Source organism: Ursus americanus, chromosome 32 (assembly GCF_024610735.1).
Source record: "Ursus americanus isolate L20-20 chromosome 32, mUrsAme1.1.p, whole genome shotgun sequence".
Lineage (NCBI taxonomy): Eukaryota > Metazoa > Chordata > Mammalia > Carnivora > Ursidae > Ursus > Ursus americanus.
Genome location: NC_142158.1, coordinates 1,755,886 through 2,036,741, shown reverse-complemented (window position 1 = coordinate 2,036,741; position 280,856 = coordinate 1,755,886). Strand labels below are relative to the sequence as shown.

General features: G+C 44.5%; 21 protein-coding genes, 1 long non-coding RNA gene, 27 other non-coding genes and 1 pseudogene across 56 annotated transcripts; 21 read left to right on the top strand and 29 right to left on the bottom strand.

Annotated features, from left to right (window-relative positions):
- Positions 1-2,681: 2,681 nt before the first annotated feature.
- On the bottom strand, positions 2,682-2,753 carry TRNAQ-CUG (transfer RNA glutamine (anticodon CUG)). Its single transcript has one exon. It is a non-coding gene; the product is annotated as a tRNA-Gln (tRNA).
- A 6,290-nt stretch (positions 2,754-9,043) lies between these two features.
- On the bottom strand, positions 9,044-9,125 carry TRNAS-AGA (transfer RNA serine (anticodon AGA)). The gene has a single exon. It is a non-coding gene; the product is annotated as a tRNA-Ser (tRNA).
- A 6,336-nt stretch (positions 9,126-15,461) lies between these two features.
- On the top strand, positions 15,462-15,551 carry TRNAR-UCU (transfer RNA arginine (anticodon UCU)). Its single transcript is given in 2 exon segments — positions 15,462-15,498; positions 15,516-15,551. It is a non-coding gene; the product is annotated as a tRNA-Arg (tRNA).
- Positions 15,552-23,690: 8,139 nt separating this feature from the next.
- On the bottom strand, positions 23,691-23,797 carry TRNAL-CAA (transfer RNA leucine (anticodon CAA)). Its single transcript has 2 exons — positions 23,760-23,797; positions 23,691-23,736 (listed from the first exon to the last, which is right to left on the bottom strand). It is a non-coding gene; the product is annotated as a tRNA-Leu (tRNA).
- A 1,382-nt stretch (positions 23,798-25,179) lies between these two features.
- TRNAK-UUU (transfer RNA lysine (anticodon UUU)) lies at positions 25,180-25,252 on the top strand. The gene has a single exon. It is a non-coding gene; the product is annotated as a tRNA-Lys (tRNA).
- Positions 25,253-28,884: 3,632 nt separating this feature from the next.
- On the bottom strand, positions 28,885-28,956 carry TRNAD-GUC (transfer RNA aspartic acid (anticodon GUC)). The gene has a single exon. It is a non-coding gene; the product is annotated as a tRNA-Asp (tRNA).
- Positions 28,957-35,746: 6,790 nt separating this feature from the next.
- On the bottom strand, positions 35,747-35,819 carry TRNAK-UUU (transfer RNA lysine (anticodon UUU)). Its single transcript has one exon. It is a non-coding gene; the product is annotated as a tRNA-Lys (tRNA).
- Positions 35,820-37,006: 1,187 nt separating this feature from the next.
- Positions 37,007-37,078, bottom strand: TRNAM-CAU (transfer RNA methionine (anticodon CAU)). The gene has a single exon. It is a non-coding gene; the product is annotated as a tRNA-Met (tRNA).
- A 5,026-nt stretch (positions 37,079-42,104) lies between these two features.
- TRNAL-CAA (transfer RNA leucine (anticodon CAA)) lies at positions 42,105-42,210 on the top strand. Its single transcript has 2 exons — positions 42,105-42,142; positions 42,165-42,210. It is a non-coding gene; the product is annotated as a tRNA-Leu (tRNA).
- A 3,839-nt stretch (positions 42,211-46,049) lies between these two features.
- TRNAL-CAA (transfer RNA leucine (anticodon CAA)) lies at positions 46,050-46,155 on the bottom strand. Its single transcript has 2 exons — positions 46,118-46,155; positions 46,050-46,095 (listed from the first exon to the last, which is right to left on the bottom strand). It is a non-coding gene; the product is annotated as a tRNA-Leu (tRNA).
- Positions 46,156-54,095: 7,940 nt separating this feature from the next.
- TRNAT-CGU (transfer RNA threonine (anticodon CGU)) lies at positions 54,096-54,168 on the top strand. The gene has a single exon. It is a non-coding gene; the product is annotated as a tRNA-Thr (tRNA).
- Positions 54,169-64,479: 10,311 nt separating this feature from the next.
- On the top strand, positions 64,480-64,573 carry TRNAI-UAU (transfer RNA isoleucine (anticodon UAU)). Its single transcript has 2 exons — positions 64,480-64,517; positions 64,538-64,573. It is a non-coding gene; the product is annotated as a tRNA-Ile (tRNA).
- A 6,442-nt stretch (positions 64,574-71,015) lies between these two features.
- On the bottom strand, positions 71,016-125,174 carry LOC123794173 (uncharacterized). Of its 5 annotated transcripts, none has more exons than XM_087858014.1 (4): positions 124,880-125,174; positions 109,556-109,723; positions 91,823-91,904; positions 71,016-71,268 (listed from the first exon to the last, which is right to left on the bottom strand). In XM_087858014.1, exons 1-4 carry the CDS (start codon positions 125,100-125,102, stop codon positions 71,256-71,258), a joined length of 486 nt encoding a protein of 161 aa, XP_087714140.1. In that variant the 5' UTR covers positions 125,103-125,174; the 3' UTR covers positions 71,016-71,255. The 5 variants fall into 5 exon arrangements, 3 of the variants coding, with proteins under 3 accessions (XP_087714140.1, XP_045656353.2, XP_045656354.2); XM_045800397.2 differs by lacking the exon at positions 71,016-71,268 and adding an exon at positions 86,468-86,762; XM_045800398.2 differs by lacking the exons at positions 71,016-71,268; positions 91,823-91,904 and adding exons at positions 93,164-95,760; positions 100,087-100,215.
- On the top strand, positions 73,468-73,540 carry TRNAF-GAA (transfer RNA phenylalanine (anticodon GAA)). Its single transcript has one exon. It is a non-coding gene; the product is annotated as a tRNA-Phe (tRNA).
- On the top strand, positions 75,939-76,012 carry TRNAI-AAU (transfer RNA isoleucine (anticodon AAU)). Its single transcript has one exon. It is a non-coding gene; the product is annotated as a tRNA-Ile (tRNA).
- TRNAR-ACG (transfer RNA arginine (anticodon ACG)) lies at positions 77,479-77,551 on the bottom strand. The gene has a single exon. It is a non-coding gene; the product is annotated as a tRNA-Arg (tRNA).
- TRNAS-CGA (transfer RNA serine (anticodon CGA)) lies at positions 78,630-78,711 on the bottom strand. The gene has a single exon. It is a non-coding gene; the product is annotated as a tRNA-Ser (tRNA).
- Positions 80,236-80,308, bottom strand: TRNAV-AAC (transfer RNA valine (anticodon AAC)). The gene has a single exon. It is a non-coding gene; the product is annotated as a tRNA-Val (tRNA).
- Positions 83,694-83,767, bottom strand: TRNAT-AGU (transfer RNA threonine (anticodon AGU)). The gene has a single exon. It is a non-coding gene; the product is annotated as a tRNA-Thr (tRNA).
- Positions 86,461-86,534, top strand: TRNAI-AAU (transfer RNA isoleucine (anticodon AAU)). The gene has a single exon. It is a non-coding gene; the product is annotated as a tRNA-Ile (tRNA).
- Positions 89,683-102,172, top strand: LOC123794201 (uncharacterized). Of its 2 annotated transcripts, none has more exons than XR_006780141.2 (4): positions 89,683-89,822; positions 91,862-95,738; positions 100,046-100,238; positions 100,843-102,172. It is a non-coding gene; the product is annotated as an uncharacterized LOC123794201 (long non-coding RNA). The 2 variants fall into 2 exon arrangements; XR_006780142.2 differs by having other exon boundaries at positions 100,046-100,979; positions 101,689-102,172.
- On the bottom strand, positions 105,269-105,351 carry TRNAL-UAA (transfer RNA leucine (anticodon UAA)). The gene has a single exon. It is a non-coding gene; the product is annotated as a tRNA-Leu (tRNA).
- Positions 109,794-109,867, top strand: TRNAT-AGU (transfer RNA threonine (anticodon AGU)). Its single transcript has one exon. It is a non-coding gene; the product is annotated as a tRNA-Thr (tRNA).
- On the bottom strand, positions 111,233-111,305 carry TRNAV-CAC (transfer RNA valine (anticodon CAC)). The gene has a single exon. It is a non-coding gene; the product is annotated as a tRNA-Val (tRNA).
- TRNAM-CAU (transfer RNA methionine (anticodon CAU)) lies at positions 118,324-118,395 on the top strand. Its single transcript has one exon. It is a non-coding gene; the product is annotated as a tRNA-Met (tRNA).
- Positions 123,841-123,912, bottom strand: TRNAQ-CUG (transfer RNA glutamine (anticodon CUG)). Its single transcript has one exon. It is a non-coding gene; the product is annotated as a tRNA-Gln (tRNA).
- Positions 125,175-127,791: 2,617 nt separating the features above from the next.
- Positions 127,792-127,863, bottom strand: TRNAQ-UUG (transfer RNA glutamine (anticodon UUG)). The gene has a single exon. It is a non-coding gene; the product is annotated as a tRNA-Gln (tRNA).
- Positions 127,864-131,916: 4,053 nt separating this feature from the next.
- On the bottom strand, positions 131,917-134,130 carry LOC123794190 (histone H2B type 1-C/E/F/G/I). The gene has a single exon (XM_045800414.2). It carries the CDS (start codon positions 134,096-134,098, stop codon positions 133,718-133,720), a length of 381 nt encoding a protein of 126 aa, XP_045656370.1. The 5' UTR covers positions 134,099-134,130; the 3' UTR covers positions 131,917-133,717.
- A 285-nt stretch (positions 134,131-134,415) lies between these two features.
- Positions 134,416-134,959, top strand: LOC123794180 (histone H2A type 1). The gene has a single exon (XM_045800405.2). It carries the CDS (start codon positions 134,427-134,429, stop codon positions 134,817-134,819), a length of 393 nt encoding a protein of 130 aa, XP_045656361.1. The 5' UTR covers positions 134,416-134,426; the 3' UTR covers positions 134,820-134,959.
- A 1,484-nt stretch (positions 134,960-136,443) lies between these two features.
- Positions 136,444-137,348, top strand: LOC123794199 (histone H3.1). The gene has a single exon (XM_045800429.2). The coding sequence runs from the start codon at positions 136,466-136,468 to the stop codon at positions 136,874-136,876; it is 411 nt and encodes a 136-aa protein (XP_045656385.1). The 5' UTR covers positions 136,444-136,465; the 3' UTR covers positions 136,877-137,348.
- Positions 137,349-139,274: 1,926 nt separating this feature from the next.
- Positions 139,275-140,293, bottom strand: LOC123794182 (histone H2A type 1-H). Its single transcript, XM_045800407.2, has one exon. The coding sequence runs from the start codon at positions 140,261-140,263 to the stop codon at positions 139,877-139,879; it is 387 nt and encodes a 128-aa protein (XP_045656363.1). The 5' UTR covers positions 140,264-140,293; the 3' UTR covers positions 139,275-139,876.
- A 245-nt stretch (positions 140,294-140,538) lies between these two features.
- LOC123794187 (histone H2B type 1-C/E/F/G/I) lies at positions 140,539-143,121 on the top strand. Its single transcript, XM_087858019.1, has 2 exons — positions 140,539-140,951; positions 141,791-143,121. The coding sequence occupies exon 1, from the start codon at positions 140,562-140,564 to the stop codon at positions 140,940-140,942; it is 381 nt and encodes a 126-aa protein (XP_087714145.1). The 5' UTR covers positions 140,539-140,561; the 3' UTR covers positions 140,943-140,951; positions 141,791-143,121.
- Positions 143,122-145,405: 2,284 nt separating this feature from the next.
- On the top strand, positions 145,406-145,777 carry LOC123794196 (histone H4). The gene has a single exon (XM_045800419.2). The coding sequence runs from the start codon at positions 145,420-145,422 to the stop codon at positions 145,729-145,731; it is 312 nt and encodes a 103-aa protein (XP_045656375.1). The 5' UTR covers positions 145,406-145,419; the 3' UTR covers positions 145,732-145,777.
- Positions 145,778-147,216: 1,439 nt separating this feature from the next.
- Positions 147,217-148,972, bottom strand: LOC123794193 (histone H4). Its single transcript, XM_045800416.2, has one exon. It carries the CDS (start codon positions 148,948-148,950, stop codon positions 148,639-148,641), a length of 312 nt encoding a protein of 103 aa, XP_045656372.1. The 5' UTR covers positions 148,951-148,972; the 3' UTR covers positions 147,217-148,638.
- A 5,749-nt stretch (positions 148,973-154,721) lies between these two features.
- Positions 154,722-164,075, bottom strand: LOC148107292 (histone H2A type 1). The gene is made up of 2 exons (XM_087858017.1): positions 162,806-164,075; positions 154,722-156,855 (listed from the first exon to the last, which is right to left on the bottom strand). Exon 1 carries the CDS (start codon positions 164,009-164,011, stop codon positions 163,619-163,621), a length of 393 nt encoding a protein of 130 aa, XP_087714143.1. The 5' UTR covers positions 164,012-164,075; the 3' UTR covers positions 154,722-156,855; positions 162,806-163,618.
- Positions 164,076-164,292: 217 nt separating this feature from the next.
- LOC123794183 (histone H2B type 1-C/E/F/G/I) lies at positions 164,293-171,931 on the top strand. Of its 2 annotated transcripts, none has more exons than XM_045800408.2 (3): positions 164,293-164,736; positions 167,747-167,910; positions 169,460-171,931. In XM_045800408.2, exon 1 carries the CDS (start codon positions 164,336-164,338, stop codon positions 164,714-164,716), a length of 381 nt encoding a protein of 126 aa, XP_045656364.2. In that variant the 5' UTR covers positions 164,293-164,335; the 3' UTR covers positions 164,717-164,736; positions 167,747-167,910; positions 169,460-171,931. The 2 variants fall into 2 exon arrangements, with proteins under 2 accessions (XP_045656364.2, XP_087714144.1); XM_087858018.1 differs by having other exon boundaries at positions 169,584-171,930.
- Positions 171,932-174,910: 2,979 nt separating this feature from the next.
- On the bottom strand, positions 174,911-175,669 carry LOC123794192 (histone H2B type 1-C/E/F/G/I-like). Its single transcript, XM_045800415.2, has one exon. The coding sequence runs from the start codon at positions 175,489-175,491 to the stop codon at positions 175,114-175,116; it is 378 nt and encodes a 125-aa protein (XP_045656371.2). The 5' UTR covers positions 175,492-175,669; the 3' UTR covers positions 174,911-175,113.
- A 224-nt stretch (positions 175,670-175,893) lies between these two features.
- H1-5 (H1.5 linker histone, cluster member) lies at positions 175,894-178,594 on the bottom strand. Its single transcript, XM_087858027.1, has 2 exons — positions 176,934-178,594; positions 175,894-176,262 (listed from the first exon to the last, which is right to left on the bottom strand). The coding sequence occupies exons 1-2, from the start codon at positions 177,608-177,610 to the stop codon at positions 176,034-176,036; spliced, it is 906 nt and encodes a 301-aa protein (XP_087714153.1). The 5' UTR covers positions 177,611-178,594; the 3' UTR covers positions 175,894-176,033.
- A 2,057-nt stretch (positions 178,595-180,651) lies between these two features.
- LOC148107291 (histone H3.1) lies at positions 180,652-181,123 on the bottom strand. The gene has a single exon (XM_087858015.1). The coding sequence runs from the start codon at positions 181,106-181,108 to the stop codon at positions 180,698-180,700; it is 411 nt and encodes a 136-aa protein (XP_087714141.1). The 5' UTR covers positions 181,109-181,123; the 3' UTR covers positions 180,652-180,697.
- A 702-nt stretch (positions 181,124-181,825) lies between these two features.
- LOC123794195 (histone H4) lies at positions 181,826-182,215 on the bottom strand. The gene has a single exon (XM_045800418.2). The coding sequence runs from the start codon at positions 182,193-182,195 to the stop codon at positions 181,884-181,886; it is 312 nt and encodes a 103-aa protein (XP_045656374.1). The 5' UTR covers positions 182,196-182,215; the 3' UTR covers positions 181,826-181,883.
- An 8,388-nt stretch (positions 182,216-190,603) lies between these two features.
- On the bottom strand, positions 190,604-191,169 carry LOC148107290 (histone H3.1). Its single transcript, XM_087858016.1, has one exon. It carries the CDS (start codon positions 191,065-191,067, stop codon positions 190,657-190,659), a length of 411 nt encoding a protein of 136 aa, XP_087714142.1. The 5' UTR covers positions 191,068-191,169; the 3' UTR covers positions 190,604-190,656.
- Positions 191,170-192,092: 923 nt separating this feature from the next.
- LOC123794128 (histone H2A type 1-D) lies at positions 192,093-192,580 on the bottom strand. Its single transcript, XM_045800344.2, has one exon. It carries the CDS (start codon positions 192,557-192,559, stop codon positions 192,167-192,169), a length of 393 nt encoding a protein of 130 aa, XP_045656300.2. The 5' UTR covers positions 192,560-192,580; the 3' UTR covers positions 192,093-192,166.
- A 277-nt stretch (positions 192,581-192,857) lies between these two features.
- Positions 192,858-194,654, top strand: LOC123794127 (histone H2B type 1-C/E/F/G/I). Its single transcript, XM_045800343.2, has one exon. It carries the CDS (start codon positions 192,886-192,888, stop codon positions 193,264-193,266), a length of 381 nt encoding a protein of 126 aa, XP_045656299.1. The 5' UTR covers positions 192,858-192,885; the 3' UTR covers positions 193,267-194,654.
- Positions 194,655-197,961: 3,307 nt separating this feature from the next.
- Positions 197,962-198,033, bottom strand: TRNAM-CAU (transfer RNA methionine (anticodon CAU)). The gene has a single exon. It is a non-coding gene; the product is annotated as a tRNA-Met (tRNA).
- Positions 198,034-198,418: 385 nt separating this feature from the next.
- Positions 198,419-198,489, bottom strand: TRNAG-GCC (transfer RNA glycine (anticodon GCC)). The gene has a single exon. It is a non-coding gene; the product is annotated as a tRNA-Gly (tRNA).
- Positions 198,490-213,343: 14,854 nt separating this feature from the next.
- On the bottom strand, positions 213,344-214,288 carry LOC123794145 (olfactory receptor 2B2). The gene has a single exon (XM_045800357.2). It carries the CDS (start codon positions 214,286-214,288, stop codon positions 213,344-213,346), a length of 945 nt encoding a protein of 314 aa, XP_045656313.2.
- A 25,723-nt stretch (positions 214,289-240,011) lies between these two features.
- Positions 240,012-245,590, top strand: LOC123794126 (putative olfactory receptor 2W6). Of its 2 annotated transcripts, XM_087858008.1 has the most exons (2): positions 240,027-240,937; positions 245,554-245,590. In XM_087858008.1, exons 1-2 carry the CDS (start codon positions 240,027-240,029, stop codon positions 245,588-245,590), a joined length of 948 nt encoding a protein of 315 aa, XP_087714134.1. The 2 variants fall into 2 exon arrangements, with proteins under 2 accessions (XP_045656298.1, XP_087714134.1); XM_045800342.1 differs by lacking the exon at positions 245,554-245,590 and having other exon boundaries at positions 240,012-240,965.
- A 5,538-nt stretch (positions 245,591-251,128) lies between these two features.
- On the top strand, positions 251,129-252,070 carry LOC123794144 (olfactory receptor 2B6-like). The gene has a single exon (XM_045800356.2). It carries the CDS (start codon positions 251,129-251,131, stop codon positions 252,068-252,070), a length of 942 nt encoding a protein of 313 aa, XP_045656312.2.
- A 13,433-nt stretch (positions 252,071-265,503) lies between these two features.
- LOC123794143 (putative olfactory receptor 2W6) lies at positions 265,504-266,433 on the top strand. The gene has a single exon (XM_045800355.2). The coding sequence runs from the start codon at positions 265,504-265,506 to the stop codon at positions 266,431-266,433; it is 930 nt and encodes a 309-aa protein (XP_045656311.2).
- A 7,933-nt stretch (positions 266,434-274,366) lies between these two features.
- LOC123794141 (peptidyl-prolyl cis-trans isomerase A-like) lies at positions 274,367-275,053 on the top strand (annotated as a pseudogene).
- The last annotated feature ends 5,803 nt before the right edge of the window (positions 275,054-280,856 follow it).

Sequence of the window (280,856 nt, the reverse complement as noted above, 5' to 3'; positions counted from 1 at the left end):
TCAAATGATCTACTCATAGAATGTCCTAGGAAACGGACATTACAAGGGCATCATCGTAGATGGCAACACTCTTGATGGGAGAGCATTAGAAAAATGAGCCTGATCACACTTGGAAACTTCACCACCAGTATCAAATGAGTGACTGGTGTCAACTGTGGGCAAACTGCATTTCTGCTTGTTGTGCATAGACACTCATCTACTTCATTCATGCCTTTCTTCTTCTTAAATTAGGCTGGGTCTTCTCATGCTTAATCAGAAAGAACAGAAAGGAAAAGAATCTTCACAATCCTCCCTCTCCTCTTCTATAATAATCAGACTAATCCATATGGCTATGGGTTTTAATCCAAGCATGGTGGCCAGTTTCTGGTGTAGAGAAAATATCTACGGACCATATCTTCTTTCAACATTCTGGTTTTGGGGACGCCTGGGTGGCTCAATCAGTTAAGCATCTGCCTTCAGCTCAGGTCATGATCCTAGGGTCTTGGGAAGGAGCCCTGCATTCAGCTCCTTGCTCAGCGGGGAGCCTGCCGCTCCCCCTGCTTGTGCTCTCTCTCTCTGACAAATAAATAAATACATCCTTTTAAAAAATTAAAATAAGTTTCCTGATTTTGAGTCATATGTACGATTTTCTGATAATAAAATGTGTGCAATAAAGACTTAGGGTTTTACTGTTGCAGAGTTGAGACATTTTTTGCATTTTTGTCTGAAGAAGAAAACATATGTATCTAGGAATGTAAAAAAGAATAAAGAAAACTTCAATTTTGACCAAATGAAAAGCAACCTGTATACATGAATGATGAGTATGAAGAGTAGATTGCACGCACTCTGAAGGTCAAAGGGTGTGATAATGTCAGGGGTTAATTGGACACTTAGGTAGTCAGGGCCAGGGTCCCCAACAAGAAAGAAAAAAGCTGGGACAACTAAGACGGAACATGGCATCCTGCTTTACAGCTTAGACAAGACCACAGTAGCAGCCTGTCTAGCAGCCTCTGCAAAAGTCACTTTTGCAAAACATCCTGAAGCAAAACAATTAACCATAATGCATTGGTCACAATCACAGGTTGAGGCAGTAGTCTCCAAATGTCAGCCCAAAAGACCATCAGCACGTGAACAAGAGCCCGACAGGTAGACAGGTGCATGACCAAAGCCCTGATCGGCACGCCTTAGCAGCCAGTCCACAGGGGCCCGCACTCAGGTTGCTCAAGATAGTGCTGCAGAAAAGCCTATAAAACCCCCTGGATTTCAACCCCAGAATGGCAACCCTCCCGGGTCCCTTCCCTCTCCTGGAGCTTTGCACTATCGCTCAATAAACTTTGCTTTGCTGCCTACCACTCTTTCTCTGGTCCACCTCCTCATTCTTCCAAGTGGCACAACCAAGAACCACGGGCACTAAGGGAACAAAAATCCTGTAACAATAAGACTCTAATTAGTATTTTCCCAGTACAGTACTTGCAAAACCTCCAGAGTATTCTAACCTGCATAGTATTCTACAGTTAGTGGCACACCGCGCGAGAGAAAACCACAGATCTCTGGTTTTGAATGATGGAGTGTGGCCACATGTAGCAGCAGAAACTTCATGCAACTCATTTATTATGAAGGAGAATCTGGATGTGAATGTTTGGTTAAACAGTTTACACAAAGGGTCATAGGAGAAGAAGCAGACAGTGAATAAGACAGCATATGGGGGGAGAATTTGCAGTGTAAACGCACCTGGAGTTAGTGATATGTATTGGTTGTAGGAAAAATATTTGCATCTCATACACATCTGGAATCATAATGAGACCATTTGTTGGGATGGAATCTTCCCAGCCCTTACTGAAATGTCTGCAAATTTCCAAGCCAGGAAAAAAACAGACTCACTTCATCTAAAACAAATACTATACTAAAATTTAAAAAAAAATTGAAGATCTATGCAAAATAGTTAAAGAGCAAATGAAAAAAGGAAACTTCTACAAATAACGTAATTAGCAAAGAAACAGCAGTAGTTACTCATTTTTGATGAGAAAGAGGGATGTTTGGTATTCTGTGGGTGGCACATTGCAATGAAAATATTATTATGGGTCCTCCCTTAATTTTTACTTGAAAATAGGTTAAATCTGTAGATATTTTTAAAATGCAAAAAATGAGTCCTATGTGCCCATGTACTTAGAGTCACCCAATTTAAGCACATTTGGTTTGTGTGTGTGTAGTGTCTGTCCATATTTTATATATAAAAACTGGGTTCAGAGGCCATAAGGGGCAAGGAGGGGGCAGAAACTGCAGCTAGACACCAGGGCAGAAGAGAAATTTGCTATTAACTGTATGTATATTCTCCAATACCAACAGAATTGCTTATTTCCCATGTTTGAAATATCTAAACCATTCATTCTAATGTGCACAGAAAATGAATGTCATAAAAGTGGATTGTTGCTTTTTATTAGAATTGGTTTTCTAGTCGCAGCAGAGTGCAGGGCTTTTGCTATCTTCCTCCTATATTTACTTTTGATGCTTCTTTTCTTCCTTATACAATAAACTCCATTAAGCCAGAATGAAATTCTATTCCTTCTTCTTCACCCAGATACAGACCTCTCAGGACTTGCAGAAACTCAAAGGAGATACCAGGGGCAAAACTGACTTTGGTCATTTAGGTGAACTCAAGCTCTTTCCTTGGAAAAGCCGAATATTAGACCAAAACACTTAGCAGGTTCCACCGAGACTTGAACTCGGATCGCTGGATTCAGAGTCCAGAGTGCTAACCATTACACCATGGAACCCCACATGAGGCAACTATTTGCATAATCATCTATGATGAGGTTCAGAAACTCTACTGAAAGCATTTAGTTGAATTTATGAGTCAGAATTCTTAGTTCATGTCCACGCATGACAGCCCTTGGATAAATACCCTAGGAAATTTTATTTTATTTTATTTTTATCTTATCTTTTGCCACCTACATGAACCCATAAAGTCCCCCCTCCCCAAACTCAGGCACTTAGTGCTCTAATCCTTGCTTTCTGGGCTGAACGGCTTATATGCATTGCATGATTTAATGCTCAAACACTGGGTGAAGATATGGTTACTCCCTATGGAAACGGGGGAACGGGCTTGGAAATTTTGTATCTGTGATCTGCAGTTCTGCCCAATTTCAGCCATGTATTTTTCTCTACGCACTTTATTTAATTATCAGGTATATTGCTTCGAGGAAAACAAAGTTCCATGTATCCCTTTCTGGCACATTCACGGAAGGAAACTCGCAAGAGGAGCCGTGTTTGCAAGGAGACGGAGCAGGTGTGCTTGCAGAGAAAGACGGAACTCTGACCCGGGTCGCAATGGGTAAGGACCTTGTGGGAGACGCCGCATGTCACCATCTAGACCCGCGGTCAGACTCGCCTTCCTCGGGAGGAAGGTGCCCAGGCGAGGCTGCCAAACTGTACCCCAAACGTTCTTTACTGCTGCTCCACAGAGACTTTTTCTCCTCCCCCTTTCCCCCCGCCCCAGTGCTCTTTGTAAAGTACAGGTTTCTGGGCGCGGAATTGTTGGTGGGATTCCGGGGTGCAGGCTGCCAGCGCGCCCCACCCCCGCAGAAGGACTTCTCATCCAAGGGCAGCAGTCTGGGCCCGTGCGGTGTGGCGGTGACTACCTACTCGCGCTCAGGACTGGGTCCTGTGGGGTCAACAACCTGGTCTCCGTGTCGCGCCCCCCGCTGCCCCTGCCACCCCCCCACCCCAAGGAAGGTGGCGGCAGGCAAGTCCCGTAAGAACTGGGCGGAACAAGATCGCAAAGGTGGTCCACCTCTCCTTCCAGTGGTCTCAGTGATTAAAAAACAAACAAAACACAAGGAACTTGCAAAACAACAAGGCCACGCAAACACCAAGCCCATGCAAAACCTTCATAGGGCCAGGACCTTGTCCCAGAACCTGGATTCTGCTCAGGCACACAGCTGCGTGTGATCGCCAGCGGGAAGATGGTGTTACTCTGTAGCTCGCAAGAGCAAGTGCAAACACAGTCACAGAAAATGATTTCAAAGGGAATGTAGAACTAGAGCTTGCAAACTACTGAGCTGGAACCTCTCCTCCCTCAGCGAATAAGCCATTATCATCGCATGCTCGGAGATAGCCGGTGTCCCCTGAACGGTCACTTCTTGTTCTAGGGCTATATATGTATACATCTGAAAAGCAGAAATAAGGAATTGGATAAAAAAGAAATTATAACTGAAACAAACAAACAAAAAAGATTTAAACAGAGAAATGTATTTTTTAAAGTTCTTATTGTAGAAAAAAGTAATTAGATTAGCACCTCCTACGCAATCATTTCACTAGTTTTATTGAATTCCTAGGGAAGGTCAGGTGCTGTGCAAGGTGCTAGAGACTGCAAAGGTTAACAGGAGAAAGGCACGGTCCCTGTCGTCCTGGAGATGAGCATCTACCAGGAAGGAAACTCCATAAACAGGGACACGAAACACAGCTCACCCAGGGACAGGTGGGACAAGTGCTTGTTATTTAACTGTCAGTCTAACGGCACAGATGAGTTGGAAAGCTAAAATACAAATAAAACTGGGAAATGTTGGTTTGCTCAAGAACTGATAATGCTACCGAGCAGAGAGCACTGGTCCATGATCTTCCATATAGAAAATGCACAATATGAGTTCAGCATATGATGCTGCTTATAAGGATGGAGTACTGGCACGCTGGGTGGCTCAGTCTGCCTTTGGTTCAAGTCATGATCCCAGGATCCTCGGCAGGCAGTCTGCTTCTCCCTCTGCCTCTCCCCCTGGCTTGTACTCTCTCTCAAATAAATAAATAAAATCTTACAACAACAACAAAAAAGATGGGTGGTTTATCTTGGGAAGATAAAGAGTTAAGTTCCATAATGGACTTAGAATCAGGGCTCCAACAAGCCTCCATGCTATTTAGTTGTATTCGAGGCACAGTGGGCTGTGAACACAGCAGATGAACAAGGGCATAGCCAGTGAGCACAAGAGCTTCCAAATGGGTGTCCATCCTTAATATATTGATGAGCACTGGTTATCCTGGGGGAAAGAGGTGCTGAGTCCATCTAGAGAAGCTGCTTGTACATGTCAAAAAGAATTCGTTGGACCTCGTGGCCATTGAGAGGCATTTTACCCATTTCTCAAAACAAGAGAATAAAGCTGGCAATTTCTGCAGTCTCTTTTTAATGCATTCTGAAGCTATTAGGGAAGACTTCTAAGGCTATTGTTGCTGTAGCACCCCATGGCATAAGGAATGGAAGCTTACACATCCTCTCGCACAAAGATGAACCTGGACACAAACACACCAGCTGCACAAACCAGTCCAGGGAATTCACAAAATCAGTGAAGACAGTGCCCCAGACAAAGAATTCCCTGCATTTAGGTTTTTCCTTTATACTATGTAGCCTAATTGTAACCATCAAATGAAATTACTCAAGTAAGATCAAAGATAAAGCTGCTAAGGAAAGGTCCTCTCTAAGTTCAGGCTGCCGACTCCTTCACCTCAACACTGTAGTTAGGGGGTGAAGGCGCAACTGAGATTCTAGTCAAACCAGCTCTGCCTGTCCGTCCCTCCCAGAGTCAGACAAATCTGGGTCAGGCCCTGGGGGTAGAACCAGGCTCACGTCTAAGCAGAGGAAGACCTGAATCATTACTGCAGCTTCTCTTCAACCTTAATCTTGACTTTCCCGTGAGACCAATTGTATTCGAATTACATTTTCCTCATTTCTTTTGAGGAAGGAAACCTGTGGAAGTATTTCTAAGTAACAAAACTTCTCTTAAATCTCACCAGCTATGCTAAAGCCTGTATGAGTTAAACACATTTTTTGTCTAGGCTTTTCTTGTTGCAGTTGTTCAATTGGGGGTAACACCTTGTAGCTCCGACTCATGGCTGTCACATAAACCATGCTTCATCCAGAATCTCTTGCTTCTGGAAGATTAAGAAATGGAGGGAAAATCCCAGGTAGTGATGGAAGTAAAAAGAGACATGGATAAAACCACAGCCATAGTGGGACATTTTCACACCATATACCTCTCTGCAAAACTAATAGAAAACATAAACGGAAAAATGACCACAGAACAAAATACTGCAATCCATATACATGTAGAGAGAACAGTGCACATGCCGACCTCAGGAATCAAACCTTTTCCAAACACAGATGAAATTCTCTCAAATTTGACATTTTTCCAGGCCACAAAGCAAGACTCCAAAATCATAACAAGGTTGGATACATGCTATTATTTCACGGTGATACAATTATGCCAGAAACCAAAACATGAAAATGAAAAAGTGTCTTTGCTTACAAAATAATAAATATGCTTCTAAATAATTTATGGTTCATAGGAGAGGTCACAATTGAAATTAACAACTGCTTGGAAATAAATGATAAAAATAGTACATATCAGTATTATTCACCTGCTGTGCCACTAGAAGTGTATGTGGACACCCTTAGGTACATACATGCAAATAAAATAAATGCCCAGGAGTAATGATCTAAGCACTCGTTCCATGAACTTAGGAATTAACCACATTTGTCTAGCCATCCATCCACTGATGGACACTTGAGTTATTTCTACCTTTTGGCTGTTGTGAATAATGCTGCTATCAACATGAATGTACGAACATCTGTTTGAAACTATGCTTTTAATTCTTTTGGGTATATACACAGAAGTGGAATTCTTGGGTCATATGGCAATTCTATTTTTAATTTTTTTCCAGCCTTACTGGGACATAATTGACATCTAACATTGTGGAAGTTTAAGGTATACAATGTAATAATTTGATATATGTATATATTGTAAAATGATCACCACAGTAAGTTTAGTTACCACGTCCAGCACCTCACATAGTTTTAATTTTGTGTGTGTGGTTTATTTCAGAAATGCAGTGTGATTTAACATGCAAAACTCAATCCATAAAATACATCTTTTAATTTATAATATTAATAAGTAAAAGAATAATTATATGATCATCAAAATATACGTGTAGAAATTATTAGGTAAAATACAGTTTTTAAGGGTGCCTGGGTGGCCCAGTCCGTTAAGTGTCTGCCTTTGGCTCAGGTTGCCCTGGGATCAAGCCCCGTGTTGGGCTCCCTGCTGGGGAGCCTGCTTCTCCCTTCCTCCCTCCTTGTGCTCTATGTCTCTCTCTCTCTCAAATAAATAAATAAAAATCTTGTTTAAATATACAGTTTCTATTCATATTTTTAACTTAAAAAGACTTTTGTTTTCAAGGTATTTATCAAAAGGATACAAAAACAGTGATTCAAGGGGACACATGCACACAAATGTTTATAGCAGCAATGTCCACGACAGCCAACTATGGAAAGAGCCCAGCTGTCCATTGACAGAGAATGGATAAAGATTAGGTGTGTGTGTGTGTGTGTGTGTGTGTGTATAATGTAATATGACTCAGCCATCAAAAGAATGAAATCTTGCCATTTGCAATGACATGGATGGAACTAGAGGGTATTATGCTAAGCGAAGTAAGTCACTTAGAGAAAGACAAATACCATATGATTTCACCCATATATGGAATTTAAGAAACAAAACAGATGAACATAGGGGAAGGGAAGGAAAAATAAAATAAGAGGAAACAGAGAGGGAGGCAAACCATAAGAGACTCTTAACTCTAGGAAACAAACTGAGGGTTGCTGGAGGGGAGTGGGGTGGGGGATGGAGTAACTGGGTGATGGGCATTAAGGAGGGCACGTGACTGATGAATCACTAAACTCTACCCCTGAAACTAATAATATGCTACATGTTAACTAAATTGAATTTAAATAAAAAATTAAAATAAAAAAGTTTGTTTTTAATAGTTACAGATTCATAGCAAGTTGCAAAAATAGTATCGAGAGGTTCCATGTACCCTTCACCCATTCCCCTGGTGGGTTACTTCTTACATAACCAAAGTACACCATCAAAAGCAGGAAACTATATTGGCTCAATGCTTGTGTATAGTTCTACCTCAAGGGAAGGAAGCTAATCTCAAAAGGTTACATACTATGCAGACCCACGAACGTCACCGCAGCAGTCTCCCTCCTGCTCCCCTCCTAGTCACGCCCACAGCCTCTGCCCACCATCCCTAACCCTCTGGCAACTGCCCATTTGTTCTAATCTCTATAATTTCGTCGTTTTGGTAAGGTTATATAATGAGAATCATACAGGATGTGACCTACCGAGGTTGACTTCTTTCACTCAGCATTAGTGTCCTTGACGTGCTTCCAAAGGTTGATTCATCAGCGACCTCCTTTCTTGCTGACTGGAGTTCCCAACGATGCGCTGCTCTTTGTGTCCTCATTCACCTGCTGAAGGACATTTGGATTGTGTTCAGTTTTGGGCTATCACAAATAAGGCTTCTATGAACGTTCATACATAGGTTTTTGTGTGAACATCAGTTTGCATTTCTCTGGAAATGAAGAGTGCAGCTGATGAACCATAGAGTGTTTTCATGTTTTATTTTGTAAGAAACTGCCAAACTGATTTCCAGAATGGCTGTGTCATTTTCCATCCCCACCCATATAAACATTGTATTCAATTTCTAGAACATTCTCAAAGAGGGCAAGCTATAGGGACAGAAGACATACGTGGTCATCAGCTATTGCGAGTGGGGCTGGGAGGTGTCTATAAAGGGTAACACAAGGAAAGTTTATGGACTGACAAAACTGTTCTGTATCCTGATTATGGAAGTTGGTTACACGAAAATATGCATCCTTTCAAAAAGTCAATTCTACCATAAATTTCTAAATTAAAATACAAACAGCTTTCATTCTGTGGCAGAAATACCCTCTATAGTTTATCTGAGGGACACTTTTACGAAATTGTCCCATTTTGAAATAGCTTACTTCACGCAGGGTTTTGGGGAGAGAAAACTCGGAGACATCCTTGAATTTTGCACAACGCTGGGCACAGGTCTATTGGTGCAAACTTTTTTCTGGGCAGCACAGGGGAGCCCAGAGGGCGGTGGGGTTTTGCCCTAAGAACAAGGCACATGCCCCCCTACACCGCTGTGGTAGGATCAGGTTGCAGAGACGGCTAAAGGCGGCCTCTCCCCGAGACAAGTTGGGTAAAAGCTCAGACGTAGTCGGCAGGATTCGAACCTGCGCTGGGAGACCCCAATGGATTTCTAGTCCATCGCCTTAACCACTCGGCCACAACTACAGGTGTATGTTGGGGTTCCTACAAGTACAGAAGGAAATGTGGGAGCTTTAGCGGTAAGATTGCCGCACACAGAAGTGTGTTTAGAGAGTCGGGCAAAAACCCACAGGTTGAATGAAGGCTTGGGGAGGGGGTCAAACGGCCCCTGCAGCCCCCACCGGTTAGGGGCGCGAGGACGAGGGTGCTCCCTACTAGCATCTTCGTTTCCAAGTTGAGGTCGATTCATAAACCACCGCCTGCCTCCCTTGCGGGTGACCTGGGAGCGCGCTGGTGCTGAAGTCTCCGAAACTGGGAGCCCCCCAGGAAGCAGGGTAACCACAGTTGTAGGCCTGGACCGAAGCAACCCTTGAGGTGCAGGGAAGGAAATACTGATTTGTGTTCCCGGTGCAGGGAGAGAAGCGCGATGCTGAAAACCTCTCGGGGTCGCCTCCCTTGGTGTCCCCAGGCTCCGAGGCTCACACCCAACTATCCAGCTCCCTGCGTTCGGGAAAGTGCTTGGCAAATACCAATATGCTTTTGCTTCCCAAATGGGTTAGAAAAAAATCTATAGGTATAGACGGCCCAGGGGTTTCATTTCCTGTGAGTTCCTAGCTGCTTTCTAAAAAATGGTTTATCTGGTTTGGGTTCATTTTGTTTTTGTCAATGCAAAGGCCCATTTTCTTTCTATTGTAACCGACACAACACATTTCCTGTTCTCATTTTTACGTGTTTAACTCAGCTTCCTTCAGCAGAATTTCCAGAGGCTCCACAGGAACGATTCAGAACAAAATGGTTGGGTGTGGATGCTGGATAGATGGGTCCCCATTCCTGACCAGCGAAGTGTCAACGGGCAAGAGGTGAGAGCTAATGGATATGAGGCGTCTTGAGAAAGCTGAGATAGCTGCTTGGATTTAATACATTATATTTAGCCAGAAGTAACAAAGTGTTCTTTAAATAGAGTTCTATTCAATTCAGGTATCCCTGGGAATGGGGGGGGGGCTAGATCTTATTAAAGATCAAATATTTTCTTTTTATTTATATCCAGAAAGGATAAACCATACCCTCACTTATAAACAGAAGGAATGTGGTCATGGAAAGTAAGGACCTTCACTGGCAATCTTTGGAAAATTCCCCACTATTTGCTTTAAAAGATTGTATGACATTTTAAATCTTTATTTTCTGCCTCCCCCACTGGAATATTTTGGGGGCAGACCTTTATATTGTGCTTTCCTAAAACATTTTTTTAAAGTTGCAATTTTTTATTAACCCCAAAAGAGTTTTTCATCAAAGTACACATGCAAAATAATTCTGAAGCTCTAATTAAATGTCAGCAGGTTAGAGACGCAGAGAAGCCTCCATGAATTCTGCAAACCTCTAACTGGCATCAATTAGTCAGGAAACAAACCCAAGGCCCATGTAATCATGAAGGGCGTTGACAGAGACAGCTCAACACACCAAGGACTATTGAAGAACATTCCACATCAAAGTCCTTGAGTCTACAGGTAGAGAATTCATCTTTCTTGTGCCAAGTAAAGTAGATGTTTCTCCTTCTTGATTAGAAGACTCTTGGGTAATGAGGACTGTCTCACACTGGGATGGAAGGGGGTGGAAAAAACAAATAACCCACACTCCTACCAGAAACTTGCAACAGAAGCACTTGGGTATATTTTCTTTTTCCCTCATCCCCTCCTCTAGTATTTTTTTTTTTTAGTAACAAAAGTGGGAAAGTTTATTAAAGCAAAAAGTATGCTCTTAAGATAGGAGAGTGAGCGAGCTTAAGAGAGAGAGCTGGGTCCCTCTCCCAGTATTTTGAGTGCAAAAAAAAGGGGGGGGGGGATAGTTGAAGTCATACAAAACATAAATTGTGCCAATATCTTCCAGACAAAACCTCCAGGAATACATAAGTAGTTGAATAGGTTGGGTTATTACTCCTGTAGCAATCAAGAACAGACATGGTGGGGACCCCTGGGAGCATCTCAGTAAGAGGGTTTAGTATTGTGGTAGGTGATTTGAGGCATTTAAAGAAACAGAGCTCCCCTGGACGGGATGCTGTCTGGAAACAGGGAGTGATTCTAGGATTGGATAGCTTAATAAATCCTATCCTGAAGGAAGGAAGACCAGAGCAATGCTAAGACTAGGATTGACCAAGAAGCTGTCATCACTCATATTGGACAAGATGAAGACACTTTAGGTCATTTTTGTGGCTTAACAATATTTGTGTCTCTGGTTCTGTTTTGTGTGTGTTTCACGTTTGTGTTTGTGTTCAGAAGGATGGCAGTGTGGTCTTATTTTCATCTTGATCCATCAATGGTCACTGAAGGGCCTGGTCTGACATCTGCGTTCTGTGAAATTGCTGCTGTTCAACAGAAGAACATCAAGGCCTAGCTGAGAATACCAGGTCGGCTCCCACGTGGCGGGGGCTGCTTTTATCTGTCTCGGTTTTGTATTTTACTAACTTAATATTATATCATCAACACTTTTTTTCAGTCACTTCTCAAACGTCATTTTAGTGGCTTTCTAATGTTCCATCACTCAGATGAAGTCGGAATCCAGGAAATATTACCCCTGGTTGGACATCTGTGTTATTCCTGCTGTGCTACTGTTATCCATTTTTTAAAAATACCATGATGAAAAGGTTTTGTGCACGAAACATTTTTCTGTAGTTAGGATTAATTCCGTAGGAAAATGTTTTGCAAAGTTAATTGCCCGGTCGAGTGTTTTCAAGCTCCAAACGAGCTGAAATGTCTGTGTGTTAAGTGCCACGGTGCAGGAACAAAGGACGTCTTGTGAGAATATGAAGAAGGAAATATTATTCCCGTCACCACGAGGAAGACAGAAGCTGGCGGCACTTAACTGCAAATGAGAGTTTTGTGGACAAGGGCTTGAGGGAACGTTTCCCTTGTGATCTGAACATTTGAGGGATCTCCTTGTTTGTGTCCCCAGCAAGGGCACTTCTGTCCCCAGCATCGGGGACCGGAATCTAAGTTTACAACCACTAAAAGGAAGCTGGCTCAACACCCTCCCCTAGGAACCGCTTAATCTCTAAGCCCATAATCAACCCGATTTAGACTATGGCTCAACTTTGCCCGGTACCTACGCATTTCTACTGTCCTTTCAGCTCTGGGCGCGACAGAATGTCACTGGGTCCGGCTCTTCGGAAAGTTCCTGCTCTGGGGTGGTGTCGTTGGGGCCGGGGGCCCGGGGCCGGGGTTGAGCAACCCAGTTAAACACCATCTAACGAGTCCCAGCTCCGTGTTCAGCTGTGAAAGTAACGCAGGTGAGTGCCCTTCAGGACCGCTCCTCTCCCACCTGGTTTTGCAAGTCCGGGACTGCCCGAGGCGCCGCTAAGCGGCAACCCGGCTTTCTGCGGTTCCCCGGACTTGCACGTGAACCCACAGGTCCTCGCAGATCGGTGCCTGTAGGATGGACTGAGGTCAAGGAAGCCGAATCTCACCATCCTCTATGGGTTCTTGATTTACGAGGGATGCATTCTTTAATTCAAGAAACCTTGCTTAAGGCATGAGATTCTCTCTTGCAAAACTAAATATGTGTCCACGCTCTTCGCACCAGGTGCGCCAGGCTCACTAGTATCTCACCTTGGCCCATGTGGCCAGCAGCCCGCCTATCTCGCACTTTCATCAAGAGTTAACATGCTGGGGGCGCCTGGGTGGCTCAGTCACTTAAGCATCCAACTCTTGATTTTGGCTCAAGTCTTGAACTCAGGGTTTTGAGGTCATGATCTCAGGACTGTGGGCTCACTGAACATGGAGCCTGCTTAAGATCCCCCCCGCCACGTACTCCCCAAAAGAGCTAACATTCCGTGGAAGGGGCCTGTAGGGTGATTAAAGGATTTGAAATTCCTTGGGGTTTGCCTGCAGACGCTCCAACCCTGCTGACTGGTTGTTAAGGGGTAAGCCAGTGAGAGATTTAGGTAGTTTCATCAAAAATGTTTATTTAGAGAGAAGAATCTATTATTCAGGGAAGTTAGTACATGGATCTGCTGTCAGGAAGGTCTGCGAGTAAAGGTGTAGCAAAGAGTATCCGTACGACTAATAGCACCAGCCCTTCCACACGCTCAGATTGGAGGGGACGGATCTCTGATCACTGATCATGTCATAATGTCTACATGGGCAGAGGTGGCCATAAAGTGTGTGTATAGGAGACTGTGGAGGGAAAACAAACCTGACTCTTAAAGATGTCCATTGTTGCTCAGTCAGTTATCACAGCAGTCTGAAAAGCAGCAAATCAATTCCCTGAGCCACCAAAAAGGCCTGTCATTTCCCATGAACAAGGATGACCAGGGGTGTACTGCTGGTCTGGACCCAGTGCCTTCCCCCTTGTGGAAGGTATTATCAGTGAGGTAGAGGGTAACCCACGAGCACAGTTCATAGGTTCAGGAATAGGAAGAGAGGGGATGGTTGGGGAAAAAAGCAAACTCTGCTTTCACACAAAATCTGTGGCCTGAGGGGTCTGGGTTTTCAGGAAACCAAAGTAGTGAATCCAGTGAATTGGACAGCACAGTTTAGAAGATGCGGGGGCAGAGCATTAGAGCTGTGCCGATAAACAAATGCCAGGTAAAACAGGGTCTTTTGTGCTACACCAAACTGTTTGGATCCCACATGATCTATACTGGAACCCTCGACAAGGTATTTTGAGAATGTGGGTGCATAATTAGTAGCCCATGATGGAGAAACGTACTAGAGGACTTTATAATAAAAATAACGTTTAGGTCTCATCTCTGCATCAAATTATTGATTTGAAAACATGTTCTCAGATGGGTTTTTAATATTACTGAGAGAAGAGGGAATACGGTACAGAGGAATATTGCATTCCACCGACCACTGCTTTTGGGGTTTGTTACAGATACCTGTCGCAACAGGCTGCCTGAGATAATTACGCTACAGCCTAAGGCATCTTACTTTTTTGTTAAGAAGCCCTTACAAGTGAACAGTTTTTTGATTGCAGACATAAAGTAACGACAAATACAGTTTTACCACTGCCCACCCCAAACGACCTCCTTTCACTTGAAAGCTTCGGAATCCTCCGAAACTAACAGTATGTGGGTTTAATTATCTCAGTTAAGCGGTCTACAGTACCTTAGTTATATCTCCGGATTGCCAGAGTTGATCTTCCCCACTGACTGCTACGTGCGGATCTCAGATACTTCACCTTAAAAAAAGAAGAGGAAAGAATTCCGACCGGTAAGCGCATATGTAGGTGTAGACGTAACATCCAGGAAATAGGACGAAACCGCTCTCCACGTCTGGCTCCCGGGCTCTGGCGCTGCAGGAAATTTCACCCCGCTTAGCCTACAGCTCCGGTGAACACTCGTCCCTTCTGCTCTGCAGGTTTGCAGACAGGCGGTTCGGAGCTCGGGTTTTGTCCGGCAACTCTCAGAGTTACGATTTTCTTCCCCGGAGGCGGCGGGGAGGCGGGGTAGGGAGGCCACTCGCCCGCGCTTGTTATTGACTAGCTTCTGAGCCTGGCGGCAGGGTCTTAAGGCTCCTGACCCCGAAGTTTCTGGACCCCGCGCGCAGGACCTGGCCTGGATCCCGCGTGTCAGGGTCGCACTGCACTGAGTCGTCTCAGAAACAGCCTGAGATTTCTTCTGTCCTTGGAACCACTCCCTCCGGCTGCTCAGCTCGCCGCAGCTCCCGGACCCTGCACACTAGAGTTCCCCCTCGGTGACCGCACCTGCAGTCCGTCCCTGTCTGTCCACAGGACCCGGGCCCCCTTGACCGACGGCCGCTGAAGGAGCCCGGGCGGCTGGAGCGCACAGCCGAACAGAACAGAGGCAGCAAAGAAAATTCCCGAGTTAGGAAACCTGGAGTATTTCCAAAGATGCCTGGACGCATTTAAAAATCGGAGGGTCGCAGTGTCATCGTTTGCTCTGTGATCCGTCTGAGCGAATGACACACTGAAGCCACGTTTTCCAACAACAGCTCGGGTGCGAACGAGAAGGGCCTCCCTTCCTTGAGGGAGAGCCCCCGACTGGAGCCCGAGGGGAGGGAGGGGGACCCTTCGACGTGTTAGGAAAGTCCTCCAACGCCGCTTGCTGGGAGTTCCCCAAATTCCCTTTCGCGAAGCCCACGGTCCCGAGCGTGCATTGGCCGGATGAAATGACATGTGGTTTTTGATCCTTGATCAAACTCTTCCTTACCTTGCAGAGACAAAGGACAATGATCGCTGGGAGGATCAGAAACTCCCCGCATCGGCTACTATGTGTCCCGTGCATTGTCTTCTTTCTGTGTTTCTTGAACTTTCGCAGTGACTGGAGCAGAGTAAGTTTCCAGAGATGTATTATAGTAATAACCAAATAATCAACGACCTTAGGGCGCCAGCCAAACACTGCTGCTCACAGGCTCTGTGGCGCAATGGATAGCGCATTGGACTTCTAGTGCTCGCAATAAAGGAATTCAAAGGTTGCGGGTTCGAGTCCCGCCAGAGTCGTGAGTGTTTTGTCATCAAGGGAATTCCCTTCCAATAATCTCTCTGTTCCTGTAAGATCTGGATATTTTGCCCACGGTCAGCTTTCTCACTACGGTTTATTTCAACTTCTTCGTAAACAATTCTACCTGTGTCTACAGAGCTTCAGTGATCGAATAGAGGGAAAGGGAGTGGACGCGCTTAGCGAAGGTTAAGTATTGAAATAAATACTAGTAATTATTTCTTCGTCATGAAAAATAATTTCCAGCTTGCTATTTTCTCGGTCTTGGCTGGAGGCTCATGGGCAGGCGTTCCACAGTGTCTGCAAGAATCCTGCACGGCTGTTAGAAACCCCCTGGGTCTTCCAGCAGGTGTTGCTCAGCCCAAGTCTGCGGGTCCCCTCCCCACCCAAGGCGCTCACGGGTAGTGCGAGTTTTCAGCTCCGGAAACTTAACTAAAATTTAATCTGCTTTTAAATGAATGGTGGATGAGAGCAGTAAAAATTGGTCCCCCCACCTTTCAACTGTAGAAATGGAGATAGAGCCAGAAAATAAGTCTTCTTTCCGTCCTAGAACATTACTTCCTTAATTCGGTCCACTGGTGCCTAGTTGCAAGCATCTTTTCAGAAGTGTGTGTGTGTGTGTGTGTGTGTGTGTGTGTGTGTGTTTGCCATACGGGAAAGAAACAGAAGGGCTACAGACCCACTGTATTTCCAGCAGCACCTGCATCTGGCAGTTCTCTGTGCTATAAAGGGGAGAATTGCTTGACCTCTACCTTTGCATGTTGAGCGTGGGCTCATCAATCTTCCAATAAAGCCTTTTTCTTGGCCATATCATGTGGTATGGTGGGTTTTCTCCTCCTCAGCTTGTACAGTTTGGCAGTGATGGGTCCGTTCACCGCGATCAGCCACTGTAATGATTAACTTCCTGCAGAATGCCGCCCACTGCCCACTCCTCATACCACATACATCACATGTCTAGCACGTCCGGAGGCAGAATGAGGTGATGGTCTCACAGCCTCTGACCCCTGTTTATTCCTGCACAGATTTCTCAGTAAATTACAATGTCTTAAGGTAGCTGCAATGCCACTATTGTCTAATATTAAATTTACACATGTGGATGATTTCTGAATTCTCTATTCCCTTGCATGTTTTGTTTATGCTCTTAATTAGATGAGTTTTCTAATAAGTCTTGATACCTAGTATAGTAAACACCACTACCTTTTTCTTCTTAGAAACTCTGGCTAGTGCAATCACAGACACACCTTTTCTGTTTACCTTCCCTCCAGGATCACAATCCTGCATGGCCTGTTTCCTAAACTCTGTTTTCTAATGGTTATTTCACACATTTTTCTGGTTTTCTAATTTTTGCATAGCCAGAGGACAACTCTCCTAGCTGTTAATCCTTCATGGGTGGAAGTAGAATTTTCATTAAAAGAATAATGTACCACAGAGAACACCAATTATTTTCAACATTTCATAGAACTTTTGTTAGGTTTTTAGATTATCTGATCTATTCACGGGTCTGTTTAAGGGTCCTCTTAATCAAATGATTGGTTTCTTTTCATCTACATATAATATTCTCTATATCATTTATCTTCATAGGAACCATTTTAATGTATTAAGTGTTTACATTTTTATTACATTAAAACAGGACATATTTTCTTACAGAATATGTAATAATATTTTGTGCATATCCTTTTTTTTAAAAAAATATTTCATTTATTTATTCGACAGAGAGAGAGAGACAGCCAGCGAGAGAGGGAACACAAGCAGGGGGAGTGGGAGAGGAAGCAGGCTCATAGCAGAAGAGCCTGATGTGGGGCTCAATCCCATAACGCCAAGATCACGCCCTGAGCCAAAGGCAGACGCCCAACCACTGTGCCACCCAGGCGCCCCTGTGCATATCCTTTTTATATTACAAAAATTATACTTTGTGTACATATTCTACTTCTGACTTTTTCCATAACCGTCATTATCTTATTTATACGTCATTTAAATGCTGAGCAAAACCTCATAGGGTGCATCTATCATAATTTATCTTTTTTAATGCTTCCAAGAAGGTGTCCTCTTAGTTCCTGACACTGCAAGTAACTCTGCCCAAACATCCTCACACACATCCCTTCGGGGACTTGGATATACCCCAAATGACACAGAAGGTAGAGGACATGTTATACATATATCTTGATTGGCTTGATGGGTGCTGGATTGCTATCCAGGACGGATGCAGGATTTTCAACAAAACTGAGTAGCCGCAAAAACCAATCTGTGGCATTAGGAAGCTTAGCAATCTAAGAGTTGTAAAGTGATACCACATCGAGTTCGAATCTCTCATATAATCAATGATTCTGACCACTTCCTGGTTTTAAGGTTGTTAATTCTTTCCTGTAAACTGTTAACCTTGATTGCTCCCTAATTGCATCTGCTGCTTTTAATGGAAGGTTTACAGGCCAGCCTCATGTATTGATACCTTATCAGCCTCAAATAATTGTCTTGTGATTTAGTAATATCATTTTTTAATTTTCAGACCTGATATGAATACCAAAGGCAACTTGGCGAATGTTAAACTATTAATATCAAGATTAGACATCTTCAAAGATCAGCACAGGAACAGGACATGTGACAGAAACTAGAGCCAAAGCCACAGCTAGATGCCCAGCTGGAAATTTGCCTTTCTGTCTTCATGTCTCTCTGTGTATCCTCACCACCTGTATTACCTTTTATATGCAAGAACATCGGCCCTTTATACTTATAAATTAGTACAGAAGGTCCATCCAGAAGGTTCCCAGCTCAACATCCTGCAGTTGCTGGTGCTTTTTCCCCCCCACCCCCCACCCTTGGCCCCTGACCGGTAAGCTCTCCACTTGCCAAATGGGGAGAGTCCTTCCAGGGCACAGGTATGAAAGAGTGGGGGAATAATACAGGAAATTGCTTGGCTTAGTTTTGGAGAGTTGTCCTATTAATGCCACAGTTCTGGGTCAATACTTTATCTTACACCACTTTCGTGCACTCATTTGGAAACTAAAATTATGAGGCAAGGTGACTGATTGGTAGGAGAAGGAGCTGGTGACACTTTCCTGCAGCAGACGGTGAGGTGGCTGGACTGGAGTCCACTGTGGAAGAGACGGCCCCGGCTTCCACATTAGGACAGCAATGCATAGTCCACACTTCTGTGGCAGAAAAGAGGAGAAAGAATAGGATTCTCTCGGAAAAGAGCAGTACCCTGCAGAATTTAGTGGGAAACCACAAAGGGGTAAAGGATGGTTTCCCAAAAGTTCAGTCAGCATCTCCTCAGTTTGGACAGGGCACAGCTGCCCTAGGCTCTGGAAACTTGTTCTAAGATCCCTATATCACCTCAGCACTTGGGGAGATGTTGTTGTTGTTGTTGTTGTTTTCCCTTAACATACATGAGGCATTAATACCCTGCATTTGCAGAATCCCACTTAAAACCTTACCTACTCTCATCCTGTCTCTCAGAAGTTCTACTTCAGAGCAATGCAAATGCACTAGGAATGAAATAATCTAAAATTATGCCTTTGGAAGCCAAGAGGTGAATAAGGCTGACTTGGCACCTGGTCATGAGGGAAGGACATTAAAACTGACTCTGGTCTTGGATGTAAGCAAAGACTTCTATGAAGAAAGTCTCATAAGTTTGGACTCTGATAACTAAAAGATGAATAATAATAAAAAGGACCAATGGAATATTAGATCACAGATTTGAAGAAGGCAGCACAAATGTCTGAACAAGTTTTAGTGACCACTCTCTCTTGGCAAGAAAGGAGCTTCTCTGAAAGGATGGAGAAAGTCTGTGAGAATAAGAAATAAAGATGGAGAAAATGGTTTTGCCTAAAAAGGATTTAATAAAAAAAGTTTTGAAATGGCTTTGCCCAATTCTATCTGCAATAGTAGACTGTCACTGACTTTAAAAAAAATCCACAGAGATAACCATAAAGTGGTTATTTTGGTCTCTATTTGCAGACCCATCATCCATAGACCAAGTAGCCAAAACACTCCAAAAAATAAATCCTTTGGTTTCCTATAAAGTGAAAAAGCCCACTTTTTAAAAACAAATAAACATAAAAAGCAAATAAACACAGACAACGATATTATATTATAATCATCAAACTTGCCAAGAGACCAGAATTTGACTTTTCCAACTACTAAAAAGACATGATAACTATGTAACGTGACAAAGGTACTAATTTTTCACCACGATAGCCATCATGTTATACTATGTACATGTATCTGATCTTTAAAAACTTCTGATGAGCGCTAGCCTCTAAGTTACATTTTAAATATATAGTAACTGAAATTTACTATAGTGAAAGAGATATAGTCACTGCTTACAATCTTGACTTGACTTTCAGTTATATCATTTTTGTGTTTGGAGACATGATAATACATTTCATACCAACTTATAGTTAGATAACTAAACAAAGGTCTTACTGACAGGAAGCAGGCAGACCCTGGGTTGGCTCTGAGGAGCAGCAGTGTGATTGTGTGTGAGGGAATGCAAATATTCAAGGTAGATCCTCTCCTAATAAATAAATAAACTTACAAGATCCGAAGTTAAAAAGCAATAAAATAAAAAATGTGATTATAGATGGGACTTGGTGAAACAAATCACTTGATACATTTCCTAACACATCATTGATACTGCCTCCAATCTTCTCAGTGTCTTTCTCTTAAAATGCATATTTTATAAACAGCCAATGGTTGGATCTTCTCCTTTTTCCAATCTGACAATTTCTTTATTACAGGGTGGGATTTAAACCTGACGAGGTATTTCAGAGGATGCTGTAGAAATATTTCTGATATTTGTTGACTATGAGACTGTGTTCTGTGTACGTCTTTTGTGATTTTTAGCTGTGATATCCTGTAAGAGGGAGGAGACCGGGACTGGAGGCAACATTCTCAGATTCATGATATTTAGTCATTGATTGGTAGGTAGAAAGTTAATGGACTACAGGAGGAGTTTATCTCACTGTTATTAAGACCAAAAATAATACTTTCGGCTAAGGAAGTTTAAGAATTTCTGAAAGTTTGGCAAGATTATGTTTGATATTTCCATTTATGCTTTCTGTCTTTCCTGAAGAACAAAGATGATGTGGGCAATGGAGAATCTGCGTAACCATTAATATCTTATGAAGCTCTTTAGTAACAATTCTGGGTAATAGAGTATACATCACCACGTAAGTAATGCAGGTTTTGCCATGTAGGAAAGATGAGCCAAGCAACATTTTTGCTATGGCTAAAACTGTGGCTTTTTGACAAGAGAATGCTTTGATCCATATAAAAATTGTTTTATATGCATTTTATCCACATTTTATATGCACAATACATATTTGTATATACAGTGATTTTGTAAACATTTTTATATCTCTTTTTGGTACAATGGAATAAAATTAATTTTAGAATGTGTAAAGAAAGGGGTCTTGAGGCTTGACTCTCATGTCTTTACAGTTTTGAGAGGATTACAGCATAAGCAGGTCAGATAAGCCTCCGAAACATCCTTGGCTGTGCCTTTAATAATTTCTCATCAGTCCTCATTTAAGACTGTAGTCAACTTGTCTTTGGAATAGTAGTAAGACTATAGCTCCAGCTAATGTATTAAGTTAATCAGCACCAGCAGAACAGAAGATAGAGTGATCCCTTCTTGCAGTATAACAAACCATTTGTGGAGTGTAGTTAAAGATTATCCTGTGAGGAGAAACACATCATAAACACTGAGGATGTTGGCAAACCTCCAGGACCTCTGTTGTACGTCATAAAGTACACTATGATTGTCCCCGAGTGACCAACACTTTATAGACAACTTTAATACCTGTATCTTTATGCTTGAACGTGAATGTTTTCTATAAGCTGAGAAGTAAAAGATCAAATGTATTTATATTAATATATTTTACTTCATGGTTATGAATTGAATTGTGCCCCCACCCCCCAAATTCATATGTTGAAGTCCTAATCCCCAGTAACTCAGAATGTGACCTTATTTGGAAAAGGGTCATCGCAGGTGTAATTAATTTGGTGAAGATCAGGTCATTAGGATGACCCCTAATCCAATACGACTTGTGTCTGTTTGAAGAGGGGAAATTTGGACACATAGACCTATATGCATAGAGGGAAGATGATACGAAGAGATAGAGAAATAACCATGTGAACATGAAGATGGTCATCTATGAGCCGAGGACGGAAGTCTGGAACAGATCTTCCCCTCAATGCCCACAGAAGGAGCCAACCCTGCCAACATCTTGATTTTGGACTTCAAGCCTCCAGAATTGTGAAATAAATGTCTGTTTTTAAGCCACCCAGTTTGCTTTGTTATAGCAGCCCCAGAAAACTGACACATTTATACATAATTAACCCAGGAATATTGCTCTCTTTTGAATTTCAGTCTTTTTTAAAAATCCTAAACTTGATAAAATAATTCTCACAATATTTCTGAGTTAAAGTCTGAAAGATGACAAAGCGAACCTAATTATTTCTATTAGTCTTCCTTTTTATAAAGTGGAAGAACAAATCTTTGTGTTATTTGGAAGTCATTCTAGGAAACCTAAAGAATTCTGGCATAAAAGACATCTTTATAGTTTTTACTATTCTGAATTTAGGGCCTATACTTGGGGAAATCAAGTCAAGATGAGTTGTCATGAGAGACAAAACATGAACACAAGTCGTAACTTTGTAAAAACAAGGCATGTTAAATAGATAACATGTAAAAACCACAGCAATAATAACAGTGATTATTAGAAACTTACAGATAAGTAAATTTTCTTAAAATTATTTAAAAATATACCAGGAGTATAGGGGCGCCTGGGTGGCACAGCGGTTAAGCGTCTGCCTTCGGCTCAGGGTGTGATTCCGGCGTTACGGGATCAAGCCCCACATCAGGCTCCTCCGCTAGGAGCCTGCTTGTTCCTCTCCCACTCCCCCTGCTTGTGTTCCCTCTCTCACTGGCTGTCTCTATCTCTGTTGAATAAATAAATAAATAAATAAATAAATAAATAAATAAAATCTTTAAAAATATATATATACCAGGAGTATAAAGAGGTAACAGAAATTTTGCAATTAAAAAAGAACTTTGGTTAACTTGGCACAAATAACTTGGTATGTAGAAAAAAATTCTAATTTTGCTCTTTTGCACATATTTTCCTACCAGGATTTGTATGTTCTTTTCCTATAAATAAATCAATTAAAAAGGACAATCTCAGACTTTTTTTTAATCCTTTGTACACTGTTTTTAAAATGAATCTTAGTATATCTTTATATGTATGTATTTAGATACACACAAACACAGAGTCAGACGTATCTGCAGACATTGTCAAGTGTCCATGGAGAGTAGGGCAAAATCACCCCGGGGTTGAGAACCCCCGTTCTAACCCTTCTGCCTCTCCTGTGCCTCTTGACAATCTCGTGACACAGAATAGATCGCATCCAAACTCTTCACTCCACAGCCCACGCCCTCAGACTGGCAGAGAGAAGTGATGGGGAGAAGGTGTGCAAGAAGGGGAAGAGGGAGGGCGGTAGGAAAAGGAAAAAAGAGGATCAGGAGAAGACAATGGAGAGGGAGGGAACGCAGGAGAAGGGCGGAAGAATGCTCAAAACACCTGCCACTTACAGAACAGTGAAAATGCTGGAAACAGGAACTTAGAACCCTCACCTCATCTATATTGTAAGAGCTACATTTAAATACTGTCACATTACTATTATTCCATATAGATACTTATTAACATCATAAATATCGAAAGGAAGAGAGAAAGAAAGAAAAAGAAAGGAGGGAGGAAGAAAAGGCAGGCAAAGGAGAAAGACATCTAAACAGCACTGGCCTGAGAAGGGTGAAGTGCAGGTAGTAATAGGGAGGAAGGATTAGGTCCGGTGCTGCTGCCTAAAAAGGAAGTTGTGATTTAATTTTAAAAAGTTGCTGAATTTGGGGGAAGGGGGAATAGGATAGGCTGGTGATGGGTAGTAAGGAGGGCACGTATTGCATGGTGCACTGGGTGTTATACGCAACTAATGAATCACCGAACTTTACATCAAAAATAAATAAATAAATAAATAAATAAATAAATAAATAAATAAATAAATAAATAAATAAATAAATTTTTAAAAAAGTTGCTAAATTTGAAGATGGCAGGGGGAAAAGAAAAAAAAAAAAAAAAGAGTCGGCATGTCAGAAGTGGGATTCGAACCCACGCCTCCACCTGGAGACCAGAAGCCCCGAGCGCGGGAAGCGAAAGCTTGAGTCTGGCACCTTAGACCACTCGGCCATCCTGACACCCCTGCGAGGAGGGCGCTGCACACACGGACTGTAATCCGCTGCGGGGGGAGCCTGGCTGCGCCCGCAGCACCTGCGCCGCACTGCGCGCCCCAAGCGGCTCTCGGCAGAGCGCGGGGGCGAAAGGGCGCGTTTGCAGGAAGCCGGAGGCTGACGCGGTGGCGCAGGGGGGAGGCGCGCAGAGTGCGAGCCGGGCGCGGAGGTTCGGAGCGCTCACAGGCAAGGAGGGGGTGGGGAAGAGGGGCTTAAGCGCTCCCTTTACCAACCCGTCGCAAGTACTGGAACTGCCCTTCCAAGAGGAGGCTGGAGGGCTGGTTAATTTTTTTAGGTTAAGTCAAAATGACTAAATGTTTTTCCCCGGGTGTATGTCCGTCACAGTGTTTGTAATTCCCGAAATTCTGTGTGTAGTTTACCTACTAAAGTAACACTTGCACACTGTTGCGTGTACTTGGCGTCATGGGCACCGCATGAAGTTCATGCATGATTTTCTTCGCATTTGGTCAAAATTGCACTTGTCTTCATGAATAGAAAAACCAATAAAGAACGTCTTAAATTAATGATGAAATAATTTCTGACTCAAAAGTAAGTAGTCCTGGGTTAGACAGCGCAGGGCGGGTACAGCTCCCCAGGGAACTAGGCGCTGCGGCCGCCCTTGGGGTGGGATTTTTGTCCCCACGGTGTCTCTCTACAGGGGCTCAAAAAATGTTTCATGAACCAGTAACTAAGGAACCACGAGCACTACTTCCTCACCTGCCGGCCATCCCTGTCTTGGAACGAGTTGGGGCTCACGATGAAATGTGGAGGAGAAAGCTACAGGCAGCCCTCCATTTCCCCCGTTGCCCTGGAGAACCCAGACATCCCATTTCCGAAACTACCGGGAAGATACCGAAGGGAACAACCAGACGGAATTCCCCGACCTGTGTCAAGGTCAAAACCTTCCTCTTCTTTCTCCACCTTCTCTTTCACTCTCTTGAAGACGCTCCTCGATTACTCCACCATCGTTCCTAAAATTGGTCGCCTCGTCCCGGCTTCCCCCACGGGCTGGTGAGGGAGCCTGCGCCTCCGCTCTTCAACCATCTCGGTAATAACTACTGTCTCCGAGGGTCCTTCTGCCCAGACCCGCGAATCCCCTTCTGTAACGATTGACCCTTGGAAGAACCTCCGTTCTCCCCGTAGCTGTGCGCACGAACCGGCTGTCGAATCCGTGTACACTGTGGCCGTTACGTGATCTGCTTAAGGATTCGATGGCCTGGGTAATTGAGCCACACTTTTGGAGGGTCCTCGAAGTTCCTGAAATCTTGGCTCACTCCAGCCCTTCCTGCTAATCCAGATTGTTTTTGGAATTTAGTTATTTATAAGATAAAGTAACCCCCCTCGCCAGGGCCTGGGTAGCTCAGTCGGTAGAGCATCAGACTTTTAATCTGAGGGTCCAGGGTTCAAGCCCCTGTTCAGGCGTCAGATACATCTTTTATTTCAGCCACATGCAGAAGAGGGACCCTACGTGTGGCCCAAATGAACTCATTGCCTTTATAGACTTTCAGGCCTAATCTAGCTTCCTTTAATTATTGAATCAAACCAGTCCTAGACTTTGCAAGGGAATTGGGAATTGTGGGTGATAGGAAGAAAGATATCATCAATAAAAAACTTGTCACCGAATTACTATGAATTCTGCCCTTTTTAAATTCCCTTGCTTACTGTGGGGGTGACTCCCTGGAAGGTGGGGTCCAGTTTGATTAGATCCTACCACAATATAAACAGAGTAGTGGCATTTTCTCTGATTTCTGGGTTTCCCCAGCTCCCCAGATGGTACAAGTCTTGCCCACTCTGCAAAACACAGTTGACAAACTAAAATCCCAACACATTTTGAGGTTGTGTTAGCCGTCCACTTCGTGTTTTCATTAAAAAGCCACCCTCCTCAGGGTGCCTGGCTGGCTTGGTGGGTAGAGCACGTGACTCTGGATCTCAGGGTTGTGAATTTGAGCCCCACAGTGGGTTGTAGAGATTGCTTAAAAATAAAATCTTTTTTAAAAAAGCTACTCTCTTTCTGGGATTTAAATACGCTGTAACTGCTCTGGAAATGAGGTTCTTTGCATTCGTTCTTTGTCCAGTACTATAGATTTTTATAAGATTTTAACTGGGTTTTGGACAAAAAGTCAAGGTTTTCACCTGCTGGGTTCTCTGTGTGCAAAGCAAGATTGCGTTTGCTTCATCATTGTTTCCTTCATTTCCACTGGGTCATATATCCTCAGGAGAAGAATACCATGTCTGAAAAGTCGTGGGCTCCCCCCCCCCCTTGAACTGGACCTCGGAAATCCTCCAGCAGACAGGGCAACAGGAATCCTCTGTATCTAGATGCTCTAGTGCCTGACATAGAAATGTCAAACAGCACAGAAACACATACTAGAAGATTAAAAGTCTGCTGCTCTCCAGGTCGAATTCTGGCCTGCCCTTGAGTCTTAATTCAGTCGGTGAAAGGATGGGATCTCCCAGACAAGCTGAAGGAATCTACAGCTTCAACGTCTCCCAAAAGTGTGGATCAATCACCTAGGGCCCCAGACTGGGACCAGAGTGCTTTATCACTGAGCTGATCATTTAACCTCCACATGGTGCATTTGTTAAACAGCAGACTTATGTGCACAATTGCATGGGAAATGAAGGAGAAAAGTCGAGCTCAAACAAGAACAGGTTCCATTTAGGAGTGTTTTCACTGGAGTCAATCAGTGATTGCAGAAAGTGGGTAGGTGGGCCGAGCAGAGGGGCCCTGGGACACCATTATTCTTACAGGGCACGAGGAGCAGGACATGAGGTTCCTTTGTGAACTTGAGGAGAGACAAGTCCAATGACTGGAGTTCGTTTAATTATTCAGGAAAGTGAAAGACAGGGAAAGAGAGCTGAAGGTCAAAATTACAAGGCAGGGCATATGAGTCTGTTGCTCCCTTCCGAGTTTTCCCTGCACTTTCATAATTCGGATTTTGCAGGTGCTTTAGAGCCAGAAAAAAAGGCTGTGGCACCCACTTCAGAGGGCTGCTTCTGCTGGAAAAGACCATTTCCCTCAGAACCCCCTTCACTTTTCAGTAGGTCTTTCCTCTGCTCATTTCCCCCTCCTTCCTTTTCTCTACCTCTCCCCAGCCCCCTCCTCCTTTCCCCCCTTCTCTCTTCTTTGCTTCCCTCTCTGTTACCCCTCATCTACCAGCTAAAGTCTCTAAAGGCAAATTGGAGCAGAATTAAAACATGCTACCCCACTGTGCCCTGTGCCGTTCTGTGGTGACCCCGTGATTTGGAGGAGAGACACAAAGCTACTTTTGTTTATACGATGGGTAGGTAGGACACGATGATCCATGCTAGATCACTAGTGGGTTTTTATGCTATACAAATAACTTAGATTCTATATTAAATACAATAAACATTTGAATCTGTCAGTAACATAATCAGACTAACCAGTGACAGAGAAATGACTAATGGCTCCCAAACTTTGAGGCCCATGGAGACCACCTGGGAATTTCCAACACCTGTTGGCAGTTGGCTCCCACCTCCAGACATTCTAATTCAATTGGCATAGGGTTCCACCCTCCGGGAGAGGTTTTAGAGGCTTGCAGGCGACTCTAACGTATTGCAACATTCTGATTTCAGTAAGAGTTTCCTGCACCACCACCATCTCCATAACCAGAGACCTGGCTAGAAATACAGAACTTCCAGATACACACTACATCTACTAGAGGAGAATGTGCATTTGACAAAACACCCAGGTGTGAGAAACCCTGGCTTAGAACACCTCTCTCTGCTAATGCTTGCATATTTACTCAGTTTGAACCACTACATAACAACTTATGGGAAGGTTCACCTGTGTCAGAGAAAATTGTCAGTCTTGAAAATGGACAACAGAAAAGTAGTGGGTGTCCTTTCAGTGAAGTGTTGGACATTATCTAATAGGCTTTTGGAAATTATTTGGTTCTGAGTGTGCCCCTTTAACTGAATTTCTTTTTTACTAAACTATTCTAGAGTTTTGTATGGTAAAAGTTGACTCGTAGGTCATTGATACTAATGCAAACGATATTTGTCCACAGCAATTCAAGTAAATGTTGCCCAATAAAAAAAGATAATTTCAAGTATTACTGTCCTATCGATTGCTAACCGCTTTCCCATTAATGACTCATTTATTAGTATCTCCTCAGGAGTCATGGGGTAGACATTGTTATCCTAAATGTACGGGTGAAGGGAGGGGCCTGAGGGTCGCAGCGCCCTAAGACGTCACCCACTGTGGAAGCGATGCCGCCTCTATTCAAACCCGGGTATCCCTGATTCAAGGTGCTTATGGTTTCCGCTACTCGTTCTTAAAAATATTTTGAGCTGTTTCATTTTCTTGCCTTCTCCACCCAAGCTCGTCCTTTCCCGCCGCTCAGTTCGGAGGCAGCTCTGAATGGCTACTTCGTGTGGACTTTTTTTTTTTTTTTTTTTTTTGGTCTGTCTTTCCTGAAAGCGATTTTGATCAGGTGTTGCCTGGAATTTTGGCCGCAGGATAGAGAAATTATAGAGCAGAATAGTCTTTGCCTGCGGCGTTCTGGCTGCAGGGAGTCAGGAGTTCAAGCCCACGAATGACACACCTGTAATTCCGCGACCACGAAGCTGCTTCTCGCTCCCGCCCCTTGGCCTCCACCCGGCTCCGTCCCCAGCGCCGCCCTGCCCGCCACGCCGCGCCCCGCGCTCCGGGTGCTCCCAGCACCGCCCTGCGTCAGCTTACCTGTCCCGGCAGGTGTCGGTCCCCGGCGGCCGCAAGCATGTCCTCCCGCAGCCGGCGCGGCCGCAGCACCTGCACACACGGCCGCGGGGAAGGACGCCCCTCGCGCACCCCCGACGGGTGCAGATCCGAGTTCGCGGCGCAACATCCTGCAGATTCCAGGGCGCAGTCAGGGTCCCAGAGGGAAAGTGGCCTTGGATGCCCTGCGAAGGCGGGGAGTAAACCAACAAGCGGGAATTCGCCTTAAATCAAGAGATGGAATCGGAGCAGGACGGCCTCAAATCTAGGGAGCCACCCCCGGAAAGTGTGTTACTCTGAAAAGGGCGGAGGCAAAAAAAAAGCCGTTTGTTCCCTCCCCGTCGGGGAATCGAACCCCGGTCTCCCGCGTGACAGGCGGGGATACTCACCACTATACTAACGAGGAGAACGTGTAAGCGCTGGCACAGTTTTGATTGTAGAGGCATTCACACGTTCGGGCCTGACCTTTGTTTTCCGTGCACGGAATTCCTGGGAGATTCACCCAACTCTCCAAGAGTAATTTGTTATAAAATTCTATAAAACAGATTTCCCAGTGTGACGTCAAAAATCTAAAAACCACAACCCACCAAAGATTAGACACTGCCGTACATAGTTTTATCACTCCTAGCAAAGACATGTTCCTCAACAGCTCGAAATGCATTAAACATTTTTAAGAAGTCCCCCACCCCCAAAATAACTTTCCTCCTTCTTCACTTCAAGTTCATTCCTTATTTTAGATTTGCCTCAAGGGTCACCTTCCCCTGGGGTGCTTTCTCAGACCACTCTGAGTTAGAGCTGCTTCCTCTGTTTCGGTTTGTCATGGTAAGAATCACACATGTTATGTATGAATTTCTACATGGAATACAGATAAGACCTTACTCTTAAAATCTAGATCTTAGATTTCGCAGCGTTGGCATTAAATGAGTTCTTATTTTTGCATAGGCTTTTAGTTGCAGAACGTCCACTATTAGGAATATTCCTCAGTGAAATTCCAGCTCATTGAGTTGCACAGGGGGCTTCATAGGAGATAGTCAAAATAGCAGCTCAAGGTAGCAAAGAACTGAAGGCATACTGGACGCCCATCACTGAAATGAACCTGTGTACTGGAGAACAACAACAGTTCCTACAGCCTCAGAACAAATCACTATAAACCACAGAATGTGCGATCTCTCAGTTCCGGAGACTAGCAGTCAGAGATCAAGATGTCAGGGGCCAGGCTGTCTCTGAACGCTGTAGGGAAGATGCTTTCTTGGCTTCTTCCCAGCCTTTTGTGGCTCTGGGCAGTCCTCGGGGCTCCTGGGCCTGCACCCATCCCAGTCTCTGCCTCTGACTGTCTCTGTGTGTCCTCTCTTATAAAGACTCCGGTCACTGGATTTAGGGTCCACTGTAATCCAGTATGAACTCATCTTAATTTAACTAATTACATCTGCAAAAAAAAACCTTTTTCCAAGTAAGGTCACATTCCGAGGTTCTGGATAGACACAACTTTCCAGGGGATGCTATTTAACCCCCTACAATTAAGAATAAAAGATAAAGTGTTTATGCATAAACTTAGTTGATTGTACCAAAGTATACACCAAGAGCTGGAACCGTGCTGATTAAAACTGGTTGTGGGTGAAAGGGAAGGGAGGTGGGAAGGAAGAGTGTATAATGCTATGTTATTGTTGCTTGGACTAAAAAGCAGAAGAGATTGTCTAAAGAAAGAGAACGAAGCTCTTAAATGACATGAGGACCATAACTAACTGCTAAAAATACAGCGTATGTAAAAATATTAGAAAAGGTAAAATGACAAAATAACCTATTTTCAAAAGAGACATTAAAGACCTAAATAAATGGAGAAGTATATAATTTTATGGATGGGGTACTTAATATCTCAATGATATCATTTCTTCCTAAATTGATCTATGAATTCAATATAATTCCCATATAAGTTCCAGCAATGTTTTCCAAGAACTTGATAAAATTTCCAAGACTTTGTTGTAAAATTGTATGTAAGTGTGTAGGGCCTATAATATCAAGGACACTTTTACTAAAAATAAGGAGAGGGTTGCCAAGAAGCTTGCAGAGCTTATTAGACACTCCAGGAATCAAAATATTATTACAATACAGGCACTGACACTGAACCTCAAATTGATTGATTAAATAGGACGGAGCGCTCAGAAGAGATTTGTGTGTTTCTATAATTTGGTATATGGACAGTGGTGGCATGTCAGTGCAGAGGAGATCCAGGCTATTTAATAGATGGAGCTAGGAAAAAATATTGTATTCCCATGGATGGAAATATGAAATTGCATAAAGACTAACACTAGAAAGATCAAGGACATAAATGTCAACAACAAACTTTAAAACTCTCGGTAGCATATATATGAATCAATCAGGAACCTGTTTACACTGTCCTAGGTTAACTATGTAGAGAAATGTAATATAGTAAAGTGGCTACATTCATGATAGAAGAACTGATGTGATCAATGGAACATAGACTATCTACATGGAAAGCCACAAGAGGCTCAAAGGCCAGGCTACCTGGGAGAACTTGAAACCACAGGAGATGTGCCTTGAAGACATTCGATGACTTGAGGGGATACAGCCAAGGCCAAGTGGTGGTCAGCAAAGCCTGCTTTCTCTCTCGCTTCTCTCCTCCATCCAAAGCAGAACATTGATTTAAACCCAACCAGAAGCCACCTGACTGAGCAAGTTGGGGAATGAGGCTTCCATGGTCCAGCGTCTTTGTGTTACAGAGCACGAAGGAGCACGGGACGTGAATCGGTGTGAGCACAGACATGGGAGCGCTGCCTATTTTGCTACTCATCATCCAATCTCAGCATTTTCCTAAAATGTAACTTACATTCGAAAAGTTCATGCTCTGTACCCATGAAGATCTCCTCAAACGCTTCCAAGAAAGAAAAGCAAAGTACCATCAAACCTTTGGAAACAGAGAGGGATTGGAATGATCCAGACCCAAGATCGAATCACACTGAGAATGGAAGCCAAGGAGACTCTGTAGCTACTGCAGGAGATGTGGCCCAAAGTAGAAAGAGAGGGGTAGAAATTACCCGGCTACTCTGTCCCTTCTGTGCTCTAATGTCCCATCAGTGCATTTTATTCACTCAACTAAACTGCAGACAGGTGGGAAGTTGGTTTGGGAAATGCAGCCTGAGGAGTGGAGCCCTCTTGATATGAAGAGGTGCAGAAGCAGGGGGAGGAAGGACGAGGATCTACAGACAAGTGAGGCCACCTCACGAGAATGCATATTGGAACAGCAAAGATTGGAAAGACTGGTTAAATAAGACACAGAAATGCTACCAGGTTCAAGAAAACTTGGATGGGTTTGTGCGTATAAAACGAATAGTTTCTTTTAATCAAATTATCCCTTAAAATGAAAACAAGTTACACTGAGAAAGGGTAACTGCAATTGCAAGAAACTGAAGAGAAAAAGAAAAAAATGTATCAAGAACTCCCACATATGAAAAAGTCAAGCACATCAACCCAATAGAAAAATGGGCAAATAAATAAATAAACCAGAATTCAGGAGAAAATTCAAATGTATAAATCCAAACATGTGTAGAGATGTTCAGCCTCATTGTGATACAAAAATGCAAGCCATTCCTCAATAAACTCGCTTCCACTTGATAGGATAAAAATTAAATGTACAAAAATAACAACAGTTGGAGAGGATTTGAATAAACGGTATCCTTTTATACACTGCCCAAAGAGAGTATGAGGGTTAATTTCACGTGTTATTTTGCCTGGATCACAGGGTACCCAGATATTTGGCTAAACGTTGTTTCTAGGTGTGTCTGTGAGGGTGCTTCTGGATGAAATTAGCACTTGAATAAGTGGATTCACTAAAGCCATTTGCCCTCCACAATGTGGGTGACCATCATTCAAACCCTCCAGAGTCTCAACAGAACAAAAAGGCAGAGAAAGAATTCAGCCCCTCCTGCCTGATTGCTCGAGCTGGAACACGGATCTCCTGCCCTTTGGCAGTCCTGGCTCTCAGGCCCTTGGTCTCAGATTGAATGACGGGGAGCAGAACGCTATGCACGGAATGTGTGCGTACCCCAAATTGGTATGCTGAAATCTTGATCTCCAGTGTGATGGTATTAGGAGGTGGATCCTTCGAGAGGTGATTAGGTCATGAGTTAGTCCCTACTGAATAGGGATTAGTGCCCTTTAAAGGTGACCCCCGAAAGCTCTCCTGTCCTGCTGCCCTGTGAGGACTCAGTGAGAAGACAGTGGTATATGAACCAGGAAGCTCTCATCGGACGACTGAAGCTGCCAGCGCCTTGATCTCAGACTTTCCAGCCTCTAAAGCTGAGAAATAAATTTGTGTTGCCTATAAGTCACCCAGTCCATAGTCATTTGTCATGGTAGCCCCAGTGGACTAAGACAGGGGTGTCCATTTTTACAGCTTTGGAAAAAGTTTGTCATAACCTCAAATAGTTAAACATTTACATAACCCAACAAATCAACAATTTGTCTTCTAGGAGAGTCCTCACAAGATACACATGGATACTTTGCTTTCTTGAGCTTTGCTTTATTGCTTTTATTGTTTTTTTTACAAACTGCGGGTTTGCGGCAACCCTGCGTTGAGCAAGCTTGCGGGCACCATTTTTCCAATGGCATTTGCTCACTTCATGTCCCCATGTCACGTTTTGGTACTTCTAACAATATTTCAAACTCTTTCATTAGTATTCTATTTGTGGCAACCTGTGTTTGGTGATCTTTGATATTACTGTTGTAATTGTTTTGAGGTGCCATGACCGTGCCCAAATAAGAGAGTGAACTTAATTCATAAATGTTGTGTGTGTTCTGACAGCTCCACTGGCTGGCTGTTCCCCATCCTTTCCCTTTCCTTGGGCCTTTGTATTCCCTGAGACAAAACAATATTGAAATTAGGCCTCTAGTTGTTTAAGTGAAAGGAGGAATGGCATGTCTCTCACTTTAAATCAAAAGCTAGAATTGGTCAAGTGAGGAAGCCATGTCGAAAGCTGAGATAGGCTGAAAGCCGGGTCTCTTGTGCCAAACAGTTGGCAAGTGGTGAATGCAAAGGAAAAGTTCTTGAAGGAAACCAGAAGTGTTACTCTAGTGAACACAGAATGATGAGAAAGTGAAACCACCTCATTGCTGAAATGGAGAAACTTTGAGTGGTCTGGACGAAGACAAACCAGCCACAGCACTTTCTGAAGCTGAAACCTCATCTGGAGCAAGGCCTTGACTCTCTCCAATTCTAGGAATGTTGTTCCTGAACTATTCATCAAAAAGCCTACCTTTGCCCCTGTGGTTTGAAGTGCATTCTCTATCATATACTAAAGGTCCTTATGTGATTTGGTTGATTTCTGAACTTGGTATTTTATTGCACTGAGCTAAATGTCTATTCATTTGTGAGCACTGCAATTTGATATATCTAAATATCTAAAAATGTTGACATTTCAAAAAATGCGATAAACAGGCTAAAAACAGCTTACAAATTGGGGCGAGGAGGAGAGGAGGAAAGAGTACTTGCAATACGTATCAGATAAAGTATTAATATCCCTAATATAGAGAGATAAACAATTAACAACTTATTAGCAATTAGCAATTGAAAAAAATGCCAAAACTTCATAGTAAAATAGTCAAAAGATGTTAACAATCTTTTTAAAGATAGAAAAAGGGCCCTTATAGATATGAATATGTGTCCAAACTCTCTAATAGGTAAAGAAATGCAAGTTAAGACCAAACTGGGATGTCATTTTTCTGCTTTTAGATTTGCAAGAATTAAAAATATGTCAAAGCTCTGGGGAACAGGCAGTCTTATTTATTGCTGGTGGGAATGCAAATCGATACAACCTTTATAGAGGGGAATTTGGGTTTATCTAACAAGATTGCATATGCACTCATCAGTTCTTCCAACAATCTCAAATCTAGTGATTTACCCTGAAAATCCACCTTCAACAGAATGAAAATACACGTGTGTCTACTGATTTGTTGCAGCATTGCGACATTGTAATTGCAAACAACCTAAAAGCTCTAGAAAAGAGGTGTTACTTCTACACAATGGAGTACTTATCCAGCGGCAAAAATATAAAAAAGAACAGGGAAGATCTCTGAACTGACAGAGCAATATCTAGCATCTATCAGTAACTGAAAAAATTAAGTGCTTAAAAGTATACTTAAAAAATCAAGTATACTATCTTTAGCCTAAGAAAGAAGAGGACATTTAAAAATTATGTATCTGTGTGTTTATTCAAAAAGAGATACAGGAAGAATAAACCAGAAGCTGGAGAGACTGTCGACCCACAGAGAGCAGGTGGGAGTGAGCGGAGAGAGACGGAGGAAAGGCGAGGGAAGCACTGGGGTGAGTGACATTTCTCTCAGTATATCTCTCTGCATAGTTTTGACTTAGAATGATGTTATCTTTCTTGTGCATACAAAAATCATAAATAAGATGAACAAGGACAGGGTAGAGATTCAAAATGGCACACATCTGATTATTTCAAACTAATAATATAACAACGAAGAAGGAGAGAACTAACACAATGAACTTAAGTGCAGTGTTTATGCTTCACATCATCAGGCTAAAAGCATAAAGAATTACAGAAACTGAATTCTCAGTATCTTTGTTTCACAGCCTCGTGGTTTAACACTCTGCCCACAGAAACCATGCGCTAGGAGCCCAGGATCAGGGTCTTTAACCATAATCCAGATCCCTGGATAACAACAGCAACTTTTAAATGTAAAGACAAAAAAGATAGCTAAGACCATTTCAAAATGTGTTTGCATAATATGGCTCTTACAGCCAGGGGCTTTTAAGATGCCACAAATTTTCGATGTAGAAAGAGTCCATCCAAACTGTGGGGAACCTCAGAGACAGACGGGACAGAGCCATTGTTCTCTTAAATTCTTGTCGGGTCCCCCTCCAAATGCTCCCCTGCCATTCCAAGATTAATGAATCACGTCAAGGGAACTTTCAAATGGCTGTCTTAGTAATTCCGTCACTAGTGTATTATTTTTACATTATGCCCTTGTTCAATTCTTCTTGGAAACGTGGGACCGTGTTTTAGTTAACACTGGGAAGAGGTATATTAATGAAACACTAGAACATAAACCATTTCAGGGATATGCCCTTGTCTGTTTTGGCTGTTAGGGATACCCCACTGCAGAGACATTCTACATGAGCTCCACTTACCTAGTTCTGAGATAAAAGGACTGGTTTCCGCCTGAACAGGGACTTGAACCCTGGACCCTCAGATTAAAAGTCTGATGCTCTACCGACTGAGCTACCCAGGCCTCTTGGACTCTGCCTCACTTCATTATATATAACTAAGAGCTCCAAGAAGCCCTAGTTCTGTTCCTGATTTCAGAAATTACCAGCGTCTTCCAGGCGCGCCGGTCACACACCCCAGCGGCGGCGTACACCTGAGCTTGATGGCCTTGAGCCCTGCCTTTCTTCCTTCCACAATTACTGGGTGGTATTTACTGCAGGAGGAATGACAGGAAAGTGGCTCCGAACGCGGTGGGACCCACTGGGGAGGGAATGAATATTCCTGCCAGTAAGGACTGCGGACCGAGCCGTTCGAGCCGGCCTTCCAGGGGACTCGCAGGTCCCTCACCCGGGTGTTCACCGGGAGGGTGGAGTGTCGGTTCCACCAATGGCTGCGGTAATTGGGAAGAATCTCAGGAGAGCCAAACCTTGGGTAAAGACGGAAGGTTGTGGCGCAAGACAGGAGGTTCGCTTCCTGTCCTTTCCAACAGTGTTTTCTTTCGGATATTGGAGGGTCCTGGGATGTTAACGGCAGAGCAACGGACAGACAAACGTGACACCCTCTCCTGAGTGGGGCTTCTGTCCGGGACCCTAACTCCCTGGAAACCCGCAGCTCTGCAATTCCGTCCTTGTCGTTCCTCACCTTTCCTCCACGCTCCTTTCCTTCACCCTCTCCCCGTCTCCCTGGCCTCCTTCTGTCCCCCTCACCTGTCCAGCCTCCCCTCTACCAATTCTGCCATCTGTGCGCCTACTCGTCCGTCCTTCCACGGAAGTGAACCCTATAATGCGCCGCCCCTCGCCACAACGCACGGGAGTCCGCTTGGATCCACTTGCTCTATTTTTTAATTCCACGTTTTATCTTGAGCGGCATTTAAAGGCAGGAAGGACCAGGCAGGTGAAAAGGCGTGCGGCCCCTGTCACTGGAGGCCTTCGCTCGTTCCTGAGACATGGTAGCCCTCTGCAGAGGCAAAGAAGCAGGGGGAGAGTCGGTGCATATGGACAGTAAATAAGATGGTGCGTTGTTGCCCAGTAAGTTGTGAGCTTTAAAAATGTGAATAAAGACACAATTTTGATAATGGCCAATTTTCAACGAGATCCGAAAGAACAAGAAATATGAAGCAGTGGTGTCACGGCCACGAATGCTTGGGGCTTGGTTTCCCCTGGCTGCTGAATTTTGGAACTTTGGAGAGAAGAAGCGTGCAGTAAAACCTTGTAGCAGAGGATGGTTTCGATCCATCGACCTCTGGGTTATGGGCCCAGCACGCTTCCGCTGCGCCACTCTGCTACCTGTCAGAACTGTCGCGTTGATTCTTACACATTTGTCTGTCCTTAGGACGGTCCTCCGAGAATGCCACTATTCCTTTTTCCTCTCTTGCACCCGCTCTTCCACTTCGGCCTCCCACCCGGGTCTACCCCACATTGCCTCCTCAGACCTGCCGCCTGCAAGAAATCGCTGAGACGTCTGCGCCTTTCAACGTACGCAAGAAAACCCAGAATCTGAACTGAAGCCCTTTCTCGGGAGCTCGGTGTTCACCGGTTAGGGCTTCCCCCACGGGTTTCTAGGGGTGGATTCAAAACTAGCATCTCCCGCGCCTCCACCAGCGCGCTCGCGGACCCGAAGCTGGGCCGCCTGGCCGCTCCGCGACCCCGGAGGGGACGAGGGCGTGGGGGCAGAGCCGGGGTACCGGGCTCCCGAGCAGAGGGCGATCTCGGCGGAGCGGTGCAGGGGAGGGGCGAGGCAGGGGCGGGGGGCGGGCCGAGGGCCGGGCAGAAGGAGGGGCAGGCGGGGGCGGGGCTCCCCGCGGCTTGTCACTGTGGGGACAGTAGGGCACGCGGTTCGGCGACAGGGGAGGAACAGTCACTCGCAGGGTTGCAGGGAAGTGGGGACCGCACGAGACTCGCGGGAGGCTCCGTGCCCTCTTCCCGTGCACTGGGACGTCCTGACTACAAGAAATCTCCAATTTCTAGTCTCCGCACTGAGTGGGTGTGCGTGAGAGGGTCTGTGGTGTGTTATAACCACCTGATCTATGGACCATGGAGCGGGGGAAACAGGCCCGGGTCGCTTTCTAGTTATGTCCGTGGACCCGCTCTTGTCAGCGAAGCCTGGTTCTTCCGGACAAAGAATCCTGCCAAGCTGTTTTTAAAGCTTCCTTTCTTAACTAACACCCTTTGCCTGCGCCTTCCTACTTGTCCCTCTCAGACACTGTCTCTTCTTTCTCCCACCTTCCAAGGATGCTCCCAGAGCATCCTTGAAAAACTCTCTCTTCCACAAAAGTATCTGAAGCCTCCTCTCAGTTTGTGCAGGGAGTTTCCTTTTTCCCTCCAGGCACTTGGCCTTACAGCTGTCAGAGCCCAAGGTGCTGTCACCTTGCTGGAATCTTTGTTCACACCTGAGCCCATGGCCACCTGCTGCCTACTTAATCAAAACCAGACTTCTCTCCTTCCAGCTTCATGGTTATACGTCATATTCGTTTGTATGATTTGGACTGCTCTAAAGCTAAAAAGAAAAAAGAAGTCTTGAACGTACAAGGCGCTCTCTACTGGAGAGGTAAATTTTTAAATGGATTTTTACAAAGACAGGTTATCAATACTCCAAACTTCTTAAGGAACGAGAAATGATTGCTGTCCAAGGGCAGAGCAAACACTAGTTTCCTGAGATGAGCCTGGCCACCAACATTCCAAATCAAGTGCGACGTTTATTGCATAAACTCCAGCCTCAGGAAATTCTGAGCTGCTCTGTCCTTCTCAATTTTCCCTCTGAAATCTGCGGGCGGCTGTTCTACTCTTTCATTTTCTCTGCTACAGGAGCCTGCAGAAGTTGTGTGGACCTCCTAAGACGAAGCCATGGGGTCATGAGTTCCCCAGGATGGTTTCACTCCGAATAACCTCCCAGCAGCATTAACATAATAAGTAAATAAATAAATACCTCATTCCGAAAGAGACCACTGGCCTCTGGTCCTGGAAGCCAGTAACTTTCAGTCCTAAGTGAGTGTTCCTCCAGGAAAACCTAGAAGAGAAGGTTTGGAAGTGCGGTGAGATCCAGCTGTGGTGGGTTGTGGTGTTGTGAGTGGCCCTCCACAAGACCATTCTAAAGCTCAGGGCAGAGGTATCTTATTCCAGCAAAACCGCCCTGAGGCCTGGTGTGTTGCTCATGCTTTGTGGGCATTGTATTTAGCTGGAGTCCAGGGCGTATGCCACAAATATCTCATGTCTGTAGCTCGCTCCTCACGCCTCATCGTTAGCTTCAAAACTGTCTTTCCATTTCTATTCAGAAACTTAAAGATCGTATGTAGAAGGCCCGTGTGGCAGTCACAGTTCTGCCCCAGCTGTTAGAGGAGCCACAGATGACATTCCATCACCAGAGGGACCAAGCTGTTCTCTCTCCCTTGAGGTTCTGAATACGGTTTATGAGTAGTGACACACAAATTAAATTTTGAACAATTATTTTTAAAGGCCTTTAAATCATAAAGATGTTTATTATCTCAGCATTGAATGAGCCTGTTAACCTTAAAAACAAAAACTGCCAATTATTTTACCAGCAAAAGATGGGTTTATTTGGGAATAAAAGAGAATCGCAATCTGGAACAAACAGGCTATGGCAAAACCATAGGCAAATCCAGAGCTCTTATAAGGAGAAGAGGGGTAAGTTGGGAAGACAGTTACAAACTAAAATCCGTTGGAATAAACTGGGAGTTCAAGTATGGTGACTTCTCATTGGCTGAGCTGAGGTGAGGGGGGGTTGATGAAGAAAGCGTCTCTTCCTGTGGCTGGAAGAGTAGAATAGTATCCATTTGCAAGGTGAAGTCCCTCTCTTCCTGTTGGGTCTGCAGTTGGAATGGTAGGGCAGAAAGTGGTGTTGGGTGGACTGGGAGACCCTGGGCCCTGAGGCCTGTGCCCAGCCCAGCCTCAGGAAGCTCCTGGTTCTTGCCACAAGAAAGAATTCAAGGACACGACAGTTGAGAGGAGCAAGTAGAAAGTTTATTAAGGTGAGAGTACACTTGAGACATTGTGAAAGCAAGTGAGCTCGAGGGAGAGTTGCCCATTCAGGGTTTGGGTTACTATCTTTTACTGACAGTTGTTAATGAGGGAATGGAATATTTATTACGTGGGGAGGGGATTTTTTTGGTTTCATGACTTTTCACCCTTACTTGGTCAGGGTTTCCACCTGCCTTCTTTGTCTTGGGCCTGTCTAACGCAGTTTGGCTTCTTGCGGTTTTGTTTTGGAGTGCTACCAGGACCAGTCTCTAACATCCTCTTTTTGGCCCCAGGCATCCTGTTAGAGCCTAACTAACTGCCTACTCTAGCAGGATGGGGTTAGTTACCTCAATCAATCCAATTGTGGAGTCTTTAACGACCCTGGCTATATCTCTGGTCTGCTAGATTTTCACTGTTTCAGTTGACTTGCATATTGTATTGGGCTTGAGAAACAAATATCACGTGCCTTCTAGAGCCTCTGCTGATTTTGAATTCCTTTCACAATACATACATCTGGTATTTTAAATAATCAAGGAGGGAGGGACAGAAAAAAAGATTCAGAACAAAGGAAGAAGAAAGAAGAATACATTGTTTTTATTAATCTGGAGAACATACAACAATTAGAAAGTGTAGGGGAGGAAAATTTTCCTTCTATTCTTCTAGATTCTTTTGGCTAGTCTATTAATTAGTTTGACATAAAACAGATCTATAGGACAAAAACAAATTTAATTTCTTACCTACGAGAGCCCCAAAGATAAGAGACTGAAGGGAAAGTTGGCTTATATGCCACCCTGAGCTAAGGAATGGGATGGAGGTCTGGGGTTTCAAAGAGAAGGAAGACAATTCACAGGAAGATGGGAAGAACAAATGTTTGGTAAACAAATGTTTGTCATGCCAGGCAAGACAATGGGACACAGGGAGGACTTTGAACAAACAGGCCCTGCTAGCTCCCCTCAGCTTACCACACCTGGCCCATACTCTTTGTAGTTATCTCTGCTAATAGTTCTCTTCCTGGACCAGGCCCTCTATCTAAATTCTTTCAGGCAGTTGGGTCCCAATGCCAAAGTGGCACAGCCTGGGTGGCATATTCTGCTCCCCTTCTAAAGCATGTAAACTAAGGAAAGCATAAAAGGTTTTAAAATGTTCCACCTGACCACAGTACTGCAATTAAATACATATATCCCCAGTTCTATAAATAGGTAAACTAAGATAAGAGTCAGGACTGACCTGATCAAACATGTCTCCAACTCCACTAACACTCTGCTGATTAGCTTACAGTTAAACAGCTTATCTAAAATTTCATATATGTCGGAAAAAAAATTGTCAAAGACTTAAAAATGGACAACAGAAATTATTGGGTCCTTGCCTTAGTGAAGTGCTGGGCATTGTCTAGCAGACCCTCTGGGAATTACCTGATTTTACAGGAATGTGCACATTTAACTGACTTTCTATCCGCTAGTCTGTTCTAGAACTCTATGATGGTAGAAGTTAACTTACAGAAAGTGACAATAATGCAAGTGATTCTTGTTTATATCAGCACAAAGGATTTTGCTCAGTTGAGATACAATTTTGCCCAGTAGAAGAGATAACCCCAAACATTGAGTTTTATTGCCCTATAGGACATTAACCAGTTTTGCATCTTTGAGCAAATTTATTTCAGCCTTTCTGATTGCTTGTCGTCTGTTCTTCATATCTCCTTTGAAGCATTTCTATCACTTTACGCATTAATTGGTGAGATATATGAAATCTTCGACACTGTGTTCATTTTAAATTTGTTTAAAAGTGAAGTTATCAGCTTTTCGTCTGATGACGCCAGTGTGTTTTGAGAGTTTAAAAGAGAGAAGGAGAAAGAAGTCCTGATTGGGATGTCAACGGCATCTTGAGGGAGCCATGACCCACGGTGGGCGGGCGATTGTTAAGTTGCTGAAAATACTAGTGTACGGGGATATTTCAGGCCCCGCACTAATAAAACTTGTTGAGATAAAGTACTGTGAGGTACTGTGGCGGGACAGTCTGAGAACATGGGGGGAGAGCCGCAGATCAAACCTGCATCCCCAGCCCCCACGCCCAAGGCCAGTCCTGCAAGTCTCGGCCAGCAGGGTTGGGGGGCAGCCGGAGAAAGACCTCCGGAGGGGTGTCGGACTTCAGAGCTGCGTTCATTCGCTCGCCAACTCACTTTCCCCGCAGAACTCGTCGGGTCCCAGCTTTGGGTTTTGCAGGTGGTGCCGAACACCTGCTCGCTCCTGCCCCTGCTAGAAATAGCTCCCCGCTCCCTTCCTGGATGGAGGGTGTTTGATCATTGACAGTTGTTACTTCGCACACGCCCCACGTGTCGTGTCAGGATGGCCGAGTGGTCTAAGGCGCCAGACTCAAGCACCTGCTTCCCGCACTGGGGCTTCTGGTCTCCGCATGGAGGCGTGGGTTCGAATCCCACTTCTGACAGGGTTCATTTTTGTTCTTGCCATACTCCTCAAACATTTTCACCTTTAGGTCCTAGGTCTCACTCTTCCCCCTCGAGACTCCTCCAGCTCTCCCCGCCTGCGCAGCCCCATCTCGATTTCCCCGCACGAGGGCAGCACCCTCCGTTACTTCGTCCTTCCCCTCCCCCCACCAGACCCCTCCACAGGCAGCATCACCGCGCCTACAGCACATCCGAAGGCATCTCTCGCACCCCAGCCACGCAGCTGACCAACGAAAATTCTCCATTAGAGAACCTGCGTGTTTCCACAGCCTGTTGGGCGCATTTAAACATCGCAGAGCCACCAGTGACCCCTCTTCCTGGAGAGAAGGTGGCAGCGATTTCCACCAGAAAGTCATGACTTCCTCTGCCAACCTGGTGACCTTAACGAAGCCTGGGAACTCATCTTAAAAACAAACAAAACAAAACAAAAGATACGAGGTAACCAGAAAGACCTCCCTTTCCTGGGAGACACGTGCAGCCAGATTCCGTGGTCAGGAGGAAGATGCTACATTGTCTGCCTTGCCGTGGGGAAAGTACAGGCCAGTCTCCTGCCTGGCCATGAGAACGAGAAAGACCCAGGCTTTCATGAGTGGTAGCTCAGCTGAAGAGGCTCCCACGCATCTGTCCTAGGCTTTTCCACTGAGGAAACCGTTATGGGACAGAGATCTGGTTCCAACTTAGGTTGGCTGCTGGCTGCTGGAAAATCAGTACTCAGAGACCAGTGAGGATGGGAAAGGGAAGCCAGCAACCTGGGAAGATGATGGACTAATGTCTCAGAGACCATCTTGCCTGTCCAGGTGATGCTGGAGGGCTGTAAAGGGAAGGCAGGGGGGAAAGGGAGGGGGGCTACATGCAGGAGAAGCAGGTGTCCAGGCTGTTACTTATATGTGGACATGACCCTGAACAGACTTGCTGGACTCCGTGACAGCTGTTTTCAAGTGCAGTCAGGCCTTATCTTCTGGGACAGCCTGGTCCTTCACTCCTCAAGGCCACGGGTCTGCCAATCCCAAGGAAAGTAGGTTATTTCTGCTACAGATCAAGGGACTTAGGTCAGCAAGCAAGGAGCACATAAGCCTGAAGCAAGTTAACCTTTAAGCACTCCAACCAGGAGAGCTGTTACAAAATTACTGGGAAATTCACTGCTTTTCCCCACAGAGAGAAACTGAAAGAAACAAAACAGAATCAATAATACAACTGCTAGAATAGATTTACAGCCTTTGTGTTTTTATATTACTGAGAAAGATATATCATGGGAGTATATACACACATTTTCTGGTTTCCCCTTTTGCTTTAAAAGTAATATCAACATACCTTATGTTGTCATCGTCCAGGATTAGTACAAAATGACACATTGGGGGAGGGGGCAAATACTCAGATCACTGCTTGCACATTTCCATCAAGCTCAGAACAGTTTCCTGGCTCGAGGGAGCGAGAAGCCCGTACTCCTTGCCTTGAGCAGGTGTTGGGTACTTTACAAAGGGAAGCAAACGTTGCCAAAGGATTTTTATTCTATTCTATTTTTGAAGGTTTCCTATCTAGCCCCAAATATACCGTGGATGCTTTGAAACACAGAAAGCAAAGTCAGTAACAGAAAAATAAACAGTCCCAATTCAGAACAATGAAAAAGATACAAACGGAGAATACAGAGAAAAATAATCTAGAATTTCATCATTTCAGAGGAAAGGTAGAGCAGGAAAGAGTGGTAGGTGGTTATACACTTGTAGAAGTGAGAAGGAGAGTGTAAGACATGGAATTTAATAATCTGGTGAAGGGGGAGGGAGGTTTTGAATTCAAAGAAGTACATTAATCATGCTTGGCTGTCCATGACTCACTTTTGTTATTAGTCCATAAAGGTCACTCTCAGTAGTACTCTGATGCTTGTTTTTCCATGTCATGCCTGGTATCCAACCCTTTCTTCCCCCCCAACATATAGATCTATAAAGTGTTTGATATTGTTCTTTAAAAAAGAAGCTATTCTCCTGCACAGAATAAAAGACAACCAACAGAATGGGAGAAAAATTTTGAAACCACGTATTGAATAAGGGGTTAGTAGTCAAAATTTGTAAAAGATTCATATAACTTAATAACAAAAGATTCATATAACTTAATAACTTAATAACAATCAATCTGATTTTTGAATGGGCAGAGGAACTAAATAGACATTTTTTCCAAAGACTTTCAGATGCACAGCAGGTACATGAAAAGGTGCTCAACCTCACTGTCAGGGAAACACAAATCAAACCCACAATGAGATACCACCTCCCACCTGTTAGAATAGCTGTCATCAAGAAGACCAGAGATCACGTGTTTGGGAGGACGTGGAGAAAGGGGAACCCTCTTACACTGTTGGTCGGAGTGTAAACTGTGCAGTCACTCTGGAAACAGTGTGGAGGTTCCTCAAAAAAATTAAAAATAGAACTATCATATGACACAGAAATCCCACTTCTGTGTATTTTATTCAAAGGAAATAAAAACAGAGTATTGAAGACACATACGCACTCCCATGTTTATTGCAGTATTACTCACAATAGCCAAGATATGGAAGCAAACTTTATCTGTCAATGCATGAATGGATAAAGATGTAAGATATGTAATAATATATATATATATAATAAAGATGTAAGATATATAATATATTTTATATGTATATTTATACATAAACTATCAAATTATATATCACTATATATACTCTTCAATTATATATAGAATATAGATATATCTATATCTCTGTATATTATATATATAATAGTATTTAGCCATGAGAAAAGAGGACATTCTGCCATTTGAATCAGCACGGATGGACCCTGAGAATATTATGCTAAGTGAGATAAGTCAGAGAGTGAAAGACAAGTACTACGTAATATCTCTTATAGGTTGAATTTTTTATTTAAAAATTGTGAAGGCGGAGAGTAAAATGGTGGACACCGGGAGGTGGAAGAAGGGGAATGGGAGAGAGATTGTTCTATGGTACATATTGGCAACTAGTAGCTAAACACTTCCTGGAAATCTAATACACGGTACAGTGATTATGGACAGCAAAGTTGTGCTATAAACATTGAACTTGTCAAGAGACTAGATCTTAACTGTTCTCAGCTCTAGAAGAAATGGTAATTATGTGACCAGACAGAACTATGTTGTACATACAACATTACGTGTCAAGTATATCTCAATTTTGAAAAAAGAAGAAAAATGCTATGAAGACTATACTAGACAAGGCAGTCATGGAGCTGAGCTGGAATGTCGCCGGGGTACATCCCCAGGAGAGACACTGCTGACTAGTAATCCGAAGGCTATACATACAGGAAGGCAAACTCGTTTAAAAGCAAACATGCAAAAATCTAAGATCTTAATTTTAAGACCAAGTTATGTAGAACTTCATAAGATGCATTTTTTTTAACTTCAAAAAAATGAAAGAAAAGACATCTAAATCACATAATTCTGAGATAAAATCTCAAAGGGAGCTGTTGGTTTGGTTTATTTTAACATCATGGCCATTTCTCTGCTATTGCTGACCTAAACATTTTCAACGGTGTCCTCACTGGGAGGGGCTTTCCCTCGCAGTTTAGAAGGAATAAAGGGAACTTTTTGACAGAACTTCATAACAGCTTCTTTTCCGCATGCGGGAAAACAGTGAAGACTTCAGTAGTTCTCTACAGCACAGAGCCAGGACCCAACGCGTGGTTCCTTTTGCTGGGAAGAGAGGAGCTCTGACGGCGCTGGGGGCTGCGGCCATATGTCCCTGAAAACATCCCATAGTCTCTGGTTGGGAACTTGCCCCCTCGTCCAGAGTCAGGGTGTTCAGGAGGAACAAAACTGCAAGTGTCAGAAGTGGGATTCGAACCCACGCCTCCATGCGGAGACCAGAAGCCCCAGTGCGGGAAGCAGGTGCTTGAGTCTGGCGCCTTAGACCACTCGGCCATCCTGACACCGCCGCAGCCGCCTTCTAAAGCTTCTTACTTAGGCTTCTGCCCTCGCGCTGGGCGCCCCGGAGTCGCGGAGACCGACTCTCGCTGGGGTTGGCGGACCAGGCGGGAGTTCCCAATTCTGATGCAGAAACGCAGACAGCGGAGCACCGCGTCGCTGCGGACCCGAGCCGTTCCTACAGGCCTGGAGACCCGGGTGCTCGCAGCGACCCCACCTGGCACCTGGACCGCAGGCCGTCACCGTGATCCTTGCGACTCGGACCCGCGCCCTGCAGGCCCCGCAGCAGGCTGCTCCAGGGTCGGCGGAGAGTCAGCGAGCAAACACCTTCCCCACTGCCCTGGACGGAGGGGGTCGTCGTCCAGAGACCTGCTCCGTGCATTCCGAGGCATTCCTCCTGTTCTCGACCGACCCAGCCTGAGATGCCGCCGCCCGCATCCCCGCACACGGTTCGGAACCAGCTCGCTCTCCTGCCCCGCGGGGTCGCTCGGGCGCTGCGGAGTGAGCCTGTCCCTCCTTCCTCTAGAGCCCTCGGAGGCTTTTCCACCAGGTCACTCGCCCGGGGGGTGGGGGTGGGGGCAGCAGCTCTTCTGAAACAGGTTTGCCTTTTATGGCTGAAAAAATATGTTTCAGTGACTGTGGAAATGAAGTAGCCAAAAAAAGAGAAAGAAAAAGAAATAACCTTGTTGCAACTAGTATTCCCCGATTAAACTGTGCAGGAGAAAAGCAATGTAACATCCCGGTAAATAAGTCTCAGCAGGTTTCTATTAGACTGCCAGGGTCTAAATCTATAGGACACTTAAATTTGTAGACATCACTTTTAAATCTAATTTAAAATTAATTTTAATTTCTTCATCTGTGACTCTAAAATTGAGTGGGAAATATTTCTTGAATATTAAGTTATTATTTGTAGATGTTACTTTTTAAATGTGACTATGTTTCAGCAGTGCAATTACAACAGTATGCAAAATTAAGTGTATATTTTGGTATTTGCATATGTTGAATTTTCGCATAAGGCTTCCTATACCTGTTTGAAGTTTATGTATCTATTTTCTATGAAGTGAAAACTTCTGAATATAGGTTTAAAATATCTGGGATACTTGAAAATGGATGTTATTAAAATGTAATGTGAATATGGAATTGCCTCTGAAAAGATGCCATAATCCACTTGTCTTTGATAGATTGGTTCCTGCACAGCACAGTCGATATTTCATGAACTTCTGGGTAGAATATTTCCTAACACCTCTTTATTATTAATTTATTTTCTTGAGTTTTTCTTTACAAGTTCAGGGGAAATTGGATAAGTGAAATCTGAGGTAGTAGAGGCTTCTGAGTTCAGCCATAAAAAGCCTGTGACAGATTGCATTGTCCAAAGATGGCCATGGCAACATAGTTCATCCCATGTGCTCTTCCTTTAGAGTGATTTTGACACATTTCCCTCCAGAGGTAGGGGTCTGTGTTCCCTCTCATTGAATCTGGATAGATCTGTGGTGTGCTGGCATCGATGCTGTGGGACTCCCCAAGCGAGCTCACCAGAGCTTCCAACAGCTTTCCCTCAGAACGTTGGTCCTCAGAACCAAGGTACCATGCTGCAAGAAAGCCCACAGGGAGGGACCCTGTAGAGAGGAACTGAGGTCTCCGGCCCCCAGCCAGCAGCAACTGGCAGACATGTGAGTAGGTGACTTCCTGCCCCAGCCTTCTAGTCTTCCAGTCGGGTCTCCAGAAATCAGGAGCAGAGACAAGCTGTGCTCTGCTGTGCTCTGCCCAAATTCCTAACCAAGTCTGTGAGAGAAGACATGATCATTGTTGTGTAAGTTAAGCCATTAAGTTGTAATATGATTTTTTATGGAGTTGGCACGTAGGAATCAATCTTGGTCCAATCAGGAGAGAGAAACCATGCAGTAATTTCCCAGGAAAAATTGTTTGCTTGCTTGCTTATTTTTAAATTATTTTTCCAGTTTTATTGAGATATAATTGACATACAACACTCTGTAAGTTGAAGGTGATGATTTGATATATGCATATATTGCAAAATGATGACCACAATAACGAGGTCACATCCGCACCTCACACTGTGACAATTTTTTCCTTGTGATGAAAACTTTTAAGATCTCCTCTCTCAGCAATTTTCAAATGTACAATTGAGTATTGCTAACTATAGTGACATGTTTTACATTATATCCCCAGAACATATTTATCTGGTAATGCACCAGGAAAGTTTTAATATAGAGAATTATTAACTACAGGGGAGATTGGAGGACTGAGGATTTGGCTAGGAAAAAATAAAGAGAATTCTAAGGACTATAAGGATAGCAGATGTAAGGAGCAGTCACCACCACCCCGAGGGCTGATACAGCACCTTAGGAAGTGAGGACAGAGATAAGCACAGAAGGAAGAGCTCTCCACCCCTCACCCCACCCCTAGCAAAGACCCAGACCTTGCTGTAAAGGGCACAGCCTGAAGGGCTCACTAAAGAGCAGAGACATTGCCCTGTTGTGCTAGCAGAACTCGCTTGAAATTGCCCTCTGGAACTTGTGGGAAATCCATCTTCTAGCTTTTCTTGGAAAGCTGTTCTTGGAGAGGTCTCTCCCTGAGGACATTCAAGGGGCACGCCAGGGAAAGGGGGGGCTGGTGCTTGCTGCTGGAGCCCGATGGGGGTGGGGAAGCCGTGCCTGGTGTAGGGGCGAGGCCCTGGGCAAGCAGCAGACCATGTAACAGGTGGGAACTAGGAAGCAAAACCCACTTCCTCCTGCAATAACTCTCCACCATCCTCTGTGAACAAAGTTTCATTGCCAGTTGGCAAGGAAAGGATTCATATCCATTTCTAGAAAGCAGGCATAAAGAGTGAATTTGGGACTGAGAGGCAATAAATTCATAATGGGTACAAGCTAATGCAGAATTTGTTACCCGAAAATGATAACAAATCCCAAAGCTTGTGCCCTTAAGGCTGGGCAGCAGGCAGAAACCAGAAAGAGCTTGAGGAGAAGGATACTGAAAAGTCTTGAAGACAGTTTCTTCCTACCACCTCTGCTGTGCTGGGTCCCAGAGTCAGAGATGTTCAAAGGAGAGTGAGGAAAAATGCTATTAAAAGCTGGAGAAGGGGCACCTGGCTGGCTCAGTCGGTAGAGCACGCTCTTGATCTTGAGGTTGTGAGTTGGAGGCCCATTTAGGGCATAGAGATCAATCAAAAATAAAATCTAAAAAAAAAAAAAAATGCTGGAGGAAATGAGGGCGCTGCCACTAATGTCTAATGGCAAGAAGTTGAGCAACACTGTTTCTGTGCTAATGTGAAAAGTAGAAAATGGACCTAATGGATTTGGGGATTCAGCCAAGGACATGACCAGGTAAAGCTTTGAAAGTGTCACCTGGCCTTTCCCAGATGCATACGGTAACATGAGCCATGAGAGAGACACACTAAAGAAGGAATTGTCCATAATAAAGGAACCAGGGCTTGCTGGATACCCAGCAAGAAAACTGTCCCTTGTTGCCAGCCTCTCCAGATGACAGACCATGTTACAATTAAGAAAGGCTTCTGGGAAAACATCAGGAAAACATGGTCTAAAGATGAAGCCATGGGTGCGACTGTAAAACCTTTGGTCAGATCCCAGAAGGATGTCAGGTGACACCATGGCGGACTTGGGAGTCAGAAATTACATATATATGTCAAACCCATGTAGTAATTGTGTTAAGCCCTTGAGATGGGGGGTAATTTGTTACGCAGCCATAGTAACTAAGGCAACAATAATGGCAAATATAATCATATTATAATTAAAGGAACAACAAGAGAAAAAGGGAAAGAAGAAATTCAAATAATGGCACTCGAGTTTCAAACCAGACTTTGAGAGGTTGTATTCACCCATATTTGACAGTCTATATTGTATCCTATTCCAGGGTCAGCAAACCACCCCACCGGCCAAATCCCACCCCATGCCCATTTTTGCATGGCCTGTGACCTCAAACATTACATTTTAAGATGGGTGAAAATATCAAAAGAGTATTTCGGGACCTGTGAAAATTATATGAAATTCCAATGTCGGTGTGATAAATAAAGAGCTGTAAGAACGCAGCCACGTTTCTGTGCTTATCTATTTTCTGTGACTATTTCTGAGCCGCACTGGAGGAACTTAGTTGTGACAGAGACCACATGCCCGCAAAGCCTAGAATATTTACTACCTGGCCTTTACAGGACGAGTCTGCCAACTCTTGCTCAAATCTGTGGTTCTGTGTTTTTTATTCTGAGCCCACTGATAGCTTTGTCTTCTTTGTTGTTCTCCTGGAGGAAGGTTAGAGCTTCTGGTTCTTTTCAGATGTTTGTTGCTCGTGTCCTATCAGTGGAGTGAACCAACTCCAGCTTCTTGGGCTAACAGTTTCTCTCTACTCTAGATTAGAGAAGCATATCCCCGGGTGGGTGGAGTGAGAGATTTGTGGAAGGCAGAGATCTGGCCACATTTCTTCCATCTGCTGCCAACAGCAGCCACACTAGGTATTAGTTGTTAGGAGAGATCTTATGGATTCCGGTTGAGTACAGTTGACCAGAAATCTGCCTCCAAAAGGAACTATTACAAAATCAGGGTCTTCACTTTGTGTACAAACTCAGTCCAATGGGAAGGATGGAGAAGTCTGGGCGAGCCCCTCACAGTGTGGTCGGCCGACCAGCACAATCCGTAAATGTTCGGTACCAGTCTGCGCTGTTTCCAGAGACGGAGCTTGTGCCAGAGGTAAGTCAACTACTTCACCAAGCATCTTGTTTAGTTCTGTTGATGATTTGTTGGTAGTGAAGTTCCTCAGTGAAGGTAGGAGTGCATTTAATTATATTCTGGAACAAGCTTGCCTCTCTGTGGACCAGTAACTGATGTTTCCTGACTGGCAACTTGGCTCGTCACTGGCGTTACAGGAGCCTTTCAACACTCAAGTGCGGGGCAAGACTGTGCATTTTATTTTTTTAAATTTTTTTTAAGATTTTATTTATTTATTTGACAGAGAGAGACAACGAGAGAGGGAACACAAGCAGGGGGAGTGGGAGAGGGAGAAGCAGGCTTCTGGCCTAGCAGGGAGCCCAAAGCGGGGCTCGATCCCAGGACACTGGGATCACGACCTGAGCCAAAGGCAGACACTTAACGACTGAGCCACCCAGGTGCCCCAAGACTGTGCATTTTAAAATGATAATTCATTCTACTAGTATCAGAATGAGATTTCCAACACATTATTTGTATAGATCATCGAGTCTCCAAGAGAAACAGACTTGCTTACCCCTCCAGCAGGCCTAATGAAGCCAGGAAATATGCCCACCTTGCAGCCTCAGTTGGCTGTTTGGAATGAACAGAGCTACTGCCGAACACCAGAAGCCCCACATTTTCTCCAGGACCAGATGCCTCCCCAGCCTTATCTGACAGAAGAGCTGCCTTGCACATGGCAGTCTCACTGGGACACATCTGCTGGAAAGAACCTATGCTTCATGCCTTCTTCCTCACTTCATGTCAGGTAGTGGCAAACATATCCGTACTCCTCCTTGCAGTGGCTGTACTCCCAATATAGGATGATAAAAATTATTTAGCAATACATATTACTTATCAGCTGCTCAAGCTTCAACCTACACTATTATCCAAGGTTTATACAAGATGGAAGATCAGGACTTAACCAACCCTACACTAACCCTATGGTTACAGTTACAACAGCAGGTGTGATCATTCTCCATTTGCCCATCCAGACCCATTCTCTGCCCTGCTTTTCTGCCCTGGAAGGCTGCATCAGTTGGGCTCTCTTGCCCCTAGCTAGCTCCTGTCTGGACTCAGCCAATGGAAGGGACTGGCAGATGGGAGACGGCAAGAAGAGGAGAAAGGTAGGTGCCTGATGTCCCCTCTTGAACGTAACCTGAAGTGTGGAGATCAATCCAATGGGTGTTCTGAAAACTCTTGCTAAAACAAATTCCAATTGGGCAAAGATTTCTTACATTAGAAGGAGGTGGAAATTAGTAACAACGTAGGGAAAAGTTCATTGTCTAGTTTGGCATCACAGAGTCAAAGGGCCAGGTCCTACATAGACTGAATTCTGAATCATTTGGCTTCTCAAATCACATTCATCGTAGGTAAGGCTAAACCAAATACAAAGAAATATTACTCTAGTATCATCTTATACTACACGCTATTCTGTATGGATATATAGCACCTTAGTGTGGTGTTTGTAAGTGGAAAGCCGGGCCCAAATTCAGAGTCACAACCAGAGACTCAGGCCTGGGAGAGGAGTGGCTCGGGGCATCTTTGGGACTATTGTCCACAGATTTGGTGGCTTGGTGGGAGCCAGTGCCTATCCTCTCCTTCTTCCTGTCCTTCCTGTCTCCCTTCCGGCTATGTTCTCTTCTTCATTTCTGGTGTTCTTACCACCCCTTCCCTCTTTTTAAAGAGTGTTCTTTCATTCTAATGAAGAGCCCATGCTCATTTTATCAGCACCCGACAATCAGTCCTATCTTCCTGCCTCAGGGGTCTTATATCTGAGCTCGGTGCAAGGCTCTGCTGACTTCTGGAGACTGAAGTTGGGAGGAAGAGAGCTGGCTCTCTGAGCTGGAACCCTTCCAGAACTGTGGGTCTTTGCAGGCCTTCCCAGAGCTGCAAAAGCACTTGCCATTTACTGTATTTGTAGGTAAATATTCTGTCACAAATGCCCTACGTGGTACAGATTTGACTGCATGGCAGGCAGTCTGTTAACTATGGAGAACTCAGTGAGCTAGACAAGCGTCTCCACGGTGTCCTGCCCTTAATGATTGCTCACCTGTTAGTAAATGCTTTATTAAATGAATGCATTTAAGGATCAGAAGCTTTTGTCTCTGCAGACGGGGAAGAAAGAGAGCCCACTAAGATCACACTTAAGATCACACTTAAGATCATTAAAACATAAAACACCAAAACAAACAAACAAACAAACAAAAAACCCAAGTGATTCCTCTGAACCTAACAGACCTGTATTTCCCTGAGGTTATGCATTTCTTTAGGTGCTAGAAACAGGAGGTGAACACGGTACCTAAATTTGGGATGAAATCTGAAAAACATTGCAAATCACAGGCCTGTTGGGCCTGCAATCGCCTTCTTCTCTGTTACCTGGGGGATGAGGAGGGGTATTAGTAGGTAGGGTCCCTTATGCACAGGGAAGCTTAGGGTTTTGGAGAATTGGAAAAAACTGGCTCCTCTGGGATGCAGGAGGGATCTTTAATCCTAAAAGGACCTTTTATCCTTAGTGATCTTTAATCACTAAGAATAAGTGAAAAGACTGACATCCCCTCCCCTGCCCTCACTCTCAACTTCATTGATATGACCATTCCTTGTTTAGCTTGGTTTTCCTATCATGGGCGTTTGTGACACTCCGGGTCACAAGGGCGTTGTCGTGCCTGTGTGTGATCGCGGTTGTTTTAGGGCGTGGGTCCCTCTGCAGAGCTGCCCCCCCCTCCCTGGCTCCGGCTGGATCGCAGCGCCTCTTCTCTGCAGCGCGCGGAGCGTGGTCCAGAATCCGGCAGACACGCGACGGGCTCCCGGCTTCCCACCCCGTGAATCCTATTTTTCTGAGTCGTTTTAGTGAGCGGCGTGTCCTCGGCAGCAGTCGAGGTGTTTGGGTTTGTATTTAGGACAGCTGCTGTTTCTGCAGAAGCCGGCGGCCAGCCGGGAAGGTGACAAGGAAAGCCCCGCTTGCTGTTTTAGAGGCACCTGCGGCGGACTTGGGGCCGGAGGCCTGCGGTTTCCGGCGCGGTTTCCTTCCTCACGCCGGCCTCCCTACTGTGTGGGGTCGCGCGTCCGGGCCGAGTCCCCAGACAGCCTTTGTGATATGAAAACTGTCACGGAGGAAATCCGAAAGGGGAGGGGGCGGAACATCCAATTTCCAGAGACTCACAAAAACAGAAAACGAAACATTTGCATATATAATCAGCTTTAGGGTAAGGAGTTATGGGGTCCCTCAGTGAGGCTCCGTAGCTCAGGGGTTAGAGCACTGGTCTCGTAAACCAGGGGTCGTGAGTTCGAATCTCACTGGGGCCTCCAGCTCTTAAGCTTTTTCATCTCTCGTAGATTATTTCAAAAGGATGTTTCCTTGACACCAAAACCTGGAACTAGAAATGAATTTGACAAATCTATACTCTGTATTCTCAGAAATCAGGTGTAGGAAACCTTGAAATGCCACCAGCACTACAATTAATGCCAATATCAGCTAGCAGATAAGCTAATGTGTATGGAGTCTCCGTCACAACCTAGAGTCCTGATTAGCCATTGAATGCCTAAAGGAGTTGTATTATAATTACTGCTTTTATCATACTTCCCTAGTGGACTCTAACACACACACACACACACACACACACCCGGGCAGACAGGAGTTGTACCTTGTTTGCTATGGGATCGCAGAGGCTTGCAAAGTATGGACTCAGTCTGTGCTCAGTAAAGGTTGGTTGGATGAAGCCCAGGTAAAGAAATGTAACCAGAATGCGGTGAGTTTGCAAATACCGTAGGAGGGATAAAAATTATCTGAAGGTCAAGGAACCAAGGTCAGCTAATAGAGAAGAACAAAGAAAGCTACTCAGCCCTGGTACATTCTACCAGACGCGAAGTGACTAATCCTTCCCGCCTCATTCTGGTGTTTTGTATGGAATGAACTGCCCCCACGCGAACACTGGCCGTCATCTAAGAATACTAAGCAGTATCAGTGATGTTTAACTGCTCCATCAAAAGTTGGAGGCCAGTGTGTTTCTTTCCCAGGTCAGAAACGGCAGTTGCTCCAGAGTTGCTCCGGAAACAGGAAGCTGCAGGTGGCGGCTGGGCCTTGAAGGGCTCTGATGATGTTCTAAAGGCAAGAGTCTGGTGGAATAGAGGGAGAGGACACAAAGACGAGAGGAGGAGGATGAGAAAAACCTCTTGCCAGGACAAGAGAAGGGCATAAAACACAGCTTCTGATTATGATGCCGAAACCCAGATTTGTCTTACTGGGCACAGAACTAGAGACGAGTGAAGCGAGCAGCACTTTTGGGGGGCCCATGTGTCAGGTCTCAAAGCACAGACAATCGGTGGAATGAGATGCGAAAAATCCAACTGAAAGACTGATTTTCTCTTTTTTTCCCATGAACTCCTTTTGTGTCTATGAAGCAGCCTCTTCATGGGCATTACGTTTTCAGTCCCCAAGATCACTGCTCCCCCTCTATTGTGATTATATAAACCAAAGGCTTCCAGTATTTGTTGAGTGACTGTGTGTGTGTGTGTGTGTGTGTGTGTGTGTGTATCCAGAGTCAAGGCCTAGGAAACTGCATGATAGAACTTGTAACATCGTTCATTGTCTAAGTGTGAAGAAGTGTGAAAGATGATGAAACCTGCCAAAAACACACTTTGAAGAAATATACAGTGGCCGAATTTGGAACTATTTGAAAATTAAGGAAAAAATCACTGTAAAGCTTTATAACTCTTAGGTTAAAATGCAAATCCATACAATGAGACCAGAGTGGTGTGGACAACTTTCTTTTAAATGGAAAGAAATAAACAGGCTTTCCTTACCATGGAATATTCTCTAATAGATACAAAAAGATTGATGGAATTGGAAACTCACCATTGGAAAACCATAACAGGAATAAGTGACTCAGGCAAAACTAATCCATGCCTGCTAAAATTATTGGGAAATAAGATACTTATTAACGACGAAAGGAAATATAGTAAGATATAGTTGAAAAACTTGAGATACCACCTTAATCAGGTGACCAAAGTGAAGATCACCAGTAAGGAGACAAATTGACATCACGATAACGTGACAGGAAGTACTGAGAAAGCAGAGTATTATTTAGGATATAAATAATTGGAAATATTAGCCAAGTCCAAATAGACGTATCTTCCACAAAATAACTGTCCTGTACTCTTAAAAAATAACAAAGTCATGAAAGATAAAGGAAGAGGGAGGAGTTGTTTCAAATCAAAAGGGACTATAATTGCAGGACAACTAAGCATCACACATAATCCTTTTTTTTCTTCAAAAGACATTACTAAATTGGGATAAATTTAAATAAGACATGTAGGTAAGATAACAGCATTGTATCAAGTTTAATGCTCTGCTCTTATTATATAATTATGTTGTAGTTAGGTAAGAGAATTTCTTTTTTCCAAGAAATATTCACGGTTTGAAATATTTATAGGTAAAAGGAAAATGTAGCTTCCTCTCAGAGAGTTTCAGGTAGAAATAAAATAATTATGCTACATATGCATACACACATTCATACATAGGTATCAAGATTGAGAAAAATAAAGCAAATGTGATAAAGAGCCAACATTTGATGAATCTGGATGAAGAGTAGCTGGAAATTATTGTGCTGTATTTGCTAACTTTAATCTGTAATTTGAAATTATTTCAAAATAAGACTTTCATTAAAATATATCTTGGAATAATCCTGAACTCTTTTTTCATGCTCAATTCATCAACATATCCCTTCTACGCCTTTTTCTCAATAGCTCCAAAATTTAACCACTTGCCACTGATGAGGGAACAGAAGGCAAGCTGAGGACAAAGCAGAAACTGACACCCTGCAACCCCCCCCCACCATGGGATGTAGGTGACATTCCTCAGGCACTCCTGGCTGCCCTAAAGGGCAAAGAAATAGTTAACCTATAGATACCACAATCCTGCAAGACTTGAGTCTCCCTCAGTTTACAAATGTCTTAGCAGTGTACAAGAACGAAGCATTTCTACCAATAACGTAGCTTCCGGAAGGGAATGTAGATACAATTGAATGTCTTTATAATCTGCAGCCTCCAGGAAGTTCCCAACTATCTTCACGTTAATGCCTTCCTAGAGGGGTAAACAACCTTAACGTGACAATGGCAAGGCCTCTGGTATCCTGTGCGTCTTCTTTAACATATGAAAGTACTTTCTCAACCTCCCTTTTTCCTTACCTCCTCCAACCCCCTGGTATATAACAGCCACCTCTCACAACCCCGGGGCAGCAGCTCTTTCTGCCCACGGCTCCTGTCCCCATGCTTTAATAAGCCACCAATTTTGCACCAAAGACGCCTCAAGAATTCTTTCTTGGTCGTCGGCTCCGGACTCCACCCCACTGAACCTCACCTATATTCCCAACCTCATCATTTCCTACACCACAAAGTACAGGTAATTCCTGTACTGGTGCTCTTTTATTGCATTACTTTTATTTGTTGCTGGTATCAGACTAATACTGGTGTTGTAAAAATCAAAAAACAAAGGCACCTCTTGCTGCGTGATGATTTAAATATGAAAAGGGTTCAAAACATTCTACCCCAAACTATGCCACTTTGCATATGGATTGTTTTTAGTCAACAGGAGAACCAGCAGAGGTAGGAAAAGCTCTCTACCTGCCCCTCTCCCCACCCCCCCCAACTGCCTAAAATACGTCTAAATATCCCCTTTTGTAAAGGAAATTTACACTCACAAGGGAAACTTCCATTAGGCAAAGTATCTGTACCAAGAAGAGAGCTATTCCCAGGGACAAATTTATTGCGGGAGGCACTCTTATCTGCACAAAAAGGCAACATTTGTTTACCATGCATTTCTTCCTGTACCTTCCGAAATTTGCCTCCCCCAACTCAGAAGATCCAAATCCCTACTCCTCTGTTACCCCAGGATGGTACGTAAGTCTCAATCATCTGTGAACTCCTATGCATACACACCTAATTAAAACCGCTTTTTTCCCCTCTTGTCAATGTTTTATGTCAATTTAATCCTTTGCCCCTCACAGACCTAGATGGGTTTTCCTCTCCTGCAGTATCTTCACATACATGGATGGGATCCGTGAGGATTTGAAAGGCTTTCGCCTGTGAAACCATCTGGGCCTGGGGAAGCTGAGGCTTGACTCTCCCAACAAGTCACTTAACTGTGTCCAGGACTATTAGCCTCTAAGGCCCTCTAGCTTCTACTGAATCAACCTTAGAAATGCCTCTTGTCCTAGAAAATCATCAGTTTTGTCCAAGTTCTCAATTTTCTTGCTAAGTTACGCAAAATACTTTTATGATTTTTAAAAATTCCTTCTGCCTCCTCGTTGTAATTCCCAATTTTATATTCCTGTTTTTAATAAACTAATCATCTATTTTATTTTTAAAATAGATATTTTATCTCTGTCTGTTATTTTTCCCTTTTGTTTTTTTCCTAAAAATAATCGTTGGGATCCAGTTTTATCCTTTTTAAATTTTGTTTTCAACTATTTTAATTCATTTCTGATGCCTGCCTTGGTTCTCTCATTGTTCCTCTCCCAATGTTGTGTCTCAAACACCTTTTTAAAATTTATTTTATTTTACTCTATTCTATTTTATTCTTGTTTAATGATGTGAAGGCTTTAGGCTCTGAGCCCACATTTAGCTGTAGCTAAAAGTTATGAAAACACACTGGCAGGATATCTAGAATAATGTCTTCCTTACCTCAAAATTGATTTTATTTCATCTATATAGTACCACCCATGAAATCATGTTGAAAAACAAAACGTAACCCACCTGGCTATGATTTATTTATTCTGGGATGACCATCTCCCTACGTGGGCCAGCCACTGCCAGTTCCTGATTTCACCCTGCAGCCAGTTACTTGGTCCAAAGGGGACACTCAGTAGGTTTGCTGAGAAGGCACTACGTTTTCACAGATCCCCCACTTGCCCTTCCAGGCCCCGGCGACAGCCACGCAAGGTGTTCATAAGGCTGTCATATACTTTAACTGCACTCAATGCCCCCTTTGTAGGTAAGGTGCTCTCTTCCTTTATTTTGAAGTTTGGTAACAATGAGAATATATCTCAGTTTTGATGGAGTTGATGAGGGAACGGAAGGCAAGCTGAGGACAAAGCAGAAGCTGACACCGGGCAACCCCCTCCCCCTGGGATGTATGCAAGATTCCTTAGGCACTCCTGGCTGCCCTAAAGGACAAAGAAACAGTCCTTACTACCTACAGCCCATTGACAAGTCCTTGAACCAGGCACAGTGACATTCCTCTAGGAACTCAGCTGCCTTGATGTTAATACTTGTTAAGGGCAAAAGGCAGTCCTAGCCTGACCCCCTCCCCTCCACCAAGATCCTGTAAGTCTACTTTAACGTATAAAAATTCCTTTGGAAACTTCATCTCTAACCCTCCCCCAAGATACGTGTTGGCAATCACCCCCCAAGCATATGGCCCACTGATATACATCTGAAGGGTCTCATGACTCAGGTTTTATTAGACAGTAATAAATGACCTTTTCCCAACAATAGCTAACTCCCTCAAGGTCCTGGAAACCTTGCTTCCAAAATTCCTTAGAGACTTACGCTATCCCTAACCCCCTCCCAACTTGGGGGTATATAATGGGCCATTCCTCACAACCCCGGTGCAATAGCTCTTTCTGCCCAAGGGTCCTGTCCCGGTGGTTTAATAAACCACCATTTTGCACCAAAGACGCCTCAAGAATTATTTCTTGGTCATCGGGTTCGGACTCCACCCCACTGAACCTCACCTATATTCCCCAACCTCATCAGAGTCAATATCTGTTTTTCCTGGAAGATGGTTTTCTTTGTACATATTTACCAATATTTTTACTGAGGTTGTATTTCTTGGTTCACATAATTGTTTTCTGCTGCAGACACTGGTTACCTGACTGTTCAGCTCTCCGCTATCTTCTACGTGTTCGTCTTTTTCCTGAATTCTATGGAATTTTCACTAAGCTTGTTTTGTCAGGCATCGGTGTTCAGGAGGAGGGGACAGACTCCGTTCCTGCTGCTTCTTGGCTGTTCAAGCTGTACCGTCATCTTCACTCACTCTCTTGTCTTTGCTCTGCAGTCATCACCATCACTCAGTCCTGCTGTCTTTAACTTCATTTTGTTCCTGCAGCCAGAGCAGAAGCATAGGACCTAGCTGCCACCCACGGACTCACTCATGTCAGGCTTGGATCCAGGAGATGGGGACGCAGAAGAGCAGAGACTGCAAAACCTCCATTCTGTGGAGAGGGCCAGAAAATGGGTTCATTTTTCAGAACAACCTCGTGCACTGCCCGACGGTGGCAACAGTGTAAGCTGTTCTGTAGGGTGATTGGGGCGCTGTTCCTGGTTATATAGCCCCCATGCCGGGTCCTCGGGCCTTCTCAGGCATTCTTGTGTTCTTTGGTGAATTTCTTACCTAATTATTGCAGAGCTGGGTTTGGCCATATATGGCTAAGAACTCTGATTGATACAAGGAGTCTTTGAAATGTTGTTTAAAGAGCCATAACAGAAGCCTGCTAACGTGTCAGTTTTTTACTGTTCTTCTGAATTGGGTGAAATTGTTGGTTTGAGATTGTTGGAGAAAATTGGTTTTAGGATCATATTCCTCCACCAATCCTATCTCCCCCACTTTCCATCCTAATTGTCCTTCGGAGGAAAGGGGGGGGGATTGAAGGGGTGGGGGGAAGGAAACGGACAGAGAGAGACAGAGATACAGAGAGAGAGAGATGATCTTGGGGTCCTTGTGGTCTTGCACATGCTGCTCTCCCCGCAGTGCTGGAGGGGGCTACAGACTTTCTGGGCATCGTTTTGGTAATTGACCCATATTTATGCATTATTTTCCATTGTTCTTTGTGACCTGCCGAGCCTCGGTGTACTCTTGGAGGTTACTCATTCTGAATAAGTCTTCCCCTAAGACTCTCCTAACTTTATCTGAGAGAGGAAATGGCAAAAGAGTGGAGTTTAGCAGTTCTTCCATCTTGTGGGACGTACCCCTTACTGATTTGGGGGAGGATGGGCTTCCAGTCCAGGAAGATATTGTGCAACTTTTCCCCAGGCTGCAGCCCACACCTCCCACTGCCAATCTACACATTTCCAAATTGGAGGGTACTGAGTGTTTTCAGTTTTTGCCTAATTAACACATTCTATGAAACACCCCGGGGGTGTGTAAGAGAGAACCTGGCCATCTGCTTCAATTCCTCAACTTTTCTTTTAGATTGTTCATTCTTTGGGTGACCCTTTTCAAATGGATGTATAACTTTAGCTTTTTCTCCAGTTTGAGTACTTGAGAGGGATCCAAACATTTTTCCTTATTTTTATTTGTCTCCTTAGATTAAAAGACAGGGAGGGTCTATGATTATTAGAACCAACTAGGAGCTTTTTAAAGATGTTGGTTTGTGGGATCGATCCCAAATCAATAAACTCAGTCTCTGAGGATGAGAACTATTCACGGTTTTAGGCAATTTTCCAGTTCCTCCAGGGAACCACTATTCTAAAAATATGGAGTAAAAGGGATTGGAGAGTTTTGTACCCCAGAAGCACATAGCAGCCCAGGTCCTGAGATGTTTAAAATGCTATTTCAGGATGCCTGGGTGACTCAGTCAGTTGGGTCACTGGCTCTTGATTCTGGCTCTGGTCATGATCTCATGGTCCTGGGATGGAGCCCCGCATCAGCATCAGGCTCAGTGCTCAGCAGGGAGCCTGCTTGAGGGTCTCTCCCCCTCTCCTTCTGCCCCTCCCCTCTGCTCATGCTCTTTCTCTAAAATGAATAAATAAATCTGTAAAACGCTATTTCAGCATTTTCATGTTATTAACATGGTCTTAAAGATTTGTGGAGAGAAGATACACCCACAGATAAATGGCATTTTTCTCAGGTTATAAAAAGACATCATTTTTCTGAAATGGCAAATGGAGCCCAGCTGCATCAGATTCTTTCCAGAGCAGAATCATGAGAACCTTGAATGACAGATTCTTCAGAATCATCTTTTTGAAAAGAATTTGAGCGTTCCCTATAGTTCCTGTCTGAGATGACTTTGAGAGGACATTTCAGTTGTTACCACATCTCCATCGTCTTCTTGAAAAGTAGGTTAAAGATCCAGTGGTTTCCCTGTATTTGCATTAGTATTATGTAGGGAAGGGAAAAAAGTTTTCCTGGACCCTCTTAGGGTCCCTAGCTGGGTCTGATAATTAAACTGATAAAGACAGATTAACAGGAGGAAAGCATACAAGTTTACCTGATAAGAGGTTTAGGGGACATGGGAGCCTTCATAAGGAAGTGAAAATCTGAGGAAGTGGTTAAAGCCAAGTATTTTTATTTGAGCTTGACGTAGAGAGGTCGTTGTGGACAACTATGATAGGACAAAGGGTACAAGGTAAGTCTCGTAAACTGGGAGGAACTTCTTGGCGTCCTTTTGTCTCTGGACAGAAGGGTGCCTGTTTTCTCAGGGTACCTCTCACATGGGACTCTTATGACCTGCGTCAGGGGAGAGGGGCAGGGGCGGGTCAGAGTGAACTTCCTGCTTCTCACATTTGCTCAGATTCCTTCAGCTTAAAAGATTTAATTTGCCAAGTTGCCATCTTTTGGGGTAATGTGTTCTGAACCCCATCAATTACAAAAGTATGTTTATTTCCATGCTATTGTTCCCCTATTCAAAACACAATATTATAAACTGTCTCCCAAACTACTGCCGTTCATACTTGTCAGCTCGATCACGGTTTCTATCAATCAGGAAATCCAGAGGGTACAGAGAGTCTCTTGGCAATGGGAAATTTTAAGAAGGATTTCAGAGAGCAGCTATTTAATCAAGGTGTGGGCAGGTTTGGGGGGAAGGGAGGAGTGGAGGGCTACTGGTGTTGGGTGGTTGGCACCCCAAGGGCCTGAAGGAGTGAGGAAAGAAGACATTATTGGAACGTGAAGGAAGGGTCCACTTGGACGGACTACACAGAGTTGACTCCCAGAAAAGAATGCAGAAAAATGAACACTCTAACCCGTGTCCTCTCTCCTTCGCATCTCCTTCTAGTGCTCCCACCATGAGATTCCGGCTGAAGGCAGACGGCAGGGAGCCCGTGATGTGGTCCATACAGGCCAGGCTTTCATGAAGGGTAGATGGAGGTCAGAGATGGCTATTTTTTTTTTTTTTTAACACTGACTATTCCAAGCATTTAGCTCTCTGCTTTTTCCTCCATGAACATGATTTCGTGCCCTAATGCCTATGTGGTGTCAGGCTCGTCTTCTCTGATGAAAGTCAGTGTAATAGCCAGTGACACCGTGAGTCACGGGAAGCTTCATCCCTGAAGAACCGTAATTCCCTCGCTCCTGGTTCTGATCTAGATCCAGACTCGGAGCGCAGCGCCGTCAGTGCTGTTAGACTTACACAAATGCCCTAGAGCGGTGCCTGGCTAGTGTAAGCTCTCTCCAAGGGGCAATCGCTAGGGTTGTTGTTCAGACGGAACGACCTCTAGAGGGTCCGGGGAACTTGGTCTGTCTCCCTGGGACTGCGTGGTGGGGATGTTGGAGGGATCTGAGGTGAGGTGGTCATCTACCAAAGAACCTTCTCACTGCTCCTCACGTGCAGGTGTTAACACCCGCGGAATGACACCCGCACGGCAGCGCCATAGACAGCGAGACGGCTTCCCTCCCCTCCCCCACTCTTCGTGTGTCCGGAAGGAGCGAGCTGGCCGCCGGTCTGTTACTCGCAGTCCTGTTTGGTAGGCGCTGTGGGGTCGAGAACAGGCAGGCTATTCCCTTCATTTTAGCCAGTTCTCCTTCTACTTCATGGGAATTATTTCATAAAAGCCAAAAGGCTTCCGACCTTGGGTGTGTGTGCTTTGACGGCTGCAATTTCCCCAGGCCAAAATCAAACAAAGAAGCAAGCACACGGAGAAAAGCACACGACCGGCCTTTCTACTGAGAGGCCCAGGGAGGGGACGAGGGTCACGGTGGGCACGGCGTCGCTGAGGTGCATTACCTGCAAGGCGCCTGCGAGACCGAGACGGGGAGGAGCGGGGGGCGGGGGTGCGGACACGGCCTTGGCCGCTGTAGCAGGCAGCACAAACGAGGAGTGGTCACGACTCCTGCAGGTTTCCTGCAAGAGGAGTCCGAGCAGCCGGCTCTGACTTGGTTTTCAGGCAGGCCCGGGAGGTTGTGGGGAAGGGGAGACGCAGCCTGCGGGTGCGCGGACTCGACCGGGGTGCCGCCCGGGGACGCGCGCAGCCGGGGCTGGCGGACTCGGCTCTTCGGGGTCCCGGGTCTGCTGGGAGCATCCCCGAACAGCCGGCTGTGCGCCCGGAGGCCGCGCCTCGGCCAAACAGCTCGCGTCTTCCACGGACGTCGTTCCCTTCTTGCAGGGAAGGCGGGGAAGAGCCGGAGTCCGCGCGCCCGTTCTCCTCCGCCGTTGCTCGGTTCTCGTGAAGGGCGCGTCCTGGGTCCCCAGTAGCTCCGGGGAAGAAGCACTGCCCTCTCCCCGGAGGGAGGGAGGCGTCCAGACCGCAGCGCGTTCGCTCGGAAGGCTGGCGGCCGCGTAGGCGGGCGGCAGGTGCGGGAGGCGACCCTGCGGCACGGCGCGCTGCCGGGGGCGGCGCGGGGACGGTCGCGCCCTGGCCCGAGGCTCTGTAGAGCGCGCGCCGGCGCTGCGGGGAAAGCATGCTCCAGTGGCGCAATCGGTTAGCGCGCGGTACTTATACAGCAGTATATGTGCGGGTGATGCCGAGGTTGTGAGTTCGAGCCTCACCTGGAGCATGTTTTCTTCCCTTTACGATTTCTGATTCTTTTTATTCTAATGCATTCCCCCCCCCTCCTCTTCGAAGAAAAAGCTGTAAGGAGGGTATTTTATTTTCCATACCGAGACCGCGGATATTCCCACGATTAAGGAAGGCATTCGAACAGGAAGAAACCACAGACCAGAAGGAGGCAAATGGAATTTACCCAAGGAAGTTCTCCTCCACCTCAGACCTTACAGCCATTAAGCAGCTTCACAGGAACCCCTCTCCTCCTTCCCCCGCTCCTTCCTTTAGAGGAATCCTCAGCCCTTTGGGAACTGCGCAGGGGAGCGGAAAACCTGGGTCCTCCGCTCTGCGGTTTGGTCAGCTCCGGAGGTCAGCTCCGGGGGCTCGGGGAGGTGCGGAAGCCCCCCCACCCCCGAGCGGGGAAACAGCATCTTTGCTGGGATGCTGAATTCCACCTGTGAAATCTTAATGTGATTTGAGTCACACAAGCCAGCCTCCAGCAGTCAAACATCCGGCAGGGGTGGCTGGGTATGTATTTTCATCAGAAAATAAACAAGTCCTGTTTGGACAAATACATTGATTCTGACGCTATGTCCGAAATCAGTGATTCAAGGTTACTCTGCTTTGATCCAGTGTCTCCTGGATTTATTCTGTCTCTGCGAACCCTCCTTCTCTCTTCCTTAAGTATGATATTCCTGACAGTTCTGTCCCCCACTTTCCTCTCAGCTAATGATAGGCGCATTCTCTGTATTACGTTCATGCCCTTGATCACGACCTGTCTGTAAATACTGATGACCGTGTACCATTTCTCTCCCCCCCCCACTTTGAACCCAGAGCCAGGCACCCTGCTGACCAACCGCGCTTTTCTGACCCAAATCCCCGCAGGTCTGTCACAGCAACGCGTGAGAAAATTGTCCAGCTTCAATCCACTCCTCTCCTGTGCTCTTTCTCTCAAACGCAGTTGTGTAATAAACATGCAACGCTTACGTTTCCTGCCCGGTCCATTCTAGGTGCGAGGTTACTGTGGTGACGTAGAAAGAGGAAGCCTCTGGCCTTGGAAGGTAAGTTCTAGCAGGTGCGAATCCACAGTGACCAGCTAAAAATAAATATACAAGTAGATGAAGTTTTATAGAAAAAACTAAAAACAGGATAGGAGGGAGGGATGATCCAAGGGTCGGCCTGGGAGTGCTGTGTTATGTAGGGCTGTTACCGAAGGCCTCTCTGGGCGAGTGGCCTCTCAGCAGAGGCCTGGAGGTCAGGAAGAAGGTCTTGGATACACACGGTCCAAGACCGCTTCAGGCAGAGGGAGAACAAACACAAAGGCCTCACTGTGGGCCTGGCCCAGAAACACCAGCACGTTTTCCAACAGAAGAGACGCTTCCACCGTTTTCATAAAGGTAGTGCCTGGTGCAACGTTATTTACGATCCCAGTTAAGACGGTGAGCCAGTGGCGGTGACCGAGGAAACGAGACAAGTGTTCCCAGGGGTTCTGCTGTGTGCTCTGGGAGTCTCTGACCTACCAAGGGCTGGGCTGTCCCCAGTCTCCAAAGCTTGATTTTACAACTGCAGTGACTCTGATCACACCAGCTTCTGTGGAGCTGTTCAAAACAGAACACAGCAGTACAGTTTTCTCTCTGGTGTCTCCTTTTTAGTAAGATTTTCACCAACTTGGTGGCTTCAAATAGCACAAAATTGTTGTCTTACAGTTCTGTAGGCCAGAAGTCTATGTCGGCTCTCCTTGCGTGCTGAAACCCGGCACTGGCTGGGCTGTGGTCTTCTGGGCGCTCTGCGCGAGAGTCCTTTGTCTTGCCCGTTCCACCGTCTAGAGCCTGCCCACAGTCCCTGGCTCGTGGCCACCTTCTACCATCAAAGCCGGCAAGTGAATGACTCTGGTGTTTGCAGCTGTTGTGGCATTTTTTCTCTGGCTCTAACGCCTCTCTTCCATCTCTGAAGGACCCTATGATTATATATTGGACCCGCTGGATAATCCAGGATGATCTCCCTATTTTAAAATCCTTACCTCAAGGACCTCTGCAAAACCCCTTTCGCCCTGTGAGGCAGCACATTCCCAGCTTCTGGGCCTTATCGTGGGCACAGCTCTGACAAACCCTGCTTTGCCAGGGTCATCACTTACCCTTTGTGAGATGGAGAACAGCAGCCTCCCCCGGGAGTTTCCTCCCCCGCTTGTGTAATGGATCATTCCCTCACGCCTGCCCCTGGCCACCCCTGATCTGCTTTCCATTGCTATCTTGTCTTTTCTAGAAGTTTGTGTAAATGGGGCCATACGGTGTGTGGGCTTCTGTGTTAGACTTCTTTTACTTAGTATAATGCTATGCTCATCTCTGCAGCCGAGATTCATTTTTTATTCCTTCTTCTCTCTGCTCCCCTTATTTACCTGTTCCTGAGACTTCTTGATTCTCTCTGACCTCCTAATGTTTCAGCATTTCCCTGCTCGTAGTCCATGTTCCCAAAGGCCTCTGTGTCTTGAAAAATACCCTCAATTTGCCCTGGCTCGTTTCTCTTTCCTTGTGTCCACTTCTCCGCTGGTGACTGCAAGCCTGCGGGATGCTGTCCTGTGAGCTTTGCCTGCTCGGCCAGGCCCCACCCCAATGCATTAGCTCAGGCTTCTCTTTGCTTTCCTCCCTCACTTGCTGGATCAGAAGCTCCTAGAGGGATGGGGGGCAAGGACTGTATTATAACTGCTTTTGTTTCTTCAGTACCCCGCTCACTTCCTGACTCAGTGTACCTCTCAGTAAATTTTCTCCACCTGTGGCCTCAGGGAGGCTCCCTCTGTCTTCCCGCTTAGCTCCTTAGAGTGAGAGTTTCTTTTGTTTTGTTTGACTTAATTCATTTATTTTAGCAAAACGAAAGTTCAACATAGATACTGAGAAATGAACAATATTAACAAGAGAGTTTTGTTTTGTCTTGCAGTTTCTTTCACTAAAGAATGTAAAGTCAAAGGTCAGAGAAGGAATTTGCCAATGCAGATAAAAAAGCAGGAGGCCTGTTTGACTCCTTTCTCTACCCACAACACTCTTCATCTGTTCTACATGACAGATTTCTGCTCGTTCATCATGGCCCAGAAAAAAAATTTGATGGTTTTTTCCTTCTTACTAATAGATCAGTTGTTGTATTAAAATTGCATTTATCTCATTGTAAAAAAGATGTATTTATAGACACAATTGTCTTTTCTACTAGTTTGCTTATTGAGGACAATTACCATGATTTTTTTTAACTTTTCACTTTTCACTTTTAATCACATAGTTAATTATGAGACATGTAGAAAATATTCAGAAGTACTCATAGAGTCTCAAAACGGTACAGTGGCATAAACTCAGAACTTTGGTGAGAGAAGAGGAAGACAACAGAGAACGGAGGAAAAAGTGAGGTGGTTTGGATGGGAATGATGAGAAGCAAAAAAGTGTGTTTCTTTTGATTGTTCGGGTGAAAATACTGGATATTTCAAACTTTACAACTCAAGGCTTTTCTAGAGTTGACATATGCTTCTGCCAAATGAAGATTAACACATTCGCTTGGCTGACAAGTAGAATTGGTAGAGTTTGTTTTAGCCCCCTTGTAAAGGAACCCCCGACGGTCCAGACCTCACACTGCCATCATCAGAAGGGGCCAGATTGTCTACTTTAAAAATGTCCCTCTTCATATGTGTCCAGGAAGTTTTTAAAAAGATTTTATTTATTAGAGAGGAGAGTGGGGGCAGAGAGGGAAAGAGAGAACCCCAAGCAGACTCCATGCTGACTACAAGCCCGATGTGAGGCTTGATCCCAGGCCCCAAGATTACGACCTGAGCGAAACCAAGAGTCCAACGCTTAACCAATTGCACCACCCAGGCACCCCTGTGGCCAATCCCCATTTTAAAAAACTATTTATGGAGTGATAGAATTTTAAATTGTTGACCAAGAAACATTTCTTACAATTCCGACCTTTTGGGTCTCTTTACTATTTATTTCTCCCGGTTTCCATTTCTATTTCTGCAGATTGAAAAGATCCAGATCTTTAAAAAGCTCTGCAAGGGATTTTATCCATTACGAATATGGCCTACTTTTGTGTCTTTTGTCACATACAAGTTTTATTTCACATAACAATTTTGTTTATTTTTAATTTTTATTTTTTGCCTAGATAATACATTCCTCTGGTTCCAAATGTTTGTAGAGATAAAGGTCCTCCCTAGTCTAATTTTTAAAGAGGAAAGAGAAGAGTTTTATTTGAGCCCAAGTTGGGTCAGCTGCCCAGGATACACACTCTTCACAAAGAAGAGAGTGTTCCGGGGAGGGAATACCTGGTACAGGGTTATATATGTTTTTTACATTTTAAAAAGTTACCAATCATCATGATGAAGAACATTCCAGAAAGTTACAGACTTCATCTAATGTTTTTAGTATGTGCAAGGCCATATGACTTTAATCTAATTGGAACTAGGGATAGTTTAACATTTTTCTTATCTTTATGCTTGGAAAGCTCCTTTTTGGTTATTTTTTTAACGAAGCAGATGTACAAAGTGCTCGGGGCAGAAATAGAGCCCACGCTCTGAGGTTTTGCGGAGTCATTCTGACCTGGGTAAATGTAAGAGTAGAGCTTCCTGGGAGCCCAGGAGCAGGGCCCACACACAGGAAACGTTGGACGTTTCCTTTAGTTTACTAATATTATTAGTTTCTTTAAGAAATAGAATGATTTATATTCTCTTCTTTGCCAGAGACCATTCTAGGTGAGTGTGTGGAGAGGAGCCCATCCCTTCCCATGTAGTGAAAACTTGGGCTATGCCCAAAGAGAGGTCAGGCCTTTGCTTTGGCTATTGGGAGATGATCTATGTACAGTAGGATATATTTTTAGGGTGGACCTGGCCACATACCCTCATCATGTCAGAAAGACCAACCATGGGATTTAGGGTGAGGGCTTTGTTGCTCTATCAGTCAGCCTGGAGAGTAAGTTCGAGCACACGGGTAATCAATCACTTAGGCCGATATAATGAAGCCCCAATAAAAACTCTGGACATGGAAACTCAGGTGAACTTCCTGAGCTGACAATACTCCGTGCGTGGCCACACATCGATGCCAGCAGGGTAAAAGTGAACACAGAAGACTTTCCATTTCTGCTCCAACATGTGAAAAGTTTGGGACTCACCACTCTCATCCTCAGAACAGGAGAAAAGCTGAACACTCTGAAAATTAATAACTCTCCTTTGTTATATCAGAATACTGAGGTCACAGAGCAGCCTGCCGACCCAAAACCTGGAGAGGGGGGCAGAGTGAATCACAGCTGGTGAGAATCACAGGGAATGTTCAGTAAGCCCAAAGAAAGCAGAAACGGGGTGGAAAACAAAGTATAAAACAAAGAACAAGGGAAATGAATAGAAAATATTTACAAATACAGATCTTTCTTGACTTACAAGGGGTTTATGTCCCTATAACCCATCATAAATTGAAAATATCATAAGTCAAAAATGCATTTAGTACACTTAACTTACAGAACATCATAGCCTAGTTTCGCTCACCTTAAATGTGCTCAGAATGCTTATGTTAGCCTACAGTTGGACAAAATCATCTAACACAAAGCTTATTTTGTAATAAAGTGTTCAATATCCCACATAATTCATTGAACACCGTACTGAAAGCGAAAAGCAGAACGGCTGAGTGGGGCCAGAATGGTTTTCAGTGTGTGGGTTGTTGACCCTCGTGATCGTGGGGCTGACCAGTCGCTGCGGCTCACTGCCCAGCATCACCAGAGAGGATCCCACCCACATCACACCCTGGGAAAAGATCAAAATTCAAAGTATGCTTTCCACTGAATGTGTATTGCTTTTTCACCATTGTAAACTGAACTGTCATAAGTTGGGGACCGACTGCACAGTAATCCACCCTTACACACGGCTTCACTTTTGACAGTTTCAGTGGCCCGTGGTCCACTGAGGTCTGATAATCCTTCTGACGTGTCATCAGAAGGTCGGTAGTAGCCTCACGCTACATTGCAATGCCTACTAGTCATTCAACTAACGTGTTTTTCAAAATCCATCGAACTGTACAACACAAAGAGTGGATTCTAACGTAAACTGTGGACTTTAGCTACTAACAGTGCATCAATCTTGGGTCATCATTGTAACAAATCACAAGATGCTAATAATAGGGGAATTTCTGAAGTTGGGAGAGAAGGAATATGGGAACACTGTACTTTCCGTACGATTTTTATGTAAATTTAAAAATGTTCTAAAGAATAAAATCTATTTTAAAAAGTCAACATAGGCAGTGATATGATTATAAATAACCTTAGCTGTTTCAAAAGTGGGAAGACTTTGATATCTTAAATGATCAAGGACATACTGAAAAGAGCTAGTTCTAGGAGTTAAATTCTGCCATTTGGGGAGGAAATGAACTGAATTGTCACCATAGTGCCAAAGCATGTAATGGTGGGGGCTTTTGAGGGGGATTTCGGGGTGGATTTGGAGTTACCCATAATACCAAAGTTAAACAAAAGCCAGCAACAACACCAAACCAAAAGAACTCTCAAACAAAGAAGCAAAATTAAATCCTTACCAACCTCCATAGACGAATGTCTGGAGCACCTGGATGAGGAACTGGGCTCCCCGTGGGATCCGCAAGGAAAGGAGCACAGCAGGCTTGGGAGGACTCCTTGTCTGGGTGGATGAGATGGGTGTCTCAGGTGGGCTTTTACTCCTGTGCGACTCAGAACACCAATCTGTCAAAGACAAAAACCAGGTGAATGAGGACATGGACGTTATTTAGGCTCTTGCGATCAGGAGAGCACTCCACGTTGAAGGGTCAGAGTGTTCCCTGCAGGGTAGTTTGCTGGACTCTTATGGGACGGTACACACCTTCCAGGTGAGGTTACTTGGAATTGTTTTGTGTTGGAGAAGCTTCCATCAGATGAATGGAAAGTGTTCATTTGTGTCCAGCTACTTTCAGGGGGATTGTACAGAAAGATTTAGCATAGCAGGACTGAGACTATTCTCCTTAGAAAGTCCTGCTTGCAAGGTGGGCCCTTGACTGCATCTGGGAACTTCGATTTTAAGAGGGTTCCCACCATTTCCCAGATGACAGGAGTGGCTCACTGCCTAAGCTGTTCATGCAAACCATACTTTTCTTGCTGAACACGTGCTTTCTTTCTGGGTCTGGAGTTTTAATATATGCTAGGCAGCCTCCCCCAAATATCTTGGGTACCGAGTCTTTAGTGAATTTCCCTGGTAGACATTTTTCATGTGTTGTCACAATTTTGGGTTGAAGGAATTAAGCCTGTCCTGTATGACTTGCACCTGGTTTCCTCCAGACTTTGCCCCATGTGCTTTTCCCTTTGCTGACTCTGCTTTGTATCCTTTTGGTATAGCAAATAATAGCTGTGAGGACAACTATATGCTGAGTCCTATGAGTCCTTCTTGAATCATTGAACCAGGGGAAACACAGGGACAAATTGTTCTCATCTTAGCTAATCACTCATGAGACAAAGAACAAGACTTGGCAAGGAGTGAAAGGGGAAGGGTCTGTGTTTGGCCTTATCAGCAGGTTTGAGCAAAAGAGTAAAGATTTGTGTTTGGCCTTGTCCATACCTAAATACTATAATGTTTTGCATTATATAGGAGGTGGGGTTTGTTGACTGCAAATATCTCATATAATTTTTGATATAGGATATGTTAAATTATTTTTTCAATTATCCAAATAATAGATACTCCCATAATGTAAGTATTAAAAAAAAAAGAGAAACACCAAAAATATCTTAGTCTCTCCCCTTTAATAATTAGTGTCCTTAGTCATCAAAAAGCACAAATTAAAATCACAAAGAACCTTCAAGACATCCTGACCTGAAAAGCCACAATTAACATGGCTGATAATATCCAGTATGCGCTAGTCTGTGGAGCAACAAGAAGCCTCATTAAGGTCGTTGTTAATAGTGTACACTAATACGTGCATTTTGGGAAACTGTGTAGCAACATCTAATAAAGTTAAAATACATACATCCAGCATGCATGACCCAGCAATTTCATATATCTATCTGCATATCTATGTACCTATCTATGTATACATGTATATATGTATGTGTCTATTTATCTGAGAGTTGAGTGTTTATGTTCACCCAAAATTTGCACAAGAAGTTTCCATGATTTTTGTAACCTAGAACGGGAAACCAAACGCCCATTGGCATTAGAATGGACAAGTACGTTGTGGTATGACCAAATGGAAGTTGATGAAAATGACCAAACTGTTTTCACAGATAAAAACACACATGAATCTCAAAGACAATACTGAGTGAAAGAAGCCAGATAGAAGACTGCAGATTCAATTTGATTTAATGTGTGCGAACGTACAAAATAAACAACAACGTATAGTGAATGTTCCAACCAGCGGCTAACTTTGGGAGGATAGCAAAGGAGAGGAATCCTGGGAGAGCTGAGGTGGTTACACAGGAATTTAAGTTTTTAAAAATCATCAAGCTGTGCACTTAAGATTTGCATACTTTACTGTACGTAATTTATACCTTAATAAATGAAAGGGCGAAAGAATAAAAACAACTGAAAGAGTAAAAAAATATTTGAGGTACTAACTAGAATTTATCCCAGATGGTGTTGTCTTGAATTCTTCCAGCAGGAAGCTTGGAATCACTACATCCCAACTGTTGTCTAATTCATATCCTTAGAAACCGTATATAAAATTTTCGTTATGTTTTTTCGTTCTTCCTATAATACTCAGGAAACTTTTGAGTACGTTTCCCCAATGTCTAATTTTTATGTTGGTGCAATTATTTTTGAAAAGGGCAGAATGTTACATTTGCAGAAAACAAGACAAGGACTTTACTTATTTTTCCTGAAATGTAGCATCCAAAAAAGAAAATAAACTGCTCAGAAAAGGTTATTTTGTAATTGACAAAAAGAAGGCCTGGGGGCTGGCCGAGATAGCTCAGTTGGGAGAGCGTTAGACTGAAGATCTAAAGGTCCCTGGTTCGATCCCGGGTCTCGGCAGGTGTCTCCAGTCTTTTTGCAAACGTCCTTAACTTTCCCATTACTGATTGGCTGTGTAAACCCATACCAAACGTCAATCTTCAAATAAGTTGAGTCCCCCGAGCTACCGATGTGGAAAGGAGCTACAGACATTTACCCTCATCACAGAAAGGGCTTTTGTAAATTCTTTGGCAAAGCACAATTCTACGTCCATACGCCTAATTGCTCCCAGCAATTCCTTGAGGTAAAGAAAACCTTCCCAGCGCCTTTTTCAGAGCACTCGGGTGTTATTAAATGCATCTATAAGAATCAGGACATGGGCACTTCCAATTCTTCCCGTAATTACCTCCGCTCCTGCTTCACTTAGTGTTGGGCCTCACAGACCCTTACATTATCGTCAGCACTTTGAATCCTGTAAAAAGTTTTGGTTTTTTTATACAATATTTGTTTTTCAGCTGCGGGGACAGGTCTACTGCATCATTTTACTATGGAGAAAGGCATGAATGATAGCATAAACATAAATTGAAATTTAGTAGTATTTATTAAGATTATATGTGATGGCATAATACATATATGCTGTAAAATATAATAGGAATTGTTAATATTGATTTATTATTTTTCCCGAGACAGTGTTGGATAATTTATAGGCTCTAACCTGGAATATAACACACATAATTTGAAATTCTCTTACAAGACATTCACTGCAGATGCTCCGTTGTGTTTTGCCAATAATGTAGGTGGAGATGTATGCTTGACTATGCGTGGAATATTTTGGGGAGGATAAACAAGAAACCGAGAGCTCCGGTGGCCTCCGAGGAGGATTTCGGGGGTAGTTGGAGTCTGAGACCCGTGGAGATTCGTTCTGTACCATGGTGTAATGTTAAAGGACGGATCTTTTAAGGAGCCCTTCTTTTGATCCGGAATCACTACTAGTAACGTTCATACACAATATTTCATTCAAAAGCAGGGTACAGAAAAAGACAGTTCTTGGATCTGGAGCCCTCAGTCTACCCGGGACGCAGCTGATGGCGGGGGTGAGGACAACAGACCCACATCTTGGTTTCGCCAACTGGCAAGATGCTGATTTTTCTAGGAGAGCGAGTGCCCGGCGTGCGTAATCCTCCCAAACACCCTAGGGCGGAGTCGAGAAAGTCAGGGAGGTCTGCCACCCGGGAAACTCCGTTTGTCCGGAGGAGGAAGTAGTCAACGGTAATCCTTTTGGGGTTGAAAGGCCCGGAAACAAGCAAGGTGCGTCGCGGTGGCTTTGCCTGCGGACCTCGGGGTCCGTGACACGGTTGGGGATGCAGTTCCCCGCGGGGACAAGGAGGACGCAGCCCTCAGAGGCCACGCCGGAGAGCGTCCTTCCGTGTGGGGTCGAGGCTTGGAGGCCTTGCGCCCCGGAGCAGAGCCCCCGCAGCCTGGAAGAATGCAAGGTGGAAAATCCGTGAGACTCCGCCCTCGACCTGGGACAGTGGACATTGGAGGCTCAAGCGTCTCCCCTGCACCCGCGTTGGCTTTCAAATCAACGAAGTCATTACTTGTTGATTGACTTAGTTCTAAATGAAAGTATTCGCTGAAAACTGTCTAGCCGTCGGTCAGCAAGAAAATTGGAAAGTTACAAGGGAACTAACACAAGGTTTCCTGAAGTGCCGAAGACGCCTCCAACCTGTCTCTGGGTAAGGAAGCCAGACGATAAGCTCGCTGGGGACCGCAGGGCGCACCTCTCCGGCTCCCGCCTCCGCCGCCCAGGGCGGGGGTCACGCGGCTAGCACCCCGCAACCTGAATGACGCACAGAATGTGCGGTTGGGTGAGAACTTTAACCCTCAGCCGGGCGCTGCCATCACCTTGTCCTCTGCAAACCTCCGCGGCCCCTTTCTCCCACCCCTAACAAGACAAGTCACCTGGACTTGGCGGGTGACAAGTGCTGCTGGGGGCCGTGGTCCAGCACTGGAGCGCATGGCTGATGACGTCAGTGCAGGTGTCTGCGGGTCTTCCGCGACCCCGGGGCACCGGATCCTTTCCTCCACCGCTCGTCTTCGTTTCCTCGCCTTGAAACAACCTGCACTTAATGGGTCATTAAGTTACAGGTCATGGAAGACAAGTGTGCAATTTGTGATCCTGTGCTACAGACATGCTTCTGAAAAGGGGGAACTCCCTTCACCAACAACTGAAAATCCGGCTACAGTGCACCCTCCACAAGGATAGATTCAGTCTCTGCACAAAAGTTCTTCCGTGGATTTTCTTCTCCAAATCCGAAGAATTGAAAGAATGTGGACTCCTCATTACAGTCTATGAATATGTAAAGATCTCCTTAGAAAGGGGGGGGGGGAAGAGAAAGAATTCCCTTTAGTTTTAGACGCACAAAAATGTAGAGGAGCTTACTTTTTTAAAAAAAAAGAAGAGGCCGGTATTCAGGGCGGCCGGTTAGCTCAGTCGGTTAGAGCGTGGTGCTAATAACGCCAAGGTCGCGGGTTCGATCCCCGTACGGGCCACGTTGGATGATGCTCTTTTGCCCTTCCTCTGCCCAATTCAAACCACCTATAAACCCAAATCGCCCGTGCTCCGAATCGAGACTTCAGACAACCACTTATAAACCCAAATCGCCCGTACTCCGAATCGAGACTTCAGACATTGTCCCTCTCAACAAGAAGGCTATGGATTTTCGTCTCGCTTTGCTTGTTTTTAATAAAAAGTAACGTACACCTGCTAGGAAGACCTCACTGAAGACACTTGAAGGCGTTGCGTGGGAGCCAGACGGTTGTGTTTTAGGAAAGGGGAAATTGAGGAGTTTTTGAAATACGCCTGCTCAGTTATTAGTGAAACGCAGGAGACATTATCTGGGCGCGTCAAAGAATTTTCAAATTTCTGTGGAGAAAAGGAGTCCTGCGCAACTAGAGCAGCGAGACACGCGCTGTGTTCCAGTCGGGTCTGTGCTTGGTCCTTCCTTTTCACCGAGAACCCTCCCTCCCAGCTGCCTGTGAGGACAAGGCGCCGAGTGAGGCGCGGGGCGGTGGCTGGCGACCGCGCACCTGCTTTCTCAGGTTGGTCTCCGGCCCCCAACGGCGCACGCGGTGACTGCAATTCACCCGCGATGCACACCGAGGAGACAAGCTACACATTCGGAAATCCGTCCACATATGGAGATGATCTTTTGGGTTGGTTTGAGGACTTGCCTCCCACTTGGCAGTGATTTCCCTCCAGCTTCTAAGCGCGGCCTCGATGCACAGGGAGGAGGCGGGTCTGTCCAGAGAGGCAGTCCGAAAGCTGCCACCTCCCAGGTCTTCCTTACACTCGGATCTTCTCCAGGCTGTTTACCTTGGCAAAACAAGGGATTCCTGTTGGTTCTCTGTCCCCCGGGGGCCTCTGCCCGGACGAAGGCTCGGCTGCGCACGTAGGGACACGTCGGGGAGGAGTGGCGACCGCGGCCTTCAGGGCCAACCTCTATCTAGAGGCTCAACTGAGGCAAAGAGCCGCTCGTACCCGTGTCCCCGCAGCCGAACCTTCCTTGCCTCAACATTTTCCCAGGAGATGGCGGCCCCCTTTCTCTTTGCTGGTAGCCAGGCGAGAAAGGAACTGCACAGGCGAGACCTCTGGGGTGAGGACTCTTCCCAATGGGGAAAAAATATCGATGGAGAAGACACTGGAAGAAAAGTTACTGTTTATTTTTCTTTAGAGTCTCTTCGATTTTAAAACCTTCCTTTAATGGTCCTTTTCAGCCAATCTCCTGTCTCAAGTTCAAGAAGAGATAAATTTTGAGAAAATCTTAGAGGACCGTTCCTTTGATGCTTCTGACGTCTCTTTCAGACTCAACCGACAGCCGATTTGGGAGAGCATCCGTGAAAGGGAAAGATCAGTTCCTGGAAAGTGTATTCGAAAGGCTTTAAGGATTGCTTCAATGTTTTTTTTGTTTTTGTTTTTGAAAAAGTACTTTGACAGTGTGAAGAAAAAGTGAGCTCAGCGAGCCAGCCAGGAGTCGAACCTAGAATCTTCTGATCCGTAGTCAGACGCGTTATCCATTGCGCCACTGGCCCACACCTGCCACACTGCTCTCAATATTAGTATTTTCCATTACGGTACACAATTCATACCAGCCGAAGAAGTGGTTGATTTTTTAATTTAGACAGGGATTAGGAACAAAATCTGTACCGATTCTGGGAAAGCATAATTTATTTTGTGACTTGTTTGCATAACCTACATTTACATAAAATGTTTTCATTGAAAACAGGTCAGTCTTCACTTATTTTCTGACTGTATGCATTTGAAACTTGTTTGGTGCCTAGTAGCTGTTTGTTTTGTTTTTGTTTTGTTGTTTAACTTGACCATATCTCCATGGACTCAGTTTCCACGTTCTCTCTTCACTCCTTACCCAGTTTAGATTAGTGCCTAGTTTTGAGTTCTTCATTACTGCCCTCCCCCACCCACAATATTCATCTGTCCACAAATTGCAATAAACACAAAATACAAAAATGAGGCAAGAATTCAATAGCTGAAAATGCAAAAGTGCTGAGGAGATGAGGTTTCATATGGGCTTGAAAAGGCAAAGTCAGAAGTCCAAATATATCCTCTCTCTGCCTCAATTTCCTCATTTACAAAAAGTGCTTCAAAGAGCGCTTGGCAAATTATCCTAAATTTTTTATGGCTCTCACTGGCCTTTGATGTCAGTACCAACACTGGAGATCACTGACTGAGCACGCCTTTAAGGAAGCTGCTGGCTCTCTATAATCAGAAAGGGCATCTATTTCCCCAAATTTCAAAGTCTCCTGTGTTCTCTTTGCCGCTGTGATCAGACACCGGCCAGATATAACAATTTCACCTCAACGCAGCCAGTATTTTTGAGTGCTCCCAGTCCAAAGCTCAGTGTGGACAGCGGGGAGAGGGAGCTCTGGCGGTTCACAGGCGCCCAGAGGACGAAAGAAGATAATGGAACGCATAACTAGCTGGCGACGCCCTCCTGAAGTATTTGAGTTATAAATTGGAAGCGACGCCCTCCTGAAGTATTTGAGTTATAAATTGGAACTGCCACTTAAGGGATTTCTCTGCGGTGCTGGTCGGGGAGCCATTCAATTTTGCAGAAGCTTCAAGCTGTGGGCCCCACACCAAAAAGCACAACGCTGTGAGCAGGATTTGAACCTGCGCGGGGAGACCCCATTGGATTTCGAGTCCAACGCCTTAACCACTCGGCCATCACAGCCCCTCTTGTAAGCCCTTTACTCATTAGGCTGAAGACAAGTATATGTCGTTTACCATGTAGTCTGTTAGAATAGAGAGGATGACTGGTTCCTCAGGGTCCCCTCAAAACCTTCTCCAAGCCCAGGCTTCCATATTTCACTTAATGGCAATTTCAACTTTTCAGATATTTAGGTAAAAATCTTGGCAACACCCTTGACCTCAATTATTTTTTCATTCCACATGTGTGAGGGGATTCTCTTTTCCTCACCCCTCAAAATGCATCTAGATCCGAAAAACTTATCACCCAACTGCTATCACCCTGGCTCACAACACCTTCATCTCTGACATGGAATATTGCAAAAATCTCTTAGTAGATTTCCCTTCTTCCACCCTTTCCAGCCTTATAAAACACTCAATGATAAGCAACCAGAAATCTTTTTGAACCAAAACACTTTGAGCACAGGTTTGCTCAAAACTCAACATCTCCTCATTTCATCAGAGTAAATGCCTAAGTCCCTACTTGGGCTGCTGAGTTGCCCGAGATCTCATTTCTCCCACTGCAGCGCTTGCTGGGATATTCTTGCTTTGATGTATGTATGACCTAGCTCCTTACCCACTTCAGGTACTTTCTCAAATATCAACTCACCAGAAAACACAGCCTGAACATTATGTCTAAACCCTACACTCCCCTCGTTCCAGTGCTCCTTCCTGTTCTTTGCTTTATTTTTCTCCATATCACTCATCGTCCTTTAGCACACTTTGTACCTTACTTATTTTGTGTGGAACCATGTGAATTATGGTTCAAATGCAAGTACTCCCAGCTCCACATTACATGCTTCTTCCTTAACATCTTTTTGCATATGTGTGTATTTTCTTCAAATTCCCAAAGCCCTGACCTTCACAGTTTCCATATGTAAGGAGGAAGAATTTTTCCTCTATTCTGTTAGGTTTGCAGGAGGAGCCTGTGAGTTCAATTGACAAAGGATAGATTAACAGGAGAAAAAGTTTACAAATTTTGTTGATGTGGATATTTTTAATTTTAAATGCATGAAGGCTTCCCAGGAAAGAAGGGAGAACCCAAAGAAGCAGTTAGACTCAAAACCTTTTATACCATCTTAACAACATTGTAGGGAAAAGGGTAGACAAAAGGGGGAGTTTGAGCTTCTAGGGGCAATATTTGTGGGAAGGTAACTATATGGGGAAACTAGCAGAAGCCGGGGTTATTTTAGCGGGATTTGTTTCTGCAGACTCATCTTGGCGCTGAGTTTCCATTTCTAGTGATCAGGGTAGTTCTCTTCCGCTGGTGTGAGAGATGGAAGGGGAACACCTTCAGAAAGGGATGTTTATGCCCTGCTTTTAGGCAGACAGGAGGAAGACAGAGAGCCCTTCCTGTTTGCTTTTCCCTAATTGCTCTCAGCTCAAAATAATCCTTGTGCCAAAGTGGCATATTTTGGGTCACAAATATTCACGTTTGTTTTTAAGTCTGAGACTCTCAAAGGAAAGTACATGTCTAAAAGGAAATAGGTTCAAAAGCAAATAAAGTACATGTTTCCGCCCGGTTTCGAACCAGGGACCTTTCGCGTGTTAGGCGAATGTGATAACCACTACACTACGGAAACCCCACTGAATATTACTTTGGTAGAAGTAGATATTTCTTGATGCCTCACGTCCTTTTCCTGGAGATTTCCCTTTATGAAGTTAACACTATTGTATACCAGTAGAGATGCGTTCGTCAAATACATCTACTGTAACATTCAGAGAAGCCTATTTAGAACAGCCAAAAAAATTGGAAATTACTGCAATGCCCCGATGGCTTTGTAGAGAAAATGACAGCAGATGTGAGACTTCACAGATGAACAGAGTATAATGAATATGCTGCAGAGAGGTTAGAACGGGGATTTTGTCCTTGGGAACTGGAGTGCGCATGATGTTGGTGGTGGGAGGGTATCCAAGGGTTTGAAGCAGGGCATGGGAATAAATGAGATTAAATGGGAATATGTGGGCCAGATCAGAGAAAATACGGGATGTGCCTTCCAAAGAGGGGAGGGTATATTTTAATCTGAATATTAGGAGAGAAGTTGGAGCCTAACCATTAATTCTTGGAGTGTAGATGTCATCAGTGAAGATTTCTTAAAAAAAAAAAAAATCAAAATGTAATTTTACATAATTAAAATGCACTAATCTAAAGGACACAGCTTAATGAAAAAGAAAAGTCACATCGACTCATTGATTCAATAAACTCAGCAAATGACAGCCAGGATAACCACAAAGGAAACTGTAACTACCCAAATTATATCGAACTGCTTGAAAACCAAAGATTAAAAAAATCTTAAAAGCAGCTGGAGGGAAAAGGGAATACATTTTAGGTGAAACAAAGGTTAAATGGAATAATAAATATTAAATCAAAGAAAGGGAGAAAAAGAGGAACAAAAAACGAGTGGGACAAATGGAAAACAAATAACTTGATGATGGACTTACATTCAAATATAAATAATTGCATTTAATGTAAATGAGATAAACACACAATTAAAGGGCAGAGATTGGCAGGTTAAATAGTAAAATAAAACAAAGAAAAACAGGAGCCAACTGTTCCCTGCTTACAAGAGACACATAAGATGAATAAAGATGACAGGTTGAAAGCAGAGTGGTGACGGAAGATACACCTTGAAAGCACGAACCATTAGAAAGCTGGTGTGGATATATCAGTATCAGTTAGAGTAGACCCCAAGATAAAAAGTAAGACCAAAGATAGAGACATATTCAATAACAATAAAATGATCAATTTACCAAGAAGACTTATTAATTCTTATCTGAAGCAAAACTGAGAAAACTAAAACAAGAAATAGTACAACCACAACTATTAAAGACCCCTTTGAGTAGCTGATGAGAGGCTGAAAGATAAGGGGAAATAAGTAGGATACAGAGGATTTGAACCACAGCTAGTAACTGATCAACTTGACCTAGTTAGCACTTATAAGAAACTACACCTAACTATTGCAGAATACACATTATTTTAGAGGGTACATGAAAAATTCACCAAAACAGGGCCATCAAACAAGTCTCACAAATTTTAAAGGATTAAAACAACTAAAAAATTTTTCTGACAACAGAATTAAACTAGAAGTCAATAACAAAAAGGTAAGTAGAAAATTCTTGGATATAGGGAAACTTAAGCACCACACGTCTAAATAACCCACATTCTAACTAAAAGAATGAAAGTACATCCAAGTAGAACAGTGCTTAGAGGGAAATAGGTAAGTTTATATGTATATATTAGGAAAAGAAGAGAGGGTTATAACTGGGAAATCTTAAGGAGGAAAAGATGTCTTATATTTGAGGGTTAAAATTGAGAAATTTTAAGGAGGAAAAGATGTTTTATATTTTAAGCTGGAAACTTCGCTGTATTGAGAATGGTTTTGATGCCCAGTCTTGAAGACGGCGGGGACAAGAGGAGGCTATTATAGATTGTGGTCAAGAAGAGATATTGAAGACCCAAATAGGGACCAATAGAAGGACAGAAGGAAAAGACATCATACACATGTTGAAGGCAAAGTCAACAAGGCTTTGTGATGTTTGAAGATGGGAGGAATCAAGGTTAACTACAGGTTTCCGATGGGATTGATGTCAGTTGAGTTCATGGTGCACCATGTTAGTGGTACCTATATGAAATTCAAATGGAGATGGAAATATGAGTTTGAAGCTAGGGAGAGATCTGTCTTAGATGTGGATATCTGGGGAGATCGGCTCCAGGCAGGCAGCCAAGATGTTTAGAGGGGACGAAGAAATTTTGAGGGATGAAGGATCAACTTGAGACTCTGCAATGAGTCAAGATGTAAACATCAGCCCTGGAAAGTGCCAAGATGCTTGAGATACTTCCAGTTGCCATTGTGGTATAGGTGCAAGACTCAAGAACGTAAAACTTAGCCATCTGAGAGTGTTTGGCACTCCTGAGTTTGATGTTGTGTACGTGGAATTGAAGACACAGACTCAGCATTAAACAATCCCAATACAGAGAAGAAAGTGTGATAACAGGTAACAGAGACAGATGAATCCAGAAGATCTCAGCTGAGTCTGCAGAGTAATGCTTTCTGGAAGTAGTTATCCACAGTGTGGTCATCACATTTGTTTCATACCTAGTTTTTGTTAGTCACCAAGTGGACATGCTTCCTAACCATTTCCCTTTCCCTGACATTTCTCCTCATCGCCATACTTCACCTTTCACTTTTAATGGACATTTCATTCAAGTGAATTCACCAAACTATCCAGTGCCCAATTTAACCAATGAGCAGACTTGGAGAAGAAAGAACCACACAGCTGGCCTAAAACAACAGCATGCCTGCTCTAATAGCACAAAAGAGGAGCTGTCTGAGGATCCCAAGCCAGGGAACATTTAATAGGGGAGGTGGTTTGAATAAAGAATAACTTATGTCAGGAAAGAAATAGTATTTCCATGAGAAAGAACTCCCTTCAGCAAAGACACAATTGTGAATGTCCAGGCCATGGTTAAAATTGTCTTACAGAGTCACCACCTTTTATCATTCAGTACTGTTAACCGCTCAGCTTTTTGGGAGTTACATGATGTCATCCGTTAGATTCCAATCCACTTCAAGGAGTTTAAAAAAAATCCTCTTCTAACATCTCTATTCCCAGATGCTCAACAACCAACAAGAAGGTAGTTAATCCTTTCTTAGTAATCAGTAATTTCTTAGTAATACAAAGAATATCTGAAGGCACATGGTTTCAAAGTGGTTCATTTCCTCACTTGATCTCAAGTGGTAGAGCAGAGGGGCAATCCTCAGCTAGGCTAGGTGAGGTTACTCACCTACTGCAAATATCATGACTAGCACAAATATTGTGTCCTCGAATGATGTATATGTATTGGGAATGCTTCTCAAAAGCCTGAATATTTCAAGAGTCATCTTGTGTAAATTCAGGTTGGCTCCTACGCACCTAGAGAAAACATAGGAGGTTAAATCACAAAAGCCAGGAAGAGAGTAGAAAGATAGGCCCCGCTGGGATTTGAACCCAGGATCTCCTGTTTACTAGACAGGCGCTTTAACCAGCTAAGCCACAGAGCCAGGCACAAGCCCCCCTTCACTTACATCTCATTTGAGTATGATTTCACACATTTCCACTGCAACAAACTTAGTAATTAGTTTACCAGATGTTTCAAAAACAAGAAAGAATAGACATTGTCTCAGTCAAAACCAAAGAAGAATGTTCTTTTGGAAGGATGAACATGGGGACTGAATCTAAATGACGGTCTCTTCTTGGATCATTGTTTCAATGTGGACACCACTAGACTCACTAGACTATAAACTCTGGCGGCAGGGACAGAGCCCTTTGTTGAACCCAAAAGGAAAAATGAATTGACTTTCTACTAACCACCATTTCGTTGTAACCACACCTGCGCTCTCCTCTATTAGTGTGGAAAAGGACATGTTATTGGTCAAAGATTAGCACGTGTCCGACACATGGTTGCCAAAAGAACTGTGAGGACATGTTTGCACCTGTCAGATGGCGCTCAAGGATGGTGGCACTCATTTTTCAACTTCAGAAATGTTGACTGCCTATGGCTCACAACTGGGTGGGTCTCTGGGAACTGTCCTCAACAAAGAGGCACCTTACCCAAATTTACACCCACCACTGGGGGTGCCCCCATCCAAGGCTGGTTGATGGAAAAGTATAAAGGCTTCCCATCCTCCTATTGGCCTCAACGCAGGACTTTTTTTTTTTTTTAATTTTAAGCTTTTATTTTTTTTTTATTTTAATAATGATTTTTTATTATATTATGTTAGTCACCATACAGTACATCCCCGGTTTTCGATGCAAGGCTCGATGATTCATTAGTTGTGTATAACACCCAGTGCACCATGCAATATGTGCCCTCCTTACTACCCATCACCGGTCTATCCCATTCCCCCACCCCCCTCCCCTCTGTAGCCCTCAGTTTGTTTCTCATAGTCCATAGTCTCTCATGTTTCATTCCCCCTTCTGATTACCCCCCTTTCTTGATCCCTTTCTTCCCCTACTGATCATTCTAGTTCTTATGTTCCATAGATGAGAGAAATCATATGATAGTTGTCTTTCTCTGCTTGACTTATTTCACTAAGCATTATCTCCTCCAGTGCCGTCCATGTTGTAGCAAATGTTGAGAACTCATTCTTTCTGATTGCTGAGTAATATTCCATTGTATATATGGACCACAACTTCTTAATCCAGTCATCTGTTGCAGGGCACCTCGGCTCCTTCCACGATTTAGCTATTGTGGACATTGCTGCTATGAACATTGGGGTAACGCAGGACATTTTTGAAGGGCCATTCCAGGATGCAGTATCCCCGAGAATCAGCTTGAGATCTCTGTTAAACTACATCAAGCTCAGCTCCTGCCTCTTCCCAGTCTTGCTTCCCTTACCCTCTCCTATTTGCTGATTCTAAGAGCGTTCCCAATAAACCTGCACACAACCATCATCTCCGGGTCTGTTTCCCAGGGAACTGACCCACGACCAAAGGCAAGTGACTGGTGCCTACTTGGATCTGTAGAGGTCAAAGTAAGTCTGAATGTGGCCCAGACTCAGAAATCATTTACCACAGCGAGCACCCTGGCAAAACAAGAGTGGTAGTAATATTAATATTCTACCCTATGAACTTACAGAATTGTCACCACAGAACGACAACAAAAAATTATGAAAACACCGACTAGTTGGTTCAAACGATGTATAAAGTTAGTTAAAACGTGCTCAAGGACCAGAAGAATAATTTATGATATTAAATGCAAGTACCTGAAACGCGAGGTTAGAAACTAAATGGCAAATTTAGCTAGTCAAAGAATATGATTCTCATTTCTAGGAAAAAACGCGCGTATCAAGTACTAAACATCTTAGAGACTATAGTGCGCATGCAGAAGAAGACCATATAATACACAGATAGATGTGCACAGATGCACTTACAAATGGAGAGTAAAGGTTTTTAGAATGTACACAGACCGATCAGCTTCTGAACACTAGAACCCGAGCTCAGAAGGAGCCGCAGTGGGAAGAGGAGAAGCAGAACGCGGCCGAGAGAGCGGAGGAAGAGAGGCCTTGGCTGCTCCGCCGGCCCCTCCCTGGGCGGGCACCTGCCGGCAGGTGGGCCAGGCGCCGGCTGGAGAGGGCGCCCTCCTAGGTGGTTTCCCGCCGTGCTCCTGAGCCTCCCGACTCGCGCCTCGCCTCCTCCTCCCCTCTCAGTCCTGGCGTTTCTCCCTGATTCCGGACACGCGCTGCTTCCCACAGACCTCGTCCTGGTTTGGGGGTCCTGGCTCTCTGCCGCGGGTCCCGGCGCGGTCAGAAGCTCCTCGGAGACCACCGCGGTTCTGGGGCCGCCGCCGCCGCCAGCCCCGCACTCGGGCGCCACCGCGCGTCCGGGGAGCCGCACTGCAGCCCCACAGCCGCGACGCTCCGCGGCGGACTCGGGATGGGCGAGCGGGGGCTGCAGGGTCCCGGGTCCCCAGCGTCCGGGCGGAGCTGACCTGCCGCGAACAGGCCCCAGGAGCGGGGAGGCACCTGGGTCTCGCTGCCGGACGTTGGCCTGAATTTTCTCAGGTTTTCCTGGAAGAAGCACGATCCCTTGAGGCAGAATATGGAACTCTTTCCTTCCCTTCTCCCCCATCTACCCCTTCAGAGGGAAGGACGCGAAGAATAGGAACAATTTTCTCTTTTCCCCCAAGATCAAGAAGGGAATGCTCTTTTAGTGTCTTTTACAGACTCCCGCCCCCCCCCCCGCCGGGCATCCTGGCCGGTTAGCTCAGTTGGTTAGAGCGTGGTGCTAATAACGCCAAGGTCGCGGGTTCGATCCCCGTACGGGCTAAGCTGTGCAGTGCTTTTGGGCTGCGCGCGGAGAGTAATAGCAGTACGGGCTTTGCGGAATCAATGAATCTCTGAACTTGGTTGCGGCGAGTCTTGGCCCCTCAGATGGACGCAGTTAAGTACCAGCCTCAGGTCCAGCTTATCCTGCACCTCGCTAGCAGGGCAGCTTGGCAGCAGCGACCAGGGACAACGGACAGCGTTTGTCTTGTTTTGTTTTCCGGTGAAGAAACTGGTTTTGGAGGGGAAAAAACCCTGAATTATTTGATAGTTTCCTCTGAAAACCAGTTGTGGACTCACCCTTTATCTCACTCCTTCTGGGTCATTCTGCATTCCCCAGTTCAGTCTAAAAGAAAAAAAGACTAAAAAATGAAGAAAAGATCTTCCAAAACTTTAATAGTAAGAATGATTTGTTTTATACATTTTCACACTTTATCTGAAATGAAAGGGTTAAGTAACTTGAAACATAATTTTGTTTCTTTTTTGCATAAGTAATACCTACTTTGATGTGCTTCAAAAAGAAACTTTAAAAAGATAAACGGAGATGTTTTCTTTTCACCCTTGTTATTGGTCAGCCCACTTCTCACCATCACCTCCTAAGTAAACTCTGTCCACAATTTCTCATTTATCCTTACTGGTTTTCCTAACTAAGGCATGCATATGTAAATATTTATATTGATTATTATTTTTCTTCTTTTTCACACAAAAGATAATCATTTACTCATTGTTTTGCATTTGCACTTTTTTTCTTAGTATACCTTGAGTATTTCTAACTGCAATTTCTACTTTGTACACTGTCAAAATTAAAGCTTATTTTCAAATGCCTTGGTCCTGCCAGCCAGAAGTTGAATTTGGAAACTTCTCAACATTGTACAAAGTGTAGGCTTTTCCAGCCCAGGGGAGGAGGTAGTGGAAATGATATCCTTAATTTTCTCTAATGTGAACAAAGCACTTTCTTTCTTCGGCCATATCACATTTAGAGGCTTGAATATGGACTCCCAAACTGTTTATCAAAGGAAATTATGTACAATTTTAAAAAATATTTATTTCCTTGTGGAAGGAAGCTTTTAATTTTGCTCATTATTGGGCCCCTATGTGTACATAATTAAACTTTGGGTTTTTTCCTCCTATTAATTGGTCTCATGTAAATTTAATTCTGAGACTAGCTAGAAGAAACTTGAAGTGTAGAGAAAATTCTTCCTCTCCATCAGTACAGCAACTGCAAAGGCTCTAAAGGCAAGTGAACATGCAGTACTGTAGAGACAGATGACCTGTGTGGCTGAAGGAAGCTGGCAAGGAAAAGGGTCCGGTGCTCTGGCCTCCTGTGCCCATTCCAGTCTTGGAATCATCTCAAGCTTCAGGCGGTCCAGCTGAAAAGTCTGCTTTTTGTGAGGTAGGTTGGCTGATCTGTGGGCTTTGTCATTAGGAAATAAGGAAGAAGCTGGTAGAGGGTGGCAGAATATGCCAGCCCAAAATATGACACGTTGGCACAACGATCATTTTTAGCTAAAGGCTTTTGAAAAAGCAGCAGATACAAGAAAACCACTCCAAACTTTCTTCTGATTCTTAAAAGCAGGAGATAAAATTCCCATGTGAAAGATGTCTTCTTTATTCCAGGAGAAGAGTCACATTCTAATTCTCAAGGATAGAAAGTTGAGGCTCAGGGAAATCTTATTAAATTAACCCTAATCTTCCTAGTCACTTCACCCAATTAACTACCCTAGCCCCAGCCCCTTTGGCTCATCACATTTTCCTGATTTTACTGTCCTTTGTCCAATTCAGTATATACATGTGAAACTCTACCTGCTTCTTTGGGCTTATGAGGGCTCCCATGTTACATAAAACAGGTTAAGTAAAGTTGTGTGTTTTTCTGTTAATTCGTCTTTTGTTACAGGGACTCATATCAATAACTTAGAAGGGCAGAAGGAAAGATTATTTTTGCTTCTCTTCATTGGAGTGAGCGACTGGAGTTTTCTGATGTGTGCATTCTTAAAAGTCCCCAGGAAACAAAATTCAGACTGTGGAAAATCTCAAGTTTCTTCTAAAAATAGAAGGAGGGAGAGTGAAACTATAGATTCAAAGAACTTAAGTGACATGTATGTCCAAAGACTTGTTTTTTAAAAAGTATATGTGTAATCTATCTATCTATATATATGCTTTTTGTAATATATTCTATATTATATAGAATATTATCATTATAATATCTACATATAATTGTTATATATTATAGGGCTCATTTATAAAATATATAAAACAAGTGGCAAACTTTGAACAGTAATTGAATACTTAATTTTATTTTTATTTTTAGATGTGATCATTGTTTTGTGATTAGGTTTTTTTCAGAGTCCTCACCTTTTATCTTTATTTATTCATACTTTTTTCCTTATCTTTTAGAGATACATACCTGAGTATTAGTCCTGTGCCAGTTATATTGGACCCTGAGACAAAAGGAAACATCAGTAATACTGATTCCCTATTAAAAACTTGGATATTGTATTCATTATGCATCTTTTGCATTGATTTTTATTTTTAAAAAATACCACTTTAAAATATCTCCTCTTTGCTAAGGTTTTTGGTAAGCCTTCTAAATTTTGTGCCCAGGCAGGCGCTGACTCGCCTTACCCTACCCCGGCTGAGCTGAAGTTACGGAGCTTCATGTCTGACATTTACTTCAGTGTGTAGGGGGAGTGAGGGCTGGAAATAGATGAGTTGATAATTATTGAACGTGTTAGATGTGGTTATGGGGTTTACGATACGATTCTCGGTCAAACCCGAGGCCCTCCCGGCCCATTTCGGGGGCAGCAAGGGAGCGGGAAACGCTAGCGGAGCATTCACCTCGAGAACCAACCACAGAGGCGCAGAGCCCTCCCAGGTTCCTAGAGCGGACCGGAAATGACGCCCGCGGGGAAGCCGAGCCGTCCGGTTGTGGAGCCGAGAGGTCCCTGTGCTCGCCGGCTTTCCGGTGACGTGAGCTCCCGCGGAGTGGGAAACCGGCTCCCCGAGTCCAGAGGACAGCAGGACCGCTATGGGCTTTGAGGCGGCTCGAGGAGGGCCAGGCTTCGGAGCCTGGCACCTGACGAAGGCGGGACGTGGGGGGGATACGTCCAGAAACGTAGGTTCGCGACGAGAGCTGCCCCCGCGGCACACTGCTGGCTGCGGGGGCTCCCGGCCTTCGGGCGGGAACCGAGCGGATGACTGTGCAGCGAGAGTGCTCGGGCCCGGCAGCAGATGGCCGTGGCTTGGCCGCTCCCCACCGGGGAGGTCCGCCCGGAGCCGCCTGGCCTTGCGGACGGTAGGACGTCCCTGTTTGTGCGTGGGGTTGGGGACGGGGACGCACGGGAGGGGGGGTTCGGTGCTGGAGCGGCAGGTGCTGGAGCGGCAGGTGCTGGAGGTTACTGCTCAGGGTAACAGCATCTTCTGCAGAACCATTCCCTGGAAGGCAGCACTGATGATTCTGGGCCTCAGTAAGTGTGAGAGGCGTACTGTCCTGGGGCGGGGCGCGGGGACGGGATCGTCCTAGCAGTCCGTCGACCTCAACACCCTGCCTCTACCTCGAAATCAGTGGAGATTGGAGTTGTTGAGCAGTGTTAATGTGCAGACGGCGACGGGAACCCCGGGGCTCCTGTCGGATCCCAGAGGTGCTTCTCCCTCTTCCTTCTGGGCAGACACCGTTCTTTGACACTGTGTCTAGTCGAGGCGTGGTGGCTCAGCCGGCTCTTAATTCGTGTGTTTGTGGTTCGCCGAGTGAAATTTACCAGCCCCGTAGTACAAGGAAAGAGCGGAGGGGCGGAATTCTCTTTTATCTCTGTCTTTGTCTAAGGTGAAGAACTCCGCAGTATTTTTTCTCTGTTTAAGCAGGTTTTTCTTCAGCAAAAATAGAGTCCATGTAAGGATTTTCTGGCACTGATAAGAGCTCAGTGATAGAATTTTAGTGTCTTTTCTGTCAGGAATTAGGGTGAAAATTGAGCGATGCTCTTAAAAGCTCCAGTGATCTGAAAAAATCCTTCAAAAGATCTTTGCTCTGTTGCAGTAGTTGTAAGAACACACAGGGAGGAATTCTGTACCAGCTACTACCAAACAGCTTTACAACTATTTTGTGATTAATCCTCACAACCCTGCACGAGAGATGCGTTTACACCGTGTAGAGCTGGGGCTTAGTGAGTTTAACTTGCTAAATAGGTCGAGATCACATAGCTAGTAAGCGTCAGAACCAAGGGTTTGAATTCATCTTTGTATGACATCAGAGCCAGTGTTGTTTACTTTTAAGCCAATGGGGTGCTTCTGCTACAGTCTCTCAATTTTTAAAACGTCTTTATTATAAATATACTTTTTGAAAAACATAATATATTCATCTGATTCAAAATCAAAATACTAAAGAAGGTACATAGTAAAGTCTCCCTCCTACCCAACCTCCCATCCACCCTGTTCCGTTGCCACCACAGCAAACAGGTAACCATCTTTGTTAGTGTTTTTAGCTGTCTCTCCAGAATTCCTTTGTGAATATACAAGCAAACACAAATCTATGTTCTTATTTTCACTCTTTCTTGTATGTTAGAGTGCACATTACACTTACTTTTCTCCACTTACCACCATCTTAGTAATAGCTTATTTATGTATGAATAAACTATTTATTATGATAACATAATAAATACATATTTTGGTGGTCTTTATCTATGGTTCTTGGCTTATAGCTCCCAAAATCTTTGTAGTTTCCTTAGAGACTAGAATAAGAGGGGCATCTTTTGCTGTATTTGGTGTTTACCCTTTGGTTCCTGAAGTATCTTTAGAGTGGTAAATGTAAAAAGAGTATCTTCTGTTATTCACTACAAACCCCTTTCAACCACACCTGAGTTTATGTTAATAAAGTGATTTTTTTGGAAAGCTCCTAGTAACTTAAAATAGGGTTAGGAACCAATTTTGAGTTTAGAGGATTGCAACTTCCAGCTCTACCCCCCCCCCCCGACTTCCAGCAAGGGGAGAGGGGCTGGAGGTTGAATTGATCACCCGTGGCCAATGTCTACATGCTGATGCTCTATATTTTCTATCCAGGTCCCTTTCTCCTTTGGTTTCCTGCACCATAGTAGCTAGAGAGCCAAAAATTCTTCCCTGACTCCCTTATAGTTGGAGTGGCTGACATGTGACCTGGGTCTGACCATTGAAATTCAAGTGACAATCACTTCTGAGGGGCTTCCAGAGAGAAACCTGTTTTTAAAGGGAGTGACTTCTCTAAAAAAATAAAGTCTTTGTAAAGGTACAGGGTGACTTAGCTAGCACGTTCCATCAGCTCCTTACCTTGAACTTTGCTCTTCTCTCTTCCTATTTGGACCGCAGACAAGATTCTTGGAGTGACAGCAGCTATTACGCGTCTGTGATGCTGAAAGCCACAGGACAGAGACAGTTAAGAAGACAGAAGATGCCTGGGAACGTCATGCCATTCTTGACCAGTGGTGCCAGCCCTGGAAGCTTTACCCCAGGACCTCTTGTTAAATGACATGCTCACTCCTTTCTGTGTCACCCACTGGGTAGACTTTCCCATTGCAGGGAATTCAGTCCTAACTGGTGATACCAGCTGGTAAACACTAGCACCTGTTCTGTGCCAGTGCAGCTCTAACCACGTTATGTATTAACTTTGACAGTCCTCATAACAATCTTCGGAGATAGACCGAAAGATCTCAGAAGTGTGGTTCCTGAGCCAACAGCATCACCACTACCTGGAAACTTGCTGGAAGTGCAACTTTGGGTGCCTGACCCCAGACCCGAATCAGAAACTCTGGGAGTAGAGGCCCAGCAGTCTGTTTTAAGAAGCCTTCCAGGTAATTCTGACGTATGCTGAAGTTTGACAGGTTTATCTCTATAGATAGGGTGCTATACCCATTTTACAGACAAGTAGACTGAGCTGAATTTAAGTCACTTGCCTCCTGTCCTTCAGCCAGTAAGACTAACTACTCGGTCTGTATCTATAATGACTACATTACATCCCATGATAAGAACTCCTGCTCTAGAGAAGTGGTCTCTAGTACCCCTTTGAAAAATAATGTACCCCCTTGCACATATGAAATTTTACATCATAAGTTTAAGCAATGGTAAAGAATGTGGTTTCCAGTCCATTGTAAATTATGACATTTTAAAATGTGTTCAATCACTCTCTTAAATGTATCCAATGGAATCTAAGTACCTCAGTGATTATTATTTTAAACAGACTATTATCCATTTAAAAAAATAATTTTCCTCTAACATTTGAAATTTTATATCCTCCTCTTTGTACCTGAACTTGTATTTTCATTTCCCTACCCCACAAAAGTAAATTCTGTTGTAACATGGCTATTTTTGGTCTACCTTGTCATACTTCTCTGCACCAAAAAAGTACGAACAGTGAATTTCATATTTTTTAAAAAAAGTTCCAGTGACTTTAACAGCTTTAAGAGTAAATTTATTTTCTGTATTAAGTTATTATGATTTTTATTAGTATAAAATCAAATTCATTGTGAATGTATTATATATTTTGATAAGTTAACAGATAAAGTCGAATTGCAAATGCACCTTTTAATGAGATGGATGTTGCTAAGATTTTCTAATGAATTTATGTATCTATGGATCAATATTCCTTGTTGCAAGAATGAGAAAAGTTCAACATCAGTTTTATGTCAATTTTCATTATTATAGATATGAGAGATTATATCAGTTTACATAAGTAGGTAGGAATTCAAGGATTTTTGAAGTAGGAATGCAATTCTGATTATTCTGACTCCTGTATTACATGCCAGAATCACATTATGTATTACAAAAAATTGTTAATCTGTTGCTGACGACTGGGTTAGACCCGCTTTTGTTGAAAGCAGATGTGAGAAACCACCTGAGGTGTGGAAGGCCTTTGTCTTGCTCACTGACATCATTATTTTAGAGCCTGTTGTCAGATGCTTTGAGGAGGCTTTGTGTCTTGGGGCAACATGAAGATACCTTGGGATGGTTGAGAGTTACCTCCTGTTTCCTTAGTGGGCGAGGGGTTGTGACAAAAGGGTAGGTGGGAAAGCAGGAAGCTCCAGGCAGATCAGTGATGATGAGTCTACGTGGAAGCCCAGGGTCAGCAGGTGGATTCCCTGAGAAGTGTGTCCGTGTATCCCAGGGATGCACGTATCCCAGCTTGAAAGCTAAAGGATACTAAGAGATCTCTTAGAATCATCGTCGCCACGTTCTACAAAATGTAAAACAGATTACTTGAGTTTAAGTTTCTCACCTGGAAAGTAGGTGTATCTGCAAAGAACATGGAGCTAAGCTGCAAGTCACAAATTGTTTGTACTCTGTGTCAATATACACCCCTGAGAGGGGATTATTTGAGTATCTTGCGTCATCTTTAACTTTTTCTTCACACAGTTTTAGGTAAAGATTCAAATACTCTGAATATGTCCTAAGTTCAGTAGACACCTTGTCCTGGTAGCAATAGTCATAGCCAAATTCTTAAATTCCAAGAGATTACCCTTCATGCCACTTCAGGACTTTGGGCCTCAACCTCCAAAGGGGGGTTCTGTGTAATCCAAACGAGGGGAAATGAGTTTAGGATCACAAGTATTCAGCTTGTTTTCATTCTTTGCTGGCCCCACATCCTCCTGTCATTTCTCCTGTGTCTGCACTAGGTTGCTTTTCTTCTCTCCGGGAGTACACTGATTCATTTTTCTTTTCTTTTCTTTTCTTTTTTCTTTTCTCTTTTCTTTTCTTTTCTCTTCTTTTCTTTCTTTCTGTTGTGCACAGAACACTTAACATGAGCTCTGCCCTCTTAACACATTTTTAAACGTGCAGTAGATTAGCACTGGCTGTAGGTACAGCGTTGTTCGGCAGATCTCCGGAGCTCACTCATTCTCGACTGAAACTGTGCCTGTTGATGAATAACTCCGTTTGACCCCGAACCCCTGACAACCCCCGTTCCATTCTTGGCTTCTGTGAATTTGACTATGTTAGATGCCTCAAGTAAGTGGAACCATGCAGTATTTGTCCTTCTGTAATGGCTTATCTCACTTAGTCTATCCTCAAGGTTCATCCATGTTGTCGAATGTTGCCGAATTCCATTCTTTTTAAGGCTGAATAACATTGCACTGTGTGCATAGACCATGTTTTCTTAATGCAGTTGAAATCTAGGTTGTATTCACGTCTTGGCTATCCTGAACATTGTTGCAGCGAACAAGGGAGCGCTAAGATCTCTTCCAGATCCTGATTTCGATTCTTTTGGATAAATACCCAGAAGTGGGATGGCTGGAGCACGGTATGCTTTTGATGCTTTGAGGAAACTCCATGCTGTTTTCATAAGTGCTGCAGCGCTTCATTCCCACCCACAGGCTGCAAGTGTTCCATTTTCTCCACATCTTTACCAACACTTGTCTTTTGTTTGGGAGGCGGGTCCTTGGTTTTTTGATAATAGCCATCCTCACAGGTGTGGTGAGGTGGTATCTCATTGTGGTTTTGATTTGTATTCCTCTGATGATTAATGACACTGAGCATCTTTTCATGTACCCGTGGGGCCATATACATAAATATCTTTGTTGGAGAAATGTCTATTCGAGTCTTTAGCCCAATTTTTTGTTGACCTATTCGTCTTTTGGTTTTGTTTATTGCTATTGAGCTGTAGCGGTTCCTTATATAGAGAATTATCCCTTATCAGATACAGGGTTTGCAAATATCTTCTCCCATTTTGTAGGTCGCCTCTTCACTCTGTTGATGGTTTCCTTTGCTATGCAGAAGGTTTTTAACTTGATGTCATTCCGCTTGTCAGCTGTAAACAGGAATAATTTTACTTCTTCACTTCTGATTTGGATGCCCTTTCTTTCTCTTTCTTGCCTCATTGCTCTGAGTGAGGGGCTTCTGCTACTACGATGAATAGAAGTGGCAAGAGTGGGCATCCTTGCCTTGTTCCTGATCTTAAAGGAAAAGTTTCATTTATTCACCTGTGAGAATGATGTTAGCTGTGGGCTCATATTTGATCTTAAGTTATGTTTAGGTACATCCTTCTAAACCCAGTTTGTTGGGAGTTTTTTTAATCATAAAATGTTGTCGAATCTTATCAGATGCTTTTTCTGCCCTGTTAAGATGATCATGTGACTTTTATCCTTTCTTCGTCAACGTGGTGTATCCTGTTCATCGAGTCATCGTTGAGGTGTGTTGGCGATGATGAACACGCTGGCAGACCCAGCAAGAGTGTGTCCCAAGTCTACCAGTTTGGGTGAGTCGAATGTTGTGTTCACCTAGGATGCAGAAGCCTTTTAGTTTTTGATTTCTCAAAAAGGGAGTCTGTCCATGAATTGTTACTAAATTGGTGTGTTTGTGGGAATAAGGAGGTCCACGGCTTCCTACAGCCCGTCTTGCTCCAGAAATAGCACTGATCTTGTATTCTCAGTGCACCGTGACGGATCACCCAGCTCTTGGAGTACGGCCGGAGCGTTCGTGGTGGGCTCTTATCCCTGCTAGCACGTAGTTCCAGTGACTGCTTCCTGAGAGTGCGAGACCATCCTGGAAGTTTAACTAGCTCTGTGGTAAAGGAGCTCTAGCTCTTGACCATTCCAGTTTTGAATACTCCACTTGGGATTTACGGTTTTCTGAGCACTGGGGCCATGATTCTGTGATGGCTTCATCACTCAGCAAAGAGCACAGGTGACTACATGCCAGACTGTTCTAGGCAATCGGGAAACAGACAAGGTCAGGGACCTTATGGGCTACTGGGAGGAAACAAAAAATGTATCTCTGGTAGATAAGAGCTATGAAGAAAAATAAAGCAGAGTACGTGGACAGAGAAGGAGGAGGAGTGCTCTATCATGTGGGGTGGAGAGCAAAGGCGGCCCTTGAGCAAAGAACTGGATATTAATTATAAACTACACTTGCACAGAACTGCCAACATGGGAGTATGGACACTTAAGAAATCCCATCTTTTCCTTGGCCTTGTAGTTTTTGGAGCCCTGAATCTCATTTGCCTAGTGGGGAGAGAGAAGCTGGCAGAGTGAATGGCCCATGATGCTCTCCACCCACCTGCAGCTCTGGGGCCCCAGGAGTCTTCTCCACACCCTAATGTCATTACACCTTCCCCCCACTCCCAGCCCAGAATCTTTCAGCTGCTGGCCACTCACTCAGTGACCCTGACCTCTCTTTTCATTACCTCTAGACTTTGTTCCTGAGCATAGGGTTTCTTCCTTCCTCTAGAGCAGAAAAAAGGGACACAAAGGATGGCTTTGTGTCGAGTGCCAAAGAAAGCTGAGAACATTGGCTGTGTTCGCAAAGGCAGATTAAATCATAATCTTGGGTCCATAAGAATTTTCCCACTTTTATGATGTCACTAAGTGGTCCCACCAATGAGCAAGCAGGATAAATTACCTATATTCTCAGTCTGTCTGACTGTTCCTTTCATCTGGCTCGCTCCTATTGACCCTGCCTGCCTTGCAGTCCTTCTGAGCAGTAACTGCTATTTCTTCCCTACCCTTTGTTACCGCTGGGCCTGGAGATGGGTAGGTCTCCCTCTTGCTCCTCATTGCCCCTTCTGGGTTTTGTCCTCCCTTCTCCATAAAAACACCTAATCTGGAAGCTTTTCTCCTAGACTTGACCACTCTTCCTTCGTTTTGCTGTCATCTACAGACTGTTGGAATAATTCCTCTCATTCCTTGAACATTTAAGTCCTTAGATCACTCTCACTCTCTGATACTACTCCTGTCGTAATTCTTGGTGATGTTAGTATCCAGGAAGGCGATTTTTCCTGTGCTCTTGGCCTCCCAGTTCCCTGATCCCTCATCCAGTGATCTTGTTTCCACTCTCCTTTCAACCCCTCATGTGCCCCAAACTCAGACCAGTGATTTCCACCTTCTTTTGCATCAAGTCACAGTCATGAATACACCTTCCATTTAGACTATGCCTGCGTGTGAATATTTGTAACTGGAAGTTTTGCAATCTACTACTTTCTTTGCTACCACAGGTACAAAGTATGAAGTTAGTACCAAATATGTATCCATTGTCCTACAGTCTTGCCCATCCCCCCCCACACCCTCACTTCCCTCCTTACCCAAACTAGAGTCCATGGCTCACCACTGCAGCCACTCTATTGCCCACACACTTACCCTACATGTTTCCTCAATACTTGTACGAGATGTTTACCCTTCTAATAATCTGCATTTCTATTTACTCATTGCCTGCACCCATATAGGTGAATGAAACTGGAAAAAAACAAGCAGACTGACTTGTCCAGCTGTAAATTCATGACCGTACACCTTGAGTGAGCCCTTCATGCTGCCATGTGATCCCACACCATTCCCCAGCCCACTGTTCTAGGTAACTTCTCACCTCCGCAGATCTCCAGTACCTTCTACCCTGTGCTCACCTCAGCTATGACTTTGCCTTCTGTTACTCTGAGAAAATAGAAGCAATCAGAAGACATTTCCCATACCTCGTCATTACCCCATCTATCAACTTGCTGGTATATAGTCTGCTGTTCTTTCTGACGACTATGCAGAGCTTGCTCGTTCATCTGCGGCCAGCCCGGGAATAGTGACCTCTCCTTCAAGTTACCAGTATCTGTCTCCTGCATGTTAAAAACAAAAGACCTTTGGTCCCACATATTCCTCTAGCTGCAGCCTCTTTGCTTTTTCTGCAAGCTCTTCAAAGAGTTGTCTATTGTTGCTATACCCACCTCTCCCGGTCTGTCCTTCCTTGACACCTCCTCTTCTGTCTTTTTGATAGGCTCTACCTGTCGTTCCACGCCAAGAGCTTTTGTCAAGGTCGCAGTGGCCTTCTCATTGATGAACTGGTGATCCGTTTTCATGCCTCACCTGACTTGGCTTATGGGTGACATTTGACACAGACGTTTCCTCCTTCTTGAAACATTTTCATCTCTTGGCTTCTGGGACTTCTTCCCAGTCCTCTTTGTTGGGTACTTCTCATCTCTGGGTCTCTAAATCCTGAAAAGCTCAGTCCTGGACCACCTCTCTCCTTGGGCCACACTGAAACTCATTTACTCTCAGTGGTTTTAATTCCTATGTATTGTGGATGTTTCTCAAATTTAAATCCCGGTCTCTCTAGCTTGGACCTCTTTGCTAACCCTCACAGTAGTATATATACTCACCTAACATTTTCTTTGGAGATCTAAAAGGCATATCAAATGTAACATGTCTAAAATAAAATTGCTTCTCACTCCCTTGTGCCTCCGACTTGGTCTAACCCATATCAGTAAAGGGCAACTCAGACTTTACCAATCTGAATCCAAAAGCCTTGAGGTCGTTCCCGACTCCTATCTCTTTCGTATCACACATCTCATCTCATCACTAAGTCCAATGGCTCTGCCTGCACAGTAAGCCCAGTATGAGACTGCTAATGCCCTGCTCAACCAAGAACATTCTCCAAACCACCATCGTCTCATAGGGCATCACTACTCCAGTAGCTCCTGTGATCCTTGCTTAAACCCATGCCCTATGGTCTAATCATAATGCAGCAACCAAGCGAATCCATAGAAATGTGAGTCTGATCTTATTCCTCTGCTCCAATGGCTTCTTAGAATAAACACCAAATTTTTTAATGTTACCTGATGGATCTTACACAATCTGGCCTCCATCTCCTTTCTGACCTCTAGACTTTCCCCTCTCACTCCACCCCACTCCAGCGACCATGCTGGCCTCCTCGCTTGAAGTGATATGTGATTGACTATGAAATGAGGCAGTCAGCCATTGTCATATGTATCCACACAGGGTGAACACGGTTTGGCCAATGTGGTTGAATAAGCTTTCAACCCAAGCTTGGGCCTCGAAGGATAGATTTATACTGGCTGATGAGAAAAGGGAAACAGGAGGACCTAGTAGATGGGATTGAGCAAAGGCAAAGGGTTGTACCACTCTAGGGGTATCTCCATATGGTAACCATACTTGTTTGCAAACCAGTATCAGGCACCTGGAACAGTATAGACACCATAGTAGGTGGTGAAGACATTTATTTAGTGAACGAGAGATATTTGGATGGTACTTAGTGGGCAATGGGACAGAAGGTTTAGATGGAGCCCATTGGAGAAACACTTGCCTGTATAGGATTTGGGAAACAGTGTGGTGAACACATTTTGGCAGAGAGGTTGAATTTTTGGAGGGAGTAGACAGAAATAAAGCTCAAAGATATGTTGAAGCTAGATTAAGGAAGGGCTTGGATGTCACTCGAAGGATCACATTAGATGTGCTCAGGGAGATGTTAGGGGGCTTCCAAGAGTGGGGGAGAACCTGATAAAGTTATTGGGGGAGGGGCTGTCAGTCTGGAGTCTGGAATGGTGGCAATAATGGCTGGAGCCTGGGAGAGACATTAGGAGGCAATGTTCCAGAACTTCAGGTGTGACACACTGTGGGCCTACAGTACTTGTTAAATAGGGAGCTAAATTGTAGAGGGGATACTGGGGCTAGAATGGGAGATTTAAGAAAGTGTTAGGAATGAGGGATCGTTAGGAATTGTCTTTGAAGGATGAAGAGTGAATCTGGAGGGTGTGGGGAAATGCCTCCCCACCTCTTCCCTTTCCATCAGTGCTTTAGGATGAAGAAACTGAAGAGAGACATGATCCTCACCTGTCATTTCCTGGCCACCATCCTGGTGTGGTGGTCTTTCCTCGTCTCCTCCTGGGTGGAAATAGAACTGCCTGGAGATCCCAACATCCTCGTCAGTGCGCCCTTCAAAGACTGCAGTAGTCAAATGTGCTGGGTGCCCAAACACAAGCCAAGTGAGTCCTGGTTTAACCTGCAGCCTCGGGTACCTGCCTCCTGCGCACCTCGCCGTCCCTGCCACTCCTTCCCGTTGGTGCCCACCCACACCTGCTGTGCTGCCTGTACACCTGGGCACTCGGAAAACCAGGGAGTGGACCCTAAAAAAGGACGAACTTATCAGACTCTCTCTTGTCATCCTTCCCTGATTCTAGCCTACTTCATACTGGGTGGAGGTCTCATGATCAACGCCCTTCTCCTCTCACTCTGTTTCAACTTCTTGTTGCTGGTCTTCCCTCAGTTATTCCCTGAGACCCAGAAACAGTATGTTTCCTGTGCTTTTATCTTCATCATCACAGGGAAGGAGAGGCAGGAATGAACTCGCAAGGTCTTGGCTTTGGGTTAGGGTGGGATTTTCACTTGATTAGCTTTTTAAACACTGTCCAGGAGAGTACAGAGGAAAAGAAAAGTCTAGGAGAAACACACGGTCTCAAAGGAGGCAGAGGAACGTGAGGGCAGTACCAATGACATGATTCTGGTTCAGTGATCATGACCCAACAGCGGAACCTTGGAGGGCTGGCGTAGGCTAATCAGACCTGTCTCGCCCCTTTCTTGGGTTGGCAGGTACTTTTGTGTTCCTCTCATTATTTATGCACTACATGCAAATTTTGGAAGTGTCTCAGGAACCTGATCCACCAAAAGTCACCTATAAGTTTCCTTACTTCGTGAACGTGTCCAGCTCTGGCCTGTCCTAGTCTCTGGTGAGTGATCACTGGGTTCTGATGGAGGAAGGTGAGTTAACCTCCCAGAAAGTGGGTAAAGCTCATTTCTTTGATCTCCCTTTTCTTTTGTCTTAGTCTCAAACATGTGAAAGTTTTATCCACAGCCGATTATCTAATGTTCTCCTTTTCCTCTTTGGTTTCTGGGCATTGGTGTCCCTTATGATGCTTGTCCAGGAATTCATCTTAATGTCCAGTGACCTATATTAAAAATTTTGTTCCTTCTTGATTTCTTCCTGCAATTCAGTTTTGCAGTATAAAACCCCAAAATTGGGATTGAGAAGCGAACTCTCTGCAACAAACATACCTTGAACAAGGGTGTAGAATGCAGAATATGGGAAAGAATTGTTTCCTTTTTTTGACAACGGGAAATAGAAAGACAACATGTAGGACCAGTTATATAATTTGTGAGGCCCAGCGCAAAATGAAGATGTGGAGTCTCTTGTTCAAAAATTATTAACAATTTCAAGACACTGATGGCAGAGCATTAAAGCAAGTGTGAGGCTCATCCAAGCACAGGAGGACCCTGTGTCTCCGCCCAAGTCATGTGACTGGGAAGTCAGCTCGGACGTGTTGTGGGATGATAACAAAAACGTGTGTGGGTAACCTGCGCTTTCGTTTTTGGTCCAGTTACGCTCTTTGAAAATTAGAGTTGTCCTTGCCAGAATCATCAGTATAGTTATTTTCTTAGGAGCCCTCTGCCTCACAATTCCCAGTGTTTGGAAGCTGTCAGAGTTTTAAGATCCTGACCCTACCACATGGCTACCATTTCATTAGAAGACACAACACTGAGCCTAAAACCGAGCAGAAGGCGTGAACAGAATGAAGAGGACTCTCTGCCCGTGACTGGGGTTCCTCAGCCACTCACCCCAAAGACAGTGTCACTGACTCTGGAAAGAACTGACTTCTTCCCCTTGTTCTGTTCACTTATCTTTCCGGAGCCCTGGACCCCAGGTCTGTTTCATGGCAGAGGAAGGGAAGGAGATAGAATTGTGTGTGCGGGAGAAGCAGATAGGCAGCCTGGTAGGGGCCTGCTTGCCATTATCTCCACAACGCTGCGCTCACTGGGGTGCCTGTTTTACGGGGTGTTTCCTTGTCCTTAACAAAGCCCTTATCCCATCTGTGAAGTTTAATAAAAGCCCTCTTTCCTCTGGAAGTGTTGTGACTGGTTGTTTTTTCCCCACAGTGTTATTTCAGCAACTGTGGCTGGTGGGCACGGCTTCTGTGTTTGGGGGAGAGGTCGTCCTCACTCTGCTAGCTGGTCGTCTGGTGCACCAGAAAGGCGGTAACCATGTGGCCCTACCACGTACAAAACCATTGCCGTGGAAGGCGCAGCAGACGGGTCCTAGAGACCAAAGAGACACTGCCAACTGTCTGTTCCACTGAGAATATCCCACACAGGTGCTTCACTGACAGAGGTGTTGATGAGAGAACAGTTCTTAGAGAAGGGAGAAATGAATTCTAGACTATTTTAAAAGCTACAGAAATTAATCCGGAACATTTTCATTAAGGACAGTTTATAAAGGAAGAAAATAGTTTTCTTTTAAAGGGCAAAGGAACTAATACTGCACACTTACTACTGACCAGGCACTGTGCTACACACAGTGTGTGTGTGTCTGCTCGTGTGTGTGCTCGTGTGTGCATATGTGTGTGCGCGTGTGTGTGCTCGTGTGTGTGTCTGCTCATGTGTGCATGTGTGTGTGTTTGCTCGTGTGTGTGCTCGTGTGTGTCTGCTCGTGTGTGCATGTGTGTGCGCGTGTCTGCTCGTGCGTGCATGTCTGTGCGCATGTGTGTGCGCGTGTCTGCTCGTGTGTGTGCTCGTGTGTGCATATGTGTGTGCTCGTGTGTGTGTCTGCTCATGTGTGCATGTGTGTGTGTGTTTGCTCGTGTGTGCGCTCGTGTGTGTCTGCTCGTGTGTGTCTGCTCGTGTGTGCATGTGTGTGCGCGTGTCTGCTCGTGCGTGCATGTCTGTGCGCATGTGTGCGCGCGTGTGTGTCTGCTCGTGTGTGTGCTCGTGTGTGCATATGTGTGTGTGCTCGTGTGTGTGTCTGCTCATGTGTGCATGTGTGTGTGTGTGCTCGTGTGTGCGCATGTGTGTCTGCTCGTGCGTACATGTGTGTGCGTGTCTGCTCGTGTGTGTGCTCGTGCGTGCATGTGTGTGCGCGTGTATGTCTGCTCGTGTGTGCATGTGTGTGCGCGTGTCTGCTCGTGCGTGCATGTCTGTGCGCATGTGTGTGTGCGTGTGTGTCTGCTCGTGTGTGCATGTGTGTGCACGTGTCTGCTCGTGCGTGCATGTGTGTGCGCATGTGTGCGCGTGTGTGCTCGTGTGCATGTGTGTGCGCGTGTGTCTGCTCGTGTGTGTCTGCTCATGTGTGCGTGTGTGTGTGCATGTGTGTGCGCATGTGTGTGCGCGTGTGTCTGCTCGTGTGTGTGCTCATGTGTGTGCTCGTGTGTGTCTGCTCATGTGTGCATGTGTGTGCGCATATGTCTGTGTCTGCTCACAATCCAGTTATTAAGAGATTATCTCTATCTTAATAACGAAGACACTGTGGCTCAGGGAGAGTAGGTAGCAAAGCCAGAACTGGGAGACAAGATTGTTGGGCTGCAGTGTCCACGTGTCCATGAGCTTTTCCCTTCTCAAGGTCTCAGGTAAGGGGATGACTTATCTAGATCTGGGCAATCTGCTCCAAAGTCTTCATTCTGAACTAGCCTTTGAAAAGCAAACATCTTTTTCCTAGAGAGTGACTACCTTTGTAGGAATCCTCCTATCTAGATAACTAAATTCAGAGAACCCCTATGATAAAGCAGAATGTTAATTGTTCAAAGTTTCTATCGTTTTGACTTAATTCATTCCCATCCTGCGTAAGGAACCCTGAGGGTCAGCCCTATGCTGTCAGAGCAAGACATTCTTTATAAAGTTTTATTTTAAGTATTTCATCTTTTCTCCATTATGCTGGGTATATCTTTGGTGTACAGAGCCAAAGGATTGAAATCTTGCCACTTGGAACGATGTGGATAGAACTAGAGAGTATTATGCTAAGTGAAATAAGTCAGTCAGAGAAAGACAATTATCATATGATCTCACTGATATGTGGAATCTGAGAAACAAAACTGAGGATCATAGGGGAAGGGAGGGAAAAATAAGATGAAACCAGAGAGGGAGACAAACCATAAGAGACTCATAATCATAGGAAACAAACTGAGGGTTGCTGGAGGGGAGGTGGGTGGGGTATGGGGTAAGTGGGCGATGGGCCTTAAGGAGGGCACTTGATGTGATGAGCACTGGGTGTTATACACAACTGATGAACCACTGATCTCTACCTCTGAAACTAATAATACAGTATATGTTAATTAAATTGAATTTAAATGAAAAAATATGGTGTTGGGATTACCAGCAGTTCTCTGGAGATAAGGTAGAGTTAGATCTGTATCTCACATATTAAAACACAGGAAAAATTGGATAAAGCAAAGATCTAAATACAAAAAAATCGTGTACATTCTAGAAGAAAGCATGGCATTCCTCTATGACTCTTTTTGATCTCCTAGTGGGGAAAGACACATCCAAGTCAGACGCTGAACCAGAAGACTCATCACTTTGGCCGCAGACCCAAATCACTGATAAATTCTAAGGCAAATAAACTGGATTATCAGGGACATATCAGAATAGGGCTTAATTGATTCATATTTAAAGAGCTCCTACAAATCATAAAAGACCTAACAACTAATAGAAAAACGAGTACACAGAAAAGGAAATACAGGCGGCTTATAAGCTTTAAAAGTGCTCAACAACACTAACCCGAGAAAGGCAAAATCTAAGCGTTCATGTTCTGCTGGGGAGGGTTCAACTCTGCTTTCCGGAGCGAGCTGGCGGGACTGCCCTGGCCGAGCTCCGACCACCCACCGTTGGAAACTGTGAGAATCCCCGGTACGTGGTTCTCACTTCGCAGGGGCCGCAGAGAACAAGCGCTGCTTTCCTGGAGCCTCAAGGGCAAAGCCTCCAAGGTCGATGCCCCTTGCAACTGAAGTGCCTGGAGTATTAACATCTCTTTACGAAGACTGTCGACTGACTTGGGTGAGTTTTCCTTGCGTTGGCAATTTGATGGGGTCGGGGCAGAAAATAGTCCACGCAGGTACCACTGACTCGCCCTCCTTACTGCACAGCAGGAAATGTGTTCGCAGAGGGGTGGAAAAGCAGACACCGGAGCCGACCCGGCACATTGCCAGGGGCCAACCCCCTCCCCAGGAGGGGTTGCAGAGACGAAAACTTGCTCTACCGGGAGTGGGGTTCGAACCCACGCGGGCACACGCCCATTGGATCTTAAGTCCAACGCCTTAACCACTCGGCCATCCCGGTGGCTGGGCTCCTCCTGTTGGCAATTATTTTTTTATTGGAACCAATGTATTTGTGCTGCGCATGAAAGAAATACTGAATTATTTCTGTTTCTGTGGAATTGCACGAGAAGGATTGTGATGGAGAAAACAGCACGCTTTTTGTGCTTTCAGAAAGCGCCCACTTTCCCCCAGCTCCCCTCGCTAGATCACCGCCGGTGTTTCAGAGAAATCGCTGTTTTTATTTGATGGAAAGCAACACGCATGAGGGGAGAGACAGAGAGTAAGAGAAACCACCGCCGGGGTGCACCTGCTTCCTCTGCCCCTGCAGACGCCCCCCCAGTCCTCCCGGAAGAGACCGTGGTTCCTGCTGTGGCCCAACCCTCCCCACCTCTCAACCCTCCCAGTGCTGGAGGCTGCAGGGCTGGGCCCCGAGGGACAGGAGGTGAAAACGAGCTCGCCCTGGCGGGAAATTTGGAAACCCCTAGTGGACACAGTTCGAATTCGTGGCTTTGATTTTAATGACAAGACGCTTTCACTGACACCCAGTATGTCCACATAGGAGCGCACTGAGCTCAGCGTGGGCTGCACAGAAAGACACCCCCACCCCAACTCCGATATAGGGAGGACCCCAAGAATCGGATTTCCAGCAAACACACCCAGCTGACTAACCTCAACTGTTTGCTGACTACACTCAATCAAGGATGCTAGGAGTGGTCATGGGGAACTTAAGGATCCAGGAAAGAAGCTCCCAGAGGGAACATTTGGGGTCTCTGGAGGACACGGAGCTGAAATGAAATCCCAGAGCACAGGCTGGAATATAATTAATTTATGTAACAATACGGAACACCTAGTGTGTGACAGGGCATCTCAGGCAGCTGAGGGAAGGCCCCCCAAGAGGAGCGGGTTATGTCAGCGGTACAAGACAAGCAGAGGGTCTGAACATGACTCTTCCCAGTTGATGGAGAAGCCCACCCTTCATTTTGAATGTTCAGACTGACTGGGTCCACATCCAGATCTTTCTCTTTTCCTGATAAATTCACGTACAAAGCATGGCCCCCTCACGTGCTGTGGTTGTCCCACTCTGGGTTCTGTCTCTGGCCAGATCAAGGTTCAACTCCTAGAAAGGAGACATTGCCTGAGAGAGTCCCGCGCCTCCCAGGCTCTGAAGGAAACGCAGATCTCTCAGTTCTGGGGTGAGAACTGGGCTGCGGATGGGGTCGGACAGGACGCCAGGGTTCCACAAAAAAACAGATCAGAGATAGAATCCATCATGTATAGACAGATACAAAGGTTTCCAAAATATTCTATTACTGTTGTTCTTCACCTGGGCTACACAGTAGATTCAGCTATTCAGTTAAATTCTTAAATGTGAAAGTAAAAATAAAACTACCAGAGGCGCAGGAAGGAGAATATCCTCGTCTGCCAGTGAGGCACGAACAACAAGGAAATACAATTCTAGTATTTGCTTCCATTAAAATGAAGAATATGTAAAATAAAGGACATAATAGAAATAGAAATAGATAAATGTGATCGGGGGGAGTATATTTAAATTGTCCCCAAATGGCAGGGGCAAGATGGATAGATAGATGATATAATAGCAAGAAGCCATGAGAAGCAGCAAGATCAAAAGGAAATGGACAAAGGACACGACAAGCAATTTAAGAGAGAGATACACAAGACTAACAAATATACAGCAAAAAATTTCCCAAATCATTAATTGCCACAGAAAAAAAAAAGTAAAAAAAGACAGTACTCTACCGCCATTTGATTGGCAAAGTAAAAAGCTGAGTAAAACCCATTATTGTAGGACTAGGAATTAAAGAATGCTCATGTCCTGCTGGTGGGGTCTGAAATCGAGGATGTCCTCCTGGAGAACTTCTTACTCTAGTAAAGGATGTTCCCGTTCTAGCATGGAGCTATTCTGCTCCTGCTTTTGAATCTTCCCCCACCCTTGCTGCCCCTCAAATCCTACCCATGACAGAGGACACACGGAAGGAAGTTAGTCACAGCATTGGGTGCGGTCTTGTGAAATTGGGAGAAACTTTGGTTTTCATTATTAGGCAGTGTAAATGCATCCTTTAGAATAGTATGCACATTTATTCTATAATAACAGAGAATGTGACCACAGAGCAAGACGGATGGAACTTAAAATTCTAACGCTATTGCAAAAGAGCTCTGCAAACAGACCACACCTCCTGTTTCAGCCGCTGTAGGAATGACGCTTCCCCTGGATACAACCAGGATGCTAGACATAAATATGTGAATAACTGTTTTCTGACACTTGCTGTCAGTGCAGGACCTTGGTCCCTGACGGAAGGGGAACAGACGCCATGAGTCTTCTAAAGGTTTTAGCTTGTTGCCTAAGAGGCAGTTTCTAGGCCTCTAGGCCGGTGGGATTTCCGAGCCAGGCAGGGTCGCTAAACTGGGGGCACAAAGATCACATTTCAGGGAGGCCAATGCAGTTAGCATATTTGGAACAGGATGCCAGAGAGGAGAAACCTGCACAGAGAGACACAGAAAGAGAGAGAGCCCAGTGTTGGCAGAGGGGCTTTGTGGCCCCTTCCGTGGAATACTGGTTCATGTCAGTGGGGTTAAAACTCTGCAAGGCTGGAGGAAAAGCCCTTGGATAAAAGTAAGCTGCATATAAAGTGCCTGAATTAGCTCCCAGCAGCTGTCCTGAAGGGACATCGTAACTTACGGGGCATCAGGGGGAGTCTGTACAAAGGCAGAACCTTAGGTTTGGACCCTCCCTAATGAGGTTTATAGGTCAGCCACAGGTGGGGCACACGGACCCCAAAGAAAACGTTACCTGAGCTTGGAAGAAAAGGGGTTCTTAATGGAGGAGCAGAGAATTTACAAACACTATTGCCGGCAGTATTATGGGATGTAGACAACAAACTCCGAGCTGGCTAATTTAGCTAAAGAGATTTCCGGTCCGGATGGTGACGGCTTGCTTAGCCTTTCTTGCTGTTTATAGTAAAATGTGAGATGAGAGATTGAAGTTCAGGGAAGGACTGTTAAATACAAATGAGCCGGAGCTCACAAGGGTTTGAAAGAAAAGCTGTTTCTTATTCCCAAGCCGCTCCAGATGAAAACCGATGCTAAAACGAAGATAGGGCTTTCAGGCAAACATCAAGTCCAGAGCGCTGTCAGAAGCCAAACGTGTGACTGTGAAATCTTGTGTTGGCACTCCCAAGTGAGTTAAGGCGAGCTCTAGGCAGAACAACAAGCCTCTAAGGATCCTCAGGACATGCCCTACGCAGCCCCTCCACGAAACCACAAATCTCAGGGGTGTGGCCCACCAGCAGCTTCATAGGAAGCCAAGGTAAACAAGGGCTTATTTTCATCAGGTTCGAGAATGCCGTTTTTGTTTAATACAGAGGTTGGAAAACTTTTTCTTCAATGGGCCAGACAGTAAATATTTTAGGCTTTGTGGACCATACAGCGTCTGTCAAAATGACTCACATCTGCTGTTGTAGCAGGAAAGCAGCCACAGATAATATGAAACGAGTAAGTACTGCTGTGTTCCAATAAAACTATAAAAACAGGTAGCTGGCCAGGTATGGCCTGTGGGTCATCGTTTGCCGACTCCAAGTCTAAAGGACTATGCTCCAGCAACGCTCGTGACATCACAGGTGTGTCAAGAGCACGGTGGCTGAACACTGACGGCTTGAGCTAAAAGGGTAGAGGACAGCACAAAATGAAAAGAGGACCCTGAACCTTCCAGACTGTGATGGGAAGGAAGTGGGCTAAGAAGACGACTCAGTAAGTCAGAGAAGTGTCGTATGAACAGGATGGGTGATTCAGAGGTTGAAGCCAAGGGTCCAGGAGGACAATTCCCAGACAGCATGACTGAGTCCCAATCAAGTGGCATCACGTGCCCACTGGCTTCTACAATTGCTGTGGACCAGCGTGTCCCCTGCTTTCGTTCTCTTTGAACGGGAGTGTGTATAGAGCTTATCCTCTGCCTCCTGTGCCTGTCCGGGAAGACAGGTGATTTGTATGCTAGGTCCACAGATGTTCAAGTTACAAAGGATTCTACTTCCCACCCGAGGAACTTCGTCTGAGCCTTCACCTGATTTAGATGATGCCATCCTGGACTTCACCTTGATGTTACAAAGGAATCAGACTGGGAGGGTGGAGTGTATTTTGGCATGTAGGAGAGACAGAATCGCTGGAGGTCAAAAGTTAGGGGGACGTATGGATAAAATCCTAATATCACTCACCCACAGAGTTGGACAGGCAGGCTAACTGCTGGTCCTGAGGGATGTGATGGGTCTCAGAACCATGCAAGACTGGATTCTCAATAGGGTTCTCTTTCCACAGAGGAAGCGTTCTTCTTTGGTTCTGACTGGGGTCCAGGTTCACTTTCTTGCTAAATCCTAGAGAAATTGCTGAAATAAGAACACAGATAAAGGTGTGGAATTTTTAAAACAATACGTGACAACAATACCTGGACTATAAGGCTCTGTGGCTTAGCTGGTTAAAGCGCCTGTCTAGTAAACAGGAGATCCTGGGTTCAAATCCCAGCGGGGCCTTTCCTTTTGTGCTTTTATGAAAACTTGGATTTATAGCTGATTGAAGCCTCAGACAACCAGTCAACCTGCCTGAGGTACTTTGTATAAGAGTTAGAGAATTTGTCACCATGAATTAGCAACGTCTATGCTATGAACTAGACTTGAGCTAGTTTCCTAATTTTAAACTTGTAGCTACTACACTCCACATTTCCTAAGAAACGCGCAGTCTCCCTTCACATTCTGCTTGGAATATAATTCAAAAAGAAGACAAGAAAAAAAGAGATAAAATGTGCATATTGTATAAACTGAGTGCTATGATAACGATCCCTCCTTCTCCCATGATCCTGCATGATCACTGAATGCTTGGAAAGTAGAGCAACCGGATGGAATCTTGAAAGAGTAAGAATGATTAGTGATGACATGAACCGAAACAAAACAGAGTGGAAGACAAGAAAGCTATAGCGAGGTGGGAGGCAAGCGAGACCTGAAGGACTCAGATGAAAATAAAAGGCTGGAAAAATCCGTCAAACCCTAGAATCAAGTTTTATATGTTCTAGTGGATCTTTTTCTTTTGATATCCTAGGGCGTGTCTTCAAGTATATTCTACAAGTCATGCCCTCACCCGCAGTAACGCGCACTTTTCTTGTCAATCAGACGGTGGCCTTGTTCTTAGCTTCTTGCTCCTCCCTGTCAAGAACGCTGAACTCGGATGATTGCTCCTTTAGTGTGTTTTGGGAGCTTTTGCTCCATTTGTGAGGTTTTGGGAGAACTTGTTACATTACTTATGTTCCCAGTGCAAAATGAGAACGCAGGACTTTTTGTTTAAAAGTTACTGAGATTTCCCAACCATCCATCGCAGAACATTAAATCAAGAGTCTGGCCTGGCGCGAACGCGCGGGTGGCGAGCACGAAGCCAGCCCTCTCTGGGAGTGCGATTTTTTTGCCCAAAGACTGGATTTTAAAGGACATCTAAAAGTGGAATGGAATCCCAAGTGACGGTCCACGATATCAAGTACTTTTAGAGGACAGCTTGAAGGTACTGACGTGGGAATGTTACACCGTATAAACAAAAACTGTGAAAAAAACTTGGTTGAAGCGTTTTCTGTCCAACAATATTTTTCTGGCTCATGTTCTTTTCTCAAACGACTCCTCGTTCCAGGTCCCATTAAACGCCACCTGGCCTTGGCGACAGGGTACACAGGCACCCCGGCCGGGCGCATCCCGGTGACTGTCTAACTTGGGCTGTGCTCCACACAGTGCGGCCGTGCGCCGGATACCATCGCTAGGTTTGAATACGACGCTGGGTCGGAAAGGGTCGGAGGTGTCCATGAAACGCGCGGTCTAACTGTGAAGGAGAAAGAAAAACTACCCCCCACGGAGCAAGCGTGTTTCCGCCCGGTTTCGAACCGGGGACCTTTCGCGTGTGAGGCGAACGTGATAACCAATACACTACGGAAACTCCTCTGTGCGCGGGGGCGCGCTCGGAGCTCTCTCGTAGGCTTCCTGCCTTCCCCCGCGCTGGTTCCCAAAACCCTGGGGTCTTCTCTCTGCTCAGGTCCGTTACGGAGTCACTGTCCGCAGCTGCATTTTAAACTTGATCCAAAAATCAAGCAGCACGCCGAGGTGAGGAGGTACCCAACTCCCAGGTAGTTGGAAGTATTCAAGGTCTGTGAGTCTTCTGCGAGAGCCAGGACGAGCATCGGAATAATCTCGAACATCTCGGCGCTGACAAGCTTGCACTGCACTCGCGCACCCCTCGGAATGCCTCTCCACCCGCTCACCCAGCGTGGGAATGATTGCCAAACCCTGAAGGCTCTGCCTGCTCGCTGCGACGCCTGGTAGCTTCTCTCCGTCTCCGCGCAGCTCCCGGGCAGGGCTCTCCGTCTACTCCCCGCCTCGCTTGAAAGGCAGGACTTCACTTCATAAAATTCCGCAAACAGAAACCATTTTTCTTTTCTAATATATGTACTTATTATTTTTTATTAGAGTTTGTAAAAAGCTGTTTCAGGTTCACAGCAAAACTGAGTACAAGGTACATTTACTGAGTTCTTATCACGGAAGGAAGTTGGATTTTGTTGAATGCTTTTTCTACCTCTTTTGATCTGATCATGTACTTTTTTCTCTCTTAGCCTGTCGGTGTGATGGATTCCGTTAAGTGGTTTTGAATGTTGAACCAGCCTTGCACGCCTGGAAGAAATCCCACTCTGTCGTGGGATATCTTTTCATATGCCGTTGGAATAAATTTGCTATTATTTTGCTGAGGATTTTTGCATCTGGGTTCATAAGAGATGATGGTCTGTGGTCGTCTTTTCCTGTAATGTCTTTGATACTGGTATTAGGGTAAAGCTGGCCTCATAGAATTTTTGAAATACTCCCTCTGCTTCTGTCTTTTGAAAGAGATCACAGAGAATTGGTATAATGTGTTCCTTAAATGTTTGGCAGAATTCACCATGAGCTTATCTGGGCCTGAAATTTCTGTTTTGGAATGTTATTAATTATTGATTCAATTTTTAAAATACATATAGGCCTATTCAGATTATTTCTTCCTTCTTGTGTGAGTTTTGGCAAATTTTGTCTTCACAATTTCAATTGGTCCATTTCATCTAGGTTATCCAAACTGTGGGCATAAAGGTTGTTCGTAATAGTCCTTTATTATCCTTTTAAAATGAGTAGGATCTGTAGTGATGTCCCCTCTTTCAATTCTGATATCACTAATTTGTGCCCTCTCCCTTTTTTCTTAGTTAGCCTGGTGAGAGGTTGATTGATTTCATTGATTTTATTGATCTTTTCAAAGAATCAGCTTTTGGTTTCATTGATTTCCTGTTTCTAATTTCTGCTCTAACTTTTATTTATTTTTTTCTGCTTATTTTGGATAATTAGGTTTTCTTTTTCTACTTTCCTAGGATGGAAGCTTAGATGATTCATTTCAGATCTTTCTTTTCAAATATATGCATTCAATGCTAGAAATTTCCCTATAAGCATTTCTTCCACTGTATCCAAAAAAATTTGATACGTTGTATTTTTATTGTCCTTTAATTTGAAATATTTTAAAATTTCTCCTGAGAATTTTTCTTTGATCCATATGTTATTTAGAAGTGTGTAGTTTAGTCTCCAGGTATTTGGGGATTTTCCTGCCATCTCTCTGTTATTGATTGCTACTTTAATTCCATTGTGGTCTGAGAGCAGACATGTATGATTTCAATTCTTTTAAATGTGTTAAGGTGTGTCTTATGGCCCAGAATGTGGTCTATCTTGGTGAATGTTCCATGTGAGTTTAAGAATGTGTGTTCTGCTGTTGTTGGATAAGCTGTCTGGAGATGTTGATTTCACCAAGGGAAAATTGAACCCCTTATCATTCTGTAATGTTCTTTTCTATCCCTGATAATTTTCCTTGTTCTGAAGTCTGCTCTGTCTGAAATTAATATAGTTACTTCTGCTTTGTCTTTACTAGTGTTAGTATGGTATGCTGTTCTCCGTTCATTGACCTTCAGTCTATGAGTCTTTATGTTTAAAGTGGATTTTTCGTAGACAACATATACTTTAGTCTTGTTTCTCAGTCCCTTCTGACAATCTCTGTCTTTTAATTGGTGCATTAGACCATTGACATTTAAACTGATTTCTGATAGAATTGGGTTAATATTTTCCATAGTTGTTACAATTTTCTATTTGTTGCCTTTGTTTTTCGTTCCTGTTTTTGTCTTTGTCTACTCTTTTTCTGTCTTTTGTGGTTTTAACTGAGCATTTTATATTATTTCACTTTCTCTCCTTTCTTAGCATATCAGCTGTACTTTTTTTTTTTTTACTTTTTTTAGTGGTGGCCCTAGAGTTTGCAATATATATTTAGAACTAACCCAAGCCCACTTTCGAATAACACTGTGCCACTTCACAGATAGCGTGAATACCTTATAATAGCAAAATGATCCCAATTCCTTCCTCCTGTTCCATGTATCATTGTTGCCATTTGTTTTACTGATACATAAGCAAATGTATGTATACATACATACACATATACATACACAATCAAATATGGTGTTGGGATTATTATTCTGAACCACCTGTTATCAGTCAGATCAATTTAGAATAAGAAATACAAAAATTTTTATTTTACCTTCACTTATTCCTTCTCTGATGGTCTTTCTCACATAGATCCAAGTTTCTGATCTTTTATCATTTCCTTCTTCTAAAGAACTTCTTTTAACATTTCTTGCAAGACAGATCCACTGGCAGCAAATTCTCTCAATATTGTGTCTGGGAAAATCTTTCTTTCTTCTTCACTTTTTAGGGATAATTTCATAGGAAGCAGATGTCTAGATTGGTGGGTTTTTCTCTCGACACTAAATATTTCACCTCACTTTCCTTCCTTGCATGGTTTCTGAGAAGCTTTATCTTTCCTTCTCTGTAGGTAATTTTTTTCCCTCTAGCAGCTCTCAGGAATTTTTTTCTTTATCTTTGTTTTTCTGTAGTTTGAAAGTGATGCATCTGGGTATAATCTTTTTGGTATTTATTCTGGTTGGTGCTCTCTGGGCTTCCTGGATCTGTAATTTGGTGTCTGACGTTAATCTGGGAAATTTTTCAGTCATTATTGTTTCAAATATTTTTTCTGTTCTTTTCTGTTCAAATATCTTTTCCATTATGCCTATGTAATGCCTTTCCAACTTATCACTGTTCTCGGATATTCTGTTCTCTTTTCTTTGGTCTTTTTTTTTTTTCCTTTGCTTTTCAGTTTTAGATGTTTCTACTAAGATATTCTCATGCTCAGAGATTCTTCACTCAGCCATGCCCAGTGTGCTAATAAGCCCGTCAGAGGTGTTCTTCATTTCTGTTACAGTGCTTTTGGTCCTTTCATAGAATTTCCCTCTCTCTGCTTATATTGCCCATGTTCTTGCATGTTGTCTACTTTACCCATGAGCACTCTTAGCACATTTACCATAGTTGTTTTAAATTCTGGGTCTCATAATTGCAGTGTCTCTGCCCTGGGTATGGCTCTGATGCTCACCCTGTCTCTTCAATTGTGTTTTCACTTTCTCTGGCTCATGCTTGATTTCTTTCTTTCTTTTTTTTTTTTTTAAAGATTTTATTTATTTATTCGACAGAGATAGAGACAGCCAGCGAGAGAGGGAACACAAGTACGGGGAGTGGGAGAGGAAGAAGCAGGCTCATAGCGGAGGAGCCTGATGTGGGGCTCGATCCCAGAACGCCGGGATCATGCCCTGAGCCGAAGGCAGGCGCTTAACTGCTGTGCCACCCAGGCGCCCCTCATGCTTGATTTCTATCCTGCACGAAGCCAAGAACCCTCTTGGCTGGTCCTGTGGGACCCGTGTCTGGGTCCTCAGACCCATCCTGCCTGCATCATTCCCACGAGGCTCAAAGTCTTTTCCTGGTGAAGGGGTCTTACAGTGAGCTGGTCTCGTAGGCACAGTCTAATTACTTGACCAGTCTCGACCATCAACACCCCTCACCCCCCATGCCCTTTCTCCGGAGAACTTACTGAATCCAGAAATCATAAATTAAATTTTTATTACTAAACAATATAGATGGGCAGATGCATATTGCTCAGAAACCACTGAGGGTCTCATGGTAATTCTTTCATTTAGTTAATTCATTCCATAGTGTTGCCAAGGGTCATTAATTTGTAGGTAAGAATGGCCGAGAACCACCCTAGCCACGCATGTATCTTTGATAAAAGAAGTATTTTAAAGCCAATTTGATGACTTCTTGTTTCCCATCCTGCATATAAATTGTTTAGAAGTTGTCACTCCTGTCCTCATAATGAGAAAAAAGCTAAACAAACTGAAAACTAACAACTTTTCTTAGATCCATCAAAGAACTGAGGTCAACAGGGCAAACCGCTGCGTCCTGAATTGAGAGACAGGTGGCTGCCGAGCACCAGGGCTCGCTGGAGCCAACACCACGGAGGTCACTTCAACGACGAGTTGCTGGAGGCTCCCCGTGGACAAGCATGAAGTCAAAAACTGGTGGTGGCCCTGTCTTAGGGAGGTCCCCATACATTTGTGAGTTTACCTCTGGGAGTCCTACCAGGTTCTCCCAGTGAAGACTGGAGAACAAAATCTCTTCACGCTTGCCCTGGGGGAGGGCAACAGTGACCATTTAAAAATAGCCTGAAAGCATTCGGTTCTCCCTAACAAGGCCTGTGCGCAGGGGAAACTGTCCACCAGAGCCTAACAGACCTGGCAGGGGGTGGACACCCAGCTCCCAGCCTCCTCTAGCCTTCTGTGCTCACCCCAAGAGGGGCAGGCAGCAAAAACTGAGCAGCGCTTGTGACGGTCCCAAAGGTCACAGCCGGAGGCTCAGGCTCACTGACCCACTGAGCCCTAGGCACAGAGTGCTTCCCCTCCGTCCCCTCACTCCTTGAATGACTACGGAAAGAACTGTACCTCGCAGACCTTACTTAAGACGTCTCTAGGGAAAGTCAAACCCCACAGGGGAGGACAAGACAGGGCAGCAGAGAGACTTTAGCAAACCGAACACGGCATCCCTTCTAGCCAGGTAAGCCTAACAGCCCACACTGCAGGCCTACTGACCTCAGTTCCTTTCACCAGCGCTCGTGTTTGGCTTTCAAAAAAATGACAAGTCATGCTAAAAGACAAAAACATGATATTTAGAGACAGAGAAAGCCTGAGAATTAGATCTGTAGGGGAAATTTTTGGAGTCATCAGACCAGGAATGTGAAACAACTATGATTGTTGTACCAAGGGCTATGATTCATGTACCAAGCTTTCAGGGGAGAGAATGTTTTTCTTTCCCCTCTTAGGGTCCCTGGTTGGGTCTGGAGATTAGACCCACAGAGACAGATGAACAGGAGGAATGCACACACATTTCTGTAAGTTTTACAGGGCGTGGAGCCTTCCTAAGGAAGGAAGACTGGAGAACAGGGCTAAAGCCTAGGGCTTTTATGTGGGGTTCGATGAAGAAGGCGGAACACCTCGTCTGGAGGGGAGCAAGGATAAGAGTTACGGCTGACTTCTCAGGAACCATGCAAGCATGAAGAGTGGAGTAAAGTATTTAAAGGGTTGAGAGAAACAACTACCAGTGTGGAATTCTGTTACAGTGAAGCTAACCTTCAATGAGCAGAAGAAAGAGACTTGGTCAGATGAGCCAGAGTAGAAGGAATACATTGTCATAGATGGGCCTTGCAGGAAAGGTGAAAAAGAAGTACTTCACAGAGAAGGCAGACGATGAAGTCTGCAGGGACTATGGAAGAACACTGCAGAAGGAGCACAGGAAGGAGATAATGTCCAGGTCCCAGGGAGAGCTGCAGGGACCATGTGGGCCTCAGGGAGCAGAGGCTGGGGAACAAGGTAAGCTGCTGAATCTCACCCCTAGACAGTAAGTGCCAGGCCCCCAAGTCTGGGGGTCACAGGTCACCTCCGAGGTGGGCCTGGATCTGTTTTGCTGGGGATCCATCTTGTGCATGGGAATCCTTCATCTTTCTCCTGTTCTGCAATGTCTTCCTAACCTCAGGCTGTCAGCCTGTTTCTTCAAAAAGGAAAAAACTCGAAAAGAATGGCTGGAGCGAAGGGTGGCAGAATTAGGCCACCCCCAAATCTGCCACTTTGGCATGAGGATTCTTTTGAGCTGAAGGCACCAGAGAAGAACCAGGTGCAAGAAAATCTCTCTGCCCTCCCTCCTACCCCCATGGGCCTCAACGCGGGACAGAAGTTTACAAAGGGGCCCATCCTCCCCTCTCCACGGGGCAAGACAAAAGTTAATCCCCAGGACAGCTCTAGACCCTTCTGATGGAGAAGGCACAAACTCGAATCTGTGTGACACACCTCCCCTTGCATCCTGTGCTTGTCCCGGTCACCTCCCCGTGACTGGCCTCCCCCACACGTTTCTCTCTTTTGTCCTTAGCAGACGGTGGTACTGGAGTCCTTCCAGCCCACCTCTGGGAGGGGCTCCTTTCCCCCTGCGTCTCTTCCAGGCACGCAGGGGGTACACATGTTAATAAACGTGTGTTTCTTTTGCTGCTCTCTTGTTACAGAGTTCCCAGCCAAGGGCTTCCAAGGGTAGAGAGAACATGATTTTCCCTCCCCTACCGGAGTAACAGTAACGGACACCCTATGTGTCCTGGGGCTGGTCCACAAGTCCTCCGTGAAGGCACCTGAAAAGGCAGGTGCAGGAGCTGGTGACTGGGCAGAGGAAGGCTGTGCAGGGGCCGCGGGTGCCAGGGGCTGGAGGGCACGGCCACGGGCTCGGCCTTGACTCTAAGCCCAAGGCAGAGGCAGAAACCGCAAGAACCCCGGGGCGGAAGCTAGGCTTCTGCGCGCCTCCTCCCGTGGGGCTGGGCCCAGAGCAGCTCCCCCAGTTGAAGCCGGCTTCCCGGAGGAGGTGGTCCTGCAGAGGCCAGGCGGGAGCCGGGGGGCAGGAGAGGGAGAAATAAGGGAGATGTAAAACAGGCTGGCGAGGGGGCTGATCCTTCCCATGATAAATAATAAGAGCAAACTCTCTCATTGTGGAGCAGAGTGGCGCAGCGGAAGCGTGCTGGGCCCATAACCCAGAGGTCGATGGATCGAAACCATCCTCTGCTAGCCCTTTTTTTGATCCCTTGTGCCTGGAGGGAGAGGGCCTCAGAAAGTAAGTGCATGCCCCTTACTAAAATTCACCTCTGACATTACATCTGATTTCTAGAAATGCAGTATTTTCCTCCCTTCTCTCCAAATGATTACATAATTCCTTTCTTGCTCATTTCAAAGTAGAGGCAGATCTTACCTCTAGAAAAGAGAATTTTGCTCCCAACAGGTTAACCCACCTTCCAGGGAATAGAATCTACTTTTAGGTGGCACACGACTTTACATTTCCGTGCACATTTTCTTACACTTAAAGGAAAAACATTACTTCTGCCCGAGACCATTGGTTACCGTAAATCTATATTGCTTTTTTTACTTGGGGGTGGGGGAGTTTTCTGCTTCTTTCATTCTTTTGTCTATGTCTATGCATGATTTTATTACATCCATTTCAAGTTGATGGCAATGGGCTGCAAATTCTTCTCTAAAGCAATTTATGTGCAGTCCCCAGGAAGATGTCTTTTATAGCCTCTCCTTGTCCATACCCACAGACACTGGATTCTTGGGAATGTTATGGGAAAAGCAAGAAGCAAAGAAGTTAAATATGAAATGGTAGAAAACATTGGAATACATGAAATTGAAGCATTTTGTGCATCAAATTCCATGGACAAACAAGGAAGAAAAATAGTAGTCTTTCTGATATATTTGCAGAAGAAACTGAGAGAAAATTACTAATTGAAATACTTTTAATGAGTGCCTAGAGTGTGGCAGGAAAATATAAACTCTTCTAAACAATGGAAATTCACAGAGCAAGATATCAGAACCAAAAATATTAATACAAATGTGTACACAGTAGACCCGTTTTGTTCCCTCAGTTTAGGGGTGAAGATTCCTGTTTGGCAGGACCAACCATCTTCAATTTATTTTGCTTGCTTACCCCCTAAAAGCATTTTAACTAACTTTCAATGTCCAGGCAGAGGAGATTGGTTGAAGAAACAGTGACATATGGACTCAAAGAGAAGCACCATGCAGCTACGAAAATGACATAGACTGATTTCCAGGAGATATTGTTAAGGGGGGGGGGGGGAAGTACAGATGAACATTATACTATGCTACCCTTTTTTAAGAAAGAAGGGGAGTTAGGAAAACCTACACGTACAGTATTGTTCACAGACAACCAGTGAAGCTGTTTTTCTTAGAGGGTAGTAGGGGGAAATTGAGTCCGGGAAGAATTTCTCTGAGTATACTTTTTGGCAAACTTTTTCCTCTTGAAAGTATGTGAATGTTCTACATTTTCAAAAATTAGTATTAAACCAGCAAGGATGGGAAGTGAAGGAAAGAAAAACAAAGCTGAAAGCAAATGAACTGAATTCTATTCCATCATCATAAAGATATGGAAGGGAAAAGAACATAATTTGTGAGCATGCCTCCCGAGGGTACACCGTTACTCTTAGCCAGGGGGTGGGAGGTCGGGGGGAACTGCAAACAACTCTTCAACTCTCTTTAGTAGAGGGTTTTTGGTAGTGGAGGGCCAAAGGCACTCTGAAACTACTGTAGGTACACAAGAAGCAGGTGAGTCAGCACTCCAACGGGCTGGAGCTAGGGGTCGCAGTGTGGAAGGAGGGACATATACAAATATGGAATGAGGGAATGCAAGAAAGCATACTGCAGAGAGACTGGAGTTGGAGGTATCGTTGTGAGCTCATGATTCATAAAATATGTACATATGTGTATCTGCACATATATGCATGTAAGAATATAGGAATGTATGTATATATATGTGCACAGGAATCCACATGCATTTCCTAGATCTTTCCATTAAAAGGACTAAGAAGCAGACATCATAGAAGCAATTAGTACACTAAGCTCCCAAATGCTGGTCTCTAATCCTTTTTCCTACTGAAAGATACCCGGGCATCTCTGGGAAACACCTGACTTCAGGGGGTGGGGGGCAGGGTAGATGGGAGTCAAGTCTGCAATGGTTGGTTATGCCAGAAAGTAAGAAAGTACAAGAAAGCTTACACGCATGACGGTGGTATGTTCCAAGGACACAGAAGCCAGCTTGAAGGGGCTTCCCCTGGCTAAATATGGGTAAATTTCAACACCAGTATAGTTAAGGGCAATAATGAAGCATAAACCATTGGGGGGTGGGGGAGATTCCATGAATTCACATTGATGAGTGATATTTAATTAACGGAGAAAAGGGAGGACTCTTGCTTAAAATAGAATATGGAGTGCAGACTGGTAAACAAGGAGAGAATTCTCTGAGGAGCCTTTACACTTGGGTGGTGCTGCCCCAACCAACGTGCTGCTGCACGTGGGCCTTCCAAGTGCCAGCGATGGTCACATTCTCTCCTCCTCACGGTGCTCATCTTCAGTTTGCCCACCGGACTCTTTAGCTCCCCACTCTGCTGTCACTCCTTTGCCTTCGTTCCCTGCCTGCAAGCTTCCCACGTGGGGACCAGTCCTGAGGCCTGGTTCTCCACAGAGTCCCCACTGCCCAGCACCGGCCTGGGTCAGCATGGGAGTTCATAAACTCATGCCCGGAGCAGGACCTGGCATTTACCCTGACTTGACCCTCCCCAGAACCCCACGGCTCACTTTCACCTTTGGTCCCAAATCTGCTCTGTCTGTTCCCAGATGTCTTTGAGGTCTTTCTTCACCGACCCCAAAGTAGAAGTCTCTGAGAAGGCACAGAAAGGGGAGACCTGGACCACTGTCTGCATGGTAACGACTGCATTCATTGGGAGAACGAGCTTCCAGTCCATGCTACTCTCGGCCGTTGGCTTAAAGAGAAGGAACCACACTCGTCCTTCCTAACTTCGCGACATACACTCAGCTGCGAGCTGCAGAGGCTCCATACTTTGAAGGAGTCACCGTTTGTGGAAGTAGATGGAACATTCCCGGAGCTCACCCACAGGAAGCGAGGATTCACACTGAAGCTGCTCAGCATTCTCCAGCCGTGTCATTCCTGAGGCTCCAGGTCAGACGTACCCGGCTCAGAAGGAAGCTTCTCAGTTTTCCCACACGGAGCACCTGCTTTGATTCATGCATATTATAAAAACCTCAGGGCGATTCCAGGATTTGAAACTGCCACCCAGTCCGCAAGTCTCTAGTGGCGCTGCCGCAGAGAAGCGTGGTGCTGTTACCGTGCTTCGGACAGTTTCAGGCCTGAAAAGCAGTCCTTCCCTGCAGCTCAGAAAGCGCACAGACACAATACGTCAGCTTACTTCACGGGTAGGCAGGGAAGAGAATAAGGAAAAAAATCGAGGCTCGTGGTAGAAATAGAGGAGGAATAGGGAATCGTGGAAGAGAGAAACACAGGAGGGTCACAGACGGCCCTTGAGGTGTGGATCACGAAAATCAAAAGATGTCCCTCAGAGATGGAGCCCTTGGCTTGATTTGTGCAGACTATGAGCTGTATCATATTCCAAATATCAAACAAATGCTGAAGCCCTTTTATGACCTATGGATCCTTCAAAGCCTGCCAGGTTCACCCAGGAAGCTAAACAGAGATTGAAAGCACTGGAATCCAGCCCCCCAGTCTCTCCTCCAGACTAACTAGTTCATACGTATGCTCGCCAGCAGCCTCACTTGTCCTCAGTTCTTTACCAGAAGCTGGAAATTACAAAATGAAACATTATCGGAATCGCCAGCCTCCCCCTTTTATCTTCTTATTCCCCTGTACCTGAAAATTTCAAATACTCTAAGGGGAAGAATGCTGCAAGGGAATTAAAATGCATTAAAAGAGAATCTAATCAGAAAATTTTAGCATTGTCAGAAGTATACATGGGGGAAATAGATAAATTAAGAAATGGATACAAGGATAGATGGCAGTTAACATATGGCAAAGTTAGTATTTCAAGTCAGCAGGTAAAGGCGACTTTAAAATAAATTCTGATGGCACAACTAACTTGCCTATGGCGGAAAACAAAGGTGGACGTTTACCTCTCAACCGTGTAGAAAATCCAGTTCCAGATAGATTCATGATTTCAATACAAAATATCAGCTAACCAAACGCGTAGTTGCAATTAATAAGAGAACTCAGAGAAAACTTACTGGAAACTGTCGCATATTTGAGCAACGAGGCTTAATATAAATACTCTTCAATGAAAGCTTAGAAAATCATAATAAACCGTCCTAAATCAAACCACCTTAAATCAAATGTACACAAACAAAAGGAAAAAATCCGCCTGAAAATGAGAAATGAACCAGTCTGATGGAGGTGATAGAGGGGCTGCTTTGGCCCATCACTTCATTGTTTTAACCAAGAACAGTGTCCTCAAGCAATTTTAATTCCTTGGAGTCTTTATGAATTTCCACAGTAATTTTGTGTTCTCACATATTGCTTTCCAGCAGTCTTCTAAAAGGTTTCCTCATAAATTTAAGTCACTCTGAAGAATGTATCTGCTAGCATATGGTAAAATGTGGACATGAAGAAAGAGTCCAATCAATGATTGGATTTTGGCCATTGGAAACTAAAAGCTCTAACAATTTGATATGCACTAGCATTCTCTAAAAACATACTTGGTGAAATAAGTAGGACAGAGAGAGACAATACCAATACCATATGACCATTTGTATGTGGAATCTAAAACAAGAACAAACAAAAGAACTAATAGATACAGAGAACCAACTAGTGGCTACGGAGGCAGAAGGTGGCAAAACAGAACAGGGTCAATAGGTACAAACTTCCCGTTACAAGAGAGATCAGTCCCGGGGAGGTAATGCACATCACGGTAACTGTCATAGATAACACTGTATTGCATATCTGAAAGTTGCTAAGAGAGGAGATCTGAAAAGTTCTCATCACAAGTAAAAAAAAAAAAAAAAGTAACTATGTACAGTATTGGACGTTAACTAGATTTATTGCAGTGATCACTTCACAATATATATAAATATCAAATCATTATATGGTACACCCAAAACTAGTGTTATATATTAATTATACCTCAATTAAAAAAAATATGGCAGTTTAAAAAATGTTTAAAAAAATTCATGAATTCTTTCTTTTAAAAGTATTTCTATTCTATAACTGTCACAGAATTATATCCCAAGATATTGCATTTTTATGCTTAAAGGCTGTGATTAATTACCCTATCATACTAGTCTAAAACAGAAAAACATAAAAATTGAGGTATGATTTTTAGTTATTTCAAGTGTTTCTAAGTCTTTCTATTTTAAGTGTTTTTCTTCCAGTTTGAGTTGTCTTTAAATTTAACAGTATGCAATCAATAAAAAGTAAATATGTAATTTTTCATAAGTATACAGTATATGAAAAAGAAAACTGTATTGGAACTTAATGAAAGGGTTGGGATTCCGCGCCCGCCCCCCTTCCCCCCGCCATTTAGGTCAGGTATCTGTGGATGACAATTTCTAGGGCTAGAATGGAAAGGTTTTGGTAAAGGTAGTAAAATGATCAGTAGTTTACAGAAAGGAGCTAGGAATGGAATTAAAAGACTTACACTGAGGTCCCACCGAGATTTGAACTCGGATCGCTGGATTCAGAGTCCAGAGTGCTGACCATTACACCATGGGGCCCACCTGCTTGTAACGTTTTCTAACGCTTAGATGACAGTTTTTCCTCCCCCAGGTCTCCTGACCTTCCTGTCTAAAAGGTCCATACCAGCGCGCTACGCTTTTCCTCCTCTGGGATGATGTGACGGTTACCTGTTGCACACCTTCGACACCAGAGTCTTACTGAGCAACGCTGACGTCAGACGCCAGGAATCCTCCCCTCACCCCCGAATTTCCTCCCCGAGGTTCGGGAACCGGGTGCCGGGCCCCCGCTTCTCCGCTGAAGCAGGTGAGGCCGTGGCGGAGCCCGAACCTTCCTCCCCGAGGCGCAGGCTCTGTGACAGGTGTTTCGTAGTGTTATCCCCCCACCCCCAGACTCAGGGCACCCTGAGGTGGGACCACTGTCGCTACTTTACTGGGGAGACACCTGAGGGCCCCACTCTGCTTTCTCGATTCTGTTCCCTCCGCGAACAACCGTCCTGAGGAGGAAGCCGGAGCCTGCGGACGCCCTACGGGTCTCACCAAAGCCCCTGGCACAGCGACCCTCCTCCCGCACCTGTAGGCGGCGCTGGGGACCAGGACGGTCGCTGGGGCACCTGGGGGGGGGGGCTGGGGAGCAGGCGGGAGGAGGGTCGGTGGGACACCCGTGGGGGGGGGCTAGGGAGCAGGCGGGAGGAGGGTCGCTGGGGCACCCGTGCGGGGGGGCTGGGGACCAGGAGGGTCGGTGGGACACCCGTGAGGGGGGGCTGGGTACGAGGCGGGAGGAGGGTCGCTGGGGCACCCGTGAGGGGGGGGCTGGGGACGAGGCGGGAGGAGGGTCGCTGGGGCACCCGTGAGGGGGGCTGGGGACGAGGCGGGAGGAGGGTCCCCGCGGCCCTGGGGCACCTCGGGTCGGGGTGGGGGCCCTCAGAAGCGCTCCCGCACCAGCCCCGCGCCCTCGCGTTCTCCTCCCCGACGGAAAGCCGGCGCAGGGGAGGTCCCCCGAACTCACGCGAAGGCTCTGCGCCACCTGCCGCGCGCGTTGCCCGCACCCGCGTCGGCGCCCTCTGTCTGACCCACGCGGCCTCGGAGAATGCGCGCGCGCTTGTGGGGCGGGGCACGTCTGGTAGAAAGCGGAGTGGCGTCCTAACCTGGCACTTGAGGGGGCTACGTGGGGGCCTGCCGCCCGCTCGGGGCGCGACGGCGCTCGGCGGAGGAGCGAGGGCCGCGGCCATTTCCTCAGTTGAGCGGGTTGTCCAGGTGCCTCCCGGGACTCGGGGCCGCGGCTGCGGGACCGCCGGGTGGAAAGGCCGTTTCCGGCGTGCGCGGGGTGGGGGCTGCCCCGCCGGCTTGCAGGGCTTCGCGGAGCCGCGCTTCGAGGGCGGCGCGCCCTCTGGTGGAGGGGCGGTAACGCGCAGCAAAGCGAAGCGAAACCAAAGAGCCCCCAGCACCCCAAGCAGGGGCACCCCAACCCCACAACACGCTACTCTCCCAGTGAACACCGGGCTTCTTGAGGGATTCCCTTGCAAAGCGACTTCTGCAGGGTGGCTCTTACGGGACAATTGGGTCTTTTCTGGAAAGCTGGGCTGGGAATTTTCCTCAAGCTAGAACGGGTGGAGGATGGTCAAGGTCGGTTCGTTGTTGCACGGAAGTGGTAGGAGATCCTCAGGAGAGAGGGTAAAAGTCCTCCACAGGTGAGCCCCCACCCTCAGAACCTGGCAGAGATAAGGAAAAGGGCCTCACAAAGGAAATACTTTTAAACCTGCACTGAGAAATCTTCTCATTCCTTGACAAAACTAGGCAGATGAACACCCGTTTGATCCCATTTTTCCGAGGCCAAAGGGAAAAACAGGTCCAATGGCCTTGACCCTGCGGGGTTCAGAAGGTGCCCCTGACTTGAGCAGCAGCGGCTCTCCGTTTAGCAGACAGCATAGCTGTGCTGCTCCTGGGCCACCTGCGGTCTCCTTCCCCCCTCAGCGGGCTGCGATGGAAGCCAAGGGCGGCACGAGTAGGAGCCCAGTACGTGCACAGTTCGGAAGCCAGTGTCTCCTTCCTGAGCCCTCAGAGAGGAAATAGAGACACCTTCAGCCCAAAACCTTGCTTCCTGGGCAGCACTCAAAAAGCTTCAACTTAATCACAAACGTGCAATTAGTGCTTTCCAGAGTCTAGGCCCCGGACAGGCACTGGGCTCCTTACAACCAACAGGTAATCAGAACTAGGCACATGCAGACCTCAGGATGACTGGGCAGGTATGCAGTGAGAGGAGCCTTTCGTGCCTGAGGCGAATTCTCACCCCAGACATGCAAAATGCAGTGGTCCACCCCCCACCCCCCCACCTTTAGCTTCTGAGTGGCCTCATTAAGACAAGTCATGAATGGGGCCCCGGACTCTTGGTTTTGGATCAGGTCATGAACTCCCTGTCAGGGGACTGAGCCCCTGGTCTGGACTCCCCATTCAGCAGAGAGTCTGCTTCCCCTCTGCTCCTCCACCGCTCCCCCCTGTCCCCCGCTTGCTCGCTCTCCTCAAATAAATACATAAATAAATCTTAAAAAAAAAAAAAAGTCATGGTTGACATCCATCTCCAAGGAGACTTGTGCTCCAGTCTTGGGCAGAGCTTGTTCTTAGCGCCGGCGTGGACTTGGGGTCATCGAAGGAGAAGCAGTCAGAAGAAATCTGGGAAGAGCAGAGCAGAACGTTTTGGAACCAAGCACGGAAGGAGCTCTTCTGGCTTCCGGGACGGTCAAACCCGATTAGGTGAAAGGCTCTGCACCCAGCCAGTGTTTGTGAACTCCGGCCGCGAGTCAGGGGCGTGGGACTGAGAAGGGAAAGCGGAACAGGCCCCAGGACGGATCCTTCCCGCAGGAGAACGTGCTGTCTTGAACAGGAGGGAGGGCCTACTGAACAAGCCGTTGGGACAGGTCTGAGAAGGGGCTTTAGGGTCCTGAGGAAACGCAGAGCAGGCACTTAAGCCCAGATAAAGGGGGCCAAGGATGGCCTCAGGGAGAAGGGCTGAAAGGTCTAAGTTACTATTTGAGGAATGGGTAGAGAATTGGACCTCATCACACGAGGGGAGAGAGGAGGGCAAAACCACTCCGCAGACGGAAAATGAGAAGAAGGGGGAAAATGAGAAAATAGAAATAAGTTCACCCGGGCTGGTGACTAGAAGGTCGTGGGGGCGGGGGTACGTGAGCGGCAGGAACGGTGAAAATGAGGCTGGAGGTGTGGGCAGGTTAGGGCAGCAGCCAGCGACGGAGAAAGCCGCCCCTAGAAAGCCGCAAGGCTTGTGCGGCATGAGCGTTCTCCGCGGCGACCCGAGGGGCGGCCGCCTGCAGCTGCGAGAGCGCGGCCTCGGGGCACGACTCGGCTGAGCGCAGGGCACCCTGACAGACGACGCGCACCCCAGAGCTGGCAGCGGCGGGGCCTGCGGGGCCCGGAGAGAGCGCCGCAGACCGCTAGCCGCGTGCTCGGCCCGCGTGCGCGCGGACGCCGGCTCCGAGAGTCGGGGAGAAAGGCGGGGACAGCGCGCCCAGGTCGGCTCCTCGCCCCTTCTCCGGCCGCGCGTCCCGCTCGGGTCTCGCAGGACTGGGGCCGTTCTTTCTAAAACACAAGGCCTCCGCTGTGCACACACAAATTCCTCTCTGAGCGCCAAGCGGAGGGCTGAGGTCGGAGCCACGCCCTCCCCCCCACACCCTCTCCCGCCCCGACCCCCACCCGGATTTGGGCCCAGCTCAGGATTGGCGGCCGCTTCTGCGTGCGCGGCTCTCCGCCCCGGTCTTGCTCCAGCACGTGGGCTCAGACTTCCGATAATATTATTGCTCCTTCTGGCTGCCGTATTGGCTGGATTACTGGGGGAAAAAAATGCTAGTTTTAAGAAAGGAGATAGCAGAAAGAAAAATGGAAAAAATTTGCAAAGTAAAGTTTCTAAGGTCCCACCGAGATTTGAACTCGGATCGCTGGATTCAAAGTCCAGAGTGCTAACCATTACACCATGGGGCCGGCGGGGGCCGTTGCCTGTCAGGTAACTCTTGTGATAAATGTGCGGCACCAAATCCTAATTACTAAAATTAAAAGATTTTTTCCCCTCTTTTTCCGACGAAACTGCACCTTACAGGGGTATTTTGGAAACGTGTGAGCGTTGTGGTCGTCTCCATGGATGGGGGCACAAATGGCTTGTACAGGTCAGGACCAGAGAGGCTGGAAGTCCTGAAATTCTCGGGACAGTCTTAGACAAAGAATAATCCTTGAGATCGCACAGCTTTCGTAAACTGATCTTGTATGTTTCATCTGGTTTTCAGGGGCCTTTTTTAACAGTGACATTCCTGCTCCGGCCTTTGTCCCCTTCTATCCATCCTGAATCATCACATACACAACTTGTCGGGCAGTGTAGGACCTTGTTAGGATTTTGACTTTTATTCTGAGGTGGGAGGTCACAGCTGCTGGGTGAGTGTCCTAGGAGACTCACCTTTGGAATGGTAAGTCTGACCATGGTGAGGCCACCACCGTTTTAAGAAGCCCAAACCAGAGATAGTAGAGCTTCGGATGACAGTCCCCGTGGACAGACATGTGAGTGAAGACGCCTGCAGATGATTCTAGCCCTCAGCACCTATCCCAAGAACCACCCCACGTCAGAGAACTTCTGGCTGAGGCTCCAGACATCCCCCAGCGCATCCTGACCACAGAGGCCATGAACTTAACAAAATGTTTGTTTTATGGCACCAGATTTTGGGCTGGCTTACTATGCAGTAACAGTAACTAAAAAAACCCCTCTAGAAACAGCAGTTGTCCCTAACGACTCCCTCAGTATTGCCCAAGATGACTGCCCTCAATTTCTTTTGTCACCATAAGTAATACGTTGATGAACGTCAGTGCTCATGTCTTCTTGTGCACGTGTTTAAGATCTTGTCATACACTTCCAAAAATGATTGTTTACAAATTTGTTAGGGAAAAGTTAAAAATATGAGGTAGATGAGTAAGGATAAGAAAACTCCCCCCAAAGACATCCTCTAAGCGCTATGTATTGCTACTACATTAAGCAGTAAATAGCCATCTGTGGGCACGTCAATCCATTCCCGACCCTGTCTTGGTGCTGGGGGTATGTGTGATTGGGAACAAGATGCCTCTGTTAGAATTCACCTCTTTAGGGAGAGTTTTACAAAAATGTCATTTGCTTTCCTAGATCTAGATCCTAGCGGAGGTGGGCCATCTTCTCTTATTTTGCAGAGCTTATCCTCAACTATTTAAAAACCTTCAGGGTTTTGAGGCTCAATGCAAGAATTAAGTTGGACTCAGAGAAAGAGGCAGACATGTGAAGCTCAAAACTTCTCACCCCATCCACAACCACACCAGCCTCTCTTGCTGTTTCCAGAGCATGCTAAGCAGGGAGCTGACTGGTGTACTTGACCCTCATTCCTTCCGCCCGGAGTAGCTTCCCCCAGATGGTGATTCCTCAGCACTTGCTGCCAGTGGTGCCCCAATGAGGCCCTGTGCATACCCTCCTGCCCGTTGCGACTCCCACTTCCTTCCTTTATGTTTTACAAGCTACTTCATCAAGGAGCTGACATATCACAGGTTTTATTAATTTGTTTCTTATGGTCTGGCTCACTCCTCCCCTCGATGTACCGCAAGAACAGAAACACTCACAGGCTTTTTTCACTGTCTCTCCTCAATGCTGGACTAGTTCCTGCCATATAATAGATGGTCCTATTTTATGATTAAATACATTAATTTTCTTTACACACAGAGGTAAAGTTATTGGCTCTCCAATGATTTCCCTGACTTATAACTGGAATTTGCAATAATGTGTATATTCTTCTTCTTCCCTTGATGCGTGATGCTTAATTATGTTCCTGTTACACACATGATCTCAAGCTCTGTGGGTTATTCAGACCTTTGTTACAGTTCCTATCTTGTCAACATGTTCTGAGACAGACTGAAGAGTAAGTTCATAGAGGAAAATATGAAGTTAAAGGAAATCAATTTAGAAAAGAACCTTGCATGAAAGAAGATGGGGAATGTTTCTATACTAGACATATAAAAAGAAAAACCAAAGAAGACCCTTATTACTGACAATAAGCCAATAAGTACTTATGAAAGAAGGATCTCCTGGATGGTAGAAGACAAAGCCCCATCAAAGGATGCTACATGCCCCGATTCTGTAGTATGAAATAAAATCCTCTTCAACCTCTTTTCTGTTTCTTCATGTAAAATATGAATTCAAGGCTGCCCTATGTGGCCCTGCCTGCATACCATGTTGCCTAGCCAATATGGAGTTCTGGGCCAGTGTTCAAAGCTGTCACCCAGTTGTTTTCAGTGAATTAAAACACAGGAGTGTCATTTGTTTTGTAAGGGGTCTCCTGGGACTTCCAAATGCTGGACATTGTTGCACAGATCTTAGACCTGTATCCGCGCAGGGTGCCATTCTGATCCCCTGGCTTACTTGATTATATGCTACAAAGGTAACAATGTTGTGTATGAAGTCTCGCCTTTTAACCGGTAATAAATACTTGTACGATTCCTCTGCTAGTGTCAAAATAAACCAGTGATAGTTTCTTTTTCTCCTTCATGCTCATGGAACAAAGAAATCTTATGAATGCTGGATTGATTTAATAAATAATTTGAGAGTCTGCTTCACTTAAATAACCATACACTGTTATACTGGCATCTAGAATTTTGCGTATTTCAGAATCTTACTCGATAAGTTCTTCACAATTCTTACCTAGTTGTTTTATCTTGAGATCCTGTCATCATTTTAAGGAGCCTGTGCCTGGTACAGAATGAAGCCCTGGGTTTAACATTCCATCAGACTCCTTGCTCAGCTCCTTGGGCTGCTCCCTTCTGCCTACCCTCGGAGACTCTAGCCCCACCAACTGATTCCTGGAATGTGATACCCACTTTCTTACTTCATCTGCCTAGAATAGTTTTTTACTACCCCAAACCCTACTGGGAATATTATCTATCTTGTACTCTGGGGCTTTCCACACACATCTTTACTGAGGCATTTATTGATCAATATTATTTTATTAATATTTGAGCCGGGGGATTATCAGATTTATTTATTTATTTATTCATTTATTTATTTATTTATTCATTCATTCATTTATTCCCTGGCAATGCATACATAATTTAAAATTCAAAGAGCATAAAAGGGTTAAATTGAAAAGATTCTCCCTTCATCTGTGGCATTTTACCTAGTATCCTTCTAGAGATGTTTTACAATCATATAAACATACATGTAGAAAATTCTACTGCACACTGTCCTGCACTTTTTGCACTTGCCAGTAGATCTTGGAAATCATCACATATCAATATCTGGAGAAGCCTGATAATACACAGTGGTTATGAATAGGTCTTCTGAAGCTAGGTTTTTTAAAAAAAATATGTTTTTGCTACATATTAGCTGTGCAACCTCAGGCAATTTACTGAAACTCTCTGAACCCCCATTTCATAATCTATAAAACTGGCATAGTACTCGTAAGGTTGTTATAAAAATTAAACAATTGGATGTATGTAAGGAAGCTTTTAGGACATTATCTGGCAAGCAGTAAATACTAGCTACTGTTATTATGAAAAAGAGCATTCTCATTTGTTTTTACCATCAGATAGAATAATGCACTGTAATTCATTCCTTTGTTTTTGATCAGTCAGATTGCTCCTATGCCATTTTGCACATTTTCAAGGATGGTGCAATCCCAGAGGTGGGGTTTCTGGGTGTAAAACTATGTGCACTGTTTTGAGAGATATTGCCAAATTTTCCTCCATGAAAGTTTTACCTATTTTCAGGGCCACCAGTGGTGACTGAGAATTAAGATCACAGAGTCTTATTCAGGAATTGCCATTCCTAACCCAACACACAATGACCAGCCTATAGTGAATAGTAAATGCTAAATAAAATGTTAGTTAATTGGGTGGAAGAATGGTTTAGGAAATACAGTTGGCTTTTGGGGGACAGCAAGGAAAGCATTTTATTTATTTATTTTATTTATTTATTTATTTATTTATTTATTTATTTATTTATTTATTTCTTAAAGATTTTATTTATTTATTCGACAGGATAGAGACAGCCAGCGAGAGAGGGAACACAAGCAGGGGGAGTGGGAGAGGAAGAAGCAGGCCCATAGGGGAGGAGCCTGATGTGGGGCTCGATCCCACAGCACCGGGATCACGCCCGGAGCCAAAGGCAGACGCCCAACCGCTGTGCCACCCAGGCGCCCCAAGGAAAGCATTTTAAAATCCATTTTGGCATCTTTTTTGCTAATAAAGTCACCGAAGATTATTGGAAGACAGGGTAGAAATTGATCACTTTTATTGATCACTCTGAGTTGGGCTACTATTACAGAGATGTATTTTAGAACCTGGAAAGAGTAGTAAACGAACATTACTGCAGTTTTATTAATACCTTAATGCAACAGAGTGGCAGATCATAAGTAGAATTTTGGCCAGACTACAATTGATTTATTGGCTTTCCTGTAGCAAAATGCTTCCCTATTGTAATAATGAGTCTTCACATTTATTATTTCATGTGATTCTAATACATATGAAAAGATACAAGGGCAAAAAGACAAATGAACATTGAGAGACTAAGAGCTGGAAGCCCCATTTAAATTTACCATTACAATCTTCAAGTTATTCCCATTTTATGGAAGAAAGATATGGAGAGCCCTGTCTTACGTAATTTGGTGCAAGACACAGAGCCAAGAAGTGGCCTAGTTGGGCTAAGAACCTAGCCCGGCTCTGGGAACACAGTTAATGCCCAATAAATTTGAATAAATGAGTAGTTATCATGAAAGAACGACTGATAAAAACAAAGGCCTGTTTTCAGTCTTCATTTGCACTTTCCATTCTCACATAGGTGGGGATTATGACCTGAAACAGGCAGTAGATCGTAGTACAAGCAGGGACTCAAACTTTGGCAGCTTAAGTTCCATCCACCCCATTTTTCGCTGTGTGACCTTGCATAAGTTACTTCTGTTTTACCTTATTTGAGAGACGGAGATGACTGTCCCTACTTCACAGAGGTGTTCTAAGAAGTTAGCACACCCCGAGCCCTGTGACAAGCCGTATTGTACTGCGAGCGTTTGCTAACAGTAAGTACAGACCAGGACTCAGCGGTTAAACAGACCCATGCTCACAGGCAAGGGGTGGGGCTGAAGCCAGAAGCCGATCTTTTCATCCCTATTCCAAGGAGTTGAAGAACTTCATCGTACCTTGTGACCTCATTTGCAGTTTGGCAAGTAGCAAGCGGAGACCCACATTCACTAACGTCTTTTTCTTGCCTCAAATATTCATACCAGAGTCCACAGCACCCTTTATCCCCCGCGAGGGCACCGCAAAGACGGCCTCAGGGACTCACGAGAAGCTTCGGCACGCACCTCCCTGCCTCCACTTTTGGAAGGAGGAAGGGGCAGAACCGAACGGTGAGGCTTTCCCGCCCGCGCTGCTCTAGTTTTCAATTTGGTCGGAAGGGTTCAAGCAAGCCTGTGACCCCGCCCCTTCCCTCTTTAGTGCCCCTATTTTTGACTTTTGTCCTTGGGGTTTCCGTCTATACCGTCAAAATCAGGTCTAGCTGCGGCAAAGGAACGAGGAACTGGGACTGAGTAAGGGGGGGGGGTGCCAAGAGCTACCATAAGGTGCTGCACGACAACACGCAGGCACCTCGAAACCCGCCATCCGGCTTCAACTATAGGAGACCCGCGGGCTGCTCAAGGTGTTCCTGGGGAAGGTCATCCGGGTCGCTGTCACCTACACGGAGTAATATGCGCTTTTCAATAGGCAAAGTGCAACAGCTTTTTCTTGGTAAAACTTAAGTGGCTCTGAAAAGAGCCCTTGGGGTTGATTGTGCCTCGGAGCGCACTCACTTGGAGCTGGTGTACTTGGTGACGGCCTTGGTACCCTCGGACACGGCGTGCTTGGCCAGCTCCCCGGGCAGCAGCAGGCGCACGGCCGTCTGGATCTCCCTGGACGTGATGGTCGAGCGCTTGTTGTAATGCGCCAGGCGCGACGCCTCGCCCGCGATGCGCTCGAAGATGTCGTTGACGAACGAGTTCATGATGCCCATGGCCTTGGACGAGATGCCGGTGTCGGGGTGCACCTGCTTCAGCACCTTGTACACGTACACCGAGTAGCTCTCCTTGCGGCTGCGCTTGCGCTTCTTGCCGTCCTTCTTCTGCGCCTTGGTCACCGCCTTCTTGGAGCCCTTCTTCGGGGCGGGCGCGGACTTCGCTGGCTCAGGCATGGTGGACACAACACCGAGAGCGCTCTGGAAAAAAAAAGGGTAATAGCGTGAAGAAAAAAAGCAACTTGTCCCTTTTATATAGAAGCCCTTATGCAAATAAGGTGTAAGTTACAGTCCTGTATCTGATTGGTGACTACTAAGGGCAACGTCAGACGTTAGTTCTGCCCAATCAGAACGCAAGGGTCCCAAAGTTGCACTTTCATTGGTTAATATAAAGCCCCAAACGTAACCAATGCAAAACCCTCTTTTTCGCGCGCTCGGGGGTTATAAAAAGTGCCCGGCTTGGCCTTTGGCTTCGATACCTGTTTTCGGTGCAGTCAAGGTCGTGATGTCCGGACGCGGGAAACAGGGCGGCAAGGCTCGCGCCAAGGCCAAGACGCGCTCCTCGCGGGCCGGCCTCCAGTTCCCGGTGGGCCGTGTGCACCGCTTGCTCCGCAAGGGCAACTACGCCGAGCGGGTCGGGGCCGGCGCGCCCGTGTACCTGGCGGCGGTGCTGGAGTACCTGACGGCCGAGATCCTGGAGCTGGCGGGCAACGCGGCCCGCGACAACAAGAAGACGCGCATCATCCCGCGCCACCTGCAGCTGGCCATCCGCAACGACGAGGAGCTCAACAAGCTGCTGGGCAAAGTCACCATCGCGCAGGGCGGCGTCCTGCCCAACATCCAGGCCGTGCTGCTGCCCAAGAAGACCGAGAGCCACCACAAGGCCAAGGGCAAATAGAATCGTGGTTTAACTTGCCACACACAACTCCTAGTCAAACCAAAGGCTCTTTTAAGAGCCACCTACAAATTTCTATGAAGAACTGAACACTTTGAAAACCTTTCACCTTTTGAATTTCTAAGGACAGCAGTTTACGTTATCTTCACAGCTTGGGTTAAGGGATGGCAATTTGATCAAGGTTCCCCTTTTGTGAAGCCTGAAATTTTGAAAATCCTGTGCCTTCATGCCATCTTAAGAGTTGGTGCATAGAATATTCTAAACGAGGGATTTGGGTTCAGCTGCATTTGGTAATGGAGGATTATGCAGTGGCTCCTTAACTTTTCAATACTGGCTTTCTTCACCTCTCCTGTTTTAAGCCTCTTAAAGGGGTGAATTCTGGTCTGGCAGTGGATTTCTTGGAGGCAAACAGCAGTTTCAAAACCTTGTTTCTTGGCTCTTGGTAATTAAAGACATCCTTACGTGCAGGGATTGACCCTTTAGAATTCTGAGACAGACCTGTTTTCACATTGCTAAGTTGAGGAAATAATTTTAATCAGCCTCTTGAAAAGTTAAGGTAGCTGATTAACTGATGCTCATTCCTCTGTTTTTAAAATGCATTTATCTTGGTCTTTGTGACTTAGAGGTCTTGATGCACGAATAGAATTAGATTCTATAATTACCTGCCTGGGTGACTTCTAGCTCAGGAGGCATCAAGATCCATTATGCTATGTGAGGAACATATCCTATGGTTTTGCCAGTTGCTAAAGAGAAGTATTAGATGTAGATGCCAAGGGCAGGCTTATTTATCCCTACTTAGATTACTGGTGGTGGGGAATTAGATTCTTTAAGACAAAGGAATTAGGAGTAATTCTGTTAAATTGCAGACATACAATGCTTCATGCTCATGGCAGAGCCAGCCCCTCCGCCCCCAAATTAATAAAAGAAGACAGTAGGTTTCTTTTATAATTTTGAATTTCCAGTATAGCAGAAAAATAAAGCATGCTACAATGGGATTGTCTTATATTACCTGAAAATGAGAAGAAGTCCATGTAAGGATGTATTTCTCTGTGAAGTTACTTGCCTTGGATTGCTCACATGCAAATTAAATTTTTCTAGCTGAAAAATAAAAACAAATCTTAAATGTAAGTATTCAAAGAATAAGAAATTGAGAGGAGAGGGTATAGAATTGAGCTGTCCCATGTGGTAACATCTAGCTAATTGTGGCTGGTAATCACTAGGCAAGGGGATGGTCTGACCCTAGTAAGTGCAGAACCTATAAAATACACTGTATTCCTCAGGGTTCGCACAAAATAAAAAGGAATGTACGCTAACAATTGCTGACTACATGTCGAAATGAATGTTTTGGATATATTGGGTTAAGCAAAATATTATTTAAAATAATTTTTCCTGGTTTTACTTCGTTCTAATGTGGATCCTAGAAAAATACTATTTCTTTTATAGCTTGTAATTGTTTCTACTGGAAAACATATATTGAGGTCATGGGCAAGTCATATCAGGGCATTTGGGGCACAATGAAAAATTCGAGTCCTTAACCAATCCGGTTCCGGGTTGTGTAGTCTGGTCCCCTTTTGTCCAATCAGCTTCTGACTCTCACTATAAATACTCTGACCAGCTTTCGCTTCTCACTGGCATTGAGCGTTCCCGCCATGGCTCGCACGAAGCAGACGGCGCGCAAGTCGACGGGCGGCAAGGCCCCGCGCAAGCAGCTGGCCACCAAGGCGGCCCGCAAGAGCGCGCCGGCCACCGGCGGCGTCAAGAAGCCGCACCGCTACCGGCCCGGCACGGTGGCCCTGCGCGAGATCCGGCGCTACCAGAAGTCCACCGAGCTGCTGATCCGCAAGCTACCGTTCCAGCGGCTGGTGCGCGAGATCGCGCAGGACTTCAAGACCGACCTGCGCTTCCAGAGCTCGGCCGTCATGGCGCTGCAGGAGGCGTGCGAGGCCTACCTGGTGGGGCTCTTCGAGGACACCAACCTGTGCGCCATCCACGCCAAGCGCGTCACCATCATGCCCAAGGACATCCAGCTGGCGCGCCGCATCCGCGGGGAGAGGGCCTGAACCACAAGGTCTGCCCACTCTTTCCCAAAGGCTCTTTTCAGAGCCACCACACGCTCTCTGAAAAGACCTGTTTCCTTGTAATTTATAAGTATCTACTAAGATTCCTTATAAGTGCGTTTCCCCCGCTGTCTTGACAGGCTTGTGCTCCACTTTGCGCTTTTTCTGCTTCACCTGTTCCGGTCTGGTGTACTTTACCCTTCATCTCACGCAGAGGGCGGTAAACAATAGCTTCGCTTAAGTGTACAGGAGAACTACCAGCAGATTGTATCCTTCTCTCTAGACTTTGTGAAGCGGGTAGAAAGAAATTAGAAGTTGCACAGGAGGATACACAACCGCTGTTAAACCATCGACCGTGATCATCTTATTGCCTTCTTGTAGGTGATTTCATGGTAAGTAGAACATGCGATTTCCACAGCCGGAGTTTAGGATGTCAATATTTTACCAATTAAAAATGTTCTAATACCTTTCAGCAAAAGTATTGTGTCCTGTCAGTGATCTGCCTTCCTGTGGAAGGAAAAGTAGAATATTTGGTGGAAAGTTCTACCCTCCCTCACAACTCACTTTCCCCACCACACGCACTCTTGAGACGGTGGTGATCCAGTCTAAGGCCAGCTTCTAACCAGACCGGTATTGAGTGTAAGCTGTGCCTTCCTTTCCTATGTACTGGGAAACAAGGCTATTAAGAAGGGCCCACATAAAAAGTCCCTGTCCCCACTGATCAGTACTCTCGTTGGCTGGCTGAGCCCCCTCTCCTGGAGATATGCAGTAAATATAATTCTCCAAATTGGTCTTTCAGTTCTGATTATATGAAGATTTACTCAGGACCAGCAAGTGGTTCTAGTTTTGTGGACGTTTTTAGTTCTGTGGACATGAATACTCCATGCTTTTCAAAATACGCCATGTGCTAAACTGATTGTCTTGTGGCCCTCTACCTAAGCTCTTTCCGGGCTTTCAAGGTTCTCTCATCACCCCATACCAGGACTTGAGTTTTGCTGTAGAAATGGCACACAAAAACACTCAGTGACCCCAGACATGGCTCGTGCTAATGTGTAGACGGTGGGCCAGCTACCAAGATAAGGCTCACCGGAGGAGTAGTGATGGTGTTGATCAGTCTGGGATATGAATTCAGAGTTTCCTGGAATCTACAAGAGTGAATATGCACGTCTGAACTCAGGAGATAAGTCTGGGATGGACAGAAAGATTTGGGAGTTATTCGTATTTAAGCAGTATTTTAAGCCAAGGGAGTGGCCTACAGATCCCCCCTGGTTCCATCCTGTCTCTTGCAATCTCCGCTTTATTGCCGGTATCAAACTTCATGTCATCTGCCTGAACATATCACAGGCCATGAGTCTGATGATGCTTATCCAATTTCCTTTAGCTTTTAGATCAGAAGTTCGTTCTCGCAGATCTTACTCCTCTATGCCCTCCTAATATCCTGCCCTTACATCTCTTGCTATATCGTGCTTTAATTATTTGCTTTTGTGTGATTCTTCCCATTAGATTGAGTTTCTTTTGGACCAGCAGTGTTTTATTGGTGTGTCCTTAATGCATTGTCCCTGAATATGAAATGAAAATTTATAGAAAGTAAAAGTACATGAAGATTCAATAAGAGGAAACAGAAGAAATAGTCTTTGTGCCTCCATTTCTTGAGATGGCAAAACTAGGAAGTGGAATAAACATTCCAGTCCTTTCGGAGGCCCAGAATAAAAGGGTCTTGCTTTGCCCATACAGAAACATGGACAACATGCCAGGATCGTTGACCTCACTGTTCTCAAAACAGCCTTTGGCTTTTCAGACATGTTCCTATTTTTTATGAATTATGGGTCTCTATCATCAGAACTTGGAATCAAGTTAATAGCATTCAGTATCATCCTTGTTACAACCAAGCCTGCACTGCTGTGTTGAACATCTCATTTGGCAGTGTGGACATGTATGTGCCGTCAGGTGGTAATATGGATAATAAATTATACTTGAATACTTTTAGTAAGCATCATTTAAAAATTATTCTTTAAAGGCAAATTTTTTAAGATACAAGATTTACTACTTCCTACTAACAACCCCAATGGGTTTCTGTGTACCATTTATGGAAACCACTCCTGCGTCTCCCCAAAGTTGCTTTGGTAGTAAAATTTGTCACCCATAAGCCACCCAGAACTAATTTCTAGATATGGATTTACGTAATCATCTTGAGTCAATTTATTGTTCTTGTGTATTCAATATAAATGACTTTGAAATAATAGCCTTTTTAGTTCACAAATGTCAACTGGTTGGCAAAGTATCCTAAATACTGAAGAGAAGGAAAACGATTTCTTCTTCTACCCTTCTACTCTTCTACCCTACTTGGTTTAAGAAATAAATTGACATGGGGCAGATTTAACAGGAGGAAAAGCATGTTTTATTACATGCAGAGGCCCACTGAAATCTCCAACCCCAAAGAAATGACCAAGGAGGCACTTTTCATACTTTTTAGACAAATGTTTGAGGACTTGACAGGTTAAAGAAAACCAATGTTTGGGAGCCTGAATTAGTGAGGAAACAGAATTTGAGCTCAGGTAGAGGAGTAAAATGTTGAGATTTGTTTCTGCCGCTCCCTAGCCTTGAGAGTCCATTTATCTCTAGTGATCTCTAGTGACAAGGATGTCTTTTTATCTTAGTATAGAGAGAGCGTTTTTCATATAGGTTTAATTCCTGCTTTCGGGGGAAACAGGAAGGTCTGAGTGTCTTTAATCTGTTTTTGAAATAGCCTCAATTCACAATAATCAATATGCTATTGTGCTAACTTTTTGGGGCGGGGGGAGCCTGCCCTTGGTCATTAAACACCAATTCATGAAGTGTAGACAAAGGTTGAAGATTAGCCAGGACTAAAGCATAACTGGGGATGGTGTCCCAAATCATCCTTACTGGTAGCATAAAATGAAAATAAAACGAGTGTCACCTTTTTATGACTGTAGTAGTGGCTCTGAAAAGAGCCTTTTGTTCTTTAGTTGTTTCTAAACTTCTTCACTTGGCCTTGTGGTGGCTCTCAGTCTTCTTGGGCAGCAGCACGGCCTGGATGTTGGGCAGGACGCCGCCCTGCGCGATGGTGACTTTGCCCAGCAGCTTGTTGAGCTCCTCGTCGTTGCGGATGGCCAGCTGCAGGTGGCGCGGGATGATGCGCGTCTTCTTGTTGTCGCGGGCCGCGTTGCCCGCCAGCTCCAGGATCTCGGCCGTCAGGTACTCCAGCACCGCCGCCAGGTACACGGGCGCGCCGGCCCCGACCCGCTCGGCGTAGTTGCCCTTGCGGAGCAGGCGGTGCACACGGCCCACCGGGAACTGGAGGCCGGCCCGCGAGGAGCGCGTCTTGGCCTTGGCGCGAGCCTTGCCGCCCTGTTTCCCGCGTCCGGACATGATCTATGGCCAACGACGCTTGTCAAGACTGACTACAGCTTTTAAATGCAGAAATACATATTTTATAGCCCCTCCTGGGCGCGAAAAAGAGGCTATACGATTGGTTAATGTTTCATTTTAATTTAGACCAATGAAAACGCAACCATGTAGAATGAGTATCTTGATTGGGTCAAACTGGGACGCGATGTCACCCAAATTTATCACCAATCACCATCGACCCTCCACATCTCATTTGCATAAGTCATTATAAGTAAAGAGGGGACTGTTCCTGTCTTGCTTTACTCTGTCACTGTTCACCATGCCTGAGCCAGCGAAGTCCGCGCCCGCCCCGAAGAAGGGCTCCAAGAAGGCGGTGACCAAGGCGCAGAAGAAGGACGGCAAGAAGCGCAAGCGCAGCCGCAAGGAGAGCTACTCGGTGTACGTGTACAAGGTGCTGAAGCAGGTGCACCCCGACACCGGCATCTCGTCCAAGGCCATGGGCATCATGAACTCGTTCGTCAACGACATCTTCGAGCGCATCGCGGGCGAGGCGTCGCGCCTGGCGCATTACAACAAGCGCTCGACCATCACGTCCAGGGAGATCCAGACGGCCGTGCGCCTGCTGCTGCCCGGGGAGCTGGCCAAGCACGCCGTGTCCGAGGGCACCAAGGCCGTCACCAAGTACACTAGCTCCAAGTAAACTTGCCAAGTAAGCGTCTTGATACCCAACCCCAACGGCTCTTTTCAGAGCCATCCACACTTTCTAAGAAAGAGCTTGTGCACTGTTTACCTTTGGTTAAAAGTAGAAGTAAACACTTTTTTTTTTTTTAACATAAGTAGCTTTAGGTAAACTGCACCTTCTAGCTAGCTTTTGGGATTTGCAGTTCATTTTTAGTGTTTTTAGTTTGCAGTTGACTTTTAGTAATAACATTTTGTCTAATAAGACACCAATGCAAATAAGACCTCGGGTCTTTTGTTGGGCTGCAGAAGTATTTGGAAGTCCTGTGTATCTCCCAATAGTTCTGGCTTCGTCAGCTTATCTCTGGTTAGGCCTCGCTTAATTGCCTCCAGAGTTAAAGGATTAATCAGGATCTTGGAGTGGTAAGTTTCATTTAATAAGACTGGAGAATTATTCAGCTATTTTCTCTAATTCTCCTCCCCACGCTGGAGTAGGCCCACAGCCTCCTTCATCTTTTAAAACTATATTTGGGAGATAGTGTGTTGGGACAGTTGTGCTGACTGAAAATGGGGACAGGGCCACCAGGCAGTATAATTTAGACTGTGTTCCATTTTCTACTTTCACCTAGTTAACTCAGGCTGGTTACCCCCGGAGATGCCCTCACCACCGTCCACCATCTCCCATTAAAATTCCAAGCATTGTTAAAGGCCTATTAGCAGTGTAACCAATATGGTTTGAAATTAAACCTGAGTTCTTTCTCGTGGAGCTGAGTGAAGAGCCGGAAATGTTTCTTCTCCACCTCTTCAATTCTGTAAAATCATATTCCCAGTCATGCAGCACATTTTTTTCTGTCTTCATTTCTGTTGCAGGGAAGTCTGGTGCCTCTGATAATGGGAAGCCATATTAAAGGCATGCCTGGTTTGGGTGCTGTTTTTGGACTACCAGCTTTAGTAAATCCAGGAAGATCTACTGTCATGAACTTTGCTCAAGAGTAAGGACTCGCAGGGTGGATTGCAAGAACAAAACACGTGTGGCCAGGTTACTTCTTAAGCCTAACTTTGAGATTTGCTTTCTCAAAGCAACCACCATTCTTCACTCGTACATTTATCCCGCAAACTGGTCTCGGGTGTCTCACAGGTGCTAAGAAATGTACCTGCAATGGGAAAGTTCCAGCGTCTTCAGAAGAAACAGTTAAGAAAATACGGACTCTAAAAAGAAACTGGGAAGGGAGGCAAATGGAGCCTGCTGCGTGGGGCAGGTCCTGTAGCAGGGAGGGGAAGCGCGCTCCAGGCAGAGCGGTCTGGACTTAGAAAGCCTCTGGGAGGCCTGCAGGCTGGAATGGCTGGAGATGAATGTGGAACGGTAAGGAGAAGGTGCTGCAGAGACTCTTACGATACTCAGGAGCTTTGTACACCTTGAAAAGAAATATAAAGTTTATCTATTAGGGGAGGGCAGACTGCAGAATTTTAAAATCTTATAAAATGTATGATTCAGAATCATTATTCTGGTGGCCCAGTTGAGAATGGATTGAAAGGGGGGTGAGATCCAGGTCAAAAGTTTGGAAATACCAGCCAGGGGTGAGGGTCTGAACTAAGGAGGAGCAGCAATTGGGAAGAGGAGGAGGAGGGAAAAAAAGGTGGAGAGCGGAGGAAAAGGAAGCAGAAAGGTTAGGCCTTGTTGCAGAGTGATTTAACGGGGAAGGTGAAGGAGGACAGGCTGGAATGTCTCGCAACATCACTGCTCAAGAAAGGGCTTCAGAAAGTGGGCTTGGGAGGAAAGACTTGCAGTGTTCATTCGGACTCAACGCCACAAAGCACCTAGGCATATATTGACTATCTACAGCTTAAAAGAGTTTGAGAAAACTGGGGAAGCAGGAAGGTCGCTTGGTTTGACTCCCCCCCCCCCCTTTCCCTGAAAGCAGGAGGTGAACCTCCCCTGTGCCAGGTACCTGCCCTGTGCCCTGAGGAAAGGAGGCCTTCTTATCACCAGAGGGAATTTAGGGCTGAAAGGCCACAAGAAAAAAACCTTGTTATTTCTTCGATTTACTACCCCAAGCCCAAACCTCTTTGTCTCATCAATTCTTCACAAATTTATCTTAGTCTAAAAATATGAAATTCCTCTGACTAGTTGTTTTGGGACTTCCTTCTCTTGTGAAGGCTGCCATGTGACATGTAAAAATCCAATAAAACGTGTATGCTTTTTCCTGTTCACCTGCCTTATGTCAGTTTCTTAGGCAGAGATCCAAAGAGGACAGAGAATTTTTCATTCCCCTACATTTCATTCAATAGAGACTCATTGCCCCTCTACCGTGAGCAGGCACAACTCCAACCTAGCGATATGACAGTGAAGGGGTTCAGAACAAGTCTCCCCAGAATGACACTGACACGAGGACTATCTTGAACTAAAGTCAACTGAGAGCACCACGGGTCAAGAGGAACTTTCGCCCTCCCCCTAACTGCCTTAAGAATTTAGGTAAGGGCTTGATAACAGAGAGGGAGAGCTATTATCAGACAGAACTTTTTCATGTGAAGGACTCAGCTTGGTGGGGCAGACATGTGATCACTAAACTCTTATCTTGCTGTGAATTGTCCTCCCCTCTAGCCCCAGGCCCCTCTCCCATTCCTTAGCGGAGGATGGCATGTAAGCCTTCATAGCCTGACTGCCTTTAAGACTTATTTTTTTTACAGGGTTTCTGTGCTTATGAAACTAAATATTTTTCTCTGTTAATCTGTTTTATGTCATTTTAATTAGTAGATTAGCCAAAGAACCTAGAAGGAAAAAAGGTAAAATTTTCCAGCTCCTACAATATACAAAGATGAAGAACTCATTCTTCTAAAGATGCCCATTTTTCTGCCCCAGCTAATCAATGTAATGCAATTATGATAAAAATTCCAAAGGGAGTTCATTTTTTCCTTTAAACCTGAAACAAGTTACAATATTTTGAAGGGGAGCAGAATAGATCATCTCAAAATATGCCTCTTTGGTATTGTATCAGTGATGGTAAACTTATATGCACAACAGTTATTGCTGACACAGGTGAATGTGATAAGAATTTTGTGGAAAATGTAGCAATATTAATCAAATACCACAAAATCTACATCCTCTCTGACAAAGCACTTCAATTCTAGGTTATCCTCAGAAACAAATTATGTACAGATATCCTTTAAAATAGAAAAAGTACAAAGCACATTATGTTAAATACTAGAGATTTTGCTTAAAAGGTATCCTAGAAAATGCTTATGATAGAATATTACACAGACATAAATAATCACTTGTTTCACTTTCCCTAATGGAAATTTTCCAAAGATTCAACTGAAAATAGATTTCCTTTGGCAAAGGAAATTGATTAAACTATAGAACAGAATAGAATTTTTAGTAATAGTTCTGTCTGGGAGGAGAAATATCCTGTCCTTTTGGAGGTCCTTCTAGCTGGGCTAAGAATCAAATTGACGTGAGACAGATTAACAGGAGAAAGTCAAATACAATAGTATATGCACAGGGAATCCACACAGACATGAAATTTCAAAGACAATGAAGCAGAATGAAGTATATAGGTCTTTCTGAACTAAAGAGAAGGGGACAGGGGTCTGGGACTTCAAAGGGAAGGAATGTAATTCACAGAAAAGTAAATGCCTCAAACATAAATGTTTGCGATGCCACTTGGAAACAATGGGACGTCAAGGGCTTTGATCAAACTGGCCTTGCTTCTCCCATCATCAATACCTCGCTCATAATATAATACAGTTCTCTGCTGTGATAACTCTCTTCCTGGAGCAGGTCCTCTATCTAATTTCCTTTTAGGCAGTCATGGAGGAGGTAACAAGCTTTTCCAAAATTTGCTGGATTTTAATAACCTCCATGTCAAAGTGGCCCATCTTAGGGTGGCCTGCCCTTGACCCCTACAGTTCCAAGTATAGTGTCACAAGTGGTACATCAATCAGTCAGCAAAAGAATTATTTTAAACATGTGGCTTATTAAGGAATTGCTAGGGAATTGGTTAAAGCGTATTATAGAGAATTCTTAAGAAGGAATAACAAGTGGATATTAAAAACAACTTTTTTAGTCTTTGGAGGAGGGAAACTGATTAGAATGGAATCAGTGTAAAGAAGCTCCAAAACGCCATCCATGGCGCTGTGGGAATTTTCTTTGAACGAGTAGGTGCACTTATCTATTCACCAAAGTAGAGACTGGCCAGCAGTACTCAGGTTCTACTTGCCCTTTTCTGTATTTCTCACAACATTCGCGTTCGGCGTTCGCACTGGAAAACAATTTTTAAAGCTTTAAAACAGTGTAACAAAATAGTTACGAGGTACAAAACAAGACACAGTACAAGGAAACCTAAGACTTTTTTTTTTTTTTTTTGTCTTGTTACACTTCCCTCCCCCCGCGGGGTGGCACTTCCCGCTGTCTGAGGTTCTCAGTTCGGTCCGCAGCAGCGGTATAAAAGCCTGCCGCACTGGACCCCCTCACAGGACGCTGTGCAGTCGCTTCTCTCAGCATGTCTGGTCGCGGCAAGGGCGGGAAGGGCCTGGGCAAGGGGGGCGCCAAGCGCCACCGCAAGGTGCTGCGCGACAACATCCAGGGCATCACCAAGCCCGCCATCCGGCGGCTGGCCCGGCGCGGCGGCGTCAAGCGCATCTCCGGCCTCATCTACGAGGAGACCCGCGGGGTGCTCAAGGTGTTCCTGGAGAACGTGATCCGGGACGCCGTCACCTACACGGAGCACGCCAAGCGCAAGACGGTCACGGCCATGGACGTGGTCTACGCGCTCAAGCGCCAGGGCCGCACCCTCTACGGCTTCGGGGGCTGAGCCTTACCCAAGTCCACACCCAAACCAACCAAAAGCCCTTTTCAGGGCTCCCCCCACTTTCACCCAAGGAGCCGTGGCACTGGTTTTATGCGCACACTGGTCCGCGTAGCCACGTGGCGCTGCGGGTCATGTCACCGTGACCTGCACAAATCGCTAGTTCTGCCAACCAACCCCATAGCCGTGAATCTTTCTCTAAGTTGGTTTGGCATCTTAAGTTGCTGAGGAATTTGCTCAGTAGGCCCTGTGAGATCCTTTGGGCGTGTTGCGTTCCGCTCAGCTACTTTTATAAAGCGGCTGTTTTTGGGGCACGGCAAAAACCCTTCGACCTCCAGTAATCTTGCAAGAAATCTAATGGAGAGTCGTCAGAGTTTGAAAAATGTTCAGACCGAAACTCTGGAGGTGTTCTGTCAGAAAAAGGCAGTTTTTGAGTTTGATTATAACTGATCCCAGCTCCTAAATGGGACCTGGCTTGTCAAATCAGAAGGTCACTATCAGCCTGGAGGGACAATTACTGGCCTATTGCTGGTCTCCATCACTTACCAAAAAGAGTAGAGAACTTTTGAAGTTAGTAAAGGTATTTCTGTTTATCTTGAAGGACAATGATCATAATTGGCACTCATTCAGCGTTTATGATGGACAAGTGATGAATGTGTCATCAGTGATCACCAATAAAAACTCAGTTACAGTTAATGTAACATTGTTTTAATAAGCAAATGTAAGCATGTTCTATCCAATTTAAGAAGTACATTGTTAAACATTTATATTAAATTTTATCTGGGTAACAAGGATGTATAGTTTATTTTTTATTTGCTTTTTCCCCTATTGCACCATATTTAACAAAACTGTTCTCACAATTGCATACGGTTAATCACGAATACAAACCATGTCTCCTCTCATGAAATTATGTGCAGCCCAGGGGCCACTTGAGAAACTGCATGAGTTTAGATATAAGTAATACCTTAAAGGTTTCATTATTCAAAATTTAGGGCCTGGATTTTGGAAAAGTATTATCAAGAAGTTTTAAGTTTCATTAAATCAGGCTATGAACATAAGTCAGATATCGAAGGACAAGTACGAGACTATTACCTATAAAAGCATTGAAATAATATACAGAATACTTAGGATAAGAACTGAGAGACTTTTACCAAAATTATTCAAGAAATTAATGGAAAGCGGGGTGCCTGGGTGGCTCAGGCGGTTAAGCATCTGCCTTCTGCTCAGGTCGTGATCCCAGGGTCCTGGGATCAAGCCCCACTCTGGGCTCCCTGGTCATTGGGGAGTCTGCTTTTCCCTCTGCCTGCCACTCCCCCCTGTTTGTGCTCTCTCTCTCTCTCTGAGTTAAATAAATAATCAATCAATCAATCAAATGTTAAAAAAACAAAAGAAATTAATGGAAAGCCACAAGTACATAATTGGCCCTCAGAAGGTGTTGGGGAAATAGAATTAAAAACAAAATCTCCCAACCCAGAAACCGCTCTACAAAGGTAGTAGAAACAGAAATGTTTTATTATTGATAAGCGTTAACCAGAACGCAATGCACATCATGGGCAATGTGCTACCTGGAATAGCACAAAGAGAAATCTCACTCTGTTGGGTGAGCTAAATGGACACAACCCACCCAAAACACTGTAGTATTGCAATTTGCAGTCATATGTTTGCTGAAGTTAAGTCCATGTCTTCCCAGGAAAATGGGAGATCGGCATCATTGAGAAAGACAGCACTGTATTTCAGAGCTGTCCTTGAGGAAACCTTCCTGAGCTGGTAGACGGGCCAGATGCACAGTTAGCATTTGACCTTACAAGGGTTAAATCCTGCTGAGACACAAGGAGATGTTGGAAGTTTTTAACTTCAGCTGTAAAAGGTATTCATCTCATCAATGCTTACTCTTTTTATATACGTGTGGGCAATTACTGCTTTAGTCTGTGTGTCTGCATTAGCCAAGCTTCCAACCAACACCCAAGTCTTCCCCTTTGCTTTTGGGTTTCTTTCTCTAGTTTTTAAGACCTCCTCTGGGAGAATCCTAAAACATACTTTGAGCATAGGTCTGGATTTATGTCCTAATCCCGTGTTTGATTCCTTTTCTACTCTGTACCAAGGATCTCTTTTTAGTAGCTCTCCTGGGCTACGGGCTGCTTTCTTTCATGGCAACATTTCTGTAATGCAACCTTGTTTCCCTTTATCATTTAGCTGAAATGCCTTTTAATTGCATCCCACCCTCAGTAAGTGCTCTGTGGGGTATTGGCCTGTAAGTCCTCTAGGAGCTTCCAGTCTCCACTCCCAGCAGACACCAGGTCTAGAGCCAGAGGCCCATCACATGCTTGGTCTCGCACCAACTGTCACAACTGTTGGTCTCCAATTAGAGTCTACTTAACACTCGTTTGTTTCTTGAGAAGACACGGGGCACCAGAACGGAGATAACTACATCGTGATTAAATTTTAAAGCCTCGGGTACACAGAAATGCACCTTCTCACCGATTCAGCGCTGAAGTTCTTGCTGTTGTTACTTTCAACCCCAAAACCTGCACTTGACACAGATCCACACCGAGAAAGTCTTTCTCAAGTCCTAAACCCGTTTACTCCCAACTGTCATGCCAACGTTCTTATTACAGAGTTAAAATTCTACCCTAGAATGTAAATGACAAATGTTACATATGAAGTGCGAAAGCATCAACATAATACAACTCTCCAAAACCCTGCATGAAAACACGGAAAATTAAGGGACAAGTAACTTCCCTAGTTGAATACGGAGTAACTTTCTAAGCAGGTTACGGATATATACTTTCAAGACCAAGACCTACCCCAAGTTAAAGGCAAACCAGCATCACGGCTCCTCAGATGGAAAACTAGGGGCCCTAAAAAGGGCCTTTGGTTGAGAAACATTGCGTTCCGCTGGGGTGGGGGGCGTGCTCAGCCCCCGAAGCCGTAGAGGGTGCGGCCCTGGCGCTTGAGCGCGTAGACCACGTCCATGGCCGTGACCGTCTTGCGCTTGGCGTGCTCCGTGTAGGTGACGGCGTCCCGGATCACGTTCTCCAGGAACACCTTGAGCACCCCGCGGGTCTCCTCGTAGATGAGGCCGGAGATGCGCTTGACGCCGCCGCGCCGGGCCAGCCGCCGGATGGCGGGCTTGGTGATGCCCTGGATGTTGTCGCGCAGCACCTTGCGGTGGCGCTTGGCGCCCCCCTTGCCCAGGCCCTTCCCGCCCTTGCCGCGGCCTGACATGACTGCTCAAACGCTCGGCCGAGTGCCACACAGCGATGGCCCTGTGCGTCCGTCGGGAGTAATTATAAGCAGACTGCGGACCTGGTTGAGGACTGAAAGCGCGGGCGGCACCCGCGGCCCCACCCCCGGCTCCGCCCCTCTCTGGGCAGAGCCCCGCTCTCTGCCCGGCAGGGAGCAGGGCGGTTTCCCGTGGAAGCTCTGGATTTTCCTGAGCCCGGGATATCTGTATCCACAGCTGTCTTTTCCTATGAGATTGTTCACAGCGGCTTCTAGTTTACAAGGAAGTACTGTCCTTTCTCCTTCAGAAGGGATCGTTAGCTGGGAACGGTACCTAAGATGCCGCCCCAAAATACGCCTCTTTTCGTGAGAACTATTTTTGAGCAGATTATTTTTAAGAAACACCAGGCAGAAGAATCTCTAAAATCAGAGACCTCTTTAAGGAACATTTTACACTTATAAAGGAGATCTCCATCTGTCTCCCTCTCTGTACCAGAAAGAGAAGGATGACCACATCACCAGAGAAGCTTGTCCATGGAGAAGGCCCAGACTTAATGCCGCATCACAAGCTGGTCACCATCCTTTTCCTGGTCACCCATTCCTGGCTCCCCGTGTGCTCCCCTCCCACCCCAACCTCTCTCAGCTGGAGATGGTATTTAAGGTGGTGGTTTGGGCCTTTCCAGGGAGTTTTACTCAGTTCTTCAGAGTATCTCCCATGTATACAGGAGGTAAACATGTTATTAAACTGCTGTTTGTTTTTCTCGTTACTCTGTCTTTTATTATGGGGAGAGGTTCACAGCACCTAGAAGGGTGGAGGGGAAATTATTTTTCCTCCCCTACACTGTTCTTTTTATTACATCAATATTTTAAATTGTAGTTGAATAACAGGTCATAATTTGGCACTGCAGGGCCCGTTATTTCTTTTCAGAAGTTTCTGATATAGTTTCACAAGATTCCTTTTGTGTGTGTGTAAGTTTAGAATCATTGTAGTAGCTTGGTAAAAAATCCCTTTGAGCTTCTGATCACGGTTGCATTAACTATGAATTAATTAGAATATAATTAAAGCCCTACGAAATCGAGTACTTAAGTTCAAACCTTGTGCTTCTAGTTGATTTTAAGCTTAATTTTTAATGACTAAAAATTCTGTTTTTTGTTTTTTTAACTTCTGTTTTCATATAATATTTAATATGGAATTATTTTTTGCATGCATTGAATTTTATTTAAAAAAATACAGGATCATACTGTGAAATTCTTGACACTAACATAATTTTGTAAACTCCTGTAACTAATGTCACTCATTATTCAGTTGTTTTAGAAAGTTCTTAATAGCTGAAACTCGACTTAGAAAAACTTGATTTTAAATTGTATCTCCTCTACCAATCGAGTTTGGGGTCCTTCCTTAGGTCTTCTAAATCTTTGCTCATCTAGACTGGGATTGGGATAGTAACAATACTTAACATCATACAGTTACTTGAAGAACTAATGGAGGGGCACCTGGGAGGCTCAGTCGATTAAGCGTCAGAGTCTTGATTTCAGCTTAGGTCATCATCTCGGGGTAGTGAGTTCAATCCCTAGGTTGGGCTCTGTGCTGGGCATGGAGACTGCTTGGGATTCTCTGTCTCCCTCTGCCCCTTCCGTGTCCATGTCTCTCTCAAAGAAATAATGGAGATAATTTATATAATATATTGAGTATACAGAGCATGATTCTATATAGTATAAGTAATTTTTATTTTTAATACTAAATTTTAAATATTTTGTATTTATATAATCCTCTGAAATTCTTTTACTTTGATAAACATGGATTTAAAACATTCTATATTATATATAAAATGTTAAGTAATATTTATTTTTGCCCATAGTATCATATTTATCTTAAATATGTATTTATAGTATGTGGGAGGGAATATTTCCCTTCTTCCCTTCTAAGTTCTTTGGCTGATCTAATAATTAAATTGATATGAGACAGATTAACAGGAGGAAAACAAACTTTGCATGTATGGGAGACTCGTAAAAATGTAAAACCCGTCCTGCTCCCAGTTAATTGAGTCTTTTTTTTTTTTCCAGTTAATTGAGTCTTACATAACATCCTGAACTAAGGAAAAGGGTAAGGGTCTGGGAGTATAAAGGGAAGGAAGACCATTCACAGGCAGGAGAGAGTTGTTGGAAAATAAAGGTTGCCTTGTTATGCAGATGACATTGTTAGGTGAAAAGGTGTCTCTGGTAATAGCTCTTTTCTTGGTACAGGCCTCTTTTCCAATGTAAATTTAGGCTGTTGAGGGGGAAATTAAGAGGGTTTCCAAAATCGACTGAATTTTGACTGCCTTTATCTCAAAATAATCTCTATGCGGGGGGTGGGGGGGTGGGGGGGCAGCTGGGTGGCTCAGTAGGTTAAGTGTCTGCCTTCAGCTCAGGTCATGATCCTGGTGCTGGGGTCGAGCCCCACATCAGGATGCCTGTGTGATCTCACCCTCTCTCAAATAAATCGTATCTTAAAAAGATAATCCTTATGCCAAAGAGACATATTTGGGGGGGACAAAATCTGCTCTTCTTCAATATAGATTTTTAGGGACATTTATTTTTAGTCAAAATACATTTTTAATATTTATTACCCTGAACAAAATAAACTTCTATTAATTTATTCTTTGTGCAAATTTCTTATATATGTATGATCATCTTTATCATGTATTGTGTTTTGAAGTAACTTCTAATCCGTATCCTAACAGCTAAAAATGTAAGTGAACGGTGATCACAGCAAAGGATTCATTGCTACTCCCTCTTTACCAAAACCCCCTCCTGAAACACCACCACACCAGGAAAACTAGTATTTCCATAGAAACAATCTAAATACAAGCATATGTAGAAGTCTGGAAGATGAGAGGTTTATAAAGACCACAGAAAAACATTGATAGGGGAAAGGCATTGTTTGAGAGCTCAGAAATTTGTCTTGGTTGGGTGATCCCTAATCCTCTGCTCTGGGCATTTGCTCCTTGTCCAGAGAACCCACCTTCCTCCAAACTCTGGTGTCCCCCCACCCCCATCGCTGAAGCTGTTTCCTTCTTCCACCAGGGAACTAGCATTCATTAACATCCGTAGTGTTTATTTAAATGTGGGATTGTTGATAGATTGGGGCTGAAAGCAGGAGGTAGACCACATTAATAATGTCATCCAGAGCAACCTTTTTCCAGATAAATTAACATCATGAACTGAAAAGGCAATTTCAGTCTTTAAAGCGGTCTTTGCTCCTTGGACCCATCTCATCCTCACGCTGCCTCCGCTCGTTGACGGCTTTCCAGTTGCTCACTTAACAACTCCTATGTTTTCCGCCATGTTTTCCATCCTTGTTTACCTTTCAACCTCTTTTTTTTTTGTTTTTATTTTATTATTTCTTTAAAGATTTTATTTATTTGAGAGAGAGAGAGAGCACACAAGCGGGGGGGAGGGGCAGAGGAAGAGGAAGAAGCAGGGTCCCTGCTGAGCAGGGATCCCGCCCGATGTGGGGCTAAATTCCAGGACCCTGAGATCATGACCTGAGCCAAAGGCAGACGCTTAACTGACTGAGCCACCCAGGTGCCCCCTTTTGTTTTTATTTTATACCACTTATGTATATTGTAAGGTTTTTATTATTATAAAATTAACACAGTTTATAGACTATATTTTATGGGGTCATCATTGAACTACTGTCAAGGAAGATGCAAATATGAATAAAACTCACTCTCTAAGGCACGTGGTCAACTACTGGAAGAGATGCACAAGAAATCTAGTTTGGGAAGACACTGTTAGGTGCTTTCATAGAGCTGTGGAGAGAGAAATTAATGGCAATACCAAGAAAGCTTAAATTCTCCTTCTGTCTGGGTCACCTACACCTTAGTTTAAAAAAATTTTTTTTCCATAGATCTTCTGCCACTAAAATCGAACTTCACCTCCCATGAAAATAACTTCACAGTGTAAACTATGGAGTTCTAATTTGTTCTTCTGGATCTAATTGCAATTACAAATATCTGCTTTTTTTTTTTTATTGAGACTTGTTGAAACTTTGTTATCTCCTTTTTAAAAAAAGCTTAAAATATTTTTCTGATTATGTAAGTAATAATAGTACGCACTTTTTCCAATGACATTGGAGTTATAGTCAATCAACAAAAAAATTCTGCTAACAGGTAATTATAACCAATGATGTATCACACTTGAGTATTTTATTTTACTTACAACAAAAACGTATATTTATTTGTCAATTATTTGATTATGGGCTCATTGGTTTGGTAAATCAAAACCACACCAATAAGATAATTTGAATAACAATTTAGCAAGGTAGTGGTTCTTGGGAGGAATCTGAACAATGCAACAAAGTAAGCAGTAGTAATGTCATCTGCTGGGGCAAAAAAAATTGTCCTTCCCTTCTAGGCTCTTTGGGGGGGTCTAGTAATTAAGCTGGCATAGGACAGATTAACAAGGGAAAAGCATTTAATTTCGCTCACTCAGTAGCCCCACAGCGACGAGAGCTTCCCCAGCAGTCAGGCAGCTGAGGCTCCTTTGCTATTGAGTAAGGAAGGGAGTAGGGGTCTGGGGCTTCGAAGGGAAGGAAGACAGTTCACAGGAAAATGGGAAGAGCAAATGTGCAGCGAACAGGTGTTTGCCGGGCCTTGCAGAGACGAGGAGACACAGGGAGGACGTTGAAGGGACAGGCCCTGCTAGCTCCCCTCAGCTTACGTGCCTGGCCCATGCTCTTTGTAGTTGTCTCTGCTGCTCGCGCTTCTCCTGGACTGGACCTATTCAAACCCCTCTGGGCAGCTGAGGGGGGAGGTAAAATCTCTTCCTGAGTATTTTGGGCCTAATTGTCTTCCCTCCAAATAATCCCCATGTCAGAGTGGCTCATTCTAGGATATTTGCTCCCAACCCATCAACATCAATAATAAAAACAGCATATTTTCTTACTAAAAATGGAAAGAACTCATAGACTTTCCTTGAGCGGTATTACTCTACTTGACATTTCTAGTTCTAAGAGAAATTGCCGTTTAAAATTTACAAACTCAGATAATGCAGGTGTCTTTTTAAGAGGGAATAGCTGAATAGTCAGATGTGATGTCCTCTGACATCAAATAATCATAAATTAAAAAGACATGTTTTTAAAGGTAGCACTTACCTCCTCTGTGTGATTGTGTGTCGGTCCCAGTGCGGGATTGCTATTCAGATTTAACCATAGGGTATACAAATATTTCAAGAGACCCAGAAAATGAATTGATTCCAGCAGACTAGGAATGCCATAGAATCCGATTTTCATTAAGCTATCCGTGAGTTAGGAGTCAACAGTAGCTGCTGTGTGCATGGGTGGAGAGGAACAGAAGGCCCTCTCCACTTGTGACTTGGTGACGAGAAGGGTACGATGAAGGGGGTGGAAGGGGCAGTGGCGGAAATGGACATCATGGCTGCTTGGGTCCCCACAGAGTTAAGGTAAAAATCTGACTTACAACGCCCGCCTTTCACCGTTGTGGTTAAGGCACGTGACGTCCTAATGTAATTTCCTGTCCTCTTTACTCATGTCTGCGTATGTGGACATTACGAAATGCATTCTCTGCCTGAACCTATTTGAAACAAGGAACCTAGCAATCTGTGTGACTAATGCATTTAGCAGGTGAGTCCTACTCAGTGAGATTCAGTTGAATTAGGAGAAAAAGGAAGGCCGGTCACAGGATTTCAGGATGTTTTCTGATCCCAGCTTTCTGGTGCCCGCGGTCCTCGGTCCTGCCGCTTGGAGGAATGAGGAGGGAGACCAGACAGAGTGGTGGCAGCAAAGCGAAGGTTTATTAAGAGGACAGAATCAGCTCTCCGCATGGAGGGGCGCTCCAAGAAGACACCCCCCCACCCCCCAGCAATGAGAGGAGATGGGCTTTTGGGCAGTTTTAGCGGGGTTCTTTCAGCGCGGCTCCTGCAGGATTTCTTCATGTCTTTGATCGGCCGGGGAATTTTTCCAGCAAAGCTATCTTCCCAAGCACAGCTCCCTAGGGTTGTTTTCTCTGTGGTTTTTCCAGCAGACGGAGCAGGCACGATACTGATCTTCCCCCCGGGGCCTCTGTTCGTACTGCACCGCTCTCTGGCTCTCTGCCTGTCCCTCTCCTGTCCGTCCCTGCCATATCCCCCCTCTGAACAGGTAACTCTTAACTGCCCTTTGGGGCAGGGGCGATGACCGATCTATGGTTACTTCCTTCTGGGGAGGGGCGCCGGCTGGGTCAGAGGTCTGTCCAGAGGCCCCTCTCATACGTAGGGGCCGTCCCCATCTGGGGCTGCATTGACAGGACAATTTGTAGGCTGATGGACTCTATAAACGAGAGGACACAAACTGGATAAGCGCATTCAGAATACAAGGTCAGAAAAGAAGCAGGAGGGAGAGGATGAATACTGGGGCCATCAGTGGCCATAGCCAGCGTAACAGCTGGGCCCTAAGGGAGGTCCACCAGGAGGAGAGGTCCTCTGTTTGGGCCACCAGGTTACCTGACGAATCTGAATGAGTCCCGACCTGACCCGTGTTGTTAATATGAAAGCAGCGTTCCTCCCGGAGGAGGGTGCAGGTGCCCCCTGCGTGGGGGTCAGGAGGTCAGGAGGTCCAGGGCCCGGGGATTTTGGAGGGCCATGACCTCCAGGAGTCTGCTTGCTGTGTGAGTCCTGCAGGTCTCTATACCTGAGTCTCGGATTGGTTTAGGACGTGCGGCCTGTGGCGGGACCCAGGGGCGTAGTCCGTGAGCAGCGCTAAGTAGGCTAACGAGCATCGCCCTCTCCACTGCGGGGGTAAGGTGACATATGCCCTTTGCCCACAATAGAAGAATAAACCGTCCCCTGCTCGGAGATTTAGGTGGAACCCGTACTTAAAGAGAAGCTTTGGCGGGGAGGTAGAGGCGGTTCCTGACAATTTATTCCATATTAGGGAAGCGTCTAAACGGAGCCGCTCGACCATCGTGGAAGCAAGTGAGCTGGAAGGATAGATTTTCAGAAAGAATTCTTGGGATGAGAGGAGTAAGCCTTCGGCCAGTCCGAGTGTAGAGGGGTTGCAGGACACCTGGGACCAGCCTGCTGAACAGGAGTTGTTAGCGGGGCTGAGAAAAGAGGTCTTTTCCTGGAGGGGATACTGGGCCCGGAGGAAGAGGTGAGGTTTCTCAGGATCTTTGTAGGCGCTGAGGGAGTGGAAAAGGGAGCCACTCCAGTACTCCTCTGCAGAGGTCGAAGTGACTTGGAAGGTGAAGTCGCACTGGGACGTGGGAAGATTTCCTACAAAAAACCCTGAGTCTGGAGTGTAAGTAGAGTTTTCGAAGCAAATCGGGAATGTTCCCGAGGCATTGAGTTGGAGCTGGTCCAACCAGGTGAGGTTTGGGGTGCTGTTGGACCAGGGGACTTTGGCTACTTTGGTTTCTATGTCCTTCTTCCAGGCTTTAAAAAATAGTTGCTCTATATTTTGATTGGGGAATGAATGAATATAGGAGACGAAAGGGGTGACGGAGTAATTAGCCCGTAGCCAGACCTCGATAGGGGCGGGCACAGCGGTCCCTACTGAGTCTTGCCCACATAGCCAACAATCAGTGAAAAGGAAGGGAGTGGCATTGAGTTGAACCCATCCTGGGGTCCCTGCAGATGAGAGGCAATGTAGAAGTTTGGGAAGAGAAAGGAGAAAGAGAATGAGTGCGTTCGAGGGCATGTCTGATCCGGGGTTGAAGTACTTAGCTTGGTGTTGCTCGTTTTCCTGTTTTTTGAAGACGTATTTGAGCCCTTTCCCCAGCTTGCAGTGGTATCTTGGTTTCCTGTTGTCTCTTTCCACCGGAAACCAGGGCTTAACGCTAGATTGGTGGATCCAGGCCTTGACCTTGGGCACGTTGATGGCCGCTGGGGTGGCTGAGATGACTGTGTGCGGGCCTTCTCACACAGGCCCTAGGGACAAAGATAAAGAGGGAAGAATTTTAACAAGCACTTGGGCCCCAGGTTCGTTGTCTCGGAGCTCTCGGAGACCTTGCCACGGGGATGACACGACTTACCAAGTTAAAGACTCCCTTGTCTACCAGCAGGTCGTTTACATGGAAGGGTCTCCCTTATAAGACCTCAGAGGGGCTCAAGCCCCTTTCCATGGGGGTGTTTCTATTCCAGAATAAGGCGATAGGGAGTAGAGACACCCAATTTTGACTAGTTTCTTGTGCTAGTTTTCTGAAGTGTCTTTTAACAACCTCATTAGTGCTTTCTACCTTTCCCGAGGGTTGGGGTGTCCAGGAAAGTGGGGGTGACAGCGGATTCCCAAAGCCTTGATACTCCCTCTGTTACCTGGGACTTCCAGGAGGGGCCGTTATCACTTTGAAGGGACCTGGGGAGTCCACCGAGGGACGATTTCATTTACGGGTGCCTTTACCACCTCTGAGGCCTTTTTAGTTCTGCAGGGCAAGGCCTCCACCCCGTGTGTGAAGGTTATCAAACCCGGAGGCTATTGTACCCTGTGCCTTAGTGTGAAATCCATTTGCTAACCTCCCCCACGTAGCCCCCCACTCACTGTCTGCCTCTGGGGATTTCTGCATGAGAGCCGGGTTATTTTTTGGGCAGCATTCACAGTCTTTAAAATGTGCTTAATGGTTTTGTCCAGGTTTTTTCCTGTAAAAGCTTGTGGGTCATCTGCAAGGTTTCATCCCGTCCCAGATGGAAGATTTGATGTAGGTTTTCGAACCTTCCGTTGGTTCACCTCAGAGAGCTGAAGCTTACCATCCTTAGCCTGGAGCCAGCCTGTAGGCCGAGGGCTCTATCCTCTCCTGATGCCCGTGGTGTTTTCTCTGTGGAGTAGCAAGGTTTCTCCTGGGTTACGGAGCCATCCCAAACTAGGCAGGCAACAGCAGGGGCAGTCGAGCACCTGGGGGCGGATTTTGCTGCCTTGGCCAAGCTATTCCCTTCAGATACCTCACCTGCTCCTCTCTGGTGTCCCTTGCTGCTACCTCCAGGGCGTGGGTACCCTGCCTGTAGGGGCCAGTGATTTCTTGGTGATATTCAGTGGGGGAACCTGAGGCAGTTAGAAACTGTCTCTCTTTCCAGATCGTGCCGTGGGCATGCAAAGCCAGGAAGGCATATCTGGAGTCCGTATAGATGCTGACCCTTTTGTTTCTACTGAGCGCCGACACCCGGGTGAAGGCTGTTAATTCGGCCAGTTGGGTTCTCGATCCGGATAGGAGGGGGTGCTTGTTGTTGTTTCGGGTGAAGTGGTAAAGTGACCACGGCGTACTTAGCCTTGCAGGTGCCTTGCTCAACAAATGAGCTTCTGTGAGCGAGGAGGGCCTGCTCTGGATTTTCTACTGGGGTTTCCTTTAGGTTCTCCCGAGCAGCACAGGTTTGAGCTATGGTGCATTGACAGTCATGTGTCACCTCTGTACCCTGTTCTGGAAGGAAGGTGTCGGGGTTGAAAGTGGAGCAAGTTTTTATTTGCATGACCAGACCTTCCAGCAGGAGCGCCAGGTACGGCAGAAGGCGGCTGTCCGTGAGCCCATGTTACTATCCGTGGATAGGAGGCCTTGAATATTGCGGGGGGAGGGGGAGTGTATACAGTAAGATCCCGTCCCAGAGTTAACTTGGTAGCCTCGAGGATTAAAAGAGCGGAGGTGGGCACTGCCCTAGGGCATGGCGGCCAGCCACAGGCCACCAGGTCAAGCTCTTTGCTTAAAGATCCCACTGGCTGTGGAGTCGGCTCCCGGGCCTGGGTTAGAACGCCCAAGACCATTCCCTCCTTCTCGGTCACATCTAAGTTGTAAGGCCTCCCTCTAGGAGCTTAAAGCTGGGGCGCTGAGCAAGGCCTCTGTGGGGTTATTTATTTATTTATTTATTATTTTTCCTTTTTAAAGATTTTATTTATTTATTTGACAGAGAGAGACAGCCAGCGAGAGAGGGAACACAAGCAGGGGGAGTGGGAGAGGAAGAAGCAGGCTCATAGCAGAGGAGCCCGATGTGGGGCTCGATCCCAGGACTCCGGGATCACGCCCTAACGACTGCGCTACCCAGGCGCCCCCTCTGTGGGGTTTTTAAAAGCCCTTTCCAACGCTGCGTTCCGTACTAAGAAACGGGTCCTGGCTGCCCGCGTGTTCCTGATGTTTGGTAAAGAGGGTGCGCTATTTCCCCATATCTCGGTATCCACAAGCGACAGTACCCGGTGATGCCCAAGAAACCTCTCATTTGCTTAGAAGTTCTGGGGAGACGGCATGAGGCAATGGGGCCGTACGCTATCCACTCCCAGGCTCCTTGTTCCCTCTGAAAGAACCAGACCTCTCATAATTGAGCCTTAGGTTGAGAGACCTTATAGCCCCCTTGTAGCCAGAAAATGTAGGAGCTCTGGGCACAAGTTTGTGTGCCCAGCTCGGAGGGCGCAGAGCAGGAGGCCGTCCACACACCGTGGTAGGGTGCAGTCCTCGGCTGCAAGTTGTGAGGTTTCGGGGCAGCGCCCGTCCAGATGAATGGGGACCATCTCAGAACACTTGAGGTAAAGCCGAGCACCGTGTGGTCGGATTAGTGGGGTCCTCAAATGCGAACAGAAACGGACAGTGCGGATGGAGCGGAATGCACAAGAAGGCATCTTGTAAGCCTCGGTCTGTAAACCACCTTGTGCGTCAGGGGGTTTGAGCGAGCAGCGTGGAGGGTTTGGGGCCACAGCCTCATTAATAATTCGGAGGTCTTGTACCAATCTCCACTCCCATGAGGTTTTTATACCCCCAACCTGGAGTGTTACATGGGCTTTTGTATTCTTTTTAGAGCCCCTGCTGCTTTAGATTGTTTATGGGTTTTATTAGGCCCTCCTTCGCTTCTGGTGTTAGAAGGTACTGTTTCCAACAGGGGAAGGTTGCGAGGTCTTTAAGGTGTGTGCGAATGGGCACTGCATTTAAGGCCCAACCCACTTCTCCCTGAGTTGCCCAGACCTGGGGATAAATAGCAGCCTCCGTTAAGGGGAGGCAATGGCTAGTCTGACCCGGGGCCATCAATATGAGAGTTCCCACACTGGCCATAACATCCCTACCTAAGAGAGGTGTGGGGCTCGCAGGCACTACTAACAAGGAGTGAGAGAATATTAGATCTTCCCAGGTGCAGCCCAGCGGGCGAGAAAAAAAATTGGTCATGGGCTGTCCAGTGATGCCCTTAAAGACAGTGCTGAGGCTGGACAGTTGGCCCAGGGTGGAGAAAGGAACAGGAAAGGTGGAAGGACACTGACTGGCTTTCCCTCTGTCTCGAGAATTCCCCGAGGCTCTGGGTTCCTGATGGTCAGCTGTTCCCGGGAAGCCACCATGAAGTGCTCCGGGCCCCACCAGACCTCCCGGGCATGCTGGTCATCCCACTCCTCGCAGAGGGAGACCCTCGAGGGCATTCAGGTTTCCAGGGCCCTCCTCCACATGCAGGACTGGACTTGTGGGGCTTTGATTTTGGCCGTCCCCTCTAAGGGCATTCTGGCTTCCAGGGCCCGGGGCGGCCGCAGCGGTGGCGACTGGAACCAGCATCTCGGTGGGGGTCTGGGGGGGCAGGGTTGGTAACGGCTTACAAGGCCGCACCTAGAGCCTCAGAAATTTCTCTTAGCCTCTTTTCTTGTTCCTTACTCTCCTCTTGGTCCTGGTTGTAAAAGACCTAGTTAGCAGCTCCTAAGAGCTCTTCTAGGGCCCCCTCGGGGCCAACAGCCAACTTTTGCAATTTTTTCCGAGTATCTGGGGCTGACTGGGTCACAGATTTGTCTTTGAGAATGATCTCAGTCTCGGGAGAATCGGGGGAGACTGCTGTATATTTAATGAGAGCCTCTCTCAACCTCTCTAAGAAGGCTGTCGGGTTTTCCTCTTGAGTTTGGGTGACGGTGGATAGCTGGGCATGACTTAGGGGTTGAAACTTTGACCTTTTTAACTCCCTCACGATGTGGGCCTGGAGGTGACCGAGGTACCAGTTTCTGAGGGATCATTAGGGTCCCAAGTGGGGTCTTGGGAAGGGACAGCTTGGGCTCCAGTTGGGAATTGGAAGTCCCCCATGGGCCCATCCGTGCCCTGATAATTAATCAGCTGTTCGTCCCCGTTCTCTCAGCGGTGGCCAGGACTCCGCATTTCCCCGCCTCAGAGAGGGTTTGATTTAACAGGAGCATTACATCCTTCCGGGTTAATTTGAACACATAAGTGAGATTTTGGAGGGCTTCTATGTATTTATCTGGGTTGTTGGAAAATTTTCCAAGGTCTCTGGTCTTGCAATGACAAGGCGCATGTACCCCAGCCATAGTGGCACCTCCCCGTGGACCTAAGTCCTACGTGTTCTTGCAAGAGAGAGAGCCCCTGAGCATCAGCAGGGGGTCCAGGATAGGGCGGACAGGTAAGGGGACCTCATCTTGAATCTGGATAAATTGATGGAGACACTAGGGAAGATGGAGCCGGGTGTGGAAAACCCTCTGCAGACCCCTTTGCTTGCCTGCCTTCGGGGTGGCTGTGCTCTTCCTTTGTCCCTTCCCCTGGTGTCCGGCCAGGAGAGAGCAGCCGGGAGGCTGGCACAGGCCCTTATTTTCCCTTAAGGCCCAGAAACTTTGCACGTTGGGTACTTCTTCCCATTTTCCCTCATGTTTGCAAAACCAGTCCAGTTGTAACAGATATGATGACTGATACGTCCCTCAGGCCACCGTGTCTCCTCCTCCAATTGGTATTGTGGCCATGCCTTGGAACAAACGAAAATAAGTTGCCTTTTCTTTAAGATTTGTGGGTCAAACCATTCCAGTTATTCAGGAAGCATCCCAAAGGAGTACTGGCTTTGGTCAGGGAGTTGCAATTGCCCGTCTACAGGAAGAGAGGCAATGGCCTCCCTTATCCTATTCCTCATAGTTGACCAGGAGGACTTCTTCCTGATCTAATGTTCTGGCTGTCCCTGCAACTGGCAGCCAGGGCCGCTGTCCCTCCTGCAAGACGCTAGTAATGGCTCTTACCAGGCCTGACCGTACCTCTGGGGAGTGACCCCGCTTTTCCTGACTCATTATCTCTGCATTTCCCAGGCACGGGACTCAAAGGATCCTGTCTGTGACCAGATTGGATCCTTCAGTGGTGGGAGGACGAGCCAAACTTCTGGCCCGTTGAGTTGGTATGACGGGCGTAATGAAAGTGCTCTGTTTGACAGACCCGTCTTCAGAGGTTAACAAAGGCCAATTTCTGGAGGAACTGGACAGGCCACTGGGGAAGCGGGTGATGGCCGAGGTGGATGTCCGTTCCCCTGCCCTTCTCAGCAATACCTACACAGACGTGCTCCAGCGAGACCAGAGTCCATCTTACGACGGTCACAGCTGAGCAACGGGGCACGCACCTTGCCAAGTGTAACTGCATGGTCCTCATGCATCCCGGGGGCAATCCCTGACACTGTCAAGCAAGCCTGATCCATACGGTGTGGGGATATAGTGTCCGTCACACAGAAACAACAAACATGCTTTGTGGCTGGAGGGTAGCAGGTAGAACATTGCCAGGGGGACCCCAATAAAGGAATTCAAGGTGTGTCTTTGGGGTGGGGGGTTATTCCTAACAAGTTCTGGGCCAGATCCCAGAGGAGGCCTCATACCTAAGTGCTCTGTCCACCTGATGGGGAAATGGCTGAAGGGGTAAGACTCAGGTGCTGTCACAGACAGGAGGGCAGAGGCAGAAGGCTGTTCCTCACTGTAAGGGGGAACTGGGGGTGCAATGTCTTGGAGGCCGCTGGCAAGAGGATGTCTGGGGGAACCGTCCCGGGTTTTTGCATTCCTTCCCCTAGAGGAGGGATCAGTGGGAACCTATCACCCGAGATTTGAGGATGGCCACCACGCTATTCGCTCTGAGATGATGCGTGCCCATCATGCTGTCACAGAATGGAGAGACTTGTGTCCACTACTCACGGTTAGACGTCCTTGATGATGACCAGAGATCCTGGAGGAGCCCCCAAGGAAATGTTTCAGGATTTTTTCTTATCCCAGCTTTCTGGTGCCCGCGGTTCTCAGTCACGCTGCTCGGAGTCATGAAGAGGGAGACCAGACACAGAGTGGGGGACAGCAAAGCCAAGTTTTAAGAGGCTAGAATCAGCTCTCCACACACAGAGGGGGGATCTGAGAATATCCCCTTCCCACCCCCAGCAAGGACACATTTTCTTTTATGCAGTTTTAGTGGGGGTTGTTGCAGCCCAGATCCTTCAGGATTTCTTCATGTCTTTGTCTGATTGGCCTGGGGAAGTTTTCCAGCAAGATTATCTTCCTCAGCCCAGCCCCCTTGGGTTGTTTTTCCTCCCTGGTATTCCAGGAGGCCATTCCAGGGAGACCAAGCAGGTGAGATAGGGATCTTACCTGTAGCCTCAGGTCACCTAGATCCCTCTTTGCCCGTCCCTGACATCACAGGACACCGAGTTTGTTTCAGAGGGACATTTGATCCCGCAGAGGAACCAAGGATACTGAAATCTGGCTCACATGGGCTCATTAAAGCAGGTCTTTTCTTCCTGCAAGGTGACTTCAATTTAGGGACTCGTGGGTCAAATGACATTTTTATAAATACCCTAGGCAAGCTTTCCTTTTCTTCTTTACAGATTTGTCAGTATTCAACACCTTGCTGTGCCAACAATGTGACTTAAAGTCACAGCTCTTTTTGTTGATTAAGTGGGTGGCTCTGAAAAGAGCCTTTTCGTTTAGACAGGAGGTTTGAGCTGCACAGTTGGCCAGACTCTACTTGCCCTTGGCCTTGTGGTGGCTCTCGGTCTTCTTGGGCAGCAGCACGGCCTGGATGTTGGGCAGGACGCCGCCCTGCGCGATGGTGACTTTGCCCAGCAGCTTGTTGAGCTCCTCGTCGTTGCGGATGGCCAGCTGCAGGTGGCGCGGGATGATGCGCGTCTTCTTGTTGTCGCGGGCCGCGTTGCCCGCCAGCTCCAGGATCTCGGCCGTCAGGTACTCCAGCACCGCCGCCAGGTACACGGGCGCGCCGGCCCCGACCCGCTCGGCGTAGTTGCCCTTGCGGAGCAGGCGGTGCACACGGCCCACCGGGAACTGGAGGCCGGCCCGCGAGGAGCGCGTCTTGGCCTTGGCGCGAGCCTTGCCGCCCTGCTTCCCGCGTCCGGACATTCCGGAGAAAGAGGCACAGACCTGAGTAGGGTCAGAGTTGAGTCTGCCAGAGCTACCCTACTTATAGTCTCTATGGGGCACAAAAATGAAGCTATGCCATTGGCTAAAATTACAGTTTCACTTAAACCAATGGATTCCTGGTTTTCAAATACACTTCTTTTGATTGAACAAAATTAATACGTGACGTCTGCAGAATTCGCCAATTAGATACAGGATTTGACTCACTGCCTCCTTTGTTTAAGAAGCGGTGGATAAAAAGGACCCTTAGAGCCTCATTCTCATTCTTCTTGTTATTTTGAAGTCTTTTAACGGTTGCTTCCGGCCATGCCCGAACCGGCCAAGTCGGCTCCGGCCCCGAAGAAGGGCTCCAAGAAGGCGGTGACCAAGGCGCAGAAGAAGGACGGCAAGAAGCGCAAGCGCAGCCGCAAGGAGAGCTACTCGGTGTACGTGTACAAGGTGCTGAAGCAGGTGCACCCCGACACCGGCATCTCGTCCAAGGCCATGGGCATCATGAACTCGTTCGTCAACGACATCTTCGAGCGCATCGCGGGCGAGGCGTCGCGCCTGGCGCATTACAACAAGCGCTCGACCATCACGTCCAGGGAGATCCAGACGGCCGTGCGCCTGCTGCTGCCCGGGGAGCTGGCCAAGCACGCCGTGTCCGAGGGCACCAAGGCCGTCACCAAGTACACCAGCTCCAAGTGAGCCCGCCTACAGAGCGATCGGTAAGGCTCGGCACACACCCCAAAGGCTCTTTTCAGAGCCACTCAGCGTTCTAAGGAGAACTGGCACTCGTTTATCCCGGGTGTTTATTTGCTGTGAAGAAACAGTATCTGAATTCCATGTTTTCACCTGGCGAGAAATTAGTTACAATGTATGGAGAGCTAAAGCGGCGCTGGAGACGGTATTTAAATTGGTTTCGGTCAGGAAGGATCACGTTCATTATCAGACAAATCGAGTAAAAATAAAATATTGTTTGTCTCCAAAGCAAAGCAAAACCTGGTAACCTTTGAAATTGTCAGCCCGGCAAAAGGTTTTATTAATAATGCCTCGAGCTCTCTCTCCGTAATTCTAAGGTGTACCTTACTAACGGGGAGCGCTGGGCACCCGCTAAGAAGAGCGCAAGTCGTTTTTATTCACTTATCTTTCTTTTGGGGGTGGTGCTGGCTCTGGGCCCTGGAGTTTGTATTTGCCACATGCTAAGTTAGAAAGGCAGCAGAAAAAATGGAAGTAAGATCCGGATCGACAATGTCTATACGCTGTGCGCGCCAGGCGGAGGGCTCGTTGGCGTGAGAGCCAATCCAGACGCTGCGCGGGCAATTTGAAGTCACCCACCCGCTGCGCTCAGTGAGTCTGTCCTCACCGGGTAATTCCGGGCAGCGCGCGGTGCCGGGGAGCTGACACCTTACTCCCCGGTTTCTCTGGGAGAAATTCCTCTCATGGGAAGGACTGGGCTCTGATTCCCACCTTTCCAGTCAGAATGCACTCCATATTTTCTTTCTGTGTCACTTGCATTTCGTGTTTCTATTGGAAGACATTTAAAAAGAAAACTAGAAGAGAGGGGAAGCGCTCTCCTTCACCCCCAGTTAGGGAGGACGTCAAAATCCCTCTCTCTGATCTAAGCCCTTAGGAATGGCACATTTGAAAGTATTTTGGTCTTTGCCGGGAATCCGGGCGGAAACACTTCTACACTGAATTGTATTTGCTGCAGTTTTTTGATAATATCCTTTATGCAATTACAGAGCGGAGGTGTGCAGGTGAGAATATTCTGCACTCATTGAACAGGAGACAGAATGGAGCAGCGCTATTCTTGATAGCAAAATAGGAGACGTAACCACATATCCATGGCCCAAGGAATCAACAAATTTATTGAGATACGGTCACCCAATAGGAGTCCATATAGCAAAGGGAAAAAAAAGATGAAAATACACAGTAGTACTTGGTTGAATTTCAGAAACATAAATGTCAGAAGGTTCGTATATGATACCACTTTATAAAGCTCGAAAATAAATTATAATTGAAGCATGTAGAGAAGCACATGTAAATGTATGATTCAAAAACCTTTTTAAGAGCTTCATGAATGAGTTTTTGAAAATCAGGAAGTGGATACCACAGTGACAATCACAGCAAGAGGATGTAGACAAGAACAGAGGTAAATACAAGTTGTTGCCAACATTCTAGATTTAGTGCCAGAAGTTCCATCATGGGTGTGTGATACAATGGGTCTTACAGTTAAGATGTATGCCACTTACATTCCATTTATGTATCAAGTACTGTACTGAAAACTGTAGCAGGGAGAGAACCCTTGCCGAAGAGCAAGTTCCAAGCAGCGTCTACTTTGTCATAAAGGAACTCTTAGAATGTAGAATTCCAAACCTTAAGGTGTTGCTGTAGATAGAATTACTTTCTTTTAGAGAGTAGGAGAAAAAGAAGACTGACAGGCATTAAAAAGGCCATGAAAATTCAGGTCATTAAAAATTTAGAAAACTCAAGATTTGGGCTACGATTAAGATCTCCAGCTCTTGTAAACTTTCTGTCTTCTCAGCTTTTCAAAATCTTTGTGACAGCTCTCTGACCAGACTGTGTTTGAGGAGGTCCACAGGTGCGTGTGTATTTCGTATGTGCTTTATGTATTCATGTCAATTTATGTGTGTATACCCCTCCCTCAATTCTGTTAGGAAAGAAATTATATTTTTAAATTTATGTCTCTTTTCTCCTTCCATCATCTCTCAGGATAGTTGATGATAGTAAATTCACCATGTATGTATAGCCTGGGCCTGGGGACGCATGTGTGTAGAGAGGCAGGTGTAGAGGACGTTACAGACACACATGCAGGTGCAGGTACGGGAATAGACAGGTGTGTTGGCTATCGGGCACTGCTTGAATGACTTGCACTTGTCAGCAGGAAAGATATCTAGAAGAATATGGGGTGGGGGTGGCTGAACCCTGTGCAGACTGGACAGGAGCCTGCAGAGGGAACTTGTGGCCCCCCTATAGAAGGTCCATTACAGTCCAGTATTTAGAAACTTAAAATTTCCTAAAAGAAAAGGAGAGAAAAACAAGAAAAGATCTCAAAGCTAGACTGTATGGGTTATTTGCACCTTGGTCATCCAGGTGTCTAATGCTTTGTTGTTCAAAGTATCTTGCTTAATTTGTGTCACTGCTGATCAGTTTTGGGAAATTGACCTGAGCTCAGCCAAACCTGGACGTGACTTTATTGTTTTATACTGGAACAGCTGGTAGCCTCAACAATTCATGTGATTTGCCCCTGATAATATTTTTTTTTTGTCATTTTCTCCCCTAAAGAACAATTTTTAGAACACAAAAGAACAGACTCTGGAACATTAAAATAGATGAGAGAGTCTTATCCTAAAGGAGAGATTTTTTCCCCCAAGTTATGTTGCCTGAAACTGGCCTTTGTGCAGCTTAGAGAAATTCATGTTTTCTTCCTTAAAAACTGCCTTCCATGGAGCTTGAACAAAATTTACTGATAAAGCTTAAGTCCTTTTTTCCTCCTTTCTAGATTCCATGCACTTTGCCATCCTTCAGTTAGGACTCTGTATTGGGCACATTAAATTAATTTGACCACAACTTATCTTAGTTACATTTTAAGTTCTTTGATGTGGAAAACCCCTGCATCTCATCATCCATAACTGTCCAAACCATCTCCGTTGTGTACTTTCCTTGCAGATGACTCGTTTGTCCATTTTCTGATACTTCTAACTTCTATTTCAGAGGCTCGTCTTCTCTGATGTTGCCACCAAATCAGCCTCTTGAGCGGATTCATGAGTAAAGCAGATGTGTGGGATCAAAAAGCAAAACCAACCAACGAAATGCACAAGGACATTTTTTTCCAGACTTGAATAAGGCTAAAAACTCCTAGAGAGTTGAACATACATGTAAGTATTCCTAGGGGTCGATGAATAGGGCTGCTTCAGCGTAAGAGGACTTTACAGAGGGCCTAAGAAAGTGCAAAGAACATGGGTGGGGTAGACTAGAAAGACAAAGACGCCTCCCTCTGCAGGTGCACTGGACTTCCCACTGGTAGAAGGAAGAATAAAACAGTGCCTCAGCCTAAAATCTGCATTTACATAAAAAATAAGCAATTCTTTTTGATGGAGAAATTATGAAAAGCTGTAAGGGAACACCGGAACTCCAAGGATCTTAATCTGGGGAGAACCTTATATTTCAAGGCAGAGGCAGAGGCTGAGGCCAGGGCCCTCTGCCGCTGTTGAGAGTGGCAGGGGGGTTGTGACCTGTGTTTATTGATGTCGCTGTGACGTCTGCACTTCTGTAGTTTAATAAACAGGTTACATTCTTGGGGTTAATTTATGAAAAGCGGTGGCTCCCATAGCTGTCATCCCCAAGGCTCTCCTTTTTTATCTAATATTTTTAGTGTTCCTTTTCTTAGGCTGAAGTTAAATTCTTAAGTAATAATACTTAAATGCATGCATCAGTTTTCAAAATCATGAAACACCATAACTATTATATAAAAACAAAATCAGACAGTTGTTTTAACAATAAAGGAGATAATTTCCACAGCATATAGCTGCTTGGGCCCTAGACTCTAAAACATAAATTAGAAGTTGGGTATTTCTGCCAGTATTAGTGAGAAATAAAACCAATGGGATGGATGTGCATATAAACATTAAGAGATTTCTTACAAGGAACTGGTTCATGTGCTATGGAGGCCGACAAGGGTCAAGATCTGCAGGGTTGAGTCGGCAAACTGAGGACCCAGGGGAGCCGGCGGCACAGTTCCCGTCTGGAGGCCAGCAGCGTCAGGACCCAGGCAGGGCCCATGTCTCCATCTGAGTCCAAAGGCAGGAAAAAGCCAGTATCCCAGTTCCAAGGTGGTCAGACACGACGAATTCTTATTCAGGGGAAGGGCAGCCTTTGGTTTCCATCCCTGATTTCAACTGATTGAATGAGGCCCACCCACATTAGGGAGAATAATCTGCTTTATAAATTAAGTCTACCAATTTAAATGTTTTACTCTCATCCAAAATCTCCTCACAGAAACACCCAGAATGCTGTTTGACCCAATATCTGGGTAGCACTCAGCCGGGTCAAGTCGACACACGGAATCAGTCATCACAGAACCTGTAGGTAGAGTCATCCCGTAGGCTGTTAACAAGGACCTTGGAGGTCAAGTCAGATGATCAAACCCCAAGCAGAGACTTAACTCTCGGCGGTGTGACTCTGTGTTGTTTTGTGTTTTGAAAACAATAATTCTTAGGGGACATGTGAAAAGAACAAAATACAATCTCAATTTATAAAATGATTGCATTCTTGGAAATTTCGGTGCGTCCTGAACTACATACCAACACACACGTGCACAAGGATTCAGGGACTAGGATTGATTGACAGGTTTTGTAGCTCCAGATTTACTGTGGGACACTGACTCAGGTCTTCATGGGACATCTAATATCCCTGGTCTTTTCCTAGATGTCACTGGTGCACCTTCCCCCAAGCCCTGGGACAGCCTACCAACAGTCTGCCTGGTTGCTAGAATGCTCTAAGGGCCGCTGTTGTTCTGTGAGAATGCAGACACTGATTACTTCCATTGCAGAAGCTACAGAACGGACATGTTAATGGTGGGAGCAGCTGGAAAGCTTCCAGGAACGCCAGAAGGTGTCCAGAGTCTGCAGAGCTGAAATGTCCATCGTGAGGCCTCAGCCCTGGGTAAGCCGGTCGGTCCCTGTGTCTCGCTGAACAGTCTCCAACTCCTTGACTTCCCAGCAACTTACCTGTGGGCGTGTGAACAAGCAGGGGCCTTAATGCAGCGACGAGGTGGGCAGCTTTTAAAGGCAAAGAGTCCCTCATCCCGAAGTCCTCTCCGGTTGCTGACCCTCGGCCAGCTCTGCGTGTGCAAGTGCGCCAGTCCACTGGCTCGGACTCAGGCAGAGCCAGGAGATTCACATGCAGCCTTAGCCCAATGAACGGAAAGGGCAGAGCAGGCTACTGAAGCACAAGTGCTGGTCCAGCTCTGCGGACTCCACCGCGGCCCTGGCTGTGCGTGCCTTAGACCTCAAGAACATGTGCAGACTCTTCTCAAAATACCACGCAGAGAATGGCGATCCCGGAGAAGTACTGCTCTCCCCACAGCCATCCTGGGGAGGCCTCTGCAGCCCTGAGCTCATCGCAGAGGCCGCCCGCCTCCCCCCGGCCACCCGCTCCACCTGGCACACAGACACGTCCTCTCTGTAAGATCAGGCGGCGATGTTGAAGAACGCCTCTTTCTGGAACTTCAGTAGCTAGATGTGGACTGAGAACGTGCTCTGGGAAAGACAAGGCCCACGGCACCTGCATGTCCTGGGACAGGCTATCCCCAAACTTCAGTGTTCACTTTGTTTTCCTGTCCTTTTTACGGCCACGTTGTAGCAGCCTAGAAGGAAAGACATGATAATAAATGTGGCTTTGGGGGGCAGGGGGTGGGATGGAAGAGGGTGTCCTTGGGGAAACAGGCGATGCAAAAAACACACAGTTGAATTTTGCATAAAGGAATCTAAAAGAGAAGAAAGTAATGGTTAAAGCCTTTGAAAGTGATATAAAGTCAAAACAGTAAGAGATTTACAGACAAGTCTGTGAAACTTTCCAAAGCTTATTAAAAAATTATTTGAAAAACTACAGTAAACTTCTCATGAAAAGAATACATAACAATGAAGTGACGTGATAGGTTGCCGTCACTATAAAAAAATACAAATTAAAAGGCAAAGAAACACCATTACACACCAGTTATGAGGTCACAATCTGGTATGCTCAAAACACCAAAGCTGGCGAGGATGTGGAGCGAGATGAGCCAACCCTCAGTGCTGGTGCGAACGCAAAATGGAAAAGGGTCTCCCGCCTTGGAAGACCGTTGGGCCAATTCGTACAAAACTATACATGCTCTCCCCACACAATCCTGCAAGTACATCCTTCCGTATTTACCCAAAGGAGTTGAGGATTTATGTACACACAAAACTTGCACTCGGATGTACATATTAGCTTTATTCAGAATTGTCAAAACCTGGAAGCAACAAGATGTCCTTCAGTGGGTGAATGGATAGACTGTTACATCTAGGCTATGCTCACATTCAGCGCTGAGAAGAAATGAGCTATCAAGCCATCAAAATGCGTATGACTTAGTAAAAGAAGCCAGTTTGAAAAGGGTACACACAGTATGATTCAACTATGGTGGGGGAGGGGATCTGCTTCTCACTCTCCCTCTGCCCCTCCCCCGTTTGTGCGCTCTCAAATTAATAAAATCCTGAAAAGAAAAAGAATAATTTTTAATGTATTGTTTTACAAAACATAGAGACAAAATAATTCCCGGATTTCCTCAGATGCTTAGAATGAAGAAAAATAATCCACTCATAAATGAAGGCTTTTTTCGGTGTGTTTTATTTTTTTAAAGATGACTTTGTATCACATCTGCTTTAATGGTGAAAATAATACAGAATATAAAAATGAGAATATAGGCATGGACTATTCATGCAAATATTCAGGTGTTGCATAAAAATGTTCGATAATGATAACTTTCTAAAGTCCCTGCACTTGTATGAATTATGCCCCAATTAATATTAGAAATATGTACATGTGATGTGAATATGGAGTTGCAATTCAAACATACTAGCGGTTTTTGCAAGTTGGTCCTTGTGAAAGTGTTTTGAGAATGCGGAAGTATTTGAAATTCTTCCACTCAAATTTGAGGGGTAACATTGTATAAATATAACACTGGATTTTTAAAAATGAATTCTTGATATTAATTTGGTTGCACTGTAGCTTTATCTTACTTCACTTTTTTTCTCCCCAACATTTTAAACTCATATCTTGAAAATGAGCTAACAGACATTGAGGTATTCTGTAAGTATTAACGTATTTGTATTTGGCCAAATACAATTATTTATATTTATTTCCAAGTAACTGAAACTTGATACTGCTTGCAATTTAAAATATTACATCATAAAGTGAGTGCGTATATATGGTATATATTCATTATGTATATATTATATATAACACGTATGTGTTATTTATACACATTTACAGTAAAATATAATCTATTTTAATTTTTCCAATACTTTTACTCCAACAGGATGCCAAAAAATTCAAAGGCATCGGATGTCCAGTTTCTGATTATTTCATGCTCCTGGTTATAGAACAGCACTGAGATGGAGAGTACAGATAGAGCCAATCCTTTGAGATTTTAGCTATATGTTCTATGAGCCCAAATAGACTATATGCATACATTAATACATACATACAGACCTTAAAATAATTATACATATAGGGGTGCCTGGGTGGCTCAGTCCTTAAGCGTCTGCCTTCAGCTTAGGGCCTGACCCCAGGGTCCTGGAATCGAACCCTGCATCGAGCCCCGCATCGGGCTCCTCCACTAGGAGCCTCCTTCTTCCTCTCCCAGTCCCCCTGCTTGTGTTCCCTCTCTCGCTGGCTGTCTCTCTCTCTCTGTCAAAGAAATAAATAAAATCTTAAAAAAAATAATTATGCATATAATACATTTTATATATATTATATTTTTATGTATATTGTATTTAATGGAATTAATAGAATAATCAGAAACTGGACAGTCCATGGCCTTCTATTTTTTGGTACCCTCTTGGAATAAGAATGTTAGAAAAATTAAAATTCATGTTCTTTTCAAATAAGTGGTGTACAGATGATAATGACTGGGAGAACTATTCAAATTAAATATGCTAACAGCATCCTTATGTTTATTCTGTGGACTACATATAATTCTTCCAAAAGCTCAAAGTGGGATATAAAAATTACTAAGGTATTATGAGTATTCTTTTAATATATATCTGGATAAGAGTCCATTTTATGCTTTCTAAATTTTTAATTATATTGTTTTTCAAGACAGATTTGGGAACCCCAAATCTGGTAAATTAACCTTAAGAACGCGATGTCTTTTGTTGGCAGAGAAGAATGATGCTATTAGCCTGGGGAAAAAAAGTGAGTTAGATTTAAAAGAAAAAGAAATTATTCTGGGCCCAGATAAAGGACTTTCAGTAGAAAAGGTAACATGCACTTAGCCTTTGGAAACAGCACCAGCCATTAAAGTGGTGTTGAGGCTCCCCTGGGTCAGGCAGGTACTCAGTACTCAGAGAACTCCCTAACAGAAACTCTAGATGGAGATTTTGGTCTCTATTCATGAAACAAGTCGTTGAAGAAGAGTTGATTACAAGCTTTGAATTAATGGGTCCAAGACATCATACTGATTGAAGTAAGGACGATCTCAGATGTCTGGACTAAGAGTGACAGTAAAAAAAAAAGGGGGGTGTGCACCAGAAAGCATGAAAACCCCCCATGTTTAAGTAGTGCTATTGTGAGAATTGAAGTTACACAAACAGCAATTTAGTTGTCACTTGGAATGGATTCAGCATGTGAACAAGGCAGAATCCATGATGCTCATGGATTGGAACCAAACCTGCGATGAGCTGATGAGACCTTTACACTGTGTGTCTCATGACTCCTCTTTCCCCAGGTCTTGTATGTCCATTTCTGAGCTCAGCATCACATCCAGAGGAAGCTTCCATCCTGGTACTCCTGGATTTCTGTGCTTACACAGGAAAGCCCCACCTCCCTCAAAGTTATAGATCAAGGCTCAAAATGAGCTCCCTGAGAAACCCACTGCTGCTCTCTTGTTCACTGAAATTTCATTTCGGGAGAGCAAATTTCATTTTAATGACAGTCATCACTGGGAACACAAACTGAATTCTCAAATCATCCTGTGTATCAGCTTCTGCCAAGGGCGTCCCCAACAACACTGTGGTTATTAAATAAATAAATAAATAAATAAATAAATAAATATTTGTTTTCTTTTTGTTCAAAAGGTAATGATTCTCAAAAAACGATCTGGGGACCCAAGGGGGTTTCTGAGACCCTTTTGGTGGGTCTGTGAGGCTAAATTTATTTGTGTAATAATCCTGAAAATTTTTGCACTGTTTTTCACTTGATGATTATATTACAATAGATTGAATGCAGAAACAAATACTGTGCAAGAATCCAGCTGTCTTCTACTAAACCAGGTATTAAAGATATTTACAAAATGTAAAACAGTGCCACTCTTCTAAATTTTTTTGTGATTTTGAAAAATATAGCTATTTTTCATAATATACATGTTGGCATAAAATGGGACTTGACCCCGTGAAAATCACAGTGAACAGAAACGCCACACCAGAGATAGAGGACGTGAACGTTTGAGAGATGAACGTGAAGCAGGATCAATTCCCATCTCTGTGGAGCTTCACTAGGAAACACGCGGAGGTTGGGCGTGGGGGACCTTGGTTTACCCAGGACACATGTAGAAGTAAGCAGCAGAAAAATTCCGCCGCAGATGTAGAGCCTGGATTAGCAATCCTTATCCTTAACTGGTGAAAAGAGGCGACTACTCTATGTTCTCATTTTCCTTTTTCTCCATCTTTATCCCAACACCATGAGGTTATTTTGTGCAAAGTCCTGGAGTGAGGGACCAAGAAGGTACATACTAGCATTGATATTAGAGAGTAAGTGAAAGGGGATGTGACTGGAAAATGGTGGTATAACCTAAAGGGAGATACTGCAGGTGGAGGGGTATTTTTCTTTTTCACCTTAATTTGCAGCTTTCTCACTAATTAACTCAATGTGTGGTTCTTAAAATTAGAATTTGGATGGTAAGTGAAATACACACAATTTTTTTTTTAAGTTTTTATTTGAGACAGAACACGAGCAGGGGGACAGGGGCAGAGGGAGAGGAAGAATAAGTAGACTCTCCACTGAGCAGGGAGCCAGACCTTAGGACCCTGACCAGAACGAAGGCAGATGTTTAACCTACTGAGCCACCCAGGCGCCCCCGCACAATAAATTTCTTTTGGAGTATTTGATGTTTGTAACATAAAAAAAAAAAAAAAAAAAGTTAGACCTTATTGAAAACACAAGAACAAAATGTAGCTTTGCACAAATGAAGAAGCATGTACAAAAGCCTTCAGATGAAAATTTGCTTTTGCCTTTCAGTCAGAATTTTTAAAAAAGTACTAGTTTTCTTTGGGAAGTGTGGATGGCTCTAAAGAAAACCCAAACAAACTTTGGGGGTTTAATCAATACCTTTGCCACTGGCAGGCTCACTTGGAGCTGGTGTACTTGGTGACGGCCTTGGTGCCCTCGGACACGGCGTGCTTGGCCAGCTCCCCGGGCAGCAGCAGGCGCACGGCCGTCTGGATCTCCCTGGACGTGATGGTCGAGCGCTTGTTGTAATGCGCCAGGCGCGACGCCTCGCCCGCGATGCGCTCGAAGATGTCGTTGACGAACGAGTTCATGATGCCCATGGCCTTGGACGAGATGCCGGTGTCGGGGTGCACCTGCTTCAGCACCTTGTACACGTACACCGAGTAGCTCTCCTTGCGGCTGCGCTTGCGCTTCTTGCCGTCCTTCTGCGCCTTGGTCACCACCTTCTTGGAGCCCTTCTTCGGGGCGGGCGCGGACTTCGCTGGTTCGGGCATGGTGGGGAGTAACTGCAGAAGGCTTGAAACTAACAATGAGTATGCGGCTCTAAGTGCCCTCCTTATTCACAGCTTCTTAAACCCGAATGGCTTTGGCAAGGTGGAGAATAACTAACACCCCTCCACCCCCTCCCCATCACCAAAAGCTGAGAGCTTAAGAAAAGCCGGCTCTACCTGTCGTCTTTACTCACAGGTTTTTAGGCTAGGTGATTAAACAAATCCAGTGAATTGTACTAAATTCTGATGGCATCCTGTAGTTATCCAATCAAAATAAGAGTCATTGAAAACCAGGATTCCATTGGTTTAAATGTAACTGTAATTTTATCCAATGGGACAGCTTACTTTTGGCGCCCAGTGAGGAATATAAGAAGTGAAGCTTTCCTCTCACTCCATTCAGATCTGAGTCACTGCTGACTTCTTATCGTCATGTCCGGACGCGGCAAGCAAGGAGGGAAGGCTCGCGCCAAGGCCAAGACGCGCTCCTCGCGGGCCGGCCTCCAGTTCCCGGTGGGCCGTGTGCACCGCCTGCTCCGCAAGGGCAACTACGCCGAGCGGGTCGGGGCCGGTGCGCCCGTGTACCTGGCGGCGGTGCTGGAGTACCTGACGGCCGAGATCCTGGAGCTGGCGGGCAACGCGGCCCGCGACAACAAGAAGACGCGCATCATCCCGCGCCACCTGCAGCTGGCCATCCGCAACGACGAGGAGCTCAACAAGCTGCTGGGCAAAGTCACCATCGCGCAGGGCGGCGTCCTGCCCAACATCCAGGCCGTGCTGCTGCCCAAGAAGACCGAGAGCCACCACAAGGCCAAGGGGAAATAAGATCTTAATAGCAACTTCCAAACCAAAAGGCTCTTTTCAGAGCCACTCACTATTTCTCGAGAAGAGCTGGGACTCCGTTTTAATTCTTATTCTCAACGCTACAACAGGGAAGTCAAAAACCAGTTAGAACCTTTATAGCTCCCAGTCCTCACCTGCGGCTGACGGATGAATGGAACCCGAATTGTCATATCGCTCAGCTAGCGAACTGCAAAAGTCCCGCCCAGTTCTGCATACGTGCCGCACAGCTCCTGGTGCTCTCGGTGCAGAGAATCAAGGGTTAGTTAATACGGGCCTGATATGATAGGACCAATGGGAATGTAGCGCGGGCTTTTTTGAAAGTAGTTACAGAGAGTAAGTAACCAGCAGGGAAGGAAACGGAAACGAGTCTGCAAAATATTTCTAAGTCTTTCGCTTAGGGTGTGCCTTAAACGAAAGGGACTCTAATGAAGAAAAGGCTGAAATCGCGCGAACGTAAGCACATCTGGCTTGTTTTTTAAAGTTTAATCGTAGTGTTTTGATGGGCGGGAGTATTGCAACAATTGTGTACAGCTGTTTTCAGATAAATTTGGGTGGCTCTGAAAAGAGCCTTTGGGGTGTTGTCGCCTTGAAGGCCAACTTCCTACTTCTTCTTCGGGGCCGCTTTCTTCGCCTTGGCCGCCTTCGGCTTGGCTGCCTTGGGCTTAGCGGCTTTGGGCTTGGCCGCCTTGGGCTTCACGGCCTTGGGCTTGGCGGGGCTCTTGGCCGCCTTCTTGGGCTTGGCAGCGGCTTTGGCTTTCTTGGGGCTCTTGGCCACCTTTTTGACACCAGCGGCTGCAGGCTTCTTGGCTTTCTTGGGAGTCTTCTTGACTACCTTCTTGGTCCCCGCGGCCTTCTTGGGCTTCTTAGGGGTGGCCCCGGAGGGCTTCTTGGTTTTGGCCGCGCCCGCCTTCTTGGCTTTGGGCTTGGCTTCCCCGGAGGCCGCCTTCTTGTTGAGCTTGAAGGAGCCCGAGGCGCCGGTGCCCTTGGTCTGCACCAGGGTGCCCTTGCTCACCAGGCTCTTGAGGCCCAGCTTGATGCGGCTGTTGTTCTTCTCCACGTCGTAGCCGGCGGCCGCCAGCGCCTTCTTGAGCGCGGCCAGGGAGAGGCCGTTGCGCTCCTTGGAGGCGGCGACGGCCTTGGTGATGAGCTCGGACACCGGGGGCCCGGTAGCTTTGCGCTTCGCAGCGCCACCGCCCGCCGCTTTCTTGGTTGCCTTCTTCTTGGCGGGCGACTTCTCCACCGGCGCCGGCGCAGCCGTCTCAGCGGGAGCGGTTTCCGACATGACCGAGGGCAGAAACTGCTGCGAGGAGAGAGGCGGAAAATCCGAAGCGCAAGTCTTGCAATGCCGCCTGACTCCGGCCTGGGGCTTATATAAGCCGGTGCTGCTCTGTGATTGGTGGAGCGTCCAATCCACTGCCCTCAGGCAGCCGCCCTTCGCGGTTGGACTCCCAGGTTGTGTTTGTTAGCCCCCAAAATCCGATTAAATGCTGAAAATAATTATACAGAATTGGACGCTTTGAAGCTCTCAAGGAAGAAAGCAGTGTCCACGTTCACACACGGGTTCGCGTTTTCATGAATCATACGAAACACATGAAAGATATATTAAAAAATCTTTTCCGTTTGTCATAGGAACCCACTGGGTTTAGGGCATCGTGTTAGTTAGTTGCAAGTTGCAATAACTTTCTAGTAAGTATCAAGTGGTCGTTTTTAAGAATGCTTTGTTCCTAGGTTCTGCCTTTGATTTTTGCAAGAGGAAAGACACAGTTTCCTGGGTTTGGGCATAAACGTTGTTTCTAACTGTAGCAAGTAACACAGGCGCAGGCCAGTAGATTGCACACCGCCCGGAACGAACCACATCGACCTTACTTCAAATCCAGTTCTGCCTCCTAGGAGTTTGCTGGTGCCAGGGTCTTTAGAGAATGTCTTTTGCAGCTTGGAAAAGTTCAGTAGCCAGAATGACAGCTACCTTGCAGCAGGAGGAAGAGGAGTAACTTTGGCTTGAGGATCCAATGACCTGGATTCAAATTCAAACTTAAATTTGATATGTTTTTGATTGAGATGTTTTCTCCCTTTAGTGTTAGGCAAATCCATTATAATAAATAGGAAAGATGCCTAGTGCAGATAATGTCCTCTAGGAAAAACTCAAACCTGCTGAAAGTATTCAAGAGTTTCCAGTAGTACTTGAAAACACTCACTGTTTAGATGACATGGGACTTTGTCAGGTTTCAAGGTGCTGTTCCCAATGCTTCCCAATTCAAACTCCTTATCTCCACCAACACTTAATAAAGTGCACTGTCAGAAAGACCCTTTTCTGTAATGTGGGCGTTATTGTGTCTTTGAGCGAGGAGAGACCCGTACTTCAGAGAAATAGTTGCCTACTGACTATGAGAAAAGTAGATTGGGGATTGAGGGACTGCAAGTTATAGAGGGTCAGGACAATTCAGAAATAAATTAGCCTCCAAGAGAACTGAGGCAATAACCATGAGTTGGAATGGAGGGTGGTTAAGTTTGCTATTTATTTGGGGGTGTGTGTGTGGAATGAGGAATGGATGGGATTTTGTGACTGGCCTGGACGGTAAGGGAGTTCTAATGATTAGAATCTCTACAGCAGTCAACACTCACTTTGTTCTTCCCTGTGAAAAACTGTAGGGAAGTTTAAAGTCATCAGCCTATTTCTCTCCAAGGAGTTGAAACTGTAGCCAACTAAGGCGAAATCTGAACAGTGTCCTGTGTTTTATGGCTCTTAAGCTAAGAGTGGTTTTTCTATTTTATTAATTGTGGTAGAAAAAAAAAAGAGACACCATATTTGGCCTGCTAACCCCAAAATATTTGCTATTTGGCCATTTTGTTATGTTTTGGACTCCTCCACATAGAGTATGGTATGTTGCTACAAGCCTGCCTCTTTCAGAACAATGAAAATCAAGAACTAAAGAAAAGATCTTAATAAGAAAAATGTTTTAATCAAGCTTTTCCCACTATTTCAACCACAAAACTTCCAGAAGATTGGGGTGGAGGGGACCTCCATGCTTAAGGGGCAGGAGAGAAGTACAATCAAGGGCTAACATTCATTGAGCGTTCACTAAGTGCTAGGAACTAGTCTAAGAATGCTCTACAGTTTTATTTGCCACATTTAGAGGCTGAGACCCAGAGAAAAGATGAGTAACTTGGCAAAGGTTTTATGGCTAGTAATTGCCAGCTCTGAGGTTTGAACCTAGACCACCTGGCCTCAGCTCTATTATGATGGGAAAATCCTGGAAGGGGTGGGGAGAAAACAATGTCTGAAGCTTGTAAGAGGCATCAAGCAGTCTCTACAACTAAGAGCCACTAAAGGATCTCTGGCCCCTTGGGTCAGAACTGTCTTTGCCCAGTCCCCAGGCATTCCAAAAAGCTTTTGGAGCAAGTAGATGGGATATGAACCTCTCTGAAAGGATGTATCCGAAAATAAGGGAAAGAATACAAGACCCAGATGGCTAACTCTCCAGAGAAAAATCGCTAACTCCTGGAGTTCGGATTTGAAGTCAAAAGAAGCAAAATGAGTCAATGATATTCTTATGTGGAAAGCATGAAGAGACTTCAAAATCTTAAAACAATTGGACAAAAGTAATATAGTCAAGTTCTGTTAGGAAACCCAGGATTATAAGTGTGGAAACCTGTAACAGCTTTAAAATACCTCATTTAATTCCCAGTCTGATTCTCTATTTGAAAAAAAAAGAGAGAATCCAACTGCAGACTGAGGAGCACATTTTTAAAACAGGTGGGTAAATAATCTATAGATTTTTAGAGCTACTGGGAGCTCATTTTATATTCAGCCTGCAGGTCAGAGCCTGGGTCATTGTCGGCCCATTCCCCGCCACAATCACATAGGCAAAGGCCAAGAGCATTCTCATACCAGGCATTGCATTGAAACAGTGGGAAAACTAACACTTTTGGCAATTCCTGTTTTGTCCCTTCACATCACAGGAAAGCAAGGGGCACGTTTCTTGAGTAAAAGGATTGGGAACGTTTGGCAAAAGCAAACTGTACTTGCCGTTTGCACAATAATCCACAGGAACCCCAACTCAGCTTTCCTAAACTTGTGACGACGCCCTCCCCGTAACCCAGGCTTAACTTCCAACAGGATCGAAATCGAAGGGCAGGTCCTTGCTGCGCGCAGTACCAGCAGGGTCTGCCTGTGGAAGAAAAGTTTACAGAACTGCCACGGTCTCCAACCCTCAGTAACTGTTGAGCCCACAAGACCTCCGTCGGACATTCCCGAATTCTTTCTCATGGGGCTGTCACATATCCTAAGGCTAACAGCTCTTTTGGGAGAAAATGTAGGGGCTCTGAAAAGAGCCTTTGGGGGTAGCGTATGTGGAGAAGGCTAGGAAGCTTAAGCCCTCTCCCCGCGGATGCGGCGCGCCAGCTGGATGTCCTTGGGCATGATGGTGACGCGCTTGGCGTGGATGGCGCACAGGTTGGTGTCCTCGAAGAGCCCCACCAGGTAGGCCTCGCACGCCTCCTGCAGCGCCATGACGGCCGAGCTCTGGAAGCGCAGGTCGGTCTTGAAGTCCTGCGCGATCTCGCGCACCAGCCGCTGGAACGGCAGCTTGCGGATCAGCAGCTCGGTGGACTTCTGGTAGCGCCGGATCTCGCGCAGGGCCACCGTGCCGGGCCGGTAGCGGTGCGGCTTCTTGACGCCGCCGGTGGCCGGCGCGCTCTTGCGGGCCGCCTTGGTGGCCAGCTGCTTGCGCGGGGCCTTGCCGCCCGTCGACTTGCGCGCCGTCTGCTTCGTGCGAGCCATGGCGCAGCGGAGGGAACAACCTACGCTGCAGGAGAAAAGAGCAGGCGGCCCAGTATTTATAGCGACCCCGGTGTCCTGATTGGACCGCAGCCTCCGGCCCCTCCCCACGCACAGATTGGTTCTCGGTTCAATCCTCCAAGGACAGGAAGCATTTTCCGCCTCCCGCTTAGGTCTCTAAGCTAATGGACAAAAATGTCTGACTTTCTTAAAAGTCTCTAAGATGCATCAAACTTCTTTAAAATGTTGTCCTGAGAATCCTAAAGTGCCTTCCTCCCACTACTTTAAATAAAAGGCATTTTGACTGGGTTCTTGATATACTGTTTACTGAAAATTAAAGGGGACGGAGTAAAATGGAAGCATTAACGTTATTTGAAATTCTACTACGTTTTCTGCCAGGGCTTTCAAAAGAGCTTAAGAATCACTCAGCTTTTTATTTCACGGTTTGGCCAGCTGTACCTTTGATAACACGTGGTAACTTAGCTCTGCTTTCAAAACGGTTTTTAACAGCATAGACTCAACGGGGGAGTACGTGTCGAGTCCAGTCACGGGAGGTTTCGGTACTTTTGGACATGCTGTGGGATGGAGGCGCACAGGGACGCGATCACACAATTTTGGGCACATTCTAGTTTCACATGCCAAGTGAATTTCCGTATCCCACACACTCAAGATTGGTTCTCCGGCAAATGGATTTCTAAGGTCCACAGCTCTTTAGCAGATTTCGTGGGTGGCCCTTAGAAGGGCCTTTTGTGTGAGAGGTTTTGCGACTTAGATTATTTTAGCCCCCGAAGCCGTAGAGGGTGCGGCCCTGGCGCTTGAGCGCGTAGACCACGTCCATGGCCGTGACCGTCTTGCGCTTGGCGTGCTCCGTGTAGGTGACGGCGTCCCGGATCACGTTCTCCAGGAACACCTTGAGCACCCCGCGGGTCTCCTCGTAGATGAGGCCGGAGATGCGCTTGACGCCGCCGCGCCGGGCCAGCCGCCGGATGGCGGGCTTGGTGATGCCCTGGATGTTGTCGCGCAGCACCTTGCGGTGGCGCTTGGCGCCCCCCTTGCCCAGGCCCTTCCCGCCCTTGCCGCGACCAGACATGCTTTCAAGTTAAACAAATCACCTATGTGCTCTCCGAGGTAGCCGTTTATATAGTGGTTTGTCGGACCTGTTTGGGAACCCTACAGGCCAGCTGTATCCGCTCGGGGAGGTCCCGAGCCGGAGCCCGACCCACGTTTTCAGGACCCAGGCGAAGGGCGGTGCTTAAACTCCCAGGTTTAAACCGGACGCCTACTGGAAAGTTTCCTGCCGCGCTTCGCGCCTGCCCGCGCCTGCCCGGGTGGGTGTAGTGTTTCTGGGCCGGGCCTTGCTGGTTTTCTGCTTCTAAGCTTTGCCTGCAGTAGCGACTTGTAGCTGCTGGCATCGCGTGCCCCTCTCCAGAGCCGCGACTGCGGTCCCCCGGGGCGTCCACGCCGCCGTCTGGCCGTGCAGCGTGCCCTCTGCGGGATCTCAGTCACCTCGGTGACCGCGGAGGCTAACGCCGCCGGTTCACCGCTTCAAGTGGGGGTTAACCTCAGCTTGCTTCTCCACCCTCGACGTTTCGCCCATCCCTGCCACTTATTTTGGGGAGAACTGACAGATCTCTTTATCTGGGTTGGAAACATGTTGGGTTTCCAAAGTTGTTTGAGGAGGAAGGTCAGCTGGAGAGCCGAGGAGCGGCCCCCACGCCTCGCAGAGCTCCCTTCGCGCGCCCCCAATCCTTTGTTGAACTGGGAAATCGACTGCACCCAGAAACCCCCTGCCTTTAATTTACAGCTGAGATGCAGAATGAGGAGACTAGGAACGACTTTATTCCAGGAAAACAAAAACTTGGGAAGACAAGAGTTCCTAGGTTGGTTTCCCTGACTCGGGCTTTCTGGAATGAGCTCCTGGCGCTGCCTGGTCTCCCAGATACGGCTAGGTTCACGCTTTCTGTTTCAAAGGTGTGTGATTATTTACTCCCTGAACAAATACCTAATTTTATTCTAGGAATCAGCTATCAAGTATATTATAAACTCCATAATTACTGTAAGTTGAAAACATTACATGGTCACGTTCTATGAGTTAATCCATTTCTTACTGAGCTTCTAGTGTGGCCTCTTTTTTTTATCTCTGTTTAAAAATGGAATCTGAGGGCTTGATGTTGAAGATGTCAAACTGTATCTGCTGGTGGAAGGATTGCAGTCTTTCCCCTGCAGCTACTGAAAACCAGGCAGCACTCTGCTTCGTTATATAGCTACTGTTCTTGTAAATGTTATCTTAAGACCAATCTCCCAAGACAAAAGTCTTGAAGCACTGAGAAAAGTTATGACTGTTCCTTTATCTGGCGAAGGTAACATACTCTGAAAGATCTGTAATTTGATTTCATTGCATTTGCATGTGCTCTGCCCTGAAAATATTTACTCACATCGATGTTTCCCAAAGGTGTAATGCACTGTTAAATTACATACACTCTTCATTCTCTTCTCCCACTTGCATGGAGGGAACTCCTGTTCCAGTAGACTGCCTGCAGATTTTTTAAGCTTAGACATAGTTTAGCATTCTCATTTCATTTAAATTAAATTAATCAATAAGACTATTAAAATTCTTTTTTTTCTTTTTTTTGGTCTTTCTCAGCATATGATAATGCTGATTGACATGTACTGTCCGATAATTTCTTGGTGAATAATTGGGATAAATACAGTCCCCCCCCCCCACATTATGAAGAGATATTTTCCAAGAGAAATATTGATTGTTTTAAATTCCATGCAATTCTGTTCCCCCTTAGATGAATAAATGAGGCGTACTCGCCTTTCCAATGTTCTGGAAGTTGCTTACTGATCCACACTTATGTAGTTGAGTTTTTTCATGTTCTTAATTCCAAATGTTGGGATCAATCCTTTTCAATATTGTTAGATGTTCAATTTAATTTGCCACATATTCATTTCCTTGACACCTGATTTTGTTTTGTTTGTTTCGGTTAAGGCTTTGGAATTGGCTGATAGGTATATATCTTTTACTTTTTTATTGTTGTTCTTCATTCAAAATTAGTTTACCTACTAGTGATTAGTGCCTCTCCTGATTCTCATTTCTCCTGTCCCCCAAATGCATACACGGTCACATACAAGCATGCCCATCTATACACTAATCCAAAACACCACTAGCTTTTTGGAGTTTTTCCCACTCCAAGAACTTATACTCTCAAATCTTCTCTTCCATTTCATAATGTCTTACCGTTTCACATACATTTAGCCTTTTTCCAGCTCAGAATCTTAAGTATGAGACCTGGAAGCTTGGGGTTTCCCTTCCTCCTTGCCCCAGCCTATGAGCAGTCATCATCCCTGCTCTCATTCATAAAGCTTCCTTTGGCTTCTCATACCTCCGTGTGCTATTAAGACCAATTGAAGAAGACTGAGGGTGCTCCACTGTCCTCCCTGGCCTCTCCCTCTTCCCCCACCCTCTTTGCTAGGGTCACTAAGCCATAGTCTTGTCTGCTCATGTCTTGAAAAGTGATTTGCAAAACTCTCTTATCAGGAAACCCTTGCTTTCTTCTGAAACTCTCAACTGAACTGTATTCTCCAGTACAAAGGACATTTCATGCCTGGCACTCTTGCCTTGTTTTCTCTAATACCCTACCTTGTTTCTGCAATTTCTTACTCTCGTGTAATCAGTGATGATCTTTATATTGTTTTCTAAACTTTCCTTAGTTTAGCTAGTTTTCATGCTTGCAATGTATCAAACAACGTTGCCAGAAACTTTCATTCATCTCACCTTACTAATATCTCCAGGGTTGGTTCCTGAGAGCACAAGCATCAAGGTGAAGGGGAGGGCCCCTTGATTTGGGGTCCCTAAGCCCTCCTGGCTTCAAAACAAGGGGTAGAGACTAGGAACACAGTTCCTAAGCTTCTACTCTTTGAAAGTGAACAGTTTGCAGGTGTCCATTCAAAATTCGTCTGTTGAAACCTGACACCTAATGTGATGGTGACTGGAGGTGGGAATACCAAGAAGCCCTTGGGTCATGAGCGTGGGGCCCTCCTGAATGGTGTGAGCGCCTCTATAAAAGAGACCCCAGGGATCCATGTGTGAGGCCACAGTGAGATGACCATGTGTGAACCAGGACGTGAGTTCTCATCAGAGACTGAATTTGACAAAGCCTTGACCTTGGACCTCCAGCTTCCAGAACTGTGAGGAATACATTTGTGTTGCTTAGAAGCCACCTAGTCTGTTCTGTTCTATTACAGCAGCCAGAGCAGAGCAAGACACTGGTGTTCTGTGCATCGTGTTTAAAAAGTACTCAGATGTGGTGCCTTTGGGTTTGGTGGTTATTCCGGGTTATTTGTAAGTAAAGCTAGAAAATTCTGTTGGAGATCCTGGCACAAGTGTCCAAGTATGAACTGAATGATAGTTGCAAGGTTGAGCCTTTGGTTTGGCTCTTGTTTTTGCCATTTCCTTGTTTTTTGATCCTGGAAGAAAGAACATTTCTTAGAACGCATTCATTGTATTTTACTTATTCATGTCCTTAATTTATCTCTACCTTTTTGCTTTCACAAATAGTATTTTGATGAATACTCTCGATATGTCCTCCTATGGGTCTGTAGGAGAATTTCCTTGGGGCATAGACCTGGGCACACCCAATTTTACTAAGTAAATTAGACAGTTCTTCAAAATGTCTTGTGTAAAACCACCATCAGTAAACAAACCACCACATGAAAATACATTTCTCCGCCTCCTGTACAGCATGTGATTACATCCAGCTTTCCGATCTTACCAGTCTCATGGGTGTTACCCAGTATTTCGTTATGTTAATTTGCATTTATCTGATTACCAAGTGGAGATTAAAAATTCTTCATATAATTGCCAGCCATTCAACCGTCTCCATTTATTTATTTATTTATTTACTTACTTACTTACTTATTTATTGATTTAAAGATTTCCTTTATTTATTTGACAGAGAGAGAGAGAGAGCACAAGCAGGGGGAGCAGCAGAGGGAGAAGCAGACTCCCCGCTGAGCAGGGAGGCCGATGCAGGACTCGATCCCAGGACCCCGGGGTCATGACCTGAGTGGAAGGCAGATGCTTAACTGACCTAGCTACCCAGGCACCCCTCAACTGTCTCCATTTAAAACCAGATTTTTTTTCTTCAAGACAGGCAATAAACTAATACACTTAAGGCATATTTTTCTTACTCAGAACTATCATTCCTACAGACCCTCTTTTCAGGTAAAAATTTTTAAATGCATTTTCTACCAGTTTCCATCTAAGGAAGTACATTATTTCTGATCTTGTCCAGATAAGAAACCCTGTCATTGACAAAGAGATATTAAAAAATTCATTTTTTTACATTTAAGGACCTCTTTCATATGAGAAGCACATCTGTGGGAGACTTTTGGCAGCATACCCTGCTGCAGAGCGAGCACCCCCCAAGCTTCATTTTTTTTTTTAAGATTTTATTTCTTTGTTTGACAGAGAGAGGGCACAAGCAGGGGGAGCAGCAGAGGGATAAGCAGACTCCCCGCTGAGCAGGGAGCCCAACACGGAACTCGATCCCAGGACCCCGGGATCATGACCTGGGCCAAAGGCGGACGCTTCACCGACGGAGCCACTGGTGTCCTTTAAGCTTCATTTCTAATGAATTCTTGGTGACTTTTCTTGCTCTCCTGTTTGACATCCTCTCAGGGCTTCTCCCCTTTGGAAGGCCTGGGGGGTGGGCCATTCTAGAAGCATCTGTTCTCATCTATTTTTTCAACATCTTCCTTGCCTCCTGAACAGAAATAGTTCCTGTGCTCCAAGTACTGTCCAGAATTGGAAGACACGTTTTGAAAACTTCACCTTGTGAGATAGAAACTAAGAGAAATCTTCCAAGAAATAAGATTGGCCATTAGCAGAAATGACATGACTTGCTAATGTGTGACTCATCACATTGGATTGTTTCCCAAATCTCAACCGAGGACAAGAATGAAGGACTCCTCAATCTAATCTTATCAGAGGATTTGGGTGTATTTCCTCAGTGTTACAAGAGACGTACCAAACTAAGATTCTAAGATGAAATTAGGTTTACTGAGTATTTGTGCTCCTAATACATTCTTGGGGTACTCTCCCACACAGATTCATACATTGCCACATTTAATCTTTAATGCAATCTCTTGAGGAAATAAAGTATCCATTTCATCACTAAGGAAAATGGCATCTAAAAAAACTTAGAATCTAAGTGATTGTTAGTCCGTACTGGTGTGGGGTCTGGAAAAAGGAGAGTCACAGAACAATAATTTATAACGGTTTCCTCAGCTAGTATATCTGACCATCAGAAATGGTACCTCAGGAGTTTTCCAAAAGTGAGAGACAGAGAGAAAGCGCTAATGCGAGAGCGAGGATTGGGCTGTGGTCTCCAGCCCAGCCTGCGCTGACACCCCCCACCCCCCAGGCCCTCACAGCTGCAGGTAGAGGTGACCAGACCAGGTGCACACCTTCAGAGCCCCTTACAAGCAACAGAAGACATCACCCTCTCTGAACCAGCAGCACAAAGCTGGTCTCCGGCCTCTCTGGATAGAAGCAGAAGAAAACCGTGTGGCTAATGGGACAGGGACGAAGGCAAGTTCCTGTGAGTCCAGACGTCCCGATGATGAAGGGCGGAGCTGTGGGTTGTGACATGTCATCTGGACTATGGAGTGCCCCGGGTGACTCTTACCTATTCCTCTTTTTTTCTTCCGTTGCTCAATTATCTATTGTTATATAATGAATCACTCCCCCCCCCAATACTTAGCAACTTAAAACAACAAATATATTACTTCACACAGCTTTGGAAGGTCAGGAAACAGAGTGGTTCAGCTGTGTGGTCTGGTTCAGGGTCTCTCAAGAAGAGTCAAGCTGTCCGCAGGGGCTATGGCCACCTGAGGCTTGACTGGGGCTGGACAGGGTTCACTCCCTTGGCTACTGGTAGTTCCTCACAGACTGCTGGAGAAGGCACGGGTTTCCTATCATGTGGCCTCTCCACAGGGCTGCCCGAGTGTCCTCCCTCCCGCGGCACGTCCGCAGCACCGCGGCCGCAGCACCCTTGATTCGACGATTGGGGAGAAGGACGAGGCAAAGACAGGTTAGCTTGTGAAAGAGAGCGCGGGTGCAGGGGACGATCGCCACGAGTGATCGCTCCGAACAGCGGCAACCTCGCGTATTTATTGGCAACAATCGATCAAGGGAGTGATCCGTATGACATTCTAGTGAATAGCAGTGCATCACCGGGAAGGTCACGGGATGGTGGTGCATCATAATCATGGGGAAGGTCATGGGATGGTGGTGCATCATGGGGAAGGTCAGGGGATCAGGTGATGTAGCGTTTAGCAAGTGGGGCCTATTCTTAAACATGTTTCTAGGGGCCCCGCGGGCCATCATCAAGCCAAGGGCAATCAGATTTCAGCAATGTTCTGCCCCAAAACAGCTGGGCATTTCCAACTGGCGGGCAGGCCAGGCATTTCCGGTTGCTGGGCGAGCCGGGCATTCCCGACCGCTTGACTCTTGACTTTCACAGTGAAGCCCACAAGGTCACCAGAAACATGCCTTCCTATTATATCCCTAACATAAGTCTTCCACCAGTGGCGGCTGCGCCTCCCAACGTGGCAGCCAGGGTCCCCCAGAGCAAGTGGCCTGAGAGAGAGAGAACAAGCAGGAAGTGCTACCTCCGGTGACCGAGTCTCTAAAGTAGCTCTCCATAACTCTGACTTCAGCTGTTGGCTTCGTGCAATTCCCGACAACCAGTACCTAAATCCAGCCCCAACTCGAGGGGAGACGAATTAGGTAGGTTCCATTTTCTGAAGGTAAGAGTATCAAAGAATTTTTGAGCATGTCCTAAAACCACCTTTTCTATGTCCAAACTTAGCCTTCAAATAGAATATATCCTCACTGATCCATGAACTCCCAATCCCAGATGGCCTTTCTGAGGAGCTAAAAAGCCTAACAAGCTCCTTCTGCCCTGGCCTTTTCACTTACAGGAAAACAGGCTTTCCTGCCCCTAGGTTTTTGTTTGGTTTTTTGTTTTGTTTTAAACTAATTCTCCTTTATTTTCCTACAGCCACTGGAGGCTCATCAGATCTTCTGCCATCCTAGGGTTTACTGAAAGAATTCTAAACTGATCAACCAGCTTTACCCCCTAATGCTTGGATACTTTTGGAAAAGATAAACTTTTCTAGAGCTAGTGAGGGTGTCATGATGGGCCCTGTCTAGACCCCAGCTGTTGTCCATTCCACACACAAAAGGATATGTAAAGACACTTTGGAAGCTGGAAAGCTTTATGTAATTGTCAGTGTTTTGTCTGCTCACCAATGGGAATCAAAAGAGTGGTGACGGAGAGCATCTAGGATGAAAGGTGTGATGCACTCAGGGGCCACCTGCGGCTCAGGGGATCTATCTTGTGTCTAAAAGATGGCAAATTAGCTGTACATTCATTCAACCAGAACGAGCACCTGCTGCATATCAGGCTTTCACTGCTCTACGGATAGGGCAGTAACAGAATGAGAAAAATCTTGGCCTTAGGACATGTAAGTTCTATGGGGAGAAAAAGTGGGGCAACATTTATTTGACTTTTAGAACTTACGTTCATATGGGATTTGAGGAGGACACTTCTGCAGTGTCCTGTGAGGAATGGTGATAGGGTGGAATAGGGGTCTTACCACCCCAATGGTCTCACTGAGGCTCGTCCCCCAGGGAAGTCACCATTACGTCAGGTGATGGGCGGCCAGGCCTCAGCAGACTCTCCAACACCAGGCTCCTGGAAGCCTGCAAACAAGCAGGGGGCCAATTTGCTGATTTTACAGTATCCTTAGAATGGGTGTGAAAGAGAATAAACGTTTCAGAGCCTTATCCCATAGTTACCAGATGTTAGTGCTAAGCACTGAGAAAGTCAATTCTCATGATAAAAATGGTCTGAACACTAGCTCATTTTATTGGTAAAGAGATACAATTGCAGCCAAATTCCAGCTTTTTGTTCTTTTTTGGAGTTGTATGAAAGACCTCGAGTGTAAGAAAATCCTGCTAGATCCTACAGCCAGCTCTACGGAACAATTAAAACGTTCAGGCGGCTCTTCCCTGCGCCCTGGATACGTGCGGAGCACAACACAGAACTCTGCTCCCAGATAGTTCTGACCGGAGGTGGGGGTGGAGGTGCCAGGATCTATGCTCTGAATCTTACTTTACCTGGTGGTAAAGTCCCTTTCTAGTGTTTGCTTATTTCTTTACATCTGAATTACTCAAGGGACCAAGGGGGACGGTCTCTGCGGCCTTTGAACATTAGCTGCCCATCAAGCAGTGTGCAGTGGCGGCGAGGAGCACAGGCGAGCCCTTCCTCACACCAACTTTGCATAAAGGGAATGAAATGCTGTAGTCGCTACTTAAGGTGCTGGGATCCCTGGGATCCCGCCCCCACCTCTTACACCCCCCCCCCCAAGCTCGGACTTAACACCCAACCCGGCGGTACAACAGCCACTCTCAGTGAAAACGGAAGTGGCTCTGAAAAGAGCCTTTGGGAGGGAAAAAGCAAACGCTTCGGAAGGACGGGTTACGCCCTCTCCCCGCGGATGCGGCGCGCCAGCTGGATGTCCTTGGGCATGATGGTGACGCGCTTGGCGTGGATGGCGCACAGGTTGGTGTCCTCGAAGAGCCCCACCAGGTAGGCCTCGCACGCCTCCTGCAGCGCCATGACGGCCGAGCTCTGGAAGCGCAGGTCGGTCTTGAAGTCCTGCGCGATCTCGCGCACCAGCCGCTGGAACGGCAGCTTGCGGATCAGCAGCTCGGTGGACTTCTGGTAGCGCCGGATCTCGCGCAGGGCCACCGTGCCGGGCCGGTAGCGGTGCGGCTTCTTGACGCCGCCGGTGGCAGGCGCGCTCTTGCGGGCCGCCTTGGTGGCCAGCTGCTTGCGCGGGGCCTTGCCGCCTGTCGACTTGCGCGCCGTCTGCTTCGTGCGAGCCATAACGAAACGCTCGTGCTGCGAAAACTAGCAACTGCCGAGTTCGTGCCGGGACCAGACTTTATAGTCATGATCCCGTCCTGATTGGTCAGAGCCGTCGCAGGAGTAACTTCATTGGTTCTCAATCCAATCCTCGTTTGTGCCCTACGATCTCCGAAAAGGTTTTGTTGTCTATGCTATTGGTTTTATTTTTATTTCCTATTTTTACAGGAAAAAATTATAGCTGTACTCCATCTTGTCTAGGTTTACTGTTTTCAACCAAAACGTTAACCAGTAAAAGGTTATCGGACTTAGAATCTGTGGAACTCAGCACCTAAAATGTCCTTTAAAAAGGCAGTTTCATTTCAGCTCTTTCCCCCTTTTCATATAATATGGAGGAAAAAATCACACCAGAATAATGTGCTGGTTAGTCTAAGAAAAGTTGCGTTTCATAACAGCATCAAGATCTGCTTCTGCTGACTGTGCCGAGACCCAGAACAGAGACAGCGTTAAAACAAGAGGGGCACAGAGGCCGCCTGAACACCAAAACTTGACTTCGCCCTGCGTGGTGCGGGGAGGGGAGCTTGATGTGTTAGACTAAATACCAGCGAGCGGCTGACAGCGTTAACTTATTTTGATGCAATCAAGTGGCTGATTGGACTATTTTATATGTAAATCGCGCTAAATTTAATCAGCAGGTATGGAGTGATAAGATTTACAGTGACCAGTAATCAGAGCTTTTCTCTAGGAGTAGCTCTGGAAAGCGTTAGGAAGCTTTTCGCTGACCAATGAACCATCAGGTTCCACTGGTGATAAAGACCGAGGGACAACAGATTTGATTAGTGTATTTGCTGGGACAGAAATTTTTTTAAATTACCCATAACAGCGTACGTGGGGAGGGGACAATGAAAGTGGCTTAGTATTTTTATAATTGAGCAGACTGTATTGTAATGGCCTTTGCCAGAATTGGCTCAATCAAAAGGGAGACCAGTTATTTCGTTTTCCTTACACTTAGGTTATTTGTGGTTAAGTTTCAGTAGACGGTGCTCAGTTCTTCCTCAGAAAAGGTGGGTGGCTCTGAAAAGAGCCTTTGGTCTTAGAAACTGATATCTGAATTGACATCTTACTTGCCCTTGGCCTTGTGGTGGCTCTCGGTCTTCTTGGGCAGCAGCACGGCCTGGATGTTGGGCAGGACGCCGCCCTGCGCGATGGTGACTTTGCCCAGCAGCTTGTTGAGCTCCTCGTCGTTGCGGATGGCCAGCTGCAGGTGGCGCGGGATGATGCGCGTCTTCTTGTTGTCGCGGGCCGCGTTGCCCGCCAGCTCCAGGATCTCGGCCGTCAGGTACTCCAGCACGGCCGCCAGGTACACGGGCGCGCCGGCCCCGACCCGCTCCGAATAGTTGCCTTTGCGGAGCAGACGGTGCACACGGCCCACCGGGAACTGGAGGCCGGCCCGCGAGGAGCGCGTCTTGGCCTTGGCGCGAGCCTTGCCGCCCTGTTTGCCGCGTCCGGACATCACGACCTTAACTGCACTGAAAGTAGGTACCGAAGCCAAAGCCCAAGCCTGGCACTTTTTATAACCCCTGAGCGCGCGAAAAAGAAGGTTTTGCATTGGTTACGTTTGGGGCTTTATATTAACCAATGAAAGTGCGACTTTGGGATCCTTGCATTCTGATTGGGCAGAACTAACGTCTGACGTTGCCCTTAATAGTCACCAATCAGATACAGGACTGTAACTTACACCTTATTTGCATAAGGGCTTCTATATAAAAGGGACAAGTTGCTTTTTTTCTTCACGCTATTACTCTTTTTTTTCCTGAGGGCTTCGGTGTTGTGTCCACCATGCCTGAGCCAGCGAAGTCCGCGCCCGCCCCGAAGAAGGGCTCCAAGAAGGCGGTGACCAAGGCGCAGAAGAAGGACGGCAAGAAGCGCAAGCGCAGCCGCAAGGAGAGCTACTCGGTGTACGTGTACAAGGTGCTGAAGCAGGTGCACCCCGACACCGGGATCTCGTCCAAGGCCATGGGCATCATGAACTCGTTCGTCAACGACATCTTCGAGCGCATCGCGGGCGAGGCGTCGCGCCTGGCGCATTACAACAAGCGCTCGACCATCACGTCCAGGGAGATCCAGACGGCCGTGCGCCTGCTGCTGCCCGGGGAGCTGGCCAAGCACGCCGTGTCCGAGGGCACCAAGGCCGTCACCAAGTACACCAGCTCCAAGTGAGTGCGCTCCGAGGCACAATCAACCCCAAAGGCTCTTTTCAGAGCCACTACACTTTCACGGAAAACAGCTGGTGCATTTTGCCTATAGTCTACTGGCGTCTAGAAGTGGGGCTAGGTTGGAAGAGGGGTGACATCTGGGGAAAAGGCTAAAACGTTGGGTAAGCATTTGGGATCACTGCCGGGCTAATTTAGTGTGGGATCTTTGGCGCCTTTTGAAAGAAGCTTTCAGTTCCGCGCTCTGCTGCAACCGCCGAAATTCCGCCTTCGGTTACATTTTATCAACCAAGCCCGTGTCGTTACGCCTTGGGGATTGGCGGCAGACCTCGCCAATTCGCCGTGCGATTTGGTGGAGAGCACTTCCATGTGTTTATCGTCCCTGAACTCGGCATCTTACTTATCCCCTCCTTTTTTTCTTTGCTCTTTTCGACATTGATTTCCCCCCTCCCCCCCGAGACCCTCAGAGCGGCGGGCTAGGACGCATTGCCCTCTACTGCCATCTTGTGGCAGGAAGTGGCGGCAGCCAAGAAATTGCTTTTTTTAGATGCGGTTGAAAGGCTTTCTTCCAAAGTTCAACTTCCCAAGAACAACGGAGAGCTGGGGTAGGTAGAGTTACTATTACTATTTCTATCTCCCTTTAACCACTGGATTTAACTGAGTTTCTCCCATAGTCAGCCGTGCACATACAGGGAGAGCCAGACAACGCGAAGTCCTGGGGAGTATTCCCATCTGGTCAAAGATGTCAAAAATACATTACGTGTGTGTAAATATATATGTATTTGTAGATACATATGTATGCATGTGTGTGTGTGTGTGTGTGTGTGTGTGTAAAAAATCAAAATATTCAGCAACCTATAACAAATTTTTGAAAAAACCCTTTTCTCTATTTCTGGTCCTCAAAGTATAAATACTGTAAACACCTGACAAAACACTCATACCCTTGATTTTGGGGGGCTGCTCCTTGAAGACAGACTTGTCAGGATTTAGGAATATGATTACGTGTCACGAAGTTGCACTTTCTTTACCAAACAGGTCAGTATAAACTTGGTAACCTCGGTCATTTTGCAGGTCCCTCTCTGCCACCTTAAATATGTGTGTTTCCCCCAAAGTCTGACTCTTGCTCTTTGCAGGTAGAGTTTTTCTTCTGTCAGTCTTTCTTTGACACTTCTCTGCCTAACCAAGTCCAAACATCCTATTAAAATGCTTGCATTCATTTTCTGGTGTTGCCACAAAATACCATTTATTTGGGTGGTTTAAACAACATGTATTTATTTTCTCAGGGTTCTGGGGGCTACAAGTGCAAGACCAAGGTGAGAGCAGCCTCAGCTTCCCTCCTGGGCTTGCGCTGGAGTCCTCACGTGGCCCTTTTCTCTGTGTTTGCACCCTCTGGAGTCTCCCTCTTCTTGTAAAAACATCGGTCCTACTGGATTAGGACCCTCCTTATGACTTCATGTAACCTTTATTACCTCTTAAAGGCCTGTGTCTAAATACAGTCACACTGGGGTTAGGGCACAAATATGTGAATTTTGAGAGAACACAATTCAATCCATAACAGCACATAAGGCCATTTTCCATGCTTTGCTCTCAACCTTCTATTCCGAATTGTCTTTCATAAAATAGCTACATTTAGCTTAAGCTGCAGCTAAAGAGACAGTTGTGCTGTCCCCCAAACCAGAGGTTAAAAGTCAAACGCTCACAAAGGCCCAGCCCATAAGAGCAAAACTGGCTGGATACTAGAAACCAGGCCTCAGCTCCACAAAGAAAGGTGCTCTTTGCTAGTCTGCTTGAAGCACGTGGACTTCTGACACGAAATTTCATTTTCCCGGTTTTAATAGCATAATTTAATAGCTGTGAGACAACTGCAGCACAAGGATGTTGGAAAATGCCAGCTAGCATCTGCCATGAAGGGGACCAGCTGGAACAGGAGAGACCCGAAGAAAACAAGGCCTATGCGATGGGTTTCACCTCATCCTTGCCCTGTGGGGCCTCAAGCCCTGGACAGTGAGGCTTTCCATTTTTCAAGGGGATATACATTTTAATATGGAATATTCTAGATTTTCAGTTTGGCAACTACTAAAAAATGTATAACATGGTACAGACTAAACAAAAAATGTCTGCATGCTTCAGCAAACACCTACGCTCACAGCTGGAGATCTCTGGGTATTAACGGAGATTTCTGTGCCCATAACAAGCTGTCCCATGTACTTCCCCTGCCACCAAAGCCCAGATCTCATGCCCAGACCTCCCCAGCTTCCTAAGTCCTTCCCTGAAAAGATTCTGTTCCCTTGGCAGCTCTGGGCAGAGACCGGTCTTGCACACAGCAGGCGTCCACCAGCTACTTTGTACCATTTAAGTAAATGGATAAAGACGTGAGCTAAAAGAAAAAATTTAAATTCGTCAAGCTACTACTAGCAATGAAATGGAAGTGATGAAAGGTATTTGGAGCTGTTTATTATGGATTTAATAGTTACCTAGATAAATACACCCCTTCCTCTCTAATTATGTGACATTTGTCTTCTCGTGATATAGTCTCCTTTACCTACTTTTCTTTGGTCCAGTCTCAACATTTTCTCCGTTTTCCGTTGGTGATTGTCCCCATCTCTCCTGTCTCATCATGAAGGAAAGGAAAAAGACTGTGGAGACCACAAGAATCTTAAACTAAGTTCCACTCTTCCCTTCCTGCTGTGACTGCCTTCTGCAAGTGGCCCACCACTGCTCCCTGAACCCAGCCTATTTCTTTCTCTTTTAGCCCCTTGTTTTCTACTGTCTATTTAAATGAGACACAGACTCTCACATTCCGTCTAAATTAACTATCTAGTGAATCACTGATTTTATTTTTAATTTTACCTTCATGCATATGAAAGAAATAAGAACCAAATTGTCTTCTGATTGAACAAAGAAATATCACAAAGGTAAAGGTCTTGAGAGAAAAAAGGAGGCTCCAGTTAGCACCTTATAATGAGGGCAACGCATTTTTAAAGACAAAGACACCAGAAACCAATACTGCACTGTATGTTAACTAAGTAAAATTTAAATTAAAAAAGAAAACTTAAACAACAAATAAAGAGAAAGACAATCATTTGCCCACTTAGAATTTAAATGTGACTTTCAGAGGTCACAGTAGCAACTTGAAGTCAGTCGACATGTTTGAAAATCCTTCATCAGAAGTATCAGTGCTCAGGTCCAGGATCTCTTAGCAGCTGCGAAGGGATTTCTCCGGTACGCACTATAAAAGGTCTGTGTTTTCAAGGCTAAAGGCTGGCATTCCACCAGTTGGTACCTCCCGATAAAAGCGGCCTGAGAATGAAATGTTGCCATGGAGAAGTAAAAAGGGAAACGGGGATTATTAATAAAAGAGGGGTGAGTCTTCAGAATGGATTACCAACTACTTGGAAGTGGATGAGGGGACAGCAGGGCGGCCTCTCACTGGTGCCCTGCGGGGCGGGAGGCGGCCTCCAGGTGACGTGATGTGCGGAGCGGCACAGCTTTGATCGCCTTTAAATCACTAGGTTATTTTACAACCTGACAGAGATAGAACGTAAGTTGTAGATATTAATAAAGTGCAAATGATTGCAGGTGATGACTGTGGAAAGGAAGGTCTCAGTTTCTTGTCCTCCAAAGCTCATCGAACAGGCACTGAGCTCTGCAAGCGGAATATAGCTCCACGCAAGGAGCTTCTAGGCCTCTCTGAATTCTGTGGCTTGGAAATCCCAATAGTCAGCATCCATACTGGACGCCGATCCGAAGCCGAGTGAGGACCACCAGCGAAGGAGAATACTCTGAGCGGCTCGAGCTCTACCCACACTCCCCCCAGCTGCAACTGCTGCCCCTTGCAGATAAAAATTATTCGTTGAACAGCAACAAGAAGGGGAGAGATGCACATCAAATTTATGTAGAGTTGCCCTGAGAAAGACACTAGGATTGGGGCTGCCGTTAAAAGAGTGCTTCAGTTTCTGTGCGCTTTTTTTCCCTTTAAATATAAAAGAGGTTCTAGTGAATATGCCATAATGTTAAATAACAGATCAATTTTGTGTGCGCACCTCTGTATTCTTCCATAATTTTTTAAAAGGTAAAAGAAGGTGGAGAAAATTGTCCAATCCTGGTGTTAGAAATAACACATTTACCAAATCGCCCCACCTAACACGTGCCAGGTAGTGTTCTAGCTACCACAGCGACCACAGCGGCAAAACAGACGAAAAAAAAAAAGTCTGTTCTTGTGAATTTACATTCCGGGGGGAGAGAATGTACACTATCAAATATACCGTCTACCAGGTAGTGGTGAGTGCTAAGGAGGGAAGCAGAGCCGGGATGGGGGCGGGGCGGGGGGGGGGGGAGACTTGGGAAAGTGGCTACTTTAAATCTCCAAAGTGCCCTTGACGGAATCTCTGAAACCGCACTGGCTCTGTTCGGTTCTTTTGAACTCCGCACTTACGGTCTTGTTTACAGTGCGGTAGTGGGTAGCGAGGGCGACCTTTCCGCTAACGGGTTAAAATTAACCCTCTGCTCTCCGACAGGGGCACCTGACATTGCTAGGGTTAGAGGGCTCTGACTGGTGGATTATTTTCGTCCAGAAGTTACCAAAGTTTTGGTTAGAAACGCAGGGCAGACAGGATTCAAAGACTGCTGTAAATGCGTCCAATTTGGCGGCGGGGGCGGGGGGTGGGGGTGGGAAAACAAAGCGAAAAAACGTGTGGCCAGTTAGCAGAGGATGGTTTCGATCCATCGACCTCTGGGTTATGGGCCCAGCACGCTTCCGCTGCGCCACTCTGCTGAGCACGACGAAACGTCTCCAAGTAATCCCTTTATTGTTTATCTTCCTCTGAAGGCTACGGCCTTTGCCCCAACACTTTTTTCTCCTCAAAGCCCACATGCCAGTGTCACCCACGCTTCCAACAAGAGACTGAGCCCAGAGCGCACTGATTCCACATCTTCCAAAGCAGAAAACTCCACGTCCCTGTCGGGGCAGCAGCCGCCAGCCCGGCCCGCCGACCGCCGCGGAAGCGACGCTGCGTCTCGTCTTCGAGTCCCAGAACGGATGAGCAGGCTCAAAAACGGAACGTGGAAGGAACCCTACTACGACACGAGGGCAACTTCAAAATGATCTGGAAGGACTGAAAGGAAAAAAAAAAAAAAAGGAAAAAAGATACAACAGCCGTTGCATTGGCCGGGAATCGAACCCGGGCCTCCCGCGTGGCAGGCGAGAATTCTACCACTGAACCACCAATGCCCGCTGAGAAAAACTTCCGCGCCGGAGCTAGAAAAGGTTTAACACGCTGTTTTTCTCGCTAACGCATTTTTTTTGTTTTGTTTTAGTTCATTTTCCGCTCTTATTGACTAAAATCTTGTAATGCTCCTTCTTCCTCACTTTTTCGGAAAACCTCACTTTCGTGGCAAATCCCGTGACCCGGAGGACAGCCGGGTGGGGGCGACGCGGTGGGACCCGAGGGCACGCGGCGGGGACAGCGGGGTGGAATTCTCGCGGACGCGGTGGGGACAGCCGGGTGGGACCCTCGGGGACCGCGCACGGAGGCGCCCAGCAGCGCTCTCTGCTGGCGGCCCCGGAGAAAAGCAAGGCAGGAAGTAAGGCAGGCTTCGGTTGCCATGGTTATGCAGGTGGCACCGGAAACTCCCTGCAGTCAAAGTGAGCACACAGAGATCTCAATGACGGGTAATTTTCAAAACAAAAAACAAAACAGGTACAATCATAACTCTCCTAGGAATATGAAAATAAACTCCTTTTTTAGCCCCTTAGTGAAATAACTGCTGAGATGTTACTACCAGGTCAGAGGAGAATTCAAAGGGATGCCATGTACAGATCAGGGATATTGATGTGAATGTGTAAATAGGGTCACAACTGGCTTTTCCGCGGTGGGAGTGGGTAGGGGGGAGTTAACTGAGGAGGAGGAAAATGTCCCATCCGGAGACAATTAATTTGCATGTCTATAGACATGAATTATTCTCTATTGCTATCAGTTACCTACAATTTAGAGTTGTAAAATAGCTCCCACTGGACCAGAATCAGATGGCACAGAAGGGTGTGCCGAAATCTTCCTTTGAAGCACAGATTTTCCTGCAGTGTTTTTCTTTTTCAGGGAAATGTGCCAACTCTGAGGACAAACATAAGGGCCATACTCGGAAGTTAAACACACCTTTAAAGTCTCACCACTGCTCAAAGCCAAGAGTCTGCTGTTTCTGGCCATCTCCCTTAAAGTCAGGGAGGGGGCTTCACATGTGGGCTCTCAGATCCCTGGAAGAACCCGGTGAAAGACCTGCATGTTCTCCCTAGAAGCCTGTCCACACCCGCCTGCACTTACAACTGATTTCAGGTAGAGGCCGAGGATGGGACCCTGGGGTTCTCCCTCTTCTACCTGGAAGGATGGTTTGGTTTTGTTAAAGATTTTACCCATTGAAGAGAGAGCGAGCATGGGGGGGGGGGCGGTGAGAGGGAGAAGCAGACTCCCCGCTGAGCAGGGATCCCCCCGCGGACTCGATCCTGAGACTCGGGGACCATGACTCGAGCCTAAGGCAGTCGCTCAACCAACCGAGTACGGTCTTTCTTAAGGACCAGCCCTCTCATTCATTCATTCCCATCCCCACGGTCTCCAGGAACCACGGCCTCCCCTTCAGTCCGTGCTCAGGGGCCCAGCTCAGATGGGGGCAGGGAGGCAGGGAGGATGTGTAACTAGGTACCGATAACCCTGAATTCCTTCGGATCATGCCCAAGCCCCGACCTGCGGTTACGCGCGCGCGCACACACACACACACACACGCACACCCCTCACCTGTTCCTTCTCCCCTGCAAGTCACCCCTCTCTCATCTCCTCAGTCTCTCCCCTCGTCGGGAGGGTCCTTCACCCAGAAACCCTACGTCCTCCCACACCGAGGCCTTTCCTGGACACCGCACACGACACAGGGCCACCCTCCCTCGAAGAACGCGCACACTCGACCCTCGTTCTTGCTTGTGTTTTCCTCACACACTGGGTTCCTTGGGACACGCCGTTCGTTTCCCTGTATCTTCTGTCCGCTTACGGGACGGGATGCCCCCAACGGAGACTTGGGGCGTTCGGCTCACGGCTCTATCCCCGCTCCGAGGCCGCGCGGGCCGCCGCCAGATGCCCGGGGAACACCGACCCCCGCCCGGCGCTTCCCGGGGGCCGCTGCCTCGTCACGCGGCTCCCGGCTCTGCAAACGGACAGTGGTCCCCCTCAGGTCTCCCAGGGCCTGTCAGCCGGGGCTCTCAAGCCCCGCGGCTGGCCGTCGCCTGCGGGCTCCTCACACAGCCGGGCCCCAAGCTCCAGAGCTGCCAGTCCAGCGGATCGGGGCGACCCGAGCTTCGCAGCAGGTGCTGGGCGGCGCCACACCAAGAGACTCACACTGGGCCGGCCCCACCGCCCGGCGCCGCGGCTCCGGAGAGCCAGGCCTAGGCCGCCCCCCGCCGGGCTGCACTGTCCTCGGTCCCAGGGGCACGTACTCCTGCTGCCCCAGTCCGCCCGAAAACGGAAGGACGGCTCGTCTGGCTGGTCCCGGGCAGGAGCCAGGGTGCAGCTGCGGCCGTGCGCGCCTTTCCCTCCCGGGCGCATCCCTTCCTTGGCGGCCTCATCATCGGAATGACCAAGACCCACGCCCAGGAGAAAAACGATTTACTCTCATAGTACACGAGCCCCCTAAAAATATGAGACTCAACCAAATGACCAAAGCGGGCAGCCTTTATACCTTTCAGGCGAAGAAATACGTGTGTGCGGAACCGACAAAACAGCACACACCGCCTTATGATGAACCCGGTTTTCTCTCGACCCCCACTGACACTGTAGAGGCGGAAAATCACTTTCCCTCCATCCTTCATTGCTCTCGGCTGAGGATCCCCCCCCCAATATAAAAGAGATGAACAAAAAGCAAGCCAATTTAATAACAGGTATACCTCCTGTCTACACAGGAGAGAGCCGTACTTGGGAAAACGCCCCAGAATGGCCCAAACCACTTCCGCCAAAGATGATGGGGTGACGGTGGGCAAGACGCACTGATGGGAAGTTACCCGGCAAAGCACAGGAAGGTCGTTAACACACACTTAAGTCTGGCGCCTCCCCCACCCCACAGAATTTCTAGTGATTTAGAGTCTTCATTCTCTTCCTGGTGTAGACAGGGCGTCCCCCTTACAAATGGACATTTCTCTACTAAAGTAAATTGCTTTTACAAAAGGGTACCTTCTACTCTGTTTTTAGAGCTTCTGAGTCTGCTTTTCCTTAAAAAAAAAATCAGCTTATTTTGGTGTGGATTATTCTGCTATGCCTCAAATATGGTTTTCTTTCTAGCAGCCCTAAATTCCCTGTTTCTGGTGCTAAACCTGGTACAGAGAGGGCACCTCTCACATCGGACTTACCTCCTGTTGTCAGGGAGACAAGGAGGGTCAGACTATCCTTCCTGCACCAGCTGGTTCTCAAGAAGCTTTAACTACAAAACAAAACAAAACAAAACCAGCGTGTCACAGTGGCGTATGTTGGGGTGGCACACGCTGTCCCCCTTCACGTCACCCCCACAGACTGAGGAAAGGCTATCTGGAAACCGGAATTAGTCTGGACTCCTCACTTCCTCTTACAGGCCACGTCTAATGGCTCAGTAAACAGTTCCAGCTCTTGCTTCAAAATATACCATTAAAAAGAAAACTACAGGCCCCAAATAGTGTCACTTGGGCTTCATACCTGACCGACTGCAGTTTTGACCTCCCCCAGAAATGCAGTCTTACCCAGTCTGGAATTTTCTAGTCTCCACCACTGAGGTGGTCTGCCCCCCAGGCCTCTGCATCCCGGACTGCAAAGCAAAGAACGCAATCTGCAGGATAAAACCCTTTACTTTTCCCCCTAAGGGAAATGACCTTGCCTGGGACAATCTTTTCTTTTCTTTTGCTGATAACGTACTTATCCCACCCTCCCTCCTGTAAAAGCCTCGGGTTTTGTCCACCTCTCCAGAGTTCCCCTCTACCTCTTTTGGTAGGGTGCTGTCCACTCCATGAATTATAATAATATATAATAAAGCCAATTAGATTGTTCACCACAGGCCCCAAATGGCATCACTGAGGTTACAGCCCCAAATCAGGAAACCAAGACTTAATCCCGGATCTAACTGCAGTTTCATGCTCCAGGAATGTGACCTTTGACCAGTCAACACGGGATTTCCTGGTCAGTTACTATAGACCCCTTCGCTCCCCTTCGGAGGGCGGCCTTGCCTAAACAATGCATTCCTTGCTAATAAATTCCTTTCTGCTTTTTTTAATGCCCTCTCTGCCTTTAAAAACCGTTAATTTTCTTTTCATTTAGATTTTAGTTATACAGTGCAATATTGGTTTCTGGAGTAGCATTTAGTCATCCCTCACTTACACACAACACCCAGTGCCCATCACAAGTGCCCTCCTCAATACCCATCCCCCATCTAGCCCATCCCCCACCTGCCTCCCTCCAGCAACCCTCAGTTTGTTCTCTATCGTTAAGAGTCTTTTATGGCTTGCTTCCCTTTCTCCTTTCCCGCCCTCCTTTCCACATGTTCATCGTTTTGCTTACTTAAATTGCGCATATGAGTGAAATCATATGGTATTTGTCTTTCTCTGACTCACTTATTTCGCTTGGCGTCATACACTTTGACTCCAACCACATGGTTGCAAATGGCAAGATTTCATTCTTTTTGATGACTAATCTCCCATCTTTTTCCAGTCATCAGTCGATGGACATCTGGGCTCTCTCCATAGTTTGGCTATTGTAGATAATGCTGCTATAAACATCGGGGTGCAGGTACTCCTTTGAATCTGTATGTTTGTATCCTTTGGGTAAATACTCAGTAGTGTAATTGCTGGGTCATAGGGTAGCTCTATTTTCAACTTTTCCAGAACCCTCCATACTGTTTTCCAGAGTGGCTGCACCAGCTTGCACTCCCACCAACAGTGTAAGGGGTTCCCCTTTCTCTGCATCCTCGCCAACATCTGTTGCTTCTTGTGTTGTTAGTTTTAGCTATTCTGACAGGTGTGAGTGATGAGGGAACGGAAGGCAAGCTGAGGACAAAGCAGAAGCTGACACCCCACAACCCTCCCCACCACGGGATGTATGTGATATTCCTCAGGCACTCCTGACTGCCCTAAAGGACAAAGAAACAGTTAACCTATAGATACCACAATCCTGCAAGACTTGAGTCTCCCTCAGTTTACAAATGTCTTAGCAGTTTACAAGAACAAAGCTATCAGTAACCTAGCTTCCAGAAGGGAATATACGTAGACACAGTTAAATTTCCTTACTGCCTGCAGCCCATTGACAAGTCGTTGAAACAGGCAGAGTGACATTCCTCTAGGAACTCAGCTGCCTTGATGTTAATACTTGTTAAGGGCCAAAGGCAGTCCTAGCCTGACCCCCTCCCCTCCACCAAGATCCTGTAAGTCTACTTTAACGTATAAAAATTCCTTTGGGAACTTTCTTTATCTCTAACACCCCCCCAAGATACGCGTTGGCAATCACCCCCAAGCATATGGCCCACCGATATACATCTGAAGGGTCTCATGACTCAGGTTTTATTAGACGTAATAAATGACCTTTTCCCAACAGTAGCTAACTCCCTCAAGGTCCTGGAAACCATACTTCCAAAATTCCTTAGAGACTTACCCTATCCCTAACCCCTCCCAACTTAAGAATATATAATGGGCCACTCCTCATGACCCCGGTGCTGCTCTTTCTGCCCAGGGGTCCTATCCCCGTGCTTTAATAAACCACTATTTTGCACCAAAGATGCCTCAAGAATCTTTCTTGGTCGTTGGCTCCAGACTTCACCCCACTGAACCTCACCTATATTCCACAACCTCATCATGAGGGTATCTCATCATAGTTTTGATGTGTATTTCCCTGATGATCAGTGATGTTGAACATCTTTTCAAATGTGTCTGTAAGACATCTGGATGTCTTCTTTGGGGAAGTGTCTATTCGTGTCCTCCACTCATTTCTTAACTGGATTATTTTTTGGGGGGGTTCAGTTTTATAAGTTCTTTATATTTTTTGGATACTAACCCTTTATCAGGTATGTCATTTGCAAATATCTTCTCTCATTCCACAGGTTGCCTTTTAGTTTTGTTGATTGTTTCCTTCGCTGTGTAGAAGTTTGTTTTGTTTTGTTTTAATCTTGATGAAGTCCCAATAGTTCATTTTTACTTTTGAAAAACCCTTTCTTTAATTTAGCTCGGTGGAGCTTCCCTCTACCTGCTAGATGGGATGCTGCCCAATTCATGAATCATTTAATAAGGCCAATCAGATCTTCAAATGTATTCAGCTGAATTTTTATCATTTAACAGTACCCAGAATGTCACCACTGCTCACCACCTCTAGCATTACACTCTGGTCCACACTACCAGCATCTCTTACCTAAATTATTGCAAATGCTGATAATTGCTCTCCCTGCTTCTGCCCTGTTTGTGTTATAGTCCATCATGTCCCTCCTCTATTCAAACCCTCTTACCCACCATAAAAAACAAATCTTACAGTGACCCATCCTTCCTGTAGGGGAGGAAACTTTTCCTCTACCCTCTTAGGTTCAGTAGCTAGGATGTGTCAATTAAAGACATTAACGGGAGAAAGACATTAACAGGAGAAAAGGCATACAGATCTTACTTTCAACTTTATGTGCATGGGGACACCACGGAAAAGAAATGAAAAATCCAAGGAAGCAGTTAGATTTGCAAGCTGATATTCCATTTTAATGAAGGGTGAAAAATTGTGCAGAAATGACCTGACAGAGGAAAGAAGGGTTTGGCTTCTGGGAGCAGTGAATTGTGGGAAGGAAATGCATGGGGAAATTGATAGAAGATAAGGGCTATGTTAGTAAAGTTCGTGCAGAGTCATCCTGGTGTGGACTTTCCATCTGCCTCATGGCCATAAAATTCCCTCAGAGAAGGGATTTCTGGCAGTCCTCATTTCTCAGAATTTTCTGCTTTTAGTCAGATAAGGGAGATCCAAGAAGGCTTCTTTCTGCCTCTTTTGAGTCTCAGTTGCCTTCAGCGCAAAATAACCCATATGCTAATCTGGCATGTTTTGGGGTGACATGTTCTGATCCCCTTCATACCTCCACCTCTGTCTCCCACCCCTCTCTCCCCTACTCACTTCACCAAGGTCTCACCGCTGTCCTACAGGTAGGAAAGGAAAAATACTTTTCTCCTGCTAACCTTAAAAATATAACTGCCAGTTATTTTACCAGCAAAAATGGGTTCACTTAGCAATAGTTAGAGACTTGCAACCTGGGACAGTCAAAGCCATAGGTGAAGGAGAAGAACACCCTTTTGTAGAAGGTCAGGGGAATTTGGGGAGGCTGTTGTCCATTGGAGCAACCTGAGATTTCAAACTGTACTGGCTTTTCATTGGCTGAGTTGAGATAGTCTCTCACTGGACTGTTAGAGATCCGAGGAAGGAAGGCTTTTTTCCTCCTGCTGGGGTAGTAAAGTCATCTGCAAGATCTAGGCCTTTCTGTTGCGTCTGAAAGGACAGGGAGCGTTGGTCGTGAGAGCTCCCTCTGCTGGCCTTCCGACGCCATTCTTAAAGACATTTCCTTTTATTAATTTTCATAGCTTCTACCCTTCTAGGTTCTCGGCTGAGACACACCTGTATAAAGAAACAGATTAACAGGAGAAAAACAAACAAGCATAATAACATGGATACCTCCTGGATACTTGGGAGAGACCCAGGAAAACTCCCCAAAATGGCTCAAATAAATACCTTAAATACCTCTCCAGCGAGAGACAAAAGAGGGACTGTTGGGAACTGGGAAGGAAGCCAGTTATGGGAGATTTGTCAGGCAAAGTAAACAAGGGTATGGTTGTTATGCAGAGTTAAGTCTGTGCCTTCTCCACTAATAAATGTGTCTAGAGATTGGGTCATCCCCCTCTTCAAAGTACAGGGAGGGTATATGACTTTACAGGACAACTTCTTGCCTCCTGGGGATCTAGGGAGCGTCTGCCAACCCGCCTGCAAGTCTCCCCATTCTAGCAGGACTCCAGAGACTAGAGACCAAGGAGCAAGGCTGGGCATGAGAAAGGTGCCTCTGTCACTCTTACCGGGATAATCCAGTGAGAATCAGGTCTGTTATAAAAACCCGGAGGAAATGTTTGCCGCCTCTCCTCTAGGAGAGAGAGCCACGGGCTCAAAGATGGAAGACAGTGCCCTTACGGGGTGAGGAGCCTCAGCTAAGGAGGGAAGCTGATGGAGAGGGAAGTGAAAATCCCAGAGCTCAGGGAATATGCATCTTTGGTCTCAAAATTCCCAAGACCCTTGACCAGTGGTGACATTCAAACCTTTGTCCCTGTGAAAGGATTTTGATCTAAAACAGAACTGGAGGGTATGAAACGGAGACTCTCCCGCATGCACCTTTAGAAGAAGGGAACTTAAGACCCTAGACACTGATTTCCTGCAAGTGCCTGCTGTATAGAGCTCCAAGACTTACCTCCTGGCCAATAGACAGCCATCAGGAACCTCGCCCCTGGGTGCCTGGGTCGTGAGGTCGGTTAAGCACCCGACTCTTAGTTTTGGCTCAGGTCTGATCTCAGGATCGTGCTGGACATGGAGCCTGCTTGGGATTCTCTCTCTCCCTCTGCTGCTCCTCCCCCAGCCCCCTCCATGCTCTTTCTCTCTCCAATAAACACACAAAATCTTAACAACAACAACAACAACAACAACAACAACAAAAGACTGCTGTGGGGGCCAAGGGCAGGCTGCCCCGAGATGGGCAAATTTGTCATATTGATTATTTTATTTTTTATTACTTTTTAAATAAAAACATTTTTATTTTTATATTAAAAAAATTTAATTATTTGACAGAGAGACAGAAGTAGCGAGAAAGCAAGAGTGGGGAGGAGAGGGAGAAGCAGGCTCGCCAACACTGGGCTCGATCCCAGGACCCCCAGATCATGACCTGAGCCGAAGGCAGATGCTTCACTGACTGAGCCACCAAGGTGCCCCATACTGATTATTTTAAATAAAAATTACTTAACAGTCTGTGCAAGAAGGGCACTCTGCCCGTCTGACCGTCCTCCGTCCCTTGAAAGCAGGAACTATCTCCCAGAAAGTTACCCTCCCTGTACCAGCAGGTAGCCTTCTCAGCAGAGGTGGGGAATTAGGGCCAAGAAGGCTGTATAAACAGTCCTTCTTACTTCTCACTAATTACGACGGAGCCCAGATTCTGTTTAGAATCCCTCACGACTTGAAGTTCCCAAAGTTAAGCTTTCTTTGTCCTGTCAAATCCTCACAGACTTACTGTCTCTCTGTCTAAAATATATAAACGCTGCCTGCCTCGGCCATTTCTTCAGGGCTTAATTCATTCTCAGCTGGACCTCCGTGTGCACATAATACCTCCCTCGAAAGGTGATTCCTAAAACCCGACCAGTCTGGAAGGGAGGCACCGCTGTCACAGGAACTGTATTCATCCGTCCTACTAGAAAATGCACTTGCCAAGAACTTCTACGAACTCAAAGATGACAGCCACACTAGATTAAAAGGGACACCAAACCGAGAGAAACCGGTCATCCTATGGAAGTCAAGATAAAATCAAAAGGTGGAAGCCGTAAGTAAGTGGGTGAAACTGAGCACAGCTCAGTGCAGAGGTGCTCACCCCATCACGTACACAGGCTCGTAGGAGTATGAGCGGAGCGAGGCCCATAGCGTCTCCCCTGGGACCATCCTGCCAGCAACGTACCTAATTATCGGCTTCATTGCTGGCTTCGGCTCCAGGACTCAGCTTGGAAGAGGCCTCTTGACGAATCAGCGAGGGCACAGGGGCGTTCACATGGGCAGCATACGCTGCGCCGATGCAGTACATTCCGTCGAGTGTTTAAAGGGGAGTCACCGGCGGCCTGGCTGGCCCAGCTGGAAGAGTGTGTGACTCACTCTCAGAGTTGTGAGCTCGAGCCCTGTGTGGGGTGTCGAGGTTATTAAATAAATAAAACTTAAAACAATAAATAGGTAAAGTCACGCACAGGGCATAGTTTGCCCCATAATAGTTAGTATTCCTACTGATGGGTAAAAACAAAGCAGACTTTAGCGTGATCTAAGACATTACACCATGAGCACGCGGTGAACCCTTCTGGCGACGTGGGGAAATAGAAACATATCTAAAACAGAGATTCGATTACACAATCTACCTAATGCCTTTCCTCTTCAAATTCTGTTTTAGGGATTCCTATAGTTAAGTCACATTTTTCATAACCATTTTTGTTAATGACCAAAGGAACAAAAGCAGACGGAGAGAAAATGGTAGACAGAGACCGGTGTTTGGGAGAAAGTCACGTGCAAGCAGTTAAGCGCGTTCTTGTGGCTTCCAGGAAAGGGCTGAGCAGAAGCTCCACGGGGGACAAACTGGGATGGCTCGAGGGGGTAAACGTCTCTGTGGAGGTAGAGATTTCAAGCACTGGAGGGCAGCTGGACTACACGGCTTGTGAGATCCCTTCCAGTCCGGTCAGTCTATGCTGTGTCCGCAGCCACGAAAGGGGGATTTGGTGTAAGAAGTAACTTCCCGAAGATGACATCTGTGACATGTGGACTATGTTAATAAAGGTCGCAGTGGAGAAGTCAACTGTATTTCCTTCCTGGGCTGACACAAGGAATCACCAGAACCCCGGGGGCTTAAAATAACAGAGGCTGATGATCTCACAATTCTGAAGATCAGAGTCTGAGATCAGGGGTCCGTAAGGTCATCGCCCTCTGGAAGCTGTGGGGTCAGGGAGGAGATCCGCTCCTCGTTCTTTTTGTTTCCAGGAGCTGCTGGCATGGCTTGGTACGCCTCCTCGACTTGTCACGCCACTGCCCGCGCTCCCAGGTTCATATTTCCTCCTCCTCCTCCGTGTGGCCTGGTCCACTCTCCCTCTGCCTCTGTCTCTTAGAAGGACACCCAGGTAATCCAAGATAAATACCGCTCTCAAGATTCTCGACTTCAGCACATCGTTTGTCAGAGAAGGTCACATTCACGGGTTCCAGGCGTTAGGAGGTGAACCTATCTTTCCGGAGTCATCATTCAACCCACGACAGCATCCATACCATTCAGGGCCATGTAGCCAAAAACCCCTGAAGAAAGAAGAATAACATTAACTTTGGGAATTTTTTTTTAGATTCTTAATCGAATGAACAAGAATCCAACTTTATTCCTGCCTCTGCCTAACACCATCACTATTTATTGCCATTAGAATTTTTAAACTAGATACATTTTCCTGTTTGCAACAATAGAAGATAGATTATGTAATTTTTTGATACATGCACTTAATTGACCAGTGGGCAAAAATTGGTGGAGAAATGAAACTCTTTTGTGCAGATATGAGCAATTCGTATACTCAATATAGTTTTTAAAAGATGAATGAACATTAGAACCATATAGGTAGTAATCAGAAAGACAATTGAATTTGTGTATTTGTGTGTAATTTAAATATAGATGTAATCACACTTATGTCCATTGTTCACATTAAATGTAACAATCATATTACCACAAATACACGTGCTTACTCAGTAGACAGTACGCTCTGACGGCCGGTCATTCTTAGTGCTGTGGCTCCCTGGAAGGGGAGCAGGTAAAGAAAATGCAAATCCACTGTTTGAGGTCCTTTTCTGGGAGAGGGCCTGGAAGGGGAGGAAAATTCTTCTCTACCCTCAAGGTCTTGCAGCTGGACTAAGAATTAAATCGACAGGAGGCAGATTAACAAAAGAAAAAAAAAAAACCCAAAGTTTTATTACGTGCACATAGAGGCCCAATTATGAAATTGAGCCCTGAAGAAATGGCCGAGGCAGGCAGTGTTTATATATTTTAGACAGAGAGACAGTAAGTCTGTGAGGATTTGACAGGACAAAGAAAGCTTAACTTTGGGAACTTCAAGTCGTGAGGGATTCTAAACAGAATCTGGGCTCCGTCGTAATTAGTGAGAAGTAAGAAGGACTGTTTATACAGCCTTCTTGGCCCTAATTCCCCACCTCTGCTGAGAAGGTTGCCCGTCTACCTGCTGGTACAGGGAGGGTAACTTTCTGGGAGATAGTTCCTGCTTTCAAGGGACGGAGGACGGTCAGACGGGCAGAGTGTCCTTCTTGCACAGACTGTTTAGTAATTTTTATTTAAAGTAACCAACGTGACAAAGTGGCCTGTCTGGGGCAGGGGTCCTCCGCTTGCCGTTCACAGCGCTGTTCTAGTCTCATAGTGCACCTCTTCCAAGCTGAGTCCTGGAGCCGAAGCCAGCAATGAAGCCGATAATTAGGTACGTTGCTGGCAGGATGGTCCCAGGGGAGACGCTATGGGCCTCGCTCTGCTCGTACTCCTACGAGCCTGTGTACGTGATGGGGTGAGCACCTCTGCACTGAGCTGTGCTCAGTTTCACCCACTTACTTACGGCTTCCACCTTTTAATTTTATCTTGACTTCCATAGGATGACCGGTTTCTCTCGGTTTGGTGTCCCTCTTAATCTAGTGTGGCTGTCATCTTTGAGTTCGTAGAAGTTCTTGGCAAGTGCATGTTCTAGTAGGACGGATGAATACAGTTCCTGTGACAGCGGTGCCTCCCTTCCAGACTGGTTGGGTTTTAGGAGTCACCTTTCGAGGGAGGTTTGACAAGCAGATAGTGTAGAGGCCACTTTTGGACAATAGGCATGGACGACAGAAACCTGAGCAAAGCACAAGGGCCCACAGTGACCGTGGAGCTGAACGCAAACAGGCTCGTTAAGCAACCCGCCTGGAAATAGCCGTCAGCCCCAACTAACCGACGGGCTACTTACGACTAGGCACCGTTACCAAAAAGGGGGAAATTCCATAGGTACCCCAGACCTCCTCACTCTGCCCTGTGAGTGTGGGTCCTCACTGCTGCCTCAGGCAGAGTCTCTCCTTTGCTGTCCTGCCCACGGTGCCCTCGCAGGGTGTTCAGTAAACTTCTATCGTTCATTCTGCCCTGGCTGAATTCTTCACCTCCCGTGCTCCTGCCACACACACACACCCCCCCCCGGGGTCGCCTCAAAGGAGCAAATAGAATTGCTTTATCATCTTAGTCATTACTGCACATATTACACAAAACTATGAGAAGTGTGCAAATTCTTCTTAGAAATCAAGATACGTTATATGTATATAACATTCCCTAACAATATCAGTCTAGTACCTCCATAAAAATAGACTAAGCTAGTTTAGTATTTGTTGTTCTGAATGAAACCAAAATGGATTCTAGTTATTTATGGTATATAGTTTAAATAATGCATTAAATACATTTACTGATATATTAAATATATCTAATAGTATATTACATTAAATAACAAATAATATAGTACATAAAATTATATATTAAATCATTAACATGTATTTAAATAATAAATATATATTAAATTTATATTACCATATTTTAATATATAATGTATACTTTTAAAAGAATCACAAACTGATAGTAAAATATTTGTATATATATTTTGTATTAATTGTATTACTTCAAAGTTTACCATTATATCATGCATTGAATCAATTAGTGGCTCATTTTAAAAATGCAAAATACCTCGATTGCCATCACTCTGGTTTCACTGCTGTTCCTCACAACTCTTTAAAGATCACGGACATTGACTTTGAGTTCATATCAAAATTTATCTCTGGAAGTCCAGTATATTATTTATTCAGACTTCAAAATATGAATGCATTTTCTTTGGAGAATGTCCTTTCATACTTCAATCTATTCTTTTAGAGTTTTGCTTCCATTTTCCCTTTTAATTATATTTCTCATCCATGGAGATAAAAGATAGGAACTCAGCAAAACATCTTTTTTATTTTCAATATTAGCCCAGCAGTCTTTAAAATGTGGTCCCCTGATCAGCATTACGTAGGCGTTCATTAGATATGCAAATTTCCAGCCCTCTTTCTCACCCAGAAGTTAGAGAATCTGGGGGCAGGGTGTGGATTTTAAAGCCCTCCAGGTGGTTCTGACGCATTTTCAGAAGTTTGAAGGTCCATTACTTGTGTTGTAATTATACTGAGGCAGAAAGGTATTATGCTGCTGTTGGAAGATCTTAAGAAGAAACATGCTAACTGCGTTTCTTAGTTCTTGTATTTTCTGTTTTTATGATATATTTAGTGGAAGAAAAAAATTGGGAAAAGAAGGATAGCGAAGAGGCAGTTAAGATGATTACAGTGTGACAGTCGTAAATCCTAAGATCAACCAAATAGCCAGCTCACAGTGTCTAAGTGTTTTCCTCAGCCCTTTGATGAGCTCTGGAGGCCATGTGGAATTAGTATAAATTACAGTCTTCGCTACCTCAGGGGAATAACATGGAATTAATAAGCTTTGCTTCTTGCACGAGAAGAGTGTGTTAGACAAGTAATAGACCTTATATAACGTGCCATTTTCATGATTTAGACCGTAAGTGCTTTAGGATTTAAAAGGAGAGAGATAATATAGACAATAAGAGAATCATGAAAAACTTTTTTTCCAAAAACAATTATTTGAGTCAGGTCTAAAATGTAGCTACAGTTTTATTTGGGAGATGGACTAGAATAGGACAGTTTAATTGAGAAGCGGGAAGTAGAGAAGCAGGAGAATAGAAGATCTAGTGAAACCGTGGAAGAAAAATCACCGTGGGTTTTCGGACTATGTTGTTGTGGGGCTGGTGTTAATGACTTAAGCTGGGCTCTTCACCTTCTCTCTACAGGTAAGAGGAGGGGGCTGGGCATGGTTTTAGGGACTTCTGTCAAATCTCCTACACAAGTGGGGGTTGAGCCTGAGTGAACATATTTGCATGTGTATAAAAATGCCTTGTCTACTAAGCTTTTACTCTCGTCTCACATGAGTCTAACCCTTCCCCAAGTACACAATCCAGGGGTATAAAGCTTGAGATGTTAAATATTTTAAGGTCACACTATTTCAGGGGATCATAACAGACCAGTTCTTGGGACTCGTACAATGAATATATTTGAGCAGTAGAAAATAAATAAATTTTCTATCAATGACATTTTATTTGAGGAAGATCACTGCAATAGTTCTTTTAAGAGTAGTGAGAATAAGGTAACTTGGAGACAATTAAATTATTAAAATGCATAAACCTCAAGTCTTTAAGAAGGCCTGCCATTTGGGCATTCCTATTTCTTGATTAAGAAGATCTTCACAATCAACCTCTTAAATGCTCCCTTTACATCTTTGTTTCTAAGTGTGTAGATCAGGGGGTTCAGCATGGGTGCGATGATCCCATAGAAGAGGGACACCATCTTTCCCCGGTCCTTGGAGGCAGGGGAGGGTGGCTGCAGGTACATGGAGATAGCAGTGCCGTAGAACAGGGACACCACGATCAGATGGGAGCCACACGTGCCAAACGCCTTGCGCCGGCCCTCGGCTGACCGGATTCTCAACACCGCTTGGGCAATGAAAGCATACGAGATAAGGATGAGCGTCACGGGTATTAAGAGAAATAGCACACTGATAAAGAACAGTTCAGCCTCGTTTGCTGTTGTGTCTACGCAGGACAACTTGAGCAGAGCAGGGACTTCGCAGAAGAAGTGATCTACTTCCCGGCGGCCACACAGCGGCAGCTGGAGGGTCCAGGTGGACTGTAGCACGGAGTTGCCGAAGCCACTAAGCCAGGACGCGGCTGCCAGCTGGAGGCACAGCCTTTGGTGCATGATAACTGAGTAGCGGAGAGGCCGGCAGATAGCTACGAACCTATCAAAGGACATGACGGCCAAGAGAAGACATTCAGTGGAGCCCAAGGCCAGGAACATGAAGAGCTGGGCCACACAGCCGCCATAACTGATCCCCTTCCTGCCGCTGCAGGTGTTTACCAGCATCTGCGGGACCGTGCTTGTGGTGTAGCAAAGGTCCAGCAGGGACAGATTGCTAAGAAAGAAGTACATGGGGGTGTGGAGTTTGGGGTCCAGCTGAGACACAAGAATTATTGTCAGATTGCCAAAGATAGTCAAGATATAGGAAACCAGGAAGACCACAAAGAGCGGGAGCTCCAGCCATGGTCGATCCGAGAAACCGAGGAGGATGAACTCCTGTGGGATGCTCTCGTTCACCTGGCTCTTCATCAGTGCTTCAGCTCTTTGTTCCCTGAAATATAAAAGCTCACAAGTTAATAAAGATTTTATTTATTTATTTGACAGAGATAGAGACAGCCAGCGAGAGAGGGAACACAAGCAGGGGGAGTGGGAGAGAAAGAAGCAGGCTCATAGCGGAAGAGCCTGATGTGGGGCTCAATCCCATAACGGCGGGATCACGCCCTGAGCCGAAGGCAGACGCTTAACCACTGTGCCACCCAGGCGCCCCAAAAGCTCACAAGTTAATAAATGCATGTTTATTTACTGTCAATTTGTTATAATCACTTTGCTAAAAATTGACATAAATTACTACTGATGGCATTAATAATGTGAAAAATGTATTGATAAAAATATAAATATCTTTCCAAGTATTTAAAAAGTGCTTCTATGTTTATAACAGTGTCTTCGCAAAATGAATTGCCAAATTTTTAAAGCACGTCTTCAGTTTCCATATTCACGGATTGTATCCTTTGACCTTGTGTTATTTTGCAAGTTCGTTGTCCTCACTTCTTTCTGCCTCGATGCCTGCTCCTAGTTAGAAGTTGGCATAGTTCTGGGGGCCTGGGCAGCTCAGTGGGTTAAGCATCTGACTCTTGATTTTGGCTCAGATCATGATCCCAGGGTCGTGAGACGAAGCCCAGTGCCAGGCTCCATGAATGCGGAGTGTGCTTGAGATTCTCTCTCTCCCTCTCCTTCTGCCCCCCCACCGACCCACTCTAAATAAATAAATAAATAAATAGATAGATAGATAGATAGATAGATGATAGATAAACAAATAAAATAAAAAAAAATAAGTTAGCATTGTTCCTGTCATTGGAATTTATTCTAATTTCTCCTTAATGCCAGTGAAATTCCCTTTTTGTGCAAATTAGTTAAAATTGTTTAAATCCCACTCCTCCCACCCTGAGAAAAAATGTGGACGGTATCTAGCAAGTTATCAGCCACAATTCCAGGAGATAGATCCTTTTACTTTTTAGAAGCTCAGAATTCATACAGGATTTTTTAATATAAGGAACCTGAAGTGTAGCAGGCCTGGGATCACACCTTGCCCAACGAGTCCCGTTACCCCTGTTTCTTATCCTCTGAGCTCCAGTCTCGTCATTTGTAGAGTGAAAATGATGATGCTTTCCTACGTTGTCTTGATGTGAGACACAGACAGGCATGCCCTTCAATCTGGACGCTGACCCCCAGAAACAGAGCAGTGTGGATGAAAGGACTTGAGTGATTCGGGGCCTCCGACGTGCTCAGAGAGGAATTACTTATGGTTTTTAGAATGTGAAATTTCCTAAGGTTGCCCATTGAAAGCTTCCCATTTCCTCCTTAACCCCCAAACCATCAACCTGAATAACGGGGACCCTAGTAACCACCTGCTGTGAAGTACGCGTGTGATTTTTAGTGTGAACTGCCTGGCCCGTAGAAACATAGACGTGTTCGGGAAAGGATGATAGTGATGTGGAAATTCTGAGATGCTTTGGGCAGAAAGTACTCACAGCCTTGCATTTCCTAGAGATGTGAATGTGTCCGTTCTACCTGCTAAAAATGATTCATGCCAAAGAAATCTTAACAGGATACTTGAAATTATTTCATTATTTTATCAATATCATAATGTAAATTTTTCATTATTATTCTTGCACATCAAAATGTTAGCAATGTGTATTTTAACTTTGTTTTACGTATTCTATGGACTATTAGTTCCCCCTCAATATCCCCTTTCTCTCAGCTGATAAAGTTGAGATACATAGTCATAGATATAGATATTGAAACGATGTTCAAATGTATCTTTAAGTGAAAGAGGGTGGTTATTGAACATTTGTGTAGTATGACTCCATTAATTAAAAAAAAAAGACATTATGGGGGCGCCTGTGTGGCTCAGTCAGTTAAGCATCTGCCTTTAGTTCAGGTCAAGATCTGGGGTCCTGGGATCGAGCCCCACATTGGGCTCCCTGCTCAGCGGGAAGCCTGCTTCTCCCTCTCCCTCTGCTGCTCCCCCTGCTTGTGCTTTCTCTCGCTCTTTCCTGCTCTTTGTCAAATGAATAAATAAAATCTTTAAAAAAAAGTTATATATAAAAATATACACACACACACACATACACATATACACACCCATATATATAATACACACACAGACAAGTACTACAATGTGAATTAAAAGTTACCTTGAAGAACACAGGAGAAAGTATTACCCCTGGGAAATGGGGATGGGTGAGAGTAAAATAGGCTTTCTGTGTAAGTTTAACTGTTTTTTGTTCTGATTTAAATAAGCAGACATTACTCTTGTGACACATTTTCTTAAATATCCCCACTCACCAGTGTGCTCTGTAGTTTACTCTCAGACTGGCCTTGCTTTAGTTTGAGACTTTGATCCCCATGAGGGTACAAATCTTCATAAGAATTTTTTTTTGAACTCTTCATACTTTCTTAAAATTAAGTCTGAATTTGCAAGAAGCTTCTCTAAAAGAAGTGTGTGTGTGTGTGTGTATGTGTGTGTATGGGGGGGTATTTTGTATTTCGTTGGCCAAAAAGCATTGCCCAGGATTTAAGAATCAGGCAAAATAGTAAAAACGGCACCATGGAAAGACAGATTTCACATACCTCACAATTTCCCTGAGTTGCACAACTGTTGAACAGATCTCTTCAAGTCCATATAATTGGGGTGAAGAAATGCCCCAGTTTACGTTTACCCAGGACTGCGGAGGTCACCCCCGCTGTCCTGTTTCTGAGAAAGCAGTCTCCACTCTCAGAAGTGCCCCGGTTTGGGTAGGTGTAAGTTCTCCCCAACCATGATACCGAGCAGTGAGCAGGAGACGCGTCATCCCTGAGACACATCCCTGTGTTTTGTCCTTCACATGGGCCATTAGCCCCCCGACGAGCCCTAGACCTGGTGTGTCTTTCTCCAGCTCAGCCGGAGACTGGAACAGCCATTTGTAATGAAGATGACGCAACAAAGGAATCAGTTCATTCTTTCTTAATCCGCTGACTCCCTCACTCTGAGATTCAGTACTTACAAAAGTAATCAACTGCTTTTATCAGCAATGTAACATTCTAGTTCGTGCGTAATGTCGTATGTGACATCCTCCCGGGCTTTCTGTGGTCAGTGAGAGCACAAGGAAGGGGAAACTACTTCTCCAGCAGACAGCACGGGCGTGGAATCGGGAGTAACAAGGATGGGCCCGAGAGCAGTTAGGGAAGATGTCTGATGGATCTGAGAGCACCCAGTTCTTATACTCTGCTTTACTCATCTTTCTTTCTTTCTTTCTTTCTTTCTTTCTTTCTTTCTTTCTTTCTTTCTTTCTTTCTTTCTTTCGTTCTTTCTTCTTCTCACTCATCTTCCAAACACACAGTAACCTCAAAGGTTTATCCCCTCTTAAAAGCATATCTTTAGATGAAATAGTTATAATATCATTTAGTATTTTAGAAGGGTTTTCCCCCCTAGGAAAAGCACAGAGTTATTAGATAGATAATATTGCATGAATGAAAGAAAACACCTTGAAACAATTTCAACCATATCTATATTTCATGTCAAATTCTTTTTATTATCATATTTGTTTCTAAAATAATGCCACATCATTGACTCAATTTCTTTTCTTTCTTTCTTTCTTTCTTTCTTTCTTTCTTTCTTTCTTTCTTTCTAAGCGGCTCCGCTCCCCGCATGGGGCTTGAATGCAAACCTCATGACTGAGAGTTGATGCTTTACGGACTCAGCCTACCAGCCAGCCCTGACTCAATTTTTTCTATCACTTTTAGATTTGGCCTCCTTCGTGAGCCTCCCCACGTACTGGTCTCTTTCCTTTGAACTCCCAGTCGACTTCTGTCTGTAGGTGGGCTATAACACTTTCCTCTTCTCGGTTTGTCTTATTACTTACGTATCTTTACGCATCTTGTCTACATCTTACGTTCGTATCTTGTATGGGTCGAATCTACCCTCCTAGCTCCTTGAAAGTTAGGACCCACCGTTGCTTCATCTTAGTGCCTGGTAGCAACTGACAGCACATTCTAGCAACTCAAGAAATTATGCACAGTCTTCTGTGCACCGAAGTGTGTTAGACCCTGAGGATACACAGGAACAAGAGATAGCTCTTAGTGTAGAGGAGTCTATGGTCTTCTGGGGATATATGTATGTACAGGAAAAAAGAGCAGCAGGTGTTCGTGAGTTTATGATTTTCAACACTTAGACTCATCTTCGTGTCTATGAGTTTTTTAAAAATGAGTTTCCCTTGTCATGTATAATTTTTAAAATACTCTTTATGGAAATAGTTTTATTTTGGCATGAATTCAAATCAAAGGACAACTTCATCCACACCAAATGGGCTCCACGGCTTTGGGAACTCAGCACGACCCTTCTGTCTGGATTCTGTACCTCCGTGCCCACTGCCGGTTCTCCTCAAGAAGAGGGCGTTCCGTGTGCAGGTCTCCCAAACCGGACGCAGGCCCACGGACGGTGTCGGAATAAATTACGTATCAGTCTATTATTCCTGTGATTTTCAGATTTTTATTTTTACTTTATTATTTTATTTTTATTATTTTTTTCCGCTTTTACTCCCATGAGACCCTGTGAAGAGCACTGAGTCAGTGGGCTGTCTTCCAGCTCTGCTCTAAAGTCCCCACCCCAAGCTGCGACAGTACCAGCAGCAGATTTGGGGAAGGAAAGTCTATACAGTTGGATTAACTAATATCTAACTGAGGGCTACCAAACAAAACTTAATGTAGCCTGTGCGGTTTTCATGTTAAGTCTTACCATCCTTCTTTCCTGTCTCTGTTTCAGACAATTAAGTCTTTTTAAAGGGTGCTAAAGCCTCAAGAACACAAAACAGGAGCTCAGTAACTATCGCAGAAAGTTTAAAACCAGCATGGGGGTGGCAGGGAGCAAATCTCCAGAGCTTGCCTTTCCCCCTCCAGCAGATCTGGACCAAAGCATGTATCTATTTCCATTAGAAAGTGCTACAGTTAGTGCCTCTTGTTTCCTCTTTGTCATTACGTAACAGACTTTCAAATGTAGTTCGCATTTTCAGAGAACTATGCTCTAGATGGTGGTGTTGCATCTTGTTTTGTCAAAAAGCTGTCATAATCAAGCCTCAGCATCTTGCAATTGACAGCATTTTAGAATTAAGAAAAGATTATAGGCATACGTGTGATTTTCCGTTTTCTTGCCTGAAAGCTTTTGACTTCAGAGCATCACCTTTGCTGATTCTCTGTTTCTGTTACTGTTACACACATGTCAACATTCTACTATGTTTCTAAAGGAATGGAAAACAATGAGCAACTCCAGTTCACAAAAGAGATTTTTCCTTAAAAACGTGTGTGAATGATCTTGTAAGGAGACGAAGAAGATTGTTCTTTCCCAACAATGGATTATTTCATAAAGTGAGGGCCTTTGAGCAAAATTAAGGAACTTCGGTTTACCTCTGCATTTTAAATATGTCAAAGGACATAGAATTTTATTTTATAAAAGTGCATTGCTCTATCTCAGGACTGCTTCTTGTGAATTTAGCTGGTGATAGAGAAAGAATGAAAACCGAGAGCTGGACACATAGTGGGCTCACTACTTACCCCTCAATGGAATGTACTTAAATATGAAAGTGATTTGTAAATGCCCAGTTTGTATGCTGCAGTACCAACACAAAAATCATTATTCCATGAACATTTCTACGACCTAGTTTTAGATATTTAGTAGGAAAGACTCAAGTTAATTCTTAGGATAATAAAAGGTAGATTCCTTTAGGGAGGAATTATTTAAAACCACATATAACTATAATATATTTCCTATTGGATCAGCAAGTATATTTGCTAGAAAACTGGACTATGATCTGAGGGAGGTGTGTGTGTGTGTGTGTGTGTGTGTGTGTGTGACAGAAGGAGAGAGCCAGTGAGTGAGCTCTGGGCTATTCGTGCATCCCGCATCAACAGAAGCTGTAAAGAGCATAATAGTCTATAAATTCCAAGCTGAACCTCCTGAATTGAATTAAAATTTTTGCAATGGGGACATTTGGCCACATGAAATCAGCCTAGGGAGTTTTTCAACAACAAGAAAGGCAATTGGTTTAAATATCTCAAAATAGCACAACTGGCAACAAGTATATAATTTCTAAAGTAATTGGCTAATTAACTGAAAACAAAAGTTGAGCAGTGGCTAAAGCTTGTCCAACTTTCAAAAAATGAAAGAATGCATGGAAATGCACTCATCTCTGGGGCTTTGAATGTTACCTTCATAAACGCTTCTAGCTCATCCAATTTGTAAAGCTAAATATAAATTTCAATTCACAGGAGAACTTTTTAGTGTTTTTATTGCTTGTTTTAAAAAATTAATATAAAATCTTAGGGCATGCTTCTTAAAATTTTAGAATATCTTCACTTTTTTTTTTTTTAAGATTTTATTTATTTATTCGACAGAGATAGAGACAGCCAGCGAGAGAGGGAACACAAGCAGGGGAAGTGGGGGAGGAAGAAGCAGGCTCCCAGCGGAGGAGCCTGACGTGGGGCTCGATCCCAGGACCCTGGGACCACACCCTGAGCCGGAGGCAGACGCTTAACGACTGAGCCACCCAGGCGCCCCTAGAATATATTCACGTTTTAAAAATGTCTTCTTACCCTCTTCCCTCCCTCAGAATATCCGTAATGTAGATCACACCTTAGGAAGCCTGGCAGTTATGTCTCAAGGCCACTGTGTGTTTCACTTCTGATATCGTTTTATTGTCTCAAAATTCATTATTTTCCTGCCCACACATTCCCAGCCTCCATCTCACAGACTTTCTCCCCATACGTGTCGATCTCCTCTGTGCTGTTGTGCCAGAAGTTTCTCCTGAACCACAGCCCTCTCTAAACAGTGTCTCCATCTGACCTCAGCCGAGTAATTCCTCCTAGAGGCTGCAAGTAATCTGAATTCTGATGCATATTCTCAATGTTAGGACTGAAGTAATTGCTAACGTCTAAAACAAACAAACAGAAGCCTCAGTTCTTATCTGCATCTCTGAACTTGTATCGGACACGCTCCTGATCGCTCTCCTGCTTACGCACAAGTCTGTTGAGGCCCTAAAGATCACCGAGCAGATGCCTCTGCTTTTGAGTAAAGCCCAATGCGCAGCATCTCGCGGTAATGTTATTCTCACTTTGAGTGGCAAGCGTTCAACTGGGCAGCAAAACAGAACATTTTGATTTTGTGAGATACCAAGGGGATTGGAAAGGGAGCACATCTGGGTTGAAACCTGCGTTAACAGAAGGAGCATTTTGGAAGCAGCTGATGGGATATCAGCAAAACTTAATCTGCGATCATCTGGGAATGTCTTAATCCATAGTTCAGAATATTTGCCCAGATGAATACATATCATCAGCTCCTTTTAAACCTGTGCATTGGTGGACCTTCTATCTGTCATCGCTCTGTTGCATTCTCCCCTCCCCTATCTGAGCCTGAACGTTCAAAAAGATAAGGTTTGACAGAGCCTTAGAAGCATCTCTATAAGCTACCTATGAGGGAGCAAGAATTTTAGTCCCAAACCTGCCAGAGGTCGTTGCATAATTCGGCAAGTAAGTTAATGACTTTGGATGTCAGTTTTATCTCTGGTAACCTACGGGGTTGGTATTTCCCATCAGCATAAAAACTGTTTACTTTTAAGTTTTCTCGAATTATCTCCTATGCCTCAGAGATAAGCTTCCAAATATCACATAGATGCCATCTTCTTGCTGGAGTATAAGGAAGAATACTAGGAATAATTTTTCATACAGCTAATGCATTGTATCTTGGCTTAAGATGATTTACAAAGAAGTTTATTTAAAAAAAGTTTTTCTTGTTTATGAATGATTAATTTTGCAGGCAGACTGAATTTATGTCCTCAGAGAAGTTATTTGCCCAAAGTCTTAAAGCTAGTAAGTAGGAGACTGACCTGCACTAAAGTTCTTTTTTTCCGTAGAGATTACAAACAATATTCAAAATAACATTATATATAAAAGTTCATAGAAGCTTAAGTGGAATGAATCATATTTATCCCAGCAGATAATTCAGTCTTTGCTGAGATGTGAAATATAAACAGGCTATGAGATGAGTGCTTAGAACATTCAAATTTTACTAAGTATAAGTAATATTATACTCAGTATATAAGTATATTACTAAGTAATACTAAATAAATTTATTAATTTTTAAAAAAGATTTTATTTATTTGACAGAGAGAGAGAGCACAAGCAGGGGGAGCAGCAGGCAGAGGGAGAAGCAGGACTCGATCCCAGGACCCTGAGATCATGACCCAAGCCGAAGGCAGACGCTTAAACAACTGAGCTACCCAGGAGCCACAAATTTAGTAATTTTTTTGAAATGTATTCTACTTACCTCCATTTTAAGAGTTGGAGACAGATCCATTTATCTTTGTGTCCAAGAGGCTTGAATTCAAACAGAATTAAAGTTCACCGGTACAGTGACATCTTCATAAATTACTTGGTTGTGTAACTGGTTTGATGACATTAAGTAGGCTTCTTCTAGTTACACTCCATGTAAGTCACGAGGTCCCATTCAGGGTTAACTGGAAGATAAGGACGAGCAGCACAGACGACCAGAGTGTGGCATTCAGGTAATTCCTCACTTGGAATGAGGGCATCAGCTGCTATTTTCAGAGGGGTTTTCCTAACCAGTTTTGCAAAGTGGATAGAAGTACGTATGGTGTCTTTGCTCTACCAGCATTGGTGTTTGTTTTGGTTTCTGGCGGAAACCTCAAACACTGAATTGCAAACCTCTTCCCCCATAGTTTATGTAATTAGCCACATACCCAATGGGAAGGGAGAGAGAGATCTTTGAAGTGATATTTCTCTTTGCTCTCGATTTGCTCAGCAAACTTCCTCTAGAGAGCAGATCCTCAACTTTTTCTAAGACAGAAGTAATGACAATGGGGACTAAAGTTCCCAAGAAAGTTTGATTGTTTTGCTGTTGAACTGGGATTCGTTTTCTTTTCTCCGCTACTCGCTGAGTTCTCTAAAGGCATGCAGTGACTTCTATCAGGAATTCTTTATTCCATGTGTAAATTCTCTAAATGGACCTCTGTGTAATTTATCTTAAGAAAACTGCTCATTAGCTTGATTTATAATATATTTTACATAAAGTAGTCTTACAAATTAACATAGAACCACTATATTCACCTTATCTTGCATGGATTTTAAAATTTCTAGGCTTAATTACTAAGCTCTTCTTCAACTCGAGAGTGCATAGATTGTCTTGTAAGATTTAATTTTTTTATATTGCAATATTTAATCCAGCCAGAATATATATTTATTATTCATGTACTATAACAGGCAGGCTCATTTCAATTTCTTTTCCAGATGAATAGATTTGGAAGACATATATTTGTAATTCTGAAAAATTATTAGGATCTATTAAATAGACAAAACGACAAGCTTTTAACAAATTTGAAGAATTTAATGGAAGATGGTCCTGAACAATGCAGGAAGTTAGGGGTGTTACTCATTGCAGTCAAATATCCACCCATAACTTTTGATCCCCCCCCAATTTAACCACTAATAACCCACTGTTGACTGGAAGCCTTATTGATAACATGAATAGCCCATTAGCGCACATTTTATATGTCATATGTATTATACAGTATATTCTTACAATAAAGCTGGAGGAAAGAAAATGTTAGAAAAATCGCAATAAGGAGAAAACACATTTACAGGACTGCACCGTATTTACTGAAAAAGAATCATGGGTAAGTGGACCCCACATATTTCAAACGGTCATGTTGTTCAACGGTCACCTGTTTTAGGAATAACTATAGTTGCAACCAATGACAAGGACTTCTTCGCATCCTAATTGCTAGCTGTTGTTTCTAAAGCTACATGATAGATATTTTAAAACTTAAGAGTTCGTATTCCCTTCGGATGATGTTATCTTCCTGCAGACAAGGCTCACCGTTTGTTTTGCCAGGCGGACTGGGACGTGGAGCACATTCACTCTGACAGGGCCCAAGCTGGGTCAAGACAGACCTGCCATATTGGAAAGTTTGTTTTGTTTTGTTTTTTAGATTTTATTTATTTGTGAGAGAGCAGGTGTGAGAAGGAGCTGGTGGGGAAAGGGCAGGGAGAGAGGGAAGGGGATGGGCAGGGGCAGAGGGAGAGGGAGAGCGGGCTCCCCGCTGAGCAGGGAGCCCAGTGTGGGGCCCCATCGATGGTGACCTGAGCAGAAGGCAGACACATAACCCACGGAGCCACCCAGGCACCCCTCATTATCTCTGTTCTTACGGATAACAGCACTCGAGGTCTTTCAACTGAGAGACTAGTGCAGTAACCTCTGGGTTAGTCTTAAACTGAACTAACTCCTCAGTACCGTAAGATTGTTGGAAAGTCAGCTGTGTTTTTCAGGGGTGTTGGACAAACCTTTTAAATTTCCTTCCCTTCTTAACTTAAAGGCTTGCTTGTCAAATACCTCGAGGGAAAACTCCCTTGCATTTCAGGCCCTCAATTCATTTTTGTCACATTAACTAAAGAAGAATGACAAATTTCTGGGTTTTTTCCTTTCTTCCCTACTGTCGGTCCTTTTGCTAGCTGCGTAAGTCATCAGCTTCTTGCTGGAATCCAGACTGAGCAGTCCCCGGGGAAACCCCCCCCCCCCAGCCCACTTCACACTTCTTCGTTCCGCGGAACAGCAAACTGAACACCCATGAACTCTCCTGTCTTTGTTGCTTTAGTAGCTCTCTGATATTTTACACAAATAATTTTTTGTATTTGTTAGGGCTTTTCTAGTTCTTGACTTCTGAAAGTTATTCAATTTTGCCCAGAAGCAGAATTCTTGATTCAGATTTGAGCTAAATTTGTAATAAACAGCACATTTTTGCTGGTGTGGTTGGCTTCAGTTGAGGGGGACTTAACATGAAAGTGGTCAAATTCGATCTTCCTACGTCCCTCTCTGGCACAGGCATTGTCTCTGAGAAGGAGCCTAGCAATGTGTGCCCATAAAATCATGTTTTTGTAAAATTTCCAAAAAATATCTTATCCGTAATTAGTCAAGGCCACTCTCATTTCCACTCCAACTTCCCTCTTGAGGCAGGGGGGAAGTCAGAGTAGGGAGACAAGCTGAGCGAAGTACAGCCATTTTGGTTTTAGCCTGACCCTTAACTTGAAAGTCAGCAGGTCACAAAAAATGTCACAAGACGTGACTTAGGGAAAACCGTAAGACCCCACTCTCTCAGGCAGTAGAAGCCACAAAGCTGGACATTCTTAAAATTGCTCCTTGTGGGTAATTCCACGACCCTAAGAAAATGGAAACGTGAACTGCCCAATATAATGATAAACCAAAGCTAGAGAGTAAGCCCCTCCCTATACTATTAGCTAATTTTAAAAAACGAATAAAACCCTTCTTTAGAGACAAAGAGGGGTCCTCCTCCCTCTCTGGGAAGAAAGACCAGTACTTTGCAGTCAAGTATCTCCTCTCTTCCTTCTGTACTTAATAAAGTTTTGTCCCTTTCTCTACAGGCTTGTCCTTGAATTCCTTCTCACACAAAGTGAAGAACGCTCTTGGCCCTGGGCCTGGGACCCTCCCCCTCAGGGCCTCAGCCCGCCTGACAGATTCCGACATGGTTCTCACGCCAGTTAGTGATGAAGCAGCTGTGAGACTTCCTGTCACCTGACTCAGGGAAAGCTGTTTTGGGGACCCGGTTCTGTGGCTCACGGTGACTCGTGTGTATAGCTTGGGTATTGTCTGGCCTCCTGGTGTAGGTCACACGCAGACTTCAGACTGGGCTGACTGGCCAGCGTCCTGTTGTAAGGTGCGGGGCAGGCTGTGGAATTACCCACAAGATTCCTGAGGATGCCAGTAGGTGGGGAAGCCATGACACCGAGCTCCAGCCTCAGAGTGCGAGGCCGTGGGCACTGTAAGGACTCCCAGTTAATGACCGGGGATATTTTCAGAGCCGTAAAAAAGAATCCCAGCACAAGTGAATACAAAGAATTTTTTCAAAGAGTTGGTAAAGCTCCGCTCTCATCTGGAAAGTTTTGCAATGGTCACGTAAAACAAGTGAGAAATTACAGATCCCTGAGATGTAGAGACAAAGGGCACCTTCCATTGTCGTCTTTGAATTTGTTTATTATTTTAAAAAATACTTTATTTATTTCAGAGAGAGCAGAGTGAGAGGGAGCATAAGCAGAGGGGAGGGGCAGAGGGAGAAACAGGCTCCCCGCTGAGCAGGGAGCCCAATGCAGAGCTCAATCCCAGGACCCTGACACCAGGACCCTCAGCCCGGGGCCCAAGCCAAAGGTAGATGCTTAACAGACTGAGCCACTCAGGTGCCCCTGAATTTGTCTATTAAAAAACTACAGAAAAGCTGTCAGGCAAATTAATGAATGAAATTTGAAAACAACAACAACACAAAACAGTAGGTCTGAGTACAGAAATCATTGAAATTACATTTTCTTCAGATAAAATGTGAATAGAAATAGTGAATAGGATCTTGGATTTTTTTGATGTTCCAAGTAACAAAAAGACATGAATCAAAGAGCATATTTGAAAGTAATTTGCATTTTTGGTATTTGAGGAAAATACCGATGTCAATGAGGCTAACGTATCAGTAGTAAAACGTTGCTACAATAGATACATTGGGACGGCTGTGAGAAAATGATGAATGAAGTGCTATTGTGTTATGTTATTCACAAGAAAACTTGAAACACTCCCAAATCTGAAACACATGTAAAAATGGAAATGAACACAGGTTTTCCCCAAATGTGAACAATAGTAAATATTTATAAGCCTTCTTGATAATGAGTGGTGAAAGCAATGGGAAATTTGTACACTATTTCTATTAACTTATAACAAGTAAAATTCCATCAACCACAGCACGCTGAAGGATTCAATTACCTCTCTAGTCTCTCTATAAGAAATCGTAACATGAAGTCATTTTTACAATAAAAAAAAATGGAAAAGTAACTAAGGAGTTCTCATCCATAAACTAGGAGCAGAGAGCATAGATGTGTATCAGGCAGTTAATTTTAAAATGATATATTATTTTTTTAGATTTGGTGATGTCAGGGAAGAAAATATTTTCCTCTGTCCTCTTATGTTCAGTCACTGAGGGCACATACATTAAATTAACAAAAGACATATTAACATGAGAAAAGACACACAATTTTTATTAACATTCTAGCGCATAGGAGTTCCGAGAAGTGAAACTCAAAGCAGCAGCCAGACTCAGGGCTTATACATCATTTCAACAAAGGACAGGGCCTTTGGGCTTCAAGGGACAATAGATTGTGGAAAAGCGACTAGGAAGTATATGGAAGAAACGGAATATAAGGGCTACTTCAGTAAAAAGACTGGCTTACGTAGACTCGTGTCAATGCGCAGTCTGTCTCCTGTGGTAAGAGCAGCTCTATCTTCCTGGTATGGAAAAGGGGACACCTTCACTAGGGAAACACATGCCCAGCTTTTAGACAGAAAAGGCGAGGGCAGAGAACTTTTCTTGCTTCTGCTGATTCTCATTTGTCTTCGGCTAAAAATAATCCCTGTGCCAAACTGACATTTTTTTTAAGATTTATTTATTTTAGAGAGAAAGAGAGAGAGCACCGCGAGCGTGTGCTGGGGCAGGGGCAGAGGGCAAGGGAGAAAGAGTCTTAAGCAGACTCTGTGCTGAGTGTGGGGCTTCATCTCATGACCCTGAGATCACGACCTGAGCTGAAACTAAGACTCAGACACTAAACCAACTGAGCCACCCGGCACACCTTAAAATGACATATTTTAGAGTAGTATATATCCTGCCTGCATTCAGTGGTGATAATGATATTTATCTCCTTTTAGAAATAGGTAATTTGTGTGATTACTTCTCTAATTCTAAATACATATTAATTATTATATCGAATACTTATTTATTATTTTGTATTTATTTTATTAAAGACAACCTCCAAGATTGTGTAAGCTTCAAGCTTCCCTAAACCTGGATAGGCTCCTATACAGTACAAACGCGGGACTGAAAGTAGCAAGGACTGTTTTCCAACTACAGTAGAGGGAGATGGTTCTAGAATTTTCTTTCTGGCCCCAGAATCTTACCGACTCAGGCAAAGGCAGCGTGAGACAGCACACACTCTCCCTTGTCATGTCGGTTCTGCACGGTGATTCTGGGAGTTGCTTCTGGAAGCAGCATAAGGCATGCTCAGGAGCGTGTGGATTTTCTAGCACTTCCGGATAACTCCTTTATTTAAGCGAACCTAAAGGAATTATTTTGTTAGTAGTTGGGAAGCCTTCTCCATATGGTAATCAGTGCCGGAAATGGTTGCAGGTATCTGACCCTCAGAGATACGGTGACCTAATTTGGGATATCTGACTTGAGCCACAGCCCGTAGAGACTGGGAAGCATTAGAGAATGGGAAATAGGTATGAAGTGAAACGTTGGGGTTTGGGAGCAAACAGTCAAGAATTCTTGAGATGTCTTTGGTGCAAAAAAGGGTGGTTTTACTAAAGCAGGGGGACAGGAAGGATCAATGGGCAGAAAGGGCTGCACTGGGGTTGTGAGGAGTGGATAATTACATACTTTCAAGTTGGGACAGGGTATAGTGTAAGTCTCTAAGGAATTTGGAAGCAAGGTTTCCAGGACCTTGAAGGATGAGCTGTTGTTAGGAAAAGGTCATTTACTACTGTCTAGTAAGTCTAGTAAATTCTTAGTCATGAGACCCTTCAGATGTGTATCAGTGGGCCATGTGCTGGGAGGACAATTCCTAACATATACCTTTTTGGGTGGGTGGAGATAGAGGAAGTTTCCAAAGGGATTTTTACAGGATCCTGGAGGTCAGGCTAAAGTCAAGCTAAGGTTGCCTTTTGCTTCTAGCTAAGTATTAACATTGTGGCAGCTGAGCTCCCAGGGGAAGATCACCCTGCCTGTCTCAAGGCAATGGGCTGTAAGTTACACGAAGTTTAACTTTTTCCTTTTGCCTTTGTTCTTCACAGCAGGTAGAGGACAGTCTTTAGGGGTGAAAGAAACATCTTAAGTTACTTCCTGTGGTATCTGGAATGAAGCTTTGCATTCAAGGCTCTGTTGCTGTATCAGATCAGGATGGTAGGCACAGGGACACCAAGGCTGAAGTTCGGGAGAGTTCCTTGCAAGTGTTTTGGAGAACTTAAATAAATACTACTACAGTAAGGGAAGAAAAAATAAGATGAAAATTGAGAGGGGGGAAGAAAAAATAAGATGAAAATTGAGAGGGAGGCAAACCATAAAATGCACTGAATTCTAGAAAACTGAGGGTTGCTGGAGGGGAGGAAGGTGGGGGGATGGGGTAACTGGGGGATGGGCGTTAAGAAGGGCAGGTGATGTAATGAGCACTGAGCACAGGGTGTTATATGCAACTGATGAATCACTGAACTCTAGCTCTGAAACTAATAAAAAACCAACCAACCAAACAAAATAAATAAATAATACTACAAGCTCAAGGCTTCAAATAATCAGCTCAAATCATGATCAGAGAACCAAGATTTTTAAAAAATAAAAGATTGTCCTAAGGCAGTCTTTTATTTCTTGTCATTGTAGGGCTAAATATAAAAAAATAAGTTGCAAAGAATGATCCTGTGGGTTTCTGAATCAAATTCTAAATCAAATTCATGTAATAATGTACATTTGGTCTTAGGACCCAGTTCCCGGCATAAGAACTTCTAAAACCCTAGGAATTTCCTGAGTGATGGCAATGAAAAGAGCCTTTTGTTATTCATAATAAACTCCTTTCGATCATACCTGCATTTATTATGCTGAGTGACCCTGCATGGGGCCTAGGCGCTTCAAGACGGGTGTTGGGTGCAGGAGGAACCAGCCTCCGGATTAGAGGGTTGGAAGTTTCAATGCCACATCCCGACCTCCAGAGAAGGAGATGGGCTGGGGATTGAGTTAGTCGCCAGTAGTCAATGATTTAATCCACTATACCTAAACGCCTGGGGTTTGGAGAGTTTCTGTGCACGTGAACACAGGGACAAGGGGGGAGGAGGCACACTCAGAGGCGAGGGGAAGCTCTCACCCCCTCCCCCATACCTTGTCCTATGCATTTCTTCCAATAGGTTGGTCCTGAGTTGTGTCCTTAATACTAAGCCAGTCACAGTAGCTAAACTGCTCTTCTGAGTTCTGCGAGCCATTCCAGCAAATTACCAAACCCAAAGAGGGGGTTGTGGGAACCCCTGAATTTAAAGCCAGTCGGTCAGAAATACAGGTAGCCTCATCTTTGCTCTTTGTGTCTGAAGTAGGGGTGGTCTTTTGGGACCGAATCCCTTAATCTGTGGGGTCTGATGCTGACTTGGGGTTGTGAATGTGAGAACTGATTTGAAGTATCGGACATCCAGTGGAGTCAGAGCTGGAGAAGTGGAACGCCCCACACCTTTGCTGTCAGAAGTGATGTGACTAAAAGCGGTTCAGAGCCCTGCGTGATTTATTTTTAATGAAACGTTAGAGATTATTTGGAAGGAATGGGACTCCAAGAATTGGAATAGAGACATTTTTGTGGCTTTAGACGATTCTGCGTATCTAAACCCTTAAAATCCATGGAGATTTCCATGACAGAAGTAAATTCCCCTGTTGCGTCTAGTGAAGCCCTCAGCTGAGCGGAGTTGCAAGAGGTGGACGGGTTCCCACTCCCTGAGGCAGTTGCAAGAGGTGGACGGGTTCCCACTCACTGAGGCAGTTGCAAGAGGTGGACGGGTTCCCACTCCCTAGTCCTAAAGCCCTTCTTTGCCAAGGATCAGATCCCAGTGCCCCCTGGGGAAGCATCTGTAAGTGAAACTGTGGGAGGGGGGACGGCTTTCACACTTAGAAAACTGCAGGAGTTTGCTCTAATTTTTGACATTAGAAACGTGGTGACTACGTGTGGGAATGATTTCCAGGAGGGAGAACATTTTTACGTGGAGGTGATTTCATCAATCTGCACTTACTAATGGATATGGAGTTCGTGTTCTAGCTGGAATGGCTGAGAATGCTTTAATGTTCACTTATTTTAAAATTTGGGCTTAATCATGGGCTACAATAAGCACATTTAATTTGTTAGAAATTCATTAGAATGTAAATGGGTTTACTTTGTGCAGCTGGATCATTCACTTCCTAAAAGTGAGATGGCCCAGAGGACACCACAGGTATCGTGGAAGTAAGACCTGGCATTGAGAATTAGTTGATGAGAGTGCCAGCATCCTGCAGAAATCTCCTGTAAGAGCACAAATCCGCAGATACAGGAGTATTTCTCCTTTATCTCTCCAACCATTTATTTCTCCTCTTATACCTCCAACCATTTATCTGAGTAATTGTGTGCTTGGGAAAGGAATTCCCCTTTTCCAGGATCATTGAGTCTTAGCTCTGAGCTACTCTTTTTTCTCCCTGGAGACTCTGATTACTTCGTCAACCACTACGTGTTGAGATTATGACATATACTGTTTTCACTTAGGTTTATCTGATGTGGGTCCAGGGGCCCACAAACCCAATTCGTAGTCATTTTCCCTGATTCTGGACGTATGGACCACATGTGCTGAACAAGTGGAACAATCCCCACGTTGATTCCTTGATCCACAGGACAACAGCCATTATGGTTGGAAGGGCAACGTGGAAGTTGAGGGAATTGTTCACTACGAAAATATTGTCACCCAAATGCAATGCCACTTCCTGGGAGGATTTCAGACAATAACGCTTTCATTAAAGACCTGAAAGATTGTATTGGTCCCTATTTACATTTTTGGTGTGTCCTGTGCACGGACAAATGAGTCCAGTGAATGAAAAGGATTATTGTAAGCTTAGTTGCGCGGCGATTGTACTTGTAATTGGTGTTGGAGTTGTGGCCTTTTCACTGCTTCTGGTTCCTGGCATGTCCCTACTGACCTGGCTATTTGCTCTATGAGCCAATGACACCAGCAGGTGGGAGCAGACCCTACCCTCACCAGCGTTCCCCCCTCCCCCCCCCCCCCAGCTCTCCAGCTCCGCGCCAGAACCGCAAACCGGAGCTCATCGGTGGGCTCAGCATCTCAGGACCTCCCAGCGCCTCCCCAGCGGCCGGTGATGTCGCACCGACTTTCCTGGGCTTATTCGCCATCCTTGCTTCCGCTACGGTGAAATGTCCGTTACACTTTTTACCCATTTTCAAATTGCATTATTTGTGTTTTTACAGTTGAGTTTTGAGGGTTCTTTATATATTCTAGTTATGAGTCTTTTGTCGGATAAATGGTTTGCAAATACGTTCTTCCAGTCTGTAGGTCGTCTTTTATGTTCGTAAAAGGGACTTTCACAAAGCAAATGTGTCCAGTCTTGATCAAGTCCAATTTAGTGATTTTTTTTTCATACTTATGGTAGCATGTCTAAGAAAATAAACCCTTACGCAGTTTTATTTTTTAGTTTACCTTTTTTTAGAGGTTCTGAAATTCTTGAATATGTTAGTTGATAATTTTTATTGGTTTTAGAAAATCCTAAGCAATTATCTTTTTGTATTTTGCTTCTGCCCCATTCTTTCTCACTTCTCCTTCTAACACGCGAATCATTTGTATCTTAAACCAATTGCATTTGACCTGCATGTGGTTATGTCCATAATTTGTCTCCATCTCGTTCTTTCTTGGTGTTACAGCTGTTGTGTTTTTTTTTTTTTTTTTTTTTTTTTTACTTCTAGTCACTGCTCTCTGTTGTGATGTTAAACTCAGACTGAGTTTTTTCAGTTATTTTACTTTTCATTTCTACATTCTATTCTTTTTTACATTTCAAGTCTCTGGTGAAACTGTCACGAGTGCTTTTTTTTTGGGTCCATATTTTTCAACAGACTAATCACAGTTGTGTTAAAATATTAATCTACTGACTTCATGATATGGGTTATCTAGGGATCTCTTTCTATTGGTCTTTTTTTTTTTTAATCTTGATTACTGATTATATGGTCTTGCCTCTTTTCATGTCTAGTAATTTTTATTGTATATTTGACTTTGTGTAAATGCACAATAAAGGCATTAGATGGTGTGATTTTCCACCAAAGGGGTTTCTCATGATATCCTTTAAGTAGATGAGTTCTTTTCCTCCTACTTTACTATCTTCTACCCCAACATACAAGTGCAACAAGCATATCAATTCTTTCATTTTGCTAAACTCCTCTAAGTTTTCCCTTCTGCTCACTCTATTTTATCCTCTTAACCAAGAACTTACTCCCGAATAATGTTCATCTTTAGGTTTTCTTTAGAATAAACTAAAATCCAATATAGGGGGTAATAAGTATAGTACAAATGTAATAGGACTGCAAATAAAAAGCTGCTGGAACCCAGAAAAAAATATAGCCAAAAAAACAAAGAGCAATAAGAGGATCTTCCAGGAAGCATATTTCAACTAGCCTTCATGATTTTAGTATTATATTTAATAGAATGAACATTCCCATCTGAAAGAATATCATAAGCAAGGAGACATATAGTTAGGAAAAATCACCGTTATCAAAGATCTACTTTATGTCAGGGACAATGCTAAATATTTAATATTTCTTACCTTATTTAACTTTCACAGAAACTCTTCAAATTAATTTTTCTCCCCAGTGATAGTGAGTGAGGTTTCTAGTTTTTAAGCCTGTATCAATTTTTCTGAGCTGGAGTTTGAACCATTCTCTCTCTGTTCTTCTTCCCCTTTATTCTAAGTGATTTTCCAGAGATGATTCAGTTTGTTATCCTCTTCAAAGGAAAATGTGTAGCTTAACGCATTTGAAGTGTAAAATAAACACAAACTCTTGTAGATGGAAATGGAAGCTGGTCCAGAACCAACATTAATACTAAGGAATATATGCGTATTTCCATAGGCAATAGTAAGGGTCACTTCGGGGCTTTAAGCACTGACATGATAAGAACTATATTTCAGAAATGCTCCTTTTGTTGCAAAGTGAAAAATAATTTTAAGGAGGGAGACTCTAGAGAGTCTTGTAACAGATCAGGTAAGAGTTAATGACTTACGGGCTGGGCCCAGAGAAGTAGAAAGGGAAAAGAAGACCAAGGGGTGAAAGAAGGCAGATATGGGTAGTCTTTTCTTTTTTTTTTTTTTTTTAAGATTTTATTTATTTATTTGACAGAGAGAGAGAGACAGCCAGCGAGAGAGGGAACACAAGCAGGGGGAGTGGGAGAGGAAGAAGCAGGCTCATAGCGGAGGAGCCTGATGTGGGGCTCAATCCCAGAACGCTGGGATCACGCCCTGAGCCAAAGGCAGACGCTTAACCGCTGTGCCACCCAGGTGCCCCTGATATGGGTAGTCTTAAAAAAACTTGTGGAATATGTGCATTCAGGGAAAGAGATGGGCCAGGAAAACTGCGATGTTTTAAGACTCGGTGACTGGACAAATCACAATGAGGCAAAAACCAAGAAAAGCAGACTTGGGAAATGAAGTTCGAAGAAGTGATGGACACTTGACATCAAATTTTGTGAACGTGTGTGATAAACGTTTTCTGAATAATCTGTTGTTTACTTGCACAAAAGCTACAGTGATGATAAATTAGATTCAGTTACAGTAAGAGATTTGTTTAAAGGTAATTGTGTTTGATGGGGGCACCTGGCTGGTCAGTCGGAAGAGCACGAGACTCTTGATCTCGGGGTGATGAGTTTGAGCCCCGTGTTGGGTGTAGAGATTACTTTAAAAAAAGGTACTTGTGTCTGATGGAAATGACACAGACTTACAGACTTCTTTCCATGGGGTCGCATTACGACGTGTTACATCGTACGACAATATGCTGGGAGCCTCTCTCGCAGTCACTTAGAACCTTGCATTGTATTATTTTATCTCACAGAAAAGGGCTTTCCTTAACTATAACATTCCCGTCAGTTACAGATTTAAGTGTATTTGTAATAGTTAAGGGTAGTGATGGGCCAGGTGTGAGGAAAAGGGGTAGCAGCGAGGTGGCAAAAAAAATTTAAAGGTTGGGTCTAAAATGTCCTCTTTGGCTAACAATTTCACATCCCTCATGGAGTTAAGTGCCCTATGAAGACCTCGCCTCCATTTCTCAGAGGGACTCATTACCTCGGGTAGGAAATTCTCGACAGCATCAAATTCTCTAGCTACTTCTCCCCAGTTTCTGTGAGAAAATCTTTGGCTGAGATGGGGGTACAAAGTAACAAGTCCGTCGAGGAATAAGAAGCAACTCTCGGGGGGATGGCTCGTCTGACTGTGCCAAGAAGTTCGCTCAAATACAGAATTAATATTGATTTGGTTTGATGGCTCTTCTAGGTATTTCAGTATTTGTTGACAGAAAAAATCATTGTATGTCATTATAAATTAATGGAGATGATAATGCTATCATTTCTAGCTCATATTCTACCAGTATAAGTAGTGGTATTAAGATTATACTATCTGATGGGAAGCCTGGGTGGCTCAGTACATTAAGGGTCTGCCTTCAGCTCAAGTCATGATCCCAGGGTCCTGGTGATCGAGTCCCACATCGGGCTCCCTGCTCTGCTGGAGGCCTGCTTCTTCCTCTCCCACTCCCCCTGCTGGTGTTCCCTCTCTCACTGTCTCACTCTCTGTCAAATAAATAAATAAAATTAAAAAAAATCTTTTATAAAGGATTATACTATATGACTTTAATGACGTTTATATTTAAAACACAGTGTTTGACATGGTGATGGCCAGTTACGTTCTGTTTCTACCTGGCAGAGTGTCACTGAAGTTAGTCGGCCATAAGATATTAATACTAATGGTTATTAAAAATCGAAGTGATATTTAGATGTACAAGGCACATTGATACATAGTATATCATGTGCATCAACTAAAATCTCTTCCTTTGAAGTCTTTTACAGCTAAATACAGAAAATGAGCTTTCGAAATGCAGTTGTTGCTGTATTGTTCACCGTATGGCTGTCAGGCAAGGGATCTGGGATGGCACGTGCATGCTATTATTTTTTGTCTTTTTTAAAAACCAAAACCTGTTAAGTCTAATGACTCCGGTGAAGTCATTTGTCAGTCAGATAGACGGTAACTTTCTTGAGATAATTTTAATAGTTTTACACTAAACTAGGCAAATTGAAATGAAGTTATTTTTAATATTTTTGGTCTTTTTTTGTTTCTGTGTTAATTTTACATGTCAAAAACTGTCTCTTTTTTATCTTTCTCTTGATCCATCTGTCTTTGGGGGGCAGCAAAGCAAGGTTAATTGAGCAATGGCAAAGTGATAGTACAAAGGTCCCAAGGAGGGAAGGGACCCAGAGGGTTGTCCTTGGTAGATCTGTCTTAAACAGAAAATATATAAGTTAAGTTGTATTATTACGGACTTTATAATTGCACAGAAAGTTAATCTTGAATAAACAAAATGGCAAAGGACTGTGAGTAGCACCTCTCTACACTGCATGCACTAAGAAAGTAGCAGGGGACACATATCACAAAAGTAAACTGAGGCACAAGCAGACCCTGGCATCTCTTTTCACTGACTCTAGGTTCCTTTCTTTCCTTTTTTTTTTTTTTTAAGATTATTTATTTATTTATTTGACAGAGAGAAAGAGACAGCCAGCGAGAGAGGAAACACAGGAAGGGGGAGTGGGAGAGGAAGAAGCAGGCTCCCAGGGGGGGAGCCTGATGTGGGGCTCAAGCTGAAGGCAAACGCTTAACGACTGAGCCACCCAGGCGCCCCTAGGTTCCTTTCTGAATTGAGCGTGAATTAGCCACTCCCTGGGCCTTCGTGTTTATCATCACTTGATGAGACCCAGCAAGGAAGATCTGGTGCCCCCTCTCCGTCTGTCTCTTGGGTGAATCTGGTGTGCGGGGGGCGGGGCGGGTGGATAGGGGTGTTGAGAAGAGTGGTGTTTCCCCTGAGACCATATGTTCTCCCAAATCTTGTTAGAGATAATTAGTTAAGGGAATTTTTGTAAGAGGAAGTTTAACTCCATAGGGTGAGACCGAGGAGGAAGTATCCAATCCTATATCAACTCTGAAACCTATAAGAAGTTCTTTCTTTTCGAACTTGAATCCTTTGATCTTCAAGTGGCCCCACACTGAGTGTGCACCGGAGACACCTGGCTTCCTTCGCTGCTCCTTGTCTGATTTCCGATCTGAGGGGGAGGGGAATGTGGATGCTGAGGGCCCTCAGGTGGCATAACCACTGTGTGCTCATCCCCATCCTCTCTTCGTCTATCCAGATTCACTGCTGCTTGGGTCTTGCCTCTTTATCTCCTCTTTCCTGTAGATTTCCAAAATGTCATCTTTCTTTCCTTCTCACTTTCACTCTGGTCATCCCACTTGGACTTCCAAGTGAAGTCCCAAGAAAGACAAGGAACCGTGGACGTGGCATTTTTGACGCCGCAGTCGAATTTGGTAAGTTAATGATCCTGTGCAGGAAGAAATGTGACCTTGGCCTCCAGACAGTCATCTGGGTTTCTTTCGCCTTAGACAACAGCTGAATCACACGCAACTCAACTTACTATGCCAATATTCGCAGCATAAATGTCTGTGTATTTTATGTACACAGGCTTGATCCAATTTTAAAGATTGTCGTTTAATATCACTCAGTCTTTGAGGAAGCTGGAGAGAGTTTTGAACTCAATAATGGAGTTTTTACCCCCAAAATGAATTTAAGAAGTAGTGGGATCTACTGAATTGGAAAATCTTAAGACTAAAAATACTAATATGGTCCTGCATGGCATGGGTGTCTATTGAATAATGAGCTCTCTGTGCTTGTGAGTGTTAAACAGTAACACAGATTTTAAACTCCAAATGGAGAGTCAATGAAAGAATTTTCTAAAATGCTCTTTAGGGTTTCTGCCCTGTGCATTTATCTCCTGTTCCGTTTGTCACAGAACGAGCAGCTTGTCTAGCTGTGAAGTGCCAACACTTCTCTTAACCCCAAGATGTGATCATTCATTCCTCCAAACAATATAAGCAATAAATCCGCATTCTGACTTGTTAGAGACAAATTATAGATCAGTTGATATTGGGGCATTATTCGGTTCAATTTTTTAAATCTTGTGAAATTGAAATTATCTGGTCAAGGATCCAGAAGTCATAGAGGATGTACAAAATCATCTTGTTTCCCATAACAATGGAAACTTACTTAAATGCAACTAGTGATAAATTGCATCACACCATTAAATAATTAATGCGTATAGCTCTTGGGAGAAAACGATCATGGCTGTGTGTTTAGAAGGCATTCTATTAGGTTTAAATAAGCACAGGCACACTCACATACCAGGTAAAAGAATAATCATTTGTATATACACATATGTTCTTTCTTGACTATTATATGTTTTTTATGTTCCATGTTACAGGAAGTGGAGGAAAAGCCCTCAGTGCTGACTGAACTCAGTGGTTCTAAGTATTGGTTGTCAGCCTTCTAATCAGTGGATTGTGTATCCACGTCCATGTTACCCTATCCGTTCGCGACCACCAGAGATGCTCGTGGCAGCCTCTGGAGTGGTGACCTTGACAATCCTGCAACTTCCAGTAACTGTCAGTGTTTTAGTGTACAAAATCTTGAAGCTGTTGGGAGCACATGCCAACTCGTGATTTCATTATGACAAGGCATTCTTAGAGCAGTGGAGCTCTGTTTTGTGCCCTCATGCATCTGCGAGATATAATGAGTCACAACTCCAACACTTCTCAGTACAACTGCTTAGGAAAACGTGCAAAAGTGTTAGAATGAGACTTTGCCTTGCTTAGCTTACATTATACAACACGCTCACCCTAAGACACGAAACCACTGCCAAATAAGTGAAAGTGTGCTAGAAGACATGCCGTCTTTAAGTTCTACGGGATCCTAAGAGACACATAAATAAAAAAGTCAGTGTAGGCTTCCTGGAAGGAGAGCTGTTTGAGAGAACAAAGTGTGAATGAGAGGAGAGGAGAGGCTATCAAGAGAACATTGGGTATTAGCTCCATTGGGGATTGAGTTCTGGCAATTGTTTTCTTCTTTCTCATCCTTACAGGAAAGTACTGAGAGCTTCAGAGAAGTTGCCCAATCCCGGAGTTAAAATACACCATGGTGATATAAAACATCATTTTACCACAGAGGTTGAGGATAGGGCGGGGTAGAGGAGCGGAAGATATGCTAGGGTCGTGCTCCAGTGAATACAAAGAACGGAATCAGAGGTGTAGCTATAAACAGTAACCAGGTCATCTTCTTCCTAAGATTTTGCTTGATCACCTGTACCCTCCTGAGTTTGGGTAGGACTCTAGGTTTCCCAGTATTGATGAGACACTGTGAAGAATGAGGTTTCACCTGACAGCAAGCCTGGTTCTCTGATGCAGAGATATAAGCCACTTTTCTTACCCATGGTTTGCATACCGTGCTTCCCCATTAAAAAAAAAAAGCAAAAGTGGATCGATTTATTTCCTTGTAAAATAATGAGCTTTTGAAATAATGAGCTGTGAAACTGAAAATAATCATGCAAATTGTTTGTAAATAATCACAGCCCTGAATCTGAAAAACCCCAAATACTGTGCTCTTCACGTCAAATAATGACTTAATACTTACTTGAAATCCCAAGTCAGGCATCCGGTATTTCTAAAGGCGTTTCCATTCCACCATTTTACCAGTCATTTCATTTTGAGGGAGTATATCTATACTCTGTTTGTTTGAGTGTGCGTGTGTGAGCAGGAGTGGGGGGAGTGGGGAGTGGGGGTCAGGGAGGGGCAGAGGGAAAGGAAGAAAATGAAGCAGGCTCCGCACCCGGGGAGGAGCCCGCGGACCCGTGGCTCCATCTCGCAACCCTGAGCTCAAGAGCTGAGCCAAAACCGAGAGTCAGACGCTTAACTGACTGAGCCACCCAGGCGCCCTTCTACACTCTTCAAAGGTGCTCCTCTTTCTCCTAACAGGTAATATGTGGCCAGAGGTGATGGAGAAGGGCAACACAAGCTCTTTCGAGGGCTTCATCCTGGTGGGCTTCTCTGACCGTCCCCACCTAGAGCTGATCCTCTTCGTGGTCGTCCTCACTTTCTACCTGCTGACTCTTCTTGGCAACATGACCGTCATCCTGCTTTCCGCCCTGGATTCCCGGCTGCACACACCCATGTATTTCTTTTTGGCCAACCTCTCATTCCTGGACATGTGTTTCACCACCGGCTCCATCCCCCAGTTGCTCTACAACCTGTGGGGCCCGGATAAGACCATCAGCTACCTGGGCTGTGCGGTCCAGCTCTACTTCGTGCTGGCTCTGGGAGGGGTGGAGTGCGTGCTCCTGGCTGTGATGGCCTACGACCGCTACGCAGCGGTGTGCAGACCGCTGCGCTACACCGAGGTCATGCACCCGCGCCTCTGCGGGCAGCTGGCTTCCGTGGCGTGGCTGAGCGGCTTCGGCAATTCTCTCATCATGGCACCGCAGACGTTGATGCTACCGCGCTGCGGGCACCGGCGGGTGGACCACTTCCTCTGCGAGATGCCGGCGCTGATTGGCATGGCCTGTGTAGACACCGTGAGCCTCGAGGCACTGGCGTTCGCCTTGGCGATCTTTATCATCCTGGCGCCACTCCTTCTCATCCTCCTCTCTTACGGCCACATTGCACGAGCCGTGTTTGGGATCAAGTCGGCCGCCGGGCGAAGGAAAGCCTTCAGCACGTGCAGCTCCCACCTGCTGGTCGTCTCGCTCTTCTACGGCACCATCATTTACATGTACCTCCAGCCGGCGAGCGCTTACTCCCAGGACCAGGGCAAGTTCCTCACTCTCTTCTACACGATCGTCACTCCCGGCGTTAACCCCCTGATCTACACCCTGAGAAACAAGGATGTTAAAGGAGCCGTGAGGAAGGTGCTAGGGAAGGGGGGTGCAGAGGGATAGCGAAAGTTTGGGGAATGTCTTTTGACCCATCCTCTGTATACACTGTTAGACGGAGCAAATAAAGGACTATTCTGACGCCGCAGACTGAAGAGGCGCTCAACAGAGGGGGAGCTCAGGGGTTTAGCAAGGTTGAGAAAATGCAACGTTCCGAGTCCACACTCCCCTGCACCCTCTCAGGTCCCCTCAAGCTAAGCACCGATCGCTAGGAGGGATCCAATTCGGGACCAAACAGTGATCTATGCTTGCAAAATACCAGCCATGAAAGTAGCCGCCAGCCATTCTTGTACCCATGCTGGCTTCTATCACGATGACTTGTACTCAGTAAGTCCTCAGCATACATGAAAAGAATATGTTAGGAAGTGAAAAAAAAAGTATTTATTTTTTCTAGAAAGTTCACATGCACTTTTATAGTGCCAAATTTCCGAATGCGAGGCAAACTAAATCATTCCATTGTCTAGCTCTTAGTATCTCCAACACCACAATGCGGGTCCACAGTGCAGCTCTTGCGTATTTTCAATCATTGATATAACTGAGTTTAGTGATTTTTATGTTTGACCTTCTGAGGCAAAAGTGAATGAAGAAGGTTATGTAGCAAGACCATGAGGTATTTGCTTTATACGGAAGACAGAGTTTCTTGTTAATATTCAGTACTTGTTTGTACTTTATTTGTGACAAAAAAAAAAAAAGCTAAAAGGTGTTTTTTATTTTTGGTTTTCTCTTTTGATTACAGTAACATATACACAATGTCACGTTTACCATTTTACCATTTCCTAAGGGTATCATCAGTGGCATTAATACAGCCATCGCCACCATCTACCCGCAGAACTTTTTCCCTTCCCAAACTGAAACTCGGTGTCCATTAGCAATAACTCCTCATTCTCCCCTCCCCCCAGCCCCTGGAAACGCCATCCCACTTCCAGTCTCTATGACTGACAAAGGTCTTCTTGCTTAAACTGTTTGAAGTTTATTAACCTCCACTTTCCCATCTGTCATCAGGATAATCTTGGACAGAGGCAGGGAGGAATGACACGAATCCTGGGGAACTTTTGGAATCTTTGTGATGGGGTGTTCTCTGGATGTTGATTTCTTCACACTTATACCCATGACTGCAGTCCCTCGCCAGTCATAATGGAAGTTGATTGGAACAGTCCGTATTAGATGAATGAATCCTAAAGGCAGGCAGGTATCTTCAGACCTCAAATATTACCAATTGGATCCCATCTCATAACCTGGGAAAACATATGTTATGTTAAAATTTCTGTGAATAAGGACTTTGAGTTTTGGTTATAGACAATATTCTGTAATTCCCATAAGAAGGTGGAATAATTAGAATATAGTCGATTTTTCCTACTTTATGAATTAAGTAAAAGGTGATATTGAGCCATGATGATGTTCATTAAGGGCATTATTAGTGCAGCTGAAGTATAGAATTGGAGACCCATGACTTGGCATTTTCCATTTCTTGCACTGAAAAACAACTTATAATATGTGTCCTACTGATGCAAAAATATGCTGTGCACTTCTAAGTAAATAAAAATCCTTTTAGAATCAATCTCTAGTGAAAAAATGATTATAATAATTTTTATATAATTTCTATACTGTTCCGATATGCATTATTTTAGAATCAATAACATCTTGGAGTGGGGGCAGGGGATCAAGAGAGAGTATAAATCTCTATAGAAATAGCAATTTTGGAAGCATCCTATGGAATTTCCAACTAATTCTTTTAAAAATTTCCCTTTCCCTCCACAACGGTTAAGTTTCATTACACTCTACAAGCGCTCTTGTAGGTAATACGGAATGATGAATATCAGATCTCAGGGGGAGGAAAGGTCACTGTGTCCTTAACAGCATTACGATGGCCCAGCACCACCTGTTACTCAATTTATGAAGTAGTTTATAAAGTTTCCTTAGTTGACTTACTTAGACGTACAGTGAAAGAATCAAATATATTCTACCTGTCCCACCATCTCATGGGAATAACAGAATAGCCCTCATAATAAAAAATAGCAGAAATACTTCATTTTTATCCTGTATGGATTCTTCCTTTCACTAATTAGTGCTTCATCCTGACAGACAGACCGTGTACACAGAGCAGACGGAGGTTTCGATGGAAATGAGCATCAGGATTCAATTCCCCACGTGCGGCTGTAGACCCTTAGCCACAGAGCTTAATCTTTCTCCAAAGAAACAAATATTACATGTACGCCCATACGTGCGTGTTTGTGTTTAAACCCTCTGTGATCTTACGTTAGGAGCTATGAGATGATAGCTCGATATATGCTTATCAGTCAGATTCTCAGATCATTTTCCATCTTGTTGTCTTGATGGGTGGTCCAGGGACCCTGAAGACAACCTTAACCTATTTTGTATTTTGTGTATGTTCACATTTTTCCCTCCCATTCACCTATTCAGCAAGTGTGTGTTGTGCCAGGCAATGGTCTGGCTACTGGAACAAAACACACGAAAAATTCCCACGGCATTGAGCTTGTAATGCACCCATGTCTGAAACCTCATTACGATGGTAACATTTGTGAGTGTTAGGAAGACAAGCCTTACAGGGACAGGAGCCGGGAAACACGGCAGGGCTGCAGTTTTAAGTGGGGAGGCTCGGGGAAGAGCTTGGAAGATACGTTTCAGCAAAGACGCTGTGGAGACAGGGAAGCAGATGTGCGGGTCTCTGGGGGAGAGGGAGCAGCAGGAACAGTATTTAGGTCGGGAAGGTGAGGAGGAAGCAGAGAAAGGGCTGAGCAGGAAGTGGGAGGGTCATCAAGAGCACTCGTGACCCTGGAAGGAAAGAACAGAAAGTGTTTCCAGAGGGATGAGTGGTCAACTCTCTAACATCCAGCAAATGGCCACGTGGGATTAGGGATGATAAGTGACCCACAGATTTGGTGATGCGGGTCTCCCGGACAAACCTGCAAAGAGCTATTTTGGGGGAGCGATGGCCTGGGCTCCTGGTTGGACTGCATGAGGGAGACAAAGGTGAAAATGTGAAGTGCAAGCAGTGAGCACAGTCAAAACCTCCGAGAAGTCTAACGATGAAGAGAAACAGAGAAATGGGAGTTCATAGTAGGGATGAAAGATTTATTACATGACCAGCATTATCTTTGAAACGAGAGGAATTACAACAAGTCTATAAACCAGGGAAGGGAATGATCCAGCAGTCCAATGAAAATTCAGGAAAGAGAAAATTGCAACAGTGGTGACCTTGAGTAGGTGGGGGGGAACAGGATCCGGTTCACGAGGGGACAGTCGGGCTTGAAATGGGAGCAAGAGTTCACAGCTGTAGGAGGGACCGCAAAGTACGTGAGCACAGGCGCTGTGGGTCAGGTGGCTTTGCGCAGGGGGCTTGTGCGTGTTCTCTTCTGAGTGCTGAGGTTTCAGCCTGAAATAGGAAGAAGGCATCACAACCTTATTATGAATGCTGCAAGCATGTTAAACCAATAGAAGAAACTACCACTTAGATACCTGAAAGGAATATCTTAGGGGACTTGCTGCAATTTAATCTTTGTCTCTTTGACATAAGATAACTGTTCACTGCCTGTTTGTCCTACCCTTTGTTTATCGTTTTAGCTGGAACATTCTTTCCTGCCTTTCCTAACTCACTCTTGTTATCATTTTTCTCCTCTATATTAAATAATATGGAATATGTGAAAAATACATAGCAGGCTTTCACAAGAATTTTCTGAGTTTTTTTTTTTTAAGTAAATATCACCTTTTAAATGCTCAGTTAAAAATTCACTTCTCCAAGAAAACTTCCCTTATTAAGCCCTTCGTGAAAATTCTCAGTGCTCGGTGGCTCCCAACACAGGCAGTTCTTCCTGGGATGAGGCACTGAGGGATCCAGCCCACACCAGTGTCACCAGAACATCCCCGTGCACCTGTCCTGTTCTCATACTGAGTAATTGATTAAACGGTCTGAAATTAATACACTAAATTATAGCATTCCAGGAGCTCTTTCCTTACCAAAAAAAAAAAAAAAAAAAAAGAGAAAGAGAGAGAGAGACAGAGACAGAGAGAGACAGAGAGAACTATGCCAATAAGCAGTCCTCTGGGAAGAAAGGGTGGGGAGGGAGACAGACACTAGCCAAGAAGGGAAATTAAATTTAAGTGAACCAGAGTGTGCATTTCATAGTTTATTTCTTGTTTCCTAACAGATTCCGGGACCTTCGGGAAGTTTCACTCCTCTGAGCCTGTTTCCACAGCCACAAACTGAAGATACAGTGTAGCTATTTGAGGACTCTGCGAGTGCAGTGAGCACCCATCCACGCTACCCCTGTTAGCAGTCAACTGAGCGTTCCCGCTATTCCTCGGCCCCCCTTAACTAGGCATTACCCTTAATTTTGCACTCTAAGGACTACTGAAATTTTTAGTTTATTTACCTTGGCCTATTCTGTAAATGAAAGATTTGTTTTTATTCAGATTTTCCTACTGGTTTAGCCCTCCATTTTCTTTTAAAAATATTATTTTCTTGTGGCGCCTGGGTGGCTTAGTCAGTTAAGCGTCCGACTCTTGGTTTCCGCTCAGGTCCTGATCTCAGGGTCCTGGGACTGAGCCCCACGACCGGCTCCGAGCTCAGCATGAGTCTGTTGGAGATTCTCTCTGTTCCTCTCTCTCTCTAAAATAAATAAATAAGATCTTTAAAAAATTTAAAAATTTTAAAATATTGTATTAAAATAAAATACTATTTTCTTTATTTAAATTACTTAACTATTATAAGAACTTGTGGAAAAAAAAAAAAGAAAATCCTACTTACAAGCTTTATTTTCCGCCAAAGAATCTCACCCTCATGCCCATTCTTACTTTCAGAAGTAAACACTGTTTTTAGTTTGGGGAGTTTAAAATATTATGCAGTATTTTTGGTGGATCAAATCTTAATTTTTTTCCTTTCCTGTTTTACTTGATGCCCCTTCGTTCTTCACAGAAAGAAGGAATTCTCATTCTCCTGTATCCCATACGAAGTATGATACATAAAAGTATCTCTAGAGCATTTTAGCCATTGTTTTCTCTCGTTAAGAGCATGTTAGCTCTGTTTTTCTTGCATCTGCCTCTTCTCACTCAGCGATATCTCAGGCAGATACTTCTGGTGCAGATTAATTATTACTCCATTCTCTGTCGAGGGACTAAGTTTTTTCTCCATCTTTGGCTACTACAAACATTGCAACAATAGAAGTTCTTGTTCCTATGCCTTTATATACTGATAATTTTATTTCATCGGGTAGATTTCCATGAATAATATGGCTAGGTAGATAAATATATATGTATTTTCAATATTTATTTCTAAAAATCTAGTGATACTTTACATTTCTACCCATAATTTGTGAGAGTAGCCTTTTCCCTTGAGCAAGATTAGGCATAGGAGCTCCTGCTGGTCACACTTTTTTTGTTTTCAATCCAGTAAGTGACTTATTATTACTTCAACATATTTCTCTGATCGGGAATTTAAAGACTTCTAGCATAGATTTGCCATTCTGACTTGTATGTTCAAATTAATTGGTATTTTTTCTATTGTGTTATTTTTATGTTTTCATGGGCTTTGTACATTTTTTGTAAGTACTAAACTTTTCATAATTATAAATATATTTTAATAATGTGTCTACTCTCATAACTATATTTTAATACTTAATGTGTCTTCTCATCTGCAAAATTGATATGAAGCTACTTAGTAGAACATATGAAAACAAATCCTGGACAGAAGGGAGCACAGAAAACGACAAATCATTTTTCTAAATCTTGCAAAAACAAATCTACAAAACCATACTAAACAGAGGGAGAGCTTCCTCACTAAGCCTAGAAATGCAAAAATCTCTTCTTAGTTTCAAGTTTTTATTTAAACTCCGGTTAGTTAACATACAGCGTAATATTAGTTGTAGGTGAAAAAACCATATTAGTTTCAGGTGTAGGATTTGGTGATTCATCACTTAGGTACAACAGCCAGTACAAAAATCTATGAAAGAAAAGATAGAAATATTTGGGTAGATGATAAATAAACTGCATTATGTAAATCAAGGCAATAAAAGCATGTCTGTGGTAGATTAATTGGAAGTCTGTTTTATTATATAGAAATTGATCTCAGAATTTCAGAGCAAATGGACAGTGTTCTTTTCCAGGTGGCTTCACAGAACTTATTTAATAGCTCACAAGAGGAAATGAATTCCCAGTCAGATGGCACAAAACTCGTCCTATCTGATAAGGTATTTTCATCCCTATTGTCATTCCTTTTCATCTTGGAAAAAGCTAAGGAGACAGTCTCCAGAGAAAGGGTGATGGTGGAGGAAATCCAAGCTAAAAATGGAGCTGGCTTCCCTGAGCTCTCCCTCTCTGCCCGTTAGCTCTCAGGGTCAATTACCATACAGCGCAGAATCGGGTTGCCTTCCCTTAAAAATCAGAGCACACACCAGAGTGATTTAATAAAGACAATTCCCTGTCCTCATTTACGTGGCAAATCTGGAAGGGAGAATTCTGAGAATAGCAGTTAAAGACTTAATACTTTGCACTGAGATGCCAGAAAAACACGTTCTGGTTGTCTGCAATATTTTATTCCTTTTTTTATATTTTCTGCGTTAATCCCAAATGAAGATCTCATAATTTGCACTGGAAAAGGGGCACAAGGGCTTGGACAAACTTCGTCACATCCACTTCACAATTGAAAGGTTTATAAAGCGCTTGGTTGGCGAGCTCCTACTTGGGTTTATTTGAATTCAAAGCTTTTGGGACAAGTGCTCACACACGTCATCCGATCTCCAACGCTTAATATAGAGGTATGTAGAACACTTTTCTGAAAATTATTTTATAAAACATGCTGAAATGTGGGTGTTCTGTGAACTCATCTATGGATTTTATTATTATAGCTCAGAAGTCTGACTAAGCCTCCGTCTCTTCCTTCCGTTTATTTGCTGATGGTGCTACTTTGCAGGTGTTTGTTACCTCTACGGGAAATGAAAACTTCGGAGCAGACAGTCCTTGGTTCTAAGCCTTGGTCTGCTGTGTAGGAGCTCAGGAAAAGAACTCTGAGCTTCCTAATTTGTGTTTCTCCGAGTCAATCTTTCATAAAAGGAGAAGGGAGAGGGGAATGAACAGCCTTCCTCTCTATTCTAACCCAAACTGCCATGTTTTGTGAATAAATTACTATTTATCCTCACACTCCGGGAGCAAGGCGGAAGTTCTGTGTGCTACTTAAAAGCTTTTTGTACGCTCACAGAGGCATGGTAAGTTGAGGAAACTTAGACCCCAACAATTTCTACGTTACATGGAGAACAGAAAATGCCCGTGTTACAAATTAAATTGCTTTCCAGAACCACTGAGTAGGCCACCAGTTGTGCAGGGACTTTGTGGCAGGATCGGAATGACAACTCTTGTCAGATTTCTTGTCTTTTTTTTTTTTTTAAAGATTTATTTTAGACATGATGAGGTTGTGGAATATTGGTGAGGATGGGAGAACATTTCCCCCAAAATGAGCAAAGCAGAAATGTGAATTAGGGGCACCACAATCTCCGGAGCACTTCTGTTCTGCTGCGCGACCCTCTGGCTCACCGTCCTTACCCCCTCCTGCCCTCTCCAGGATTTTACTCCCCCCCCCCACCCCGCCAAACTCATGTCCTTACTGCTGGGAACAATGGAGGGACCTTGTCCGTGACAGTACACGCCAACCAGTGCCTTCTATCGATGATAACAGAAGCACATTTATTACTTTTGTAATGACTGAACCTCAGAGGGAAAGGGTGAGAAGTTCATTGAACTCCCCCCTCTGCTATCGTCCTCGGTGATGGCCTCTGGGCGAGGCAGTTTGGGGCTGAGTCCGGGAGAGAAATGCGAGATGGACAGCCGGTCAGGAAAGACCATCCGTCCGGACCGGAGGAGAAAACACCTGCAGGGCTCTGCGTGAGACACGTCCTGAAGAGACAGACATGCAGTCTTCAGTCTCATACGCAGGGAGACCTTCCGACTGGTCATCGCAACAGGAGCACTTCTGAGAATAGAGGGGCGCTCTTAGCCATCCTGCTGGACGGAAGCCTCAGCAACGGCCCTCAGTCCCCAAGGTCATAAGCTCTCCTTAATCACAGGGACCCGAGGTCACTGTTTCAGCACTCAAGTAACTCGAGGAAACTGGGACGTTGTGAAATCTCTATGGATTCTATTTACCCTGCTTTTCAGAATTCCTAGAATCACCGACAACTTTTTTTTTTTTTTTTGCGAGTGAAGTGCCCAGTGTCCCCATACTCCAGCCTTTAGAAAATCTTCATATGGAGCCTGAATTCAGACTCAGTTTTAAGGATCTATTAATAGATAAAAGATTACATTCATTTAAGATTATTTTATGCTATTAAAGTCTAAAGCAATGTTGATCCTTACAGTTAAACTCAGAGTACAAGTGAGACATTTAAAGTTATTATATAATACACAATAACTTTTATTAATAAAAGGTTACTAATATACTTGTTTACTAAAAATTAGAACGAGCAGGAGTAAAGGTAAATATTAAAGTCCGCTTTACTCTCTCTCCATCCTCACTGGCCAGCGGTAACAATTTTCAACACTTCTGCATACTTCCAGGACATTTTTATACATATGTGTCTACTAACAGAGATAATATCATACCGTCATACGCAAGCAAACACATGAAGTATGCTAAATGCATGTTCAGACACTTGTCTTTTCCCCTGAGAATTTGAGCTTTTTTGCACATTCATATCTTTATCTGAATTTATATGTGTCTCACACCTCATTTTACTGACAGCTGCATAGCAGCAGCAATTTTCCGAGTGACTCTAAAAGACTTCCCTACCACTCTGTAGCGAGAGCTACAGGCACGGGCGAAATTAGAGCATAAATTAATAATTCAAAAATCATGATCCTATCATTAAATTCACATGTCTAAACCAATAAAATAATAATAATAGAGGGCAGCGTGGTGAGGAAGCCGACTCTGGGACGGACGCAGCCCCAGCCGGTGGCCAGAGCGAGGGGCGGGCTCTCAGCAGGCTGCCCAGCCAACACCGGAGCTCCCGCCTCCCTGCGGTACCCGGTTCCCGCCGCTGTGCGCCCCGCGCCGGCACCTGCCGTCCGTGGGGCATCACAGGGTACATCACAGCTGAGAGTCACTGTTGCATCTGCTGTTAGGTGGGCGGTATTAGAGTTGTGGAGGGACCAGAAGGTAAATTGTCAACTCACAGGGTCATTTTCGATGGGTGGACCTAGGACGCTTCAAGGTCGAGCAATCGCAGGCAGCTTCCTCTCTGAACATCTCAGAGGCCCGAGGTCACTACGGTCTGTTTCCTTCACACTCACGCCGCCACACCAGAAAGGCATTATTATACCCATTTTCTAGACGGGGAGCCTGACATTCAAGAGAATCAGAAACACTCCCAGCATGATATAACCGATGGCTTTATTTAGCAGAGACTTGAACCCAGGCTTGTCTGGCTCCAAACTCCATGTTATGAATATCTTTTTATTCTGATTCTGTGAGGTCTTAAGAGGGATTATTATTATTATTATTATTATTATTATTATTATTATTTAATATGTCTGATGACTTGCTAGAACGTACCTACATAGTTTTGGGGGTGGTCTGAATAATTTTAACTGTTTCAGATGATAAGGTAATCTCCATGGTCTTGAGGAAAAATTAGAACGAAAAGGTAGGATGGCAGGAATTACAACTGAATCATTCTAAAAATAGCTATTGAAGAGGAAAGTAGTGCAAACAAAGATTAACGAAATGACCAAAAAAACTAAAGAACACATTTTATGAAAGTTGTTTAAATCAGGTATTTACTTCTTAAATTTTGGCTTTCTTTTTCTTTTTTTTAAACCAGTCTCCATACCTGTGGAGCCCAATGCACTGGGCTTGAACTCACAACCCTGAGATCAAGACCTGAACTGAGATCAAGAGTCAGACGTTTAACGACTGAACCACCCAGGTCCTGCTGGGCCTTCATTTTTGAAGTGCTGATACAGATCTAGAAAGATTAAATTGTAGAAATACCGAAGTAATTATGGATATTTCCAACTATGTATTTTTCATATCACAAGCAATCTTCATTCTGTAAATATCTTCAAACAGGTAGTAAAGTGATTACAAATAATTGAAATAGTAAATATGTGTTCATTGATTTCCTGAATTTTTGTGTTTCAGGGAACAAAGACCTGAAGCACTGATGAAGAGCCAGGTGAACGAGAGCGTCCCACAGGAGTTCATCCTCCTCGGTTTCTCGGATCGACCATGGCTGGAGCCCCCGCTCTTTGTGGTCTTCCTGGTTTCCTATATCTTGACTATCTTTGGCAATCTGACAATAATTCTTGTGTCTCAGCTGGACCCCAAACTCCACACCCCCATGTACTTCTTTCTTAGCAATCTGTCCCTGCTGGACCTTTGCTACACCACAAGCACGGTCCCGCAGATGCTGGTAAACACCTGCAGCAGCAGGAAGGGAATCAGTTATGGCGGCTGTGTGGCCCAGCTCTTCATGTTCCTGGCCTTGGGCTCCACTGAATGTCTTCTCTTGGCCGTCATGTCCTTTGATAGGTTCGTAGCTATCTGCCGGCCTCTCCGCTACTCAGTTATCATGCACCGAAGGCTGTGCCTCCAGCTGGCAGCCGCGTCCTGGCTTGCTGGTTTTGGCAACTCCGTGTGGTTGTCTACCCTGACACTCCAGCTGCCGCTGTGTGGCCGCTGGGAAGTAGATCACTTCTTCTGCGAAGTCCCTGCTCTGCTCAAGTTGTCCTGCGTAGACACAACAGCAAACGAGGCTGAACTGTTCTTTGTCAGTGTGCTGTTCCATCTGATACCCCTGACGCTCATCTTTATCTCGTATGCTTTCATTGCCCAAGCGGTGTTGAGAATCCGGTCAGCCGAGGGCCGGCGCAAGGCGTTTGGCACGTGTGGCTCCCATCTGATCGTGGTGTCCCTGTTCTACGGCACTGCTATCTCCATGTACCTGCAGCCACCCTCCCCTGCCTCCAAGGACCGGGGAAAGATGGTGTCCCTCTTCTATGGGATCATCGCACCCATGCTGAACCCCCTGATCTACACACTTAGGAATAAAGAGGTAAAGGAGGCCTTTAAAAGATTAGTTGCAAGAGTCTTAGCCAAGAAATAAAGGATATGCAAATGGTCAGCTTCGTAAGCACTTACATGTACTTGGCTTACTAACTTACTTCTCTTCAAGTTGCCCCATTTTCATCCTTCCAGCACAGGACCTATTGTGATGATCTCCCTCAAATAAAATGTCGTCGACGGAAAGCTGCCATAGGTCTGTTGCCTCCACACGGTCATGGAACAAGTGCCCGGAACCAGGCTTCCCGTTGACCGGAAAGTGTGTGACTTCAACATCTTCAAACTTTACATCGATGTTTGTGTCATTTGCTGAACTTAGGCCTGAGAATGTGGTAAAAGCCAGAAATCCTGGCTCTGGTAATATCACAAGTATACACATAATTAAAGGAAGTTTACTGAAACCCTGAAAAACACCACTTTAAAGTTGGATCTGAGGTTTACGACCCTAGCTTTACATTTTCACTGCCAGTCCCACATCAGCATGATAATAAAAATCACAGTCATCTTTCTTCTAGAATTGCACCCAGATATCTGTTCTCTTGCCATGTCCCTGTACTCATGTTTTCCTCCTAAATGAAAGCATCCCTTTATATTTCCTTTATAGGCCAAATCCTAGTCATTATTGGGCCTAGCTAATTTTCACTTCTCTGAAATCTTTTTTCATAATTCTCCCCATTATCGATACTATTATTAGCTTAAACCCCAAAACACTTTAAAATGGCACGCTCGGTTGTGATTTCCAACGACTCCTTGTTTCACACACTGGGCTTGCACAAGCACCATCTCCTTGCATGTTCGTCTTCTTGAGAGAACACAGAGCGGACCTGCAGTCCGTCCTGCCTCCAGAAGCTCATCAGCGAGCTAGGCCCGTAGCTCACCCTATCCGTTGGGTTTTTCGGTGTTGAGTGACTCATTCACGGTATAGTTATTTAATTGTGTTGCTTTTCTCCCTGGTTTCTTCTACCAATACATTACACATATAAGGAATACAGTAACTGAAAAATACATTTGCCATGTTTCTCCTTAAAACCTGCAGTAACACCATGTGTTTTCGCTGTCATGCTGACGAGAGACATAAACCTGATGCGCCAAGTTCCAATTTCAGCTCTCTCTTTCCTATTAGAAATAAGTATCATTAAAAGAGTAAATGAAGCAAAATACTAAGAGTATATGGAAAATATAATACCCTCCTCAGTGAAAAATAATTCATTGCTAAAGGTCCTAATAAATGTTATATTAAGTAACGAGAAGCAAATGTGTGTTTTGAGGCCAATGTCAGTGAAACTTGATAAATTATGAGGACATAGAAAAGAAATAAAAAATTGAAATAGTTTTTAATTTTAAATGAAGGATTACTTGATTCATGTTATACTGGTAGATTTGATTTTATCCTGGCATATAATTTTATACTGATAGAAAATGATTTACAGGGAAAATCTATAAGCTATTATAAGTTACATTGTGATTATTAAAATATATAAATCCTTTATGTGTATTCATTTAGAATAGAGATTCATTTAGAATAAGACATACAAACTAACTTCATCTCACTTTTTTTTTGCAAGTCTGAGAAATTAATTTTTGTACCAAACATTTTTAAGGAAAATGTATTTTGGTGTTTTTGGTTTGTTTTCTTTTTTATTTGAGTATGGTTGATGTAATACACATTGTTACATTAGTTTCGGTGTACCACTCAGTGATTTGGCAGGTGTATACGTTATGCCATGTTCACTGTAATGTGGCTGCTGTTACATGCTCTGACAGCATCATTGACTGCGTTCCTTATGCTTGGCTTTTTATTCCTGTGACTTCCTCCGTCCATAACTGGAGGCCTGTTTCTCCCTCTCCCCTTCTCCATTTTGCCCAACCCCAGCCTCTCCCCTCTGGCAACCAGCAGTTTGTTCTCTCTATTTATAGTTCTGATTCTGCTTTTTGTTTGTTTATTCATTTTTAAGATTCCATTTATGAATGGAATCATATGGTATTTGTCTTTCTTAGTCTGATTTATTTCGTCTAGCACAATACCCTCCAGGTCCATGCATCTTGCCTCGGACGGCACAATCTCATCCTTTCTTGTGACTGTGTAATATTCCATGTGTATATATATCACTTCTTCCTTATCTACTCATCTGTTCACAGACACTTAGGCTGCTTCCATGTCTTGGCTGTTGTAAATAATGCTGCAATAAACAGAAGGGTGCACGTATCATTTTGAGTCAGTGTTTTCATTTTCCCTGCGTAAATACCCAATAGTGGAATTACTGGATCACATGGTGTTTCTAACTTTTGGAGGAACCCCATACTGTTTCCCACAGCGGCTGCACCAATTTACATTCCCACCAAGAGTGCACGAGGGGTTCTTTTTCTCTGCACCCTCGCCAACAGTTCTTGTTTCTTGACTTCTTGATTTTGGCCATTCTAACAGGCATAAGGTGATATCTCATTGTGGTTTTGAATTACATTTTCCTGAAGATGAGTGATGTTGAGCACCTTTTCATGTGTCCATCGGTCAGCAGGATGTCTTCTTTGGAGAAGGTCTATTCAGGTCCTCTGTCCCTTTTTAAATTGGATTACTGCATTCTTCCCAGTGCTCCTTGTTACTTGTGTACCTGCTCTCCACTGCCAACCAGGAGGTATGGTCTGTGCTTTGTAGTCTTCCACCAGCCAATACTCATTCTGCAATCCACACACTTGAGTTGTGTTCCACTTGTCCCAGAGAGATCAGCTGTAAACTATTTTATGCCAAACAACCATCGAGAGATATCGTCTTCTAAGCAGAAATTACTTTAGAATGCTTCGTGATGAATTAGGATCAATAAAAGAACGAAACGTATTCTCCAGGTCCTTCTATATCGTCAGCTCCTTGAAGCCAGGTGTTCGTCCTCCAGCTACCGTATCTGCTTCTCCTAACATTACCTGATAAGCTTTTTACTTCAGGAATTTTTTAAAAATTGGATGGCTATAAGAATGACTGAAGTATGCAAGCTCAAGGACATGGGACCCTGTAAATGGTGGAGGTGGTAATGATGTTAATGATTTGATGGCAATGATAAAGAAAAAGTCAGTTGATAAGGAAGATTATATACATATATATCTTCAGTCCAGGTCTCTTTTTCTTAATTTCACACCTGTAAATACAGCCTGTAGGTATTTCTTCTTCTCTTTTTATTGAGGTATAATTGACATATAACGTTATATTAGTTTCAGGTGCACAACATAATGATTGAATATTTGCATCCAGTGCAAAGTGATCATCACAATAAGCTTAGTTAACATCTGTCGTCAAAGTTACAAACTTTTTTTCTTATAAGTTTTTATTCTTATGATAAGAGCCTTTGAGATCTACTCCCACAGCAACTTCCAAATACGCAATACAGTATTATTAACTAGAGTCACCATGCTGTACGTGACATCTACACATTTTCTTTCTTATAATTAGGAGTTTGGACCTTTGGGCCCCTTCATTCATTTCACTTGCCCACCCCCAGCCCCTGCCACCAGTCTGTTCTCTGTATTCACGAGCTCGGTGTTTTCTTTTTAAAAATAGTCCTACTTCTGATGAACTTCAGAGTATTAGATTCTCCATAGCTTACACTAAAATCCTATTTATGACTTTACTTGCACACAACTTGTTTGTTTTTTCAATTTATTTAGCAAGTATTTATTGGATAAGTACCAAACTCCATGGACCATTATAGAATTTGAGATACATGAATAAACAAAGTAGACAAAAATCTCTGCCTTTGCAGGACTTGCATTCTGTCAAAGACTACATAAAATAGACATTAAACCTAATAACTTAAAACATATACAAGAAGGTGCTCATTATATACAAAAGGATTTGCAGAGTTTGGGGATGCCGACGGGCAGTGTCAGCAGGAGACGGCGTGTTCAGGGTAAGCCTCACGTAGAAGGTGAGGTTTGAGCAAAGGTCTGGAAGGAGTTGTGTGCTCGTTAGCCGAGAGCGCATCTGAGGGAGGAACGCTGGTCAGAGGGCAGAGTAATTGCTGCAAGTCAAAAGCGTGAACGAACAGCCCTTTGAGGAACAAGACAGACGTGGGCGGCTGGACCAGAGCCTGCGAGGGTGTCCCAGGCGAGGTGGTCGATGTTGTGCTGAGATGATAAGCCAAAATCACAGTAACTTAATACAACAAAAGTTAGCTTCTCTTTAGTGGTAGGTGTCCAGTGAAGGCCCTGATGGGAGCTGTTCATCAAAGTCGCTCTGGGACGAAACGGAGCAGAGATGTCATGCTGAGTCGTACATTCATGATCAGCCCAGCAGCGGGGACCTGTTCCCGGGGTAGTAGAGCTTCTTCCTGGAAGGACAAATGATTCTTCAGCTCACGTTTCTCTAAACCAGATCAAGTCACATGGTCATATCTTAATTTAAGGGGACAGGGAAATACGATCCTAGCATATGGATACAGAGGTATGAGAATTGGAAACAGTTGATAAATGGCACTTACAATGACTATCATTCACTCTTATCATCACCAAACACTGTTCTCTTTTCCTTCCTGCACACATGCAAAAATACACTCAAGCCTCCAAGAAAGAGACGTCTTCAAAGTCCACATTATTCCTGGCATCCAGCCCAGAGTCTGGGAACTCCATGTAGCGTGCTTCTGTGTCTCTTAGATCCCCGAGCTCTAGAGACCTATGAACCGAAAGACGTCACCCTCCCCTCTCCACCCCTGCGACTTGCTCCTAATGGTCACTGTTGGAAATAGTCAGCCGAAGGAAGTGTAACAAGCACGAGAGAGAAGACACGAGGTCAAACAAGGATGGAAATAAGGATCGTTGTATTTGGCAAACTGGAGGCAGTTTGGGGATTGCCGAAAGCTGTTTCTGTACAGTGGCAGGGTCAAATGCCAGACTAGAGTGGGTTTAAACAAGGATGGGAGAAATAGAGTTCCTTTGAAGAATTTTTCTGTGAAGAGGAGTAAATTATATAAAAATGTACCTGGTGGGGAAAGTGGGGTTAACAAAAATTTTTTAAAGATGTTATAATTCATGGTTTATTTGTCTCCTCTTGGGAACGAGATAGTAAACAAGTGAGAACTTGATGGTCTAGAAGGAGGGGCAAATTTCTGGAGTTCTAGCCCTGAGAAGATGAGGCCGTGATGAACTCGTGGAGGTCTGGCTTTGCTCTGATGATGAGTGTTCATTTGTGGCAACGGGCAGGATGGCAGAGGACACTTCGGGCCGTGACGTCGGCAGGAGGGAGAGGCGGTCACTGAAGAGGAGCCTGTAAAGTTTTCTTCTGATTGCCTTGATTTTCTCAGGAAAACGAAGTGCAAAGTTCATTAACTGACAGTGAGAGTGAAGGACGAGGTGCTGGCGGCTTGAGGAACTAGGAGATGGGCCAGCGGGAAGTACAGGACTAAGGACGGAGCGCGCAACCGCCCAGCAGCTCTGAGGGTTTGCTCGAGGTGGGTGGGGATTTGAAACAGACTAGAGTTTCCTCCAGTCCTATTGAGCTGCATTAGGAGAGGGAGATGGTTGATAGAGAGTTGAACAAACCAAAGCTTTGATTTGCAAATTTTGGCTGAGGAAGGAAGAGGATAGGAAGGGAAAAAAAGGTAGACCAATGGATTGGAGCAGTTGAAGGATAATTAGAACCAGATTTCAAGACAAAGTCAGCTGAAAAATAAGAGGTGTGCATGTGAGAGAGATCTTTGAAACTGAGCTTAGAGAGAGGATTCGGTTGGTCAAACCAGAATTTCAAGCAGCAGTCATGAGCGGTCCTTTTTCTCATTGTTTGCATGCACTAAATAATCTTGTCAGTTTCTCCTCTTCAATGTCCATATTTCTTGAATTTGTGTTTACTTCCTATTCTATTTCTATCACTCACCAATGTAACTACAACAATTTCCTCTCTTGGCCTCTAACCTTATTCCCCTCAAATTCATTCCCACAGCAGTGAGAATACTCGTACTAACACATGTTTATCATGGCATACTTCTTGTTTAAAGATTTTATTTATTCATTCGTTCATTTACTTATTTTTAAGTGCTTTTTTGAAGTTATTTATTTTTATATTTTTTAAGTGGGGCCTGAACCCACGACCCTGAGATCAAGACCTGAGCTGAAATAAAAAGTCGGGCACTCATCCAATAAAAGCACCCAGGTGCCCCCTTTTTAAAGTTTTTATTTAAGTTCCAGTTAGTTAACATACAGTAGAATATTAATTTTGGGTGTACAATATAGTGATTCAGCACTTACATGTAACACCCTGCGCCCGTCACAGCAAGTGCCCTCCTTCATGCCCGTCAGCTGTTTCACCCAGTGCCCCCCCTTCCTTTGCTCATTTGTTTTGTTTCTTAAATTCCACATATGAGTGAAATCATATGGTATTTGTCTTTCTCTGATTTACCTCACTTGGCATAATACGCTCTAGCTCCATCCACATTGTTGCAAATGGCAAGATTTCATTCTTTTTATGGGTGAACAATATTCCATTGTATGTATAACCCATCTTCTTTATCTATTAATGGCATACTTTGGTTGAAACCATGGCACTGACTCACTCCTGCCCCAAACCCTCCATTGCCATTATTGTGAAGTTTAAACTGTTAACATGGCTTATAACTCCCAGCACGATTGCTTCACCGACGTCAAACTTTCTTCACTTTCATTTAATGTCATGTGAGATTCATTCATTCTGATTCATTTTCTATACCGTAGTATCTTCCTTTGTATGAATGGACCACATGTATTAATCTCCAACTGATACTTAGTTAGGTGCTCTCCAGTTTACTGTTACAAATAAAGCTGTTAACAACACTGTTGACTCTATCTCTTGGCCTATGTGCAAGTTTTTCTATATGTACGGAATTTCTGGAACATTATATATGTGGATCTTCAATTTACTATATATCACCTGTTTCTACTTATTATTTTTATTATTTAACTACATGTACATAGTTGTCAACAAACTGAGAAATATATACTTATGGTAAATGGAGATGCACGAAGACAAAAGGTGATACAAATGTCACCATTTTGAATCTACTGTATTGAAAATTATCTGTTCTTTGTCGTTGTTGTTGCAAAATCTTCCTTGCGAAAGGCAGCAAGTCTTCAACGTGTTGTATTTACTATCAGTTATAGATTAACTGATATATTTCATATCATTTATTGAGTTACTGCTTTGCTAGGCTTTGGGAATGCAGCAGCGAATACAACACCTAAAGGAAAGAGAGATGTGGTAGAATGGGAAAATAATGAGCAATTAACAACACAATAGAATCAATAAATAATGTTTATCTTCTTTTTTTTTTTCTGTCTTGAATAGAATAGTAATTTTGACACAATGTTATAACTTCCTCATTCACACCTTCTTCTGGATTGTGAGATCCTTAAGGGCAGAGGCATAAAATTTATTTATACACCATGTGTCTTTCACAATGACTGCAAATATTTGATGAATAAGTTTATTGCTTTCCCAGAGTAATCCTGTCTCAGAAGTTTTTATGGGAATTATCGCTGAGGAGTAAGTGTAGAACGACATGAAGTCACTGACGGGGAGCAGCTTCCCTAGACACTCCTAGCAAATCCCTGCTCAAGAAAATGCCATCCAGAAGTGAGGGCATGATTAGTCCAGTTATGCTGGGAAAGTTGAGATTTGGTGTTTTGTTTGAAAGTTCAAGAGTGAATAACGTTGTTGAGCAAATCCCCAGGCTACGGAGGAGCTCGGAGCAGCCACCGCACAGCTAAGGGAACGACAGGGGCTAAGTGGCGACAGGGGCTGACTCAAGTTAGCTCCAGTGCCATCAGTTCTTAATTGACTGTTTATCCTCTAAGGCTGATAACCCTAGAGATTGCTTCATTCTGTGAATTATAATGAAACTCTTTGGAAACTCTTTAATAGCTGCATGCCGCATGGGGAGAACATGGCAATCAGCTCTACCCGCCAAGACACAATCCCTGTGGACGTGGAGAAGATGAGATCATTGCCATCAGCAGCCCTGTCGAAGAATCTTGTAATGAGATCTCCCGGGGCCCTGTTCCTCCTTCCAACTTTTATAAAAACTGCAGAAGTTGCAAATTGTTCTCTCACCTGCTCTAGTTTTAAATATTGCTCACGGACCTCATCATTCAGAATCCCTTAAGATTCTCCACAGTTATCCAGAGGGAATCACAGGAGTAAACGTAGCCATATTTCAGTTTTACCAGAAAGCAGAAAGGGCCTAAGAAAAACTGCTTTTTTTCAACAGATCCAAACATTTCTCATTCTTCAGTTTTTCTAGTCTACAATTTCATCTTTCTTCTCATCTCCTTTAGAACATAACTATCAGGGTAAATAAATCGCTTGTTCAGTGAAATAATAGGCAGTTATATTTTCTTTTCACTTAGAAGACAGGACATACAGGAAAAAAAAAAAGACTTCAACCCCTGCATTTTCTTCTTAATTATTTAGATTCATTAGCTTTATGTTCATATAAAGAACTGTAAAGGGCCCCTGGGTGGCTTAGTCTAGTTAAGCGTCTGCCTTCAGCTCATGTCATGATCCCAGGGTCCTGGGATAGAGCCCCACATCGGACTCCCTGCTCAGCGGGGAGCCTGCTTCTCCCTCTGCCCCTCCCCCTGCTTGTGCTCTCTCTCTTTGACAAATAAATAAATAAAATCTTAAAAAAAAAAAAGAAACATAAAATATTTAAAGGTAGAAAACAATGTATTATTATATCTGGTTTCTTCCATACTTATTCACACAGTTACCTTGAAAAAAGAAGAAAATTGAGATGATTTGTTTTTTTGAAAACTACTAGTTTGTACAAAAATACTTACGGTAATGCTATGTTTACAGGTTCCCTCTGAGCCTACAGAATCAAAGAGAAGTTTAATTTAGAGGGATCAGACAAAGATCTAGCGGAAACTGTGCTAGATTTTATCAACTGAATTGTGATTTGGTCTCAGTGCTACAAATCATTTTCCTGTTTTGATTTTGAAAATGTTTTTCTCTACCTAAATGTCAATTTGTGAAAGAGGCAAAATAATTTATCACCTACCAAATTCCTGGGTGGTGTGAGGAAACGAAGGAGTGCTCAATGTAATTCTACCGCTCCATTGCTGCGGGTCAGAAGACTGAGCCGCTGGAGCGCTCTCGGTCCGTGGGATCGTCTGTCCCGAAGAGGGAATCATGGGCTGTATAAAATACGCACGTGGCCAGTCCCAGTAACGTTCACGCTGTAAGAGTGAGATGCAAAGATACATACTCTTTGTGAGGTTAAGATTGTTCTGGAGTCAAACCTAAATATCAAACTCAAGCTGAATTATTTTTATTCACTTCCAAATTTTTATTTAACTCTTTTAAATGCTTAAAGTAACATAATCATGGCTATATGTTACATTTCTATATAGTTGTATGTTAACATTTTTTTAATTTGAAAAAATGAAGATTGAAAATTCATCTCCTCCAAACACCAATTATCTTTGCATATTTATGTAAACATGGAAGTGAAAATGCACTATATCTGAAATTGTGAACACAAATTTTTAAGTTTAATGTATTTTATATATTTAACATAATTGTATTTAATAATTTTATTAATTTTAACATGTTTTAAAATAGAATTTCTATTTAATATGATTTTATATGGTCAATATACTTAATAAACATATTTAAAATATTTCATATATAATATACTTGAAATATACTTCATATATTTTGTTTCCATATCAATTTCATATCAATTCTATATCAGTAGCAATATCAACATACACGCCACATTTTTTGTGCAATTTTTTTATGTTATGTATTTTACTACTGTGCAAACATTTACTTAATTATTATTCAGTCAATGGACATTTTATTCTGTGTCCTTTTTTAGCCACAATATAACTGATATATACATACAGATTATAGATCAATATAGAGATATATATCTATCTTTTTACACGCCTATGGAAGCAATCCTAATAATAAATTTCAGGAATTGGAATTAGTGGGTCAAAGACTTGTACATTTGCCAGATTTAAATTTGGTAAAACTATCCTCCAAAAATTTAAGCCTGATTTACATTCCTGCATAGAGCATATGAGTGCCATCCTCTCATACCCTCACTGATAGGATATGACCAAACTGAAAATATCTCATTGTTTTAATTTGTATTTATTTAATGATAAATGAGATTGAAAAAGTTTTATGTATTTTGGGATCATATGAATTACAATTTCACTACATTTTATCTCATCCTTTTCCCATTATCTTATCCAGGCAAGTGTAATCCTTATCTGAAAAACCATATTTGTGGGAAAAAGCCCTTTGGTACTAAAAATATTTGCTTTGTTCCAAATATGTGTTGTAGCTATTTTGCTGTTTTCAAAAATGATTAGCAGGCTTTATCTGAGGACTCATTAACCATTGCAGTCAGTCATTGGCTGTAATGCTTCGTTCCTACATTTTTTTTTACTTCATTATTATTTTTATAACTATAAAATACCATTTTAAACCCAGATAATTTATATATATGTTTTGCTTTGGAAGTGGGTTTTTAAGGGTTGGTCATGAGTTTCAAATAACATCAGTTTGGGGAAAACGTGTGAGCTGGAATGTGTCACATCAGTGAATATGATTTATGGTTACTCTTAGGCGACCATCACTCTGAGAAGAATGTCTCTAGTCCTTGATTTCACTGGTTGCAAGAGATGATGTTATCATTTTGGAGTTTCTTGGGGGGCAATTTTACCTTCTCCAAAGGGTAATCAGTGTGGTTTCCATTTTTTTGTTTGACTATAATTTAAAGAACATCAATCAATCAAATTCTAAGTATTTATTTTATGTTTACCATACTCCAGGAACTTTAACCAATCTAAGTCAAAATAAAAGTTACAAATCAAATGACAAAGAGAAACTTGACATACTCTTTTGTGTTATCCTTTTGAAAATTACATAAAGATGGAAAGAAGACTTCAGAATTAGACTTTCCCCAGAAAATAGACTAAATCTCATTTCAAGGATAAATAGGTGTTCAGAAGCTATTCATATTTGCACTGTATTACCAACTTGAATTTTTTCCTCACCAAATACCAGAAATAGTTAACCACAAAAATAAAATATCAAATTTTGAGGATGTGACCCCAGATAGAAACCAAGAAAAGAATCTAAGAGTTTTGATTCCTAATCATTTGGTTTTATTCCAAGATTTCCCCTGAGAATATATTCTTCTAGTCTCTTCTGCGGCCCTGGTAATTACCCAAAGGAGTACGCAGTCCCTGTGATCTCAACAAGGAAACGTGTTATGTCAACCTCCAGGCACCATCTTTGATGCTAAGAAATTAGTCCTCCATTTTTTCTATCTGGGTCTATAAGAGCATTCACATCTATGTTGGTTATCTTCAGGGGCCAGCAGGAAGTCTTTACCTTGGGGTTTTGGTTAAAGGCTCCCTTTAACCCCCTGAAGGCTGGGTATTTGGCCCAAATGGTGGGCAGACAGGGGAAGAATGCTAGTGCTATTTTTCTATTACAACTGCCTCTTCTCTTTATAATTTAACTACCCTATGGCAATTACTCCATTTTACTTTTCCTCTGAGGTGGGGATATATCATTACTCTATCACTTTAGCCAAATCATCGGAAAAATCACACAGCTTTTACAACTCTTCAGAAACAGCCTAGAATCTAACGCATGAGGTCAGCTCAGGGCTTGATGTCATCCCCTTTCTGGACAGTTGAGATCTTTGTAACGACTTCTGTATGACTTCTGGTGCATTCGTCTCACATCACGCTCTTGTTATTTTCTACTTATATTAACTGCACAATCTTCCATAAAATCCCAGGTAACAAATCTCAACCTGAGGAAAAAACATTACTATGTGTTCTCCCTCAATCCTTTGGGAAAGTTAAAGCCAGGTAAGCCTCAATGATTAGAGAAAATTAAGAAAACTCTTTTACTTTGAATGTATTTGACTGCGGAAAATAAATTTACTATAAGAACTTTGAAGCTGAGAAGTTTTCACCAAAGATAAGCTCTTTATTTGAAAATTAAAATATTCGTGACAACAATTTGAGTTCTACTCTGCTTTATTTTTTCCCAGTTTACTAGTTGCATATATGTTTATTAATTGAAGCAGCCCAGGATTCTCTACATCACACAGCAGAGTAGATATTTTAACATGTCCACTTAAAAATTTTAGTCTTGCTCTTTTTGCTATTATCAAAGAATCAGCATGACAAAGGGTCTGAGTTACACTTATTTCCTTCCTCCTGCTACGCTGTCGTTTTCATACTTGTCTCTCTTTCTTTGTGAGGTCACTATTATCCTAGTACCCTCTATTCCAATTATGATTCTGTCTCTAATGAATCAGCTCTCTTTATTCTTCTTAGCCATATTAAAGTCAATCTTTTTCAATTTACTTTTTAAAATTACTCTCTGCACCACAGTGTCCCTCCTTCTCTCTCCATTATCCATATGGCCATGCACCTCTCTTCTGCAAGCTAATCACGTTGTTTCAATGTTTCTAAAAAACTACCAGAAGACAAATATATTCAAAGTTGCCATTTTATTGCTGGACAGAATATCTTCCCCAATCCTCGGATTCTATGCTACAAAAGTCTTTTTCTTTCAAAGGGGTGTAAGAGACCTGAGTTGACAGCATTTCATAGGAATAAGTAAATATTTAGTAGATCCAATTATAACCTAAGTAAAAAGGTAGCACTGACACTATGAAGTAACTGCAGACTTACAGCACCTTGATAAGAATATCCAGGGGCGCCTGGGTGGCTCAGTCAGTCGAGCGTCTGACTTCAGCTCAGGCCCTGAGCTCAAGGTCCTGGGATCCAGTCCCACATTGGGCTCTGTACGCAGTGGGGAGTCTGCGTGTTCCTCTGCCCCTCTCCCTGCTTGTGCTCTCTCTCGAATAAGTAAATAAAATCTTTGAAAAAAATATATATATATATAATATCCAGGCCATGATAGGCAGTAGTTTCCCTGTACTTCGTGTTTTTCAAATCATGTCTTGGATACTGAACTCAGCCCTGGTTGTCACAGTTCCAGAAAGTCATTGTCAACAATGAGAGTATGTGGAAGACGGTTATAAGGTGGTAACAGACTTGATAATCTTGTTATAGGAAGAATCGTGGTGGAAAATTAAACATCTTGGCCTAAAGAAAATTTGGGTTTCTTTAGCTTAAAATATTTAAATGGCTATCACATGAAGAGAGATTAGATATGATGTCTATTCAATAAAGTTGAAATACTTTGTTTTATGAATGAGAAAGAAACTTCCTACTTAATAAAAGGAAGATGATTATAAGCTGGAATTTTCCAACAGTGAAATAATTTGTGTTCTGCGTTTGAACAAGTGATGAATGGCTTATATGGCTGGGCAGAAGCTATCCTAATATAGGATGGGTTGCTAGACTTGACGGCTTCTCTGTTCCTTAAAATTCCTGACATTCACTGGTTTTCAGAAAATATAGATCAAGTATTCATTTTATTCTTACCAGGTATACAGACGATGTGAAAGGAGGACAATGGAAAGATGCAATGACAGCGCAGAGTATGGCTTTATCTTGTTGGGCTTCTCTGACCGTCCCAAGCTGGAGCTGGTGCTCTTCATAGTAAATTTCGCCCTGTATTCAGTGGCCGTGTTGGGAAATTCAACCATAATCCTTGTGTATATATTAGACACCCGACTTCATACCCCGATGTACTTCTTTCTGGCCAATCTTTCCTTCCTAGATCTCTGCTTCAGTACTAGTTGTATCCCGCAGATGCTGGTGAACCTCTGGGGCCCTGACAAGACCATCAGCTACGCCGGCTGTGTGGTCCAGCTTTTCTCCTTCCTCTCCGTGGGGAGCGTCGAGTGCATCCTCCTGGCCGTGATGGCCTACGACCGATACGCGGCAGTCTGCAAACCCCTGCACTATCTGGTCATCATGCACCCCCAGCTGTGTTTGCGACTGGTGGCTGTGGCCTGGGGCAGCGGACTGGTCAACGCCATCGTCATGTGCCCACTCACCATGACGCTGTCCAGATGCGGCCGGCGCCGGGTCAACCACTTCCTCTGCGAAATGCCAGCGCTGATCAAGATGGCTTGTGTGGACGCGCGCGCAGTGGAGATGCTGGCCTTTACCTTCGCCATTCTCATCGTGCTGCTGCCGCTCGCCCTCATTCTCGTCTCCTACGGCCACATCGCCGCAGCCGTGCTCAAGATGAGGTCCGCGGCCGGGCGCCGGAAGGCGGTCAGCACCTGCAGCTCGCACCTCACCGTGGTCTCCTTGTTCTACGGGAGCATCACCTACATGTACATGCAGCCAGGCAACAGCGCCTCCCAGGACCAGGGCAAGCTCCTCACCCTCTTCTACAACCTCGTGACGCCCACGTTGAACCCGCTCATATACACCTTACGGAACAAAGAGGTGAAGGGGGCGCTGACAAAGGTTCTGGGGAGGCAGCACTGAACAGGAGCACAGTGGGCTCAGTTATGCGGTCCCAGGTGAAAAAATCTTTTTTCAAACACTACCATTTACTTCGTGCTTGTAATAAAATTAGCCCACGTGTCAAAGCCTTGGGTTTTTAAAAATATGTACCCCATATGTACCCAAAGGGTATCCAGAGTCAAGAGGAACCAACCATAGCCATGCGTAATATGCATCTATCTCAGCAAAATAATATTTAGTAAAAAGAATTAAGTCTTAGAAGAACAGTGAAATGATTTTCACATAGGTATAAAATAAACATGTGTTAAAGATTTTATTCCACTCAATTAGTGAAGGAATCTGGCAACCTTAACAACCAGTTTAAAAAAAAAAGTCAAGGGGCTCCTGGCTGGCTCAATGGGTGGAGCCTCTCAGGGTTGTGAGTTGGAGTCCCACCTCCGGCACAGAGATTACTTAAAAACATAAAATCTTATAAAAATAAAAAAATAAAAAGTCAAAATCACAAATTTATAAGAAGTGAAGAAATGTTGAAATGAATTTGCAAAAGGACAGAAAAAATTGCTGCTTTTGCTGTGAGGAAAGAAGCCAATTCCATTTCCACCTGACAGAACTGAATTCACACGTCATTGACAAGAGTTATTTTGCATTGCTCTCAGTTAATCTATAATTTATAATTAATAATGATAAATAATATGTAATGTAAACAGAATCAGAATCAGGTAACCTAAAGGGTATCCTCTAGAGTCTAGACAATGCATAATTTTCTACTGAAACATAGTTTTCCCCTACAAAGTAAACTATGTCTTATTTATGTTATAAAACTAACTATACAGTCTCAAGCCTCTTAATGAAAGGATGCAGGTATTTTCATCCTGATTTTTTAAAATGACAAAACTGTGGTTTATAGATCCTATGTAAATTATTCCAGGCTATACAGAAGATAGTGGGGTTCAGAAGTGATGTGTGCCAGTCTGAACCTTTGCTGTTATCCACTGAATAATACTGCTTTTGCTACCCAGTGTATGATGCGTGTACAGGTCACCCAAGAATCAGCCCCAGCCTGCTTTCTTTGCTCACTGTGCAGTCATCCCAGCACGCTGGATATGCTGCAGACCCTGTGAGGGAATTCTAGCATTCAGAAATTCACTCATTTTTCTTTAACTGTTAATACCATGACATCATCCCTTCCCACAGTGCCCATGCAAATCCCCTGTCCAAATCTTTCCCATGCTACAGTGGTTAGCTTAAATTCACATGATATCTGTAACATTATCTGAGTCTCTTTGATTTAAAAATGCTGTCCCTCCTTTTAACCAGTTGCATGTTTATACACTGAAATGACAGTTTTTCTAGTTAATATTATTATATTTAATATATCTCCAATTAGTCTATAAATTCCTTGATCATAAGGCTATTATTTTTTAATCCTTTTTAGCACCATTTCAGGTATGAAGTTGTTATTAAAATGCCTTGGAGATAGTAAGCAATCAGTAATAGCTTGGGATGATTGTTAATTTTAACTGATTAATTACTCCAGAAATCAGTCCTTCACTGTAAGTGATGCACTAATTCTGTCTGTTCTTCAAGATTACAAGTGGATCTGTCACAACATACAGTCTGAGTTTACATTTGCTGTCAAATGTTTTATAATTTTTTTCTTAATTCACTGTAAACTCTATGATAAGAGAGGAAAAAAGCCATTAAGGAATCTCTATGTGTATCAAAAGTCATCCCCAACTTTTAGGGGACAACCTTTTCTCCTACATATGAATCATAAACTCGAGGGGAATTACGGTGAATTCTGCTACAGTCTGGAGGCTGTTTGTATGGTAACAACAGTTCGGAATTTTAAACTTCTTCAGGTTGACCTAAGAAAAGTATTTCTCCCCTCCTCGTTAAAATGATTTTCTTCCATATAATGCCTTCAAAGTTCCCCTTTCATTATTCCTTATTTGTTACTCATTTCCCATTGTTAATTGATTATTAAAACCCGTGAAAATATTTTTTTTAAGAGAGAGGTCTGCACGAGCAAACAGGGGAGGGGCAGAGGGAGAAAGAGAATCCCAAACCAAATCTCAGGACCCTGAGATCATGACCTGAGCTGAAATCAAGGGTCTGTGCTTAACTGACTGAGCCACCCAGGTGCCCCTGTCTTGACATAATTTATTGGGAGTATTCTTAAGACAGAATAAAAAAGAAAAAGGTTTATTTCGCTTCGAGAGGTCTAACATCAATCTGAAGTAATTTCTAGAAGTATAACAGAACAAATGTGAATGTGGAATGAGTATCATACACCTATTATAAATTATATGAATATTTTTATCATATATAATCGCCCTTTCATTCCTCACATACTCCCTGAAGACATGCTCAGGATTTTTCACAACAAACTACTTGACTGTGTCTCTACTGTGGTACCAAAGCAATTCTTCTGTTGGACCTCAGTTTTTACCCTGTTTAGAAGTGTTTAAGAAAAAAGATAAACAAATTCAAACTTCTTTTCACTTAAGAATTTTATTGTCTTAGGGGATCATTTTTAAAAAAATAGCCATTCAAAGGAATGAGTCCATAATATGAGAATGTCACTCATTATTATGAGGCTTGCTAAAAATAATATTTATCAACTTGAGAAGAAAGGAGGGCTCACAAAACTCCACAGATACAGCTATTCACACCCATTCTGTGTGAAATTAAATATCACAGTTGCAATTGATAAGAAAATTTAAATTTAAAAATATACTTACTTTTAAGTATAAAAAATAACTTCCTTCTGATATTCTGTTAAAAATGCACTATTTTCTTTTTTTATGATTATGAAGAAAACCTTTTTTATTTTGCTTTGTGTGATTGATAGTTTCTGAAAGTCCAGAATTGATGGGCAATCTGAAAAGCAAAAATCTCTATCATAATTTTTCTAGCATATTTTTTCTGCCGTATTTTTAATGCATGAACTAGTGTTATCGCCATGCAGACTATGCCCCGTGTTAGGGGAGTATGGCAGGCTTCTTTACAAATGTTATCTAAAGAGTCCCAGTGGAGACAGTCACAGAAAAGTAAAATGAGAAATTTCACTGTTCTATGACATCAAACATGTGCTTACCCAAGGTAACAAAAACGTTGAATTCCTTGGAAAATTGTTAGCCAGATGATTTCTTAGGGACTTCACGCAGGCGTCTTCGTGGAAGCTCTGGATGGTCAGCACCCCCCAGACGATACGCCCCCTGCGGTCTGCCATTTCTGTCAACGACTGTCGCAGGAAGGGCAGGTGTCCTTTGTGCAGGTTTGAAGGTTCTGTAAGGTGGAGCCTTTCTTTTTCTTTTTTAAGATTTTATTTTTTTTTATTTACTTATGTGAGAGAGAGAGTGAGAGATCACAAGCAGTGGGGGAGGAGCAGAGAGAGAGGGAGAAGCAGACTCGCAGCTGAGCGGGGAGTCTGATGTGACCTGAGCCAAAGGCAGACGCTTAGCCTACTGAGCCAGTCTTTCTCCCTCCCAGAGACAGCCTGCTGTAATTTGCCCTCTGAAAACAAGCTGCAGTTATGTTCTTGGGACACTTTCCTGACACAGGTGGCCTGTGATTTCAGTATCAATTAGGTCAACATGGTTGACAGTGTCCAGAACATCTGTGTCTTTACTGATTTTTTTTTTTTGTCTAGTTATAGCAATTGCTAAGAAATCAACTAACACGTATGTTAAAATATCCAGCTACGACTGTGAAATTGACTATGTCTCCCTTTAATTTCATCAAATTTTGCTTAAAAAATGACACAGATGATAGGTTTATTCTTGTATAAGTGAATAAAGATGTCGCTTGACCAATTTTGGCAAAATAGTAAATTTGTTGCACTCATTTGCTGATGAATGTTGGCTGTAACCGCAAATCATATATATTTGAAATGTATTCTAAAATATCACCTCTGGCCTAGTTCTTTTGAAGCTGACCAAGTTAACGGCATCAAGGGAATAATTATGGATCTGTTGGGATACACAGATGAAAATTTCTGGCCCCGCTGGCACAGAACCCCTCGAAGACCGTGAATAAACAGTACAGTGGATCCTTGAACAATGGGGGGCTGAGGAGTGCGGACACCCTGATGGGGTTGAAAATCTGCATATAATGTTTGGCTCCCCTAAGGGCTGACTCCTAATAGTCTCCTGCTGACCGGAAGCCTTACCAATAACATCAACAGTCCATTAACACGTACTGTATATGTTACGTGTATTTTATACTTATCCTCACAATCAAGTAAGCTAGAGAAAAAATATTAAGGAAATCATAAGGAAGAGAAAACACATTTGCAGTCCTGTACTGTCTTTATTGAAAAAAGTCCATGCGTAAGTAAACCCATCCAGGTCAAACCTGTGTTGTTCGAGAGTCAACTGTATAAAGATTTCATCATTATAACATTTTCTGACTTAGGAGTATAATCTATACGTATGTCGGAAGTCACTTTGAAGTCACTGCAAATGATCAGTCCAGGTGGGACTCCTTTTATATTTGATTCAAACACCTTGTGATTAAACTGTCTAATCCTTAAACACCTCAGTTTATTTTTTATTTTTTTAAGTTTTTATTTTAATTCCAGTTAGTGAACATAGAGTAAACACCTCCGTGTGATTCCTCATTTGTTTGCAGTGATTTCCTTTTCAAAAGCTGGATACAGGTTTCCATGAAATTACAAAATGCCCCAGAAATTAAGAAAACGTTTCTCCTTCTAAATAGACTGTTGTCATTAATTTCTCATGGTGCATATAGTAATTGTTAGCATCCAGATTTAACCCCGGATCTCAAAAAATATCTCTTTTCCTTCCTTTCTACTCTTTAACTTTTATTTTCCTTCAATAAAGAGCCATGGGAAGAGCACAGATCATTTATTTACTGAAACTTAGAATTGAATCCTAGCTCCGTCGTATTTTAAATGTGTATCCTTGCTTATGCTGCTTAACCTCTTTGATTCCTAGGTTATTTAGCTGTAAAATATGAATTATTCTACAAATCTAATGGGGTTGTTTAAACAGATATTCATACTGTGTTTACATTAATGTGTTTGCTTTAACTATTAAAAGGCAGGGCGATTGCGTGGTTGTTTGAAAGTGTAGGCGGTTGAGAAGAGCAGCCGGTGAGGGAGGCTCATGTGTAGTGGGGGAGACAGTGGGCCAGCCCAGGACCGAGGGTGACCGTGGGCCCCCCGCCCCCAGGGTGCGCAGCTGCTTGGCCTCCTGGTCAGAACGCACCCTTAGCTGGAGGAAACTCACAGCCTCCTTCCGCTGAACAGAGGTAACTCCCAGATGTTGACTCTTCCTCCTTTAAGTCACCAAAACTCTGAACAAATGGTTAAATTGCCCTAAAATGATTTTGGAAAGATTCAACAGCATTGCCAAATTATTTCCACTTTGAGTCTATACTTAAGTCTATAAACTTTGCTAATATTATTAATTTAAGAGTCATGATGTTAGCTAATTTGATTTTCTTGTTTTATTTTTTTTAAGATTGTATTAATTTATGTGAGAGAGAGATTGAGAAAACGAGTGGGAGGAGAGGCAGAGGGAGAGGGAGAAGCAGGGTTCCCACTGAGCAGGGAGCCGGATGCGGGGGTTCTATCTCACAACCCTGAGATCACAACCTGAGCCGAAACCAAGAGTCAGATGCTTAACCAACTGAACCAGACACCCCCAGGAACTGTACATTTTTGAAGAGAATCTTCTTATCTGAAAGCTCATACTACATTATCTTTATTCGTATAATATCAGTTCTGTGAACAAGGATAGAAATACCAGACTTTGTAGTCCGGTGGGGGAGACGCAATAGGCCCTGCCTTAACTTTCCCTCGGGTTCACCGAGAATATAGTAACAAATATAAAAGTTGATACCCCTGATAACCGGGTAATAACCCACTCTAAATGCAACACCGCTCTAGAGTCGCCCTGGGCCACAGCCACTTGTCAGTTTTGGTTCAAAGAGAGGACTTCCAGGAACTACTCATTTCTGCTCTGATGTCTGGGGCCTCAGAAAGGATGGCTGAAAAGGTGGAAAATGGCTGTCACAGCTCACATGGGGCCATATGAGTGGGACCTCATTTCTTCTTCATGTAGCATCTTTTGGGAATAAAATATTCAATATGCTCTTTCACAGACGTGCCTGGTGCTTTGTCTGCCACAGGAGAAGTAGCTGGCTGCTTCCTGGGAGCCCTCTTTCTCCACCAAGTAGTCTTAGGGTAGTTAGACTTCTAACATGCTTGCTGGCTTCCTCTAATGCGAGGGTTCTAAAAACACCATGGTGGAAGCTTTGAACTTTTTATGACCAACACTCCAAAGTTCCAGAATGTCTACTTTCACAGCATTCTTTTGATCAGGTGAGTCACGAGGCCACCAATCCAGATTCAAAGGGGGAAAGGAAGAACACATCCTTTCTATTATTAGGGGAATGGCATGACGTGTGCATGGGGAAGAAATTGGTGAACATCATGGAGACAATCTACCACAAGCTTGGAAAAGAGAACACAGAAAAATGTCTTCGTGGCCTTGGTAAACAAGGACTTCAACAGGACACAAAAAATACTAAAAAGATAAGAAAAAAATAAGTTAGAATTTATCAAAACTTCTGATTATCAAAAGACGCTGTTGAGAACATCAAAGGGCAGGCTACTGAGTATTGGAGAAAATATCTGCCCTCCATATACCCGACAGAAAGACTCCTATCCTGAACCTATAAAGAACTCCAGCATCAATCCTAACAAGAAAAATATCAAAAATTTTTAAAATGAGTAATTAACTTGAACAAGAACTTTACAAAAAGAGATCCAAAGGGCTGACAAACATATAAAAAGATTCTCAACTCAGTACTCATCCAAAAAAGTGCCGTACATTCTTACTATGAATAATGGCTAAAAGCCCAAGGAAGACAACACCAAGTGGTGGTGAAGATGTGGAGTGACTCGATCTCTCCTGCTCCGCTGGTGGGAGTGCAGTTCGGAAAGCTGTTTGGCAGTTCCTATGAAAGTTAGCAGACACCCTATCAGTTATGTATGGCCACATTAACTAACCATCTCACAGCTTAGGGGCATAAAGCAGTAATTCTTTAATTGGTTCATGATTCTCTGGATCAGCAGCTTGGGCTGAGTTCAGCCTGATGGTTCTTCCACTAGTCTTGTTCAGGGGAGACGAGACTGGGGAATGGCACTACAGTACTATGGCTTGTTTGGGACCAGATAGTCTACAATGACTTCACTCATATGTCAAGTGATGGCTGCTGATTACATGTCTTCACCAGACTAACGCAGGCTGCTTCACACGGCATCGGCGTTCCAAGAGGACCTTCCCTTTTCAAATTTCTGCTTATGTCATGTTTGCAATGTCCCATTGGCCAAAGCTACTCGCATAGCTGATGTGTGGGGGAACTATAAGGTGTGGATTTAGGGAGGAGGCCATTACTTGACAATATATCATCTGCCTATTCTCTGACCTCAAAATTCATTCCTCGGCATATATTCAATAAGAATAAATGTGTATGTCCACTGAAAACTTACACCGTATCTACTGACTGTCCAGTTCCCCCAAGACCTCTACACACAGCTGTTGGTCAAGCAAAGCTGAGTTTATCACTCCCACCCCAGAAATGGAAAATACTCTCTTGACAGCACTATTGGAGTCTCAAGGGGGAAAAATTAAGGAAGGATATTTATAAGGTTTTCAGATCTGGAATGAGTGATTATGAGATGAACCTTGCAAAACAGAGAATTGTTGTTTGGGCAGAGCTTAAAAATAGTAGATTTGGGTTGGTGGGCACAGCAAGGCAAAAGTCTTGAAGGAAAGCTTGATAAGTGAGCTGTTCCACTGATATTTCTTGGAGCAAGCAGCTGTTATTATCGCTTGGTCTCAATGTTGTTTAAAATAGGGATTGGAACCTTGCAGGTGCCGCTGCTCACGAGCCCCAGCCGGGCCCAGCCCCGGTCAACCCTGCCATGTTCTCTGACATCACTGTGGAGCACAAGCCCTTGGGCTGCGTCTCCCTCCAGCTGTTTGCAGACAAATTCCAGACAGCAGAAAAGTGCTCTGGGCGCCCGGATGGCTCAGTCGGTTAAGTGGTTAAGCATCTGACTTCCGCTCATGTCATGATCTCAGGGTCCTGGGATAAGCCCTGCGTGGGGCTCTGCACTCAGCGGGGACTCTGCTTCTCCCTCTGCCCCTTGCCCCCCCCCCCCCGCTCATGCTCTTTCTCTCTCAAATAAATAAAATCTTTAAAAAAAATAAAACTTTTGTGCTCTGAGCCATGGGGAGAAAGGACTTGGTTCTAAAGGTTCCTGCTTTCACAGGATTATTTCGGGATTTATGTGCCAGGGCGGTGACTTCACACACCACAATGGCACTGGCAATAACTCCATCTGTGGGGAGAAGTTTAAGGATGAGCATCTCATCCTGAAGCATATGGGTCCTGGCATCTCATCCATGGCAAATGCTGGACCCAACATGAACGGTTCCCAGTTTTTCATCTGCATTGCCAAGACTGAGTGAGATGGCAAGCGTGTGGTCTTTGGCAAGGTGAGAGGGGGCAGGGATGTTGTGAAATATGGAGCACTTTGGGTCCAGGAAAAGGCAAGACCAGCAAGAAGATCACCACTGCTGACTGTGGACAAACCTGGTAAATTTGACTTGTGTTTTATCTAAACCACCGGACTATTCCTTCTATAGCTCAGGAGAGCACCCCTTCACCCCCATCTGCTCGAACGTCCTATACTCTTTGTGCTCTCGCTGCAGTTCTATGGGCTCCATATTCTCCTTACTCCCCTGTGAGTCTAGCTGGATTGCAAAGTTAGGTTTAGGATTATGAAATAAAAACTAGACAAAAACAAAAAATTAAAATCAAATAAAATGGGGAATTGAAAAGTGTGTCTGGTCCCCATTTAATGCAGGGACAAAAAATTATGGCTTTAGTACTCCCCCCACAATTCAACAGTTTGGCATTCTGATATCAGTCAGTGAGAGTGAGGACGTAAAGCAGCTCGCTATTGATTCGTGGGTTTCTTCTGTGTCTTTTTTTTAACAGTGCTCTCTAAATGTCATATATGTTTCTGGTTGTAGGAAGTAATCAGTCTTAGTAAGTGGGAATTTTTAAACTCTGCGTTTCATGTTTTGAAGTCAAATTGTATTTTATCCCAATTCTTTTACAGTTCCTGAAGCAGCCGTAGGACCGTGCTCAGCTGTAACCGACAGAACTGTTTCTCCACCATACTCCTGAAAAGTACTGACCCTTTTAGTCCTTCCAGTTTAATGGCTGAAAGCGAGTGTTATAAATTAATAACTTCTTACGAGATTGAGTACATTATTTGGTGTTACGTAGAAAAGGCCCCAGTAATTTCGTCCTTGTTACCCTGCACAACTTTTCACCTCACATAGTCTCATAAATGTTACCTTGCAGGATACTAACTGATGTCGAAAAGCCAAAATCATTTCAGGACTTTAATGTTAATTAAGTAACTTAGCAAATGTTAATTTATTAGATGCTGCTGAAGACACAGTGCGGAGTAGCTCTCACGTTCTCTGCTCTCTGAGAACTAGTAGGCCCACACAAATCCGCCTACAAATCCATAGGTACGATTTGCCGTAGCAACGGTTGTACTAATAGCTAACGGTTGAACGTACTGCACGCCAGGAACTGTTCCAGGCTCTTCATATATTGAATTATCTAATTCTCACCAAAAATATATGATTTAGTCCCTCTTGTAGATATTTTTACAGAGGAAAGAACGGTGGCACAGAAAGGTTAAGAACGCTATGATCCCACAACTAGGTGGCAGAGTTGTGTTTGACTCCAGGCCACGTAGGTCCACGTTCCTGAACACAATCCTGTTCTGACTCTCCGAGTTCCCTTCGAAAGTCCTGGAAGCGCTCCATATAAAAGCTATGACTGCAAAGTATAAGATGTTGTAGTAAGGTGTAGGTGTGGCTAAGTGAGACATTGTGATTAAGGGAATTAAACTGTTGATTATTAAAGGATGAGGTGGCATTATTCAGCTAAAGAAGCAGAGAGAAAATGAGTACAGTTTTAGAAAAACAGGCTTCAAGCAGAGGGGTGGGAAAAAGGTTTACCTGTCAAAGAACTTGGACACGGGGAGTGTGGGCACAGTGGGGAGACAGGTGACATTGGGGGAGTAGGTAGGAATCTCATCACACAGGACTCAGGAGCATGTTAAGGAGTTTATATTTCAAGTATAACAGAAAGCCACTGAGATAACAGGGATAACATGATAATAATGCATCTGTAAATAGCACTCCAATTGCAGTGTGGAGACACTCCCAACATATGGATGTGGGCTCCAATAAATTTATACCTGGGTATTAAAGAGTAGAGTTGACATCTTTTCAGGATCAGCTCCAGGGGTCGCTAGACTGTTTATCTCATTTTGAGGACTTCCAGGGACAAAGCCCTCAAGATTTCCTGACCTGGATATCTAAGAAAGCCTGAAGTCTCACTCAAGCCATCCGTCTGCTTGTTGCAACAGTTAGCTCTGACAGGTAGAGTGGACATTTTGAGGTTAAGAGCAGAGATAAAATGTTAAACTAGTAACTTTCCACGAATCCTCATTAGTTTTTCAACAAAGTGACATGGAAAGATTGACATTAAATGGTTTCAAAGGCACAGCAAACATATGCAAAATAATAATAATAATAATAATAATAATAATAATAATAATAATAATAAAGAGTTCAAATATAGCTGCAGACAAGTTTAAATTAAGATTCTAGGGGCGCCTGGGTGGCACAGTCGTTAAGTGTCTGCCTTCAGTTCAGGGCGTGATCCCGGCGTTCTGGGATCGAGCCCCACATCAGGCTCCTCCGCTGGGAGCCTGTTTCTTCCTCTCCCACTCCCCCTGCTTGTGTTCCCTCTCTCGCTGGCTGTCTCTCTCTGTGTCAAATAAATAAATAAAATCTTTAAAAAAAAATAAATTAAGATTCTAAAACATTGAACAAGATAACAAAGGACACTTGTGGCAATGGGGTTTTCTTTCTTTCTTTTTTTTTTTTAAGGTTTATTTATTTTTTTTAGAGAGAGGGCAGGGGGAGGGGCAGAGGGAGAGAATCTCAAGCAGACTCCCCACTGAACATGGAGCCCAACGTGGGGCTTGCGCTCATGACCCTGAGATCACGACCTGAGTGGAAACCAAGAGTCGAGCACTTAACTGACTTTGCCACCCAGTCACCTCATAACGGCATTTTCTATATACAATAAAGATGTGCCATGAAATCATTGTGCATCAGTCTTCACGAGCTACAGTATAAGAATTTAAAAAAGGAAGTAATATGGAAACATCCTCAGTTAGAAAATTCAATTGAACCTGAACAGTCATTGACAAATTAAACAGACCAAACTAAGACAGAGATGCAATAATTTAAAATGTGAATCCAGGGGCGCCTGGGTGGCGCAGTTGGTTAAGCAACCGACTCTTGGTTTCAGCTCAGGTCATGATCTCAGGGACGTGGGGGATGGAGCCCATGTCAGGCTCCGTGCTCAGCATGGAGTCTGTTTGAGATTCTCTCCTTCTCCTTCCCCCTCTGCCCCCTCCACTGGTGCTCTCTTTCTAAAATACATACATAAATAAATCTTCAAATAAAATAAAATGTGGATCCAGGTTATAAGTTTAAATATTTATAGGCTAAAAGCAAGTGGCAGAAAAGAAAAATTAGAGTACAAATCAAGGAAATTGAAAGCAGGAAAACAATCAAGAAAGATTAATGAAATCAAAGGCTGAATCAATAAAATTGATGAACTTCTAGCCAGACTAGACAGAGAGAGAGAACACAAGTTACCAATGTCAGAAATGAGAGAGGGGTCATGAGCACTGACCTCAGGGATCTTAAATGGATAATAAAGGGGTACTATGAACAAGTCTGGACCATGAATTTGATAAACTAGATGAAATGGACCAATTCCTTAAAAGAACAAACTAACAAAACTCAGATGTGGAGAAACAGATAATCTGAATAACTATTTCAATGAAAGAAATTGAATCAATAATTAATACTTTCCCAAGCACAAAGCAGTAGGTCCCACTGGCTACACTGGGAAATTCTACAAAATACTTACAAACTCATACCCATCTTCTACAACCTCCTCTAGAAAATTACAAGAAGCAGAAAAACTTCCTAACTTATTCTAAGCGGCCGGCATTACCCTCACACCAATACCAGACATCAACACACATGTATTTGCTCTCTCAACTCAGAGGGTCAGAAGCATTGACATCCCGAGGACCGTGAGCAAACCTCATTTCAAGTCTTGATTTCTAACACTGGTCTCCAATAAAAGGAACCTGGGCTTTCTGAAGAAATGGCCGATTTTAGGACTAAGGAAGGGAACAGTCCAGGTAATCTTGGAGCATTTTATGGTACCAGACAGTAAGGAAGTACTCCAGGACAACACATGATGGGGGTGTATCAAAGTGACATGGCAGGCTCCTGAAAGACCTCCCAGTGGCCAAAGCCATAGGAATTTGAGCAACAAAATAAATAAAATCTATTGAGATATAACACGAAGTATAAAATAAATATGTGATCCATATTGATGTAAATAAATGAACACTAAATACATAGGGAGAATAGCCATAGGTCTCATGCAGAAAATTTCTAAATAATTGGGCGTCTGGGTGGCTCCATCGGTGAAGCGTCTGCCTTAGGCTCAGGTCATGACCCCAGGGTCCTGGGATTGAGTCCCCCACCAGGCTCCGCGCTCAGTGGGGAGTCTGCTTCTCCCTTGGCCCCCCTCTTCCCCCGCTCATGCTCATTCTCTCTCTCTCGCAAAAATAAATAAAGTCTTAAAAGAAAAATAAAAATTCTAAATAATGTATGGAAATACTCCAGTCTCAACGAGGTGGAGCCATAGCTCTCACTCTGTAAGTCTGATGTTCACGTGGTGATCTTGTCCCAGGGGGTGCGGAAGGTGTGCAAGGGGAGAAAAGGGTAACTTTACTTGGCGAAATCGGACACATACACCTCAGCCAGGTAACTCAGAGCAACGTGGACAGCGTACTTCATGTTGATAGTATGTTCCCTTGACAGGATTTCATGAGAATGGCACTTTATCTGCGTGTGTTTCCTCCCAGAAGCATATAATCTCAGTCTAATTATAAGGGGGAAAAAAACAGACAGATATCAATTGAGGGACAGAACCTCTCCAAACTGTGGAACAAGGAAAGTCTGAGACACAGCCAAAAGAAGTCTAAGGAGATACGATGACTAGGTATAGACATACCACTAAATGGTGCGGTGTGCTGGATAGGATCATGCAACAGAAAAAGGACATTAGGTAAAACTAAGGAAAACATGGACTTTAGTTAATACCAATGCATCACTATTGGCTTCTAAATTGTGAGAAATGTACCATACTAATATGTTTGTAATAGGGGAAACTGGATATTAGCTATTTGGAAACTGTACTATTTTTACAATATTTCTGTAAATCTAAAACTGTTCTAACTGAAAATTTATTTAAAAATTTATAGGTTAAAACAGAATACACATTTGTCTTAAATGCCTATGGAGCATTTGCCAGAAGTGTCCATGTCTTAGACCATAAAGAACGTTTCAATTAATTCTGAAAAGCAGGAATATTAGAGACATAATTTTCTGATCACAATAAGAAGCAAAACCTAGTAGAAAATCTTTAAAGCAAATAGACATAATCCATACCTAGAATTTTCTACAGAGGTTATGAATGTATTCATTTTACCAATTATAAAACATTTAGAAAATACTGACAAAACATTAAATATTATTTTCTGGGATTTTTCTAAATCAGTGCTTACATGAAATTCATAGCCTCAAATAGTTAAGGAAGAAAATATTAAGATTGCATGTTATTCCTCGTTTCTAGGATTATTCTGCTCTTTTATTTTTTAATTTGTTTTTTTGGTTTTGTCAACTCTCATATCTTTCTGGGCTTTTTTTTAGTGTGTGTGCATTTTTTTTTTCAGTTTCAAATGAATAAATCTTTCCCATACTTCTCTAGAGTATATTTAAACCCATTTACTAGATATTCTTTGTAAAGTGTCATGAGATATGTTACTTCTATTTCGTTCCTGTATTACTGCAAGTTAAACATCGAATAACTAAATTAGACGTTGAGGAACAGCATTTCTTTTATTATAGAACAATTAACTGTTCTGTCTTCTCTATTACCAACATACATCAAGGATTTTCAATTACATCGTTGAAATATCTCTTAAGCTGTTCCTTTTCTTTTATTCCCATTCTATTAATTACTTCATACTCTATGTCAACAGGAAGACTGAACTCCGCCTCTTACATGGTATTAACATACAATCCCTTCTAACATACACCATATAGTGCTACTACAATTCATTTTTATAGGTGAAATATGATAAATTATTGCATCACGTTGATTACCCTTAAATTTGAGAATCTTCATATATTTTATTGGCTGACAGAATT

Coding starts and splice junctions, on each gene's coding strand:
- LOC123794173 (XM_045800397.2), bottom strand. CDS start 125,102: ATGGCCGCGGCCCTCGCTCCTCCGCCGAGCGCCGTCGCGCCCCGAGCG. Junction 109,724..124,879: donor AGGTGGCGCAGAGCCTTCGC/GTGAGTTCGGGG, acceptor TTCTTATTTCAG/CAATTTCTCTAGGATTTAGC. Junction 91,905..109,555: donor CTGCCTGTCCAACTCTGTGG/GTGAGTGATATT, acceptor TGTGGCTTTCAG/CATCACAGACGCGTAATAGC.
- LOC123794190 (XM_045800414.2), bottom strand. CDS start 134,098: ATGCCTGAGCCAGCGAAGTCCGCGCCCGCCCCGAAGAAGGGCTCCAAG.
- LOC123794180 (XM_045800405.2), top strand. CDS start 134,427: ATGTCCGGACGCGGGAAACAGGGCGGCAAGGCTCGCGCCAAGGCCAAG.
- LOC123794199 (XM_045800429.2), top strand. CDS start 136,466: ATGGCTCGCACGAAGCAGACGGCGCGCAAGTCGACGGGCGGCAAGGCC.
- LOC123794182 (XM_045800407.2), bottom strand. CDS start 140,263: ATGTCCGGACGCGGGAAACAGGGCGGCAAGGCTCGCGCCAAGGCCAAG.
- LOC123794187 (XM_087858019.1), top strand. CDS start 140,562: ATGCCTGAGCCAGCGAAGTCCGCGCCCGCCCCGAAGAAGGGCTCCAAG.
- LOC123794196 (XM_045800419.2), top strand. CDS start 145,420: ATGTCTGGTCGCGGCAAGGGCGGGAAGGGCCTGGGCAAGGGGGGCGCC.
- LOC123794193 (XM_045800416.2), bottom strand. CDS start 148,950: ATGTCAGGCCGCGGCAAGGGCGGGAAGGGCCTGGGCAAGGGGGGCGCC.
- LOC148107292 (XM_087858017.1), bottom strand. CDS start 164,011: ATGTCCGGACGCGGGAAGCAGGGCGGCAAGGCTCGCGCCAAGGCCAAG.
- LOC123794183 (XM_045800408.2), top strand. CDS start 164,336: ATGCCCGAACCGGCCAAGTCGGCTCCGGCCCCGAAGAAGGGCTCCAAG.
- LOC123794192 (XM_045800415.2), bottom strand. CDS start 175,491: ATGCCCGAACCAGCGAAGTCCGCGCCCGCCCCGAAGAAGGGCTCCAAG.
- H1-5 (XM_087858027.1), bottom strand. CDS start 177,610: ATGTCGGAAACCGCTCCCGCTGAGACGGCTGCGCCGGCGCCGGTGGAG. Junction 176,263..176,933: donor AAAGCGGCCCCGAAGAAGAA/GTAGGAAGTTGG, acceptor CTTGGGCAGCAG/CACGGCCTGGATGTTGGGCA.
- LOC148107291 (XM_087858015.1), bottom strand. CDS start 181,108: ATGGCTCGCACGAAGCAGACGGCGCGCAAGTCGACGGGCGGCAAGGCC.
- LOC123794195 (XM_045800418.2), bottom strand. CDS start 182,195: ATGTCTGGTCGCGGCAAGGGCGGGAAGGGCCTGGGCAAGGGGGGCGCC.
- LOC148107290 (XM_087858016.1), bottom strand. CDS start 191,067: ATGGCTCGCACGAAGCAGACGGCGCGCAAGTCGACAGGCGGCAAGGCC.
- LOC123794128 (XM_045800344.2), bottom strand. CDS start 192,559: ATGTCCGGACGCGGCAAACAGGGCGGCAAGGCTCGCGCCAAGGCCAAG.
- LOC123794127 (XM_045800343.2), top strand. CDS start 192,886: ATGCCTGAGCCAGCGAAGTCCGCGCCCGCCCCGAAGAAGGGCTCCAAG.
- LOC123794145 (XM_045800357.2), bottom strand. CDS start 214,288: ATGAAGAGCCAGGTGAACGAGAGCATCCCACAGGAGTTCATCCTCCTC.
- LOC123794126 (XM_045800342.1), top strand. CDS start 240,012: ATGTGGCCAGAGGTGATGGAGAAGGGCAACACAAGCTCTTTCGAGGGC.
- LOC123794144 (XM_045800356.2), top strand. CDS start 251,129: ATGAAGAGCCAGGTGAACGAGAGCGTCCCACAGGAGTTCATCCTCCTC.
- LOC123794143 (XM_045800355.2), top strand. CDS start 265,504: ATGGAAAGATGCAATGACAGCGCAGAGTATGGCTTTATCTTGTTGGGC.